The 272,036-nt window shown below is 43.0% G+C and overlaps 5 protein-coding genes across 11 annotated transcripts in view; 1 reads left to right on the forward strand and 4 right to left on the reverse strand.

Moving 5' to 3' along the window:
- The window catches only part of Nde1 (nudE neurodevelopment protein 1), a 28,663-nt gene extending 22,228 nt beyond the window's left edge, over window positions 1-6,435 (reverse strand). For 2 of the 5 annotated variants that reach the window (XM_036195168.1, XM_036195171.1), the window contains exons 1-3: window positions 5,809-6,339; window positions 2,071-2,194; window positions 1,078-1,231 (exon numbers count right to left, since the gene is read on the reverse strand). In XM_036195168.1, the coding sequence (XP_036051061.1) occupies window positions 1,078-1,231; window positions 2,071-2,153 (237 nt within the window). In that variant the 5' untranslated portion in view covers window positions 2,154-2,194; window positions 5,809-6,339. The other 3 variants (XM_036195169.1, XM_036195170.1, XM_036195172.1) reach the window with 3 other exon arrangements.
- Window positions 6,436-12,693: 6,258 nt separating this feature from the next.
- On the forward strand, window positions 12,694-60,295 carry Marf1 (meiosis regulator and mRNA stability factor 1). Of its 3 annotated transcripts, none has more exons than XM_036194754.1 (27): window positions 12,694-12,722; window positions 18,424-18,612; window positions 19,755-20,444; window positions 21,143-21,314; window positions 22,644-22,870; window positions 24,979-25,096; window positions 25,687-25,859; window positions 29,171-29,593; window positions 30,146-30,303; window positions 30,388-30,546; window positions 31,621-31,810; window positions 33,065-33,243; window positions 34,467-34,547; window positions 37,677-37,913; window positions 38,002-38,121; window positions 38,619-38,794; window positions 40,189-40,409; window positions 41,155-41,297; window positions 41,482-41,615; window positions 42,846-43,048; window positions 43,852-44,079; window positions 51,851-52,081; window positions 53,551-53,763; window positions 55,876-55,936; window positions 56,022-56,138; window positions 57,396-57,566; window positions 59,558-60,295. In XM_036194754.1, the coding sequence occupies exons 2-27, from the start codon at window positions 18,472-18,474 to the stop codon at window positions 59,803-59,805; spliced, it is 5,214 nt and encodes a 1,737-aa protein (XP_036050647.1). In that variant the 5' UTR covers window positions 12,694-12,722; window positions 18,424-18,471; the 3' UTR covers window positions 59,806-60,295. The 3 variants fall into 3 exon arrangements, with proteins under 3 accessions (XP_036050647.1, XP_036050646.1, XP_036050648.1); XM_036194753.1 differs by lacking the exon at window positions 12,694-12,722 and adding an exon at window positions 12,895-12,976; XM_036194755.1 differs by lacking the exon at window positions 12,694-12,722 and adding an exon at window positions 12,895-12,976 and having other exon boundaries at window positions 30,388-30,504.
- Window positions 60,296-76,717: 16,422 nt separating this feature from the next.
- On the reverse strand, window positions 76,718-204,051 carry Bmerb1 (bMERB domain containing 1). The gene is made up of 6 exons (XM_036196346.1): window positions 203,757-204,051; window positions 144,987-145,110; window positions 99,231-99,304; window positions 81,149-81,263; window positions 80,100-80,182; window positions 76,718-76,904 (listed from the first exon to the last, which is right to left on the reverse strand). The coding sequence occupies exons 1-6, from the start codon at window positions 203,896-203,898 to the stop codon at window positions 76,792-76,794; spliced, it is 651 nt and encodes a 216-aa protein (XP_036052239.1). The 5' UTR covers window positions 203,899-204,051; the 3' UTR covers window positions 76,718-76,791.
- LOC118589233 (60S ribosomal protein L23a-like) lies at window positions 161,855-162,331 on the reverse strand. The gene has a single exon (XM_036196347.1). The coding sequence runs from the start codon at window positions 162,329-162,331 to the stop codon at window positions 161,855-161,857; it is 477 nt and encodes a 158-aa protein (XP_036052240.1).
- A 36,701-nt stretch (window positions 204,052-240,752) lies between the features above and the next one.
- On the reverse strand, window positions 240,753-249,993 carry Mpv17l (MPV17 mitochondrial inner membrane protein like). The gene is made up of 4 exons (XM_036198420.1): window positions 249,593-249,993; window positions 245,707-245,777; window positions 241,644-241,673; window positions 240,753-241,476 (listed from the first exon to the last, which is right to left on the reverse strand). The coding sequence occupies exons 1-4, from the start codon at window positions 249,900-249,902 to the stop codon at window positions 241,303-241,305; spliced, it is 585 nt and encodes a 194-aa protein (XP_036054313.1). The 5' UTR covers window positions 249,903-249,993; the 3' UTR covers window positions 240,753-241,302.
- Window positions 249,994-272,036: the final 22,043 nt, after the last annotated feature.

Here is a 272,036-nt window from a genome sequence, read left to right on the forward strand (position 1 = left end):
GTAAGAAATTAACAATAGCCAGGTAGCAAGTAAGTAAGTAAATAAGTAAATAAGTAAATAAATAAAACAAAGTAAGAAATTAACAATAGCCAGGTAGTAAGTAAGTACACAAGTAAATAAATAAATAAATAAATAAATAAATAAATAAATAAAACAAAGTAAGAAATTAACAATAGCCAGGTAGTGGTGATGCACCCCTTTAATCTCAGCACTTGGGAGGCAGAGGCAGGTGGATCTCTGAGTTCAAGGCCAGCCTGGTCTACTGAGCAATTTCCAGGACAGCCAGGGCTACACAGAGAAACCCTGTCTATAAAAAAAAAAAAAAAAAAAAAAAGTTAACAATTATAAAACAGAATGATTATTTATATTACATCATAATAAAAGTTATTTAAAATGTATTAATTTGTCTGGGATTTCCCATTTAATATTTTTGGATTTTGTCTGATCACTGGTAACTAAAACCATAAAAAAATAAAACCACAGACAAGGGGTCCAAGTAGAACTACTGCAGTGCCCAGTTAATAAACCTGCTTGTGACTGGCATGGCCCAACAGAATGTTCTAGAAGATATTCTGTGATCTGTGTCCAGAAGTGAAACCCATGAGTCACTGTGACTAGTATTGAATCATTTTTTTCCTCATTAGCTTTCATTTCAAAGCCAGGCATGATGGTGCTTACCTTTAATCCTAGCACTTAGGAGGTGAATACAAGGGGATCAGGAGTTCAAATCCACCCTCAGCTACATAGTAAGTTCAGGGCTAGTCACAGTAAGCCTGGGCTACTGACTCAGTCTCAAGAATCTGCAAATCTAATGACACTGTGAACTCTGATGAGCTCTCCTTACCACATCTCTTGAGAAATCAGTACAGACCACCACCAAGAAGGGCTGTAGGCCATGTGTGTGACTTGTTTCCACCACTGGGGCAGAAAGGGCAATGACACAGACACCTGAAGGGATTGCAGGAGGGAGTGGCCCGGGTGTGGTCACTTCACCCTACATGACTGCTGCTGCAGCCATATAACACCTGCCTGCCACAAAGCCATCCCTACCTGTAGACATGTTCCCGTGCCCCTCACCTTCATGGTCTCTAACTCCATTCGAAGGCGGTTATTCTCTGACAGGAGGTCCCGGTTCCTGGTTTCAATCTGCTGCAGCTGAGTCTCCAATTCAGCTTCGTATTCCCGGCTTCCTTCCTGAAATTCTCGGAGTTCCTCCTGTGTACTCTCTGCCCTGTACATTTATCACAGAATTAATGATGCTGGATATTTGTGTTGCAGTGATGTGTGTGGATCATGACTTTATTCAGCCACCATTATTCCCACTTTATGGACAAGAAGACAGTTTGTTAGAGCTAGCATTGAAGCACTCAACTGTAATCTTAGCATTCAGGAAGCTGAGGCCAGAGGCTCAAGAATTCAAGGCTAGCCTGATCAGTGCTGAACCCAAAACACACACACACACACACACACACACACACACACACACACACACACTAGATATGTACATTGAAACACCAGTTTCAAAATTTAAAGTAAGCCTACCTTTTTTTCAATTTTATTTTTATGTGTATGAGTGTTTTGCCTGCATGCCTGGTGCCCAAGGAGGTCAGAAGAAGGTATCATATCCCCAGGAACTGGAGTTAAGGACAGTTGTAAGGCACCAGTGGGTACTGGGACTTAACCCTGGATCTTCTGCAAAAGCAACAAGTGCTCTTAACCTCGAGCCATCTTTCCGGCAACAGTCTATTTTGATAGACACAGGCAAATCTTCTCCTACAAAAGACTGGATATCTAGGAATAGATAAAGATGCATCCAGAATATACAATGAGATGTCAGGATGGTTAGGTGCCTCAGGTGTTTGCAGTTCAAATCCCAACTCTACCTCTCACAACTGTTGCCTTAGGCAGACTGTCTGCCTTCCCTAAGGTTTAGGGGCCTCAGTAGAGCAAGGTGATCCTAAGTTTCTTCCTGGGTCAGCACTGTTGGCTTCAGAGCATCACATGAGGCCTGCAGAAGTGGCAGCCACCCTCCTCCCAGGAGGAAGCAGTGGAGGACACTGCAGGACTGACCTCTGCTTGTAGGTCATGGCCAGGTCTCTCCAATAGTTTGTTTCTTCCTCCTCTGATCCAAAAGTCTTTCCCAAGTCTTCCATGGTAAAATGGGCAGGAGCTTACTCTTCCTGTGACATGATGTCTAGGAGAAAGGTTTAAAAATCATTAGTGACTTCTGGGTAAACAGATGGTCTTTAATAAAAATAAATAAATGTAAAAGCCCTGAACTTCATGCTAGATCAAATGGGAAAAAAAATGCTTTCTCAAAAACTAAAACTAAATAAAAAGTAGCCTACCCCCTGTTATAGCCCAGGGCTTGTATATATGCCCCACATTCAGTACCTAGCATAGGACCCTCAGATCCAAATATGGCATCTTCTAGATTCCTGCTCCTCTCAAGGGGACTTGTGGGGGAAGGAGATGCAAGTTACATATAAATTACTACAAAGCCCTGGGTGAGCACAGGGACAGAACTCTGTACAGGATGCTGACCCACAACAAATGGCCTAGCTGTGGAGTGCATACTTTGGTGAATTTAAACATGAATGTGTCTTTGAGAAGCCACTAGCCCACTGATATGCATTCCTGCAGTATCTGAGAACACAGGGAGTCCAAAATTCAACCCGGAAGTTAAGGTTGGCTTCCTAGGAAAGGTGACCCATGAGTAGCATGTGGAATGGGAAAGTGTTGGGCATTGCACTCCTGGCATCCTAACACTCAGGAAGCTGAGGCAAGAGGTCACAAGTTCAAGGCCAGTCTGGGACCCCATCTCAAAGAAAACCAGAATAGGAAAGCAGATTGAGGAGGAAAAGGAAGACACTAAACATGTAGACAGTAGAAGAGTAGCCAGGCTGTGGAAGAGCTGAGGAAGTCCAGAAGGCTGACAGCAGAGGATGAGAAAGAACAGCACAGATTAAAACCCAGTGGCTAAGTCACTGCCAACTTTTCAAACATATTTGTGTATAGTGGTAGACACCTGTAATCCCAACACTTGAGAAGCTGAGGCAGGAGAATGGAGAGATCCTAAACTAACCTGGGCCACAGAGAAAGATGGAAGGAAAAAAGTACAAAAAGAAGAGAAAGGGAGGAATGCTTGGCTGCCACAAGGAGCCACTGGAGCATTCTGAGGAGAGTGACAGATGGACTCTTCAAATCCTGGTGGTATGGCTGGCTGAAGAAGGCCAATGTGTAAAATGGTGATCTTCTGCAGTGATCCAGGGAAAAAAAAGGTGGATAGAAAAAAGTCAGAATAAAGGTGAAGGGAGAAGAACAGAGTTCAGGGATCCTTAGAAAACACCAGGCTCTTGGTGCAGTGGTGCCATTTGGGAGACCAAGAAAGGAGAGCTGCAGGAGCTGGAGAGATGGCTCAGCGGTTAAGAGCACTGACTGCTCTTCCAGAAGTCCTGAGTTCAATTCCCAGCAACCACATGGTGGTTCACAAGCATCCATAATGAGATCTGCAGGCCCTCTTCTGGCCTGCAGGGACACATGCAGGCAGAATATTGTATACATAATAAATAAATAAATAAATCTGAAAAAAATATATTGAAAGAAAAGAAAGAGCTGCAGCCCAAGTCAGGGATTTGAAACCAACCTGGCAACACAGTAAGACCTGGCAAAGCGGGGGGAGGGGGCAGGGAGTGGGCTGAAGAAATGGCTCAGTGGGTATAGTGTCTGCCACACACCTTGAGGACCTGTGTTTCAACCCCCAACACTCACCTTAAAAAGCTAGGCTATACCCCCAGTGCTGGAGGTTTGTGTGGTAGAAACAAGAGGATCCTCAGAGCATGCTGGCCAGCCAGTCTAGCCAAATCAATGAGCTCCAGATTCACTGAGATCAGGTCTCAAAAAAGAAGGTGGAGACTCTATTGGCCCTAGTTAAACATCAAAGTGGAATGGGAATTTGGGAGGTGGGGATCGAAGGGAGAGTATAGGGCCACAATGTATTATACACTTGTATAAAATTGTCAAAAAAGCAAGTGGAGAATGACTATACCTTTAATTCCAGCACTTGGGAGGCAGAGGCAGGCAGATCTCTGTGAGCTCAAGGCCATCCTGGGCTACAGAGCAAGTTCTAGAACAGCCAAGGCTACACAGGAAAACCCTGTTTCAAAACAAACAAACACAAAAGCTGAAAGGGAGAGGCAGGGAAAAGAAAGGAGGCAAATATTCACACATAACCTTGCATTTACAGAAGGATGTCACTGTTGTGAAACACATCAAGAGGCAGTAAGCCTAGCTTCTGTCCTCAAGCTTAAGTATAGAGACATGCAAAGACATGTCCTTACCATTCTCTAACATGAAGAGCTACCAGCAGAGGACAACTGGAAAACTATAATGCTGTTAAATAGGAACTGTATGCACTACAGTAGAAAAGCATCATAGTAACTGCTTTCTCCCTCTCTGCAGCAGGGATAGAAAGGGACTGGAGTTAAGTGCCAGAGTGGGGCTACAACAGGCACTGAACTTAAGTACTTCTACCTGACACACTTCTTTACAATGGGCTTTTTGGTAAAAGAAACTAAAAAAATATAATTTACAGCAAACATATTGTGATCTGAAGTTTTAGGAAGAAAGGAAGGAAGGAAGGAAGGAAGGGAGGGAGGGAGGGAGGAAGGAAGGGAGGAAGGAGACAGGCTGGCTGCACCTATGTTAAAGATTCTACAAACCAAATAACTGAACTTCAAGATAATGCAGAGTTAAAATGTTGCAGATCAGAGCTAAATTATCTTGTGCTATTTTTAGTACCTTTGAAAGCTATTCATTGCCCATTCCAGTATCTGACCTAACATCCTTGTAAGTATCAAACCTAAAATATGTTCAGAGCACACTTCTAGCTTCCACTAATTTAAACTCTACTAGGGTTTTCCCTGCTGTGACCTATATCTGAAACCCCTAACACTGTATTTGGTAAACACCTTAACTTATTACTTTTTGTTCTGTAACCAGTAAGATCTCATGCAACCAACAGTGAAACATGGTGTTATCTGTGCTCTTGGGCCAGCCACTGTCATTCATACTGGGTTCATTCTGTTAAGGTGAGAACTGTGTTTTTGAGTTGAAAATATGGTTGCATTTGAAATTTTAAAGGTTTACACTTGGTGGGCTAAGGATCTAGCTCAGGAATAGAGCCCTGCCTAGAATGCACAAGGCCTGGGTTCATTCTTCATTACTGGGGGGTTGGGGGGGAGCTGGCTTATATTTGAATAAGAATAAAAACAGAGTAACTATTGTTCCCGAGGCCATTTCATTCTACCGATCAAGGTGTCAAGCAATCTTCCCACTGTGGTCTGGAACCCCTCCAGGTCTTTTCAATCATTTCTTTAACACCCATCGACAACACTGGTGCAACCCCAGTGCAGGCTGCAGAGGCTCACACTAGGAAATTCCCTCTGAAGAAAAGGGGGTTTAATCTCATCAAGCTCACAAGTTCTAAGGTAGAACACATTTTGGAAGAAAAAACAATATCCACACAGGATAAATCAAGTTAGCAAACTATTAACCACGTCGAGGTAAAATATAAAAGTCGCCCCTGCGACTTCAAGGGGGTTGGTTGGCCACAGGTATTTAACTCCATATGGAACCTTGTAAAAGGAATTACTTAAATATCAAAACTGGTTGAATACCAGTGTATTGGGGAGGAGCGTTAGTTTGGAGAGTAGTTTGTGTCAGACTGTGTACTTCAAAAGCACCCGTCCCGATCCTAAGATCCTAGCACACAATACACAGAAACAGGTGGCAAGGAAAATTACAAACCTCCACCCCGCCGCAAAAGGCTTCTTCTTTATCAGGGAAGTCGAGGAACGTTAAAAAGCAGGAGGATGCACAGCCTTGCACAAAACCAAGATGACTTGGGAAAGACAAAGTCGCTCCAGAGCCAAGGTGACTCTGGGTTGCCCACGACCTCAAAGGGGTAGGTGAGAAGGGCCAACATTCAAGGTGTGGGGTAAGCACTCTCACCCTCCATCGGATAAAGTTTATCTGATCCTAAGTGATGTCTAGAGAAATTTGAAACGTCCGGCAGCCGAGACCCAAGAGGCGCTGCGGGGGAGGTTGGACACAGGCCCGTACCCGTGCAGCAGCAGTTGGGGACCCGACGACTGTGGGATGAAGAGGCAGGAAAAGCGCCGGGCTTGAGGAAGGGAAGCGGCCAGCAGAAGAGGAACAGAGTTGGCCAGGGCGAGAGGTGGAGCTCACAGATGGAAAGCTGAAAGCTGGGGTCAGGCCTAGGAGAACTCGTCCGGGCGTGCTGCGGGCTTAGGGGCCCTCGGCCCGCAACCTGGCTCCACTTACCCCGCCCAGGCGGCGACGATCGCGGCAAGGCGCGGGCCAACAGGGCTTGACGACGATCCCAACCCCGCGCACCTCGCGGTCCGCGTCTCTCATTGGCTGCCGCGCCCGGGACGCGTTGGGCTCGGCCAATCAGCGCCGAGAAGCGAGGTTTGGAAACTTTTCCCTCTAGGCCCGAACGCGTCGACACTATGGTGGTGCTGGGCGGGAGGGGGCGCGGGCTGCTGGCCCGGAAGGCCGGTGTGGAGAGGGCCTTCAGGCGGCTCCGTGCACGCGGTAGCACGCACCCAGGAACACCCGCACGAGTCCAGAAAGGCTATACTACCTTAGAATGCACAGAGACAAAACTGGCATAGAAAACAACAAACTTTCGCCCAGGCTACAGGGCACTTTTTCGTCCCACAACTTTACACCCCAAATAGAATCTTAAACAATAGCTTCTTCTGAGACAGCATAATTTAGTGTAGAAGAGTTGTCTTTGAACCTCTTCCCCCCTTTATTAGCTGAGTGATACTGGAACAAGGTATTTAATTGCTCGTGGATAAAATGGGGTTTTGCTCATGGCTAAGTAAGTTGTAAAACACTTTGTGCAGTGCTTTGTAAATAGTAACTACAATATATGCATTAGTTAAATGGCCATGTGTCTCAGGCACTAAGTCCAGACTGGCCTCTAACTTGCTGTGTGGCTGACCTTGAAGTTTCAGTAGTCTTGCCTCACCTCCCAAATCCGAATTATGGGTGTGGGCGTGTGCCACCTAGGTGCTGGGGATGGAGGCAAGATTCCAGGTATATTAGGTAAGTGCTCCTCCAACTGAATCACATCTCAGCCCTCTGTTTTTGTTTTTTGTTTTCCTTTGTAGCCTGGGTTGGCCTCCAATTCCTGAGCATCTTGCCTCAGCCTTATTTTTTTTATTTTTATTTTTTGCTGGGATCTTAGGCCCTGCTAATTCTTGACATTAAGCAACTCCAATTGTTCACTAATGTATCTACTGAGTACTGTTAGGCACAAGGTAATCTTACAACCGGTGAATAAACCAAAAAGTCTAATCTCAAAGGCCTACCACAGTAAAGAGATACACAATTTCAAATGCCAAATTTTATTCTTTGAGAGACTGATAAGCCACAGAAAGGCATCATTATCTTACAGTTTGGGGCAATTCTGGGCTTGAACCTAGGGCTTTGGGCACGTTAGACAAGCACTGTACCACCGAGCTATGTCCCCAGCCTCCGGTAGTTGTTTAAAAGATGAGAAAATAAAGCTGCAGGAAATCTAGTAAGTTACCCAAGGTATTTTGATTTGTAGCTAACAAAAGGAGCTTCAGACCCATGATTTGTTGTTGTTGTTGTTTTGTTTTGTTTTTTTACTCTTACAATGTTCTGCTTATGAGCTACACAAGTAATTCCTCCCACCTCCTGCCTCGTGTTAGGGTGGCCTATCTCTAATTCTATGGTGACTACTCGATAATTACTTAAAATTACTCAAAGGCCCACACAGGAACCCCACTGCCTATACCAAACTGAGTAAAGTACCACAGTGTGTTCATGTTTATTTCTCTTTACTTTGTATGGGTGTGTTGTCTGTGTGTATATATACCACATGCATACCTGACAAGTGCAGAAGCCAGAGGACATTGGATTCTGCAGAAATAAGTTGCACAGATGGTTATGAGCCTCCATGTACATGCTGGGAACTGAACCTGGGTTCTCTGGAAGAGTAGACAGTGCTCTTAACTGCTGAGCCGTCTCTCCAGTGCCCCTGCCCCTCCCTCAGTATTTTTCAGGAAATTTTCAAATACCAACCATGAAAACCTTTTCCTGCTACCTTCAGAATTTTATTTGATTTATACCACTCTGTGAGGATGCTGGGTGGGAATCAGCACCCAGTTTATAAGCAAAAGTGTAAGGTAGAAATGTGTCTATATGGATCCTTCCCAAATGATATCAATACCTATTTTAACTACATGGTTGACGATTTTCAAATTTCTCCTTAAAGCCCTGAAATAATAAGGTCATATTAAGAACAGAAGTTTGGGCCTTCCCAAAGAAGAACAGCAGAAGTTGGTGGCACACACCTGTAATCCCAGCACTCGGGAGGCAGAGGCAGGCAGATCTCTGTGAGTTCAAGGCCAGCCTGGTCTACAAAATGAGCTCCAGGACAGCCAGGGCTATACAGAGAATCTCTCTCTCTCTCTCTCTCTCTCTCTCTCTCTCTCACTCACACACACACACACACACACACACACACACACACACACAGGGAGAGAGAGAGAGAGAGAGAGAGAGAGAATAAATAAAATTAACAGGGTATTTAGGAAATTATATCTTTTCGTAATACATTTCTTCTTTCTTTCCTTCTGGCTTTGTTGTTGCAGATAGGCTCTTCCTATGTAGCTTAAGCTCTCTCAAACACATGATCCTCCTAGCCCTCCTGAGTGCATAAGAGAAATTTGAAAATTTGAAAGCTGGAGGAGGGGGATAGGGGGTTTAGAGGACAATCTCAGATGTTGGTCCTTGCCTTTCATTTTGTGTGAGATAAGGTCTCAACACTTCTGATAACACCAGGTTAGCTAGTCCAATGCCTTCAGCCTTTCATCACCTGTAGGCATACTGACTGTGCTATTTCTGGCTTTTCCCATGGGTTTTGGGAATCTGAACTCAGGTTGTCAGGCTTGCCCAGCCGCTGGTTTACCACTGAACCATCTCTCCAGCTTTCAAAGTATTAAAGTCTAGAAACCAAAATCCCTCTTTGATTCTCCTAATTAACACACCCAATCCTAGCCCATTCTAACACAAACTGTCCCCCCTTTTTCTCCTCTTAAAAATCACACCTGCTGCTGTTTTTCTGCCTGAGTAAGAAAGCAGCCACTTTAACTTTCCTTCCCCTTAAGTAAAGGATCTCTCTATGAAAACAGGTGCTTGGGTGTGGTTTGTGCCTAATTCTGGGTCCTGGAAAGAACCTCTGCAGTGTGAAAGGGGGTGGTCTCCTTCACGTACTATGTATGCAATGCCCAGGGAGGCCAAAAAAGGTGTCAGATCCCCCTGGACTAGACTCAACAGACTACTCTAAGCCATTTGGACACTCAGAATAGAACACCCCACTGCCACCACCACCACTCCAGCCTCTGGAAGAACCACTGGCCATCTTTCCAGCCTTTGGCCTAGTTTGTAGAGAAAATAAAATGGAGTCTTTTTTGGTTGTGAGTGTAGCCTTTAATAGCTGAGCCATCTCTTCAGCCCAAAATTGAGTGTTTTTAAAAGCACTCATGATTCTCATTTTTTAAAGCTTTTCATTTAGTCTAACTGCTGGCTTTATAATATCTGTTGACCCTAGCCTACCTCTTGACTAGAAAAAAACATGCCAAGCAAAGTCAAAGGAAAGTGTCTTCTCTCTTTTATGTTTGGTGGCTAAAATTTGTTCAAATAGCAATTGAACATCACATTACTTTTTTCCATTTTTATATTTTTAGTTAATATTGTCAGTATTCAAAAATAGCTAGAAGAAAATGGAGGTAAAAGAAACACCTACAAAGAGTGCCATACTTGTTTGAGACTTCGAAAACAAAACAAAACAAAACAAAACAGCAACTAGTATCTTTTTCATCGATATCAATTCTCCCTTGGGAAATTCTACATATACACAGACACAATAGTGTCCTTAGCAATAACAAACACTTCGGGTGTCCCTTCTGGAGAATTTAATAGAAACACAAAGGATTCTTCAACTATGTGTTTGAACTCGTCCTCCTTAAGTAGAACTGCAGATCTGGAGACTAGGAAGAAAAATGTTCTTGGTAATGCTGCTTCCTAATTAGTTATCAAAGTTCATTTGTTTCCTGGCAGACTTTTGTGTTGTTAGGTCTAAGGGTGCACAAAAAAATGAGGTGCAGACCACCAAAGTCTAAAACCAGAAACAAACTTTGTTTTTAAAAATTACTGTGGGGAAAAGAGAGAATACCACTTAACTGGGACAACAGCCAGAATCTCGGTTTCTGAGCTGTGGCGCTGGGGGTGAGTCATGAGCTCCTTTTTGTAGTAGGAGGTAAGCATTAGGCATGGACAAAGGAATTTTTGTAATTTTGAAGTTAAACTGTTAGAGATATATTACATTTTAGTATTTACAATTTCCTGCTGACAAGGTTTTAGAGGGTTCCAGCTAACTGATGTTTGTATAATCCTGTAGTCCCTTTTGACATAATTAACAGTATTTACCAAGACTTATAGCTTTCTTGACATAGCTGGTTTCTCATAGCAGGGAGAATGCAAAACAATGCAAAGCAGGTTGTCAGATAGAACTAACTCACTTAAGGATAACTTTGGTCTACTGTACAGCCATTAGAAAAAGCTAACATTTGGGTTGCTAACAGAGTTGCCTATCGTAAAACAAAGACAGGCCTAGTTAAAGCTGTCAGCTTCCATCTCTTAAGCTTATTTTTTTTTTTTAGATTCATTTATTATTATGTATACAGCATGTATGCCTGCAGGCCAGAAGAGGGCACCAGATCTCATTACAGATCGTTGCTGGGAATTGAACTCAGGACCTCTGAAAGAGCAATCAGTACTTTTAACCTCTGAGCCATCTCTCCAGCCCAAGCTTATTTTTTTATTCTTATCTTATTTCTGTATTTCTATCTTATTATATTCCTGTCTTCCTATTCCTGAACCCTTCAGTGTGTGTGTGTGTGTGTGTGTGTGTGTGTGTGTGTGTGTGTAAGCACACTCGTTTTTCAAGACAAGGTTTCTCGCCAGCCTTTCCAGTCCTGGAACTCACTATGTAGACCAGGCTGGCATCAAACTCAGATATCTGCCTGCCTCTGCCTCCTGAACGCTGGATTAAAGGCATGTGCCACTACACCTGGCTTCCTGGCAGACTTTTAAGCAGAAACTATTTAAAAGCACTACTCAGCTAGCACATTTTAAACTGTACCTACATTTAGATGTGCTTTTAAAAAAAACAAACAAAAAACATAATTTGCAACAGGAAATAGTAAACAGCTGACGATTTCAGAAATTTACCCCACTGAGTCCTGAAAACGTGTATAATCTCAGCACTCAGAAGGCAGAGGTAGGCAGATCCCTGATCTACCTGGTGAGTTCCAGGACAGCCAGTGCTACACAGAGAAACCCTGTCTCTAAAAACAAACAATAACAGAAAGCCCTAATTTATATTTAGGTCAAATAAAAGTGAAGACTGCAAGGCTCAATTGGGGAGGGGGGAGAAAATACAGAGCATCGTTTATCCATTTAAAACATGAAGTATTTGGGCTGGAGAGATGGCTCAGAGTGCTCTTCCAGAGAGACCCTGTTTCAATTCCCAGAACTCACATGTCAGCTCACAGTTTGGTTTCGTTAAGTTTTTGTAACTTTAACATCTTCTTTTTCGTTCCCAACCTGTCACCTTAAAAGTACTCATTTGAAACAAAGCACCAGGTTTATTCAAATGGAAAGTTTGCCAGGTGAGACAAACGCCTTTAATCCTAGCACCTCAGTGCTTTCTCAACGGCAAGGGAATCTGAGATCCAGGCCAACTTGGTCTACACGGCAAGTTCCAGGCCAACCAAGGTTATACAAAGGCTATAAAAAAAAATGGATAGTTCATCCTGTATTCTTTATTATTGGTGACAATATTCAGCAGTTTTTGCATGTACTTTATCGGCGCCAGGTGGGCCGAAACTCGGCAGGCAGGACAGACCTTGCCAAAACTCTTTTGGTAGGTTTTATTGTTCTTTCTACACTCGCCACTAGGTTGTGCAGATGTGCTGTGCAACATACACAATTTAATTTGTAAAAATAAAACAGGACTATCACGTGAGGAGTCAGACGTTAAAAAGCCACCACAACGCTTTATTTCACAGACATCTGGTCACCTTCGTCTTCCCTCCCAAGATCTTAAGAGCAGGACCCTAGCAAATCTCTTTTGGCAGGCTTTTTCTAGCCTTCATCACACAAGTTCTCCAGTTCTCCGCCTGGAGGCTCCATTTGACCTGGCATCATCAAGCCAGGGGAGAGGACTCCTAAACTGGGTGTTCGTGAAAAAAAAAAAAACCGAGGCAGCCCCCGGGTAAAGACCCTATTTAGAGGTTTATCGGGAGGGGACTGAGCCTGACGAGGCTGCAGGGCCGCGAGGCCCCGCCCCCCCCTCCAGTTCCCACCGTGCTCCGCGCGGAGAAGACGCGAAGGTGAGGGCGGGGCGGAAGAAAAGACTGGGCGAGACGAGGGAAGGGGTGGAGCTAGACAGAGGATGGGAAGAGCGGGAGGGGAAGGTGGGCGGGACTAGAGGAGGAATAACCAGGGCTAGGCGGAGACGCATTTGGGGATGGGCGGGGGGAAGGGCGTGGTTATAGGGGAGGTGCAGAGAAGGGTGTGGTAACATGAAGGAAGAGGTGAGTGTGTGAGTGTGTGTATGTGTGTGTGTGTGTGTGTGTGTGTGTGAAATTGAGAAAGGGGCGGGGCAAATAGTAGATAAGAGAGAGGGTTTTACGACAGGGGCGGTGCGGAAGCGGAAGCGGAAGCGAAGGGTGCGCTTGGCGGCGGCGGCGGCGGGAGGTGCGGAGTCGGGAATCAAAACAAAGGGCCTGGGGGGGGGGGGGGAGACGGTGGGGTCGGAATGTGAGCGAAGAAGGACCTGGAGGCTGAGGTGAGTCCTCTGTCAGTGCCGGGACTCCACTCAGGTGCTCGGGTTGTTCGGCCAGCAGCTTTTTCCCAAACTGATGCTCTGGGGTCCGGGACCCGCCAAAGGGGCCGCGCGGTGTCTTCCGGGCGTTTGGCTCCCTGCCGGCGCCTGCCTCCCTGCTCGTTCCCGGGCCCTCCAGGTGTCAGCAACAACCTTCACAGGGTGTGCAAAGTTAGGAAGTTGAGAAAAGGGACAGTGGTGGAGTTGCTCCCTTGGTTTGTTTGTTTTTGCAGCCCTCCCGAGCGGTCTTGGAGCAGCCTCTTTGGATGCAACTTCAGTTTCAGCCACTCCCCCATTAATTATAGCACGAGTTTGCCAAGCACCTTTTTGGTGCTTTCCAGGATCTTTCTGTTTTGCATACAAGGAAACGGTCAGCTAAATGGTCTTCCTTCACATTTAGTGAGCTCTCCATTTGTCCAGCAGTCATTTATTGACATTTGTGAGGCACAGTGGAGTGGTAGGTTCAGGGGATACAGTAGTGAATAAGAAAATACAGTCAATACTGACGTAGAACTTATATTCTAATGGGGGAGAAAATAATAAAGCACCAAATAAATAAGAAAACAAACAAATACACAGAATCGATAAAGTAGATTAGCACAGTATGGGAGTTTGTGGTAGGGGGAGGAGGCCATTTGAGAAATAATTCATCCTCAGGTACTCGTCATCAAACCACAAATAACTCTGGAAGTAAGGGGATTGTGATGATTGTTAGACTCGCAGGAGATGGGCCATAGGTTCAAAAAAATGAGTTGCCCACAACTACACAGATAGGAAGACCAACATGCATGTAATGCAATGTCACTGGCTGCATTCTCAGCCAGTATCTAAGTTGCTCAAAGACAAAGAGTGGCAGAAGGGAAGACTCTCACTAGCCAGAGCTTCCTCTGGCTAGCTCAGATGCCTAATGGAATACCAAGGAGTATTTGGGGAAAATTTAGGGTGCAGGTCACTAATGTTTTTCCTTATATGTATTTGTACTGAGTAATCTATATATGTCCCTATATGTTGTGGAATATTGGTTGAAGATGTGTTACATTTATGCTGTGGAACATTTGTTTAATGATGTAAAGATGTGTTGCATTCTTTTATGTTGCATTTGTTTAACTCTGTGAAGCTGTGTTACTTTGCCTGTGTAAAACACCTGATTGATCTAATAAAAAGCTGAACTGTCAATAGCTAGGCAGGAAAAAGGATAGATGGGCCTGGTAGGCAGAGAGAATAAATAGGAAGAGAAATCTGGGAGGAGAGGCTCAAGGAACAAGAGAAGGAGAGGAGGACTCCAGGGACCAGCCATCCAGGTACACAGAGTAAGAAGTAAAGAAAAGATATACAGAAATAGAAGGTAAAAGCCCAGAGGCAAAAAGTAGATAGGATAATTTAAGAAAAGCTGGCTAGAAATAAGCCAAGCCAAAGCTGAGCATTCATAAGAAAGAAAGAGTAAGATTCTGTGTGTTTATTTGGGAGCTGGGTGGCGGCCCCCCAAAGAGCAAAGATTAAGAGTAAACAAAAATATATCAACAACACATGTATTAATTTTATTTTATTTTATTTTTGAGACAAATTGTGTAACCATGGCTGCCTGGAACTTGATATGTAGTCCAGGCTGCTCTTCAATTTGGCAGATATTCTCCTGTCTCTGCCTCCTGATTGTTGGGATAGCAGACATGTGCCACTATTCCTAGTTCTTTGACTGAACAATGTTGATGGCACCTTGGTGTAGTAGAAAGAGATAGGTGAGCCTTTTGACCTCAAGCTAGCTATGAAACTTAAGTTCCTTGTTTCTCAGTGAAGTGTTGAAAGTGGTAATTCACTTTTAGGATTTGGTTTTGGAAGATCTGAGCATGCTGAAATAATGAACACTGTGAACATCACAAGTTCTTATGAATAAGAGAGGAGCTTGTTAGGTAATACACAGCTTGGGTTTTGTTTGTTTTTGGTTTTTCCAGACGGAGTTTCTCTGTGTAGCCTTGGCTGTCCTACTTGCTCTGTAGACCAGGCTGGCCTCGAACTCATAGAGTACAGAGGTGTGCATCACCACCACCTGGCACAACCTGGATTTAATAATTAAAAAGTGTAATTCAAACAATGATAGCAGTTAACTTTGTCTCCAGATTATTTTCAATTGTGTACTAGGTTAATTCTGTTAATTCCTTCATTCAGCCAATAATTTGTGATTACCATGGACTAGGCCTTGGGCTGACTACAAGATACAATGGTGAGAATGGACAGTGCATGCATTTTTAAATTCATTTTTTTAATAGTGCTGTGGCAGATTGAGACAATGTACAGACAAGGAAACAAACATCTTTTTCTTTCTTCCTACTTTCTCTCCTTTTTTCCCCCTTTTCTCCCTTCCTTCCCCTCTTTCTGTCTGTCTGGGATTGAACTCAGAACCTTCCATATGCCACTAAGCTCCATACCCACCCATCCCCGCCTACAAATAGAAACTTAAGCTTTATAGTTTCAGCACAGTGGCTAAATAGTAAATATATTGGGCTTTATAACCAGATTATGTGGCAAAGACTCAAGTCTCAATTACAGTTCAACTCAGCCATAGATAATATTTAAATGAAGGAGTATAGCTGTGTCCTGGTGAAACTTTATGGATATTAAAGTTTGAATTTCATATTTAAGAATGCTTTCTCAGAAATTTAAAATATGCAAAATAATATTCTTAGTTCACAGGCCATTTAAATACAGGTGTGCCGGGGCTCACACCTGTAATCTCAGTATTTGGGAGACTGAGGTAGGCAGATTGTTAAAAGTTTGAGGCTAGCCTTCAGGATTACAGAATTGGATCCTGTCTAGGTAGACATATACAAATATACACATGCATTCAGGCAGCAGGCTGGTTTTGGCTAGCAGACTATGTGATCAGTCCACCTATACTTGACTTACATTTTGAACCATTCTCTCCTCACCCTGTCATAGAGATGTAAAATCTCTTATAAGTGTCATATCAGAGATACAGCTGAAAGAACCTATTTTCTACATGCACAGATGAAATTTCTAATCATCACTGAAAATGACCACTGTTGTGCTGTTGTGGTGAGGACTTACAAATAAGGTTTGGTGGTTCTCACCATTACTAGCTTCCTCCCTGCCCAAAGAGTGTGCGTTAGATTTGCCTTTGGTCTGCTAATACTTTAAGAGTGTAGTCATGCTGGTGTAAAATACATGTGTGAGTTGTGACTTTAGTTAGTTAGTTAGTTAGTTAGTTAGTTAGTTATTTTCGAGACAGGGTTTCTCTGTGTTGTTTTGGTGTGCCTGTCCTGGATCTCACTCTGTGAGTTGTGACTTTCTTAATTGCTGGATGTTTGGTGATCCAGTGTGTTACATTGCACTTTCATTATAAACAAACCAAGAGATCGATTGGATGGCTTCTCTGGTAGAATAGAATTCAAAGTTCTCAGAGGTCATTTAACTTGTCCCTTTGCTCATATCAGGAGCAGAAAGGTTGATACTGTGTTTCTTCTTTTACATTAGATGCTCCCTACTATTAACTTCTCTGCTCTCCTAAGCAGAACGTATAGGAAGAATATCTGAAAATTAAGAAGAGCTATAGGCCATCACACCTGTTTAGAACCTGGAGGCTTATTTCAGCCAAGTAAAGAGGAGAGCTCTCACAGAGATGTGCAATGTCCATGATTTGGCTCTGCCCTTCAAGCATGGCTGTGTCTTAAAAATAAATAGGACTCATCTATAGTTCATTGTCATTTATAAAGTCCTAGTGGCTAGGGAGGTGGCTCAGAGGGTAAAGTGCTTGTTGCACAAGCATGAGGACCTGAGTTCAATCTCCAGCACCTGTGTAAAAGATGGATGAGGTGATGACATGTGCTTGTAATCCCAGTGATGGAGAGAGAGACCAGAGGATCTCAAGTGTTCACTGGACAGCCAGTCTAGCCAAATTGGTGTGCTCCAGGTTCAGTGAGAACCCCTGTCCTTAAAAATGAGGAGGAAGAAAAAAGGTGGTAGATTGGGAAGAACACCCAAGGCTGACCTCTGGCCTGTACACACATGTAAGAGATTCCTTTGCCCATTCATTTGCACACATAGAAAAAAACTGGGATATGAGGAATGGTAGTTTATAAATGATTTGTGTGGTATATGTTCATGTGGGTGTGTATGCAGGTGCACATATGTACACCTATATGTAGACGTTGATGTTGGGTATATTCCTCATAGTTCTCTATTAATTAAAAAAAAATGTATTTTATGTATATGAGTGCCCTATTTTCATATATACCTGCATGCCAGAAGAGAGCATCAAATCCCATTGTAGATGGTTGTCAGCCACCTTGTCGTTGCTGGGATTTGAACTCAGGACCCCTGGAAGAGCAGCCAGTGCTCTTAACCACTGAATCATCTCTCTAGCCCCCCTTTATTTTTTTAAAAATTACATTTATTTTATTTTATTTTGTGTGTGTATGTATGCTTCCCATAGCTTAAATGTGGAGGGTTGAAGATAACTTGTGGGAGTCTGTTCTCTCTATGTTGGAATGGCACTAAAGCTGTCAGGCTTGGAGGCAATCACCTTTAGTGAACCCTGACACTGGCCCCTCTACCTTATTTTTTGAGTTAGTCTCACTGAATCTGGAGTTGACTGATTTTTGCTAGGAAGGGTGGCCATTGAACTCAGGGATCTGCCTATTTCCACCTCTCCAGTGCTGGAGTTAACTTACAGTCACATGCTTGTCTTTTATAAGAGTGGGGATCTGAATTCAGGTCCTCATCCTTGTGTAGCAAAAACTTTTCTCAACCATCTCCCAGCTTCAGATCATAGATTTTTTTTTTCTAAATCAAATTTAAATAGTTAGAACCAACCAAATATACCAGTAGCCTGTACTGAGCTGTGATATCCATGCTGCCCTTGTTCTTTAAGGTCTGAATGTGAAAGCCATTGTGCCACGAATACAGCTGTGGTCTCATTTTAACATTATAAAATGGGTACTTGAGTAAAGAAGTAACAGACGTTGACCCATGTATTGCCTGCCTTTGTGTGTCAACTTGACACAAGCCAATGTCATGAGAGGAAGGAGCCTTAGCTGAGGAAATGACACCATGGGGTCCAGTTATAAGGCATTTTTTCATTTAGTTTTCAATGGTAGAGGGCCCAGCCCATGGTGGATGGTGCCATCTCTGGGCTGCTGGTACTGGATTCTATAAGAAGGTGGACTGAGCAAGCCATGGGAAGCAAGCCAGTAAGCAGCTCTCTTCCATGGCCTTTGCATCAGCTCCTACCTCTGGGATCCTGCCCTGTTTTAAGTTCCTGTCTGGACTTCCTTCAATGATGAACAGCAATGCTGAAGTGTAAGCCAAATAAACCCTTTCCTCCCCAAGTTGCCTTTTGGTCATGGGGTTTTGTCACAGCAATAGAATCCCTAACTAAGACAACTCATTTTTAACAGGGTGGAAGAAAGATGAAAGAATGTTGAACCACATTGTCTGGCTATGTGATGGAAGGGAACGGAACTGAGAACCCTTGCAGTAGAACACTTAGATGGCTTCACCAAGATAATGATGCTAAGCCGTGGCTTTGGAAGTTCTCTGGTTGCTTTTCTCATTCTGAGCAGACATTGCCTCTTAGTCCCCAAACGGTAACTATATGCAAGACCTTAGCATGCTGTGAATAGATAATTGGTACAGGTGATCTGGGACAGTCTTTCTTGCTCATATAACACCCTGCACATTTTTATGATCTCATTCATCAAGAAACACACTTGCTCAACTCTGTATTCCACTCTGAGTAACAGGTTTTAAGGTTTAAGACTGGGGGGAATTTGATTTCTTGTTAAAGCCCCAAATTCCAAAGCTTGCATCGTGAAATCAGTGAAAAGCATAAAATAAATTGTATTCAGCTATAACTTTCTTAAGTGGATTTGGCCTGTGGCTTTGGAGATAAGTTTTTTTTTTTAGATAGTCGAGGCTGGCTTTGGATTTGTGATCCTTCTGCCTTGGTCTCCCAAGTGCAGGATTACAGACAGATGTGATCACTGTCCCTGGCTTACCCTTTTAGTTTTAAGTCTTGTAAGTTAGAAAATATTGACAATACCTTTCTGTTCAGGATTTCTTGAGAACATTAAGTATATTCTTTCTTTTCCTTTTTGGTGGTGCTGGGTTTTGAACTGAGAATGGGTGGTTCTAATTAATCACTGTATTTTTGCACTGGCCATAGTATAAAAGCTGTATTAAGGCTTCAGTGTTTCCTCAGTGCTATCAGCAGCACAGCTGGACCACTTTGGGTAGATGGCTGGTCTCATTGATAGTGTTTGGAATGTCACTCTCCTCTAAGGAGAACCCAACTAAAACTCTTTACTCATCAAACACAGGAATAAATAAAAGGAAGCTACTTGCTTATAAGCCACCTTCCTTTAGTGCTGTGAAATCATTGTTTGTATGCCTCAGTTTTCTTTAGACAGTGCTTTGAAGCAAGGAGAAGTTAGATATAGTCTCTGAGGTTGGGTGGTTAACCTGGCTTGTCGAAACTAAACAGAGCCACCTGCCTAACTGTCTTAAGATTCTGACATAGCATTAATTTTAGTTGTATGTTTCTGTGTTGCCTTCCTGCAGACCTCTCTGAAGATTGTCCCTGGTCTTAGCTGGATGCTATATTTGTTCAGTTATGATTGAGTGGTATAAAGAGAGTTGAACGTTGTTTTTCATTTTTAACACAGTAGTTTATGAGAGAACAAAATACAGTGGTCTCCAAAAATTGACTTGTGTTCTGATCTCTCCTCAGGAAGAGTACATGGAGAATAAGAAAGCTGCTGTGGAGTTAAAGGATATACCATCACCTCTTCATGTTGACTCTGAACTTTTCCCAGCAGTCCCACTTCCTGATAGTCATTCTCTTCAGCAACCAAAAGTACAGCTCTCAGCTGTTCCCAGAGTAAGCTGCTGTGTTCATTGTCCTAATGAACCCTCCACTTCGCCCATGCGTTTTGGTAGTGGTGGTGGCGGCAGTAGTGGAGGTTCTGGGAGCTTGATTCACACGGGCTCACTCTTAGACTCACCAAGCACCAGGACAGTCACGTGTCAAGTAGGGTCGGGGTTTGCTTTCCAGTCTGTATCTTCACCGCAGAATGTCTCTGCTAGGAGCAGCTTGGTGGGCCTTGCGAGTGGCTTTCCAAGCATGTGTGTAGAGAGTGACGTACCTTCCTGCAAGCACCTACCGTGTTGTGGGAAGCTCCATTTCCAGTCATGTCATAGTAACATGCACAAGCTGCATCAGTTCCCCACTCTCCAGGGCTGCACCTCTGCTGGCTATTTCCCCTGTTCTGATTTCCCAAGTGGGGCTTGTGGGCGTTTGGAAGATCATCTTTCCCAGTCAGAGCTTACACCTCACTTGTGCACCAACTCTCTTCACCTAAATGTGACACCACCGGTTTGTTTAAAGGGCTCACTTTACTGTGAAGACTGTCTAAACAAGGTATGTATGTATCTTTTATTCTTTAACCTGGGGGCAGATAATGAAGTTTGAGGTTCTATTTAGAAATGTCGTTATCTTGCCAAATCTTTACTGTGCTTTGAAGATTCTTCATGGTGTAGCTCGCACTCCCTTAGCATAGCTTCGTCTGATACTGAAAGATGTAAAGGTTAAAAGAGACCATCTAGAAAAGTAGTGTTATGTGTGTAGCTTGTGCTTTTAGAGCTCCTGGTCACAAGAAAGCATGTCCTACTGGACATCTTAGTTTGCCAAGTCTATGATCTCTTTCATCTTTCTCTAGGACAGAGTTGGTTGAGTTCTTATAAGTTAAACTCAGCTTATACACTGGCCCTTTCATGTCTTTTTGTAATATGAGGAACGTGAAGCTTGGCCCCATTAGCATTAGTATTCAAAGGAAGGTTTTCTGCTATTATAGAGGTGCATGTAAGATCTCTTTCATAACAGATGCATGCCCCAGGTTGGAAATGACTGAGTATTTGAACAGGTCCCTGATCATTTTTTAAGTTGCTTCTTGAGATAAGACTGTGAATTGGTAGCTGATAGTTTTGAAAATACAATTTATCAGAGGTCATCAGGTAGGAAGGTGAAAAGCTTAGAATGGTGTTTTCACTTGTATATGAATTTAAGTTCTTTATTGATGTGTCTAAAACTTCTTTCTTTAAAAAAACATGTTAAAACAGCCAGCAAGAAATAGTATAATTGATGATGCTAAAATCTGGCCAAATGTACTACCTCCAAGTACTCAGCCTGCACCTCGAGCTATCCCTCTGTGTAATGGCTGTGGAACAAAAGGGATGGAGAAGGAGACTTCGTTGTTGGCAACCAGTCTAGGCCATGCTGCTTCGAAATTTGGTAAATAATGATGTAGCATTAAAGAGTGCATTTGTCTTTTTTTTTTTTTTTAGCATTTATTTATTTTTTTATGTGTTTGAGTGTTTTACATGCATGTATGTAAGTGTACTTATATGTGCCTGGTGCTTGTGGAGGCCAGAAGAGGGCACTGGATCCCCTGGAACTGCAGTTACTAAAGATTGCCAGCCACCATGTGTATGCTGGGAGCTGAACCCTTGTCCTCTGCAAGAGCAACAAGTATTCTTGACTGTTGAGATACCTATACAGCTAAACTCCATTTGAGTTTTCAATATCTGACACAAATGTTGTATTTAATTGCCTATAAATATTTCCTTGTGCATTTACATTTCAAAGTGTATATGAGTCTTTTTTCCCCTCATTTGGCAAATAGCTTTACTATTATTAGGACTTCATGTTGAGCTGTGGCTGTTTGAGACCAGAATAGGAATATGGAGAGTGTATTGGGAAGATTAAGTGCTGTAGGAAACTTGAGCTCACTTAGGTTGTATGTTTACTTTAATGTTTGTGAGACGGTCTTTCTATATAGCCCTGGCTGTTCTGGAACCCTCTGTATAGACCATCCTTGCCTCGAACTCACAGAGGTTCACCTGCTTCTGCCTTCTGAGTGGTGGGATTAAAGGCGTGGGCCACCATGCTTGAACTCAGCTTAGGTTCTTAATACTCCCTAGACATATTTAGTATTTAGAAAAATTTAGTAGTGGCTGATTTTTAGTAGTGTTTGAAACCTTAGAGTTTGAAATCAAAATTATTTCCCTAAAAAGTAGTTACTGTGATATTTTATCATCTGAAAACATCTCTGAAAGGTTAAAACAGATGTTAATGACATTGGAGTAGTTTAAAGTGAGAATCAGTGCCAGTTTCACTTTGATGGTCTCTTCATGTTCTTTCATACCCAGCAGACAGCCATCATGGGTCAGCATAGAGTTGTTTTGGCACCACTGATTTGTAGGTTTATTGTTATTGAAAGTAGGAGTGGTCAGGTGGTGGTGCATCCCTTTAATTCAGCACTTGGTAGACAGAGGCAGGCTGATCTCTGAGTTTGAGGCCAGCCTGGTCTACCAAGCGAGTTCCAAGACATCCAAGGCTACACAAAGAAACCCTGTCTCGGGGGAAAAAAAGTAGGAGTGCTCCCAGTATGTCACTGGGATATCGTGGTTACTTCTTGGGCTGGCCAGTAAAGTGGTTATCCTTAAACTTAATGGCAAGCAATGACTTGATATTTCTGCTATTTAGAATGATTGCATTTTAGCTCACTGTTTTCTTTTTCACTATGTGTAACTGGAACTGGAAGTATTAATATTTTTAAAGGGTCACCAGAAGTTGCAGTCACCGGACAGGTACTGGAGGCTCTTCCCCCAATTGGTGTTTTCTGGGATATTGAAAATTGCTCAGTCCCCTCTGGCCGGTCAGCAACGACTGTTGTACAGAGAATCCGTGAGAGGTTTTTTAGAGGACACAGAGAAGCAGAGTTTATCTGTGTGTGCGACATCAGTAAAGAAAACAAGGAAGTTATTCAAGAACTAAATAATTGCCAGGTAAATTTATTCATTCATTCATTCATTTATTTATCTATTTGTTTATTTATTTGTTTTTGTTAAGAATTGTAATCTTCTGAGTGATGGCTCATTGATTAAGAGCACTGACTAGTCTTCCAGAGATCTTGAGTCCAATTCCCAGCTCACAACCATCTATAGTGAGTTCTGATACCCTTTTCTGGCATGCAGGTTTACATGCAGACAGAACATTCATATACATAAATCTTTAAAAAAAAAATTGTAAAAATCAAACATGCAAAAATAGTATTATTGTATAATGAAAACTATTCAGCAAAGCTTAGTAATTACCAATTCATGGCTAACTAGGGTTCATCAGTATTCCTACCTCATATCTCTTCCAACAATTTTGAAATAAATCTCAAACTTTGAACCATTAAAAAAAAATTGTAATGTAAAAAAAAAAAAAAAAGAATGAATTGTAATCTGCTGAGGGCTGGAGCAGTGGCTACTCTTCCAGAGGACTGGAGTTCAGTTCCCAGAACCTATAAGATGGCTAACAACCATCTGTAACTCCAGTTCCAGGCATCCAACAACTCTCTTCTGGTCTCTGCAGGTGCTAGGCACATATGTGATATCCACACATAATTAAAAAATTTTTTTTCCATTCTTCAAGACACAGGGTTTTTCTGTATAGCCCTGGCTGGCCTGGAACTTTCTCTGTAGACCAGGCTGGCCTTGAACTCACAGAGATTTTCCTGCCTCTGCCTCCCAAGTGCTGAGATTAAGGTATGTGCCACTATAGCTGGCCTGATTACTTGGGGTGTTTTGTTTAAAATTCCAATTCCAGCTTGGTTTAGTGATATTTTTATGCCATTTTCAAATGAGAGAAAGCCACACACAAGTTTTTGGTTTTTTTGTTTTTGTTTTTGAATGCTGAAATTGAAACATTTGATTTTTCAGTAAGTTGCTTGTTCCTTGGCGACGTGCACTGTAGTGGCTGCATGTTTTGTCTGCCTCAGCTTCCTCTCTGCTCTCAGTGCCAGGCATACAGCATGGATGCAGTGTTTATAGTTTACAGATTAAATTGAGGCTCTAAAAAGGGGAACCACTTTCTTATAGTTATATTGCCAATAAATTAAAGAACTGGAATAATTATTTGTTTAGAGAGAGAGTTTCACCAATTAGCCCTGACTGGCCTAGAACTTGCTATGTAGATGAGGCTAGCTTTGAGTTCACAGAGATCTGTCTATCTCTGTCTACTGAGTGCTGAGATTAAAGGTGTGCATGATGCACAGCATTATGAACTAAATTTAAATCAAAGCTGTCTGACCTTAAAGTCTGCTATTAAAGCTAAAGATAGAATCCAAATGTTTTGACTCTTGGATAAATAATACCATTGACATTCCATGTTTCTGCTTAGAATTATATATTCATATGTAACATACAAATATATATTATGTATTTTTATACACACACATACACAGTCAAATCCAAATGAAAATTAATGTGGTTGAGGCACTTTGCTTTGGAGACAGCTTTGTGTAAGTCTATAGGATTTTAATAGATGTCAGTGTTTTTGGCTTCCTTAGGAATGTTATTTCCTCTTCCATCTGTCATGCAGCCCCAGGTCCAGTAGACTCCAGACAGTGAATGACATAGACGGGCAATAAAATGAACCCCACACTGTACCTTAACCATACCACATGCAGATTGTGGACAAAATATTTCATGGAAAGCTTGATGACTTAGAATTTGACTTCCTTTTCCCTTTTCTTTTTTAAAAGGGGGATAAAAGAAGTTCAAAAGCAATTAGAAATGAGACTTGGGATAATTTCTCCACTTTTTATGTGGAGAACCAGTTCTGAAGTTATTGAGATTTAGTTGTAACCTCCATATTCCCAACAGTAATTGAAGAGCTTTTTTTTTCTGTGTGTTATCTACTAGGTGCCAGGTGTTGTGGTGCATTTCTTTAATCCCAGCACTCTGGAGGCTGAGGCAGAAGGATCAAGAATTTAAGGCTAGCCTGGGCTACACAGTGAGACCTTGTTTTTTTTTTTTTGTTTTTTTTTTTTTTAATGTGGATCAAGTGTGTGACAATTTTCTAACCACAGCTTTTGTTCAATGACCCTTTTTATAAATGATCACAGGTAACTGTTGCTCATATAAACGCTACTGCAAAGAATGCTGCTGATGATAAACTCCGTCAGAGCCTTCGAAGGTTTGCAAATACGCACACTGCTCCAGCTACTGTGGTTCTTGTGTCAAGTAAGTGTCAAAGTATCTGCTGGTTTCAGCCACAATCATTGCATGGGAATTACCAGAAATGTGCAAGCCAAAGAACCACAGAGAGGTGAACACAGGGTATACAGTGATGATTGCTGACAGCTGTCTCTACAGCCTGGTGTGGTGGCTCACCCATCTGATCCCAGCATCTAAGAGGCTAGGGCAGGAGGATGAGTGTAGGGCCAGCCTGGGCTACATAGTGAGCACTTGTCTGAAATTTTTAAGAAAGAAAAAAAGAGTCTGATTCTTTATGTTCTCTGTGAGATATTGCAGGCCAGTTTATTCAAGAAAATGGTTTTTTTGGGGGGAGTATTATAACTTGAAAAACTGCAAGATGAATAATTTTCAGATTTGCAACCTGCTCCCTGTTAATATTAGAAGAAAGTTATGTCTTGGGTGTGTGGTGTGATTGCCCTGTCACGTTAATTCTTCACCAAAAAATGTGCTCCTGTTCAAAAGGAGGAGGAGAATGATTGAGCCTGAGCCAGGCCTGTCTGTTTCCTTGGTCATGTCACTAGCTGTTCAGTGCTGTTTCTGTTGAATGTTTCTAATAACTTGTCATTTCTTTTCAGCTGATGTCAATTTTGCATTGGAACTCAGTGACCTGAGGCACAGGCATGGTTTTCACATCATTTTGGTGCACAAAAACCAAGCCTCTGAAGCCTTGCTGCACCATGCTAACGAGCTGATCAGATTTGAAGAGTTCATTTCTGATTTACCCCCCAGGTTACCACTGAAGATCCCTGTGAGTGGGTTTCTGTTGCCTCTGCTGGTTTCTAGTGGTAGATTTTAGAGGCTGAGAGACAGCCCTCAGCAAGGGGTCACCAGGTCGAGGTGCTGTTTTTTGCAAGAGGTTGATCAGAGTTTGAAATAAGCTTGGAAACCTCAAATTCTTGTCTTGAATAAATATGGATGAGTTTTCTTTTAGTGCTTTTCAAACTTGCCTGGATAACCAACTTGTGGTTTTATCTCAGAGATAGGCACTTGCTATTGTCCCCAAGGCTAAAGGTACTTTATATCAAATGGATGAAACAGTGGAAGAGTTATAAGTTGTTTTGCTTTCAGGTATTACGGGTGGAGAACATAGTGAGATCTCATATGCACTTGAGTGTCTGGCTACAGATAAGCAAAGCAATTGTGCATCTTCTGGTGATTTCTTTCCAGACTGTAGCAGGCTGCAGAGGCTGTGCTCTTTTACAGTGTTTCTTGTCATGCAGGGTGCCATTGGATGTTGTAGTCCGTACATACTAAGAGAGTGTAAACACATTCCTAGGAGCAGCATTTCTGTTAGACTTGATTTGGGATAAGGATTGTCACAGTGCTGAACCATGTGTACGCTGTTTGGGGAATGCATGTGTAACTCTGAAAAAAAATTCTAACAATGATGGAAAGGACCTCTAGTGTGGGTATTTCAGGAGAATGACATTCCCATACATTAAATGCATTTAAATATACAATTCAATAACTTTACAGTTGCAAGTGTATTTTATAAATGGCCCTGTCCAGCCTAATACTTGTGACATATGCCTGTAATCTCAGCATTTAGTAGTTAGCATCAGGTATATTACAAGTTCCAGGCCAACTGGGCTGCATAGCTTCTGTCCAGCCAGGGCTCATTAGTAAGATCCTATCAAAAACAAGGAGAAAGGATGGCATCTAGCATCCTCACTGGAGGAGGTGGAAGTTAGTACTTAGGAAAGAAGCAGGTTGGCAACCACAGCAAAGTAGAGGCTGGGCTCAGGTCTTCCAGCCCATCTCCTAGTCCTAGTTGCTGGCAAGCCCAGGGTCTCTCCTAGTCAAAACCATATGAGGGACAGTTCACAGTTGCAGTTTGCAGACTTTGGTTCAAGGCATAGCATCACAGCCTTTTGAGCCTCTTTCTTATCTCACCATATTTGTTTTGGGGACCTGTGACTGGAGCTGCATTACCTCCCTTCTGTAACTAATTGTGCTTTCTAACTAGAAATGCCATTGATATTTTGGCAGAGCTTGCCCCATGTAAGAGGCCTTATGGTTAAAAAAGATCAGTTAGGGCTGGGGATTTAGCTCAGTGGTAGAGTGCTTGCTTAGCAAGCACAAGGCCCTGGGTTCAGTCCTCAGCTCAAAAAATAAACAAACAAACAAATAAAGATCAATTGTCCAAGCATGGAGTTGTACGGGAAGCTTTCTCGTTTACTAGAGTGGTGGTGACAGTTTTTCTCTTCCGTTCTCCAGCCCAGCCCTTAAGTAAGCTGCATTTGCCTGGTGTTGAGTTTTAGGTGTCACAGGAAGAGTGTGATTTTGTTGGTGACTGACATAACTCATGTAAAAAGGGCGTTACCAATTACAAAAGTAATGTCAGTGTGAAAACAATAGTGTGCTTAGAGTACAAAACCTCAGTCCTACCCTGAGTGGGAGGGACCACTGGTTACAGTTTAGCATTGTTTTCTAAATGTTAAAAATATATAAAAATTTTAAAGTCACATGTCTTTTTTTAAAACTTAGTATCACAACTTGGATGTATTTCCATGTCCACATAGACTACTGGTACAAATTGCTGTGGTGGTGCACACCTTTAATCCCAGGAGGCAGAGGCAGGCAGATCTCTGAGTTTGAGGACAGCCTGGTCCACACAGTGAATTCCAGGACAGCCAGGGCTACACAAGGAAACCCTGTCTTAAAATAGAATGAATAAACAAAAAAGAATGCTGACTGACAGCATGTCTGCGACTGGCCCTTGATTTGTTGAAGCAGTCTGCCTATTATTGGACAAGTTTTCTACTCAGTTTTTACTATGTCCAGCAGCTCATGCAGGCTGTCATTCTCACCTGTGGTAGCTCTGGGTCAGAAGTCACTGGCAAGGTCTTACTTGTCCTCCAAAAAGGTGACATTGATTCTTACTCTTATCAATGAGAAGTGTCCCTTCCTATGTTTATCAATGAGAATGCTGTTTAAAATGTTTACCAGTGTGACAGATAAAAAGTGGTATCTGCCTATAATTGGCCTTACTAAACCTTTTTTAGCAAATCTTTTTCTTTTGTTGTTACCCTTGAATATCTTCATTCTCCTAGCATTTTCACAGTTCTATTCCTTTCTTTCAGAACTGAGGACCAAACCCCAGGGCCTTGTGCTTTCTAGGCATGCACTCTACCCCTGAGCTAAATCCCCAACCCCTGTTTTTCTTTCTTTCTTTCTTTCTTTCTTTCTTTCTTTCTTTCTTTCTTTCTTTCTCTCTCTCTCTCTCTCTCTCTCTCTCTCTCTCTCTCTCTCTCTCTTTCTCTTTCTCTCTTTCTTTCTTTCTTGCTGGGATTAAAGGCATGCACCACCACTACCTGGCCCTATTTCTTGATACATCATTCCAGGATATCTGGAAGGGTTCTGACCACAGAAGTAACCAGCTATTGACTGATATGTACAGCTCATTAGGGTTTTTTTTTGTTTTGTTTTTGTTTGTTTTGTTTTTCGAGAGAGTTTCTCTGTGTAGCTTTGGAGCCTGTCCTGCAACTTGCTCTGTAGGCTCATTAGTTTTTAATATTTACTAAGTTGCACTTGCAGTTTGAAATGGTTTCCATGTGATGTCTTCCAGTTGGTGTTGACCCCCTTTTTACCCCAGGCAGCTAGTCACTGGTCTTTTCTGGACAATGTATAGAAACAGAATCCCTCAGTATATCTATGCCTAACTGATGTTTGGAAACATCATTTAGTTACACTGAATAGGTTTACCCTTTCCTGTCAGAGTTGCTGTCCCTACCTCTTCTGTGAATTAGTTGGAAGTGGAGACAGTACTTGTTTTTTTTGTTTTGTTTTTTTGTTTTGTTTTTTTTTTTTTTTTTTTTTTTTTTTTTTTTTTTTGGGTTTTCTAGACATGGTTTCTCTGTGTAGCTTTGCGCCTTTCCTGGAACTCGCTTTGGAGATTAGGCTGGCCTCGAACTCACAAAGATTCGCCTGCCTCTGCCTCCCGAGTGCTGGGATTAAAGGCGTGCGCCACCACCGCCCGGCTAAGTACTTGTTCTTGTTTTGAAATTGAATGTGTGCTTTTGACCGAACCTGAAGTAACACTCTCCCCTGTGCTTGCAGTGCCACACTCTACTCTACGTTTATAACCTACCAGCAAATAAAGATGGCAAGAGCATCAGCAACAGGCTTAGGCGCCTGTCTGATAACTGTGGTGGCAAAGTGCTGAGTATCACAGGCTGCAGTGCAATTCTCCGCTTCATAAACCAAGACAGTGCAGAGCGGGCCCAGAAGCGAATGGAAAATGAAGATGTCTTTGGTAACAGGATCATTGTGTCGTTAACTCCAAAGCATAGAGAATTGCTTGAAGCCAAGAATTCAAATGCAATTGCCGATAAAGTGAAGTCACCGAAAAAAGTTAACACAAAGTTGTGCCTCATCAAAGACACAAGTGAACAGTCACCCAGTGCCAAAGCCATGCCTGGAAAAGGGTTGCAGGCAAATTCTGGATCTGCTACAAAAAACATAAACATTAAAAGTTTACAGGTAATTTTGATATCGTTTGCTTTTTAAGTTTATGATAGGTTTGGTTTCTTTCTGTGTGTCCTGTGCCTGCCAGTTCCTGTTGTGTCCTCTTGTTTTTGCTGAGACTCAGTCGCTTTATTCTCTGTATAGGATCTAACCCATCTGAAGTACTTAGGTGTTTGTTTGTTTGTTTGTTTGTTTGTCTCGAGACAAGGTTTCTCTGTGTAGTTTTGGTGCCTATCCTGGATCTCGCTCTGTAGACCAGGCTGGCCTCGAACTCACAGAGATTTGCCTGGCTCTGCCTCCTGAGTGCTGGGATTAAAGGCATACGCTACCACCACCCAGCTGGTACTTAGGTTTTAAGGCCACTGCACTTTTGTCTTTTTTTTGTTGTTGTTGTTGTTTTTGGTTATTCAAGACAGGGTTTCTCTATATAGCTTTGCACCTTTCCTGGAACTCACTCTATAGACCAGGTTGGCCTCAAATTCACAGAGATCCGCCTGCCTCTGCCTTCTGAGTGCTGGGATTAAAGGCGTGCACCACCACCGCCTGGCTGCACTTGTGTCTTTAAAGGAATTGTGCCGAATGGAGTCAAAGACTGGCAGCAGAAACAGTGAGCACCAGCAAGGCCATGGGAGGCTGGCAGCACTACCTAACGGTAGCCTAAGTACTTCAGTGCCCACGCTGAAGAACACAGGCTTGATGGAGCCACTTTACAGAAGCAGTCAGAAGTATGTCCAGTTTTTCTTTCTTGGTCGCTGCTTCTATGAAATCATGGGAGACCTGTGACATTTACAAATTCTCCCTCCTGTTAGAAAAGAGAACCTCAGTTCCTGGAGTGTTGCCAGCTCTCCTGTAGAGAAGAAGGAGAGAGAGGAGACTGTCTTCCAAGTGAGCTATCCATCTGCATTCAGCAAGCTGATCGCCTCAAGGCAAGTAAGCCCTCTGCTCACCTCACAGTCTTGGTCTCCGAGGTAAGTCCAGCTTTCTCACTCACAGGGTAAATATGCGCAGGAAGGTTACAGGTCACTATATTAGACACTGAGACAGGTCTGCCATCTCCTCTGCCAGACCCTCCCTGAAGGTTACCATAGCTGGCATTCAGAGGCAATGCTTTCCTCCATTGTTCCCTCCTCCATTTGGATATCAAGGTGATTCCATGTCAACAGGGAAGTACGTTAAGTTGTCCTTATAGTCAGGTACAGTGGTACATACTTATATTCCCAGAATTTGGGAAGCTGAGACAGGAGGATCATGAGCCTGGGTTACATAAGTGAGTTCAAGTCCAGCCTGTGTTAACTTGGTAAGACCTTGAATTAAAACAACCAACATTTTAACACTCTGTGTTGAGGGAAGCCAAAATGAGATGTGCATTGGCTGCTCTTAATATGGTGCTTTGTGGGAGGCTGCTGTGAGACTTGGCAGACAGAGCTGCCACAAAAGCCTGTTTTTACACTGCATTTGCTATGTAGAGCTGGTTAAGAATCACTGGAAAAGCCAGGCACATGGCTCACACCTTTCATCCCAGCACTTGGGAGGCAGTGATCTTAGATCTATGAGATTGAGTTCAGCTGGTCTACATACTGAATCTCAGCACAGCAAGAGCTAATTAGTGAGATCTTATCTTAGGAAAAAAATTAAATCACTGCAGAAAGGGAATGTACAATTTCATGTAACAGTTGTCACCAAAGCGTGTGTTATGTGTAATAATAGTAGGCTTTGTAAATCAGAGGAGGTTAGACCTTACGTAAGCATTAGAGACTAAGTTTGTAAGACTGAAATGCCCAGAGTGGAATTTTAATTTAGGAAGGCTTCCTGTATTTTCTCTGTTTTGCTTTAAATATTTCTGTGAAATAACATTTGATATTGAATAATTTTTATTGAGGTCAACTCATAGTACTTTACTCAGTAAGCCTAAATCAGCATAGGTTTAAGGTAAGATCCACTCCAAAATCAAATAGGAAGGTCTTTTATTGGTAGTTTTAGACAAAGCCGAAATGGCAGAACGCATTGCATAGAACTGTTCGAATCTTGTGTGTTTTCTGCAGGAGTATGTCTCCAAACCTTTTAAACAGAGCCTTGCCACTTGCTTTCAACGTTGCCAATCCCAGTAGCAGTGATAACTGCCCAGACCCATTTGCAAATGGTGTTGACATCCAAGTCAGCAACGTGGACTACAGGCTGTCCCGGAAGGAGCTGCAGCAGCTTCTCCAGGAGGCCTTTTCCAGGCATGGCCAGGTACCTTCACTCTCGTTATTAGGGTAATTAGTTTGAAGTTTTGGGAGTGGGTAGCATTTTTAAGACAGGATCTCAACTCTGTCACTCAGACTAGTCTTAGGTATGTGAGATCCTTTTGCCTTAGCCTCCCAGTTTATTTGATTAAAGGCATAAACCACAATAACCCAGTTTCACTCTTAATTTTTTTTAAGATATAAATTAGTTATGTGGATGTGTGTATGTATCTGTGTGCAGATGTATGTGGTTGCCAGAGTGTCAGGTGTTTTGGAGCTAAAGTTATAGGAGATTTTAAGCCCCCCAACATGGATGCTTTGATTGAACTCTGGTCCTCTGGAAGAGTAGTTTATATAAGCTCTTAACTGCTGAGTGGTTCCTCAAGCTTCTGCTCCTCAACCACCCTTTCACTCCTGTCCTTGCTGGTTTTACCCCTGGTGGAGTTTAGTACCAACCAGAGGGTCTAATGGACACACAGAACCACAGCCAGGATATGGGTATGACTGGGCAAGTTTGAACTTCTTTTCCCTTCTGTGTGTTGGAAGAAGTATAGAACACACAGTTTAGGACATCACCCGAGAGAAAATGAAGCTAGTCATGAGAAGTGCCTGTCTAATAGATAGAGGGACTAAGAGCTGCATACATCCAGAAGTACAGAAAGTCTAAAGCAGTGGTTTTCAACCTTCCTAATGCTGTGACCCTTTAATACAGTTCCTTGTGCTGTAGTGACCACCAACCATAAAATTTCTTTCATTGCTACTTCTTAACTATAGTTTAACAGTAGTTAGGGATTGTAATGTAAATATCTGATATGCAGGATATCTGATATATGACCTTTGTGAAAGGTTCATTCAACCCCCGAAGGGGTTGTGACCCACAGGTTGAGAACTATTGGTCTAAAGGAATGTTGGCTATTTCTCATTATACTTTAATGTACCCAGCCCAGTGTTTAGATGCAGTTTGCTTTAAAAAAAAAAAAAAAAAAAAAAAATGCACCTTTTATAAACCTGGGATTTTGCAGAGTCACAGAAACACTGGTCTCTGAGTGACATACGCCAGAGCACACAGGCAGACTGGCCAGGCTAGCTTCTCTGAAGATCTCTTGCACTCTGGTCACCTGAGGTACCTCATTCAGACAAGTTTCCTCATGCAGGCCCTGACATATACTAGCATATTCCTCAGTAGTTCATTCTCATTTTTTAAGATGACAGGCTCTGGGTAGATACTGGTAGTGCTCTGTTGTATTTTGTCCTGTTGTAGGTCAAGAGTGTTGAGCTCAGTCCCCATACCGATTACCAGCTCAAGGCCATTGTGCAGATGGGAAACCTGCAAGAAGCAATCTGTGCAGTGACCAGCCTCCAGAGGCACAAGATTGGCAGCAAGAAGATTCTGGTCTCACTCTCCACAGGAGCTGCCAGCAAGTCACTATCTTTACTAAGGTAAAAAAAAAAAAAAAAAAAAAAAAAATCCAAGACATTCACTTCAGGACAACTGACTCACAAACGGTGTGAAAAATAATAAATATTTTTATCACATTTCCAGTCTTCTTGTATGCAGTAAAGGTTATTGTGAATTAATAGGGTTTGAAATCCACCCTCTGGCTCTTGTTCAAGCTTGAACTTGGCAGGCCTTTGGGAGTGAAGTAGTATACTGTATACCCAGAACAGGTTCTAAGACTAGCACACCCCTACAGTAACGCCCAGAAGCCTGAAAAAGGTAAAGTCCTAGCTGGAGTCCTCGTGTAGAGTCTCCCTAATGACTGGGTCAGTGTGTGCTGCTTTGGCTCTCCCGCTGTTGTCGGGGCTGGTGAACTAGGATTCACACTGAGTGTTGGGAAATTAAGGGCCTTCTCTCTGATTTGTACTTGGACAGTATTTGAAGTTTTTGGTGTTTTTTGTTTTTTCCTTAGAATAAAAATAATACTCAGGTTTTGCAGTATTTGGGGAAGTAAGAGAACTGGAGAAAAGCCCTCTAATCCTGTGGCTCCAGGCTTAATCACCCTTCCAGGTTGGGCTTTTTTGTTTGTTTGTTTTTCTTTAAGTACTTTTGGTATGTTTTTTTGTGAAGAGTGATGAAGGTACAGTATGCAGTTACATGTCCAACCACAGGCAGGAATTCCAGTCCCATACATCTCACATATAAGACACACATGGCAAGAGATAACTCAAGCTATTCTGCCTTCACTCTGAGTTAAAACCCAATGTGTGCCCCTGCCCCTGTCCTCAGGAGACCCCATGTCTTTCTGCTGCACTGATGTGGTCCTATTACTGACTCCCACAGAATCCCAGGGAATGACTAGATAATCTTTCATTGACTTGTCCCTAAAATCCTTTTTTCTTTTTAACTTTTCTGAAAAGTAAACTCTGACATATCAGAAACTAGGAAGTTTACTCTGCATGTACATTATGTTAGTTTTGTGAATGTTTAAAACATACTTTGGCTGGGTGGTAGTGGCGCACACCTTTAATCCCAGCATTTGGGAGACAGGGCAGGAGGATCTCTATGAGTTCAAGGCCAGCCTGGCCTACAGAGGGAGTTCCAGGACAGCCAGGGCTGCACAGAGAAACCCTGTGTCTTGAAAAAAAAAGAATAAGAAAATATACATATACTTTGTAATATACGTGAGTAGTACCTTCTCTAACTCATGGTTTTTGTCCTATAGTGCAGAAACAATCTCTATTCTTCAGGATGCTCCTGCCTGTTGTTTGCCTCTCTTTAAATTTATAGACATCTATGAAAAGAGGTAAGTTCTGCTTATTGTTCCATTGATACAATCAGTAGTGATTGGTGACTTTATGTGGAAAACTATCATGCTCACCCTTAGGGAACTTCTCACAGAGACAGTGCTGACCAGATTGGAAATTTGAATCTAGCACTTCTTTTTAAACTTTCATTTTTAGCAAATTTAGACTCAAGTTTCTGTTTTATTGCTGTGAAGAGACACTATGACCATGGCAACTCTTTTTTTTTTCCCCAGAGCTGAGGATTGAACCCAGGGCCTTGTGCTTGCTAGGCAAGTGCTCTACCACTGAGCTAAATCCCCAACACCCCCATGGCAACTCTTATAAAGGAAAACATTTAATTGAGTCTGGATTACTGTTTCAGAGGTTTAGTCCATTATCCTCTTGGAGGGGAGCATGATGACATACAGGCAGGCAGGCATGGTGCTGGAGAAGGAGTTTGTGAGTTCTATATCCAAATCCATAGGCAGCAAGAAGAGAAAGAGAGAGAGACCAGGCCTGGCTTGAACTTCTGAAACCTCAAAGCCCTAACCCATTGACATACTTCCTCTGACAAGGCCGTGTCTCCTAATAGTTCCACTCCCTATGAGTTCATGGAGGTCATTTTTATTCAAACCCACAGTTCTCAAAGCTAAGCTTTTTTATTTTGTTTTACCAACTAGTTTTATTATGCTTTGAATGGCACTTGTGAACTTGCTCTATACTTTAGACAGGGACTAGAATCTTCAGTGTACAGTGTACAACAGGTGTTATGAAAAGCTGAGGCACTGCAGAAAATGCAGATTTGCAAAGGGCATGGTTCTGTGTCCAAAGAATTTGTTAGAAGCAAAGAGAAAATCTCAAATTCTTCTGTGAATCAAAAAGAAATGTCAGTGAAAAGGAGGTTCAGGGAAGAGAGAATGCTTCAGAGATCCAAAGGAAGGCAGCACAGGAGTGTGGTAGTTACTCCATGAGTAATGAATGAGCCGTTGTATGGATGGAGGAATGGGGATGAGCAGAGAGGTATGGTGGACAGAGCCATCTTCAAGGAGAGGGAAAAAGAGGAAGAGTTCTGTATTGGGCCAGTACTATGCTGATGCAGTTAGACTACAAGGAACTATGTGCCACAGACATTTTAAGTCCCTTTGAGACCTAGTGGCACGTATTGGTAATTCCAACATTTGGGAGTGGTGGAGGTCAGGACATCAGGAGTTCACGACATACTCAGCTGTGCAAAGGATAGACTAAGACACTGTCTCAAAAACTAAATAAATGGATAGAGGGATAGGTGGGTGGACTAGAGCAGAGGTTCTCAATTCATGGGTAGCAATCCCTTTGGAGGTCAATCAACCCTTCACAGGGGTCAGATATTAGATATCCTGCATATCAGATATTTACATTATGATTCATAGCAGTAGCAAAATTACAGTTATGAAGTAGCAACAAAAATAACTTATGCTGACTTGGGACACCACATCTTGAGGAACTGTATTAAAGTGTCACAGAATTAAGAAGGTTGAGAACTACTGGGCTAGAGAGATGGCTCAGTAGTTAGGAGGTTCTTGCAGTTGACCCAGATTCAATTTCCAGCACCCACATGGCAGCTCACACCCACCTATAACTCTATCTCCAATGGATATGATGATGTGGTGCACAGTGTACGTGTAGGCAAAACATGTATACACATGAAATAATAGTTTTTTTTTTTTTTTTTTTTAAGAAAGAGGAAATTCAAGTGCCTGTAGATCAGGAATAGATGACTGGTTTTGGGTAGGAAGCCAAATGGCAAGGTAAAAGATAGAAAACATTTGATCTGGGAACATGGCAGGATAGTTAAACAGGAACCAGGGGCATGAAGCTTGAGTTGGGGCACAGTAAGTGTTAGGTCTTGGGCATAGAAGTTTGGGGCACGTTGGAGTCTTGATCTAGAGAGTTGGAGTGCTATTTAGGATGCTTTGTGAGATGTTGGCTCTGAAAGTACTGGCTGCTATTTGCTGAAGAGGCTTTGTGATGGGCAGGGAAGCAGAGAGGGCCAGAAGAGGTTCGAGGGAGGTAGAACTGGATGGAAGGCCAGGGAAGTAAGTGAGGTTCCAGTGGTGAGGGTGGTGGGATAAGGAAAGTATGTGGAAAGAGAACATGCCAGACATGGTGAATCTCAGGGGGCTGAGGAAGCAGGGTGAAGTTTGGGGACTACTGGTGACATAGAGCCAGGAGGGAAGGGGTTTAGAGCCTGAGCAAATGTCAATCCTGAGAGATCAGTTATTTTCACTCTTAAGGAACGGAGAGTTTAGGACCAACAGTGAGAGAACAGTGAGATAATGCTTATCTCCTCCATGGGGAGACCTCAAAGAAGCCTGATGGACATGGGGAACTGACAATGGAACCTGGAGAGGTAGGAAGGAATTGCTAGTACCCAGGCCAAGCCCCACCCATGCCTAATCATACACTATCCTCATTCAGCACTGTGAGGTACATGTTATCACAGTGTTTTAAAGAGAGCAAAATTGAGGCTCAAACTGGTTGTTTATCTTGACTAAGTTTACAAAGGCTGCAGTAGAGTCAGCATGTGAACTCAAATCTGTCTGCTTCCAGAGCCTGGGCCATTATGTTCCAGCTGTAGCAAATCCAAGTCAGAGTTGAGGAGTCCAGGTATAGAGGGCAGTGGGTGTATAGTTCACAGTTCAGGTCAGCGTGGGTGAGAACATCTCTCAAAAAGAGTATACTTCAGAGGGCAGTGGTTGGAGTGACACATGTTGAGAGAACTCACATCTTAGACACTTACAGTGAGGATACTGGAGGGGGAAGGAGCTACCAAATGAGAGTACTGTTGTAGCTGGCAGGGAACCACATGGCTGCAGGATTGAATGAGCTCAGTAGTTTCATGTCATTCTTGGAGAGATGGGGAAGCCATTCTATGTTACTTTAAACAGGTCAGGTGTTTCTACATAAGAAAACGTTTTAGGGCTGGAGAGATGGTTCAGAGGTTAAGAGCACTGACTGCTCTTCCACAGATCTTGAGTTCAGTTCCCAGCAACCACATGGTGGCTCACAACATCTGTAATGAGATCTGGTGCCCTCTTCTGGTGTGCAGGCAGAACGCTGTATATATAATAAATAAGTATTCTAAGATAACATCTCTTTCCTGTTCTTAGGTATGGACACAAGTTAAATGTGTCTGATTTATATAAATTAACAGACACGATTGCAATCCGTGAACAGGGAATCGGGCCGCTGGTGCGTCTCTTACCCAGCAGCCAAGCCCGCCAGAGCCCCCTAGGCTCTTCCCAGTCACATGATGGCTCCTCCACGAACTGCAGCCCAGTTCTGTTTGAAGAGTTGGAGTATCATGAACCTGTCTGCAGGCAGCACTGCTCTAATAAGAACTTCAGGTACATCAGCACCCTCCAGAGAGTGTGAGCAAGGGATGCTTTCCACTCCTGAGAAGCGTCAGCTCACTGCTTGCTGTCTTTCCTGCAGTGAACATGAATTTGATCCAGACTCTTACAAGATTCCCTTTGTGGTCCTCTCTTTGAAAGTGTTTGCACCTCAAGTTCATAGTCTTCTCCAGACCCATGAGGGCACTGTGCCTTTGCTCAGGTGAGCCATGTTATGTTAGCTATTGGGGTAGAGTGTTGTAGGGTCATTCCTGCAGTCTGCCTACTGACTGAACCAAGGGTTAGAAAGAGGGCTCTGTCCTGGGGTTGAAGTTTGAGAAATGGATCCATGCACTCAATATTTCAACAAGAAACTGGATTTATGTTGAATTTCATAAAAAATGAGGACAGTTTCTTCTCTGCAGCAAAGAGGTGCATCCAAATTGAAAGCTGCACAAGTGCCAATAAAGTGCATCATTTCATCTATGTTCAGGTTCCAAGGCTGAGAGAAAATCATACTTCAGAGTACACCAGGCCACAGCCAAAGGCCAATTCCATACTTAACTCCCTACTGAACACTGCCTAGGATTTCTAGAGCTGTTAGAATGTGTCCCAGAGGCCAGTACTACAGTAGTTATTTCTCAGCAGGCACAGATTAAAGCCTGCTGTTCAGCCTGCACTGCCCTTTTTATTATTTTCATTTAACCTTTCCCCCTTCAGCTTTCCAGATTGCTATGCTGCGGAGTTTGGTGACCTAGAAATAATGCAAGACAGCCCCAGGGGTGTCCCTTTAGAGCACTTCATCACCTGCATTCCAGGAGTGAACATTGCCACTGCCCAGAATGGTGTCAAAGTAGTGAAGTGGATTCACAACAAGCCCCCACCTCCCAACACTGGTAGGTGGTCAGGTATCAGGGATTAAGGCCTAAGCTCCAACCTGTCTTACAGGGAGGCCAGGAGGAAGTTGTGGTTTTGATTTCAAACAGCAGCACCATTTTCACCAAAGTGTCTCCTCTGGTCTTAAAACTCCCCAGATGCTAAGGGGTTGTTAGAATCTGACTTTTGAAAATACCAGTGTTGGGCCAGCAAGATGGCTGAGAGAGTAGAAGCAGCTGCCATGAAGCCTGACAGTGTGAATTTGAGCACCAGGATCCACGTGGTAGAGGCAGAGAACCAGCTTTCACAAGCTGTGCCATGCCATGAGTACACGCACACACATACACATATTCTCTCTCTCTCTCTTTCTCTCCCCGCTTCTCCTTGGCTCTAATGTGTTTTCCTTTTTAGGCTTACACCTATTTCCTGTACAGGAAAGGTGAGAAGGTAACTGGGAGCTTGAGTCAGCAGCTCTTGGGGGAGCTCTGCAGGAGCTCCTTCCTGAATCCATCCACTCCTCCCTCAGTCTTGAGCTGCATAGTACCCATGGGAGGCCCACTTTGTGTCTTGTGATATGAGTCCACAAATCCCTTCCACTTCTATAAAGGTTTTTGTCTGAATTTTTTTTTAGGTTTTATTTTTAGGTTTTGTATTACTATTATTACTACTACTGTTACTACTACTACTAATAATAATAATTATTGGAGATAGTGTCTTACTTATATAACCCAGGCTTGTCTTAAACTCATGGATCCTCTTGCTTCACCCTCCCCTGCCCTAATGTTGAGATTAAGGGCATTGGCCACTATTCCAGCTCAACTTAGGTTGTTTTTGTTTTTATGATGTGTGATGGTGCAGACCTGTTTATCATAGCATTTAGGAGACGGGAGGCTTGCTTTTCATAGTGTGGTCCATTTCTGCTAGGGCTCCATAGTGAGACTGTCTCAGGAAGGAAGTAGGTAGCTAGATCTGTTTCTCAGTCTGTTTTCCGTCCTGCTCTAGTTACTGCCTCCCATAGCTTTCTGGTTAATATTTCGGCTCCATTATTGGTTAATTCCATTCTCATGGGTCACCTGCCTGGGGCCCATCTATACTATGTCTATGGGAAAAATATTACCGATATGTCCAAATTATAAATGGATCTTTGAAATATAGCCAGTGTAGTTTGGGAAATCCTTGTTCATCTTCACTTCTGCCGTAACCCTAGAGTACTCTGTGCTTTCCTTTGACACCTTTTGAGAATTAGGGGGAATGGTTTGCCTGCCCATAGTAAGATGGCCTGTTTGTTTGGTTATGTGGTGCCTGTGTGTGCAAGCTGAAACTTGAAACAGCAACTTGCTGCATAGTGAACACACTATATTCACTGTGTCAGTGAAATTATGCCTGAGGTCTTTTGTGTTTTTTCCTTCTCTAGACCCTTGGCTTCTGCGTTCTAAAAGTCCTGTGGGTAATCCCCAGCTGATCCAGTTCAGCAGAGAAGTCATTGATTTACTGAAGAACCAACCATCTTGTTTACTACCAATTAGCAATTTCATCCCTTCATACCATCACCATTTTGCAAAGCAGTGCCGGGTTTCAGATTATGGATATTCCAAGCTGATTGAGCTACTAGAAGCAGTGCCTCATGTGTTACAGGTAAAGGGTAGGAGGGGTTATTTGTTCAAAGAAAGGAGTGTTCTTCTATGACTTCAGCTGCCACAGACAAATAGTAACCTTATTTCTCACAAAGCTGTACTGTGCTAAACATCCTGTAAGAGCTTGCTTCAAAACACAGGCGCCCTCCCAAGTTTTGAGGAAACTATAAATTTCCAACATGGAAGAATTCCCTAGAGGCCTGTGGGCATTTTCCTTCCAGCGTCTATGGGCTGGTACCTTCCCAGCAGTGTTTTCTGGGATGCTCATTACAAGGGGCTGCTGTAAGCACCATTTGCTTGGTACCTACCAGCGAGTTAAGGGTTCTACCCTTCATAAGTTGGACATTACTCACTGGACTAGAGTTTAGCATTGAATCCTATCTAGGCTGCCTGTAACTTCCCCTGATGACAGTGTTTTCATAATTGCCCACTTGTTAAAAAGGCCTGAAAAACTTTAGCAATCTTTTAGAGTTGAAATTAGTCATCTAGACTGAGCATGTGTTCTTTCTCTTTGTGCTCACGTGATCATTTGAGACAGTAGCACTTTGAAAACAAATGAACCTAGCCCCAGACAGCTGGGCCACTGCTCTTTTTAACTATACATGTTGAATTGTGTCCATTTCAAATTGCAAACATTGTACATAGAGGGAAATAGATAGTCTGAGAGTAACAAGAGCAAGGAAGACAGACACTACATATCTTTTGAGTTCTTCATAGTATAAGTAATCAGAACATTTCATTTTCAGATTCTTGGAATGGGTTCCAAGCGTCTGCTGACCCTTACTCATAGGGCCCAAGTGAAACGTTTTACTCAGAATTTACTAAAACTTCTCAAGTCCCAGGCCAGCAAGCAGGTCGTTGTGAAAGAATTCTCACAGGCTTATCATTGGTGAGTTGATGGGAAGCTTAAAAAAAAAAAAAAAAAAAAAAAAAAGCAAACATTTTTTAATGCTGTTTCTTCCCACAAGCTTTAAACAGTCCTCTCACGTCTCTGTTAAGCAGAGTTTTGTAAAGCTTGTTACTATGACAACAGTTTTACCCATTCTTTACCCGTTTCCCACATTAAAACATAGGTGTTTCTCAAAGGACTGGGATGTCACAGAATATGGTGTCTGTGAGTTGATGGATATCATATCAGAGATCCCAGACACAGCCATCTGCTTGTCCCAACAAGATGACGATGTGGTCATTTGTATCCGCAAAAGAGGTATGTGGGGAATGTTGTCTATCTCAGTAATGCCTTTGTTTTTATTGTGCTTTGGAGACCCGACTTCACTGTGTAGCCCAGGCTGGTTTGGATTTAGATTAGTACTCTGACCTCAGCCTCCCAAAGTGTTGGGATTGCAGACATGATCCTAGTCATTGACTACTTTTAAATGAAATAGTTTTTTGTTTTTTGGTTTTTTTAGGGGAGGTTGTCCTTTTCTCTCCCTTTCCATGGTTCTTAATGGTTCCCTGGGAAGTGTTTGTAAAACTGCCTGGTATACAGAACCTGTGTTCTTTGGAGGAAAGGAAGCCATGTGTCCTATAAGAAAACACACTGGTTTTTAAGAATCTACTCCAAGGGGAGAAGAAGCTATAACCAGCACTTTGTTAAATGTTTCCCAGCATTGTGCCCCAGTTTCTAGTGTCCATGTCACCTGATGGAGACTTTGAGCTCTGAGAACTATTTCACCATGCATACTTCAGAAGAAAACAAATCATTGAAATGTGGCATTTGTTTTTCCAGTTGTAGTAGTTCAGTACAGTCAAGTCTGGGAGACAGACCTGTTAATTATATCATACTCCCCTGCCTTACCAGTTAGAGTGTCTTTGTGTCCCTGAGGTCACAGGTGTCCAGAGTTGAATAAAACTTACAGTGTCTGTCTTTTCCTAGTTCTCTTCCAGTCAATTTAAAATTAATAGAAATGAAGGTCATTGTTTAATTTTCTTTAATTTTGTTAAAGTTTTGATGCCTGATAGTCTTTTCTGCTGGCAACTTTGAACTGAAGATCAAATGAATAAACAAAAAATGTGTGAATGTTCAGAAGTGTGATTTCATAGAAGTAACATCGTATTGCTTGAAGACCTAGACCTCTGTCTGTCTTGTTCACATAGGTGTAGTGAACAGGTTTTATAAATTGTTCCTGTCGGGCTGGAGAGATGGCTCAGCCATTAAAGGCTAGGCTCACAACCAAAATAAATTGTTCCTGTCTTGTCGGTGATGACACATGTGTTTCTCACCTCCCACAGTAGCAACCTCACTTTTCATGATTATACATGCCTTGAGCCTGTATAAGAACCACTGGCAAAGAACCTAGTACCAAGTGTCTAGTTATTGTAGGGTGTGTGGCTGGGGAAGGCAAAGCTGACCTCTGTGACTCCAGTAACACCCTGCAGGCCGGTACTAAACACAGTGAGTGGAAGCCTGGTGTCTAAGGTGCTTTGTTTTTTAAAGAACGAACTCAGGATGAGATAGAAAGGACAAAGCAGTTCTCCAAGGATGTTGTGGACTTGCTGCGCCACCAGCCCCACTTCCGGATGCCGTTTAACAAGTTCATTCCCTGTTACCACCACCACTTTGGCCGGCAGTGCAAACTCGCATACTACGGATTTACCAAGCTGGTGGAACTTTTGGAAGCCATACCTGAGATTTTACAAGTAAGTGAAGAGATTCTAATTCTTTGTTTTTCTGAGCATTATATAGGGAGGTATTATTATTTTTAGTTACGAGTCTGAAATAGTCTCATCATCAAAACTATTAGTAATTTTAGATAAATGGGGGATTTGTTCTGTAATCCCAGAATTTATGAGGTGAATGCTGGAGAATTCTATGAAGCCAGCCTGGGTTAAACAGCAAGATTCCACCTCAAAAATAATCTTCGCCGGGCGGTGGTGGTGCACACCACTTGGGAGGCAGAGCCAAGTGGATCTCTGTGAGTTCGAGGCCAGCCTTTGAGTGAGTGAGTGAGTTCCAGGAAAGGTGCAAAGCTACACAGAGAAACCCTGTCTCGAAAAAACAAAAACAAACCAACAAAAATCTTCAACTTTTGTTAGAGTAAATCACTGAAAATAGGATGAGATTGTTTAAATATTAAAATGGGTATTATTTGAGCAGCACCATGCTTTCCAAATCCTGTTGGCAGGAGGTGGGGGGAATTCATGATGGACTTTTACAAGGGGGGTTGGATTTCTGTTACTAATTTTATCAACATCTTTGACTCCAAAAGTTTTATTAAAACTTTTTATTGTTGTAAGATAACATATACCAGAATTTACTGCCAGGAAAAGGAATGTCTTACATGTGTATTTGAGTGCCCAGGGAAGAGCTCTTTGATCTTGCAGAACTGCATCTTCATAACCACACTCCCATCTTAAGTGACCAATGTGTACGTTTCCATGCCATTTAACTCTACATATAATCATGTATTCAAACCCCTCCTTTCTCCCTATGTGTTTTTAAGGTGTTGGAATGTGGAGAAGAGAAAATCCTGACTTTGACTGAAGTGGAGCGATTCAAAGCTCTAGCTGCCCAGTTTGTTAAGCTTCTGCGGTCCCAAAAAGATAACTGCCTTATGATGACAGATCTGCTTACAGAATATGCTAAAACTTTTGGTTATACATTTCGTCTCCAAGACTACAATGTCAGCTCAGTCTCTGCTTTGACACAAAAACTCTGCCATGTTGTAAAGGTAAGCCGATGTCCTTCTACTGAGTAAGCTGTGTCATGGTCCACATGGGGTGTTGTGTATACTGCAGCATTTCTGTACTCTGTGTGTCACAGCTGTGTGCCATTGAAACCTTACTAGGTAATACAAGGTAGCTTGATTTGATACTTTAGATTCATGGTCTTCCTTTTATATCTTTATGACCATTCTGAACTTGACAAGGTCACTTTTTACCCTAGGGGGTGTATGCTCAGGTAGAGTTGAATCCTTCCAGAGAGTTCTTTGTTTCCAAGATTCCTGGGAAACTGTATTATGTATCTTCCATGGCTCCTAACTCATTTAGGAGTCATCTTAAGAATAAGCACAAGCTTAGAATTGCCCTTGTCTTGTATAATATTAAAAGGACCCGCCTTAATATTATAATTCCCAGGGGCTCAGGAGATAAACTACAAATGGCGAGAATTATTTTTGGAAAATGAATCTAAGAACACCAAGCTCTTTTTTTTCCCCCCGTCTGTCTGCTTTATTCCTCTGAGATAAAATCCTATCTACACAGCTTCAGTTCTGCTCTCATGCCTAGCTCCTTTCTTCCTGATTTCTCTCATCTTAATTCTGCCTCATCTTGGTCCTTCTCATCTCGTTCTTATCGAGCTAGTACTTCCCAGTCTGGCTCTTCCTCATCTTCCATCTGCGTCCACACATACTTGAGTCAAAAATCCTCCTTTTCCCTCTCCATTCTCCGTCCTCAAGTCCTCCAGTCCTCTCCTCCTCTTCCTCTCCTTATGGCTCTGAGTCCTCTCAAGTCCCTGAGGTGCTCAGTTACATCGATCCTCTGCCAGAGCAAGGCCAGCAGGCTTGAATTCTCATGGGGTCATAAAGGCAGGTAAGAATATTCCTCAGGCAGTGACGGCAGGCTTTCTTTTATAAGCCCAAATGGGAGTGGTAAAAGAGGTCAATGAAGTGCTAATGACCGGTTAGTATATCAAGAAGGGGATCTATGTGCTCAGTCCACATTCCTAGAAGTGGTTAGGTAAGAAGTTAGGAATCTATTAGTAAGGCTGTATAAGAAAAGGGGTCTCACTCTAAATAACACAAGAGAAAAAGCTATCGCCTAAGAGACAGGTGTTGATTTGTTTGACCTTGCATGCTTGATAGGTTTTTTAGATAAATATTCTGTTAGGAGTTATAGGAAGCACGCATAGCATTACAAGAAAATCACTGGTTCTTACCAGCTAATATACATACAAAAGCTAAAATATCACCAAGGCTTCTTAAGCCATGGCTTGACCTTTGGAGAAATCCTTGACTTTTCCAAGAAGTAGCTTTTGTGATAGTAGCTGAATTCCATTACGTTTTCCTGCAGCTCACAGCACCCTTGTGGCTGCAAAACCCTTTTAGAGGGCACCTTCTTCCTCTTCCCTGCCCTCCTATGCTGAGCTGACTTTCCCACTTATAGGTAGAACAGCTGGACAGTCTCCAGAACATTTATAGTATAGGACTAGGGAATAATTGCCAGGAGGAAGAAATGGAAAGGGAAGCAGGAAGTGGCGGCACCATCAGTCACAGGCACAGAGAGAATCTGGTTTTATTCTGATTGCCGATAGGTTAGAGGAAACAGAAGGGAAGTGGCCAGTTTCATTCCATGAGACTTAGGTGGGGGTGACTGGCGTGCTGCTGAGAACAGCACTTAGAGTCAGCAATGAGGTGTCAAGGGAAAATGGCAGCAGGATTTGCCACAGCTTTTGGCTAGCTTGCTTGTAAGAGGAAAAACATGATGGCTGCAGCTAGATACAAGGGATAAAGGGAATTAATGAGCGGCTGGGCTAATATTCAGGTGCTGCAATTGAGTGTGTTTGGGAGTATCAAAGAAGGTTGACTTGAGAAATGAGCAGACACAGGCAAGAAGGGCTTCTGGGAAATGAGCAGACACAGGTGAGAAAGGGCTTCTGGGTAGTGTGATGAGGAGGTAGAGGTGGACCAGAAGGAAGGACTGCCTTAATCTTTCACAAGAATGAGGGTTGTTGGGTCAGCCCTAGTAAAACTAATTCTGGCATTTGTCACCAGGAAAAGAGCGCTATGTTACCATTAAATGGAAGGTTACAGTAGCTGTTTAAAGAGCAGTCAAGGCTTAAGGTAGAAGAGCTCAGAGAAGGTCTGATGTGTGGAGTCAAGGATGAGGAACATTATGCACATGGGGAGCTGATGCTCATAGATGGATGGTAGAGACTGCCACCATTGGCCTATCACACAGGTGCGGATTCAGAAGCTGATGGCTGGGCTCATGGTGAGAACTGGTTAGATGACCACAACAAAAAGGACTTAGGGGCAAAAGAACTTAAATTGTTGACAGGAATGCCAATGAACTAGTGGCCCCTTGGTGCTAAGATGGTCAGTAACATGTGAAACAGAAGCCTGGCTTGTAATCCTAGGACCGCAGGAGGCTAAAGCAGAAGACTTAAAATTCAAGACCAGCCTGGGCAACTTTACAAGACTCTGTCTCTGATTTCGAAAAAAGTAAAAAGACTGGAGTTACAGCTCAGTAGTAGAGAGCTTGCTCAGCTTGCAAAGCCTTGGGTTCAGTCCTCCGTACTGCATACAAGGAGAAACAGAACCAAGTAAAAAAGAACTGAGACTTGAGAGAAAACAGGGGAGATTGAAGAAAGTAGTACTGTCTAGAGGTTCGGGAGCAGGTCCATCTTTTCCTTTGTTACATCATTAAAAGGCAGGCAATTAGTATTGCCAGAAACCCTGAGGAGTCCAGCAGAGCCAGCACTGATACCCAAGAAATCGAACATCTGAGTTTCTTCTTGGGGTTTTTAGTCTTGAAGAAAAAAATCTGAAAACAGACTCAAAATAGAAGCTTGAGGTCAATTAGAGTTTTAAAAAAGAAAAACCATGTAGGCAGGCTGTAAATCTTGCTGTACCTAGAAAAGAAGAGCGGAAAAGAAAGGAGACAAAGCCATACTATTTGAAAAGCTGGCACAGAGGTCAGCCACATGGTGAGGCTGGTAGTTTTACAGAAAGTGTAAGGAAGCTCAGAGTACCAGGGAACATGTTCCTAGGCTCTGGCTGCATCTGAAAGAGAAAAAGGAATATAGGGCTTTCCAAGTTAGGAGTGAAAGGTGGGTAGACGAAGCCATGCCTCATGGTGGCTTGTGGGTGGGGGTTGGAAATTCTGGGAAGGAAAAGTACTTTGTCTTATGATGAACCCACACATCATTTAGCTAGGTCTTTTTCTTGAACAACTGAATTAACAGTTTTTAAAGAACATTTGTTATTTTTTATGTATATGGGTGTTTTGCTTGCATGTATGTGTGTGCACCACATATGTACAGTGCCCACGGAGGCCAGAAGAGGGCTTTGGATCCTCTGGGACTGGAGTTGCAAATGGTTGTCATCTGTCATGCTGGGAATCGAAACCTGGTTTTCTGGAACAGCAGACAGTGTGCTCTTAACCAGTGAACCATCTCTCCAGCCCTTTTCTTAACTGAGGGAAGAGTTAAGGGTGTGTCTCCACCTTGAGGTGGATTCTATTCCTTAAGGGGTTGAGAAGTGCTTATTCTTGGCTACCTGCAGAGGCCAGTCTGGGCTGCATGAGACCCTGTTTCAAAACCACAAAAACCTGGTCAAGACTCTGAGCCAGAGCCAAAGATTAATTAATGGGGGTTTTGGTTCAAGTAGCAAAGGCAGGAAAAGGTGAGAGACCCAGTGTAATCCTGGCTGCCCACTGGAGCCTAATGGAGAGCTTGAGGGAAATGCAGGTACAGCTTCCCAAGCTGTCTACAAGATCCTTGAGTGTGCTCCAAGCATTGGTACTTCTGAACCATGTCCTAGATGATTGAGATCAAGAGATGGGTTTCAGCAGAATTGAAGAAACAGAGTTTTGTTTGGTTTTCTTAAAAAGCAGCAGTATTGGTAATTGCTCTGGGATCCTAAGACAGTGATTTGAATCCTCTGGACTTGTGTCTGCTGACTAATTGAATCACTATGTTCCTATCTCAGTCCAGAGTGCATCTGAAAAATAAAGATGTGCTGATGCTGGGCTGAGTCCAGAGTCCTAAAGAGGACAAGCATGTGATCCCTTGGGTCTTAATGTAGGTGATGAGCCCTTCGGTTCTTGCAGAGAAAGCAAAGCCAGTGAGGAAGAAGCCTAAGGGAGAAGACTGGATCCACTGGACGGTGGTACAAGTACACAGAGCTCTGTTACCTGCAGTTAAGGTTTATGGCAGGTCCTGCACCTGAAGAAGGCCAGTGACCTCTCTCAATCACCAAGCACTTGTCTTTGCCTTGGTATTTGGTGCCCAGACAATGCCATATTAAGTTCTTTGTCTCCTTGAGAATCTGTAATGATCAACTAGATCAAATGATCAGATGAAAATGCCAGCTTTAAAATTAGTTGTAAGGCCTCAGAAAAGTGCAGTTCTCCTTGTGGTCACCAAGCCTAGTCACTAGCTTGGCCAAGGCATGTCAGTTCTGAAATGAATGATAAGCGGTGCTGGTGGTGGAGGTGGTTACCATGTGGAAAGGTCGTGGCCACGACTACCTAGTTAGAGCTTTATTAGGAGGAAGGGAAGGAGGGATAAAAAGACCAGGCCTGGAAAGGAGAGAGAGAGAAAAAAAGATGGTGGGATGGGGGTGGGAGTGAGCAGAACAGAGAGAGAGAAAGAGAGGGTGGGGTTTGTGTCTGTTTTTTTTTTTAAGGTACAGATTACGTGACCATGCCATGTGCACATAGTTGCCAGTGTACACTGATGACCATAAGACGCAAGACCCTGAACTGCGGCGCATGTGTAGCTGGAGTAAGGGCAGAATTCTAACATTCCAGACATTTTGCTTATTATAAAAAAAGCGAGGGGCTTTGAATAGGAATAGGAATGACGTTTCTCCCAGAAAAACTGCTTCCAGCTGACATGGTGGGCACCGGTTGGCCCCTAGGGGCTAGGCATCCTGGAATGGTGGCCTGTCCTGCTGCCTCGGAGCTGTCCATCCCTCTTGGCTTGGCACTCTGGCTGCTTTTGTGTCTGACAGAATGCTGGTAAGACAGAGAAAGTTTAGGAAAAAAAAGAATCATTTTTATTTCCTTTGGAGTATTCCCAGACCAGGGGAGTTTGTGTTTGGCACTTATCTGAAGTAGATTCGACCTGTCCAGATGGACTTAAGCTGGTTTCTGGAGCTTGGGAAAGATTTTGAACATAATAAGAAGCAGCTATGAGAAAATTAGTGACCATTGTAGTGTTTAGTACTCTGCTTATATTGGTTAGTGTTAACAAGAGAGAGAGATTGGAACATGTTCTTAATTTTTTTTAACCTGAGATAAGCTTCATCAGAGACAGATTATTTTAAGACATCTGTTTCCTTTACTAGTTTAGCATCCAGGAGACACAGGTGATCAATTGTTGAGAGCATTTAACAGATATAGATGGTTATATTAAAGTCTGTTTTTGTAGAGCCCAGACACTTTTTGGTCTGGGGGTGTAAATACCTTTTAACTGTTAACAGTTTCTTACTTGATGATCCCTAGACTCCAGTTCTGTGGTGGTCCTGTAACCATTAGCTGAGCAGTTAATTAGAAGAGGGAACCAGGAAGAGAAAAGCTTGTGTGCATGAGAACTTATTTCTTTGGAATTAGGGCAAAGCAGAGATCAGGGCCCTGTCTGTGTGCATGAGGAGGAGAAGCACTGCTGACAGGTCTGGAGTGAGGCACATGGAGGGAGCAATGAAATGGAAGCTCCTACCTTAGCTGGAAAACAAGCTAAGTAACCCTGAAAGTACAATTAAATCTAAGGCTGTCCTCCCTACCCTGACAATAGGGAAACAAGGAGAGGTGAGACCCCAGAACTCCCAGGCTAGTGGCTCCGGTGTCCAGAAGGAACAAAATGGATTGCTTCCATGCTGCATTGTGGGTTCCCTGTAAGCGAGCCTGTGGCCATGCCTAGGTCTGCTGGAGATCTTAGCTTGATGCTCCCATGTCCCTTGGTGCCTGCACTTAAAACAGGGACCCAGCGGCTTTTTTTCTCCCCTGCACTTAAAACAGGGACCCAGCGGCTTTTGGGAGCCAGTTGGATGACAGCGTGTGCCAGCACTTGGCATTTCTGTTCTCGGGTTTTTTCATCTCTCCCCTGGTATACCTTAAATGCCACAGCTGAAACTTCCACCTGTGGGGTCAAGACCCTTGCTCTTCAGATGCTTATGTTTTAGCCCTTATGTCAGGGAGGTCTGGAAGACGAGAGACAAATTTTATTCTGTGTCTTGAATTTTTTTTTTTTTTCCTTGATGTCTGCTGACTTGAGGAGGCAGGGTATAAACTGATCTCTGGCTAAAGAGCCATCCTTATTACTGTGATCCCCATGTGGGTCCTGATCATAAACTTATTTGCATGCATCCTAGCCTGCTTTCAGACCTGTCTGTGCCTCTCAGGGCAGCTTGAGAACAAGTGGGAGGAGTTAAGGTGAGTTAAGGTTAGAACCAGGGTTGGGCAGAAGATGCCGGCCCAATACTGTCTTCTTCAGATAGACAGAAGTGGTTGCACATAGCAGAGAAAGAATCAGAAATGGAGAAGGAGAAGGGTTCAGTAGAAAGCTTGGGGATAAGGTAACTCTCTTCATTTGCCCGTTCGCTGGCAAAAGTTAGATAATTCCCATGAAATATCAGAGTTCAAGCAGCCAAATTTAATGGTATCTGGGGATATTTAAGGCATTAGTCAGAGGAGGAATGGAACCATGAGAAGGAAGCCCCCACCGAGAGAGAAAAATAAAAAATTAAAGAAACAGGATCAGACTCCAGTCCTAGGCAACCCTGGGGTTGGAGAAGGATCTATGAGTCAGCACAGGTTACTCCTGCTTTGTCAAGAGAGGAGTAAGGGCTGGTAGCATACACAGCACGAGGACCCCCAGGGGTCCAACAGCATTGACCTCTTCAAGAGAGAGAATGAGTTGGTATCAGTGCAGCCTGAGAACCACCCCCCCGGGGGCGGGGGGTCCAGCACGAGGAATATAGCTCAGGCTGCAGTCTTGGGAAATGGCAGGGGAACTCACCAATCTTGGTGGCGTGTGTGGTGTGTGCAGAGCAGTCCGGTGGCTGGGCAAATGAAAAAAGTGGAGCAGGCAGTCATAGGTCTTCAGTATAGGTTTCTGACAATGCTCAGCCCTGGACACAGAGTGGGTAGAATGTCCTATCTGAGTCTACAGCACCAATGAAATGAATAATAAGTGGCGCTGTGGAAAGGTCACAAGCCATGGCCACGACTACCTAGTTAGAGAGAGCTTTATTAGGAGGAAGGGGAGGAGGGATAAAAGGACCAGGCCTGGGGAGGAAAGAGAGAGAGAAAGATAGTGGCAGGAGTGGGGGGAACGGGGGTGGGGCAGAAGGAGAGGGTGGGGTCTGCGTCTGGCTTTTTTAAGGCGCAGATTGTGTGACCACACCACGCGCATAGTCGCCAGCGCACACTGATGACATAAGACACAAGACTCTGAACTGCGCATGTGTAACTGGAGTAAAGGCAGAATTCTAACAAGTTCACCTGTCTGTCTTAGGGGAAAACAGCAAGAAAGAAAGAACACAGAAGCAGAGAACCACAACAATGTCTTCCAAATACTGCATGAAAGATGAATGGGTAGAGTTTGGGCTTATGGGATGAACTGTAGGAGGGTGAAAGCAGTCTCTGCTCTAGTTTCGTTCCAAGTGTTGGTTGCTGTCACAAAGAAACCCACTCACTCTTGTGTGTGTAAGAGTCTCTGTTGGTCTTGTTAGTCAGAATGAGATGATCTGAACTGAGTTTGCATTCTCCTTTCTTTAGGTTGCTGATCTGAAGTCTGGCAAACAGATCCAGCTGATCAACAAGAAGTCTCTGCGGTCTCTCACCGCCCAGTTGCTGGTGTTGTTGATGTCTTGGGAAGAAGATACCTATCTTTCTGTTGATGAGCTCAGGAGACATTATGAAACCACCCACAGTACTCCTCTTAACCCCTGTGAATATGGATTCATTACCTTGACTGAGCTACTGAAGAGTCTGCCTTACTTAGTGGAGGTACATCTGTGAATGGGTCTTTAGATCCATCATATTGGAAGCTTCTCAACCCAGCTCTTTTGGAGTCCTGTCAGGTCTGCATTAGTATGTGTAGAGCTGGAGGAACACTGGAGGTTCTGAAATTGGCTGGCCATGTTCCTTTCTTTTAGTAAATTTTTTTTTCCCCCAAGTCAGGGTTTCTCTATATAGCCTTGGCTGTCCTAGAACTCACTCTGTAGACCAGGCTGGCCTTGAGCTCACAGAGATCTGCCTGCCTCTGCCTCCCAAGTGCTGGCATTAAAAGCGTGCACCACCATTGCCCACCTCTTTTAGTAATTTTTTTATCTTTTGAAATTAAAATATAATCACATCATTTCCCCCTTCCATTTCCTCTCCCATCCCCTCTCATACACTCCTTTCTTGCTCTCTCTCAAATTCATGGCCTCTTTTCTTTTTTAAAAATTTGCATTTATTTATTTATTGTTAGATAGATTTATTTTATGTGTATGAATGCTTTGCTTGCATTTTTGTATGTGCACCAAATGCATGCCTGGTGCCCACAGAAGTCAGAAAAAGGCTTTGGAGCTCATGGAACTGGAGAATAACTGGTATGCATACGGTTTTACCATTTACAAAAGAAGAACAGAGTTTTGATATTGAGATGGATGTACTTGTTTGTTTTCATGTAAAAGAATCTTGGCTGAATCTTGAAACTGTAGGACCTGGAGAATCTTTGATGTTTTTCAGAGTTAAATAATAGCAGGTTGGAGTGAGCAGTAAAAAAAACGCTACATTAATAGCATACTGTAGATGCAAATCTGACTGAGGTCATTCAGGCAGCATTTGTTGGTGTTGCATGGCAGGACAGCACGTGTAACGCTAGTGAGTGATACAGTGTGGAGAAGTGCTGTGGAAACACCTTGGGTTCATTAGGAGTTTGGCTTTCCAACTAATTTTTGATTGTTGGGATTCAGAAACATTTTTATACTGCTAGTTTTTTTGTTTGTTTGTTTGTTTTTTGTTTGTTTGTTTGTTTGTTTTGCAGTCTCCACATGTAGTTTTAAAAGCTGGGTACCAGAAGACACAGGAGTTTTGTGTGTGTTTGCAAGGATAGCCACCATTGTTCTGCCTGACATCATTTCTGGGAGATGAGAGCTGGTGGCCACACCATGTGGGTGTCTGCTGAGATTGTCTCATCTTTCCTGTCTGCTTGCTTTGGGATTGCATCTCCCCTGCTTTCCCTCCCTGCTCACACAGTTTCTTCAAACTTGACAGGATTACACTGAGAAATCAAAGTTGCCCTGGGTTGTTTAGCCTGTCTGGAAGCCCATGAACCCCTCCTAGGACCCTGGGAGACCCTTCTGTGAGCCCCTCCTAGAAACCAAGTTGATTTGGGGCCTTCAGAGTGTTCTTGGCAGAAGGCCTTCAACCAGAGAGGACAGAGGTGGTCACTCAGGAAGTTTCTAATCCTTCTCTCTCTTCTGGGCCAGGTGTTTACAAATGATAAGGCAGAAGAGTGTGTGAAGCTCACAAGCCTATACTTGTTTGCAAAGAATGTACGGTCTTTGCTTCACACCTATCACTACCAGCAGATTTTCCTTCATGAATTTTCCGTGGCCTATACCAAGTATGTTGGAGAAACACTGCAGCCCAAAACATATGGCTACAGTAGTGTGGAGGAGCTATTGGGAGCCATCCCACAGGTAGGTGTTTTCCTCAGCTTCCGAGAAAGTGTCTTCCTGAAGAGCCATCACTGCTGACTCCTGATCAGAGATATAAGGTGTCATCAGAGTGCTGCCAGATAAGATGAATGACTTTAATGTTTCTCAGTGATTTTCTAAACCTTCATTCCTGTGTGCTAGGTAAGTAAGTTGCAGGCCGTCCTCCCTAGAAGTGTGCTCAGTGGTCACGTAACCAGATAGGACACTTAAGCAGATGTCCTAAGTAGCGTGTGGCTAGAACAGCATAGCTATGCCCCCCTCACTGCTCAGGGAGGGTGGACAATGGCCCAGGCAGGGCCCACTTCCTAAGCATAGGGATCCTGGAAGGGCAGCATCACAGATGTCTGAGTTACCATGTGAAAAGGAGTATGCACAGGCTGTTGTAGGTAAGGTGGCATGCACAGAGGAACAGTCAGTAGCTGTGAGAGGAAGGGAATCTACTATGAGAGTGCTTGCCTAGCTGCATGGCAATTGTAAGCATTATAGCTTAGATGGAAAGGTATCCTGGCAGCTAGAAGCCAAGGAATGCCACAGAGTCATACCACACAACAAACCTCACACAAGATATTTATTGAGAGGGAAAAAGCCAGGAGGGTGGCTGCCTCTGCTTGAGCAAGAAACAGCAGCAACCTGAACAGGATAGAGAGCTTCATGGGAAGGGAGTGGAACTTTTCGGAGTGGAGATCGGTGGGATTTCATGTCCAGAGATTGGGCTTTTTGCTCTGCAGGGTGGGGGGCAGCGTCCAGCAGTTTGGGCAGTTAGACTATTCTGTGGGTGGAACCAGGCAGAGGTCCTGGAGTGGTGGGGAAGTGACTTGGCCACTCCTGCAGTGTGGGGGCAGTCCAGCAGTTAGGGAAGTTAGAGTATTCTGTGGGTAGAACCTGGCAATTAGAGGTCCTTGTGGGAGGGTCCTGGCCACTCCAGTGGCTCAAGGGGCTTACAGCAAGGCTTTGAGTTGATCCTCAGTACTGCAAAAAATAGAAATGAAGAAATGCAAGAATGCTAGAGCCTCTGCTAGAGTAGGAGCTGTTCTGAGGGCCTTGCTCCTCCAAGTAAGAGCTTCCCTTTGCTGTGGGGAAGGCAGGAAAGCTTAGCTTTACCTTTGGAAAAGCATCACTGCTGTCCACAAAAGAACTAAGAAACTGGAGTGGAGGAGAAAGCTTATGCAGGGTCCTGATTGATGCTCAGGCCCTAGAAGGTATCCGTGAAGGAGGTGAGCTGGGTTGAAACACATGGGAGCACCTGTAGTCAAATTCTAAAACCCAAAATATTCCAAAAATTCTGGAAGCAACATGACACCACAGTGGACAGTCTACCCTGACCACCTGTGATGAATTGCCGTCAGAACACTTTTTTTTAACTATAAAAATAAGGGAAAATACATCTAAAGTGCCTTCAGGCTGTGTGTATACATACAGTGCTTATGAGATAATAGATGAATTTCTAGTTTAAATGCACCCAGACTACAAATTATCTCATTAGGTATATGCAAATGCTCCCAAATCCAAAACCCCTCTGATTCCAAGCATTTGAGACATAGGGTGTTCAGCCTCTGATGAAACAATAGAAGAATGCCTGGAAGCTAAAGACAGGGATTTGGTGAAAGATTTGAGGTGGAGACCCCTGGGAACCAAAGCTTACTCCCACCCTGACCTGGCTGAAGGTGGAGAGCAGTACCACCAGGTCAGGGCTGCTGTTTTGCTGTCAGGATCAGCAGTTAGTTGTAGAGTCTGGGAGATGCTGTCCTTTGAGGTTGAATTCAGTTTCTATTAGAAATGGTAAGTACTCTGATGTGGGAAGTTTGGGATTTAAGTCCCAAAGCTACAGTAGACATTATTGAAAAGTCATAAGTACTTTTTATACTGTGTCTTGTGAGTTCTGGTTGCTCAGCTTTTTCTGGGGGCAGAACGGGGCGGGAGTTGTTTCTATCCTCTGCTATCTGTGAAGCTAAAGAAAGGACAGAGAAAAGTTGTTGGCATTCAGCAAGTTCTGATTGTGGTGTGTGAGGAGCAGGCACAGAAGCCCCACTCACCTGAATGTTAGTGTACTTACCCTCCTTTCTACTGCTTAACCAGATGTATGTCTTTACACAGGTCGTCTGGATAAAGGGACATGGTTATAAGAGAATTGTAGTGTTAAAAAATGACATGAAAAGTAAGTAAGCCTCCATTCCCCTCTCTTAACTCAATTGTGATTCTCTCGCTGACCTTTCTCTCTGATGGGTGATCTTTTCTTCTAGACCAGCTGAGCTCCCTTGGCCTGTTCCCTGCCAGTCATGAAGACCAGCCTGCAGTTAGCAGACAGATCCTGGAGGTCTCGGAATCTCGAATAGCATCAGAACTCCAGCTCAGAACAGGTATGAGGTACCAGAGGAAAAGCAACAAAGTAGGTAAAGCCTTAAAGTTCCAGGAGGAGGCTTGGGGTGAGACACTTGGAGGAAAGAGGACAGTGGGCAATTTCATTAAGGTTAAGCATTCATTAAAAAATTAGATGTATTTCATTTTTATGTGTTTGAGTGTTTTGCCTGCATGTATCTATGCACCATGTGTACGCCTGCCTGGTGGCTGAGGAAGTCAGAAGAGGGCATTGGAACAGGAATTATGGATGGTTGTGAGCCATGTGGGTTCTGGGAACAAAATCCAGGTTCTTTGCAAGAGCAACATGTGCTTTTAACTGATGAGCCATCTCTCCAGACCTAAGCATTAATTTTTTTTCCTAGTGCAATTTGGTGTGTAGTTTAACAGGTCTATATGTGGAAGTATTGAGTGATTGGCTAAGTAAGATCCTTAAAGAATATCCCAATTCAGGTGTTTTTTGATGTTTACTAAATAACTGTTTAAAACTGTAGTTATAGAAGGAAAGAAAGCCTAGCCTTAAAGACCTGGGGACAGAGTGCGAGGAAGGCTAAACAGAGGTGAATGGAAGGGTAGGTGAATTTGTTGTGCTGATAGTCTAATAGAGTTCTGCTAAAGCCTGCTCAGGGTGAATGGGTACCAAGGTTGGTGGGCTATGCTGAGCTGGGTCATTGCTAGACTAGATGTGGAAAGGACACAGCACACATGCCTCATGAGGAAAAGGGCTCAGGGACCTGACCATGGGACGGGACATACAGTGGTCCAAAAGTGCTCCTCCAGGTAACTGAGTCACAGGCTTTATGTAGAGCCAGCTCTGTATCACCGAAGCCACTCCAGCATTCTATAGACTTAAACTCTATCATTAAATGTAAAAGGGGTCTTCCCACAATATCACAAGTAGATAGAAGGATTACTGTGCCTTGTGCTTAGAGAAAAGCTATTTCCAACATCTGACATTGCTGAAGCTTCTTGGCCCGGGCTCCTTCTACTGCCCTGATCCTCGGCAGTTTGGTTTCTCTTCCAAAGGCTCTTTTCCTTTTTGGGCCTCTTCAGAGACCAGTGTTCTTAAGAACACAAGTCTTCAGCAGATATTGTTTTCCAGGAGTATTCTGATAATGGCTTTGTTTTTGTTTATTATATATTATATACACACATAATGAGTGCTTGAGTACTTCATGCTGATTTCTGGGGCTGAGGAAAGCTGCAGGAGCAGACCTTTGTGCCTGTGCTGAATACAGCCACCTGCCTTCTCTGTGCAGGGCCCAGCCAGATGGAGCAGGAACTCCTGCACCTGACCAACAGCTCCCCTGTTGACCTCCTCTGTGCTCCTGTCCCTTCATGCCTGCCATCCCCTCAGCTAAGACCAGATCCTGTCATTCTGCAATCCACGGATCTCATTCAGTTTGAGGAATACCCTCAAGAGCCTCTGGGTAGGTCACACCGTGTATGCTGGTCACTTGTCTGTGGGTTTAGCAAATGACCCATGATGCCAGTGTAGAAGGTATCTGATGGAAAAAGGGGAAAATGATACTGTTTCAGGTATAAAAGTACTTGTGCTGATTATTCAGACTCTTCCTTTCCTTGTTGGGGTTTTGACTAATAGGATTTATAATGTCACCTTGGCTGTGGAAGAGCCTTTGAGTAGTGAGTCCTATCTCAGGTCGTCTGGGACTTATGGCCTTTCCACCATGTCTGAGGTTCAGCTGCTCCTTAAGCAACATCTGTCACTTGCTATACAAACCTTTGCTTTGGGTCCAGTGGATAGTAGGGCTTTAGGAAGCTGGTCTAAGCAAGGTACCTATGGTTTGAGGCCCTAGAGTATATCCTGTGACCTGAAAGCTGACTGGCCTTTTTGTTGTTGTTGTTGTTGTTGTTGGTTTGGTTTGGTTTGGTTTGGGGTTCTTTTCAAGACAGGGTCTCACTGTAATTCTGGCTGTCCTGGAACTCACTCTGTATACCAGGGTGGCTTTGAACTCAGAGATCCACCTGCCTCTGCCTCCTGAGTGCGAGGATTAAAGGTGTGTGCCATCATGCCTGGCTGAAAGCTGACCTCTTAACATCCTAACTTAGTGCTAGCCTGGTGTCAGGTGTTGTGGCTAATGGACACTGGAACTCTGAGTATGCAAGCAATGGGGCCTCCACCTCTACAGGTTAAGTGACTAAGGCCTCTTGTTGGTCTGTTTTCTGGGACTTCTTTGAGGAGTCCCAGCTGCTCTTCAAGACCCTTCACTTTCCTCTCTTTGTCACTGTATTCTGACTATTACTTTTTCTGTCCATACTTTCTTCTCTACTCTAGGCTTCCACTGTCCATAGTCTTTTTAAGGCAGGGTTTGACACTTGTGATTCTAGACAGGGCCTGGAGAGTATTTGCTTCTGACATGGAAAGACAGCAAGAGCACAGGCTCGCTGTGCTTCTTTGAAATGAAGGGTTGGGGGTGGTAGAGCTGGAGAGTTGCTTCTTCATGGGGCTCTGGCACATGTACACAGGAACTCTTCAAAATGCTTGTGGCAGAGGAGAGCAAGAACCTAAGGAACACAGTTCTCTGCCCATCTCCTGAGGAGAAGCTGGGCTCTGTCACCATCACTTGGCCTGTGTCATTGGCATCAGGGGTCCCTTACTACACACAGAAGGCATCTAAGGCACATTGGCCTGTCTTTCTCAAACATATGTGGGTTACATGTGCTCTAAGACAGCTGACTTTCTAAAGTAGCTGTGGTTCCATGTGGCTTTCCCATTGTCCCTGGTGTCAATACCATGGTGAGCATGTGGCCTCTGTAAGAAGAATGGGCAGGTGCTCACTCACACAAAGGTCTCTCTGCTGCCTCAGGACGTTCACACGAGGCTTTGGTCACCAGCCAAAGGAATGAAGCAGCAAAGAGTGAGGAAGGAAACTCATCTTTGATAGGCAGTCAGATATGACCTGTCTAAAACTTGTGATCCAAAGAGAGGTGATCTGTCATTTATAAACATCTAAATTGTGACATAAATGTGACATGTCAGTTGTTGGTTTGTTTTGTTAGTTTGGTTTTGGGGTTTTTTTTGTTTTTTGTTTTTCTTTTGAGACAAGGTCTCTCTGTGTAGCCCTGGCTGTCCTGGAACTCACTCTATAGACCAGGCTGTAGACTCAGAGATGTACCTGCCTCTGCCTCCAGAGTGCTGGGATCAAAGGTGTGTGCCACCATGACTAGCTTGTTTTCTTGTGTTTTTAGACACTATCTTGACATGTAGCCAAGGCTGACCTGGTACTGTGATAATCCTGCCTCAGCTTCCTGAGGGCTGGAATAACAAGCCACCTATCACATCTGGTTCTGTGGTAGGGTTTTATAAGCTTGTTTTTGTTTTTTAAATACAGATGGACTGAAAACCAATGCTTCTTATGAGACCTTAGAACTAAATCTATTTACTTTTCTGTCTTTCTAGGAATTGTAGTTTTAAACCAAGAAGAAAAAATTGAAATTCCAGAACCAGTGAAGGAGGGGGGGACACTGCCCTGTGACTCCTGCTCACCTTGCAGCCCAGCATCTGCTCCTGCTCCTCCCAGTCCCTCCTTGGAAGCCCCCTCAACACTGTTCAGCAAGGACACAGTGGAAAGCCCAGCCAAAAAGCAGCCCAAAAAAAGAGTCAGATTGGCAGCCAACTTTTCTTTCGCACCTATAACTAAGCTTTAACTCCCATTTAAACACAGAATTAAGTCAGGATGAGGGAAGAAAAACTGACTCTATACACAAAAATGGGCTTAAAAACCTCATTTTCTGTCTTGGCCCCAGAAGCCATTTTTATAGATGGTCCATAGGGCAATGTTCCTTTTGAACTTTCAGATGAACTTTTTTTTCCCCTTTATTTCTCTCAGTAATTCAAAAGAACTCTGGCCTTCATTAAGGAATCCATAATATATTTACCAAATGTTTCTAAACTATTATGAAATGTGGGTGGGAGGGAGTAAGCAGCAATTGATCACTCAGCAGGAAGTGGCTTAACTACCATTGAGCAATCTGTCTTTTGCTTAAGCAAATGTTGTTGTAGTTGTTGGAAAAGCCAAGCATGTCTGTGAGCCTGTGGGTCACACACTGGGGAATGAGTGAGCGGTAGGAGGGCCATTTTCAGACTGACATAGGAAGGTTCCTGGTTTCCAGGTGACTTGGTGTGCCTTTTTTTTTTTTTTTTTTTTTTAACTATGTCTGTGGTTGACCAAGTGGCTTCATCTCAATTTTTAAATGTTTCCACTTAGGGATTCCATTTAGGAGCTTTCTGTAAAGTTGTTTCACACTTCCCTTCTGTCTGTCCCAGTTTGCTAAGTATCAAGTTAAGGAAAGGAGATGGTCTCGGTGTCACGAATTTAAAGTCAGTGTTTGAATGATGGCACACATTACTAATGTGTTGAGAGGTGGTGTTGGAAAGAGTCTGATTAACTATGCATCAAACGCATAGATTGTAAATCAGCTGAGTGGCAAGGTGCTTCAAAAAGAGTGGGTTTGATAATATTTCCACTGTAGGAAGAGACTGGAGTTCTATCTGTAATGTGAAGGCCAAGATTAATCAACCTAACCTTTTGTTTTTGTGACTTTAAAGTTGGCTGGAAACTGGGAAGTTCTTCATGTGACAATGTGTGTCCATGTTAGTTCATCTTGTCATCTTTTAATAATGTCTGGCTTTTTTGTTACTTCTCACTATTGGAAGCACATTTGGGATCGTTTTTTGTTTTTGTTTTTTGTGGTGTCTGATGTTGGCATTTAGGAAAAGCCAGCCTTTGTGGACACCGCCCCGTGGAATGACCTCTCCGAGTGCCTGAGGTGTCTGCTCATGAGTGGGCCTCTCACTCCTGCTGGAGAGACCTGACATTTACAATGGATTGTATTTGTTGGGCAATAAAAGGCAGATCCATTCATAGAGCAGAAAGAACCTGTTGGCACACAATCTTCCACTAGTTAGATAGTTTCTTTGGTGGGAAATGTTTATATTTGTTTTTTTCTAGAAAGCCAGAAAATGGATTTTTATTCCATAGCCAGCGTTTTGAAAAAAATGTCGCAAAATTAAAGGCACTAGAGGGTTTTTTTTTACCAGTTGAATTTTTGTTGCCAGAATCTTTTAAATGAAGCCAGTGATTCCCAGTTCTCAGCACATGACCTGCCCAAAATGGAGCTGCACTGGAAGTGCTCTGCAGGCTTGCCACACTATGCAAAGCCTGAAGGCACTTCCTCTTCAAGGCCTCATGGCACTTCCTCTACAGATTAGTACATAGGAAGTAAGATGGCACATGTGCAATTTCTTTAAGGCTTTTAAGCAATGTAATAGTGTTGAGAACATGAGTTGCCTTATTCACAGACATCCTAAGGATAAGCTTGCTTGCTTAGACATAAGGTTTGCAAGTGTAGAAGGGATTATGGACTTTGAAAACACCAGGTGTCACTAAAGTTGCTTGGAGCCATCTCAAAGGTCAGTTTGTTCTGTGGGCAACAAAGAATAGTTGTGTACAGTGAATGGATGTTTCTTTGCCATTTGCTGGAGTTGCCCATGCTTCTGGGATAAGTGTAACTAGCCATTGCTGTTTAAAGACGTGAAAATGCAGTGAAAGCGCATTGAGTCTGTTGATGTGCCCACAGTGACCAGTCCAATCACTCTTTCTTTATCCAGAGGCTTAAATAATGATGCTATGATGATGCTTACATGATGATGCACATGGAGATGATGAGACACTCTTTCTGGCTAGAAAGATGTACCAGATTAGATTTATCTGTTTAAAAAAAAAAAAAAAAAAAAAAAAAGTTCTCACCAAAATTTCCTTTCCCATCCTGCACTGTTTCTTTTGATCAGGCTTGGGGGACAAGATGTTTTTCTTAACTATTTTGTTTGAACACCCCCCCACACACACTGTGGTTCAAGTGCTGTTTGTGTGTTGGGACCAAACAGTTGTCAATAAACTTTATGAGCAAGCATCTGTTATGAGTGCTTTTGTTTGTGGGGCTGGATTAAAAACCAGTCCAATTGTAAGCATTACAACTTGGATGAAAATGTATTCTGGCAGTCAGAGTCAGGGAATACCACAAAGTCACATAGCACAACAAACATCATACGAGATTTATTGGGGAGGGAAAAAACCAGGAGGGTGGCTGTTGTTTGTTTGTTTTTTTTTTCTCTTTGTTTCTTTAGGGACCCTCCACCCAGCTCCCAAATAAATCACTCACGGAAGTTTATTCTTACTTTTAAATGCCTGGCTTTAGCTTGGCTTGTTTCTTGCCAGCTTTCCTTAAATTATCCCATTTACCTTTTTCCTCTGGGTTTTTCCCCATTCTCTTACTTCTGTAAATCTTACTCTTACTCTGTGGCTTGCTGTGTAGCTGGGTGGCTGGCCCCTTGCATCCTCCTCCTTCTCTAGATCCTTTTCTCTCCCAGATTTCTCCTATATAGGTCTCTCTGCCTGCCAGCACCACCTATCCTTTCTCCTGCTCTGCTGTTGGCCATTTATTAGACCATTGGGTGTTTTACACAGGCACAGTAACACAGCTTCAGAGTTAAACAAATGCAACATAAACAAAAGTAACACACTTTGAAATAATATTCCACAACAGGTGGCTGCCTCTCCTCAAGTGAGAAACAGCAGCAAACTAAACAGGATACAAGGCTTATATAGAGTTTCTTGGGGAGTGGGGGATGTGGAACTTTTTAGGGTGGAGCTTTCCAGGCTGGAGATTAGTGGGATTTCGCGTCTAGAGAGTTGTCTTTTTACTCTGTAGGATGGGGCCTGGGTCCAGCAGTTAGAGTGTTCTGTGGGTAGAACCTGGCTGTATAGGTCCTTTGGGGATGGGCCTGGCCACTCATGTGACTTGAGGGGCTTAAATTCTCCCCTCCCCCACTTACTGATAAACAGGTCACAGGAAAGAGAGGTGATGTTCTTAAACTACTTCTTGCTGAGTAGGGGCATTGAAGTCCTTTGGGGGAATTTGATTTTCACCATAGGTATAATCTGGAGTTACTGACCTCTGGCTCTGTAGCTGGGGGCTAGTAATCCTGTAATAGCAACTGATAAAAGTCTGGTTAGAAATCTTTTGAATCTGTTACTGAAAAAATCTAGACAAGTTTATAAAGCAGGGTTTGACTCATAGGATTAAGAAAAGGAGAAGGGAATTGAGAAAGGGTAGTGTCCAATTCCATATTGGACTGTCAGTGAGCCATTGGCCTCAGGCTGTCTTTACATTTTTGTAGATCCATCTAGAGTTGTCAGATCTTGTCTTTTACTGTACCTGACTGGTTGACAGAGAAGCATTCCTCCCTGAGGAAGAGACAAGGCCTCCTCCACTCTCTTCTGTTTGTAGTAACAGTGAGATTTAATAAAATCTGAGTTAGCAGAGGAAGAGAGGAAGGGTCACAAAATGAACTCTGCTGGAGGGAGTTTCTATAAGCTCCAAGTGGGAGCTGAGAGGCACGAGAGAAGCCCAGGAGGGCATAAGGGAGCTGTGAGAGTTCCAGGATGGAACTGAGGCAAGAGGGACAAGTTCACAGAGGCCCAGAAGGGCTTAAGCTGTGGGACTTAGCAGGCAGCTCCTTTTGGAAGGCAAGGAAAGTTGAAACATAGACCCGGGAGAGGCACTAGGAGAGAGAGCGGGTAGCTCCAAGGGAAAGGGGGCAAGGAAAGGTTGAAGAACCTTAAGAGGTCAGAGATAAGAGGCTTAAGTCCCCTGAGGCTGTAGAGGGAGTGTGGCTATTGAGCCTGGATGATATATTTGGTGGGGTTTGGTGAGGCTGGTAAAGTCATCACCCTACCCTGACAATAGGGGAACAAGAAGATGTAGGTCTCTAAAACTGTCAGGACTTAATAGGTGGCCCCAGTGTCTAGAAGGAGAGAGATTGCCCAGATACTGTGATGTCTACCTGAGGCTCCCAGTGAGAGATGGCAGTGGTCAGGCCAAGGGGGCCTGGGCTGCCTCAGTCGTCCATAGCCAGACCTAGGAGGTCGCCTGAAGGGCCATCTAGGCTTGATATCCCCACACCACGAGGATCATGGAGGCAGTCAACACTCTATTGCCCTTGATGGCACCTTGGACATAGTCTGGATGATTTATAAGGGATCAGACAGGCCCAGGCCCAGTGAACCTCCTGACTGCTTTTGAAATAGGAACTCAAAGATTCTCAGGCTTTGGGACGCTAGGGAGCCTGGGCAGTTGCTGTGGCCAGTTGAAATGCCTTCACTAGCACCAGGTATTTTTGTTTTCAGAGTTTTTTATCTTTCCCATGGAACACCTTAAAGGCCATTGCCTGTGGAGTCAGGGGTCCTTTCTCTAGACATTTAAGATTGGCCCTAATATCAGGGAAACTGAGAAGTAGTAAGTCATTGGGAGTTGCTTTCCATCTGGCGTCTCAGAATCCAGATTGCTATATTGTAAGATGGCCTTTTTGAGGTGGTCTAGTAATTGAGATGGGTTATCATGTTTGTCCTGGATGACCTCTTGGATTTTTTCACAAGGGTAGCCTTGTGAAGACCAGCCAGATCAGCTGAAGGGAAGGCTTTCCCAACAGAAGTGCTACAGCTCTATTCCAGGAGCGGGGCTGGGGAGTTCCCTCACTTCTGCTCTGGCAAAAGCTGTTGATTGCTCTGTTCTGTGCTGTGTTCTGTGCTCTGTGCTCTGTTCTGTCTGTGTTCTATGTTTTGCTCTGTGCTCTGAGCTCTGTTCTGTGCTCTGAGCTCTGTTTTGTGCCCTGTGCTCTGTGCTCTGTTCTGTGCTCTGAACTCTGTTCTGTGCTCTGTGCTTTGAGCTCTGTTCTGTGCTCTGAGCTCTGTTCTGTGTCCTGTGCTCTGTGCTCTGTTCTGTGCCCTGTGCTCTGAGCTCTGTTCTGTGCCCTGTGCTCTGTGCTCTGTTCTGTGCTCTTTGCTCTGTCCTGTGTTCTGTCCTATGCTCTGTGCTCTTGTTCTGTGTTCTGAGCTCTGTTCTGTGTTCTGAGCTCTGTTCTGTGTTCTGTGCTGTGTTCTCTGTTCTATGCTCTGTTTTGTGCTCTGTGCTCTCTGTTCTGTTCTCTGATCTCTGTTCTGTGCTCTGAGCTCTGTTCTGTGTTCTGTGCCCTGTGCTCTGTTCTGTGCTCTGTGCTTTGTTCTGTGTTCTGTGCTCTCAGCTCTGTTCTGTGCTCTGTGCTCTTTGCTCTGAGCTCTGTTCTGTGTCCTGTGCTCTGTTCTGTGCTCTGAGCTCTGCTCTGCCATTTCTGCTTTGTGGGGAAGATGGGAGAAAAGAGCAGGAAGAGCCTGGTTTAACCTAAGGAAACTCTAGGATTGCAGCTCCAAGTGTGAGGGGATGGGGTCAGGTGATGAAGGCTAGCCATAGCCTTAAAGACCATGGCTGGGGATGCCTCCACCTCCAAGAAAGAGTTCCAGAGGGGTGCCTGTTACTTCCTTGGACTCAGGTAATGGGGTGCTGAGCAATCAGTGAGCAGGAATATGAGTCTGTTGCTGGTGAACTGGAGATGAGGGATAGGGTCATGGTGCAGCTTAGACCATGAGGGGAAATGCAGGCACTAGTAGTAATATAACCATTACAACTCAGATGAAGAGGTATCCTGGCATTCAGGAGTCAAGGAATATCTCAAAGTCACACTGCACAACAAACATGTGAGATTTACTAGGAGGGAAAGAAACAGGAGAGTGGCTGCCTCTGCTCAGGTGAGAAACAACAGCAAACTCAACAGGCTACAGGGCTTATGTAGAGTACCTTGGAAAGGCAGTGGAGCTTTCCAAGGTAGACATTGGTGGGGTCATCCGGAGCTTAGGCTTTTTACCCTGTGTGGGGTAGAGGGGCTGTGTCCAGAGTTAGGGCAGTTAAGAATGTTCTGTGGGTGGAACCTGGCAGTTGGAGGTCCTCAAGGTAAGGGCCTGACCACTCGTGGCTTGAGGGCCTTATACCAGTCATCCTTCATTTTGGGGGGCCTCAGCTTTTCACTCCTCCTGTTGGTAGAATGCTTGCTTAGCATTCATGAAGCCCTGGGTTCGATTCCTAACACCATATAAACCATTTGTCAAGAGGATAGGAAAGTTGTGTCAGCTGTATAGCAAACTGAGTCTGGAATGCATCAGGTGAGATGGTGTGGCATTTAAGGGTTGCGGGGGCTTGGGCATGTGGCTGGGCTGTTGATTCCATGTGATTACAACCTGCATTTTCCAGCCCTGCTTCCTGTTCCTCGTGTGGAAGAGATCCTTTCAGTTAGAGCCAGGATGGATTCTATGTTCTTCCTTGGAGACATGTGTACTTCCTATATGTCTGGTTTGTGCTTCCTGGCAAGCTTACTTTTCCAATAAACAAGTCTGGGAAGGAAGGACTTCCTTCACAGGTTCAGCTATGGAGTCCCCACCCCATCCCCATCTCTACCCCCATAGGAAGAAAGAGACAAGTTGCTTCTCAGTAGGTGTAGTGTATGGGAAATTCAGTGTTACAAGCTCCAAACAACCACTGGGAAGTGCCTTCAAAACACCTTTCACCATAGCAAAGTTTGCAGAAAAAGTTGAGGGAGTTGGAGAGATGACTCAGTGGATCTGGTGTTGACTGCACAAGCATGAGAACCTGACTTCAATCCCCAGCACACACCTACAATGCTAGGCTTGGCAGCCAAGCCTATGATCTTAGTGCTAATGGGCTGAGACAGGCAGAGCCCTCTAGCTCACTGGCCAGCCAGTCTAGCCATAGGTAAGGTCCAAGTTCTTTAAGAAACTCTGTCTCAAAAACTAAAGTAGAGTGTAATTAGACACCTAATTTTGACCTCTAGCCTGTGTGTGTGTGTGTGTGTGTGTGTGTGTGTGTACAAAGTACCTACCCTCAGCTTCTCATTCCCATCATTCCTTCCTCAGAAAATCTGAACTCTAGAATGTAAGGTCTCCTTCCACATTCCTACAGCCTCTGCACCTTCTAGTTCCACGGCAGGACTAGGGAAAACAATCCATGATACCCCAAGTGTTACACAGCTGTATGGCTCATAAGGAGGAAGGAAGAGAAATCAAGAAGGAGCCTTGAGTTGTCAGAGTGTGAAAGGACCTAGAGCAGTGTTTCTCAACCCCTTTGAGGGTTACATATCAGATATTTGCATTATGATTCATAACATTATCAGAATTACAGTTATGAAGTAACTGAAATCATTTTATGCTGGGGGGGGGGGGTCACCACAACATGAGGAACTATATTAAAGGGTCACAGCAATAGGAAGGTTGAGAACCACTGCTCTCGAGTGTTCTAATTACACAGGAAGGAAATTGGTGGAGTGGGTGAGGACATGGAAGGTGACAGAACTATTGGAGAAAGGAAATCTAATTCATGGTCAGTCTCTTCCCAGGTAGGTGGCCATGGTAGAAATCCTTCTACTTTCATAGACATTCTGAAGATTGGCTTTGTGTCCTGGGGCCTTATGCAACTTTGGATCCTGGAAAGAGGATGGAAAAGTATGTATGGAAAAGAGGGACCTGAGTCCTGTGTCAGGTCACTCAAGAGATGTGGCAAATCTCATGCCAGAAGATGCTGAGGTTCAGAGGTTATCATGGGACCTGCCCTGGGGAGATGCAAGAATCTTGGGAAAGTGCATGACATGGGGCCTTGGCTGGTATCAGAACTGAATCATTTGTGGTCCCTTTGCAACATCCCTCCTTCTTACCTCTTGAGAACCACAGCAAAGCTTAGCAGCCTTCCCATTTCTAGCTTCCTGTCTTCAGGCTTGCTGCTGGCAGGTTCTTTTATCACGTGCCTGACTCTAAGCTCCCCTGGTCCTCTTATGTGTTCTGGTATCTTAAAAGCTGGATACAGGAAGTGAAGAGACGTGAAGACAGTGTCCTGGGTTCACTCACGGGGAGCTCCACTGGGGTTTAATTCTAAGCAATATAGCTCCATGGTGAAGCTTCAGTCCCTTTGGCTAACCCCACTATTCAAGAAGATTCCATTCTGATTCCAAGTTCCCCGTTGACCTCTGTCTTTCTCACTGGGTATAATGTGCACACAACCCATTTCCCAGCACCTGCCAAGGACTGCACTGACCAATGGATTACCTCACCCATCCACAAATTGAAACATGCCTGATGACTGACTGTTCCTTAAGCCACCTGGCCTCAGCACTCAGAGTGGCAGGTGTCTACGTCCTGGCTGGTGGTGTCCCCTGTGCTCAGTGGAACTACAGCTTCCTACATGGTGCATGAGCTGAATCATGCCTTGAGGGTCAGGGACATGGAACTTGAATGTTCCTTTGAGACTTGACTACTGACATGACCATGAGTTAATTCCCTTTGGTCCCTCACAGCCAGGGTATTGATGCTGCTGCTGGAATCACATATATAAAGTGAACACCAGATCTGACAGACTCTCACATAGACAGCTCAAGACTTCTGGTCCCTGAACCCAACTCCATCACTTATATACATGCTATGTCACTTAGAGTTCATCACTTCCCCACTCTGAGCCTCAGTTTACCCATCTACCAACTGGGGATGATGGCCCTACTGCCCTGCAGCATTGCAATAAGAGGGAGTTTTCTCTGATGCATTGGCTTCTACCCCAGTTCTTTCCTGGGTGCTGTACAGTACCTCCTCCTCCTACTGGGCACTCCTCTTTGCGCAGTCTTCCTTCTTCGCTGGCAATTCCTGTTCAGTTTGTCTTCTGTGGTGGTATTGTGTTCCCTGAAATATTGTGTGTCCCCGAAATAAACTTATCTGGGGTCAGAGAACAGGACAGCCACAATATTAAACATGAAGATAGGCAGTGGTAGCACACACCTTTAATCCTAGCATCCCAGAGACAGAAATACCTCTGGATCTCTGAGTTCAAGGCCACATTAGAAACAGCCAGGCTTGGTGACACATGCCTTTAATCCCAGGGAGTGACGGCAGAAAGTAGAAAGGTATATAAGGCGTGAAGACCAGAAGCTAGTTAAGCATTTAGGCTTTGGAGCAGCAGTTCAGCTGAGAGCCATTGGGATAAGGACAAAGAAGCTAGCAGTCTGAGGAAGCAAGACCAGCTGAGGAACTAGTGAGGTGAGGAAACTGTGGCTTGTTCTGCTTCTGATCTTCCAGCACTCACCCCAATAACTAGACTCAGGTTTGTTTTTATTAATATGACTCTTTAAGATTCATGCTACAGTCTCCATTCCCTTAAGTCACTATGAACCAAGACACAAATTGAGAGGGACTGGGAAAGGGTGGACAGAAGGATTAGATTGTGTGGACCTGAGAAAGCTGGCCTAGGACCTTGGACTCTCCCACTAAGGCCCGTGGGAAAGTACAGGAGGGCCTCAAGCAGCAGCCCTGGTTACAGCTATGCTTTGCAAAGATCACTTCAGCTGTAGAGCACAGCATGATCTGTCTGGAGGCAGAACGGCAGGAAGAAGTGCTGGTGAGGAACCCCAGGTATCTTTGGCAGGGAAAATAACATGTGAAAATCTAGGAGACAAAGCAACAGAGAAGGTGGCAAGAGGAGCTAAGGAAGCTCTGCTCTGTGGTCTCAGCATCAGGCTCGGGTACAGGAATCTGCATGGAAGAGCACCAGTTTTCTTCTTTCACCCTAAAAATGGCTTAGGAAAAATCAGTAGGCTGCGATGTGAAGGTATTTAAGGAATGAGTGTTAATGAAGGGTTAATGAGTGGTTGTAGTTGACAAAAATTGACAAAGTAATGACAGTGGCTACTGTAGGAGAGGCCACATTCTAGAGATATGTATGAAGTAGATGCTGAAGATGTAGCAGTTGAGTAGAAATGTGTAATAAAGAAGCCAAAGACAAGAGGGCAAGTCCTGGGATAACCCTGGGCAGTGTGGGACCCCACAGAGGTTTCCTAATGAGATCTGAGCTTTCTTTACCAGCAGGGCTGCATAAGGGGATGACTTGTCCAGGGGCATAGTTACCAGGTGTTTGGAAGGCTCTGCACTTGGCTGTGTGTTATGTTTTGATCTACCAAGGGGGAGGTCTTCTGCCCCACCCCTTGGCATTGTTATAAAAAGCCCTTTTGAAGAGAGAGAAGGAGCCAGTAAGTAGATTTTGATCCCGGTCCTTCCAAAGCTATCCTGTGTTTCTCTCTTGTTTCATCTCCACTAACTTTCTATCTACAAATCCCTTATGCCTCTTTCCTCCTCATAGGAACCCTGTAAAAGTGGGATCTGGTCTCCCACAGGGCAACTGGGAACATGGGGTACCCTTCTCCAACATGGAAATACTTAGAAGAAACTTAGTACTAAGTTAGACTGGGTCAACTGATTTTTCCAAAGATTTATTATTAGTGTGTAGGGCATGAATGGGGGTTGGGAGACTCATGCCACAATATGAGTATGGAGGTCAAAGGAGAATTTTCAGGAATCAGTTCTCTCCTTCCACACAGGACCCACTTCAAGTCATCAGGCTTCTGTGGCACCCACTTTACCTGCTCAGCTATCTCATCAGCCTGAAGTTGACCAATTTTGCCTTAAGCCTGAAGTTGACCAATTTTGCCTTAAGACTCAGATAGTAAATTGTGGACCATGTGTTGTTCTTTAATAGGCAACTCTCCCACTTAGCACAGAAGCACCCAAAGGTGATCTGAGAATGAGTGAGAGGGACTTTTTTACAATAAACTTTATTTCCAGGGGCTGGAGAGGTGGCTCAATGGTTAAGAGCACTGGCTGCTCTTCCAGAGAACCTGGGCTCACTTGATTCCCTGCACTCACATGGCAGTGACAACTCCAGTTCCAGGAAATCTAATACTCTCTTCTCCATAGGCACTGCATGCAGGCCAAACACACACACACACACACACACACACACACACACACACACACACACACACACACACACACACACACACACACACACATAAACATCAAGGTGAAGGTTTTGAAAGCTTTATTTACAAAGACAGAAGGCAGTGGGCCTTAGACAGCAGCTTGCCAGCCCTTGGCTTAGGATGTGTTACTTTAATACACATGTTGTATTCATGTGCAGATTCAGGATGGATCTGAGTTTAGGGAGATCTTGGTTGAAGAACACATCTAGGAAGCTGTCTGAGTGTAGTTGGCTAGCCAAGATGTTTGAGGAGTACAAGAGAGAAAAGAGCAGAAGTGCTGAGGGTCCCTGAGAACCAGGAAGCTTTAGAGGAGACTAGGAAGTTGGGCTATAACCCTGGCATTTGAGAGGCAAGAACAGGATGCTGCAAGTCTGAAACAGCCTGTGGCCAAGCCAGTCTAGGTACTGACCTACATGGCAGGAGGCTATGAAGAGGCCAGAAAGATGGCTCAGCATTTAAGAGTGTTGGTCATTTTGGAGAGGAGTATTAGTTCAGTTTCCAGCTCACAACCTCGTGTAACTCCAGCTCCATAGCCTCTGACACCCTCTTCTAGCCTGCACGACAGGTACCTGCACACATGTGGCATACATACACACATGTGGCACACACTCATGCACACACACACACATCTGTAAACAAAAAGTTCAAAAACAAGTGAAAAAGGGGGCTAGAGAGAGGTGCTCCTGGGAGGTAGGAAGCATGTGTCTTTGACAGGCACTAGAGACTAGGCTGCCTCATGTACTCGAGCTAGATGTAACCTCATAGCTGTATTCCTGGTAAATGTGAAAAAACAGGTTAAAAGAGACTTAAGAGAATTGGCAGCAGCTCCATGGCAGAGCACTAACATATACAAGTCCCAGAAGAACAAACAAGTAGACTCAGGAGGCTAGGAGGGTGAAGGTAGCAAGGCTATGGCCACCTCCAAAAATGTAAGGCTGTGAAGATACTGAGGAAGACAGCAGCAAGAGGGGAGAGGTATTTGCTTAAGTGGGAGATGTGTTTAAATGCAGTAAGGAGAAAAAGAACTGCCAGGGATATAGGAGCATGAGCAATGAAAGATGATTCCCCTACTAACTGCCATGGGACTTGGGCCATGGAGTCCTGCCATTTCCTCAACTGCACAGTGGAGTAAACAGGATCTGCTTTGTTGGTCAATAGGAGATGCAAGCAAGCCAATGTGTGTATGTTAGTCAGTACAATGAATGGGTATTGGAATTTCTTTAGGGGCCTGCCCTGAGGAGATTTCTCTGAGAATTCTGATGCTTTCCACAGGGGTAGAGTCTGGGTGTGGAGGGTCCTATGGTCTTCAAGGTTCCTCAGCTTTGTGGTAGCCCTGGTGATCTGAGAGCATCATCTCTCAATTTTATCCTACCCTGTCCTGCTAAACCAGAAATAAATGTTTAATAAATGTTTGTTTTATAACTTTTATAATTGTGTGTGTGAAATATGCCATGAGAGTGTATGCACTTGTGCACAGGTGTCCATTGGAGGTCAGAGGACAACTTTCAAGGGCAGTTCTCTCCTTTGAGGCAGGATTTCTTGTTGTTTCTCCCATGCTGTGTATTTCCAGCTTACTGAGCCAAGAGCTTCTGGGTGAGTGAGTGTCTCGTTCCTGCCTCTCATCTCATGCCAGTGGGCTGGGGTTGCAGAGGCTTGCCACTGCATCTGGCTTTTTTTTTTTTTAATTATTAAGATGTACCCCATAAGTCTTGTGCATTTGAATACTTGGTTCCATTTGGTGGCTGTTTGGTGGGGAGGGGTTGGAAGGTGTGCCCTTCCTAGAGGAAGTATGTCACTGGATGTGGGCTTTGATTCTCTGCTTGTGGATCAGGATGTTCCTTCTCAACTGTTCCTGCCACCATGCCTTCACTGCACCATCACGGACTCTAACCCTCTAGAACCATAAGCTCAACTAAATGCTTTTTAAAAAATAAGTTGCCTTGACTATGGTGTTTTATCACAGCAATAGAAAAGCAACTAACAATGGATTCTGGGGATGATCAAGTTTGTGTGACAAGTATGTTTTTACTCACCAAGCCATCTTACTGGCCCTAGATATTTATTTTTAAAACCAGTAATGGAATAGCAGGAAATAATACTGGTCTGCTAGGAGCTTAGTGGAGTACTGGATGCTGGGAACTTAGTGGGGTACTGGATGCTGGGAGCTTAGTGGTACTGGATGTCGGGAGCTTAGTGAGTTGAGTACTGGAGGCAGTATATTTGTAAGGGATTGGCTCTTCTTTGCTCTTTGGCTTGCTGTGTTTTCTATGGGGGAAGGGTCAGCAGAGAGTCCTTTGTGTTGTCTTAGTGTTTTGTGTTAGAGTGTAAAAAGAGTTGAATCACATCTGCCCCAATTTCATGTCTACCTCTGATGGTTCATCTTGTTGGTTTGATTGGATTAAGAGGTACCTGGGGTTCATACTTCATTGTTTCCATTAGTTTGACTAATTGTCCCTGTGCTTTTTCCAAACTTGGTCTCAACAATTCTCAATCATACAATCCCTCCTCTTTCTTGCCAATTGGACTCCTGGAGCTCCACCTGGGGCCTGGCCATGGATCTTTGCATCTGCTTCCCTCAGTCATTGGATGAGATTTCTAACATGACAGTTAGGATCACCAGAATAGGTTAGTTCGGGCTTTCTCTTGACCATTGCCAGTAGTCTACAGTGGAGGTATCTTTATGGATTTCTGGGGACCTTTCTAGCACTTTGCTTATTCCTATGAACCAATAGCTGAGGAGCCCCCAGTTGGATCAAGCCCTCTGGATAAGTGAGACAGTTGATTAACTTGAACTGTTTGGGAGGCATCCAGGCAGTGGGACCCGGACCTGTCCTTAGTGCATGAGCTGGCTGTTTGGAACCTGGGGCTTATGCAGGGACACTTCGCTCAGCCTGGGAGGAGGGGACTGGACCTGCCTGGACTGAATCTACCAGGTTGAGCTAAATCCCCAGGGGAGTCTTTGCCCTGGAGGAGATGGGTATGGGGGGTAGGCTTGGGGGAAGGCGGGGAGGGATGAGGACAGGGGAATCCATGGCTGATATGTAAAATTAAATTAAATTATAAAATTTAAAAAAATAAACCCACACATAAAAGAAAAAAGCAAGGGAAAAAAAAAGAGGTACCTGGGGGATCAACAAGGCACACCTCTAAGTATATCTATGAAGACGTTTCCAAAAAGAGAACGACCTACCCTGTATGAGGCAGAATCCCATCTTACAGGCTGGGAGCCCTAGTGGAATAGAAGTGGGAAACCAGATAAGATGGGCATTGTTGCCCACTGTGAGGTGCAGGACTCCAACATGCTACATTGCATTCTGTCCTGCTCAAGTGCATGGAGCTAAACAGCCATGGGTAGATCCCTTGGAAACCGTGAACTCACAATTCTCCTTCTTTAAGCTGTTTCATTAGGCATTCCATCACAGCAACCAAGTCCGAGACACACAGCCAGACCTTTAGAATCCAGCCTTAACTGAAGTTGGGTCTTTGCAGAAGATCATGAAGTCAGATTGAATTGGGGCCCTAAACTCTATCACTCATGTCTTACACGATGAACAAGGAGAATGCCTGGAGACAGGCAGGGATGGGAGCATTGAAAGATTTCTAGGAACTGAATGAAGCCAAGAGGGACTCTGCCCCTACATAGCCCTGGCAGGGAAAGCCCTAGGGACCTCTTGACTTCATGCTGGGTTTCTGTACTGAGCCCCCAGTTTGTGCTCACATATTGTGGTTGTTCTAGGACACACATACGACCTGGCTTCACATGTTAGTCTAGGGTACTGAAGGAGGACATAGTGTCCCCTGAGGCCAGTATTCTGACAAATGCTCTACTGAGCATCTTCACTGTTAGGACGTCAGGATGTGGCCTGTGGGCTGAAGCAGAAACTCATCTGGGACAGTGCATGATCTGGTCTGACACACACTGTCCACCCTAACAAGACACCAGGTCCCACAGCTGGAACTGAAGTCAATTCCAAAGCCATTGTAATGGCACTACAGATCCACTCCAAATTTATTTATTTTATTTTTTTGAGATGGAGGTCTTATTTAGCTTTAAATATAAATGTAGCCAAGGGTGGCCTTGAACTTCTTAACCTTCCATATCCACTTCCCCTCTTCCTCCCAGTGCTATGAGTCAGACATGCCCTATCACACCCAGGTTACACACAAGTTGAGATAGAACCCAGGGACTTTGTTCATGTGAGGCAAGCAGTTTACCTAAGCTATACCCCAAGCCAAGTTTACAAGTATTTTGAAAATGCCTCTTATTAATGGTCTAACAATGTTTCTTCTAGTTTATCTTAGAAAAAAAAGACAGAAATTCAGATGAGGAGAAAATCTCATCTGAGATTCAGAAATATCTCCTCAGGATATTGATCATGACCTTATTGTAATGTGGGAAAAGGTAGGGGCAGTCTAGATGTCCAGTAATGAGGCAATGATAAGATAGCATGTCCACAAGATGGAGTACTAAACAGCCATTATAAATATTTATGAAGACTGTTTAACATTAACAAAGAACTTTTAATGATATAGGAGGAACCTATGTGGTATAATAATAACTGAAAAGAAAGCTGGGTATAAAATGTTTCAATATGGATACCAATCATGACAAAAGAAATGTATGAGAAGGCTTCAAAGAAACATGTCAAAATATCAGAGGTCATGGGAAAGTTGTGAGTAATTAAATTTTTTTATATACTTTCTATACTTTGATTTCCTATGTACATGAGTTATGTCCATAATCAAGAAAGAGGTAAGAACTTATAAAATGCTGTGTCTGTGTTTTTCATTTTTATTTTTTCTGATGGATTGTTTGCACATCAGCAAATCTTGACTGGTGCTAACTACTTAGGCCAATCACAACACACATATATGCACAGAGAGGTCACACAGGCTGTGCTGGGCTGGCCATGGCAAATGTACATCAAGTTACACAGGAGGAATTGTGGGGCTGGTTCAAACACACCATCAGACTGATGGGACACAGTTGGGTCAGGTTTCTTCTCCTGCCTGTCAGTTGTTCTTTACAGAGATGTGTTTGGGCCAGCAGAGTGACCCCTCACTGGTACTTCCTGCAGCATCCCTCAGTGGGTGAAGAGGATGTGGGTTGGCATCTGTTCTGGATCCCTTTCTCGACCACTCGACCTTGACATTGGCACCTGCAACTCTCTATAACCTGGTCCAAGCATTGCATCTGTTCTCGGCCACTCCTCCCCACCCTGCTCCACTATGGGCTGGATATGGCAAACTTAGAAAGAACCTGGAGCCTGGCAGGTACACACCTGATGCGAACTATGACCAGATACGGGATGGGAGGGAGCTGGAGGCGTAAACCCAACACAAGCTCAGCTTTCACAGACAGGTCAGTGCCTCTAGGAAAGTGATTATAATGGAACCTAACAAGAGTGTGGGCTGTGTGGAACTCTCCAGGATATAGTCCCTGGGAGAGGACAAACAGGGAATGGGACTTGTATCTGACAGCAAAGCTAGGAGGGTGGATGGGGAATGGGTCCAACATGGTGCTAGATTATTGGAATTCACAGCCATACACACCTAGGGGGTGTGCCCCTTTCCCAGTTTGTTCACATGGTGGGTTAGTGAGGGTATACTGTTTTAAGGGAGGGGCTTTCTTGGTGTTTAGATAAACAATGAGACAGACTCCTGGGTTGGGCATGCTCTGGGGAGGGCCATGCGACAGTGAGGGGCTTTCTATTGCTACACTCTGCACAGCAGTGGCTGGGCCCACCGGCGATACCCATGGCCCATGATAGCAGTCATGGGCTTGCCTTCAACCCCTTCTGCCTTGGAAATCTCTTAAACCCCTGTAAAATGGGGGCTATGAGGACAAGAGGGTGGGAGAGATGGTCCCCATGGCTCTGGGGTACCCCACATAGGGGCTACATGATGTTGCACTGGGTGGCCCCACAGCAATCCTTGATGAGTGCCAGGCCTGTCTTGGCCACAGTTGGCTTGCTAGGTGGGGGATCTGCCTTCTTCTCTGCCCGGGAGCCTGCAGCAATGGAAAAGCAGAGGGAAAGAGAGAAAGGTAAGGAGAAGAAAGCCCTGACCATTGGCAGTCCAACCCAAACCCAACTCATGACCAGGCCTTGGGGATAATGGCTTTGCATTTTATGTTTATCATTCATGGACCTTCATGTCATTCGTCCCTCAAGTTTCAAGTGAAGCTTTAGGCTATCTCCTAGTCAGTTCCTCTTATCATGTTAGCTTCCAGGCCTAGTGCAGGATAAATGGGAAATTTTGTTCAAGGCTATTTCAATCTAGGAAAATGCTCATGTTATCTTTTCAGAATGCTCTACTGGTCATCCTCCATTTTATCCCCTTCAGAATACCTATTAAATATAAGTTAGACCTTGTCACTCTGTCTTCTCTCTTTGTAGAAGCTGTTGTATTTTCCACTGCTTCCCATTTGTTCTGTATCCTGAGTGATTTCCTCAGAACTTCCTTCCATTTTATGAAGCATGCTTTCAACTGTGTCTCCTTTTAATTTTTTGGTCCTTTTAATTTTTTTCTTCCACAGAAGTTTTATTAATGAGGCTAATGTTTTTGCGAGTCTGTTTATTCTTTTTCATAACATTGTTCTATTTCATCTTGAGTTTTGTTTCTTGTCTCTTTAATAATTTCAATATGCCCAGTGCACTCTTTCTTCAAGACAGCTTTTTAAAATATTTTTTAAAACCTCTATTTATAATTTATATGTATACACACAGATGATGTAGTGGGGCACATATGTGTGGAGGGCAAAGGACTACTGTGTGAAGTTCTCTCCTTTCACATTTACATGGGTGCTGAAGGTCAAACTCAGGGTGTCAGGCTTGTGTAGCAATTGTCTTTATCCACTGAGCCATCCTGATGGCTTCTTCTATCAGGTTCTTGGAAAGTCATTTTCTTTGTTGTATCCACTGACTCCTATCATGGTGATTCAATATTCCATGAGTTTTAAAATTTTACTGTGAGATAATCTTCCTGGAAGTTGTCACCTATGGAAGGCTGTGTATATGAGATGCATGCACCATTTTGAGAAGTTCTACAAGTCCAGTTTTTGGGGTTTTTTTTTGTGCCACCCATTAATGGCCTGTGAAAACATGGTTGTCAAGTGTGAGGAATACAGAAGGGCTCTCTTGTATTGGTCACTAAAACCACAAGGCACACAGCCCTGCCTAAAATCAGTTTCCTCACAGGCCTGACTCTTCTATAAAATATCAAATAGAGAGACTCCACCTAATAACATGGTGAGAGAGCAGAGACATATACCTTCTATGTAGGAACACACACACACACACACACACACACACACACACACACACAGAGAGAGAGAGAGAGAGAGAGAGAGAGAGAGAGAGAGAGAGAGAGATTCATTTTATACGTTCTGTTCCTTTAGAGAACCCTGACTAAAGTACAAGAAAGAAAGAAAGAGTCTGGTGCTGGGGCGGTGGTAGCACACGCCTTTAATCCCAGCACTCAGGAGGCAGAGCCAGGCAGATCTCTGTGAGTTCCAGGCCAGCCTGGTCTACAGAGCAAGATCCAGGACAGGCACCAGAACTACACAGAGAAACCCTGTCTTGAAAAACCAAAAAAAAGAAAGAAAGAAAGAAAGAAAGAAATTAAAAAAGGAGTCTGGCATTACCTTGGTGTGGCCAAGCTGTGCTTCTGGGTTCTGGCCCATGGAGACATGTTTATCAGATTATGATGGTTCATATGAATTTTCAAATTGATTGGATTGAGAATTACCTACTTAGTAAAGCATACCTCTGGATGTGTCTATGGTTGTATTCCAGAGAAGGTTAGAATATGAGGCTCTGGCCTAATCAATAGAGTCATCCCTTGAAGGATTCTTAATATGAAAGCATCACTAGAGGTGGAAGAAGGTAGAGCAAGGCCCACTTGGAAGAATTGAGTTACTGGAGCATGCCTTTGGGAGATACATTTTGTTCTGGCCCCTTCCTGTGATCTTTTTTTTCTCTTATTCCTAGACATCATGTCAACTATTCTTCTCCATCATGCTCCCTCCATCATGGTGGACTGACACCTCTGAAGCCAGGAGCTCAAATAAACCTTTACTCCTTCAAGTTGTTCTGGCAGGTCCAGTATACAGGATCAGCAGAGCTTGTGTAAAAGGACATGAGTTGTGGGGAGAAAAAAAGGCAGGCCTAACAGTGCTGTGTCCCAGAGGTTGAGTTCTTGTTCTTTCTCAAACAATTCTTCCCCATTTTCTTAGTCTAAATTTAATAAGGTATATACTTTTTTTTTCTGAGGTAGGGTCTTACTATGTAGCCCCAGTTGGCCTGGAACTAGTTCTATGTTTGTAGACAGGATGGCCTCAAACTCAAACAGACCCACTTGTTTCTGCCTCCCAAGTACTGGGATTAAAGATGTGCACCACCAATATCCAAGGATATTTACTTTTTTGTTTGTTTGTTTGTTTCTGTTTTTGCTTTTTGGTTTTTCGAGACAGGTATAACATCTTGAGCTGTCTTGGAACTAGTCCTGTAGACCAGACTGGCCTCAAACTCACAGAGATCCACCACCTCTGCCTCCTGAGTGCTGGGATTAAAGGCGTGTGCAACCACCACCTGGCAGGATATCCACTTCTTAAAACTGAAAGGGACCTCACTAATGTAGCAGTTAGAGATATCTACCAAACATTATATCAAAAAAGAGAAGACATTGGCAACAGAAGCCCTGATCACTGTAACATCTGGTAGACATGAGGTATTCCCATATTTGTCTCATGCAAAACTCTTTCTGCTCTGGGTGTTTCTTAAAGCTAATAATTATTTTGAGAATTGTGTTTCTGGCTCTTTCAGATTCCAGCCCTAATAGCAGCTGGAGCTCCTGAAAGCCAGAGTAGCCATCATGTTCCTTTAATGAAACACATCAAATAGGACTGTGGAAGGACAGCTCTGCAGAACCAGCTGCTTATACTGTGGGAAATGACAGCACAAGGCTCTTGAAACCAAAATTACTACAAGTTTCAAGACAATTGTAGCAAAACATTAAACCAAGCATGGAGCACATCAGGGCATGGGCCTAGGAAACTGTACAAGCTGCAGGTTCATGAGCCTGGCACTGCCTGCTGCCATCCCACGTTCAAGCTATATTTATAAAGCATGTTTTATGCCCCCTGCCCTCACTTGTTTGAAATCTTCTCTGTCATAGGGGAGGGGAGAACCATGCAGGCACTCACTGGCTGAAGATTTGGTTACTTTGTCTAGAGGTTTTAACTTGATCCTCAGGAAATCAGCCATTTCCTTGTCTTCTTCCTGTTCCCTGGGAAGATGGACATGGGAAAGAGAAGAGGGAAATAAAGTCAGCAAAGAAAATGCCAGTGATACCCAGAAAAGGGCTAAGTGAGAGCAGACATGTTGAGCTTTGTGGATGGTGTGGATATGTTATTGTATAATGTGCACATATGGTGTGTGAGTCTGCTAAGTGAAGACACACACCACTGTATAAATGCTGGCCCAGAGCTAGAATGAGACCCCCAAGGCAGAAATAAGGACATTCTAGGACCCAGGTACTTTGCTGTGGTTCAGTGAACTGGGAAGCATCCTTGTGCCTTCAAACTAGCACAGACGCCTTGACACAGGTTCAGGGCCCATCTCAGAGAGAAAGTCACCTTTGCCTTCAAGGCTGCTAAGAATAAAATGGGTTTTGTGCAGCCCAGCTGACTCTGGCAAAGTTCTCAGAGGACACAGGCGATGAAGAGAAAGTTGCCCCCTACATGGAGAGAGACTCCAAAGGCTTTGTCCTGGGACAAAATATCCAAGATGCACAGCTGCACCCAGACTTGGCATTCTTAGTTAGTTGTATAACTCCGGAGTGGGGAAGTGGGGAAGGTGTCTCCAGGCTAAGATTGCCAGGTACAAATAGATAGGAAACAGCAAGAGGGGGAGAAAAGGAGAGGAAAGCACAGAGCTGGGAACTGGGAGACACTGTCATGGAGGGCAGTGTTTCTAGGTATTGACAGTAGTTTCGATGCATCCAGACAATGTGTAGGGCCCTTTGTCCTTTATGGCAATCAGCTGAGATACAGAGGGCTTTGCAAGACTTTGAGGGATGAAATGGCGTTTTTCTTGAATAAAATAGGTTCTGCTGTCAGAAGGGTTCAGAGTCTGGGGAGCAATGGCAGAGGCCACGCCTGTTAGGCAAGGCCCCAAGTCCCAGGAGCAGACAATGGGTCTGTGGGGTGGTGCAGGGAGAAGAGGCTTGGGATCTGATGGCCTAGGCCCCCACCTTAACCGTTCCACCTCAGCATCATCCACCAGGAAATCTCTCTTCTGCACCAGTCTGTGGATCTTCTGGATTAACTCATCCTCTCTCTGCTTCTGAAGCTTGTTTTTGTCTTTTTCTGGGAGGAAGGAAGCAGAGGGCAGCTATGATGGTGCTTGTCTGCAACTCCAACACTAAGGAGGTTGAAGCAGAAGAGTGGTGAGTTTGAAGCTAGCCTGGGACAATATGTGAGACCCTGTCTCAAGAAAGAACAAAACAGTCAGTGAGTGTAAGTAGTAAACACTGAGTCTGAGGGGACAGGATTGGACATGTGGCTCTGGACTTCGTTCATTGGGTGAACTTGAAGAGGCAGTGTGACCTCTTGTGTGTTTGTTTATGTGTATGAATGGGCACACATATGTCTCTGTGTGCTCACTTGTGTGCATGCAGGTGGAGGATAATGTTCAACATTGGGTATTGTGCTAGATAGTTTTATGTCAACTTGACAAAAACTAAAGTCACCTAAGAGAACCTCAGTTAAGAAAATGCCTCTATAAGATAGGGCTGTAGGAAAGTCTGGAGGGCATTTTCTTAATTAGTTATTAATGGGGGAAGTCCTAGCCCATTGTGGGTGGTGCCATCCCTGGGCTGGTGGTCCTGAGTTCTACAAGAAAGCAGGCTGAGCAAGCCAGGGGGAGCAAGCCAGTAAGCAACACCCATCAAGGGCCTCTGCCTCAGCTCTTGCCTCCAGGATCCTTCCCTGTTTGAGTTCCTGTCCTGAATTCCTTTGATTATGAACAATGATATGGAAGTGTAAGCTGAATAAATTATCACTCTCCAAGCGTCTTTGCTCATAGGATTTCATCATAGTAATAGGAGTCCTAACTAGGACAGATGTTGTTCCTCGGGTTCTGTCTAACATTTTTTATTTGTTTGCTTGTGGCGGGGGGAAGGGAGGTTGTTTTTAGAGACAAGGTTTCTCTATGTGGTCCTGGTTGTCCTGGATCTGGCTCTGTAGCCCAGGCTAGCCTCAAACTCACAGAGGTCTGCCTGCCTCTGCTTTCCAAGTGCTGGGATTACAGGCCTGCGCCACCATGCCCAGCTTTGTTTGTTTGTGTTTGTTTGTTTTGTTTTGCTGTGTATGTGTGTATGCCTGAGAATATGAGTATGCACCATGTGGCTGCAGGTACTTGTGGAGGCCAGAAGAAGGCTTCTGATGCTCTGGAGCTGGAGTTATAAGCAGTTTTGAGCTACTCTATGTGGGTTTAGGAAACTCAATCCAGTTCCCCTAGAAAATAGTAAGTGATCTTAACCACTGAGCCATCTCTCAAGCCTCCACTTTCATTTCAGACACATTCTTGTGTCTGCCACTTTAGCACTGATATCACAAGTACAGGTACAATGCCTGACTCTGTGTGTGTGTGTGTGTGTGTGTGTGTGTGTGTGTGTGTGTGTGTGTGTTCTGGAGATTAAATGCAGGTCTTCATGCTTAAAAGGTAAGCACTTTACCAACTGGGCCATCTCGCCAGCCCGTATGCTGTCTTATGGAAGGACTTCTATAAGACGGACTGCTAGGTGTGGTGGTGCACACAGCTGTAACACCAGCACTTGGAAAGTTGAGGCAGGAGGATCATGAGCTTGAGGTCAGCCTGTTTAAAAACAAAAACAAACAAACATACAAAATACAGCTTCAGGGGTTTTTTCCCTTCATATCTTCATAGCCTTTTTCAATCAGCCCTCCATGGGCACCAAGGGACAATATGTTGTGGTCTCACCTCTAGTCTTGTTTCCAGATCTCAAAGAACTCGTCAGTGCCTATCCCTGGACAGGCAGATGGGCACGCTGCCCTCGTTCTAATCCTTAGAGATCTGGACTGAGAGAGCCCACAGTGGCTGTAAGTTTCATAGTTCCCCTAGTCTCATCTTCAGCCCTCGTTCTATTTTTTGGGCCACTCGTATCTGCAACAAGGCTGTCATTAGCAGATGAATGCTTTAACCCTCAACATGGAGCAGCTTCCCACTGTCTCCTCCAACCTGAGTCCTTAGCCATGTCCTACCTGAGAACCCCCCTGCTTGATCATCACTGTTTTCTGAGTTCCATCCAAGGCCAAGCTCCAAGGATTGCCACAGAGACATAGGGTGTGCAGTAGGTATTCAACAAATGCTATGTCCCTCCCACTTCCTGTGCCAAGAGAAGCTGGAGTCATGTTTTGTGGGCCTTGAGGCTAAGCTGTAATCTAGGTTGACCTGTGGACATGTATTCAGTTCTGTTTGTGTTTTGTTTTGTTTTGTTTTTGCTAATATGACTGCACTATGAGCCTTCTTGTGTGTATTTTACGGGACACAGAGCTTTGGAAAGGTCATGATATGGGGCCTAGGAGATGGCTCAGTTTACATAAGATGCTTGCCTTTCAAGTTTAAGGACCTGAGTTCAATCCCCAGGACCCACAGAAAACCAAGCATAGTGGCATCCATTTATGATCTTAGTGCTGGGAAAGTGGAGAGAAGCATATCCTTGGGTTTTGATGGCCATCCAGTCTAGTATAATTAATGGGCAACTGAGAGACTCTGTCTAAGGGAGGTAGGTGGACAATGTTTCTGGAGATCTGACACATACACACACAGTATTTGTATACAACCCCAAATACTTGTATATATTAAATCACTTCCAGGTTGTCTGCAACATGGAACACAACACAACCATTTAGTAAACCGTTGTTATGTGTATCCTCCATGGATCCTGACAAGAAAAGATCTGGACAACTTTCAGTGGGGATATTATTTTTCCAGGGGTACTTTCAGTCCATTCATGGCTAGATCTGTGGATGTTTAACACACAAGACACACTGAACTGCCTGGAAAGGGAAGGCAAGGTAAAGATTTCTTGTTGACCCCAAAGCCACCACTATGCAGCAAGCATGGATGGTCACCAACTATCACCCATTGGAGGAAAGTGCATGGCTCCTGTTCATTGAGGCCTAGGTATGAGTCCCTAGCCCATACATTGCACTACAGAGCCCTCCCTGCCTTATCCTCCAGTGCCAGCACCCAGGGGCTCTCACAAGGAGTCTGGGGGACAGCTTCTTCCCCATCCACAGCACTCTGACATTTCCAGACCTCACCTAGAGCCACCTGATGACTTCTGGGTGTGCTAGGCTTCTGACAGACACCTATCAACATTTTCTAGTTCTCCTTTAGCTGAGCACTCCCCAGCCTCTTCTGGATTCTCAGAGATAGCACTTCCAGCCATACAATGAAGGAGCCATTGCCTCACACTTACTCAGTGTAGCCTCACCAACCAGCACTGACCCAAGTCTCCAAGCTGTGGCCAATGCTCTTCATCCATTCATCACATCCTTCTTATCAAAATTTCCCACCCACCTCCTGGCACCCTCCCTCTGGTGGAGTTCCATTTTGCAGCTCTTTTTCCTTTTCTTCTCGGACTCTGGAATTTTATTAAAGTCTCACTGTCTTGCTGGAAATGGCTTGGCCTCAGTATAGCTCAATCAATGGCCAAAGATGACACACTCAATTTAAAAAATTCTCTCATATGGTAGCAACTTCTGCTACTGAAAAAAAAAAAAAAATGAACCCCAAATCTCTTGTTTCTAAACTTTCTCTATTCTACACTTCCAAAAGTCTCTTATCTCTAAGATTTTTCTACTTTCCACTCCTAAAAATTTTATCTCTACAATTTCTCCTCTCTCTCTCTCTCTCTCTCTCTCTCTCTCTCTCTCTCTCTCTCTCTCTCCTCTCTTTCTCCTCTCTCCCCCCAGGCTGGCCTCAAACTCACAGAGATCTGCCTGCCTCTGCCTCCTGAGTGCTGGGATTAAAGGCATGCACCACCACTGCCCAAAAATCTCTTAAGACCATGCTGTAAACTATCTCAAGATTTGTAAATTCATTGGGTATGGTTAAAAATTTGTAAAAATCAGCCAGGCGGTTGTGGCACATGCCTTTAATCCCAGCACTCGGGAGGCAGAGCCAGGTGGATCTCTGTGAGTTCAAAGCCAGCCTGGGCTACCAAGTGAGTTCCAGGGAAGGCGCAAAGCTACACAGAGAAACCCTGGCTCGAAAAACAAACAAACAAAAAATCTGTAAAATCTGTAACAAAAAGTTAGCTTAAAACTTATAACAAAAGATTGACAGTTAAATTTTGTTTGTTTGTTTGTTTGTGTTTTTCAAGACAGGGTTTCTCTGTGTAGTTTTGAGCCTTCCCTGGAACGCACTTTGTAGACTAGGCTGGCCTGGAACTCACAGAGATCCACCTGCTTCTGCCTCCCGAGTGCTAGGATTAAAGGCATGCACCACCACCACCCAGCAATACCAGCTAAAATTCTAAGCATTGGTAATCTTAATTTGCTACATGTGATTCAACTCTTCGTGGTGCACACCTTTAATCCCAGCACTTGGGAGGCAGAGGCAGGCAGATCTCATTGAGTTTGAAGCCAGCCTGTTCTACAAAGTGAGTTCCAGGACAGCCATGGCTACACAGAGAAACCCTATCTTGAAAAACAAACAAAATTAGATCTACAACTCTGTGTGTGTGTGTGTGTGTGTGTGTGTGTGTGTGTGTGTGTGTGTGTGTAAAAACTTGGATTCGACTCTTGTTTAGAAAATAGATATTTTTAAATAGCAACTACATGGCTCTCCTTCATCTTGGCTGATGACCTCATCAAGACAGAAGCAACCATGTGGCTGACAGCCGTCTTTACTAAGGTTAAAAGAGAGTACATGCACTGTAACTTCACCACCACTTTAAGGTTACCACATAGTATAAAATAACTATTGCAACAATGATAAAACTTCTTAGTCCTATTGAGCCCTCTGCTTATCATTGTATCTCCTTTTTAGACTAGGGAGGTAACAATAGGTCTCCCAAATATCTTGGATTAGGATAGATTTTTGTATCATGATAAACTATAAAGTTTATAAAAAGGATATAAGTATATAAATGTCTACACAGGTTTACAGAAACTGAGTTAGAGATGTATGTCTAACCACATATGTCCTTACTAACTGTTCAACACCAGGCTTCTACAAATTTTAGATAAGTGTGGTAGTTTGAATGTAATTGGCCTCCATAAGCTCATAGGGAGTGGCACTATTGGGAAGTGTGACCTTGTTGAAGTAAGTATGGCCTTGTTGGAGGAAGTGTGTCACTGTGGGGGTGGGCTTTGAGGTTTCCTATGCTCAAGTTACACCTAGTTTCCTATGCTTAAGTTATACCTAATTCATATTAAATCTTGGTGCCTGTGGATCAAGATGTAGAACTCTCAGCTCCTTCTCCAGCACCAAGTCTGCCTGCATGCCACCATGTTGCACCATGATGATAATGAACTAAACCTCTGAAAATGTAAACCAGCCCCAATTAAATGTTTTCCTTTATAACAATTGCCATGGTTGTGGTGTATCTTTACACCAATAGAAACTCAAACAAAGACAATAAATAACAATATATGTTTGATAAATAAGGTTTATAAACTCACAAGGTTTACTCAGGTTTACAGTAACTGATTTGAAGATGTGTGCCTAGTCTCTCTTTCTCTGCTAAGCTTGCAAAGCTTGAGCTACTTGGATGAACTGAGTCATACAAGAAACTGATATTCTGTAATGGTACACTATAAAAAGGATCAAAAAAGTTCCCAGCCTTTCTGTGGACTGTATGTATGGTTTAAAATTAATGTATTTATGGTTAAAGTTTTGAATCTAAGGATCTTCTTTTAAAATTTTAACTCAAAATTTTAAAAATCAAACTTAACAGAGATAAAATTATAAATTCCTTTTCTTTCCTTCCTTCCTCCCTTCGTTAATTTTTTTAGAGGCAGAATTTCTCTATGTAACAGCCTTGGCTGTTTTGGAACTCACTTTGTAAACTGTGCTGGCCTCAAAGTTACAGAGATCCACCTGTCTCTACCTCCTGAGTGCTGGGATTAAAGGCATAAAAGCTACTAATTTGTAAACTGTTACATAACTAAGACCTGCAAGTTAATTCTCAGTCATCTTATAAATGGTCAAATTCTTTAGTGTGCTCAGAACTATGCTTATAGTCATGCTAATTACAAATGAAATTCATTTACAGTGACAAGCTTTATTTAGCTTCCTGCTATATAAACTTTCAAGGTTAAGCCTAATGCAAGTAACTAAAAGCAAGTAAAGTTTGTTTAACTTAGATATATTTAATAGATAATGGTCCTCAAACTTTTCAGAGATCTGCTGAATTTGGCATTTAATGTTTAATAGAAAAAGTTTCCCATGATAGAAATGCCAGCTCCTAGCAGCAACCCTAAGGTCCAAAGAAGATGGGGCACAGATGACTCTGCCTGGATTGTGGTAATGCTAACCATTAGGCAAAGAACAGCCACATGCCTCACCCAATATCAGGGCCCTGAACAAACTAAGGACACTGTTGGGTTGACTGCTTTACTCTGCCTCAACAAAGTAGGTCAGTTTCCAAGTTCCCCCTCCACAGGAAAAATCTGTCAGACCTTTTGGGTCTGGCAGCTGAAGGCTGATGCTATCCTGTGCAGTACCTGAAGATGTAATGCTGTCCTGTGTGACAGCCAAAGACCTACAATCTCTGTCCCCTATTGAAGCCATCAAGACCACTGGAGTCTAGGTAGTGGGTAAGTCTCTGTCATTTTAATTACTATATAGACCATTTGGTACTTCCTGCTATAATTTATCCTCAGATCTCTGATGGTATTGATGGCTAATTGTAGCTTTGTCAGTTTGGCAATGGCAAGCACCCAACTTCTCCCCTCAAGGGTGCAGCTGCTTGGTCAGTTCATTTCCTATGTAAAATCTGGCCTCACTTTTGTAGAGATTTCCTGCTGAAAAAGGCCGACACATACACAGTTTCCCTTGCTGACTGACTTCACTTTGAAGGAGATAAACTCACAAAGCAGGTTTTAATGTAATTTTTACTATTCTTTTATTTAAAGGAACTTTCTTTGCAATGACTACTCTCAATTATCAACCACTTGTGTCTCCTGATAAATGATTAAATGGAAAAAGAAAAGTTTTGATGTTTATTTAAGTTGTGGGGGTCTAAGAAAGTAATTTTGTTTGTTTCTCTGTGTAGTTCTGGCTATCCTGGAACTTGCTTTGTAGACCAGGTTGGCCTTGAACTCACATAGATCCATCTGCCTCTGCCTCCTGAATTCTGGGACTAAAGGTGTGCACCACCACTGTCTGGCTCGAAGAAAGTAACTTTAAGGTATGTAAATGCAAGTTGTAAAGAAATGATGTAAGATATATGAAAATTGAGAAATGTTTCAGATTTCTTTTCTTCATTATGCTATTGTCATAGTAAGACTTCAAAAGTTTTAACATTAATCAGTGAAGTTCTGATAAGCTATTAATACAGCCCTGGTAAAGCACTGACTAAAATACTTCTCATTGTGCTGAAAACATCTCTTTCCAATCTATGTATCCAACCATGCTTTTAACCCAGACTTATGTTTTGGATCCCCAAGCTTTTACTATGACTCAAAAGTGTGAGTCAACTGCTTTTTCTATAATGTGGATTTCAGTACAGATTACTAACAGTGGTAATGCTAACATAGCTAAAACTTTATCTCTTTTTGTAAACTTAAAAAACTCTTGTAAGCTTCAGGCTTTAGGAAGTCATGAGTCTTGGATCCACCTGTCACAGGTCAAAGAGACACCAGTCTCCTGTCAAATCAACAGCCTAAGTTTCCCCACCTGCCTATTCCTGAGGGTGGGATGTGTGTGTGTGAGTGTGAGTGTGAGTGTGTGTGTGTGTGTGTGTGTGTGTGTGCATGTATGTCTCTCTGTCTGACTCTGTGTCCTTTCTCTTTGTGTCTCTTTCTCTGTGTGTCTCTGTCTCTGTCTCTCTCTTTGTCTGGGGACTCCCCCAGCTCCAATTACCAGGACTATAGGACTGGAAGTTTCAAATGTACACCTAAGAGAAAAAGTTCCCTTAAACTCCTTAACTTTACCTTCAGTCTCTAGTCTACATCTGTCCCAACAGATTCCTAATCAACTGTAGACTTCTCCAAAGCTGCCTGCAGTGTGCCTTGGAACCTACATCCCAGATAGCTCCAAAGCAGCCTGCACTTCACTAGCCACAGGTGGTCTTACAGAACCTGGGCAACAAGCAAAACAGATGTCACTCCTCTCTCCTTTCCATCCTTTGACTATCATTCCAGCCTTCCTGGGGCAACAACAACAATGCCTTAATTTTAGCAGGAAGTAGTTACAAAAGAGATTATGTCACCTCTTATCATCAACAAAATGCTGGAATAGTAGGTCTCCAAAACACTCAAGACAAATGACTAGCTGAGGTGTCTATTATATCAAAGTAGACACTGGCTGCCAGGTTCTCCCAGCATCACAAGTACCTGTACAGAGTCCTGGCTCCTCCCAGTACTTCTCAGCCCCACCTCCTACCCTAAAACTTTTCCAACCCATGAGCTGGGCTTTGCTTCCCCTTCCCCAGCTTATTTTTCTCTATGTAACTCAGCCATTTGGGCCATGCCTGCTCTCTTGGTTCTCTTGGCCCCTCTCTCCTCTTTCTTCCTTCCTCTCTTGCTCCTCCTTCATCTCCCTCCTCTAGTGGCCTAGTCTATTCTACTAGCCATGTTCAGTCTGGACTCTTCCAGATGCCTCTGACATAAACTTGTGTTCACCTTTTTTGTTTGAGATACAGTTGAAATCAGTAGCCCAGGCTGGTTTCAAATGTGTGGGCCATCTTCTTGTGTTTAGATTATAGGTGTGTGCCACCATACCCTGCATGAACTTGTGTTTAATTCATGGAGTCCTCATTAAGAAAAGAAACAACCCCACTCCTCCCTATAGAGATATTTTATTTGTACTGAAATGTGATTTTATTTGTATATTAATCAAGTTGCCTTGGGGTCAGAGCAAGCCATAGCAGAAGCTGGGTGGTGGTGGTGCACACCTTTAATCCCAGCACTTGGGAGGCAGAGCTAGTCAGGATCTCTGTGTGTTCAAGGATACAGCCAGCATGGCAACAAACACCTTTAATCTCAATACCAACCATAGAAGACCTGGAGGTCTGTACAGACAGGCAGTGACGAGGAGGTCGTGTGGCTGGGTTTACAACCAATGAGAAGGCAGAACAGAAAGTCTATATAAAAGACAGGACACAGGAAGTAGCTCTCGGGCAGAGAGGAAAGACAGAGCAGCAGTGAAGGGTAAGGTTTTCAGCTATTGTCTGACTACTTGGCTTTTAACTCTGCAATTGGATCTGTGTTTCTTATTTAACAAGATGGTTACATCTACACCTCCCAATCCCATGGGTGTTGGGCCCCATTAGGCCCGGGTGTTAGGCCCAGTGTAACTTCCTGAGCCTAGCTCAAGTTTGGCAACCTGACTTCCACATATGAGTGACTCAGCTCAACCCAACCTAGAATTGCTTCTGCTTAGTAACTGCTGAGATGGCATCATCTCATTGGCCCTCTATTCTCACCCTATCCCTCCTCACCCCGACCTATATAAGTCCACTCCTGATGCACTAAGGAGTTCCTGCTTTGACAAGGCTCCCAGCTCAGTGTGCTTCTCTCTGGTGGACAGGGGAGGTCTGGGCTGTTGACACTCACCATTCTACTCAGCCCCAGGGAGAGACCAGCTAGACCGGTCATGCCTCAGCCCTACCAGTTAGTCAGCCCAACAGACTGGTGCCCCATGTGAGAACAATTTCTTCAGTGGAAGAATGCTGTCGGGCCAATGTCTGTGGGTAGGGAACTCCCATAAGATATGGGGCAGTTTTCTTCTAAGCTAAATCCTGCCTTGGAGTCCCTGCAAGTACTACTAAAGAGCAGGGGCCTCAACCTCTCTAACAGTCAGGCACTCTAGACATGGATTTACCTCATTAAGATTGCCCCATAGTTGCCTGATGGCGTTCTTTTCAACTGGGACACCTGGGATGGAATAGAAACCCTGATTCACAGGGCCCAGGTTGACAGAGGAGAGATTCTTCCACTGGGAGTTATCTCCATTGGTACTGCCTTAAAAGGCTGCTTTGCACCAAGGCCCATTAAGGAGAAATGGCCCGTGGATACCTTTGGAAGACTCTTAAGAGGGGAGATATAAGTCTGGAGCCCTACAAGGAGAAGGGGCCTGTAGGGAGACCTGAAGGAGAGGAAATAGAGCCCAGATGCTACAGGCCACAGGAAAATATTATAAGAACTCAGCTGGTTATGGCAAAGCCACTACCTGAAGGGATCAAGGAATTCTTTCAGAGGAAGCCAAATTCCAAGGAGCTTTTGATGTTATTCGGCTTGTTATATATCAGCTGTCTTCTGTTATGAAAATCATGTGTGCCTTCATAGTTTTTCCATTTGATTTTTCCCTAAGAAGTGATAACAGTGTGGACTGATCACTCTCTGGACATATACATTCAAGGTATTTGGAGAACAGTCTCAGGAAAGGCTTCCTTCCCCTCAGCCCATCTGTTTCTCCCCTTTCAGCACTGGAATAAGATACCTCCCTTAGTCACTTTCAAGGACCAACAGAAATAATAGTCCAAACCACCACATAATAAATCTCCTGATTTAAGGTAAGTTCCACAAGGAGACATCGCCTAGGTCTGGTGTCCGGACCTTAAGTAATTTTAGTTCAGACCCTCCTTTCTTACAGCTTTACTAACTATATGGACCCCTAACTTCTTACCTAACCACTTCTTAGAATGTAGACTGAGCACATGGATCCCCTTTTTCATATACTAACCATCATTAGCACTCAGTTGACCTCCTCTTTTTACCACTCCCATTTTGGATTGTAAAAGAAAGCCTGGTGGTCACTGCCTGAGGAAAATTCTTACCTGCCTTTATGACCCCAAAGAATTCAAGCCTGGTAACCTTACTCAGCCAGAGGATCGATATTGCTTGGGTTTATAACTGAATTTCTGAGAGACTTAGGGAGTACTGAGAGAATAAGAGAAAAGAGAATGGAAGAACTAGATAGGTAAGAATTGGAGAGAAACAAACTGAGACAGGGAAGAACTAGATTGAAGGGCAAGAAAAGAGTACTAGAGGAACAAGATGGAAGATGAGAAAGAGCCAGATGGGGAAGAACAAGATGAGAGAGAAGGAGATGGGAGAGGAGCCAGTATGGGAAAGAACTGGATGGATGAGAACCTAGAAGGGACAGAACTAGATGAAGGAATTAAGATAGAACCTAGAGGGGACTGCAGATACATGTAGAGAGAAATCAGTCAAGAAAGGAGCTAAAAATGAGAGCAGAATAGAAGCTTGTAGAGAGAGAACTGACAGAATAATAAAGTGTATGGACTAAGGAGTTTCTTGTATTCATTTCTTTTCATCAAAGATTAATTATCAGCTGGTTGTATATTCTTCCTGGACCCTGGGAGGGGACTATTGAGGGGCTGGACCCCCATAGTCCCCGATACTCAGAGAAAAAAGAGACATAAAAACTCAGGCCACACCCAAACCAGAACCCCTGAGTCAGCCTGGCTTGTTGTATCCATCTCTTGATCCTTTGATGCCGCTCCCTGGCCTTCAAAGGGCCCCTCAACATCTGCTCTCCCTATCAATCCATTCCTCACCCCCTCCATCCCACACTCCAAATTCGTCTGCACCTCTGCCCTACTCTTGGTTGGGGCAGCCCAAGGGGATGTGATTGGCCTCTTTCCTGTTAATATTAACCCACTGGCAATCTCCCCCTTGCCTGGGATCCCTGGGAGGCTCAGGACCTTAAGGACCTTAAAAAGGCCGATTCAGAGGATGGGCCAAATTCCCCTTGGGCTGAGACTGTCCTGGATCTGGCTCATCAAGCATTGACCACTCCGGATTGGAAGACCCTCACCAAAGCAGCCCTCTCTGGACCCCTCTACTTGAAATGGGATGCCTTCTATCTAGAGGAGTGCAGGGTCCAGGCAGAGAGAAATCAAGCGGTCAACCCTCAAATCCCTATAACCTTTGAGATGCTGTCTGGTACCTCCAACCAGTACTCCACTGGCCTCCAGCAGGCCGTCATCCCCGCCCCCCTATCAAGATTAAGTTAGGATAGCTGCTTGGAAAAAATTGAAGACCCCACAGAGGCTCCTATATCTGGGGTCCATCAGATATCAGGCAAGGACTTAGTGATGTTTGTTGAAGGGGTCAGTAAGAGCCTCCAGAGAAAGTTTTCTCCCAGAGAGCTGAGGGATACATTTTGTAAAATATTGGTGTGGGACGGCATGAACACTGATCATAAGCTTGCCTATGCTGGACTGAGAGGTCAGGAAATTAGCAAATGGACTGTGGCCTCCGAAATGTTGGCTCTACTTCTCACCAGGCCCAAACCATGGTGGTAGCCACGTAGGCAGCTAATAGGGAACAGATGGCAACCTTAGTCAATGCCCTCCAGCAAGTCTCCATGGGGGGGGGGGGGGGTCCTGCTTTGGTTGTGCGGTGGAAGGCCATTTTAAAAGGGTGCCTCCATGGTTCCTCCCCAATCAGGCCTGCCCCACACCCCATGTCCCAGGTGTAAAAAGGGGTTCCACTGGGCAAAAGATTGTAAATTATCTTCATCCTCCAAGGGATGCCTTTAAACTCCCCCAGGGGCGATCCCCAGCCCTGTTAAATAAGGGGAAAGAGGTGGCCAAAGCCCACTGGACCGTACCCTTGGTGCCCAGATTGAGGCCCAAGATGACCCTAACCATTGCAGGAAAAACCTTTAATTTTATCATAGACACTGGGGCTGACTGTACGGTCATCGGAAAAGAGGGAATCCTCTCCTCTTGGCAGTTGGTTCCCGGACCCCAGGTGCTTGGCGTGTGTGTTGGGGGGCGGGGGCGGGGGCATTCTATGTCATGGGAGACAGCTAATTGGTTGTCATGGACCGACCCCGATGGTAATTATGGGAAGGTGCGCCCCCTTGTGGTTCCTAGTGTAACTGACAACCTTCTTGGCCTGGATATCCTCGGGGAAGCTGAGGCCTTTAGCCTTTTATCAGGACATGCTTGACACTGAAGAGTACCAACAGCAGTTTGAGGAGGGGCAGGAAACACACCCCAATTACAGGGATGATCCCTATTTTGAGAAGCTCAGATGAGACTTTTTCCAGGTTTACCCCCAATCCTAAGGGCCACTGCTTGCCCCTGGTGCCAAAGATTCAGTGGACACCTGGGTAACCTGTATGGGTTGAGCAATGGCTTCTACTGTCCTTTAAATTACAACATCTTGATGCTCTGGTTAAACAACAATTGTCCTTGGGGCATGTTTGGCTGTCTACCAGCCCCTGGAACTCTCCTGTTTTTATTATAAAAAAGGCTAATGGTTCCTGGAGATTCCTACATGACTTAAGAAAAATCAATGAAAGAATGATCCCATTTGGGATCCCCCAAAGGGGACTTCCCTGGATATCTGCCATCCCTAATACCTATTATCTGACCAATATATTTTTTTATATTAAGGATTGTTTTTTCTCCATTCCATTCCATCCAGATGATATGGAGAAGTTTGCATTGTCCTTGCCCTCTACCAATTTCCAGGGCCTGGACTTAAGGTTCAAGTGGACCGTTTTGCCCCAGGGGATGACTAACAGCCCCCCTATAAGTCAGTATTTTATGTCACATATTTTTCCTCCCTGATGGGATGCCCTAACATTTTATTTTATATTTACATGGATGGTATTGTTCTAGGAAGCCCCACTTTGACGGGCCTTCAGGACCACTAATTGCCTTACCATCTTGAAAGATCGTAATTTTAGGGTGGCTCCAGATATAGTGCAGTCCATTCCCCCCTCCCCCTTTAAAATTCTGGGCACTCTCCTGTCCCTTAACACAGTTTCTCCAGCTAAACCTCAGTTGCTTATTCAAGGGACCTATACCTTAACTCAGCTTCAAAAGATGCTGGGAAAAATAAATTGGCTGAGGTCATGGATCTCTGTGCCCATACAGCAGTTAACCCCTTTAAATTAACTCCTTAAGGGCTTTGACCTTTCATCCCAGATTACCTTATCACCCCATCATTTGCATATTTTGCAACAGGTTCAACAAGCCATTGACACAGCAGCCCTAAGGAGATTCGATCCCGACCTGCCTGTCTCCCTGTGTATTTTTCCTGGGGAAACCTTATGCACTATGCTGTTAGCACAAGAGGGGGAGCCTATTCACTGGGTTCACCTCTTGGTGGGTGGAGCCCCCGGGTTTACTCCCTGACCAACCAGGTAGCTGATTGCATTATTAAGGGCAGGGATATTTCTGTCAGGATGTTCGGCACAGAACCTCATTCTGTTATTGTTCCATTTAAAATTACTGACTACCTGGCCCCAAAGAAATAACAGCAGAATTGCCATAGCCCTTGAGGGGTTTCCAGAGAAGGCTGGTTGCTATTATGGCCCTTATAAATGGATGAGTTCCTTCTCCTGTCTGGAGTAGAGGCCCCCTAGAATTTTTTTACATCACCCAAACTCCAATTTTCTTATGGTGTTTATGGATGAGGGACATTTGGGGGCCTCCCTAGTTCTCACCCTTTGGACGAGGAGAGGAACCTATACCTATAAAAACAATCTTCCTCAAGATGGAAGGGTCTGCACAGTTTAAGGAACTGTTTGCTGTTGTTATGACACTAGGTTCCATATCAGAGTCATTTAATCTATTCTCTGATAGCCTTTATGTTGTAAATCTTTTGCCTAACCTGGTTGAAGCCCATATTAAATTAGATTTCAATCCCATTTCTCCTCTTATGATTCAGGTTCACTCCTTACTTAAACAGAGACTCAATCCCATTTATTTACAACACCTTAGAGGTCACCAAAATTTTCCGAGATTTCTTTACAAAGGAAATCAGTTGGCCAACTCGGTAATGTAATACTGTTATCGAGGCCACAGATTTCCACCTACTTACCCATGTTAACTGGAGAGGCCTGAAACATAAGTTTCCCCAGGTACTGATTAAAGATCTCAAAAAAAAACCAAAAAAAACAAAAACCTGTCTGGACCTGTAAGTATAGTATTATCAGCCCTTCCTTCAGATCCCTCCCCTCCAAAAGATGGGAAGCCTTAAAGGGATTTAGCTCAGTGGTAGAGCACTTGCCTAGCAAGCACAAGGCCCTGGGTTTGATCCTTAGCTAAAAAAAAAAAAAAAAAAAAAAAAAAAAGATGGGAAGCAATCCCCGAGGACTTCACCCCAATCATCTCTGGCAGATTGATGTCACATACTATTCCCCAATTGGAAAACTTAAATATGTTTTTTCTTTCTGTAGATACTTTCTCCTATGCCTGTTGGGCATCAGCTCATGCTGGGGAAAAATCCAAGCATGCTTCAAATCAAATCAAAACAGATAATGGCCCATGCTTTAGGGCAAAGACTTTATAAATTTCCTACACACCTGGAAAATTTCTCATTCTACTGGCATCCCCTATAATCCTAGGGATCAGGCCATTGTGAAAAGATTCAACCAAAAAAAAGATTCAACCAAACACTTAAGTCCAAATTACAAAACAAAAGGGGGAGTCTCTACCCCCACATGATCAACTAAGCATTATTAACCTTAAATATTTAAAAAAAATTTTTTTTAAGCTGAGGATTGAACCCGGGCCTTGTACTTGCTAGGCAAGTGCTCTACCACTGAGCTAAATCCCCAACCCTAAATTTTTCTAAGGAAGATAAATTTTTATCTACTTTTCAAAAACATTGGTCCTCCTTGGTTACTTATAGTAACATTTGGGTCAAGTGGAGGGACCCCTTAATTGGGTCCTGAAGAGGACCAGACCCACTCCTCACTACAGGAAGAGGGTTTGGATGTGTCTTTCTTCAAAATGAAAAGAGACCCATCTGGGTACTGGTCAGAGAACTCAAATATTTACCCCAACAAGGGGACAATGATGATGGCTCCAGGGAGTGTTCTACCCCTGAGGACAGTCTTTTTGCTTCTTCCTCAGAAATGACCAAAGATACGGATGCTGTTGCTCATCCTGATGATGATGTTGACTGCCCAGCCCGGTGAAGAAGGGTTTGGGGGTTATTATGATGCACAAGAAACCCTGAACTTGATATATGGAAAACCCTGTGATTGTGGTGGTGGGGCGTTCAAGGCCTCTCTATACTCTGGACAGCTGATTAGCATGACAGATTGTGGTGGTAAAATTGCCTACCTCAGCATTTGTACCAGCACCACCATTATTGGATCTGCCTCACACAAATGGGTTTGTGTAGAAAAGTCTAAAATCATACCTACGGTGAATGGCAAACCTGAGCCCTACCCCTGCACCTCCTTTTACCAATCCATGCATGCCACCTGCTACACTGCAGTGCATGAATGCATTAGAAAGACTGATAATAAGACCTACTGGATCACCACCAGAAATGGCATTGGCCATTCGGGTACTTTGGTTCTATTTGGAAGGCATCCAGTGGGGAATTGAACTCTGGCCACTCCAGTGACCATGTTTACTGGGAACTGGAGGCCCCCATCAGTTACTCCTACAGCGGGGGAGTGCAGGACCAGTTGTGGGAATTACAGATCCAAAAGAGAGTGGAACAATTGCTTACAGCTGAGTTCTCCAAGCTCTTCTATCACCCCTTAGCCCTCCCTGATCAGAAAGGGGATCTTAACCTCAATGCTGATATCCAGGCCATCCTGGAGACATCTTTCTCCATGCTCAATCAGACCAATGCCTCCCTTGTTGAGAATTGTTGGCTTTGCCTTTGCCTGGGGCCACCGTGACCACTGACTGGCACTGCCTGTTTATGTTTCCCATTCCAACCTTACCTTTTTTGAAATTGATGTTTCCTCTACCATCCCCCTACTGGGCTGTTCCCGTACCCTGCCTATTAAAGTGCTGCCCCTCCATGTTTTGCCCACTAATTCCTGTCTCTGGGCTCTGCCACAAAATAGTACAGATGCCATTGATGTGGGCCAGGTCTCCTCTTTCTTTTGTGCTGGCAACCACACTAGCCACACCCCCCACAGGTATGTCCCCCATGGGAATGGTTTTTGTGGGCTAGGAGGAATGGCTTTTAGCTTTCTCCTTGGGTCATAGACAGGCCTTTGCGCCCCTGCCATGCTGATACCAGATGTGGATATCATCCCTGGTGATGAGGCTCTTCCAGCACCTCTTTTGACTACACAGGAGGAAGGTCCAAGAGGGCCATACAAGTGATACCTCTCCTTGTTGGCCTGGGAGTAACTGCAGGCATGGCCACAGGAGCGGCGGGGATAGGCCTGTCCACACATCTTTTTAGGAAATTATCCATTCAGTTAATTGATGATGTAAAGGCCTCTCCAGCACCATTCTTGACCTGCAGAGTCAGTTAGACTCTCTGGCTGAGGTAGTCCTCCAGAATAGGAGGGGGTTATATCTGCTAACTTCAGAAAAGGGGGAGTCTTTGTTGTTACAGGAAAAGTGCTGCTTCTATGCTAACAAGTCGGGGATTGTCCAGGATGAGATAAAGAGGCTCCAGGAAGACCTGGGAGGAGAAAGCGGGAGTTCAAGACAGTCCTCTGTGGACAGGCCTTCATGGATCCTTACCCTACCTACTTCCCCTCCTTGGACCCTTCCTTCTCCTTATTCCCCTTCTCACCATTGGGCCTTGTGTGTTCAATAAGGTCACACAATTTATCCACTAGACTGGAGGCGATCAAGATAAATCAGGTTGAGGTACGCTACCGAAGATTAGCCACTCAGGAGTCTGGTCCCTCCCATGGCTGGGTATCCTCTTATGAGAGCCCTTCTTCTGCTCTCCACTCGACCAATGACGCATAAGCTCTCAGGTGGAGACCACGTAAGACAGGTCATGGAATGACCACCCCCCCATTTATGATACATGGTACTCAATGACAGTTAAGATCTCCAAGTGGGGGACGACCTAAGACAGGGGCCATGTCTTACAAAAAACAAAAGGGGGAGTTGTTGGGCCCCATAAGGCCCGGGTGTTAGGCCCAGTGTAACTTCCTGAGCCTAGCTCAAGTTTGGCAACCTGACTTCCACATATGAGTGGACAGGGGAGGTCTGGGCTGTCAACACTCACCATTCCGCTCAGTCCCAGAGAGAGACTGGCTGGACAGGTCCTGCCTCAGCCCTACCTGTTGGTCAGCCCAACACATGGATACAGAGGGCAGATGAAGAGCCCTAGGCAGTGGCTAAGAGAGGGTGCAATCACTCACATTACCTGGAATGGCAACCAAATTCTGCAGCTCCTGCTTCAGGTCCATGATGTCTTTGCAGAGCTGAATGTCATCCATCCTGTGGGGGAGGGTACACACAATAAATTACTTCAGTAGAACATACACCAGCATTAGCCTGGTTCAAACACAGGCAGCTGGTGAGAGTGGGTGCCCCTTCCAAGGGCTATGCTGACTACTTAACTTGATTGAAGGAGGCCTGGGTGATCAATGACCAGCCTGTTTCTGAATAAGTCTGGGTCATCATCACTTTTCTCCTTGCTGTGACAGAATACCTAACTTATAAGTAACTGAGGGGGAGGGGTTGTTGTTTAGGCTCACAGTCCTAAGGACTACAATCCACCAGGCAGCTCTGTAGCCATGTGAGCCTGGAAGCTGCTTTTACACAGTCCAGACCAGGAAACAGAGCTTGGGTAGAAACTTGGCATGTAGAACCCTCTAGGCCTGCCCCCACAGCTAGCTAGACCCCATATCTCCAAAATCACATAACCTTCCACAACAGTACCACCAGCTGGGGTCAAACATATAAGCCTGACATTAGGGATAGTTTGCATTTGAACCACAGCTGTCTGTGATGATGTCCCCAGAGGTTGGCTTATGAGTTACTGAACTGTTTAAGGAAGTCCTGCCCTCGTGTAGGCAACATCCAGTCAGCTGGAGGTGATAGGGGAAGAGGATGAAAAGGAAGAAGTAGGGGGTTGTGCACTCTCTCTGTCACTATTTGTCTCTGTCTTTTCTTGATCTGTCTCTCTCTGTTTCTTTGTCTCCCTCCCACTGCCCTTAGATATAACTTCAAAATTTTCACCTCTTGGATTCTGGGTTTTGTACCATTGGTACCCAGGGGCTTGCTTGTGGACTGATCATCCACTTCCAAGTTCTGAAGCTTCCAGACACAAACTGAGTCAGAGTACTACTCATGCCTCTAGTTTAGTATTGATTTTTACAGGTTTAAAAATATGCTGGTTATAAATATCACATGACATTGTTACTATACAGACTATTTCAGCAATTTGCTCTTTTTTCTTAATATATATCTTTTTACTTCAAATTATATGTAATTCTACTTAATAATACATCTTGGGCATGGTTCCCTGTCATTCATGCAAGTCAACTGATTGTGTGTGTGTGTGTGTGTGTGTATGCACAGTATCCCACTATGTTGCTATACAGTGATTGGTCCACTGCTCACATCTAGGTTTTTCTGTGATAAATTCCTAGACAAGCAAGCCACTGGTCAACCAATATGAACATTTATATTTCTATAGGAATTTACAAATTCCTTCCAGGGGCTATGTTTAAACTGGGCTTCCCTACAATTCTGCTGTGTGTCATAGTATGGTGTGTGTTATAAAAAATAAAAAAAAAAAATTAACTCTTGCCCAAGACTGTAGCTCAGTGGGTAGAGTGCTCTCCCAGCATGCTCAAAGCCCTGGGTTTGATTCTGGTGCTCTGAAGAACAAGGCAGCAGATGAAGGGAGGATGGGTCTTTTTGGAAACAGCACTCTGTGTTGGCCTTGACAACCATCCTGGGAAGAGGTAGAGAGAAGCTACCAATGTAAACTTAGGTTAAGGGACTCAACTGGACCACATGTTAGTCAGGATCAGGATGAGAGCCTGGCTCTCTGGAGTCTGACTCTGACCACCTGCCTACTCATCACCACACCTTTACCAAAAGCCTCACTCTGTGGTTCCTTCCCGAAGTATGACTACAGACCAGTGTGGGCCCACCTGTGGCTGACCTCAGATGCCCACAGTTTTCACCCCACTCCTAACATCTGAGATCCCAGGACCAGGACAGGGATTCAGGGCTTCAGTCTGCATCTCTTCATGCCAGAAGTATGCCAGGCCTTTCCAAAACTCTGCCTAGAACATCCTATCAAGCTACCTTGAATGATCCAGGGCTTGCCAGAAGGGCACAGACTGCCTGTTGCACAACTGCCTCCATGATGGAAATACCATTCAGGCCATAAAACTCATTATGTAGACAGCACCACCTGCTAAAATGAAAACAAAGACCTAATCCATCAAAGTCCATAGTTCTGAGATAGTCTCTAAATGTACAACCTTGCCTTTTGGCTTCTGTAGTTCCATTTCTGGATAACTGTTCTTGTTAACAGAAGTATGTCAACCCAGAATACTGTGGGATGTTCTGTATGATAAATGTGTTGCTCTGATTGGTTAATAAATAAAACACTGATTAGCCAGTAGCCAGGCAGGAAATATAGGCGGGACAAGAAGAGAGAATTCTGAGAAATGGAAGGCTGAGGCAGAGAGAGACACTGCCAGCAGCCGCCATGACAATCGAGATAAAAGGTACTGGTAAGCCACAAGCCATGTTAATTAATAGAAATGGGTTAATTTAAGATAGAAGAACTAGATAGCAAGAAGCCTGCCATGGCCACACAATTTGTAAATAATATAAGCATCTAAGTGATTATTTTATAAGTGGGCTGTGGGACTGTGGGGGCTTGGCGGGAACTGGAGAGAAAAACTCCAGCTACACCAGAACATGGGTTTTGTGTGTGTGTGTGTGCTTAAAAGCTCATCTTGAAAAAGGTTCAATGCTACACTGTGATCCCAAACATTCCTTGTAGTTGCCAGCAGACTAATTAAGACTTTATATTGGCTTAAACCCACGTCTGAGCAGTCTTCTATGTGAATATCCCACAAGAGGTTTCTCCCAGCAAGTATTCAGCTGGAGGTCTCTGGAATCCCCAACTAATAGAAATCTAGCTAAATTATGATCCTTAATGGGGTGATATGATCTCTAAGGACAATTGATATGGCTGGAGACATACTTGCTATTACAACTCCTTTGGGTAGACAGTGTTGTTACTAAATGAGGCCCCAGGGTTCTGCTAAACACCTGCCAGTGTATAGAAAAGTGCTCCACAACAGAGAAGGATCTAGTCTGAACTGTCAGTCAAGTTGAAGGTCAGCAATACACAGTTAAAACTCAAAACTCAGATATTTTATTGAAAATGAGATGGAGACAGAAATAGAAACAGAGAGAGACAGAGAGAGAGAGAAGCTAGAGCTGGGGCACCAAAAGCCATGCACCAGGGACTTCACTTCCCCAAGTCTCACTACCTTCATCTTTTTTTTTTCATTTATTTATTATCTACCTTTATATGTATGTATGCATGTATGTATGCATATGGGGGGTATATGTGTATGAGTGTCACAGCACAACTGTGGAAGTCAGACAATAACTTGTCCTTCAGCATGATGCTGGGAAATGGCTGGGCCAGGGCTCCCTGGTGACTTGCCAGCACATCAGCGCTCCAGGGATAACACTGATCCTTGAATGTCTTGTGTGCTGGCTAGTTTTGATGTCAGCTTGACACAAGGTAGAGTTATTTAAAGAAGGAACCTCAGCTGAGGCAATGTCTCCACAGGATTGGCCTGCTGGCAAGTGTGGGGGACGTTTTCCTGATTGATGATTGATGTAGGAGAGCCCAGCCCACTGTAGGCAGTGCACCTGGACAGGTGGTCCTGGATGGTATAAGAAATCAGGCTGAGTAAGTCATGGGAAGTAAGCTGGTAAGCAGCATTCCTCCATGGCCCCTGCCTCAGTTCCTACCTGACTTCCCTGGACTACAACTGTGGGGTGAGCCAAGCCCTTCCTCCCCAAGCTGCTTTTGGTCACAGTGTTTATCACAGTGATAGAACCCTAACCAGCACCTGGCCAAGGCTAAACCAGTGCCCACATTCACACGTCAGAGCTATTTGTCTTGAGGTAATTGAGTAGCCTAAGAAGGTGCGACACACCCCAGACGAGAGAATGTCATTTAGAAGCTGTGATGGTTAATACTGTCAACTTGGCTGGCTCTAGAATCATTTAGGAGACAAACTTCTGAGCATGCCTTCAGCCAAACCTGACAACCTGGGTTCAATACCCAGCACACTAGACATGCAAGTATCCGTGTTATCCCTGGAGTGCTGATGTGCTGACAAGTCTCCTGGGAGCCCTGGCCCAGCCATTTCCCAGCGTCATGCTAGGGGACATGGTACAGAGAGGAAAGAGATGACCCTGGGACATCCTTGAAGGCCCAGCTCTTAGTTTCCTCCCTGGGGCTTTTTAAATGATCTATATCTTAATCTCCATTGTCTCCTGGGTTGTGACCAGATCTTTCCTGGATGAGACACTCATTCCCCAAAAGAACACCATATCCCCTTGAGAACAGCTTACTCTTTCTTAAAAGAATATTCTAGACTGAGTTTTGATTCTTTTGTGTGTATGTGGTGTATATGAACTTTAAGCTTTTAAATTTAGTTTACCTTTTATTTTACATGTATGCATGTCTTGCCTGCTTGAATGTCTGTTTACCACGCGTGTACCTGGTATCCATGGAGGCCAGAAGAGGGCATTGGATTCCTTGGTATTGGAGTTACAAATAGTGAGCTGCCATGTGGGTGTCATTGGGTCCTCTAGAAGAGCAGCCAGTGCTTGTAACCATTAAGCTACCTTGCCAGCCCCATCTAAGACTCTTTTGTGCTTCAAATGTTCCCTCCACAACTTGTGTTAAGATTTAGCAGTCATTGAAATGTATTTGTCTTATGAGAGGGGCGATTCAGTCAGGAGGGTATGGCCCTTTTGAACGCTTCCCAGCTATTAGCCTGGACTTGGTTCCCAACTAAACCTTATTTCCAGTGATTTTTACCTGTCAACCTTAGCCATGCTCACTTGCCTCTCCAGAGATTTTCCAGCAGCCAGAACTTCAAGAATATAAATATCTTTTTAAAAAATGCAAACTAATCAATGTTTCATATGATATGGGAGACTGTGACTTGGGTGTGAAGCCAATTTCTTCTTCTTTTTTTTTTTTAATGAATAGGGGACCTCACTCTGTAGCCAGCTTGGCCTTGGAGCTTCCTCCCTCAACCACCTGAGTTATGAGATTATAGGGTATATGCTACTGTGTCTGCTAATTGTTTTCTTTATGAACTCTCTAATCTCTGTCTTGTTATGGCAGAACAACACAGATGAAGATGGGGGCTTAGTCAGACTTTATAAGCTGTGGTTAGCCTCTGAGGCTGTTCTGATAATGGTGGGATATCCCAGCGTCCTTATCTTCTCACTCCTGATGAAGAGTGCCATGTGGAAGGATTTCCAGTTGTATGAGAGTTGGGAAGACATCAGTGAAAAGGCAGATGGGCTAGTATAATGGCTCAGTGGGTAAAGGGCTTTGCCACCAACATGATGACTTGTGTTTGATACCTGGGACCCACACAGTTGAAGGAAAAGAATGAGTCTGGCAAGTTGTTTCCTTACCTACATGCATGCATAGTCATGAGCATACACAGGAGCTGCGGAGCTGTCCAGTGAACAAACACTGGTAATCCATGCCAACACTTTGAAGACAGTTAAATCCTTTAGTCTTTCTACTCTGTTTATGTATTTTTATCTCAGGGAGCTTATAGGCATGTGAAAATGTAGTTGTGACTGCTACAGCCTGTTTATAATAGAAAAAAGAGGAAGCAAGTGGATTCCAACAGCAGAGGATAGCTGAAGCAAGTTATGGTGCAGAGGCATGAAGTAAAATTCTCTGAAGACATTAGCAGTATGGGAGAGTAAACCACATGAAAGCAGCTCATGGGAAAGATCACTGTCCTATTCTGTAAGGTGCATCTGCACAAAAAGAGACAGGGAGGCTCCATTCACAGTGTTACATTATTGTGAAAGAATACTTATTTCCTTCATTAGCTTCTTAGTTTCTCTGAGGGTGTGTGTGTGTGTGTGTGTGTGTGTGTGTGTGTGTGTGTGTGTGTGTTGAATATGTCTTTTGGGGAACTGTATTCGTGTGTATGTTGGATATGTCTTTAGGGACTGCATTCATGTATGTGTGTATGTGTATGTTGGATATATCTTTTGGGACTGTATTTGTGTGTGCGTGTGTGTACATGTGTGTATGTGTGTGTGCGTGTGCATGTGCGTGTGTGTGTCTGTGTGTCTGTGCAAGAATGTGGATGTGCCAGAGGTCAAAGTTGGATTTCTTCCTTGACTACTCTTCACCTTATTTTTTTGAGGCAGGGTCTCTCACTGAACCTGTTACTCCTCAGTCTAGCTAGGCAGGCTGGTCAATGAGCTTCACAGATCCTCCTGTCACTGCCTCCTCTGGCTCTGGGGTTACAGATGTGTGCCACCACACCTAGCTTTTTACTTAGATAGGGATCCAAATCCAGGTCCTCATGCTTGCTTGACAGGTGTTTTTATTGACCTAGCCACCACCCCAGAAGCCTACCAACTTTTTATTTTATCTTCCATTTGTTCTTTGGAAATTTCATGCATGTATACATTGATCATATCCACCTCAACTCTAACATATCCACCTCCTGTCTTCATGCCCCCCCAAAAAACTTACTAAGTCTATTTAGTGCTACTTTCTGGAATACTGGCTGATCTTGTTGGCTTGCTCTTGTGAAGGTAAGAACTTATCAGAGCTGTAGTGAGTTTATGGGTGCAACAGCCAGGTCATTTCCAGAAGACAGCATCTCACAGCACTCTCCCCATCCTCCACCCCTTATGTTCTATCCACCCACTCTTCTGGGAGAGGAGGGACTAACTTAGTTTATGAGAAAAGGTCTCTCGCTGAACCAGGAGCTCACTGATTGGGTTAGATTGGCTGGTCAGTAAGCCCTAAATCCCGTCTGCACCTTCCCTGCACTGGGATTAGAGGACTGCAATGCTGTACCTTTTTTTTTTTTTTTTCACATGGTTGCTGGTGACTGAACTCAGGTCTTCATGGTTACATGGCAAGCAATCTGCTGACCAAACTATTCCCCAATCCCTTCTCTATAGTTTTTTTATTTTCATTTTTACAGTAAGTTTGTGTCATTTAATTTTAAAATTTGTATTATCACTATTAACAACAATAATAATAATAATAATAAATGTGTGTGTGTGTGTGTGTGTGTGTGTGTGTGTGTGAGTGAGAGAGAGAGAGAGAGAGAGAGAGAGAGAGAGAGAGAGAGAGAGAGAGAGAGAGATGGAATCCAGGGCCATGCTCAAGCTAGATAAATGCTTGAGCATGGCCATTGAACTACCCGACCCAACCAGCTCCTGTCTGGAAAACTTTGAAAGGTTTTATGTTTTTAATTTCATGAGCAACTCCTTTCTTTGGAGACCAATATAACCACAGTCATCTCAGCTCCTCTATTCCCTGGCCTCTTCTGCCTCAGATTGCTTGAGTTATGGCCCAGTAGCTGTTCTACAAGCCTATGAGTTATGGCCCCACATCTTCCCAGTCTTTGACCAAACATTTCCTAAGTCATAGCACCTTTGCTGCTCAAACTAATTCCCATGCAGCCTTCAAAACAGCCCAGTACCTTCTTCTGGAACCTTCTCTACATTCCCAGGCTGGTTTAGTTCCTCTCTTTCATGATAGCTCAGCTTTTGTGTTTTCCCAAACAGACTGCCCTCCTTAAAGGACTTGAGTTCTGTTTCCTGTGTAGCACATCTCAATCAATATGTGATTTTTTTAAGAAAGCAGACAAGCTCTCAGGTGGGCACAGAAAAGGACACATAGTCCTGGATTCCATTAAACAAAGCTTAGAGCTTCCAATGCAAGTAAAATTTTCAGTTCTTATGAGAGAGACACCAGGAGGATAATAACATCTATCAAAGGCAGTGAGTCACTCTGGATGAAACCCAGTTAAACACTGGTAGTTGGAGTAATGTAACTTTGTATTCTGTCAATGAGCTCTTGAAATCGCTGCCTCCCCCATGTCTTCCATGGTCAATCACCTGCCAAGACTACCTGCCAATGCCTTGTTTTCTCCCCTACATACTACACCCCCACTCCCAAAATCCACCCATCTTTCACATTGATACCAACAAAAGCTAACACATAGTTGACAGTGTCCTAACAGCCTGTATCTGGACCCAGCACTGTCTAGGGCAATGCTCACTGCCTATAAGGCACACATTTCCATTCTTTCTAGCAGTCTTACAGAAGTTGTCAGCCAACCAAGATCATACAGCTGGCGAGATTCTAGAGAACATAATCTGGGACAATTGCCACTGTAACATTATATGCATATGTCACCCAGATCTCTTCCCCTTTGTCTTTGTTGTAGTCATGAGCCTTTTAGAAGGCCCAGGATCAGGCCAGGTATGGTAATACACCCAGGCAGATATCTGGGAGTTTGAGGCTAGCCTAGTCTACATAGTGAGTTCCAGCACAGCAAGGACTATGTATAAAGACTCTATCTCCAAAAAATTTAAATAAATAAATAAATAAGTAAGTGAGTAAATAATGCCCTAGGGGTAAGTCTAAGAGGTGGATTTTCTTGGCAAGGTTTGAAGATAATTTAGTCCCATCCCATATTTTCTATTATCACTCAAAACCTCTTCAGTGTTTGAAAAATGTTTTTGACATAAGCAATAAAATATTTTCCCCAATTTTATGTAAGAATTTTTTTAATGGGGGAAGGGTGGGATTCATGTAGCCCAGGCTGGCCTCCAGCTCCTGCCTCTCTCTCAAGTGCTGAGACTGCTGAGGGTAGCCAGACACAGCTCTGCCTTGTATAGCACATAAGTGAGACATTTGGTTGAGAGTCATGCTATTTTAAAAACTGATCTGGATCACACAAATCCCAAGTTAAATAACTTGATGGGCTTGGGCTGGGCATAGTCAAGGGATGAAAAAAAGTAGTCTCAGCTCACAGTCCTTCTGCCCCCTCCCACCTACTCTTGCAAAACTGATGAATCACGCCACTCTACCCACAGGGTCAGGAGCCTGCCCATGCCAAAGCACACAGGGTCCCTCTCTGAAGCCCTAGGCTGTCTCTGGCCAGCTCCTGCAAGTCTCATTAGAGCTGCTGAACCAGCAGTTGCAGGGCACTTCTAATGATCATTAATGGTAAATAGCCTCAGGTTTACTCAGCACCATCCGTGAGAGGGATCTTGGGGCTTGCTGAACCAGGAAGGCGCAGTGAGTACTTGCTGGGGTCCCAAAGCTGGGGTGTTAACTGGCTTGGGGTGGGGAGTACAGTCTGGTCCTGGGCTTGAGTCATTTGTCAGTTTCTGTGGTGTCATTATTGCAGCTCCTAAGTTGTCCCCTGTTTAACTGCAGGTAAACAAGTTTCCTGAAAATTGAGCTGGGGTCTGGTGGCAGACACTTGTCATCTTAGCCTCTTATAAGAAGATTGTCCATTTGAGACCAGCCTTGGCTATGCAGTAAGTCACCTCAAAATTTCAAACCAAAGAAAGCAAACAAACAAAAAATCTCCAACACGTATAAATGAAATACTATTCATCAAAAAGAAAAAGAATATGTATTGAAATAATCCAGACTCTAAAGAATGGCATTAAGTGAGGGAAGCTAGTTCCTGAAGACCATGTGATGTATTATTTCATTAACGAGGGCGTCTAGAGAAGGCAGCAGATTAGGAGTTGCAAGAGGTACAAGAGAAATAGTCGTTGATAGAAATGTTCTTTATCACAAGCCAACTGTGATGTTGCACACCAATAATCCCAGCACTCTACATTGAGGCAAAGGAACAGGAGTTTGAACTGGGCTGGGCTACATAAAACTTCTCAGAAAGCCAAAGGGAGTGGAAAATTCTTAGAAATATAACATCACTGGCTAGAATCAATAATAAGCAATGTAGGGGGGGGTAATCTCTTCAACATACTTTACATCTCTCTCCAGCATTTGATCACTCGGCAAGAACCAGCGGGCCTCGGGACCACGCAGAATATTGCCAGGACCGCAGTGTTTTGCGCCCTCTCTTCTCTCACAGTATTGGTGACTCTCTTGGTGGTTGTCAATGTCACTCTGTCAGTCATGCATGGGACAGATGTCATCATTCCTGGAAACCCCATTTCTTCACTCAAATATTTTCCCTAAAATTCTTTGGGAACCGATGCTTCTCAGATTTCTTATCTAGAAATATCAGCTGTTACTCCAGACCCTGGGAACTTTTCTGATTCAGTGCTGACAGGATTGAGGAAAATAAAAGTTAATGGACACATATAAGGAAGCAACACAGGGGGCATTACTATGTCTCCCAGTTCTGGAAAAAAAAAAAAAAAACCATTAAGAACAGTGTGACATGATAGAAAAAGAGTGTGTTATCAAAATTCCCCCTTTACAGAGACACTTAGGCATGCAGGACTCTTTTGTAGGACAAGGGAACGGTGGGAGAAACACAAGCTAACTGTATGCAAGCAACTTATGGCAAATCACCCCTTGTTCTGTAAATATGCTTTGTTAAGTTTTGAACAATATTGTTGTTCTTGAGAATGTGTGCATATGTCTATCATCTTTAACTTTGTGAGGACAGGATATTCCTGGCTCAATATTTAGCCAATCTAACAAAATACTGAGCATTGTTTTTTGTTTAAAAGTTGTTCCAATTTAAAAGTTGAGCACCGGGCAGTGGAGGCACACACCTGTAATCCCAGCACTCGGGAGGCAGAGCCAGGTGGATCTCTAAGAGTTCAAGGCCAGCCTGGTCTGCAGAGTGAGGTCCAGGATAGGCACCAAAACTACACAGAAAAATCGTGTATCCAAAAAACAAAAACAAACAAACAAAAAGTTGAGAAACACATGATTGTTTTTACCTGAAGTTAATGCTTGGGTGGGGTGGGGTGGGGTGGGGTGGAAAATGTTTGTTTTTGAAATATAGATAAAGATGGCTCAAGCTACTTGGGGCCACCACTTGTATGAAACTCATCTGGTCAGAGTCTTCTTTGCACCAAGGCCCCTTCCCCATCTCAGGACCTGAACATGAACCCTGACAGTGGCACAGAATCACACAGCTGCTTAAATGATGGAGCCAGGATGCTGACAGCCTGACTCAGGTACCATGTGGAGCTCACTGCTATTCCAAGCTATTCAGCTGACACAAGTTCAGCCTGACCCATTTTAAAACTCACCGTTGTTAGGATCCTGCCCTCACTCCCACACATGCACAGCTTGGGGTCTTGCATCTTCCATCATTAGCGGACGCTGGCAATTACATACCCACCTTAAAAAGCCAGACTCAGACCGCCACTGCTGCGGATGCTGTAAATGTGTTGCTCTGATTGATTGATAAATAAAACGCTAATTGGCCAGTAGCCAGGCAGGAAGTATAGGATAGACAGGACAAGCAAAGAAGAGAATTCTGGGAAGTGGAAGGCTAAATCAGGAGATACCAGCCTGCCGTCCAGGCAGCAGCATGTAAAAGCAGGTAAAGCCACAGAACATGTGGCAACATATAGATTAACAGAAATGGGCTGAGTTTAAGTGTGAGAGCTAGACAGTAGTAGGCCTGAGCTAATGGCCGAGCAGTTTAATTAATATGAGCTTCTGAGTGATTATTTTATAAGCAGTTGTGGGATCCGTGGGGCTGGGCAGGACTGGAGGAAACTCCAGCTCCATCCCACCCTCTCTGTCTGCTCTTTCTCTGTTCACTCTCTGCTCCCTGCTCTCTGCTCTGCTCCCGCCATCTTTCTTTCCTTCTCTCTAGGCCTGGCTCTCCTCCCTCCTATCCCCACCCTCTTTCTAATAAAGCTCTTTGTAACTCTGGTAGTTGTGGCCATGGCCCATGACTTTTTTGCTGGTAACCAGCACTGCCACCAGTGCCGTTTATCATAACCATCATTTGGTGCCATGACTCAGATAGGAAATTCTGCGCACTCAGCATCCGGGGCTGAAAGTTGTTGGAAACCTAACCAAGGACCTGCGACTGCCCGCTACACATTTGCCTGCCACCACAGTACCATGACACATTCTATCTTGACGAAGTATAGGATGATGTTTGCCCCCCCCAGGGGGGGCCTCGGGTGCATACACCCCAGCCTTTACCCTTATCATAACAATGGTTGGGGTAACCTGTGCTGTTAATGCCTGTTCCCAGACTGCCTGGGTTCCCGTTTGTTATTTTAATTTTTTATTTTTCTCTCTCAGTGGTGCAGCCATGGGACATAGGGGTGGATACTAGTAAATTGGCCACATAATGGCTTCATGGGAATTATCTAACTTCTGCCAGCGAATGGGCAAAGGGAAGGAGTTGCGTCATCCCCAAGCTTTCTACTGAAGCTCTGAACCCTTCTCCTGCTCCATCTCTGATTCTTTCCCTGCACGTGCAGCCACTTCCGTCTGTCTGACTTCGCTTTCCGCTCTCCGGCACTGGGCGGGCTTTTAACTCACCTTAACTCCTCCCACTTGTTCTCAAGCTGCCCTGAGAGGCACAAACAGGTCTGAAAGAGGGCTAGGATACATGCAAGTAAGTTTATGATCAGTTTATAGCCTGCCTCCTGGCAGGTCTTCCAAAAGCTGTCCTCAAGCCAGCAGACATAAAAAAAAAAAAAAAAAAAAAAATTCAAGACACAGAGTAAAATCTGTCTCTTGTCTCCCAGAGCTTAAGTCCATCTGGACAGGTGGATCTACTTCAGGCTTTTTCTGTCTCACCAGCATCTTGTCAGACACAAAAGTGGCCAGGGTGCCAAGCCAAGAGGGACGGACGCCTCCAGGGCAACAGGACAGCCCCTTCCCAGGACACCTGTCTACCTCAGAAGGCCCTCTTCCCTACTCTCTAAGAGCCAACCGATGCCCAAGTCAGTTGGAAGCAGTTTTTCCAGGAGAAATGACACCTCTATTTCTATTCACTCGCTTTTTAAATAATAAGCAAAAAGTCTGGAATGTTAGGATCCTGCCCTCACTCCTGCACATGCGCAGCTCAGGGTCTTGTGTCTTCCATCATCAGCGGGCACTGGTGACTATGTACCCGCCTTTAAAAGCTGGACTCAGACCCCCATCCTCCCTCTCTCTCTGCTCGCTCTCTGCTCCCTGCTCTCTACTCTGCTCCAACTATCTGAGTCATGGCACCAAATGATGGTTATGATAAATGGCTCTGGTGGCGGCGCTGGTTACTGGTGGAAAAGTCACAGGCCACGGCCATGACTACCAGAGTTACAAAGAGCTTTATTAGAAAGAAGGAGGGGATAGGAGGGAGGAGATCCAGGCCCAGAGAGAAAGAAAGATGGTGGGAGCAGAGCAGAGAGCAGGGAGCAGCGAGGAAACAGAGAGAGATCAGAGAGGGTGGGGGTCTGCATCCGGCTTTTTAAGGCAGGTGCATAGTTGCCAGCACCTGCTGATGATGGCAGATGCAAGACCCTGAGCTGTGCATGTACAGGAGTGAGGGCAGGATCCTAACACCCATGTCCTGCAGATGGTAGGCCTTGCTTGACTTAGAAAGCAGTTTGGAGACCACCTATTGGTATTCGCTCAGTCTTTGCAAGGGCTGGGGAATTCATGTTCTTGTGGGCAGAAGACTAAATTTTCCACTGCTCCACATGAAAGAATTAAGATGAGTCAATTGTTCTTAGGGAAGTTTAGCAAGGGAGCAGGCCCTGCCCTAGCACAGTCAGCCAGAGGAGGCTCATGGGTAAGACCTGGACCACTTGACCATGGTGAATATATTGTGGGGTCCACCAATGTGGCAGTGTTGTCCTGGCCAGATTGACCCTGTGGTCATTTTCCAAGCCTGTCCTTTCAAAGTCCTTTTGTTTCATATGTGTGTGTGTGTGTGTGTGTGTGTGTGTGTGTGTGTGTGTGTGTGTAAGTCAGAGGACTACTTTGGGAGTTGATTCTCTTTTCACCATTTGTATCCCATGGATCAAACCCAGGTTGCCAGGCTTGGCAGCAAGTGTCCTTCCCTGCTGAGCCTTCTTGCTGACTTTCAGAGTGTTTCTGATACCACCTTGAGCCCTCTCTCTTTGGAAAATCCCAATGAATGCATTTTTCTCCATCTTCCCTCACCTTGGTGACTCTTGTAGCACTTTCCATGAATACATATCTAACTAGCTTCTGCTTTCTTTTGTTTCTGGACAGATTTCTATAAGACAGATGTTAGAACAGACTTATAAAATTTACACTTGTGTTAGATACTCTGGGGGACAGTTTACAGCAACTGGTCATGTGTCTTGGGTTGGAAGTTGTCAGGAAGTGGGGTAATCTCGGAGAAGTGACTTAATAATCCTCTCCTGTAAAACCAAAAAAGAAAGCTTTAAGGCTTCTGTGGGGCTCTTCCTCAGATGGATTGAAACACTCCCTCTTGGAGGGAGGCTCAGAGACTCCAGAAGGAAACTCAGGAAGATTCACAGCTTCCCCCCCCCCAAGATTATATAGGAAGTAAACAATTGGTGGGGAAGTAGACTTTTCATGTATCTGCCTCAAGTTACACAGTGAGCTCCAGCTTTCCTGAGCCATCACCCATACTAAGGTGAGCTTTGGGGTGATGTCTTTGAGTCACCCACGTTCCTGTAAATTACCTGAACACACTCATTGATTCACCAAGTTGGACTTGCACACAGTTGTGTCTTTGATCTGTCTTGGTGCACTGTCTAGAGTAAAGAGACCTTCGTTCACCGGGTGGCAGTGGAAGCATTTGGAGGCAGAGCCAGGTAGATCTCTGTGAGTTTGAGGTCAGCCTGGTCTACAGAGCAAGATCCAAGACAGGCACCAAAAGTACACAGAGAAACCCTGTCTTGAAAAACAAACCAAAACAAACAAAACAAACAAAAAGGACATTTATTCATATTGCCCTAGGAAAGTTGGAGTTCACTGTGTAACTTGAGGCAGGCTACATGAAAAGACTCCTCCCCCCACCAACTGGTACTTTGTGCAACCCTCTTTGTGCACCAGCCAACTTCATCAGAGAAGTCCATATTTACAGCAAGTGGAGACAATCAACAGATTGTGGGGAGCCCAGCCCCAACAGGTACATCTACATCACAGCTCCTGTATCTATGGCTCAGGGAACATCATGGAAGAGAGGGTGGAAAAATCCTAAGACCCAGAATACCAGGAAGCCTGATATAAAACACTCTCCTAGAAATGACGGCATAAAAAACAGGAAAATGGTAATATTAATGTACATGTTAAAGTGGAAGCGGATACAGGTGACTGACTAGTGGTAGCTGGAAGAAGGAGAATTTGCCATGGATAAGCCCATTCATTACTGGTTGTCTAATACAAAGTGGTCAGCCCTGAAACCATATACACACAAACAACAGAAACAGATTCAGCAAGCTGTATATACATGTGATAATAATTAAAGAAAAAGAAGACGCTTTCAATTTGAGGGTGGGGGTGTGTGAGGCAAGGTCCTTGTGCTCACAGATAAGAACTGGTGGAACCAGGAATGTTAAACAAACAGGGTTGTCTCTTCAAAGGGAAAGAAAGCTGGGAGTGGAGCTTATTTACAGCCTGGTCACCTTTGCACTATCTGTGTGGCTAAGATCACATCAGATCCTTCCTCAGGCCCTTATCATAAACTTGGTTTTCTAGGTCAATCTATGGAACTTATTTAATACAGGAGCTGTGATGTAGATGCACCTGTTGGGGCTGGGCTTGGTTTTCTAGGTCAATCTATGGAACTTATTTAATGGAAGATGTCATGTGCACTTTAAAAAAAGTTTTGATGGTCATGTCTTAAGCTTTACTGTGCACATGGGACTGAGTTAATTATCACCTGGAAATTTCACTACATAGTGCTATACTATTTAAGCCTAAATATAAATGACTTGGGGTCAGACTCTTGACATTTGAACCAACGCCTTCTACTGAGTCAGTGGAATTGGACTGGCTTCTTATCTCTCACTGATTGTTACCTTCTGGTGTTTGTGGTCACAGAGACCTCACACTGGGGAAACATGGAAAGGAGAAGCTGGATGGAGGAAACAGTGGGGAAAGTAATATAATTCTATTCAATTAAAAATGTATTAAGGGGGCTGGAGAGATGGCTTAGTGGTTAAGAGCAGGGACTACTCTTCCAGAGAACCCAGGTTCTGTTCCCAGCACCCACATGGCAGCTTATTACTATCTGTACTCCAGTTCTAGGGGGCCCAATCCAGTATCACACATGCACATTATATATAGACATATGGGGCAAAACACCAAAACTATAAATAAATAAATAAATAGATAGATAGATAGATAGATAGATAGATAAATAAATAAATATTTAGGGGGCTGGAGAGATGTCTCAGCTGTTAAGAGCACATGATGCTCTTGCAAAGGATCTGGGTCCAATTCCCAGCACCCACTTGCTGGCTCACAACCATGTATCACTTCAGTTCCAGGGGATCCAATACCCTCTTCTGACTTCCACAGGCACTGAACACACATGTGGTGCAAATATATATATATATATATATATATATATATATATATATATATATATATATATGCAGGCAAAACATTCACACATTAAATAAATAAACCCAATTAAATTTAAAATTAAAAAGGTACAGTAGAAACAAATTGAGAAGCACAAGCCTGAGAGAGAGAGAGAGAGAGAAAACAGTAGCCAATCAGAGTCAGGATATGGACATTATAACGGTTTGAATATGGCTTATTTCCCAAAAGTTCATGCTCTAGAAACTTGATCCCCTGATCTAAAGGAATTAAAAGGGAGTGATACTCTGAAGAGGCAAAACCCAAATGCAGCTGATAGGGTAAATGACCTGGTGGGACAGGGTTGGTGTAGTGGATACATGTTCTACCTAGTACCTTGAAGTACCAGCCCCTAGGGTGTGGCCTCAGGGCTACTGTTAAGACTTGAGGACATGTACACCTTGTTCTGTTCTCTCTCATGGACTTGGACTGTGGGGACTGACTCAGGCAGCAGAAGCAGCATAGGATAGACCATCAGCCATCCAGGACCCTATGACAGATTTGCCTATCCTGTTTTGTGCATTGTTCTCCCCCAAAATAATTTCTAAATAAATAATTCCTTTATCAATATCTGTGGACCATTCAGCAATATCTGGAGCCTAACATGGGGCACGAATTTACGACCCTGGGATTAAGAGTACCATGCTCTACTGACTGAGCTAGCTGAATCATCTGGGCAACTTGTTTTTATTGATGTCTGGTCCCCTCATTCTGAAAATATATAAACTTTTAAAGGTAACATACATATCTGCATTAACACAAGTATAGACTGTGCATTGTGTACAAGTCAGCCAAAGAATTGTTGTTGTTGTTGTTTTGTTTTGTTTTTCAAGACAGGGTTTCTCTGTGAAGCTTTGTGCCTTTCCTGGAACTCACTTTGGAGACCAGGCTGGCCTTGAACTCACAGAGATCCGCCTGTCTCTGCCTCCCAAGTGCTGGGATTAAAGGCGTGCACCACTACCACCCGGCAAGATAATTTCTTGTTAAGTGTTTGAGCAGGTAAATTATACATCACATGTCCTGCAGTTCTTTTAGGTCTAAGTTTTTATGTCTGTAGTCAGGATTTCAGAGTGTCTTCCTCAATAAAATCTGATCATCTTTAATTTTGAATGAATCCGTAGTCTCTCATTTCCTGTGGAAACAAAAACATAACATCTCCCCCAAAGTGGCATACCTTTTGACTTAAATTTTGGAGTCAAGATATTTTTAAAATATGTAGATTGGTTTAAGTCAACAGCTTTATAATCAAATGTCTCGGGGTTGGGGATTTAGCTCAGTGGTAGAGCACTTGCCTAGCAAGTGCAAGGCCCTGAGTTCAATCCTCAGCTCAAAAAAAAGAAAAAATCAAATGTCTCATGCAGTCAAAAAATTTAAAGACAACACAATAATATACATAATCCATACTTTCTGTGCATTTTCCATCATCACATGGCTCACTTTTTTATATTACTTTACTCCCCTTTCTAAGGACTTTATTTTACTATTTTAAAACAGAGATCCTCGGTCAAGCCCCAGGTGGAGCTCCAGGAGTCCAATTGTCGAGAAAGAGGAGGGACTGTAAGAGTGTGAATTGTTGAGACCAAGATTGGAAAAGCACAGGGACAAATAGCCAAACTAATGGAAACACATGAATTATGAACCAAAAGCTGTGGAGCCCCCAGCTGGATCAGGCCCTCTGGATAAGTGAGACAATTGAATAGCTTGAACTGTTTGGGAGGCACCCAGGCAGTGGGACCCAGACCTATCCTTAGTGCATGAGCTGGCTGTTTGGAACCTTGGGCTTACACAGGGACACTTTGCTCAGCCTGGAAGGAGGGGACTGGACCTGCCTGGACTGAATCTACCAGGTTTAAATGAATCCCCAGGGGAGTCTTGGCCCTGGAGGAGATGGGAATGGAGGGGAGGGGCTGGGGGGAAGGTGGGGTTGGGCGGGAAGGGGAGGACAGGAGAACCCATGGCTGATGTATAAAATTAAAACACAAATATAATAAATTTTAAAAAAGGAGGAAAAAACTATATATATATCGTGTCTGTACAGTTAGGTACTGGGACAATGGCTTCTTGTTTATTGTGCTAGGGCCTTGAGTGGTCTGGAGAAGCATTCCACTGCTGAGGGATAGTTCCAGTCACATTTGTTCTTTTTATTTTAAAGTCTCATTAAATTGCCATGCTGGCCTTGAACCCAGACAGCTCTTGAACTCATAATCTTCCTGTCTCAGCCTCTTGAGTCACTGGGATTACAAATTTGTGCCAGGAGGTGTAGAAGGCACAGGTGCTCTTGCTCACAGACAAGCACTAGAGAAACCAGGAAAGTCAAGCACACAGGCTTGTCTCTTCAACAGAAGGGATGTGTACCTCTTTTCCACCCAGAAGACTAGGAGTAGATATTGGTATTAGCCTGGTGATCTCTGCTATCTGTAGGGCCAGGCCTACAGTCTGATCCCCCAGACTATTGTGTTTATCTCTAATTCTTCCTCCCTAAACCTTTATCTTGAGAATTGTTTCTCAGTCAATAGAACCCATCCTTAGGGGAGATGTTACACATACTTTATATATAGCCTGGTGATCTCTACATTATCTCCATCAGAGACCATATCAGATCCTAGTCCCTTAAACTATAGAACTTCATGGTAGAGGTCACATGTACTTTGCAAAAGAGTTTCGATATAGTCATACCTTAAGCTTTATTGTACACATGAGATTGAGACAATTGTTATCAAGGATTTTTTTTTCCAAAGTTGTACTGTACTTAAATATGTCTGAAATAAACTACCTTGTGTCAGACTCTAGAGGTTTGAACCAGCCAGGCTAAATCATGCTGACCTGATTTCCTGCTGTGTCTCATGACTGTTTCCTTGTTAGCCATGATGCTTACCTCCACAACTAGGCCCTATTGTAATAACTTTTTTAGTGCGTGTGTATAGGTGTGCACATGCCATAGTGTGTTTGTGGAAGTCAGAAGACAATCTCTTGCCTTACATCTTTTGAGAGGCAGGTCTCTTGGCTATGTCAGGCTAGCAGACCTGTGCAATCCTGAGAATTCTACCTCAGCCTCCCATCTCATCACAGAAGCTTTGGGGTTACAGGCCTTCACTACCAAATCTGGCTTTACATAGATTCTAGGGATTTGAACTCAGATCCTTAATAGTTTTCCATGTTCTTTACCCACTAAGCCATCTTCCCAACTTTGTAATAACTTTTTTGTGGTGGGTATTGTGTTCCCCACAATATTGTGCACCCTAATAAATTTATCTGGGGTCAGAGAACAGACAGCCACTAGAACAAAGCCAAAAATGGTGGCTAGAAAATGGGTAGAGCAAGCCATAGCAGAAGTTGGGCGGTGGTGGTACACGCCTTTAATCCCAGCACTTGGGAGGCAGAGCTAGCCAGATCTCTGAGTTCAAGGCCACTTTAGAAACAGCTAGGAATGGTGACACAGCCTTTAATCCCAGAAATCCAGCTTTAATCCCAGGGAGTGATAGCAGAAAGAGAAAGATATATAAGGCATGAAAACCAGGCACCAGGGTTTTTTAAGCATTTGGCTGGTTTAGCATTCAGGCTTTGGAGCAACAGTTTAGCTGAGATCCATTCTGGATGAGGACTCAGAAGCTTGCAGTCTGAGGAAACAAGACCAGCTGAGGAACTGGCGAGGTGAGGAAACTGTGGCTTGTTCTGTGTCTCTGATCTTCCAGCATTCACCCCAATAACTGGCCTCAGGTTTGATTTTATTAATAAGAACTTTTAAGATTCCTGCTACACTTTTTAATGTGTCTTATCTCATCTATCATACACACACACACACACACACACACACACACACACACACACACACACACAGAGGTGTGTCACCTATGAAGAGGTGACCTGGAACCGAGGAAGGGTAAGTGTGCTGCTCACTGGTTTCCCCACCTTCCTTTTACCAGGAGACAATCAGACACAGTGGAGAATCAAGTCAAGCAAGAACTCATTTATTATTAGGCAATAAGCCTCTTTTATAGCATAAAACCTCAGAACCCTAGGAGGGGGTAGAAGGAACCAACCAATCATTTTAAAGGTCATATTCATTTTTTTGTTTACCAGCTGTTTATGCACTGATATCACCTCCTGATCTTTGTATCTAATTCAGCGTAAACAACTTGGGCTCTATTTGTCTAACTTCCTCTCAGCACCATCTTTGTAGCCCATGTATCTCCACCATGCCCCAATTCGTTCTAAGGAAGTCAAGTGTGGTTTGATAGAAGACCCAACCTCTGTCCCAGGTTGTCACAAAGTTTCCAACCCCTGAGATTTTCTAAGCAACAAGCAACCACCAATTCTCACAGCATTTTCCTTTTAACTACACTCACGTTTATACCGAAGTTACTTGGGTTGACCCTATATAGCTGCAGGGAGATTGGTCACTGGTTACAGGCGGGGCATTTTTATTGCTACCCATGACCTATGGGGAGAGGAATGGTTGTGGGGAGCTTCAGGCAGTGTGAGGTCATGGACACACTGAGGTTAGACAAAGCACACAGGGAGGCCATGGAAGGTCCACTCAGCTCCTATGCCCGTACTTGCCTCATGTGTCTATTCTACATGGTTGTTCCTGAGTGATATTTTTTAATAACAAACTAGGAAATACAGGCATTTTCTTGAGTTTGGAGTCATTTTAGCAAAATGTTAAACCTATAGGGTGTTGTGATGATCTCTGATGCACTAGTCAGAAGGGCAGAGGGTAGAGACCCTTGCAGGCAGCATTTGCAGCAGGTTGATGGACAGAGCCAGCTGATGCTTACTCCAGAGATAGTGTCAGAACCGAATGCTGAGGTTTGCAGAAAAAATGGACGGAACAGAAATTGTATGCTCTCATATGCAGACCCTCCTTTACCATGTTCATGTGTTTGTATCTAAGTGAGTGAGTGGATGGGACAGGCTATGAAACCAGAAAGGGATCATTAAAAAGGAGGTGCCAAGAAAGAGTAGGGTCAGGAGTGGTGGCACACACTTTTACTCCCAGCACTGTGAGGCACAGTGTATCTCTGTGAGCTCGAGGCCAGCCTGGTCCACAGAGAAAGTTCCAGGACAGCTAGGGCTACATAGAGAAACCCTGTCTCAAAAAACAAACAAACAAACAAAAAATGAAAGAAAGGAAGGGAGGGAGGGAGGAAGGAAGGAAGGAAGGCAAGCAAGCAGGAGGATCAGAAGTTCAAGGTTATCCTCAGCTAATATAACAAGTTTGAGGCCAGCCTGGGCTACATGATACCCTGTCTCAAAAAGCAAAGCAAAATAGAAGTCAAATATAACAACAACAACAACAACAACAACAACAACAAAATCCAACCCAACTTTAAAAATAACCAGCCTTCCAGTAAAGGGCATCATGTCACCCACCACTCTACCTGTCTTTGAAAAATGCCTGTTTCTCAGGTTTTAGAAAGTTGAGAATTGAGCACCAATAAAGCAGTGACCTTCCTATCCACTCAGCAAGCTGTGCCCATCTCTGCCTCTGTCACCCTGAGAGTCAACCTCTTGGCTTAGTCCTTAAATGAACTGCTATGGCCACTTATTGTAAAAGACTGAATAACGGTCCCAACGATAACTTTGCTAGTGACCTGTGAGCCTGCTACTATATGTAGCTAAAGGAATGCTACAGTCATGACTAAAATGAAGATCCAGATAACACTGAATCATCCAGGTGGGCCATAGATGGACACACAGGTATCCTTTAAGAAGGTGATTTGACACAGAAGAGAGGTTCAGGACAACCTCAGTTGAAGAGAGAGTTAAAGAGGGTAAATCAAGGACATCAGGAAGGGGCTGCAAGCCAAGAAAAGCAAGCATTGTGAGATGCTATTCTCTGAGTAGAATGGCCATGGCCATTGTGTGCGTGTGTGCGTGTGTGTGTGTGTGTGTGTGTGTGTGTGTGTGTGTGTGTGTGTGAGAGAGAGAGAGAGAGAGAGAGAGAGAGAGAGAGAGAGAGAGAGATATGCAGATGAGCTCCATGTTTATGTATATGTGGAGCCTGAAGAGGTTGGGGATTTTTCTCCGTTGCTCTCCATCTCCATTGTTGAGACAGTTCTGATTGAAACTAGAGCTGGCAGCCAGAGAGGCTAGGAAATCTGTCTGTTTCTGTTCCCTAGTGTTGGGGTTATAGGTGCTAGCCTCCATGAAGAACTTTTACGTGGGTGCTGATATTTGAACTCTGGTTGCCACAGCAGCATTTTATCCACTGAGTCATCTCCCTGGCCCACTGTGGTGACCATTTTAATCAGAGCAACTGTGTTGACCTGTAAATAAATGCCCCTCAGGATGGGGCCCTTTGGGATTGCCCCATAATTGGGTGTGAGGAGGGTCTACCTGAGATCCCACCATCTCCAGCAGCTCCTCCCAACTGTACCTAATTCTGCCCCAGATGCAGGTGGTCTCAGGTGGTGCTGGAATGTATGATGTTCATGGAAGGTTACCTGAAGAGATTCATCTATGCAACCCTGAGTGTGTGGTCATCCATGCTAGCTTGAAACTTTTTAGGGGTGTGGCTACTTGGGGTCATACACATTCCTGTAAGTAACTCCTCAGCCTTGCTCCTGAAAGATAGGCCCAATAAGTTTGTTGATTCACCAAGCTAGTTTAGCAAAATCTTTACTTTGATCATTGGGTCCTGTCTGCTGTGAGTAAATGTTTGCTCGTGTCTCCCCACGAAAAAATTCACACAACAGCAAGAAACAGAGCTGCAGAAGCCAGGGAAGCCTCTCACCCAGGAGCCTCAGCTAAGAGAGGCATGTCTCAGACGCCTTGACTGAGGACTGGGGAGGTGATTGCCAAGACTTCTGGCTTCCAAGACTGTAAAGAGAACAAATGGACACTGCATAAAAACTGGGTCTCTATACCTTATCCCCACAGCCACAGGGAGGCAAATCTGCTTTCTGAAGTGTCTACACTGAGAGCTATCGCAGCACTGTCCATTCCTGAAGCCTGGGCATGCCCTCCTCTGGCCATTAGATCCATATATCCCACACCCACTGACCACAGGGCAGCTTGAAATGGGACAGTCTGACAATGGGAGAAGCAGGAAAGTGAGACCTCACCCTCATTAAATCTTCACTGAGGGCCAGTGATGGGTTTGGTCTTATGTCTGGGGCCACCAACATTGCCACTAATGTTGTAAACAATGAGTGTAAATGGCTCAATGTTGGTGGCCCTTGTTGAGATCAGTATCCAATAAGAGACACATGGAAGATATATCAGATTTACAAACACAGACAAAGGCTTCTGAGAAGAGGATCAAGTGCCAGTGAGATGGCTTAATTGATAAAATGCTTGTCCCACAAGCATGAGGACCTGAGTTTGATCCCCAGTACACAAGTAAAGATGTCAGGCTTGGTAGTGGTGCCTGTAACCTCAGACTATGGAGGTGGAGGCAGGAGAATCTCTGGGGCTTGATGACTAGCCATTCTAGTGAAATTGGTGAGCTCCAGGCAAATGAGAGAACCTGCCTTAAAGTTCCTAAGCCTGCCTCATTGTTCCTAAAGTGGATGTTCTCTGACCTCCACATGCATCAACTCATATATACCCAGGAGTAGAGTGACAGTGTTAGGGCTGGGCACAGATTGGGAAGGGTACAGGTGGCTTCCTTGGTGTGACCCTAGATCTGAGCTCTGCAGCAAGAGGAAGCATTGTTCAGGGGCCTTAGTTCACTGGGGCCACTGTGATAAAGCACTGGGCAGCTTATAAACAACAAGGCTGAAAGCCCAGCCTACATTCATAATGGAGCTTCCTACCTCAGTTACCCAATCTAAAAACTCCCTTATGGACATGCCAAGAGCTGTGTCTCCCAGGTGACTCTAGATCCTGCCAAGTTGACAGAGAAGTTTAACCACCACAGACACCAAATCCTATTTACTCATTAAAAGCCTGAGCCTTAATGCTCTCCCTGTGGGGATCCCCAGAAACTCCCAGTTCAGACCATTGTACTAGGGAAAAGAAGTAGGGCAGAAACTGGGGATCTAAGCTGAGCGTGGGTAAAACACAGACGAGGCATTGGCATGAAGGTCCCCATGGCAGAAGGGGGCCTGGCATATGTGTGGAGTTACATATGCCTTTCATCAAAGGGAAGATCAGGGTTAAAGGAATGGCTAACAGAGAAGTGGGAGTTTGTATTGAACAGAACTCAAACCTCAGCAACAGCATTAAATGGTGAGACATTCATGAGGTGATAGGTCAGAGCTCTCTGCTCTCATGGATGGGGTCAGTGTCCTTATAAGAGCCTACAGGATGGGGCCAGCGAGATAGCTCAGCTGGTAAAAGCACTTGATGCATAAGCCTGCCAACTTGATACCTAGAATCCATAGTGGGAAACTCACTCCCCAACATTGTCCTGTGACTTCCTTACCTGCCTTAGTACTTGCAAGCTTGCCACACACACAAATAACTTTTTAAAAAGAGCTTGAGGGAGTCCATTGTGCTCTCTGTCCCTTTGGACCCCTCAGGAGGACATGGCAACAAAGGGCCATCTTGGAAGCAGAGAAGAGCAATATGAGTTTGCCTGTGCCTTGATCTTGGACTGTCCACTATTCAGAACTGGAAGAATTACTTTCCACCAATTATGAACTACCTAGTCTAATGTGTTTTTATTACAGCAGCAGGCCTGGTTAACTCTGATGTGCAGATTGGAAGATCACCTTGGTGGCAGTGCCCAAGCCTAGATGAAGCACCAGGGTGCAGGAACATGGGCTTCCTGGTGGTCATGGAGATGGAAAACAGTGAACAACTGAAAGCAGGCTTAGGAAGTGACAGGGATGCAATGTTGTCATGGACTTAACATGTAAGGTAAGTGGTCACAAGGGGACAAAGATGATGCCCAATTTCAGAATTTTATGGTTCTAGGTGCTGAGCCATTTTCTAAGGAAAGGTTGGCAGGGCCTGGGGGTTGAAGGGGGTCTCTGGATATAGTGGTGTCTTAGTCACTGTTCTTTGCTGTGAAGAGGCACCATGACCACAGTGACTCGTATAAAAGAAAGCATTTAACTGGGGCTTGCTTATAGTTTCAGGAGTTTAGTCCATTATCATCATTGCAGGGAATACAGCAGCATGCTGGCAGACATGGTGCTGGAGAAATAGCTGAGAGTTCTACATCTAGATCTTCAGGCAGCAGGGAGAGACATTGGGCCTGGCTTAAGGTTTCAAACGTTCACCCTCAATGATACACTTCCTCCAACAAGGCCATACTTACTCTAATAAGGCCACACCACCTAATCCTTCTCAAGTAGTGCCGTTCCATGATGACTAAGCACTTAAATGTATGAGCCTGTGAGGGCCATTCCTATTCAAACCACCAAAGTATGTTTAATGTCTCAAAGAAGACAGCAGATACTAATGTCCCCCTTGCTCTCAATGATCTTAGAAATTCACTGTTGAGACAAGGTGGGGTGTCACACAGCATAAATGTACCCAACACTGTTGTGGGATATTTGTACATTTTGTGAAGATACATTGCTGTAATTTGTTTAATAAAGAGCTGAATGGCCAATAGCTAGGCAGAAGTCAGGACTTCTGGACATAAAGGGAAAGATGATAATCAAGGCAAGCATGACACCAGGAGACACAGAAAAGTTAAAGGAGGTGCAAGATGGAAGAGAGGTAATGCCATGTGATAGAATGTAGATTAAAATAAATGGGTTAATTTAAGTTATAAGGGCTTGCTAGAAACAAGCCTAAGCTATAGGCCAAGGTTTCATAATGGTTAAGAGGTCTCCATGTCATTATTTGGGAGCTGGCTGGCAGGACAGAAAAAGACTTGTTATACAATACCATTGACCCAACACTCTTGTGAAAATCTATCCATTTATTTGGAGAAAGACATCCCCCCTGGGCCATGAATTTCATTATACATTCTTTTTTTTAAATGTTCATTGGGGTTTTACTTACATGTATGTCTGTGTGAGGGTGTCAGAAGCCCAGGAACTGGAGTTACAGACAGATGTGAGTGGCCATGTCAGTTCTGGGAATTGAACCCTGGTCCTCTGGAAGAGCTCTTAACCACTGAACCATATCTCTAGTCCTGAACTATACATTCTTAAATGTCTAAGAGATAAAATTCTATGTTGATTTTACCAAAATGTTAAAAGTTGGGGGAAACTGTGTATTTGTAAACTATACACAAAAGCAGTCATAAAGCATATAGTCAGTAGAGTCACAGAGCTACAACATGCTTGACATCCTGCCCCACCTCCTCATAGCTCCCCTGTTCACTTAGAGCTAAGCTGTATAGCAAGCTAGCAAATTGTTTATGTTAATATTTTATTTCATACATGTGCTACCCATATTGAATGCCTGTATTGTTATAGACTTTTGATTTTTAGATATTTCCATCTTTACACAAGTCTTTTACCTATCATGCTTTTTGTTTTTGTGAATTTGAATGTGTGTATATATGTGGAGGCCAGGAGGGTCATGGATGTCCTTCTTCAGATATTTTACAAAAAAAAAAAAAAAAAGGCTCTTGAATTGGCCTGGAGCTCACTGATTAAGCTAGGCTGGCTGGCTGATAAGTCTCCTCTTGTCTCAACCTCCAAGGGCTAGAACTACAGACATACACCACCAACACCAACACCACCATGTACCCCTTTTTTACATCATGAGGTCCTCCTGTTTCTGAACCAAGCATATTACTGTGTACTATGTGCATGCCTTATGCTGATGCATGTGTATGTCTACATATTATTTCACTATATAACCAAGCTATAATCAATTTGTGTTTTTCACTGCTAATAAGATTTGAGTTGCTTCTGGTTTTGTTTTGAGTTTTCTGCTGCAAAGGCTCCTACGAAGACTGTGGAGTCTTCTGTCTGCTGCTCATGTTTAAGAATTTCTGTAGGGCAATTCTCTCCCCATGTACTTTTCTTCCTTTATTTCTTGATGTGATATAGCAAGACCTGTTTCAAAGCAACAACAAAATCAAAGTATTGGGTTTGGGATGTAGCTCAGTGGTAGAGCACTTACCTAGCATGTTCAAGATCCTAGTTCAAAAACTGGAGAGATGGTTTAGTAGGTTTATGGATGGAAAGGAGGGTCTAACTAAGTAGACCTAGCTGGCTTCCAACTCACCATCCTCTTGCCTCTGCCTTCCAAGTGCTGGAATAACAGGTGTACACTAACCCACCCAGCTCCTAGACAATTTTTTGTGGTCCAGGGATTGACCCTTCAGCCTTGTGCAGGCCTTAGGCAAGCATACTACCCTGGATCACAGCCCCAGGCATGAAACAGGTTTATGGTAACATGGAGTTACTGGAGAAACATGGCCTCCTGACCCTTACTCTGACCATAAAGCTGGAACACCAAGGGCTTATTAAGTAAGGGGCATTTCTCTATTCATCCCACCCAAACCCACCCTATAACCCCCTGTTGTAGAATATTTGTTTACACTGTGTGAAGATGTGTCACTATGACTGGTTTAATAAAGAGCTGAATGGCCAATAGCTAGGCAGGAGAGAATAGGTGGGAACTTCTGGACAGAGATAGAAACTGGGGATGAATCTAGGCATGGGAGATACACCAGCAAGACACTGAAGAAGTCAGACATATGGTACAGAGGAAAGGTAAGTGAGCCACATGGCAGAACGTAGAGACAGGTTAATTTAAGTTTTAAGAGCTAGTTAGGGAAAAGCCTAAGCTAAAGCCAAGCTTTCATAATTGATAATAAGTCTCTGTGTCATTATTTGGAGCTGGTTCCCCAAAAATAGTCCAACTACAACCCCCAAAACATTCAGAAAAATCCCTAGGGGAGTAAGGCATGGGGGCAGCAGTGTGCTCCTGTGATCCCTGCACTCAGAAAGTTGGAGCAGGAAGATCTTGAGTTTGAGGCCAGCCTGGGCTACATAGCAAGACCCCATCTCAAAACAAACAAATAAACAAACAACAAAATGAAAAAGAAATCTAGCTATTTTGTGGCCTGCTTGTCTTCTCTCTCTTGCTTCTATGTCCCATTCCCATTCTCTCCAGACCTCCTTCCCTCAGTTCCCTTATTACTCCTCCAATTCTTGCATATTTTGTTCAAGAGAGATGCTTTTTAGATCTTCTGCAATTAAGAGTATCTTGTCCCACCTGTTTGTGGTAACAGTGACCCATTCTGAGAGATGCTATTTAAAATTAGAGTGCAACAGAGTGTTGCTGAGACATGTCAAGTTACATAAATTCACTGTGTTTTGTTTTGCTCTTAGCTTGAAGCTCTACCTAACAAGTTAAATGGAAGAGAAAAAAAATGCAGATTGTTAATTAAAAGAATAATAAAGTTCAGGTTCAGTGATAAAGTTGGACTTGTTGAGTTTTGAAATAGAGTCTCATGTAGCCCAGGTTGACCTTGGACTTATTACCTAGCCAGGGATGACCTTGAACTTTTGATCCTTGAGTGATAGGATTACTGGCCTGTGGTGTTGGGGGATGAACTCAGGGCTTTCTTTACAACTAGGCAAGCATGCTACCATCTTTACTACATCCCGAACCCCACAGATTTGTTTGTGAGAACCACATCCAGAGCCAGCCCATCATCAGAGCTCTTGGGGAAGCCCCTCAGCCCCAGCTTCTTCCAGGGGAGGAACTTTTTTTTTCTGGTTTTTCGAGGCAGGGTTTCTCTGTGTAGCTTTGCGCCTTTCCTGGAACTCACTTGGTAGCCCAGGCTGGCCTCGAACTCACAGGGATCTGCCTGCCTCTGCCTCTGCCTCCCGAGTGCTGGGATTAAAGGCATGTGCCACCAACACCCGGCCCAGGGGAGGAACTTTAAGAGGAGATTCTGAAGAAGAGGAAGCCCTCATGGTGCTCCACTCTCCCCCAGAGTACAGTGCCAGGGATTAAAGGAGAACCACCTGTAGATGAATTTCTAAACTGTCTTATTAAATAAAACAAAGAGACAGATATAGGGGTTAAAGCCTCAGAGATATCAGAGGAATAGGAACAGCCACAAGCTAACCTCACCTCACTGATACCTCAGCTTCCAAATGCAAGATACTTCCTATCTACCCACACCTAATGTCTTGCTGTTCTACCATCTGATTTGCTCTCTCTGTCCAGCTATATCACTTCCTTTTCCTGTCCAGCTCTGCCACTTCCTGTCTATCTATACAGACCTCCAGACCTCTATGGTTAGCTAGTGTTGGAATTTAAGGCATGTGCCACCACACCTATCTGTTTCTAGTATGGCCTTGAACTCATAGAGATCCAGACAGATCCCTGCCTGCCAAGTGATAGGATTAAAGGTGTGTGCTAACATTACATGACTCTTATGTTTCCTTATAATGGCTTGGTTTTTCCTCTGATCTCCAGGCAAGCATTATTTATTAAAGCACAAATAAAATATCACCACAGCTGCCCATTTTCATATGTGTCATGTCTGTTTTCCCCTTTCTACAGAACTGCCAGGGAGACATCATTGTCCCCATTGTACTGTGGAGACTCACAGAGGTTTCCTAGTGAGAACTTACTCAGGATCTGAGAAACTGAGCTTGCTCTACCCAGCAGGGCAGCATAAGGAGATGATTGGACCACAGCATGATTACCAGGTGTTTAGAAGGGTCTACACTTGGCTGTGCAGTGTGCTTTGATCTTACTAGGGGGAGGTCACCCCTTGGCATTCTTATAAAAAGCCCTTTTGACCCCCAGTGACAATTGGACTAAGAGGTAAGTCTTTGTCCTCATAGCCAAACACCCCAGCCTCTAGGCTTTGGGCCCAGGGGCTCAACCCTGAGCCCCCACACCACCACCCATTGCAGTCCCAGTTTCAGGCCAGTAGGCAGGTCTTCTGCAGACAGGTTGGACTACCACCAGCCCCCACCAGCCCCTGTAACCATCAAGCCCCATCTCACCCAAACCCTACCCTGCCTTGGAGAATGCAACTACTCCCTGAGATAGAGCCCCCCACCCAGTGCTGATTGGACTAAGAGCTGCTCCCTGAGTCACAAAGTTCATCAGCACCGATTGGACCAAGAGCCCTAATTAGACCAAGAGCTTCCATTGGACCAAGAGTTATGATTGGACCAAGAGAGGCTCCCTCAGACACAGACGCTGTTTGCAGTGAGTGGAGGAAGAGATGCATAGGTGCCAGTGCAAAAATACAGTCAACAACATAAAGATGAATATGGCTATATCAGAAGCTAGTAGTTCTACATCAGCAAGACCTGAATATCCCAACACAGAAGAAACAGAAGAAATCAACCTTAAAAAGACTTTAAGAAGATGATAGAGGCCTTTAAAGAGGAAATGAAAAATTCCCTTAAAGAAATCCAAGAAAATACAAACAAAATATTGAAAGAAATTAAGGAAAAGACAAACAAAAAATTGGAAGAAAGCCAAGAAAATGCAATTGAACAGGTGAAGAAAACAGTCCAAGATTTGAAAACTGAAATTGAGGCAATAAAGAAGACACAAACTAAGAGAATGCTGGAAATGGAAAATCTGAGTAAATGAACAGGAATTACAGATGCAAGCATAACCAACAGAATGCAAGAGATGGAAGAGAGAATCTTTGACGTTAAAGATGCAATAGAGGAAATAGATTCATCAGTCAAAGAAAATACTGAAACCAAAAAAGTCATAGCACAAAACATCCAGGAAATTTGGAACACCATGAAAAGACTAACCCTAAGAATAATAGAAATAGAAGAAGAAGAATACCAACTCAAAGGCACAGAAAATATATTCAACAAAATCATAGAAGAAAACTTTCCCAACCTAAAGAAGGAAATGCCTATGAAGATACAAGAAGCTTACAGAACACCAAATAGACTGGATAAAAAAAAAAAAAAAAAAAAAAAAGTCCCCTTGCCACATGATAAACAAACCACTAAACATACAGAATAAAGAAAAAATATTAAGAGCTGCAAAGGAAAAAGGCCAAGTAACATAGAAAGGCAGACCCATCAAAATAACACCTGACTTCTCAATGGAGACTCTGAAAGCCAGAAGGTCCTGGGCAAACATTATGCAGATATTAAAAGGTGATGGATGCCAACCCAGACTATTATATCCAACAAAACTCTCAATTGCCATAGACAGAGTAAGCAAAATATTCCATGATAAAACCAGATTTAAACAATACATATCCACAAATCCAGCCCTACAGAAAGCATTAGAAGGAAAAAAAATCCAACCTAAGGAAATTAGATACAGCCATGAAAACACAGGCAATAGATAATCCCACACCAACAAATACCAAAGAAGAGAAACACACAACATTACCACCAAAAAATAACAGGAATAAACAATCACTGGTCATTAATATCCCTTAATATCAAGGTCTCAATTCGCCTATAAAATGACACAGGCTAACAGATGAATACGAAAACAGGATCCCTTCTGCTGCATACAAGAAACACTCCTCAACTTCAAAGACAGACACTACCTCAGAGTAAAAGGCTGGGAAAAGACCTTCCAATCAAATGGTCTTAAGAAGCAAGCTTGTGTAGCTATCCTATTATCTAGTAAAAACAGACTTCAAACTAAAATCAATCAAAAGAAATGAGGAAGGACATTACGTATTTATCACTGGGAAAATCCACCAAGATGAAGTCTCAATTCTGAACATTTATGCTCCAAATGCAAGGGCACCCACATTTGTAAAAGAAACATTACCAAAGCTTAAATCACACATCAAATTCCCACACTAGTAGTGGGAGATTTCAACACCCCACTTTCACCACTGGATAGATCTGCCAGACAGAAATGTTACAGAGAAATAAGGGACCTAACAGAAGTTATGACTCAAATGGACTTAATAGATATTTACAGAACATTCCACCCTAACACAAAAGAATATACCTTCTTCTCAGTACTCCATGGGACCTTCTCTAAAATTGGGCACATGCTCAGTCACAAAGCAAATCTTAACAGATACAAAAACATTGGAATAACCTCCTGTATCTTATCAGACCACCATGACTTAAAGTTAGACTTCAACAACAACAAAAATTACAGAAAGCCTATAATCTCATGGAAACTGAATAATGCCCAAATGAATCACCAATGGGTCAAGGAAGAAATGAAAAAAGAAAATAAATATTTCCAAAAATTCAATGAAAATCAAAGTACAACATACCCAAACTTATAGGACACCATGAAAGCAGTGCTAAGAGGAAAATTCATAGCACTAAATGCACACATAAAGAAGTTGGAGAAATCTCATTTTAGTGACTTAACAGCACAACTGAAAGCTCTAGAACAAAAAGAAGCAAACTCACCCAGGAGAAATAGACAACAAGAAATAATCAAATTGAGGGCTGAAATCGATGAAATAGAAACAAAAAGAACAATATAAAGAATCAGTGAAACAAAGAGTTGATTCTTGGAAAAAAATAAAAAAGATAGACAAGCCCTTATCCAAATTAACCAAAAGGCAGAGAGAGAGCATCCAAGTTAACAAAATCAGCAATGAAAAGGGAGACTTAACAACAGAAAATGAGGAAATCCAGAGAATAATCAGATCATACTTCAAAAACCTATACTCCACAAAATTGGAAAATCAGAAAGAAATGGACAATTTTCTGGATAGGTACCACATACCAAAGTTAAATCAAAACCAGATAAACTATTTAAATAGACCAATAATCCTTAAGGAAATAAGAAACAGTCATTAAAAGTTTCCCAACCAGACAGGCAGTGGTGGTGCACGCCTTTAATTCCAGCACTCGGGAGGCAGAGCCAGGCAGATCTCTGTGAGTTCAAGGCCAGCCTGGGCTACCAAGTGAGTTCCAGGAAAGGCACAAAGCTACACAGAGAAACCCTGTCTCGAAAAACCAAAAAAAAAAAAAAAGTCTCCCAACCAAAAAAAAAAAAAAAAAAAGCCCAGGACCAGATGGTTTCAGTGCAGAATTCTACCAGGTTTTGAAAGAGGAGCTAATTCCAATACTCTTCAAATTGTTCCACACAATAGAAACGAAAGGAAGATTACCAAACTCTTTTTACAAGACTACAGTTACCGTGATACCCAAACCACACAAAGATGCAACAAAGAAAGAGAATTACAGCCCAATCTCCCTCATGAACATAGATGCAAAAATACTTAATAAAATACTGGCAAACCGAATCCAAGAACACATCAAAAGTATCATACACCATGATCAAGTAGGCTTCATCCCAGGAATGCAGGGATGGTTCAACATATGAAAATCCATCAATGTAATACATCATATAAACAAACTGAAAGAAAAAAAACCACATGATTATCACATTAGATGTTGAAAAAGCCTTTGATAAAATCCAGCACCCCTTCATGATAAAGGTTTTGGAAAGTTCAGGAATACAAGGAACATAGCTAAACATAATAAAGGCAATTACAGCAAGCCAACAGCCAACATCAAATTAAATGGAGAGAAACTTAAAGCGATTCCACTAAAATCAGCTGTATACTCACCCATATTTATTCAATATAGTACTTGAAGTTCTAGGTAGAGCAATAAGACAACAAAAGGAGATCAAAGGGATAGAAATTGGAAAGGAAGAAGTCAAACTTTCACTATTTGCAGATGATACATAAGTGACCTCAAAAATTCCACCAGGGAACTCCTACAGCTGATAAACTCCTTCTGTAATGTGGCAGGATAATAGATTATCAAAAAAAAATCAGTAGCCCTCCTATATACATGATAAAGGGGCTGTGAAAGAACTCAGAGAAACATCATCTTTTACAATAGTGACAAATAATATAAAATACCCTGGGGTAACTCTAACTAAGCAAGTGAAGGATCTATATGATAAGAACTTGAAGTCGCTGAAGAAAGAAATTGAAGAAGATATCAGAAAATAGAAAGGTCTTCTATGCTCATGGATAGGTAGGATTAATATAGTAAAAATGACAATCTTACCAAAAGCAATCTACAGATTCAATGCAATCCCCATTAAAATCCCAACATAATTCTTCACAGACTTGGAAAGAACAATACTCAACAAAAAACCCAAGATAGCTAAAAGAATCCTGTACAATAAATCAACCTCTGGAAGCATCACTATCCTTGACTTCAAGCTCTACTATAGAGCTATAGTAATAAAAACAGCTTGGTACTGGCATAAAAACCAACATGTAGACTAATGGAATCAAATTGAAGATCCTGACATTAATTTGCACATGATTTTTGACAAAGCCAAAACTGTACAATAAAAAAAAAAAAAAGAAAGAAAGAAAGCATCTTCAACAAATGATGCTGGCATAACTGGATGTCAATATGTAGAATATTACAAATAGATCCATATCTGTTACCATGCACAAAACTCAAGTCTAAGTAGATCAAAGACCTCAACATAAATCCAGTTACACTGAACTTGAAAATAAATAAAATGCTGATTGGCCAGTAGCCAGGCAGGAAGTATAGGCGGGACAAGCAGAGAAGAGAATTCTGGAAACAGGAAGACTGAGTCAGGAGATGATGCCAGCCACTGCCATGAGTACCAACATGTAAGATACTGGTAAGCCACAAACCATGTGGCAAGGTATAGATTTATAGAAATGGGTTAATTTAAGATGTAAGAACTAGATAGCTAGAAGCCTGAGCCACTAGGCCAAACAGTTTAAATAATATAAGAGTCTGTATGTTTATTTTATAAGTTGGTTGTGGGACTGCTGGGGCATGGAGGGAGCTGGACAGAAACCCTCCAGCTACAGGAAGTAGGAAGTAGTCTTTAACGCATTGGCACAGGAGACCACTTCCTAAATATAACAACAGCAGCACAGACACTAAGATCAACACTTAATAAATGGGACCTCTTGAAACTGAGAAGCTTTTGTAGGGCAAAGGACAATGGTCAATGAGACAAAATGACAGCCTACAGAATAGGAAAAAAATCTTTACCAACCCCACATCTGACAGAGGGCTGATCTCCAAAATATATAAAGAACTTAAGATACTAGACATCAAAATACCTAACAATCCAATTAGAAAATAGGCTACAGAGCTAAATAGAGAATTCTTAACAGGAGAATCTCAGATGGCTGAGAGACATTTGAGGAATTGTTCAATGTCCTTAGTCATCAGGGAAATGCAAATCAAAACGACTCTGAGATACCACCTTACACCTCTCAGAATGGCTAAGATCAAAACCACCGAGGACAGCTTATGTTGGAGAGGATGTGGAGCAAGAGGAACATTCCTCCACTGTTGGTGGGAACTTGTACAACCACTGTGGAAATCAGTATGGTGGTTTCTCAGAAAATTGGGAATCAATCTACCTCAAGACCCAGCTATACCACTCTTGGGCATATACCCAAGGAATGCTCAATCATACCACAAGGACACATGCTCAACTATGTTCATAGCAGCATTATTCATAATAGCCAGAATGTGGAAACAACCTAGATGCCCCTCAACTGAAGAATGGATTAAGAAAATGTGGTCCATATACACGATGGAGTACTACTCAGCAGAGAAAAACAATGACATCATGAAATTTGCAGGTAAATGGATGGAACTAGAAAATATCCTGAATGAGGTAACCCAGACTTAGAAGGACAAACACGGTGTGTACTCACTCATAAGTGGATACTAGATGTAAAGCAAAGGATAACCAGACTGCAACCCACACCTCCAGGGAGGCTAGCCAGCAGGGAGAACCCTAGAAAGGACACATGGATCACCCAGCAAAGAATAAATAGATGAGGTCTACATGAGCAAACTGGGGGTGAGAGGGGTAATGGAGGATGGGGGATGAGAAAATAAAGGAACAGGAGGTTCGAGCTGGAACAGGGACTGAGTGGGAAAGCAAGGAAAGAGACATCATGATAAATGAAGACATCATGGGAATAGGGAAAAACAGAGTGCTAGGGAAGTTCCCAGGAATCCACAAGGAGGACCCCACCTTAGACTACTGGCAGCAGTCAAGAGGGTGACTGAACTGGCCTACTTCAGTGGTCAGATGGATGAATACCCCAAATGTCAGCATAAAGCCTTCATCCAAAGACTGATGAAAGCAGATGCAGAGATTCATGGCTGGGTGCCAGGCTGAGCTCCAGGAGTCCAATCAATGAGAGAGAGGAGGGATTCTATGAGCAAGGGACATCGAGATCATGATGGGAAAATGTACAGAGATGGCCAGCCAAACTGGTGGAAATGCATGAACTGTAGACCAATAGCTGAGGAGCCCCCATGGTACTGGACTAGGCCCTCTGGATAGGTGAGACAGTCATTTAGCTTGAACTGTTTAGGGGGCTCCCAGGCAGTGGGATTGGGACCCATCCCTGGTGCTTGAGCCAGCTTTTTGGGGCCTATGGTGGGACACATTGCACAGCCTTGGCATAGGGCAGAGGGGTTTGGACCTCAGCTGAGTGTGCTAGGTTCTGCTGACTCCTCATGGGAGACCTTATCTTGGAGGAGGCAGGAATGGATGGGGTTGGGAGGGAAGGCTGGGAGGAGGGAGGTGAGGGGAATCTGTGGTTAGTATATAAAATGAATAGAAAATCTCTTAATAATAATAATGATAATAATAATAATAAAAAAAACAAAAACAAATAAAATAAGCCCTTTTGAATAAATGGAAGAGGCTATTGGGTATTGATCCAGGCCCCCCCAAAGCTATCCTGTGTCTTTCTTCTTGTCAGCTAGGTCTCTCTTTCTATCTAATATTTTCTTATCCCTTTCTCGTAAGAACACTTCAAAAGGTGAGAGCAGGCCTCCCACATTGTACTTATGGAGAAACTGAGGCTCCAACAGGACAAATATTTGTTCTAGGCCACATAGTTGGCAATAGAAACTAGACCTAAAATCATTGAGAAGCTCAAGGGTTGAGGCCATTGATCTGTCCTTAACCTCACTCCACAGAGAGCTCAGGTCATACCACCATCCTCTATTTATCAGAACCCATGCAAGCTTGGACAACTAACTCCATCTCTCTGTGCCCCAGTTTCTCATCTAGAAAATGAGTATGTGATATCATCCACCTCCAGAGCTGTCTTAGTCAAGGTTTCTATTGCTGTGAAGAGACACCATGACCATGGCAACGCTTAAATAAAACATTTAATTGGGGTGGCTTGCTTACAGTTTCAAAGGTTCAGTCCATTATTATCATGATAGGGAGCATGGAGGCATGCAGGCAGATGGGGTGCTGGAGCTGAGAGTGCTACTTCATCTTGACTAGAAGGCAGCAGGAATTCGACTGACTGTCACACTGAGTGAAGCTGAGGGAAAAGAGACCTCAAAGCCCACCCCTACAGTGACACACTTCCTCCAACAAGACCACACCTCCTAATAGTGCCACTCCCTTTTGGAACTATTTTCTTTCAAATTACCACAAGAACAATGATGAAGATCAATACATCAATACACAGAAAATCTTCCCCAAGAATGAATGGGGTCTGCTGCCGCTCTTGGGATCTCTGCCAGGTTTCTAGGATTGGGCAACCTTATATTTCTAAATGAAATGGTTCTGGGAAAATACTAGAATTCAGGACCTCACTCCTGAGATATGCCCTTCACGCCATCATTTTCCCTTGCCTGAGGCCATTAAAAGCTGCCACTGCCTGGAGCAAGCTGAAAGGAGGGCCACACATCCCTTTTATGAAAATCCAACCAGGAGGTGGAGAGTGGAGATAATCAGCCCAGCCCACTGGAAGGCCGAGGGTACTTAATTTTCTAGAGCCCAGATAAACCACAGGAATAGGGAGGGATATGAGACAGAGAGCTGAGCCAGGTAGCCAAGGGCTACAGGAGTTATTAGAAGCTAATGACGCAATCCCTGGCTGGGATGAAGGAAAAGAGAATGTGCCTGAGGTTGTAGCAGCAGACAGGATTGGCGAGACAAGAGTTCCCTGGAGAAGGACAGTCCCAAGCGTTAGCCCCCAGCTACCTGCTGGCTGTTGCAGGGAATGTGGTTCTCTGAGATCCAGGAGCTCCCTAACTTTTTTGAGGGGAAGTTCAACAAACCTCAGCAAAGAGATCTCAAAATGGCATTTTGTAGGTTTGAAGCCAGAGGGCAAGCTAAAAGGAAGACACAGAGAAGACACACTGGGATTCAGATGGGGAAACACACCAGTAGGGCTCCTTTATGATGAAGCTTTGTGTCTGACCATGGCCTCTGAGCTTGACTGTGGTGTGTAACTTGACTGCATGGGCCTGAGTGTCTTGATATATCCTGTTAGGAAGCACTAGTGTGTGCCACGGCCCAGGAGAACTAAAAAAGTACCAATATTGTGAGTGTATCGTTTCTTTTCCTGTGAGGACAAAATAGCTGGCAAAAAGCAGTAGAAGAGTGGAGGGGCTTACTTAGTCTCACTGTCTGTGGGAGGGGCTTACTTAGTCTCACTGTCTGTGGGTGGGGCTTACTTAGTCTCACTGTCTGTGGGTGGGGCTTACTTAGTCTCACTGTCTGTGGGTGGGGCTTACTTAGTCTCACTGTCTGTGGGTGGGGCTTACTTAGTCTCACTGTCTGTGGGTGGGGCTTACTTTAGTCTCACTGTCTGTGGGAGGGTCTTACTTAGTCTCACTGTTTGTGGGAGGGTCTTACTTAGTCTCACTGTCTGTGGGAGGGGCTTACTTAGTCTCACTGTCTGTGGGTGGGGCTTATGTAGTCTCACTGTCTGTGGGTGCAGCAGGAGCATGAAACAGCTGGTCACATCACACCCACCATCAGGCAGCAGAGAGATGAGTTGCCTGCTGCCCAGGTGGCTTTCTCCTGTCTACTTTTTCATCCAGTTGGTGTTCCCTGCCCAACGGATGAAGCTGCCCATATTGAACATGAGTCTCCCTCTTCAGTTAAAGCCCTGTAGAAACTCCCTTAGACACTCCTAGAGCTGTGTCCCCTAGGAGATTCTAAATCCAGTCAAGTTGACAATCAAAACCATTAAGAGGTCCCCAAGAACCCTTGCAGAAAGGGGGATCCACAGCAAGGTCATAGTGGCTGTTTTTACTAACTTGGGGCTTAGGATCTGCAAGTCCCAAACTGTCATTCTGTATCCTAGATCTAGAATATCCTCGACAGGCCCATGTGTTAAAGGCATAGTCCCAGGATGGTGCTTTTAGAAGGCAGTGGAGACTTTAAGAGGTAGAGCCTAGTGAGAGAAGGTTAGGCCATGGGGGATTCTTTTGCAGGAGAATTTTGGGACTCCATCTCTTCTTCCTTCCTTTCCAGGGTATTCTGCTTCCTCTAGGCTCACAGCAATGAGGCCAACTGATCACAGTTGAAACTTGAAACCCTGAGCCCAGAGAATCCTCTCTGTTTATGAATCTGTTACCCTAGGCATTTGTTATCATAACAGAAAGCTGCCTAGCATGGTTTCTGTCCAAAGCAAAGACACTGTCCAATATGACTTGTATCTGCTCTCAACTCAACACATAGAGGGAGAAGGAGAAAGTTTTTATTGTATATATGAGGGAGAGTTTAGCAGAAGTATCCAGAAGGGTCCAAACTGAACCAGGCCATGGGAGATAGGGGGGCAGAGAAGAGAGAAGGCAAGAGAGGGGACCAGGAGCCAAGAGCAGAGGATCCAGGGGCACATGGCCAAAATGGCTGAGTTATATAGAAAAGGAGAAGCTGGAGGAAAGGAAGCAAAGCCCAGTCCATGGGCTGGAGAGGTTTTAGGGTAGGAGGTCTAGGTGAGAAGTGCTGGAAGGAGCCAGGACTCTCTAACATGCACTTGTGATACTGGGAGAACCTGGTAGCAGCATCTGCTTATGCTAATAGACATCTCAATTAGTAATTTGTCCTGAATTTCTTTGGGGCACAGCAGAGAGCAGGCACATGGTGCCAGGAGGTGGGTGGGAAATGTTGATAAGAAGGATGTGATGAATGGATGAAGAGCATTGGCCATAGCTTGGAGACTTGGGTCAGTGCTGGTTGGTGAGGCTACACTGAGTAAGTGTGAGGCAATGGCTCCTTCATTGTATGGCTGGAAGTGCTGTCTCTGAGAATCCAGAAGAGGCTGGGGAGTGCTCAGCTAAAGGAGAACTAGAAAATGTTGATAGGTGTCTGTCAGAAGCCTAGCACACCCAGAAGTCATCAGGTGGCTCTAGGTGAGGTCTGGAAATGTCAGAGTGCTGTGGATGGGGAAGAAGCTGTCCCCCAGACTCCTTGTGAGAGCCCCTGGGTGCTGGCACTGGAGGATAAGGCAGGGAGGGCTCTGTAGTGCAATGCATGGGCTAGGGATTGAGTGAGGGTTTCTTGGGGACCTAACGAAGATGGTGAAGCAAGACAAAACCCAATGTGGGCATGTGGGCACCCCAGCAGGAGCTTGCTCTGTTCTGGAAGGGCTGGACAATTACAGGACAGGGGATCCTTGCATTGGGAGTAGCTTCAGGTTAAGGCTCTGCCTCTAAGACAGACATCATGGGTTCAAATTTGTGCTTCTGTTGTTCACTAGCTACTGACCTGGAGTCAACCATGTCTCTCTTGCCTCGGTTTCTATATCCATGTAGGGGAAAAGTTGAAACAACATTTTGTTGGTTTCTGTGAATGAATTATGCCGTGTGTTGGGCACACAGTGTGAAATTTCAGAGCCCCCAGGAAACAGTAGCTCTTAGCTGCCTTGCCTTGGGCCCAAGTAGTAGAAGAAGCTCCTGAGTTCCAACAGGGCTCAGAGAATGGGTACCTCTCTATCTCATACTACTCAACATTCTGGCAGAAGAAAGATGAGGAGAGGCTGTGCATCCCAGAGGACAGAGCAGTAACAAACCAAGGAAGAAACAGAGGGAGTGATGGCAGCTGCCACCACACCTGGTCTGACAAGGATCTGCACATGGCCACCTGGACTGTGGAATACAGGTTAATTCACAGGTCCCACAGCAGAGTGGGCTTAAAGATTGCCTCAGAGAGGGTGTAACAGAACTGGTCTCCTTGTGGCCATGACTGCCACTGGTTCTGCCAAAGGCTGCTAGGTTCAGGTCAGGCAGAGCTTCTGCCATGAGCCTGAAAATGCTTAACACTGTCTCCTTCTTACTCTAGACCATGGGTCTTATGCACATGAATGAGAGAGACAGAGAGAAAGAGAGAGAGAGAGAGAGAGAGAGAGAGAGAGAGAGAGAGAGAGAGAAATAACAAGGCTCTGAGGGATAAGGATGGGTAAGGTTGGGAAAGGTAATTTATTGCACATTTGAGAACTATTAATTGGCCTAAGTACTCAGCACTGCTCAGAATGCTAGAGATGTTACATTGCATTAAGAGAGATGGTTAAGGTCCCCGCCCTGTCCCCCTCCACTCCCCACAGGCAACTATTCAGCTTATTCAGTTGTAGTTTCTGCTGCACTCTTTCCCTCCCCTCTCCTCTCCTCCCCTCTCTTTTCTTCTCTCCCCTCCTCTCCCTCCCATCTTCCTCCTTTCCTTCTCTCCTTCCCTCCCTTCCTTCCTTTCTCACAGACTGGTAGCCATTGCCCGTGCAACAGCAGTCACATTCTCCAGCCATCTCAAGTCACTCCAGGCTGAAGGGGTCCTCAGTCCTCTAAAGCAGCCTGTGTTCTTTGTCCTACTTTTATTTTTGGTTGTGAGCCTAGCCTTTAATGGCTGAGCCATCTCTCCAGCCTGTCCTACTTTTAATGCTTGCGTGGGGTGGGGTGGGGGAGGGGAGGGTGGAGGGTTGTTTCTGAATCCTTATGTTTTAGTTTGCTTATTTCCAGACAAAGGGAACATTGGGTTGGTTTTTTTTTGTTTTGTTTTTTATTATTATTATTTTTTAATCTATAAACTGGGAATGTTCTGAAGCCTTCCTTCCTCCAAAGGATCCCATCAGCAGAGTTATACCCATGAAGCATCAATCCATCTGTTTAAGCCACACTCTGGCACATGCAGAATAGAGTGAATGGCTGCAGTTACTATTGCTCTCCATTTTACAGAGTAGGAGACAATACCAGAGTGTTATACTGAGAGCATAGGTTTGAAGCAGGGGAACTGGGCATGGATTCTAACTCCCTCTTTACCAGATGGGAGGCCTGGGGCAGCTCCTTTAACCCCTGAGACTTGGTCTCTTCCTCTGCTAAACTGGATAATCACACACCCTGCTGAACAGGTGGGGCTGAAAGAAAATCACCAAAGGAAGATGCCGAGACCTGTTCGGAGGGTGATGCTCCCCAATTCCACTTCTGGTAGAGGATGGAACTGAGCTGACAGACAGCTAAGATGTTCGTCCAGCCCAGCTACCTTTGTTTTGTTGTTTTCTATTTTAGAAGGACACAGATCCAGTTGCACTTACTGTCTTTTTAGAGTTCCCATGCATTCCATGTCCAGTAGCCTGGGCAGAATGCTTGCTTAGGAATCTGACCAGGACTAGCCTGCTGTATACATGGGCTAAGGGACTTTGCCATGCACAAGCACAGCTCTTGCTTGATGGATCTAAGTTCACTTGGGCATAAGCATCTTCAAGTTTAGGAGCCTCTGTGTGTTCCCCTTGGTTATAGAGACCCCTCACAGAGCCAGGAAAGATGGCTGCACTTCCTCCTTGCAGACCCTGGTGTTTGGAAGTGCTGTTTCAGTTCTCCTAGGTTCCAAGGTGTAAGAAGGAGTCCCTGTCATCTAATTCTTTGATGTGCTTCAGTTCTAAATGCTCACCGTATGCCTGTTAGAATCCAGTTCTTAAAAACATATTCTCGTGCCGACCTGTGGTGGTGCACGCCTTTAATCCCAGCACTGGGAGGCAGAGGTAGGTGGATCTCTGTGAGTTCGAGGCTAGCCTGGTTTACAAAGTGAGTTCCAGGAAAGGTGCACAGCTACACAGAGAAACCTTGTCTCGGGGGGGGGGGGGGGGGGACAACCACAGGGGGAAAACATATATTCTCTTTGGGTGACCCCTGCTCATCCTCAGGAATCCCGAGTTCTGGAGACCCAGATCACCAGGCAGCCCTAGAAAACGGTGCTATTTCTTGTATAATACTAGAGGGACCACCTCTATTATACATCCCAGGGGCTCAGAAGAGAAAACTATGAACAGCAAGGACTATTTTCAGAAAATAGAATCTCAGCGCACCAAGCTCTTAGTCCAGACATTTATTCTCCCAAATCTTCTCCATTCTCCTGTGCCCTGGGAGTCCCAGTATATATACACTTACAAGCAGTAATCCCTTGGTAGTGCAAAGCCAGGATTCCAGGGTCAAACGGAGGGGTGATAAGAATCACAAAGAGGAGCAGTAATTATCATTTATGTTAATTATCATTTGCAACCCAAAAGGGAAGTGACTAATGGGGAAATGAATTAACTAAAGGCTAAATTCGGGTAATATCTAAGAAGAGAGATCTTATGTGCTCAACTATATATAAAATCTTAAACGTGATTGGTAGAAAATGTTAAGAATCTATAAGGTGCTAGGTCAATGGGAGAAAATAAAACTGCGTTTTTTTTTTCCTGTGGCTCCTATCTGTCCAAGCTATCTGCCGTTTTTCTGCGGGGTGGGGGAAGGTGTGTTCAGTTGCTAGGCAACCCGTGTACAGCTAGATGTCTCTGGTGATAGTTAAAGGGAGATCTGGACCTAGAGGTAAGATTTGGGAAAGGAGGAAGTTAAGCTTAATTGGCACATCTGCCAGGCTTTCTCAAATGACGATTAAGTCTGTTCTTAGAGAGTACAGTGGTATCTCTGATAAGGTATTTTCTTCCCTCTGGGGATGGACCTGGTCGGATGCTGCCAATGATGATAATTACAGGGAGGCTTGAACTGGGCTTCTGGACTGTTATTTCTGTTAGCTCTTCAATGTGACTAAGGGAGGTATCTGATTCCAGTGCTGAAAGGGGAGAAACAGATGGGCTGGAGGGAAGGAAGCCTTTCCAGAGGCTGTTCTCCAAATTCCTGGAATGTGTATGTCCAGAGAGTGATCAGTCCACACTGTTAGCAATTCTTAGGGAAAAATCAATTGGGAAAACTATGAAGGCACACATGATTTTCATAAAAGAAGACAGTTGATATATAACAAACCAAATAACACCAAATGCTCCTTGGAATTTGGTTTCCTCTGAAAGAATTCCTTGCCATAACCAGCTGAGTTCTTAGAACTTATTCCTGCAGCCCACAGCAGCTATTTTCTCCCCTTCTGCACTTGAGGGCGCCAAAGCCCAGGGAGTCGCCTCCCTGGATGGTCCAATTTGCCTCTTCAGCTCACACAACAGCTGATCCCTAATGAGTGACAGGGAAAGAGTCATAGCTTTGGAAGCAGGCTAGCCTGAACTCAACCCAGAGGTGTTGACATGGTAGTAACAGCTGAACATGGTGGAGCACTTAGGCACTCATTCAGCATTTGAGAAGCCAGCCTGGGATAGATAGGGAGACACTGTCACACACAAACAAAATAAGAAATAGTAGATGATAATATCTGCTTCTCTAGGTTACAGTGAGAATCTAAAATTCTTTTTTTGCATATAAAATTAATATTTGTGCAAAGCATATATTGTATACATGTTTTACATAATTTAAAAATTACCTCTAAATGTCATACCACATCTCCTTAAAACAAGCCAGAGGCTGTACATTCACAGACTATTCACCTTGATAGTGCCACTTCCCTGGAATGCTGTTGCTGGTTCCCCCAGCAACCAGCTTTCTATTTCTCCTGGCTCAAATAAGAACCAGCCTTTCCCCACACACATACACACACACACACACTAGCATGTATACATTGTTAACATTCTAATGTTCACTTGTGAGTTGGTAGGCCAGCCCAGCAAAGCTCCAAGGACATGGGAAGTTAAAAGCATTTCTCAATACACCTATCATATGACAGGCCAGAGAGCAGAGCTTTTGAGCAAGTAACCAGTTTCTGGAATTTCCCACTTAAAATAGCAAAGTTAAAACATAAAAATGCATTTCTTTCTATTTCCTTCCTTCCTTCCTTCCATCCATCCTTCCTTCCTTCCTTCCTTCCTTCCTTCCTTCCTTCCTTCCTTCTTCCTTTGTCCCTCCAAACAAAGTTTCTCTGTGTAGCCCTGACTATGTTCTGGAACTTGCTCTGTAGATCAGGCTGGCTTCAAACTCAGAGATCTGCCTGCCTCTGCCTCCTGAGTGCTGGGATTAAAGATGTATGCCACCGCTGCCCAGCCCTAAAGACAAATTTCTTAAGGCTTCCAGGAACTCTGGTATTTCCAGAGAGAGAAGACTGTAGATGCCACCTGTATACTGACATCTTCTATGGTGATCCCAATTCTCTCTCCCCTCAACAATGAAACCAAGATTTTTTTTATATATATAATTTGTTGGTATTCTATTTTCTTTCCTTAAATTTTTTTAAATTAAGAAAATGGAGTTTAAGCCATGCATGGTGGCAACACCTTTGATTCCAGCACCTGGGAGTTAGAGGCAGAAGGATCTCTAAGTTTGATGTTAGCTTGGTCTACAGAGCAAGTTCCAGGAGAGCCAGGACTACACAGAGAAACCATCCTAAAATAACCAAAATCAAGAAAGGAAAAGAAAGAAAGAAAGAAAGAAAGAAAGAAAGAAAGAAAGGAAGGAAGGAAGGAAGGAAGGAAGGAAGGAAGGAAGGAAGGAAGGAGGAGGGAGGGAGGGAGGGAACTGAGTTTAGTTCCTTGAATATGTGGCATCCATGAGAGGTTTTCTTGGTACCTTAAGGGCTCGATGTTAGTACATGATACTCAGCCACCTATGTTTTCCAGGCTGCCACTATTCTCCACACCTCCACCTTGCTTCCCCACTCACTCACATGAACCTGAGTTCTGACTCTCGACGGACCAGGACTTCACGGAGACGCTGGATTTTCGCCATTTCCAACTCAATCTCTTCTGGCATCATGCTGGTCTCAGCCATGGAGATGATGTCCAGCTGGCCTGTGTGAACAGGAAACTGGTTTCAGGACTCTAATTGACATGAGGGCTTTCAAAAATTCCCACCAGGCATATCATTCCAGCTACTAGGGAGGCAGAGGCAGGAGGGTTGAGAGTTTGAGTTCCATCTGGGACACAGTGAGAGCCTATCTCTCACAAAAATCAGAATTCTTACAGGGAAACTATGCTATTACTCTGGGGAGCAACCATGCCCTCACAGCCATAACACACCACAGGGGCAGAAATATGAACTGGGCTGAGAGTGTGTGTACGAGAAGGAACCTTCCAAATCCAGGAAACCCATGGTGCTATGGTTTTAATATGACTTGTGTTGAGGCTTGGACCCAAGCATAATGGAGTGGAGAGAAAGCAGGGCCTGTGATTTATGATTAGAGATAATCAAGGTATGCTCCTTCTCTCACAGGCATAGATTAGTTACCGAGGAGGCAGCTTGTAATAAAACATGTTCCATTTTCCTAGCTCACTCACCTCTCCTGCATGCACCTGCTGCCCTGATGCAGCATGAGGCATCACCCACACATGAACTTTCTGTCCTTCACCAGAATCAAACTCCTTTCTTTACAAATCACCCATTCCTGGGTATTCTGTCCTAATTACAGAAAATGAACTAAGATATGTGTGGAGCCTGGTGGGATGTCTGCAGAGGCTCAGTAGGCTCATGGGAACTTTCCCAAGGCATTGTCTGTCTCTGCCTGCTCCCAGCCCCTTAGCTTGCTCTTTGACCATGGCCATTTTGCATCCCCAAGCCTCAAAGACTAAGGATGATTCTAGATGAAAGAAAACTCTGTTTTAATTATTTTAAGGGGCTAATAAGTAATGTAAGTAGTAATAATACAAAGTAACAGAGCTTTGTTGTGGGAAATTCACAGAATGCTGGTAGGAAAAAAAATACACAGGAAAAAAAATCTAGGGCCAGTGAGGGGTAACGGCTCTTGCTGGCAAGACTGATGACCTGGACTGAAGCTTCAGAGCACACAAGATGGAAGGAGAGAACCAACCCCTCCCCCACAAGGTGTCCTGTGACCTCCATACATACACTGTGGCACACATGTGCCCTAGCCCCACAATAGATAGATAGATAGATAGATAGATAGATAGATAGATAAATGTCCATATGACACTGCCCAGAGAGAGCCACTAATTACCTTTATTAGACATCCCTCCAGGCTTTTATTTTTCTTTTTCATTCTCTTTTTAAAAAACTTTCAGTGCTAAGAATTAAATATAGGACTTTTTGTAGATGAACACTGGGCCACTGAGCTATACTCTAGTCCTCTTCCAGTCCACTATGGTCAGTTATACACATTACCATATATAAGAACTGTGTGTAAGAGACTATACTAGGGATGGAAAGATGGCTCAGCAGTTAAAAGCACTGCCTGCTCTTCCAGAGGACCTGGGTTTGATTCCCAGCACCCACAGTTCTCTATAACTCCAGCCCTAGGGAATCTGATGCCCTCTTTTAGCTTCCACAGGCACAGGCTGATACATGGTGCACAAACACACACAGGTGAAACACCCGCACACAGAAATTAATATAACATATGACCGTGAACTCCCATCCTTCTGTATCCACCTTCTACATGCTGGGGTGACAGGCCTGTGCCTCCATATTCATCATTCCCTATGATAGTCCATGAGATGTCATGTTAGGGTGACAGAGGCTGAGAATCTCTAATTCAAAACCAAACATCTGGAATCCAAAGTCCAAACTTTCTGAGCAACACCATGACACTAAAGGGGACAATTCCACACCTGACCTCTGTATAAAATTACCTACATGTGGCCAGAGGTGTCAAATTCCCCTGTAGCTGGAGTCACAGGTTGTGAATCATCTGATGTGAATGCTGGGAACTGAACTCTGGTCCTCTGAGCCAACCTTCCAGCCTCAAACATACTTAAAAGGACTAATAAAGAGCATATATAAACCATTAAACGCATACACATGCATCCACTGCTCTGTGGATTTGGTGAATCTCAATAGCTCATCCTTTCTCTTTTCACTCAGCACATGTCACATGTATTTCCTGTCCTTAGCTGCTCCTCTGCAGTGGTGTGAAAGCCTGAGTCCCTTTTATTTGTGACTATATTATAAGTTGTTTCCCAGTTTCAAAAAAAACTCAGGTGCCCGCCCCCCACATCCCTATATACGGCTTTGTAGTGACCATCCCCAAAGCCAACACTCAATGAAGGGGTTCTTCTGGCTACAATTCCAGAGGGAATAGGGGTTGATAAAAGATATATTCTAAGGCCTTTATGGTGATACAGGCAGCCTGTTTGAAGATATATGTGCTGATTTCTTCCACACTACTGCCTGATGCTAGGGAAGAGTGATAATGTGTATAAGGATCTGTAGGAAAATTTCCAGCATTATGGGCTGGACAAAGGTCTAATCAGGGCCATCTGGTTGTGCTTCAGTCCCCCACCCACCACCCCACAATCATATTCTGGGTCCCATTGCTCCAGGGATCACACCAAAATGCTCCTGGACGGGAGCAATAAGGCTCTACTGAAGAGAGGAGAAAGGATGGGCTGGGGGGCATGGCTCTATTGATAAAGTGCCTGCCATGCACCCATGTGGGAGTGTCAAGTGCTGAGAGCCAGCTGTGCCCTGCCTGCTCTAACTTACTCCACGTGGGCCATGCCTTGCCCCAGGATACTCCATTTGACAGACAGCTTCTGCCTCCATTTTGAGGGGGGATGACTGCCTCTGGGTGGACCTAGAACCAACAGCATCTGCCAGGACCATCTACCCAGCACAGAGTGAAAAATGACTTATCCCTGTAACTTCATAGGGATGACTTGAGAATGTAGGAGCACATGGGTATATTAAAACCCTATCAGGAAATAGGGCTCAAGAACTTAGGAGACACATTAGACCAAGGAAAGGGGGGAAGCTCTCTTGCATGGATCACATAGAGTAACACACACTTAACACTGCAGTGGTATGGTGCCACAGCAACCTCTCATCTGATACTTGGCATGTGGGTCAAGGGCAAGAACTCTTCAACTGTGCCTAAAGCTTGGGTTCAGCTTCCTCCACCTCCGCTGTTGATGCAGATTCATCAATTGCCTGCCAGCTCACCTTTTTGCCCATCTGGGCCTGGACCTGTTTCCTGCTCCAAATCTGGTTTGGCCTTTTATGTCACAGCTGAATTCCACAGCTTTACTCTCTAACATGACCAACTCCGGCAGCAGCCCCCTCCAGTTCATTGTCTTACTGAGATAGATTCTTTCTCAGCCCATTTCTGAACCCCCTTAAACTCTGCTGCAGCTTCTTTAACTTGTACTCATTCTGTAGCCCATATGCATACAGATATATAAATATATTTACTGTGCTCTGTGTGATCTGAAAATTAATATTCATAATTAATATTGGAATAGAAGAACCTGCATTTACCTCAGCCAGACTACCAAGTCAGGTGGATTATATGATAAATTGCTGTTGTTGAGCTCTATAAACTGTGAATTTATTGTTATTTGACAAATTCTGACATTGTGGAAAGGCACAAACATGTTCTGGCATAATGACTTATGACACCAGACATCTGTAACACCAGCAATGGAGAAGAGAGGCATGTGAAAACAGGCAGATCCCTGGAGCTTGCTGGCCAACCAGCCTAACTGAATCAATAAGCTCCAGGTTCAGTGAGAGACCCTGTCTCGAAAGACTAAAGTGGAGAGCAATAGAGGAAAGCACCTAACGTCAACCTCTGGCTTCCACATGTGTGCACACACTTACACATGCAACACACACACATACACAATAATTACAACATTTATATTGGCTGAACATCACTGTATGCAACTTTGCTGATTCTAGGTACCCAGCTTTGAAGGGTGACATGGGATGGTGGATAAATGGGACTCTCTGGAATCTAATGGCATGCGCTGGAGCTCCAGACCCCACTCACTGTAGGACTTTGGGCAGTCAATCACTCTGGCTCAGCAGCTCTGTGACCAGAAAGTCAGGGAGTCCCCCACACTGGCAGTCCTGAGGAATGAATTTGCCCAGATATGCTGTGCTCCATATGTGGTCACAATGATCCTTTGAAGGACCACTGCTCTTGCTTAACCTGCTACCTTTTGCCCTCACCCCATGCTAGCAGTGTCAAAAAGCCACTCTCAGAAACCATCAGAAGCCAGGCTGGAAGCAGCAGGTGTCTCACAAAGCAGCCAAGAGGTGTGAGGGACCATGGGAAGGGAAATGGAGTCTTCCAAGAGCCAGCAAGGGACTCAAGTTAGTAAATGTGCTCTAAAATCATCAGCTACACAATGTCAAATGTCCTTTCCCTGCTAAATAATTTTTTTCTTCTGCAAAACAGGGATGTTGTGCTGCAGATTCTGTTTTATCTCACCTAATCACTAACAATGACTCTGGGATTAGAAAAGACAAGTGATGGGCTGAGGATGTGGCTCAGTTAGTAGAGTGCTTATTTAGCATACACAAAGCCCTGAGTTCCAGCCCCAGCACAGCATACATTGTGTGTGCCTCTTATCCCAGAACTGAGCAGGTGGAAACAGGAGAGTCAGAAGTTCAAACACATCTGTAGCTACACAGTGAAGTAAAAGTGGCTTTTCCAGGTGTATTCCAGCACCAATACATTGGAGAGATGAAATACAAACAGACCCAGCTTACTGGAGCCCTTTCTCCCCCATTCTCCCCCAAACCACGAGTCACATCTTACCCACACTAGGCCATTTCCTGATGCAGGTTACATATATCTGTACTTGTGAGCATGTCCTTTGAACCAGAGCACAATAGAACCCTCCTTGTGTTTTGTGGCACTATTCAGTTAGTCAACCTGCTTTTGAGGATACAAATGCTGAAAATTGCAACACACCAGGGCAGTTCTTAAACTTTAAACCAAGAACATTACAGCGACCCCCACCAGAAACTTGAGTTCTGGCAAGATTGCTCAGTGGGTAAAGGTGCTTGCCACCAAGACTGATGATATGAATTCAAGAGAGTACTGACTCCTGCAAGTTGTCCTCTGACATGGAGATGTATGTGCTGCGGTATGTGTACACCGCCCCCTCACAATAAATAAATAAATATAATTGTTTTAAAAACCAGGTTTATTCCACATATTAGCTACTTTCTTGTTGTGGTGATGAAATATCTAACAAAAACAACTTAAGGGGAAAGGTTTGGGCTCGAGGTTTAAGAAGGGATACAGTTCATCATGAGAAAAGCATGGAGATGGGGGATAAAGACACTGGTCCTACTGTTTTGCAGTCAGAAAGCAGAAATCGGTGAATGTTGATGCTTAGCTATACAGTTTGGGATCGCAACTCATGAATTGTGCTGCCAGAATTCAGGGTGGCTTGTCCCTCCTCAGTTAAACCTCTCTAGAAACTCACTCACAGACACACCCACAAGTCATGTCCTTTACATGAGGAAGACTTCAAATCAGCAAGGCAGATACAGGAAGTAGATAAGTGAGAGTCTCACATGATAGTTTCTACACTCCCTTCTGATATGTCAGGAGACATCCACCAGCTGTCAACAGCTGGACACTTGAGGAGAGCAAATTATGAGAGGAGCAGGAATTGTCCGGCCTGGCTAGGAAGATGGCTGTTTCCCAGCTGAGTTTACTTGCTGGCCATGAGCACAAAGCATTAAGGCACAGAAATCCCGAGGGCTCCAACTGCCATTGCTGTCACAGAACTTCCAGGAGTTGAGTCATTGCTGGGGAAAGAAGCAGCTAAATACATCTTTTTTATCCCCAAATGCCACCCCAGGGACACACGTGCCTCACAAGCAGCAGCAAACAAGAGCTGAGTGCCAGGCATGGCTGGGATGGGCCAACAGGTTCAGCCATTGATCTTGAGAGTGTATCTGCACAAGGAACCCATGCCCAGCAGTGGGGTGACAGTGGATGAGAACTAGCAATCTAGACACTGCTGTTTGTGCAGGCTGGCCTCAAACTCTTAGTCCTCCAGCCTCAGCCTCAGCCTCCCTGGGAGAGAGGTAACAGACATCTATCACTCCCAGTTTGAAGTATCCATGAACACCGGCTCAGAGAATAAAATAGCTAATGACAAAAGAAATATCCCTTAGCGTATGCTGCGGGCACAGGTGGCCAGGACCTTGCTGCCGCTTCACATTGCATACCTGGTGTGCAGGATGAAGGTTCCCGCTCTCCTCAGCACTCCTCTTCATACCATCTCTTTCTAGTTTCATCTAAAAGAATTGTAGAGGTCGTAAGTGACTTGTCAAGGTCAACCAATGAGTGGCAGGGCTGGGACTCCAATTCAGACTTAATTAGAAAGCCCTTGTGCTAAATCAAAGAACTACCAAAACTACAGACCCTGCATAGAATTCACACGTTCCTACCAGGACATGTCACCTCAACACAGGCCCTCAAAACAGGCCTAAACCAACAGGGCCCGCTGGTTAAGGTGAAACCTCCACACACTTACCTAGGTTTATTATTATTATTTTTATTTTATTTTTAAAATTGACTCTGTGGGGTTTTAGTTGTTGTTGTTGTTGTTGTTGTTGTTTTGGAAGTGTTTATAGTTATTATTGGTTTTGGTGCTAGGGAGTGGGAAGTCCAGGGCCTCATATGTGCTAGACAAATGTTTTACAACATTTAAATAAAATGTTTTTAAAAACATTTAAAAAATTTAAAAATGGCTGGGCGGTGGTGGCGCACTCCTTTAATCCCAGCACTCAGGAGGCACAGCCAGGTGGATCTCTGAGTTCGAGGCCAGCCTGATCTACAGAGACAGTCACCAAAACTACACAGAGAAACCCTGTCTCGAAAACAAACAAACAAACAAAAATAATAATTTAAAAATGTATGTGTGTGAATATGCATACACATATGTGGATGCCCATGAAGGCCAGAAGAGGGCACTGAATTTCCTGTTGCTGGAGTTATAGGCAATTATGAACCACTCAACATAGGTACTGGGAACTGAACTCCAGTCCTCTGCAAGAGCAGCAAGCACTCTGATCCACCTCTCCAGCCCAGTCCATCATCTTCTTTAGGAAAAATGTAGCAACCCAATTAAACTCTAGTCCCTAAACTCACATTTCCAAAGGAACATCTTCCTGACCTTGACCCAAGAGAGAGTCTTATGTACCAGGAAATAGATACATATCCAAGCCCAAGTACAAAAGCTCTGGTGGCAGTTCCCCGGTAGTTGTCATCAGCTGTCCATGTGAACCCATTTCAGTCCTCAGGCACTCTGTCTCAGGGTGGGCTGAGAGGCTCTTCTCTCTCTGATGTTAATAGAATGAGAAGCAAGCAGCCAGATGCTTTTTAATGAATCATTCTTTCCCAGGGAGGTGAAGTAACTGCTTTAAATTTTGAAGCTCCTGGCTGCTTTATCCCTGAGGCCTGTCTTGAGAAGGAGGATGAAGCTGGGGCCCAAGAAAAAGCATACTGCTCTACACTGAAGCATCCACAATGTGTTCTTTGACTCAGTTACCTGTGAGGAGAGCACAGCAGCTATGGAGCCAGAATGCCTTCGTACCCTTCCAGAAGTGTTATTCTCCATCTCAGCCTCAAGCACATTTTTCAACTCTGAGTTTCTAGTTTCTCAGCCTCATCTGACCTCTCCAAGAACATCAAGGTAATCTGAGGTGCTATGGTTCGCATAGTGTCCCTTGAAGCCTCATGTGTTAAAGACTTGGCTCCCAGAAGGGCGCTATCAGGAGATGGTGGGACCTGAAAAGGTGGGGCTCAGGCCTGGAGCTGTGAATGGGCATCCAGTCCTTCCTCTTCTCTTCTCTACTTCCTACCAGAGAGCTGAAGGCCACAAGCCCAAGGCAGTGACCACACACTGAATCTCCAAAACGGAGCTAAAATAAATCTTTTAGTGTGTGTTTGTGAGTATATGTGTACATGTGTGTGTTTGTGTGTGTATGTGTATGTATATGAACACATATATACATGGAAGCCAGAGAACAATCTCAGGTGTTGTTCCTCGGGAGTAAGTTAGGCTGACTAGCCAGAGAGTCCCAGTGACTGTTCTGTCTCCACCTGCCTAATGCTGGAATTATAATCCTACAATATATTCTTACATGCCTTTTTATGTTTGTGCTTTGGGATCCAAACCTAGGTCCTCATGTTTGCACAACAAACACTTTACTGAGCCATTTCCTCAGGCCCCATTTTTTTCTCTTTATAAGTTGCTTTGTCTCATACATTCATTACATTAACAGAACACTGACTGGCATAGTCAGCAGTGTTACTCAGACACTGGGGCTTCAGGAGACTGACTTGGACCCCAGTCCTAGCTCTGATTCTTTCTAACTGCTGACCTTGAACAGACAATATGACCTGCTTGCTAAGACTCAGTGTCCTTACTGAACTCAGTCTGGTATCTATCTGCTTTTTTTTTTTTTTTTTTTTTTTTTGGTTGCATGACACCTTGGGGCTATTTATCACACAAGCTCCAACTTGTTCTGAACATTCTTCCCAGAACAAAGATTTATCACCATGTAAAATGTTCCTGAGACTTTCTGGCAGACAGAAACTGCAGCTCCCAAGTAGGATTTTCAAAAGGTTTTCTGTGAATGACGTATGTGTACCAGAGGGCTGGCACTCCAAATGAGGTGATGGTCGAGTCCTGGCAGACTACTGGATCACACGTAAAGCCATTTTGCATTACTCAATGTCCTCTCCTCAACACTTCCAGATGACTTTCGGTGAGTCACTGGGCTGTTGTGACACAGTTCTCCTAGGCCTAAGCCTAAGTAGAAGGGCTCAGATTAGTTCCTGAGACCTGTTAGGACCAATGAAGTGAATATCTAAGAGAGCTGTTCCGAGACTGAGGATGTGGCTTAGTTGGTAGAGTGCTCATCTACCATGCACAAAGTCCTGGGTTTGATTCTCAGCATAAACCAGACATGATAACACGTGCCATGACCTAAGGCTTGAGGAAGTGAAGGGAGAAGGATCAGATGTTCAAGGTCATCTTTGACTACATAACAAGTTTGAGGCCAGCCTGGACTACCTGAGATTCCATCTCAAAATACAAAACAAATAAAATAAAAACAGAGAGCATGTTATTCTGGCTGTTGAGTTAAAACTGTGGAACAAATAACCCTATAATAACAGGATAATTGGCTGAATAGGATGACATAAACAACTAATGCTTTACAGCATGATGGTTTATTCTATTATTCATGGGTTTTTTCAATTTCCTTTATGAAACCAGACAATTATAAATACATCCTGAGCTGTGAACCACAAATTGTCACCATGACTCCCCAACTTCCAATTTGAAAATCAAGTCAAGAATTAGCAGAGGGCTCTGGCCATGCAAGGATGGTTAGAAAACCAACTGGTACCTCAGAAAAAGATGCTCAGTGGGGCTACAGTGAGAATCTGGGGAGAAAGTGATTAGGACTGTCAAAAGTCAGACTTCAGGTTTTAAAAACTGCTCAGCCTGGAAGGCATGTTGCTGGTTGAATTCTCACAGCCTGGAAACCTGCCATGAAGGTAAACCATGTGGATGACAGGGTTTTCGTTCAAAAGGTTCCAGACCATGGGAATAGTGTGGGAATTGGGAAGAGGCTCTGAAAAAGGGTTAGCCATTTCTTTTGGGGGGGGGGGGGCATGGACGACTTCATTGCTCCTGCTTCCTGTGCTTCTGTGCAGAGAGTGAGGTGTTGCCATGGGTACTGTTCTCACACACAGTGTCATTAGACAGATAAATGAATGCAGGCTGATCCCCAGGGAGCCAGAGCATCTCTAGACACAAACTCTAGCATCATTGTGACTATAAAAACTGGGTCTGGAGCCCTGGTCTATGTCCCAGTGAAGACGATGTTGAGTGTCTTGCTTGGTAATTCATGAAGTGGCCACCTGCCACTGTGTGTGGGGGGGGTGGTCACTGTCTCAATCTAACAGAGCATAGAGAGAAAGATATTGAATCTAAATGATAAGGTCATTTCCAGTGAAAATAGGGTCAGGAGGGCAAGGAGATGGCTTAGTCAGTAAAATGTTTGCCACACAAGTGTGAGGACACAACTTGGAGCCCCAGAAACTCCTTAAGAAATGCTGGGTGTGGTAGCACACACTTGTTTGTGTTCACAGGTGGAGGCAGCCAGCCAAGCTAGCCAGGTCATGAGTCCTGGACCCTGTTCTCAAAATAAAAAATGAGGAAGGACACCTGAATTTGACCTCTGACATTCATGTGCACCTGTGCATGCACACGTGAATGTGCACACACATACCAAAACAAAGGACTACCACCCCCTTAAAAACAAATAGGGCTGGAATGACAGGTACCTGGGTCAAACTAAGGTGGTTAGTTACATTTGGGGAAAGATAGAAAAGTCTAGACTCTGGGAGTGAGTGAAATATGCTGCCCACAATACCCCAATGCTAGGAAACTCCAGCATGAGTCATGGAGAGCCCACGTCAGAAACAGCTATTTTGAGTCCAGCTGGAAAGTTCTGCTCCCACCAATGTATAAAGCAGGCATGGTGGTGCATGCCTGGAATCTCAGCACTCCCACTAATGTATAAACCACAGTGGTGCATGCCTGGAACCTCAGTGCTCTGAAAGAGGAGGAAGAGAACCAGAAGTTCAAGTTATCTTTGGCTACATAGCAAGTGTAGGACTACATGAGACTACGTCTCAGAAAAAGGAGAAGAGGAGGAGAAGGGAGGAGACAGTTTCTGCTAAAGCTGGGTCTGGAAGCTATGGCCTGGTGGCTAGTCCAACCCACCACCTGCCTCTCTTTGTTCAGCCTATGAGTCACAATGGTTTTTACATTCCCAAATGGTTGAGGGGGAAAAACAGATCACTATGTGAAAATGGCACAAAATTCTGACTTTGGTGCCCATAAAGAAAATATCATTGGAATGGGGCCATGCACAGTTGTCATGTACTGTCTCCATGGCTATTCTGTGCTACAACAGAGCAGAGTATCTAGGTGGGGACCATATGGCCCTCTGAGGCAAAAATATTTACTATCAACCCTTGAAGAAAAGGCTCCTCTCCTAAGTGAGCCAGTGACTGTGTTATGTGTTTGAAGACATTTAGCAAAAACTGAATAGGTGATAGGTCAGTCAATAAAATGACCTGACTTCAAACCCCAGAACACAACTGAAGAAGCCAGGGACGATAGTAAGTGCTCATCATGCAGCACTGGGAAGACAGACCCTGGGGTCCACTGGCTAGCCAGTCTAACTGAATTAGTGAGCTCCAGGCCAACGAAATCATAATATCAGAAAGGGTAGCAACAGAGGAAGACACCCGAGGTTGACCTCTGGCTTCCAAATGTACAGATACTCACAAACACACATGCACACAAACACACATGCACACAACATGCACAAACACACAAGCACACACATGTACACACACAGGCACACACATCTCTAACTTGTTTCTTATAAACCAAGGCATTCAGGATTTTAAAAATCCACTTATACTGTGCTGGGAAACTTAATGAAACATTTGATATTTCTTGCCAGGTGGGCAAGATTGCTAATATTTTATATAAGCCTGCTTATTGATGCTTTTAAAGTTATAAAGCAGAAGTGCCATCTAGAATTTAAATAGTAATCCCCAGGGCAACAACAATGGTATATTCAATTTCATAATGGTCACTTAGCCCCATTTTTACGATGTTACAAACTACATCACCTGTATTTTGTATAATCTTATATTGTAAGCCATAATTGAAATGAATCTGACAGAAATAAGTCACTACTTTTAATTAAATTTTTGGTGTGTGTGTGTGTGTGTGTGTGTGTGTGTGTGTGTGTGTGTGTAATATATGCCATAGGGATACATATCAATACATATCTATGAGAATAACTTTTGTAGAGCGATTTTCCCTCTCACTTTTATGTGGGTCTTGGGGATTGAACTTGGGTTGTTTGTGAGACAAATGCTTCCACCCTCTGACATCCCACCAGTCCTGTAGTCGCTGAGACTTTTCTAGCCTTTGCCACGCATCAGAAAGCATCATCAGCACTTTCTGTTTATCAGTACCTTTAACAACCTGACCTTTTTCTCAAGCAGTTCCTATTACTAGACCCATTTTGCAGAAGAAAAAACTAAAATAGATTCAGGTGAATTGCTTTTTGTAAGGTCTCAGAGCTGGTGAATGCTGGAACCAAGACTCACATTGTTGCATTATGACCTAGAAACTAGACTATACTATGGGGTAGATAATCTCAACTCTAGGGGTTTCTCTAGTCTAAATTGTAATTGGTAGCATGATCCAACACATCCTTTTGCAGTTTTCTGCTCATTTTGGTTTGAGCAGTACTCAGTATTGAACCCAGGCTCTGTGTATGCCTGGAGTGATGACTGTCAACTTGACAGGATCTAGACTCACCTAGGAGACAAACCTCTGGGTATGTCTGTAAGAGAGTCCCCCCCCCCCTCCCACTGAGCTATGAAAGTTCCTCCACCGCCCCCCCCCCAAGGTGCCTGGAATACTGATTAAGCCTTTCATACTTAAATCCTTAGGACACACACATTGCTCAGTGAAAAGCAAAACAACCCAGCCATTTTCATATTAACTGAATCATCCACATGGGCCTATCATATGATAGCTTTGCTGGGTTTATTTCCTTGGCTGGACATGAACTAGGCCAGCTCCCATGGCTTGCAGATGGATGGATTAGTTAAAATTCCTAGAATGGTGCTCAGGGCAAGCTGGGGCAACAAATGAGCTCTGGGTTCCACTTTGGTTTCTCTTATTCTTACTTGTTCACTTCCTTTATTTTCTTTCTGAAAAGAAAACAAATATCTCCTCTGTTTCCTTCCAATGACTCAGCTGCAAGTGTTGTCTTCCACTCAAAAGGGAGCTTGGAGAGATGGTGTCTCACAGCCAATTACAGAAATGACCAGAGTGGTTCCAAGCGCTGATGAAGAGTTTCCTAAGCACCATCTCTCAAAGTGGAGGTAGATCTAAGATATTTCTCTGATGGAATTAGAAAAGTGGATGGGAAACAAAGAGGCTTGGCTTCCTGGAGTGCATAGAGAGAGGGGAGGGATATGGATGGACTGAGATTTGAATGGGTGGTGGTATGCCCTTTTACAAAGGGGGAATGTGGGGGATTGAGTGGCTAGGTCATCAGAATACTCTAAGGGCAGCTCCGTAGCCCAGAAACCTATCTATCCTTTTAGCCCTCCATGCACACATTTCCTTTAGGAATAAGAGGTGACCCAGAATCTGACCAATAAGAACCAGCTGCTCCATGTTCTCTATCACAGTAACTGGTTCAGGCTGGAAAAATTAGCCAAGTGTAAGATAAGAGGCAAAGTCCAGACTTCTAATGAAATCAGCACCCCATCTCTCTCTCCCTCTGCTGTAGAGTATTATCCCCAAGTACAAAATCATCAGAGCAGCTGTAACTACTTGCAAAAGATCTTCAACGTTGGCCCTGTGGGTGTTCCCCTATGGAGGGAGGGGGAAGGGTCATTGGCCTCTTGCTTAAGATTCCAGTCACCCCTGCCAGCACCTCTCAGCCAGCTGTATGTAATTCTGCAATAAATACATGCACCCTCATTATCATTTTTGGAGGTGCTGGGGTGTATAGCCCCGCTGGAAGTTTAATTGAAGTGGGTTTGCTATATGTACATCTATGGGAATAAGACTAACAGCGCACCTGCTTTGGGGTCACCATGCTCCTAAGTGAGCACAATGAACTCTTTGGTTCCCTAAGATGGGCTTTGGTGATATCATCCACTGGTTTGTTAATGGTATATAGACATTTTGATAAACCAGCCTGTCTCCATATTAGGCTTGAAGGCCATCTTATAGAAAGACAAACTAGGCTCATTCCTGTTTATGATTAAATCTGCTTCTCCAGGATTGGGCTATGTTCCACCTGTGACTGTAAATACAAATGGCTCTGTATTGCCTGTTCCAGGAAATGGCAACTATGCCATTGTCTCAAAAAGTTGTTATAATCATCTTGCAACCCTACCTTTGTTTCAAAAGGTTGTTATGACTACCTTGTTATGACCACCTTGCATTCATGTCTTTGTTTCAGGAGGCCCTTATGACTAACTTGTTATGCTCATGTTCTGCTCTTATAACCCCACCTGTTTTACCCACCAAATGCCCCATTTGGAGACATCCTACCCCTGAGCTTTATAAAAACCTTGTCTTCCTCACATACAATGCTGACCTCTAGAACTCTGCCTTAGGGAGAGATAGCCTGCATACACAATTTTTTTAAAAATCTTGCTTTAATTAATTTGGCCATGATGGCTTGGGTTGGTGGTCTTTCTCCTCACATCTTTGGAATTAACATTTGGAGTTCCCCAGTGAGATCAAGACCCCAAACCAAATTCAGAAGATAAAACCTTCCCTTGGGAGAAATTCCAAAGCCCTGAAGCATACCTTCAGTTCTGAAGGAACAGCTGCATTAAGAAATGAAAGCATCAGAGGAGAGAGGTGGCTCAGCGGTTAAGAGCACTGACTGATGTTCTATTCCCAGGCCATCAGGTGTCTGATCATGCCAGGATGAAAAAGGGAAGAAAAAAAAATGAAAGCAGCAAGCACCAGTTTCCAGAGGCCACCTCTGATAAGTCATAGATACTTTCTGTGGCATTTGGTTCTGTTCTGATTCTGTAGGATCCTGATCTGGGGGCATGTGTGTGTGTGTTTGTCTATGAGATCCAACATTCCTCCATCAAGGGAAACAAGCAAGATGTCACATGCCCACCTGATTAACTTAAGAGTTAGGCCACAACTCTTTTTGTGACTTGCCTTGGAACTCTGGGGATGCCCTGGTGAGACTAGGAACCAATAAATTGGAGAGGCCTGGCACCTAAGCATCCATTAGCAGGGTTTCAATACCCAGGCTGCACAATAGAGCCCGGGAACCCTGAAGACATTCCGTGACACTGGGAGCCAAGAGATTGGATTGGCCCAACAAGGGATGCCAGGCATTACCAGGAGCTGAGTCAGAAACCAGAGAGGCCCAGCCTAACTGAACTGGGAAACCTTAGTGGGTTCCTAGTGCCTGGATTGTTCAGGGAGGCAATTGAGAAAATGTCGCTGTAGTCTAGGCACCAGTGTGTGGGTTCAAGCGGATCCATGGAAAGAAGATTCAGAGGCATCTTAAGAATGAATCTAGCCTTTCATGGCTGCAAGGGGGTCCATTCTCAAAGGACTGAAACACTTCCCCTTCACCTAGGGCATTTTTATTTACTCTCTAATTACAATTTAGCCAGTTAATTTCCATACCTTCAAAGCAACCTGAAAGGAGCTCCCAGCCATAAAATGCCAAGTGCAAATTCCTTGATTTCTCAGGTACCACAGTTTTCTAAGTTTACTGAACCAAGTTTTGCATGGGCCTTTGATCCTTGGGAGACTCTCTGATCCTTGACTCTCAGACAAGATTCACATAGGGCAGTGAGTGAAAAAAAAAAAAAAAGGTATAAGAAAAACAAAAGGTGTCAGTTAAACAAAGGATGGATTAGGGCTGGTGCTATGCTCTGGAGCCAGGCCAGGTATGGCTCAGCAGGAATGTGCCACAAGAAAAAGCTTCCTATTTGTTAAAAATCTTGTTTGATCAAACTGGTAAATCCCTGAATGACAGCAATTGCTGCTGACATTGTCCCTGTTACATGGGTTTCCTTTTCTTTTTTTTTTGGGGGGGGGGTTCCTTTTTTTTGTCGTCCCCATTCCTCCTAAGTGTTTCTGTGCCCCAGTTAATCCCCTCCAGTTACAGGCTGACCTGGGAGCCAGACCGAGCTCCTGCTGTGGCTGCTTTGATAACCAAATCTCAAAATTTCTTTCTGGTCACTGAATTCAGTTTAACAGGGATTCAAATGTCTTTGGGGCATGGGTAATGTTGAAATACTGTTTTATGCTTTTCTGCTGTATTGAAAAGCTGGCCCTGGACTTGGGAAGTTTCTGTCCTATGTCAGGTGAATCACCTGACTTTGCAGTAGGGGGAAAAAAGAGCAAGGCAAAGCAGCTAAAAAAAAAAAAAAAGAATATTGGTTTCATTTAACTGTCTAAAACAGTTAAGATGTAAATCTTATCTAAGATTTATAAAACCATTGTATGAATTTTCTATGCCTTGGAATTCATAAATTTACGGAATACAGTTAAAAATTTGTAAAATTTGACTTAAAACTTATAACACAGGGTTAATAATTAAAAAGCTACATAGGTAATCTTAAAACAAAGACCTAATCCTTCAATGTCTATAGTCTTCAAACTTATTAGCCTTGCTTTTTTAACTCCAGCAGTTCCACTTCTGGCTAACTGTTCTTGAAGGCTCAAGGCTACCCTGGAATCTCAAACACCCTGCACAGTGGCCAGCCAACTAACGTTAGAGCCACAATTATAAACTCCAAACACTAAACACAAGAAATGAGAATATTCTTGTCTTAGGATGCAGCCAAACGATGACCTATGCAGTCTGACAAAGCCTATAGGACATCTCCTTACCTGAGGACTGTTCAGCTAACCAAGAATGCACAGCTAACCTCCGTGACTTTGCTAACTTTGTTAAGCTTTAGCTATTTTGATAAACTGAGTCATACGAGAAACTGTGATATTGTGCAATGGTGTACTATAAAAGGACCAGAAAAGTAAAGCTGCCAGTCTCCCTATGGACTATATTTATGATTTGTACTAAAAGAATTTCATTTCAATATTTGCAATTTCTTAGGGCTAAACTTAACAGAGATAAAACTGTAGAATACTATTCTTTTTTTTTTTTTTTTTTTTTTATGGTGAAAAGTATATTTAGAATTATCCAGCTGGACTCAGTTTAGATGATCCCAATTTTGTTGGCAACATCCAGAGCATCATAGTCAGGAGCCAAGTGAACATGCGCCTTCTTCTCTCCATCGGACCTTATGAGGGTGTTGACTTTGGCCACATCAATGTCATAGAGTTTCTTCACAGCCTGTTTGATCTGGTGCTTGTTGGCCTTGACATCCACAGTGAACACAAGTGTGTTGTTGTCTTCTGTCTTCTTCATGGCTGACTCAGTGGTCAGGGGGAATTTGATGATGGCATAGTGGTCAAGCTTGTTTCTTCTGGGCTTGCTCTTTCGAGGATATTTGGGCTGCCTCCTGAGCCACAGGGTCTTGGGCTGCCAGAATGTGGGTGACGTTCGGATGTTCTTCTTTTTGTGGCTGTGGACGCCTTTCCGCACTGCCTTCTTGGCTTTCAAGGCCTTTGCTTTGGCTTTGGCTTTGGCTTTGGGAAGGGCAGGAGCTTCCTTCTTCGCTTTCAGCACCATCTTGGCGAAAAGCTAGAATTCTAACTAGCCTGTAACTAGCCAGGTAGTAGTGGCATATGCCTTTAATCCCAGCACTTGGGAGGCAGGTGAATCTCTGAGTTCAAGGCCAGCCTGGTCTACAGAGGGAGTTCCAGAACAGCCAGGATTGTTTTACAGAGAAACCCTGTCTCAAAACAAAACAAAACAAAACAACAAAATAAGGAGACATCAGGGACTTCCCGAGACTCAGAGTCCCCCAGCTCCTATCCGACCAGCATTCTCATCTGGACCAGTGTTCCCATCTGGCCCAGAGCTTCCATCTGGACCAGAGAGAGGATCCCTAAATCTGTCAACTCTCTCTGGACCAAGTACACTGATAAGACCAAGAACGAACACAAGAGGTGAAGGGCAGACGTCACAGCAGAAGTACATACAACAAAATAAAGAGCAATACAGCATCACCAGAACCTAGCCCGTCTCCAACAGCTAGACCTGAACATCACGGAATGGAAGAAGAAGAAGAAAACAACCTTATAAATAACATCATGAAGAGGCTAGAGCCTTATATAGAAGAAATTAAAAATAAAGTAGAGGAACAGACAAACAAAAAATGGGAAGAACACTATAAAAAACTAGAGGAAAGGACAATTAAAGCAGAAGAAAACAATAAATCCTTGATTGAAAATCATGAAAAAGCAAGGGAGACAATCCAAGACCTGAAGAGGGAAATAGAAAAAATGAAGAAGACACTAGCAGAAGGAATGTTGGAAATAGAAAATCTGAGTAAACAAACAGGAACTTCAGAGACAAGTATAACCAACAGAATGCAAGAGATGGAAGAGAGGATCTCTGGTGTTGAAGATACGGTAGAAGAAATAGATTCATCAGTCAAAGAAAACACTAAAACCAACAAAGTCATGACCCAAAATGTCCAAGAAATTTGGGACACCATGAAAAGACCAAACCTACAAATAATAGGGATAGAGGAAGGAGAAGAATACCAACTCAAAGGCACAGAAAATATATTTAACAAGATCATAGAAGAAAACTTTCCCAACTTAAAGATACAAGAAGCCTATAGAACACCAAACAGACTAGACCCCCAAAAAAAGTCCCATCGGCACATAATAATTAAACAACTAAACATACAGAATAAAGAAAGAATATTAAGGGCAGCAAAGGAAAAAGGCCAAGTGACTTATAAAGGCAAACCCATCAGAATAACACCCGATTTCTCGATGGAGACTTTGAAAGCCAGAAGGACCTAGACAGATATAATGCAGACAGTAAGAGACCATGGATGCCAGCCTAGACTAATATATCCAGCAAAACTTTCAATCATCATAGATGGAGTGAACAAGACCTTCCAAGACAAAACCAGATTTAAACAATACTTATCCACAAACCCAGCCCTACAGAAAGCACTAGAAGGAAAATTCCAACCTAAGGAAGGCAGATACACCCATGAAAACACAGGCAATAGATAACACCACAGCAGTAAACCCCAAAGAAGAGAAGTACACACACACTACCACCAAAAAATAAAAATAGCAACAGGAATGAACAATCACTGGTCATTAATATCCCTTAATATCAATGGACTTAATTCACCTATAAAAAGACACAGACTAACAGAATGGATACGAAAACAGGACCCATCTTTCTGCTGCATACAAGAAACACACCTCAAATTCAAAGACAGACACCTCTTAAGAATAAAAGGCTGGGAAAAGACTTTCCAATCAAATGGTCTTAAGAAGCAAGCTGGTGTAGCCATCCTAATATCCAGCAAAATAGACTTCAAACTAAAATCAATCAAAAGAGATGATGAAGGACATTACATACTCATCACAGGAAAGATCCACCAAGATGAAGTTTCAATTCAGAACATTTATGCCCCAAACACAAGGGCACTCACATATGTAAAAGAAACATTACTAAAGCTTAAATCACATATAAAACCCCACACATTAATAGTGGGAGACTTCAACACCTCACTTTCACCTCTGGACAGATTGACCAAATTGAAACTTAACAGAGACATAATGGACTTAACTGATGTTATGGCACAAATGGACTTAATTGATATCTACAGAACATTCCACCCAAACAAAAAAGAATATACCTTCTTCTCAGTGCCCCATGGAACCTTCTCTAAAATCAACCACATACTTGGCCACAAAGCAAATCTCAACAGATACAAAACAATTGAAATAACCCACTGTGTTCTATCAGACCACCATGGTTTAAAGTTAGATTTCAACAACAAAAAAAACTACAGAAATCCTACAATTTCATGGAAACTGAACAATGCTCAACTGAATCACCAATGGGTTAAGGAAGAAATAAAGAAAGAAATTAAAGACTTCCTAGAGATCAATGAAAATGAATACACCATACCCAAACTTATGGGATACTATGAAAGCAGTGCTAAGAGGGAAATTCATAGCACTGAATGCCCACATAAAGAAGCTGGAGAAATCTCACGCTAGTGACTTGACAGCACACCTAAAAGACCTTGAACAGGAAGAAGCAAAGTCTCCCAGGAGGAACAGACGCCAGGAAATTATCAAATTGAGAGCTGAAATCAATAAAATAGAAATAAAGAGAACAATACAAAGGATTAATGAAACAAAGAGTTGGTTCTTTGAGAAGAGCAACAAGATAGACAAGCCCTAAACTAACCAAAAGACAGAGGGAGAGCATCCAAATTAACAAAATCAGAAATGAAAAGGGGGACATAACAACAGACAATGAGGAAATCCAGAGAATCATCAGGTCTTACTTCAAAAACCTCTACTCCACAAAACTGGAAAATCTAAAGGAAATGGGTAATTTTCTGGATAGGTACCAAATACCTAAGTTAAATCAAGACCAGATAAACCATTTAAATAGTCCAATAACCCCTAAGGAAATAGAATCAGTCATTAAAAGTCTCCCAACCAAAAAAAGCCCTGGACCTGATGGTTTCACTGCAGAATTCTACCAGATCTTTAAAGAAGACTTAATACCAATACTCTTTAAATTGTTCCACACAATAGAAGAAGAAGGCATATTACCAAACTCCTTCTATGAGGCTACAATTACCCTGATTCCCAAACCAAACAAAGATGCAACAAAGAAAGAGAACTACAGACCAATCTCCCTCATGAACACTGATGCAAAAATACTCAATAAAATTCTGGCAAACTGACTCCAAAAACACATCAAAACAATTATCCACCATGATCAAGTAGGCTTCATCCCAGGGATGCAAGGGTGGTTCAACATACGAAAGTCTGTCAATGTAATACATCATATAAACAAACTCAAGGGGAAAAAAAAACACATGATCATCTCACTAGATGCAGAAAAGGCATTTGACAAAATCCAACACCCCTTCATAATAAAGGTCTTGGAGCGATCAGGAATACAGGGAACATACCTAAACATAATAAAGGCGATCTACAGCAAGCCAACAGCAAACATCAAATTAAATGGAGAGAAACTCAATGATTTTAGTGGTATTGCTTAAATCAGGAACAAGGCAAGGCTGTCCCCTCTCCCCATACTTATTCAATATAGTACTTGAAGTTCTAGCCAGAGCTATAAGACAACATAAAGAGATTAAGGGGATACAAATTGGAAAGGAAGAAGTCAAGCTCTCCTTATTTGTAGATGACATGTTAGTATACATGAGTGACCTCAAAAATTCAACCAAGGAACTGATACAGCTAATAAAAACCTTCAGCAACATTGCAGGATACAAGATCAACTCAAAAAAAATCAGAAGCCCTTCTATATACAGTAGACAAACAGGCTGAGAAGGAAATCAGAGATACATCACCCTTTACAATAGCCACAAATGTTATAAAATACCTTGGGGTTACTCTAACTAAGCATGTGAAGGACCTATATGACAAGAACTTTAAGACCCTGAAAAAAGAAATTGAAGAAGATGTCAGAAAATGGAAAGATCTCCCATGCTCATGGATAGGCAGGATTAGCATAGTAAAAATGGTGATCTTACCAAAAGCAATCTACAGATTCAACGCAATTCCCATCAAATTACCAACACAATTCTTCACAGATCTGGAAAGAATAATACTCAACTTCATATGGAAAAACAAAAAACCCAGGATAGCCAAAAGAATCCTGTACAATAAAACAACCTCTGGAGGCATCACAATTCCTGACCTCAAGCTCTACTATAGAGCTACTGTAATAAAAACAGCTTGGTACTGGCATAAAAACCGACATGAGGACCAATAGAATCAAATTGAAGACCCTGACATTAACCCGCACACCTATGAACATATAATTTTTGACAAAGAAGCCAAAAATGTACAATGGAAAAAAGAAAGCATCTTCAACAAATGGTGCTGGCATAACTGGGATGTCAATCTGTAGAAGGCTGCAAACAGATCCATATCTGTCACCGTGCACAAAACTTAAATCCAAGTGGATCAAAGACCTCAACATAAATCCAGCTACTCTGAACCTGATAGTAGAGAAAGTAGGAAGTACTCTTGAACGCATTGGCACCGGAGATCACTTTCTAAATATAACACCAGTAGCACAGACACTGAGAAAAACAATCAATCAATGGGACCTGTTGAAACTGAGAAGCTTTTGTAGAGCAAAGGACATGGTAAACAAGACAAAGCAACACCCTACAGAATGGAAAAAGGTCTTCACCAACCCCACATCTGACAGAGGGCTGATATCCAGAATATATAAAGAACTCAAGAAATTAGACATCAAAATGCCCAACAGTCCAATTAAGAAATGGGCTATAGAACTAAACAGAGAATTCTCCACAGAGGAAGTTCAAATGGCTGAAAGACATTTAAGGAATTGCTCAACATCCCTAATTATGCAGGAAATGCAAATCAAAATGACTCTGAGATACCACCTTACACCTGTCAGAACGGCTAAGATCAAAAGCACAGAAGACAGCTTATGCTGGAGAGGATGTGGAGCAAGGGGAACTCTCCTCAACTGCTGGTGGGAATGCAAGCTTGTACAGCCACTTTGGAAATCAATATGGCGCTTCTTTTGAAAATTGGGAATCCATCTCCCCCAAGACCCAGCTATAGCACTCTTAGGAATATACCCAAGGTATGCTCAATCATACCACAAGGGCATTTGCTCAGCTATGTTCGTGTCAGCTTTGTTTGTAATAGCCAGAACCTGGAAACAACCTAGATGCCCTTCAACTGAAGAATGGATAAAGAAAATATGGTACATAAACACAATGGAGTACTACTCAGCAGAGAAAAACAATGACATCATGAGGTTTGCAGGCAAATGGATGGATCTAGAAAAAATCATCCTGAGTGAGGTAACCCAGACTCAGAAGGACAAACACGGTATGAACTCACTCATAGGAGGATACTAGATGTAAAACAAAGATGACTAGACTGCTACACAACTCCAGGGAGGCTACCTAGAAAACGGGACCCTAGGAAAGACCCAAGGATCACCCAACGATAGAGAAATGGATGAGATCTACATGAACAACCTGGATGACAGTGGGAGTAATGAAGGGCAAGATTTGAGGGAAAGAAAGCTTAGGGGATCAGGAGATCCCAGCTGGATCAAGAACAGAAAGGGAGAATGAGGAATAACAGACCATGATAAATGAAGACCGCATGAGACCAGGAATAGGCAGAGTGCTGGAGAGGTCCCCAGAAATCCACAATGATATATCCTCTGTAGTCTGCTGGCAATGGTCGAGAGAAAGCCTGATCTGACCTAGTCTGGTGATCAGATGGCCAAACACCCTAACATTCGTCTTGGAACTCTCATTCAATAACTGATGGAAGTGGACGCAGAGATCCTTGGCCAGGCCCCAGGTGGAGCTCCAGGTGTCCAACTGTCGAGAAAGAGGAGGGTCTGCAAGAGCGTGAATTGTTGAATCCAAGATTGCAAAAAGCACAGGGACAAATAGCCAAACGAATGGAAGCACATGAATTATGAACCAAAGGCTGTGGAGCCCCATCTGGATCAGACCCTCTGGATAAGTGAGACCATTGAATAGCTTGATCTGTTTGGGAGGCATCCAGTCTGTGGGTCCAGGATCTGTCCTTAGTGCATGAGCTGGCTGTTTGGAACCTTGGGCTTACACAGGGACACTTTGCTCAGTCTGGAAGGAGGTGACAGGACCTGCCTGTACTGAATCTACCAGGTTTAAATGAATCCCCAGGGGTGCCTTGATCCTGGAGGACATGGGAATGGAGGGGAGGGGCTGGGTGGAAGGTGGGGGTGGGGAAGGGAGGGGGAGGACAGGGGAACCCATGGCTGATATATAAAATTTAAAACACATAATAATAAAGAAAAAATATTTATTAAAAAACAAAACAAAACAAAACAAAAAACAAAGCAATAACAAAACAAAACAAGAGGCTACTAACTTATTGTAAACTGTTAAAGATTAAGACATGTAGATTAATAGTCACCTTATAAATGATTAAATTCTTTACAAATATAATTCATTTACGGGGACAAGCTTTATTTAGCCTCCTGTATATGTTTTCAAGGTTAAACATAAAACAAATAACTAAAAACAAGAAAAGTTTATTTAAATTCAGGTATACTTATAGATGGCCCACAAAATTTTTCAGAGATCTGAAGAATAAGGCATTTAAAATGTTTAATGATAAAGGTTCCCGTGACAGAGAGAAATGCTAGCTCCTAGCAGCAACCCTAAGGTCTTCAAGGAGGTGAAGGGGCACAGACAACTCCACTTGAATTATGGTAACACTAACTGGGAAAACCTGCTAACACCACCAGGGCTCTTCCCACACTGTGGACACAGTTTGGTTGACTGCCTCGCTCTGCCTAATCACAGTGGGTCAGTTTTTCCAAGTGCCTCTTCCACAGGAGAATCTCTTGGACCTTCTGGGTCTGACAACCAAAAGCCTATGCTGCCCTGTGCAGTAGCTGAAGATGTCTTGCTGTACTGTGTGACAGTACAGCTAAAGACACACTGCCACTGCCCCCAAATAAGCCACCAATACCACAGGAGCCTAGGGTAACCACCCAGAGAGTGGTAAGTCTCTGTCATTTTAATTGATACATAGATTATTTGGATTATGTTTCCTGATATAATTTATCCTTCTCGGATCTCTGACAGCTAACTCTAGCTTCATCAATTTAGTAGCAGCTGCATGGTCAATGCATTTTATATATAAAAACCAGGTCTAGCTTTTCTAAAGCTATTAGATCACCTGATGAAAAAGGGAACTCACAGACAGGGTTGCTTTACAAACAGGCTTCATGTTAAAGGACAAACTGGTTTTAGAGGTAACTTTTACTGTTTAAAGGAACTTGCTTTGCAAAGGCTGCTCTCAGAAATCAACCACTTATGTATATCTAATGGTAAAAATGTATATATAATTGGATAAAGTTTAAGGTTTATATAAATTATAAACTTCTAAAAATATAAAAATCTAAATAAATTATGAAGATCTAAGAAAATTACTTAAAATACATAAATACAAGTTATTCTATGTTATTGTTATTACTAAGATTTCAAAAGTTCAGAGTTTTAACATTAATCAGTAGAGTTCTGATAACTTACTAATCTAGCCCTGGTAAAATACTGCTATTATTAGTCACAAGCTCAAGATTAAAGATTCCCTCTGGTTGTCTTCTAAATATAGACTTAAAGATGCTTCTTATCATGTTAAAAACATCTCTGTCCTATATATATATATATATATATTCCTCTGGACAGAGAAAAGAATGTTTGTGCTTTTTAACCCAAAGCCTTGCTATGACTCTTGCTATGACTCAAGTGTGTGAGTCTATTCCAGCTGTTCTGGACACCTGTTGGCTGCTTTTTCTATAATGTGGATTTTAGTACAGATTACAAACATCATAATGTAAGTTTCAGAGAATCAAGAAAGACATAACAATTGGATCCATCTCTCACAGGTCAGATGGACTCCAGATAAGTACTGCTGTCAATCAACAGCCCAAGCTCCCTTGCCTATTGCCTATTCCTGAGGGGGAAGCTCCAAATGTAAGTTACCCTTAAGTGCCTAAACTTTAACTTCTGTCCCTAGTCTTTACCTGTCTTGGCAGAGTTTTACTCAGCTAGTTGACACCATCCAGAAATCGATTTCAAACTACAAACTGCTCCAAAGGTGCTCTACACCACACCAGTCCCAGGCAGTCCCATAAAATCGGAAAGCCTGGGCTTTGCTGAAAGCTTATGTAAGCCAGTTTAACCCAAGTGACTGCTCTCTTCAAACCAGATGCTTCTGATGAATGCCCCATCACTCTAATCCTTCCTGGTCTTTGACTAACATCTCATCCTTCCCAAGACCTGTCAACGGTGTTCTAATTTCAGTAGGACACAGTTTAGAGGATCCACCACCCCTTATCCTCAACAGAAGACTGGAATGTTAGATTTAGCATTCAGTGCCTTTGGCACACCAAGATGATAATGGCCATAAAAATTTTGTCCTTTCTATGCTAACTAAACAGGTATAATTTATAAAAGGGGCATGCATTACAAATGTTGTCATATTCTACTCCCAGATAAAGAACCCTATCAAGGACACCTAAGACAAGGGGGTATGATGACCCAGCCTGCCTCCATTTTGGACTTAAAAGCCATCTTATAATAATCATATTCATTTCAAAAAATTGTAATGACCATCTTCTTTCAAAAACTTGTTGTGGCTACCTTCTTATGACTACATTGTTATGTTCTGCTCCTGTAACCATGCCTATATTGCCTGCCAAATCCCTGATTTGGAAATCTTCTACCCCTGAGCCTTATCTTCCATGTTCAATGCTGACTTCTTGAACTCCACCTTTAGGGGGAGACAGTACATGTACTGGAATAAAAAAAAAAGAAAAGCTTGCTTTAATTAATTGCTTTTTTAATTATTATTAATTTGACCATGATGATTTGGGTCAGTGGTCTTTCTCCTCCTATCTCTGGGATTAACACTTACCAGAACCTTCTTAATGGAATTCTCATGAAGACTAACAGGTAATGTATACAAATCTTGGCACACTAATACTCCACCACACAGGACCATGCAATAAATGGAACTGCTTGATTATTTCACCTGCACTAATTTTATAATTTGGAACATGAACAATAAATGCTATTTTAAGCCCCTCTCAACCCCTGCAAACATAGGAGCCCCTGGAAGTTGCCTCATTCTGTGCCCTATAGGTGACCCCCTCCTTCAGTTGTGGAACTGAGGTAGCAATGAGTCACTGCAGCTTCTAGATGCCCTTGAATTAGAACTCAGCTGCCTGTTGCTGAGCATGGAAAGCAACAACAGCTGCCTCTTCTTTTTTTAAACACACACACACACACACACACACACACACACACACACACACACACACCGTTTTGTTTTGAATTTTTTGAGACAGGGTCTCTCTACTAGCCCTGGCTGTCATTATGACTTGATTATTGTTTTCACTTGGAAATTAACCATGACATAAGGAGATATGATTGTGCCAACTTGACAAGAAGTGGTCTTGTGATGGCTAATCTTGGCTGTCAACTTGACTACATCTGGAAATAACTGAAACCTAATCAGCTGGGCATACTTGTGAGGGATTTTTCTTGGATGGATCATTGGAGGTGGGAGACCCACACTAAATCTAGATCATGTGAATAAGAAGACTCACCCTAAAACTGGGCCATACCTTCTGGTGGCAGGCCACATAAAAGAGTGTGGAAGAAGGAAGCTTTTGCTTTTTGCCTGCTTGCTCTTACTCTGTCTGGCAAGATCATCTACCTTACTCCCATGCCACTCCTTCATTGGTGTTAGAACATGCTTCCTCTGAATTCCAATTTAGACTGGAAGCTGGCAGCTCTTTAGGACTTATCTAGGACTCCAGCACCAGAGTGTGACTGCCGAGACATCCAGTCACATAGACTGAACAACTAGCAGATCCTGAGCCTGTTAGTCAGGAGACAGCTATTGTTGGACTATTCAGACCACAGCCTGTAAACCACTCTAACAAATTCATATAAATTATGTCGCCCTATTATTTCTGTTCCTTTAGAGAACCTAATGCAGATTGTGATAATACCAGTATTAGAGCAGGCTAGCTGGCCAGAAAGTCCCAGATACCCCTCTGTCCTCACCTCTCTGTGTGGAAGAATGACAAGCACATGCCATCATGCCTGACTTTTTACAGGGTACTAGGGATGTCTGAGTGGCAAACACTTTACCAACTGAACTATTTCCTCAGCCCTTCCTCTAGGCTGTATTTATGCCTGAAATAAATTAAATAATTAATAAGATAGCACACATACATAAAGAACCCCTATTTGGTCCATGGTACTGGCACCCACATTTGGAGGTTCCAGTACTAGGAAGCAGGGGGTAGGTTGGGCTTCACAGCTAAGAACTTGCATCACAGCAGCCAATACTAGTTCAGAGCCTAGACTGGATGGGTAGGTGGGAGAAGAGAGAGACATCCCATCTTTCTCTGTAGATGAGAGATGTCTACTTTCATGATTAAGAGTGTGATGAAAATAAATGACATGAAGCCATAAAAGCCAAAGTCAGGCTATTCAATGAGTCTCTATGACCTCAGCGGGCAAGTGATGGTGCAAAGGAAGAAGGCACTAGAGTAGAGGTGTCCTTTCCTGTGTGTGTGCACATATATGTGTGCATGTGTGTGTGGGAGCCAGAGGTCAAGCCTGAGTGTTGCTCCTCAGGTACCCTCCACCTTGCTTTTTGAGACAGGGCCTGTCATTGGCCTGGGACTCAACCAGTGAGTCCCAGGCTGCCTCCTCAATGCTGGGTTAACAAGTGAACCACCACACCCTGCTCTATGTAAGTTCCAGGGACTGAACTTAGGTCTTCATGTTTGTGTGGCATAAACATAGCCTAGAGGAAGGGCTAAGGAGATAGTTCAGTTGGTAATTAGCCAATTCCCAGCCCTAGGGAACATCTTTCCATAGATCCTTCTCCTGAATTGGCACTTCCTCCTACCAGGCTTCCTGGTAGGATGTCATGGCACAGGGGCTCAAAGAATGTCTCGAAAGGAATCTCTAAGCCCATGTGGTTATTTAACACTGAGACTTCTGTCAGTAGAGTCACAGCATCATGCTTCCTCCCCACCCTCAGTGTCAGCATGCTTTTCACCCTCTGAAACACTGACCTTTGGGGCCAGGTGAGTCTTCGTCAAGGACAAAGGGGCATTCTGTGTACTGGAGAAGGTTTAGATGCTTCTGTGGCCTCTACAGGGTGGTATGGGGTTCACCCCTGTTAAGAAGCACTACTGCAGGTGGTTGCTTAGATGCCCAGTGGCAGAGCTTGTGGTCCAGCACACCATGTACAGGATGCTCATGAGCTCTTTCTCCCTAGTGGTTTGCTGAAAGGCTTCTCTCAATAGTTTCTCTCTGGCATATCAATTACACCATTATTTTTATTTATGTATGTGTGCACATATATGTTTGAGTGCCCGTACAAGAAGAGCATGTTTAAGTTGGAGTTCAATGTTAGGTGTCTTGCTCTATCAATCTCCACCTTACTTTTTTTTTCTTTTTTCTTTCTTCCTTTGAGACAGTCTCTCACTGAGTCTGCCTCTCACTGGGGCTTGCCCATTATGTCTCCCCAAGACTAGTAGCCAGCAAGCCCAGGGACCCCCTTGCCTGTGCCTCTCTGAGGCATCTTTATGTAGCAAGCCCTTTACCACCCAGCTGTCTCACCGGCTTCTTCACTGCACTTTATGCTGAAACTGAAATGAGCTGGAGATGCAGCTCACTGCATAGTGCTCACCTGTGCTACTCCCCAGGCTGTCATCTCTAGCCACACAACAAAAAGCAAACTTCCTAGCCCCCCTGCCCCAGGCTTTGAAACTCTGTGTTACATGTTAATGGGCAAAATCATTTTGCCCACTGGGGAATGACTGCCTGGAGTGGCATGCTGGCCATGCTCTGGCCACCTAACCACAGATGGGCGGGGTGTGTTCCTGGCCTGGCTCCACAGATGCATTTCTTAGAATTAATAACCTCAGTCACTGCACCTGACATTTGTGTGGCATCCCTCCTGAAATGTGAAATACATTTATCCACTTCCTAATTGCTTCTTTCCTCATCTCTAGTATCCAGGGAGATAAACATCTGTGGAGCTCCAGGGAGGCTCCCAGACCCTGCCATCTTCTCCTCCTCCCTGCCCTTCCCCTATCCCAGTCCAGCATCTCACCATTTCTGTCACACCCTCCCCTCAGTGCGCTGGGGCCCTTTCATTACGTGGCTCATGACATCTTGAACTTGAGGCTGCCAAACTGAACACATGAAAATATAGCTCGTTCAGTTCTCTTTGATTTTAGATAAGCAAATTGTAACATTTATCTCAACTATTGCATGGAATATACCTAACTTTCCAAACTACTTGGTGTTTATCTGAAAAACAAAGGTAGTAGCGTGGTCTGCATTTTTCCTGGCAACCCTGCCTGGGCTTTCCTTTAGTGCACTTACCACAACTGAAAATTATCTTTCTATTTGTGTGACTCTTTCTAAAAAGGCCGTGGGTGAGTCAAGTTTCTCTCCCTATTTTGTTTCTGACTCTTCAGCCTAACACAGGCTTTCCCCTTTACTTTATAAAGGGCCATTTTCCTATAGGCCATGTCTGTCTTCTCTCCATCCAGAGCAGTCCTTTGTCCTCCCCACTGTCCCCTTCCCCTTCTCCTATTGTCTCTTAGTCTCTGCCCTCTGTCCCTCTGTGGCAGATTAACCTTCTTTGGACTGAGAACTTGGTCTGGGAGGCGCTGAGCTGATGCTTTTCTATCAGAGATCACTGAGGACAGACAGATGTTGACCTCTGGCCTCCATACACAGTACAACACCCACACATATGGGAATATGCATACACAGTACACCTACACACATGGAAACATGCTCCATACACAGTACACCCACACACATGGGAACATGCATACACAGTACACCCGCACACATGGGAACACGCATACACAGTACACCTGCACACATGGGAACATGCATACACAGTACACCCACACACATGGAAACATGCTCCATACACAGTACACCCACACACATGGGAACATGCATACACAGTACACCCGCACACATGGGAACACGCATACACAGTACACCCACACACATGGAACATGCTCCATACACAGTACACCCACACACATGGGAACATGCATACACAGTACACCCACACACATGGGAGCATGCATACACAGTACACCCACACACATGGAAACATGTATACACAGTACACCCATACACATGGGAACATGCTCCATACACAGTATACACACACACATGGGAGCGTGCATATACAGTACACCCACACACATGGGAACATGTATACACAGTACATCCACACACGGGAACATGCTCCATACACAGTACACCTATGCACATTGGGAACATGCATACACAGTATACCCACACACATGGGAGCGTGCATACACAGTACACCCACACACATGGGAACATGCTCCATACACAGTACACCCACACACATGGGATCACACTTCATACACAGTACACCCACACACATGGAAACATGCATACACAGTATACCCACACACATGGGAACATGCATACACAGTACACCCACACACATGGGAACATGCATACACAGTACACCTGCACACATGGGAACATGCATACACAGTACACCCGCATACATGGGAACATGCATACACAGTACACCTGCACACATGGGAACATGCTCCATATACAGTAATTCCGCATACATGGGATCATGTATATACACACATCTCTCACATAACACATGCAAAAAGATTTTTTGAAAGAGAGGGATGGGAAGAAACTAGGTCAGAGTGGACGGTACTCCTAGCACCAGAAGATTGGATCATAAAAATGAACTTTTACACATGACCCCTACACCCAAGACAGCAGCATGCCCTTACTACAGCGGATTTCCTTATCCCGTTAAGGTTGCCACTAGGGTGCACTTGAGCATGGTGATGCCTTGGACTAGAGAGGAGAATCAGCTCCTTAGGCAAAAAACAAAAGCTAGGGATGCTGTAAGGGATGTATCTGAACACACACAACTCATTCTAGAGTTCCTTTCTATTTTTGTGGTTAGTGCACGCATGATGTAATTGTCAACTTACAACATGTATTCAAGTACCCATGGAGGCCAGAAGAGGGCGTCAGGTGTCTTAGTCATGCTCTGCCTGGTTCCTTTAAGGCACAGTCTCTTCCTGAATTTGGAGTTGGGGGTGAGGGGGCTGTTTTGGTTTTGTTTGCAAAACAACAAACTGGTGGCCAACAAGCTAGTAACCCTCCTGTCTCCATGTCCCACAGCATCAGGATTGCATGCACATACTGGCTGGGATTGCATTTTCACTCAGCTCCTCACATCTGAACTGAGACAGCTCCTAACCACTGAGCCATCTCCTCAGCCCCTTGACTTCTACATCACTGTGAAGTATCCCTCCTTGCTGTAATAACATGTTTCGGTGTTTTGTGTGTTTGCCTGTTTGCTTTTTGCTTTGTTTTGGTTTTGGTGTTTTGTTTTTTTTTTTTTTTTAGAAAGTTTACAGTCTTTTCTTCTGACAGATGTGCAGCACCTCCATGGTCCTACATTTGCATCCCAACTATTTTTTTCTATCATCTTCTTTTTATTTCTGTCTTTAAATATAAAATTTACATGCTAAGCAAGTACTCTACTACATCCCAAGCCCACTTCTCTTTCCTCTTTCTTTCTTTTTTTCTTTTTTTTTTTTTCCAGGCAGGGTGTCACATAGCTCAAGCTGGCCTCATGCTGATTATGTAGCTGAGACTGGCCTTGAACTCTGCAGCCTCCACCTCCTAAGGGCTGGGATTACAGGAATGAACATCCACACCTAGCTTTGGCCCATTGACATTTAATATAATTAGTGACATGGTTGATTTACAGCTGCTGTCTTGCTGCTTTTCTGTATGTGTTGTGTCCTTTTTGTTTGTGTGTGTGTGTGTGTGTGTGTGTGTTTCTCTGTCACTGACTTATTTTATGTTAAATGTTGGGGACTGCTTGCCTGGTATACATAAAGCCTTGGGTTCTATCCCCAGTACCCGGTGAGGAGGCAGGAGGATCAATTATTCAAGGTCATCTCTAGTTTATAGTGAGTTTGAAGCTAGCCTAAACTACAGGAGACCCTGTCTCAAAAATAAGTAATGAGTAAATAAATCCAGACAAGACACTTAAACACAATGTAATTAATGTGATTAGAGCCCAAAAAATGTGATGCACTCAACTCAAGCCATAGGAATCAGGAAATGCTTCCAAAGAAGGCAAGATGCCTAAGTTATTTGTTGACAAATGAGTAGGACAAGGTTGGTGAGAAAAAACGGGAACAATCTGAACCTATACCTGCAGGTGCAGCAGCTGGGAAGTAGAGGCAGGCAGTGGGATCAAAGGCTTTGGCTGGGCTTGAGAACAAGACTGTGGCTGTGGTAAACCCATTTTAGCTTCTTTCTAAAGACAATGGTGAACTGCTGAGCTCAAAGAGGGCCATATTTGCATTTCAGATAACTTTGTCAGGGGTGCAGAGATGATTCAGTTGACAAAACACTTGCTGAGCAAGTGTGAGGACCTGAGTTCAGACCCCTAGAACCCATAGAACTGAATGTGATGATTGTGACTATAATCCTGGATCTCCTATGGCAAGATGGGAGGCAGGGACAGCAGAATCTAAAGAAGTTAGCCTGACTTGTGCAGGGGCAAAAGATAAGACACCAGCTTCAAACAAGCTGGAAAGCAAGGACCTACCACCCCAAGTCATCTTCTGACCTCCATGTGAACATACATGGACACACGAACACAGGTGAACACAAACTTTTTTAAAAAAATGACTTGGTCAATCATTCATAAAGCTCCATAAGACAAGAGCCAAATGCCCAGAAAAGTATTGGGGGTTTGGCCAGCTGGGAGGAGAATAGGGCTTCACTCAGGGCCACTGAGCCACTGGAGTTGTATTTCAGTTCTTGCTTAAGAAGTTTTAATTGGGTCCAAAAAGTGAGCCCTTCTAGAATGAAATCAGACAAAATCCCTCCACCATTCAGCCTGTTAAGTTTCAAACCTGGGACAAGGGTGGTGGATGGCCCACACCTTTAATCCCAGCACTCGGGAGGCAGAGGCAGGCAGATCTTTGTGAGTTCAAGGCCAGCCTGGTCTACAGACCAAGATCCAGGAAAGGTGCAAAGCTACACAGAGAAACCCTTTCTCAAAAACAAAAACAAAAACAAATCAAACCTGGGACAAAAAGTTGAGGTGCCTATTTAACATATCAAAGCGAACCTGGCCACCAGGTTCTCCCAACACTCCTTAGTCCCTACCTGTCCATACCCTCCAGCTGGTATACCCTGCCCTTCCCTCAGCTGCCCTTCCCTATATAATCCAACCATTTGCTTACCCAGTCCTTTTGTACCTTTGGCCTCCACAGGCTCCTGCACCTGGTTCCTTTCTCTATCTTCTTCATTCCCCACTTGCTTCCTGCATGGCCTGGCTCAGGTCATGTTCACTCTGGACTCCCAGATGTCCCTGTCTCTGCCTACACTCTCTCTTCTGTCTATAATAAACTTTCTTCTCCACCATACCTAGGAACATACCTAGGAAAAAAATTCATTTATTTTAACTGAGAATCTTTACTCAGAAAGTCCACTTGAAGGATCCATGTAGAGGAAGGGCCAACAAGATGGCTCAATGGATAAAGGTACATGCCAGCAAGTCTGAGGACCTGACTTAGATCTCTAGGATCCACATGGTGGAAGGAGAGAACCCATTCTTGCAAGTTGTCCTTGACCTCCACATGTACTTCATGGCAAATCTGCTCACACACATAACACATAAATAAATAGATAAATGTAATTTTAAAAATTAAAATATACAAATCAATAAATGTCTGGGCTGGGGATATAACTCAGTTTTAAAGAGCTTGTCTAGCATGCACAAAACCTTGGGGTTGAGCTTCAACACCCTACAAACTGAGTTTTGTGGTGCACATCAATAATCTCAACACTCAGAAGGTAAAGGCAGGAGGATCAGAAGTTCAGGGTCACCCTCAACTACATAGCCAGTGGAGGCAGGCCTGAACTACAAGGGACTCTGTCTCAAATAATAAACACATACATCCAATAAACACATACATCCAATAAGAACCTAGGAGTTTGTACACTAGGCTTGTATGGGGACAGAAACATGAAGCAGGGAATGATTTTTATTTCTTGTCTTTTGGGTATAGTTTAAGTTGTTATAATGAGGATTTGTTACTTCAAAATGATTTCATAAAAGCTTCCTGACAGTTCCTGTATAAGAATGCCAAGGAATTAATTCAGTAGATATGTTTCAGCCACTGGAAGAGAAAGGACGATTTCAACTTGATGAGCTAGAAACTCTTGTTAAGAACAGTCAGTCATTAACTATGGTCCTTTCAGAGAACACAGTGAAGGTCAGGCCAGAGTATGTGGGGTAAATTTCTTGACAGTGAAGACCTTTGGAATGGTGCATGAAACCTGGAGCTAAGGATGTGGCTCAGCTGGAATTGGGCTTCCCAGTATGCACAAAGTCTGAGTTTGTTTCTCAACACTTCACAAATCTTGACCTTTTTCCACAAAGCAGGTCAGTGCTGGAGTGCGTGTCACCAGAGCTTGTCACCTGAGCTGCTCTGGTGACACCTGGTGGGTTCTGGAAGACAGCACTTTCCTGTGCTGAAACCAGGAGAGTCTCGGGCAAGCCAGACATGGCTGCTGGCACACCACTGCCATCACTGGGTACTTTCTCAGATGTCCTTTATCCTGCCTTCCCCTGTGCATCTCTGCTCTTTTGCTGCAGAACCTGTCAGGGCTTCACAGCCTCACACGTGCCTCTCCTCACTCGTCCATTATAGCCCAATTCTAGCAATCAAGCCTGCTGTGCTCAAAGGTGGCTGTGCATGCAGTCTTCTGGTATCACTCTCCACTGTTCCTGTTCAGTCTGTCAGCCTGTTCATATGAGAGAGTATCCATCTTGATGCTTTTTTCCATGTGGAGTGTAGGTCTGTGGTAGGTGTTATACTTCCTAGCCACTCCCCTAGCTACATGACCGCACATGTGCTGTCCAGTAGCTAGGCAAGATCCTAGGTCCTTACATCCTACGTAATCCATGTGCTGTGTGATCACGTCTTCTGAGCGCAGCGTGGTCACATAATCTATGCACATGTGTTTCGTTGTGCCTCGTAGCTTCTCTCAAATGGTAAACAGCACCACTTAATAAATAATAGTAGGTGTATACATGTGTGCGCATGTGTGTGCCTGTGCATGTATGTTTATGTGTGCACGCACATGCTAGCACAGGTACAAGTGTCTAGTTGGTCACCTATGTATGGAAGCCACAGGACAACACCAGCTGCCATTTTCTTCAAGTACTATGTACCTTGTTTTTTCGAGACAAGGTATCTCACTGGAACCAAGAATTCATCAAGTAGGCTGTGAGGGCTGGCTAATGAGCTCCGAGGACCCTCCTGTCTCTTGTCTCCTCAGCTCTGGGATTACAAGAAAACACCACCATGCCTGGCCTGGCTTTCTTGAATTGAACTCAGGTCCTTGTGCCTGTAAGGCAAACTTTAACAGATGGGCTATCTTAACTTCTCAGCCTCTTGAAAAGTTATTTATGGTCATAAATGCTCACTCCCAGCCATTAGTAATGATCCCTCTAATTGGTCTTAGGTGCTCTCTAGGCACAGGTAGTTTGAGTATGTACCAGGGAAGAAAAATCTCTAACCCTGTGAAAGACAGGAAGGAAGGACATGAGGTGTGGCTGTTTCTCTTGCTTCTTTCCAATGGATGGCTCAAGAAGTTCTCACTAGAGTGTAAAGACTTCACAGCTCTGTATCTAAGCAGTTAGAATTTAATCACAGTCTATAGATCATCTTATAATGATTACAACCTAGAGAACAGAGAAGGAGAAATCAGTTAGGTATTAGCAGAATGAGTCAGGTACTGTGGTCTGCTTCCAATATAAATTGACTTTACAAAGTATATTCAAATATATTATTGACCACGTGCATTTGTCTGAACAGAAATTAAATTTTGAAAGGAGATTTTTTTTTCTTTTTCTTTTAAAGTGTGTGTGTGTGATCAAGCCCCTTGCACATTCGAGGAAAATATAGCCATTGAGCCATCCCCCACCCCCCATATTTCTCTTTTCAAATTGTGATAAGAGAAGTGGGGGCCTTGATACTTTTCTTGAAAAATACAAACTATGTTGTGGTCAAACTCAAGCAAAAAGAAATAGCAGAACTTGGCATACAAAGAGAAAAAAACTTTTCATATTTTTCCTCTCATTTTTTGTTGGGAGCACAAAGGTCCTTTTTGCCCACAGACCACCTGAGAAATCAGGAATGTTAAGCTCTCAGGGTTTTTGGTTTTTTGTTTTTGTTTTTTCAGTTAAAAAAAAAAAATGTATCACCTGTTTGCCCACCCAGAAGGCTAGGAATTGGAGGTGATTAATAGCTTGGTTATCTGAAGGGCCAGGCCATATCAAGCTCTGACAAGGCAGGATCTAGGTGCCAAGTGCTATATGACAGAGACCAGGCCAGCTCCTTCTCTAGGCCCTTGAGCTAGTACAGGTAGCCTATCTGCAGAACTCATCTTCTTGGAAAAAATGGCATGCACTTTCAGTTGAGTTTCTATGTATTTATGCCTCCATGTGCACTGGGAAACTACACTAGGAAATGTTTTTCCAAATTGCACTGTGCTTAAATATGCTTATAATAAGCTTCTCTGAGTTAGACTCCTGAAGTTTGAATCAACCCGGCTAAATCGTGCTGAACTGAGTTTCCCTCTTGATTCTCAAGTTTCATTTCTCTGCCAACAATAGAGCTTGCAAGGACCCCCCAGAATTTTAATGTGATAAGTCAGTTGCTATTCCTTCACTTCAAAAGAAAAAGAGGGCCAAGAAGAGGGCTCAGACACTAAAGCATGAGGACCTGTGTGTCCTTAGGACCCACATAAATAACCAAACACAATGTCGTGTATCTATAATCACAGAGCTAAGAAGGTGGAGGCAGGTGGATCCCTGGGGGTTGCTGAGCAAGCCCTAGGTTAGTGAGAGTCCCTGTGTCAAAATACAAGGTGGCTTACTCCTGAGAAGTGACTTTAAAGATTGACCTCACATGCACATACACATATGTGCATTTATAAATGTAAACACATAAACAAGAATGAGTCATAGATACTAGCATTCTGAAGGGAATTCTAAAGGAAGGTGGGAAAGAATGTTACACCAGAGGGCTGAGTTTTACTGAGATTTACCAAAGACCCATAGTGGTAGTAGAGAGAGCTCCTCCTCAGTCTTCCCTTTGCCACTAACATGAACACTGTATAGAAAATGGCACACATCTAAACATTGCTTTAATGCCTCACATTGGCTCAAAGTTACCAGTCTTCCCCCTCATGTCCCCTTCCCCTTCAAAGGCCCAACACAACATCCCATGATGTTCTCAGAGTCTCTGTCAGCAGCTACCTGTCTTGATCTGAACTACTAGCTTCCACTCTCTTTGCTCCTTAAGAGTGTATCATTTCATTAACATAGTCATTGCCTTTTCATGCATTTAATGGATATTAACTGAATATAGATAAATGCTAGGTGAATATACCAGGTGTGATTCCCACCAGGACAGAATGGAAAGGAAACTGATGGAACAACTTCTATGATGGGGCAGTGAATCCAAAGAAGACAGCGTGCTAAGGGAGAGGGGTGAGACTGTGTAGACATCAGGGTAGGGGTACTGATGTCTGAGACCTAACAGTCTGAAGGCACCAAGAACAAGCTAGAGATGGAATTTGGTGGTAGAGTGCTTGCCTAGTGTGCTCAGGTCCTAGGGCTCCATCTCCAGCATGCAGGACAAAGAAAATATAATATACAAACACAAAGGAGTATTCATTCATAAAGAAGAATAAAATGGATGGAACTGGCACCCATCATCATAAACTCAGACAAGTATTTGTGTTTTCCCTCATATTCAGAACCATATATATGATGTTAATATTATATAATATATATGCAAGTATGGCTATGTGGGAGGAGGGGCCTAGAGGGAGAGAGGAGCAAGAGAGGGTAACAGCACAGAATCTAAATTCACAGAATCCAAACTACCTCCCTCTTTTCCCCCATACACACACACACACACACACACACACACACACACACACACACACACACACCTGGAACACAGCATGAAAGGGGAAGGAAGAATTAAGGGTGGATGAAGGGAACTGGGGAAATCCGTTGCTGTTAAATAGCTATTTCCTCCAGATTGAAACTTTTCCACCTACAGGGGAAAGGAGAGACCCATGAAACTTAGAAGAAACTTAAATAACTCTGAGAAAATTTCAAGGCTCAGCAAACCCGTCCTCAAAGCCACATAAGCAGTAACCAATAACAGGGGTGGGGTAGGGACATCAGACTCTTCCTTGTTGGTGGTATGGTGGTACTGTGGAGCTCCGGAGATGCACTTTCATGAGTCATTACCAGGGCAGAGGTAAGGAGGAAAGCTTTCCAAAGATGCAGCTCCTTGAGTTTAAGCTCACTGATTCACCAAGCTGGTCTGGAATGGATTTTTTTCTATGGTTTGTCTTCAGTACCGTGATATGAATCTGGGGTGAACAGATGTTTGTTCATGTTCCCCCAAGAAGTCCTGCAATATTACTGCTTAACAGTTGATGGGAGGTTCTGAGACCCTGAGAGAGTGTGCAGGATTCAACAGGCTTTTAAAGGTGTTTATCTTCAGAGCTTTCACACATAGGAGGTGGGATTATTAGCCACAGAGAGTGACTGTAGTTAATACTATACTTTTCTCCCCTCTCCCTGATCTGAACAGTGAACACAGTGTGTCAGAGACATTTGCAGTGACACATAGGCAGCTTGATGATGAGGCTTTGACTTCTTCACCACAGCACAGCCTCTCTTCTGATTCCTGACTGTTTGATTTTTATTTTATTCTGGAAGGATTTCCACCTTCTTCCGTACATTTGCTTTTCTCCTTAGGCTCTTTGGCTTTGCAAATTTATTTAGGTAAATTTATTTATTGTGATCCACAGTAATAAATATGTAGTGTGGGCAGGTTGAGATGGCTCAGTGGGTAAAGGCACTTGCAGTTAAGTGACCAAAGGCTTCCAGTGACCAATGTAATAGAAAGGGAGAAATGACTCCACAGGTTGTACTCTCATCTCCACACCTATGTGGTGTCACACACATGCTCCCCCACACAATAAATAAATGTTAAGTATCTACATGCCATATAAACATAAGACAAATAAAAAAAATGCACCAAAAATGCCCTTTAGTACCCCAAATGCAACCTCAAATTTCCTATTCTTCTCTATTTCATTTTTCAAATGTTGGTCTTAGGGCTGGGGATATAGCTCAATTGGTAGATGTATACACAAAACCCTGGATTTTACCCTCAACAATGAAAACAAAAATGGACATGGATTTGATAATCCCAGCACTCAGGAGTAGAAGCAGGAAGATCAGAAGTTCCCTCAAAACACACACACACACACACACACACACACACACACACACACACACACACACACAAGCAAAGCAGGCCTGGGGCACACATCTGTAATTCCAAAATCAGAGGTGGAGGTAGGAGGATCAGAAGTTCAGGTCATGCTCAACTATGTAACTAATGCGAAGTCAACAGCAGATAGGGTGAGACCGAAGACAGGCAGCTGGGCCTCACTCCCACAGGTTCCAGGCACCCTCAAAGAGTTCCAATCTGCACCAACTGTAGCTGCAGCTCAGGAATGGAATACTTCCCTAACACGTGTGAGGCCCAACACAGCAGAACTGAGAGACTCCTACAGCCAGGAAACCCCACCCCCTGCATTTTCACACAGGCACTTGCAAATTTATTGACCACACTCCCACCTCTTTTTCTTAGAAAACCTATTAACAGCTGCGATTCCTCAGAATAGGATTTATAAAACACTGTCTTAGAGAAAGGCAAATTGCTTCAGGGAAATTCTGTTTAAACTGTGCTTCTGATGGGCTTCACTGTGGCACTTTTAGCATGGTGTGTGTCAGGCTAGCAAACAGAAAGGTTAGGCCCACAAACCAGCTCCAAGTTGCTCTCACTGTATTTTTAGATAACAGAAACAGCAGCTGAGTAAATGCTGGAAATCTGGATGCCTGGTTCCAACCCACAGAGGCCTAAGTTATCTGTCTTCCTAGGTCATTTTTAGAGATTTGTTAATGCCCAGTAACCCTACTTATTTAGGAACTGACACATGGATTTCTTCAGTTGCTTAGGAATCAGATATCTCCAGGCAATCATCAGGTATATGTCGAATTCCTACTATGTGACAGCCCCTCTTCTTCAAAAGAATGATCTGATCTGCCAGCCAAGCAGGCTGGTCATTATTACACACAGGTGACACGGCTGCGACCCTGAGCTGAAAATATGTATATGTAGTGGATATTTTTAGTTTGTGGGTCAGCTAAATTGGTAATAGCAAGACTGGGGTGAACTCTGGTTTGCATCAAGCTTCACATCTATTTGAGGTTTATACAAAGTGAGTAAAGCATGAAGCACTGGGCATCAAAGGAGAATATCTGGATATAATTGACCAAATTTTTCAGTTACAGCCCCTGCAGACTCTAGGCTGTTGAGCACTGATACTCATGGGACCAGGTTTCATATGAAATCATTTTGTTGGTCTGGAGATATGGATTACTGTGGGGGCCCACTCAAGGTCAGAAAGTCTGAGCTTCCTTTACCCAGCAGGGATGCATAATGGGATGATTTGGTCAAAGACATGGTTACCAGGTGTTTTGAATGATCTATACTTGGTTGTACATTTTGCTTTGATCTTGAAAGGGGGAAGACTTTTGTCTCCCCCCTTGTTAGTGTATAAAAGGCCCATCATGATTAAACTCAATCAGTTGGGTATTGACCCAGGGCCCTCCCAAAGCTATCTTGTGTCTTTCTCATCATCTCCATTTCTTTTCTTTTTTTTTTTTTATTATGTGTTTTAATTTTATACATCAGCCATGGGTTCCCCTGTCCTCCCCCCTCCCGCCCCCACCCCCACCTTCCTCCTAGCCCCTCCCCTCCATTCCCATGTCCTCCAGGACCAAGACACCCCTGGGGACCCATCTAAACCTGGTGGATTCAGTACAGGCAGGTCCCGTCCTATTTCTATCTATTACTTCCTCATTCCTCATTCTTCCCTCCAAGAACCCTTCAACAGGTCAGAGCTGGCCTCCAACATATAGTGCCCAACATGGGGCTTGGGTATGGAGGATAAAGTGAAGGAACACTGCAGGTTGCAGTGAGCATGCTTGGACAATAATGGGGTGCAGTGATTTTCTTTTTGGGGAGTAAAATTGTAAATATAGAACAGAGTAATAGAAGATAGCTGTTTAAAAATTAGCCAGAGGAACTAAAGTTAGGCAGCAGCAAGAATCTCTCTTTCTCTCTATCTGCTAAGTTAGGTCTAAAGCTGTAATATAAGTAAGTCATAAAAGTTTTGGTGAAGTTTGAGAAATATAGGCTTTAGGTATAAGGGATATTGTGAAGGCTTAATGGAAAGTAACTTAGAGTAGAATAGATTTTCCTGAGCGCGGGACATAGGACGCAGAAAGCAGTGTCTATGACTGAGCAGCCACTGCAGATTTAACAGTCCGAGAATGAGCAGTGTCTTCAGAAGCCCCCACCACAACCAGCAGCGGGAGCAGCAGCTGACCCAGCATCAGCTTCACTAAGACCCTTGGGGCGTTATCGAATAACAGGCAGCAGACACTGAGAAAACCATTATGAGCAGCAAGGGTCTGCGCATTTTCTGCTGTGAAGAAGCCTCAGTAAGAAGAACACAGTCAGCCAGGGTGCTTGCAAGAGCCAGACTGACATGGCTACATTCTCCCTGATGAGCTGAGCAGAGATGCAGGAGGAGAGGCAAAAGGCAAACAGCAACTGTGGCATGGAGAGAGTGCAGCAGAGGCTTCAGACCCCAGATCTGTCAGTGGGCAGCTGGAGCCCGAGCTCACAGGGCACAGTAGTGGCTGCACCATAGATAAAGCCTCAGGAGAAAGATGCCTACAGGGCACGCACCAGGCGAGCCAGGGAGCAGGTGCCTCTGAGTCTGTGTGCACCCAGTTGGTTGTGCATTCCAGGAACACCAGGGTCCCTGCAGAGATGAGACAGCATCTTCAAGGGCAGAACTGAGGCAGAGGCTATAGACCCAGGGGAAACTGCTGACCGACAGGATGCCTGGGCAAGACTTGGAGAGTGCAGTGGAAGTTTTATGCACAGGGTCTGAATGAGTCCCTAGCAGCAGCAGCTGGAACTGCTGAGGTGAGGCAGAGCCACACTCCAGGCTGAACAACAGAGACAAGCTGGAACCCAGGCTAGCCCGAGCTCCCAGCGGTAGGGTGAGGCAGAGCTGTGAGGCTACGCTGAGATTGGCATTTGGCCATGCAAGTAAGGCAGCATACAGAGGTCACAAAATCACTGGCAGAGCAGGTAACAGAGCCAGGGTGTAATGGCCCGGAGGTGAGTGTGGGGAGGTTGGGGGGGGGGTTGGGAGGTTGGGGGGAAGGGGGTGTTTTCTCCAAGACACAGAGTACTGAATGAGAGTTGCAGTTCACAGCAGTAGGGAAGCACCTTGAGCCTTTGTGACATAAGGTGATTGAGAGCCTCAGGCCCTAGGACACTGGGGTCCTGGAAAGGACAGGCCTGAGATAGGAGACACAGATGGACCAGGACTGTGAAAGCTAAATGGGACAGAGTCAGCAGCCAAAGCCTCACAGCTTCTGTTTGCTAGCTAAGAAAAAATGTGTGGCTCCTTTAAGAAATGGCTTCCTGGTTCATGCTCAGTGCATGGAGGTCTGTTTTGAGAGGTCTGCAAAGACTCAGCTACCATGACACCACTTTTACCTTGAGGCAGATTGCCTAGGGAAAAGGTACTAACTGAAAAATGCCTCTGTAGCTGAGAGCAAAGGTTTCAGAGACTCTTGTTTGAACTGGGTTGTTGCATTCAAGGGAACTGCAACAAAATTTTGGTTGTGGGTCTCTTTGTATTTGGAGCATTTTGCTCCAGATTCATTATGACTTGGACCTTCAGGGAAAGGACTTTTAGGGCAGTTGGTGAGCCTGGCCCTGATCTTGAGCTTTCAGTGGAACATTAAGACTGGTATCAGAAGTGGTTTTTGAACTTTTCAGACCTCAGAAATGGAACAATTTTGATTTCACCTACACATATATACTCTATCAACTATGGTGACTCACAAACTGTTTTGTGCAGGAATGGAACTGTTTTGTGTAAGAAAGAGAAGTTTATTTTTTCGACCCAGGCTCAAGATGCAGCTTTAAAAAATTATAAAGAAAAGGGGGAGTTATATCCTCAGTCACCTCATCATATTTCAAAAAAAAATGTACTGATGAGTAGGAGTTGGCATAAAGGTCTTGCTGTTGGACTGAAGCAGCTCAAATGCAAAAACATTTTCTTATTCTTTGAATGGATAACATTAGCCTGTATTAATATACACTATATTTTGTTAGCAAGAAAATGTCAATAGTTCTATTAAGAGATTGCTTTTGAATGTTTGCTATAAAGTATTGGATATGTAAATAGTTCTATTAGGAGTTTGCTTTTGGATATGTTTGTGAAAATTATAATTGGATATAGTAATATTCATACTAGAATTACGATGTTAACTTGTTAATGTTAATGAACCATAATGTGTTGATGCTAAGAAGTCCTTAGATTTGATGCAGCTGCATCAGGAGTTTACTGATTTATTTGATGTGGTTACACCAGGAGTTTATTGATTTAAAAAAGGTTGGAGGCAGTTAAAACTGCTGGAGACATCCTGGACACATTTTAAAAGGCCATTCCATCTTGATCATCCTTTTTACTTCTTTACTAGAAGGTATAGCAGCCATAAGGAACAGGTGTATTGCTACGATTATTCCAGCTATTTGCAAGCTCTTACTGGAAAAGCTGCTTCAGAGTTGCATGGAGTTAGGCTCTGTACCTTCCCTTGCCAGAAGCTGGTAGCTGAAGATGGATAAGTCCTCCGGCACACTTGTTGGAAAGTGTGTTTCAAAGATGGGTAAGACTGGATGGTGGAAGAAAGTGACCTAAGACAGGCACAGTCCATCTGAGGGGTCTGAGGAATCCTTTATATTATAAAGAAGGGGGAATCTGTGGGGGCCCACAGAGGCTCTCTAGTAAGGCCTTACTCAAGCTCAGAAAGTCTGAGCTTGCTTTGCCCAGCAGGGCTGCATAATGGGATGATTTGGCCAAATACATCTTTACCAGGTGTTTTGAAAGATCCACACTTGGTTGTACATTTTGCTTTGATTTTGAAAGGGGGAAATCTTTTGCCTTTCCCTCTTTGTTAGTATATAAAAGGCCCATCATGATTAAACTCAGTTGACTAGGTATTGATCCAGGCCCTCCCCAAACTATCCTGTGTCTTTGCTTTTCTCATCCTCTCTGCCTATATTTCTATCTAATACTTCCTTATTCCTCACTCTTTCCCCTCAAGAACCCTTTGACAGGTAGGAGCTTTTTTTCCTTTAAAGACTGAGTCTTACGTAGCCCACCTAGCCTCAAATTCATGTGTAGTGGATGATATCCTTGAATTCTGATCCTTCTGCCTCCGCCTCCAGGTGTTTGGTTTACACAGTGCTGAGGATTGAAGACAGGGCCTTGTGTATGCCAGGCAAACATTGTGAACTATATCCCCAACCTTGCTTTTTGTTTCTTTCTTAAAAAAAAAAGTGTGTGTATGTGACAAGTGGGTTCAGACTGACTTCCGTTGCTCCCCACACCTTGGGAATATCACCTTCCCTCTGAGTTAAAGGACTCCAATCCTCTACAAAAGGAAGGTGGAGGAACGGGTTGATTTATTAAATGTGACTTTAGGGACTCTAATGTGCAGCCAGAGATGGCTCCCACAGGGCTATCCCTCAGCATCTTCCATTTCGTTCTACACCTGGTAGCAGCAATAGGAGCAACTGAAAGTCAACATGGATAATGTGTACACACAGCCTCCCAAGGAGATCAAGCACATCTCAATGTTTAAGAGCATCTGATATGTCAAGATATTAGTGAGATTGGCCATTGGTGCCTTTTCCTCTGCCTCCTTCACCACCACCTCATCAAATAAATGCTAATTTCAGTTTGGAAAAAAAAATAAAAGAAATGAGCAGAAGGACGACCCAGGTTAGTACAGTATTTGCACTGAGACCTGAGTCTCACTCCAGCACTCACATAAATGTGCTGGGCACAGGCTATGAGTTGGCTAACCTGACAACCTGAGTTTAATGCCTGGAACCAACATGGTGGAAGGAAAGAAGCATCTCTGTAAATCTCTGACCTCCACAAATGAGCTATGGCATACTTACTCAGCACACACACACACACACACACACACACACACACACACACACACACAAGCTGAGATGTCATTTTCACCCAGGGTACTTTTCATTCATTTGCTGTTTCCTATGTACTTTGCGAGGTGGCAATGCAGAAAACATGGCTCATCCCTGGGAATTGATCCTGTTCCAGAGATAGCTTTGAGTCCATTGGCTGAGCAGACTCGGGGTAGCAGCCAGGGCTCATGTGTGCAGGGTATTTCTAGTCAGCCATCTGAAGGATTTTTGGCTGTAAATGGAAGTGACAATTTTTCCTTCACTTCAATTTGTCAAAAGCTGTAAATTTCCTAGGCAGGAAAATCAAAGCTATTTTGAATGGGAGTTTCTTCATGCTTCCAAAAGCTCCTAATTGTGTTCCCCTTGGCTTTACTCTGAGCACACGCAACAATTTTGCTTGTCAGTGCTGTGTGTGTGTGTGTGTGTGTGTGTGTGTGTGTGTGTGTGTGTGTGTGTGTAGTGTGTGTGTTTGCAGAACACTGAGACAGTAATTTCCTAGGGATAGAGACGAAAAGAGGGGATAAGGAACACTATTAGATTGGAGTATTTGCATCCTAACTCAGATATTTCTGGCTGTGGGGGTGGAGCCCAGCAATGGAGTAAGGACTGGTTCTTCTTAGCCATCTACACATGGGTGAGCAAACAGAAGCAAACTTCCTTCCTTCCCATAAGTGCAGCATTTAGCAGCAAAGTTTGAAGAGCTGATGCTTGCTAGAACACAGAGGAGCCTTAAAAAAAAAATGATGCTAGAGAAATGAGCCAGACACAAAAGGTCACATGTTGGATGCGTTCTATTTATATAAAAATACCCTGAGCCGAGAGAGAGCCCAGTGGGTGTTAAGGACCTGGAAAGGGGCCACAATGGAGTTCAGAACATGTTACTCCAAAATATGGACCTTGGCATTTGAGGAAATAGCAGGAATAGGATCTTTGAGTGGCAGGTGCCTTGTCCTATACCCAAAGGGAAGAAATATCACACAAGGAACTGGGAGAGACTGTCAGGAAAATGCTTGCTGGACAAGCATGAGGACCTTTTTGATCTGTAGGATCCATGAAAAAAAGCCAGCTGCATGTAATTCCAGTTTTGGATGGCCAAGGATCCCTGGGGCTGGGTACTTAACCAGCCAGTCTAGGTCAGTGAGGGACCCTGTCACACATACAAAAACAAGGTGGACAGTGTTTGAGGAATAACAGCTGGGGCTGACCTCGACCTCCAAACAGTACCACGAAACTTACACTAACCTCAAAAGTCTTATTCAAACTTACAGTAATCCTCCTGTTTCAGCCTTCAAAGTACTGGAATTACATGCCCAGCTTATAAAAAGGTGGTATTATGCATGTGAGGCCAGCATTCTACTGCTGAGAGCTATGTCCCCAGCCTGAAATCTTCTGAGAACCAATATCACAATTAGAGTTGAAAATTCCATACCCAATGTGGAATAATGAGTCATAGTCAAGACAGGAGTACACTAAAAATATTGTACAAAATAACATGGCTGTGTGTATATGCTATATATAGGAAATATAAATGAATTTAGTGTTTAGGCTTGGGCCCCATCACCAGGACATCTCATTATTCATATACAAACATATGCAAACATTCCAGAATTAGCAATCAAAAACACTTTTGGTCACAAATGTTTCAGGAAAGGGACATTAATCTGTATGGATAAATTCTTAACCTTTTTCTCTTGTAGATCATCATTTGTTATTGGAGTCTCAGTCATGAACCTAGCAATAGGGTAGAGAAGTCTTTTCCTGCCCTGTAGACTCAAGGGGAGGAACTGTGTAATCCCATCAGTTTCCTTTAGGGAAGAACAAATATATCAGAGTGAGACAGCTAATGTTTGCCCCTCTCTGCATCTGCATTAAATGGCAATACATTGTCAACTTTAAGCTCAGATGGAGTGCTTGCCTAGCTTGTGCAAAGCCCAGGTTCCATTTCCAGCACCATAAAAACCATGTGTGGTAAAGCACACTGCAGTCTCAGCACTTGAAAGCAAAGGCAGGATCAGATGTTCAAGATCATCTTCAGCTACCTAGAAAGTTCCAAATCAGCTTGAGACCTTGTCTCAAAAGAGAGGGAAAAAAAGCAAACTTTGAAAATCAGTTGTGCAGGTTAATATTGTCAACTTGACCTGGATTAGAGTCACCTAGGAGACAAGCTCCTGGGGATGCTTGTGAGGCATTACCTAGATTAGGTTAATAGAAGTGGGAAGATCTGTCTCAACTATGGGCAGGGCCATCCCATGAGCTGGGGGCCTGAGCTGAATAAAAAGAAGAAAGTGTGGAGCCACAGCATCCATCACTCTATGCTTTCCAACTGGATAGCGCTTGTCCAGCTTCCATCTCAAGTGGGTGCTGCCTTGATATCCTCACCAGATGAACTCAAACTGCCAGCCAAAATAAGTCCTTCCTTCCTTACGTTGCTTTCATCAGGTATTTTATCATAGCAATAGGAGAAGTAACCGGGACACAGGTCATGGTTAACCTTGTGAATCATGCCTCCTTTTATTAGAAGACCTATCTCAGCAGAGATGACTAAACTAGCCTAGTCTCTCCTCCCATGAGCCTCTGGGAAATAACTAAGGCAGAACTGATCCCTAGGGAACTGGGCTGCCCAGCTCCTGGTACCTAGCCCACCTGCTGGGGCCCAGCAGACAGTTCCACTGGATGTGTTTGCACTAGCTGTAACCACCAGGAAGAGCTCCACTGACACTTTCAGTGTCCATCCAAAGAGGATGGAGATGGGTGGGTCCTGCCTGGATGGGTGATGAGTCTCCAGAATGACACAGACCTGTAAACAGAGGAGTGACATCCCATCTCACCCCTGCTCTCTGGACATGGGAAGGACCAAATGGAAATAAGTTCAGCACCTTTGCTCCTTGTCAAAATGATGGCTCCTTTTTAAGAGCTAAAACTATTTCACCCTTGGAGTGAGACCTGGTCACATTTCCGACTTTCAGCTGTCTTCTTTTCCATCTCAACCAAGGAGCCCATTTACAGACTGTTCATGAAATTCAGATGTTGAAACCAAAACCCTAACATGATAGGATAAGTGTGGCTTTGTGGAAAATGACGAGGTCTTGAAAGTAGACCTTTATGAATAGAGTTAGTAAGTTCAAGACCAGTTTAGTCTACACCGAGAGTTTCAGGCTAGTCAGGGCTGCACAGTGAGATCTGAAAATTGATTTCCATTTATAATTAAAAACATAGACAATACTTATAAAGTTGGGGTGAGAAGGATTCTGTCAGATAAAACTAAATTTCCTCCAGTCTGAGACACATAGTAGCACACATCACACTCATACTCATACATGAACACACACATACACTTTTAACACACCCTCACTTCTTACATTTCTGAAGTGAGGATCCCTTCTCCCAGTCTACAAACACACAGTTTAGCATAAACATACAATTAAGATTGTATGTGTATTTTCCCAGTGAAACTCTTTTTTGTGTATAATTTCATTTGCTCTCCATTGTGTCTTCCTGTTTCTGCCTTTATATCACTCCCAGCTCCCTGGCATCCAACAGCAAGAATTGTGTACCCTTTCATGTTTCTATGAGTGGAAAATGATCACTGTCTCCCCACAGGCCCAGTGTGGCTAAGGGCTTGTTATCCAAGTTACAATACTGAAGAGTTCTGTGGTGCCTTCTGGAGGTGCGGGCTAGCAGGAAGTCTTTAAGTCATTGGGGGTACATCTTTAGGAGACTGTAGTACACTAGTCTGTCTCGTGTGTGTGTGTGTGTGTGTGTGTGTGTGTGTGTGTGTGTGTATGTATCTTACACACACATACCTGCTGACTCACCAGAGACCAAACTAATAGAGCCAACTAATTTTAGCTTTTCAGTCTCCGAAGTTGTGAACTAAACACACCTTTTCTCTTCACAAGCTCCTTGCCTCAGGTGTTCTGTTGTCATAATGAAAAACCGATTAATATATTTTATCCATATTAATAAAATCATATACACAAATGCATGCATATGTGTGATCTATATATGTATAGGTATATAGATACTTTATATGCAGAGGCAGAGTGAGAAAGGGAAACAGAAATAGGGAAAGAGCATTAATTCTGGCTCACAAGAAAGAAACTCCTGTCATAGACACTTCCTGGATCCCATCCATCCCTCAGAAATACCTCTGAGACAACTTGTTCTTACTAACAGCTGCATAGCACTTCATAGTGGATAAGCAATAATTTGTAAATGTCTTCATTTTGTGTCCAGCAAAGTGTCTTTGTGCACTAGTGTTCCTATTGCCAGTAGACAGACTCTCATCTCTCATGGTTTCTCTTCAGAATGTATCTAATAAGTAAGGTTTCTAGGTCAAAATATATGAGGGGTGTGTGTGTGTGTGTGTGTGTGTGTGTGTGTGTGTGTGTGTGTGTGTATCTACCCCAGCCTCTACCCATAGTCACATTGTCAATGTTAGTGGTTACCAACAACAGTGCCATTCCAGATACCATGTACATGATCTTAAAATATTGCTTCTTGCAGAAAGAATGTTTATCTAAGCACAGCCTCAAGGGAAAAAACTATGTCAAGCATATGGACAGCCAATGCAGACTAATCAAGACCCCGACTTACTTTCAATTTTATGATATTGAAGGTTTACAAAATACATTTGCACCTAGGCCTCATGGATTAACAGCCTCAATTCAATCAATTCAGTGACTATTGATTGAATAAGAAGGGTCTAGCTAGGTACTGGATATCATGCTAAACACTGAGCAATCAGCTCCACCCACCTAGCTGGCATGCTTTAATAAATGTATGTGTATGTGTATGTGCAAGCTTGTGGATGTGTGCATGTATGCCAGCAGCTCCCTAAGCACTGTCCACCTTGTCTTTTGAAGACAGGGTATCTCACTGGCCTGTGGCTTGCCAAATAGGTGAAGTGAGCTGGCCATGGAGTTTCTGAGATCTTCCTGTGTCCACTCTCCAGAGAATAAAAGTGCATGCCACCAAAGCCATTGTTCTTCTGTGTGGTCTGGGGATTGAACCCAGGCTCTCATGGTTGCACAACAAGCATTTCCTGGCTGAGCTGTCTCCTCAGCTTGGCATAAATATCCCTTTTTAACTAAAAAAGTGAATACCATGGTGCATGTGTAGAGGTCGAAGAACAACCTATGGGAGCCAGTTCTCTCCTTTCACTTGTGAGTTCTGGGACCAAATTCAAATCATCAGGCTCGATAGCAAGTGCCTTCATCCACTGAGTCTTCCTCCTACCTCTGATGTTTCTTAATAAACATCAGCTAAGCTGACTGAACCCTAATATTGGGACATATTGGTAACATCAGACATAGATATGTCAAACCCCATGCTTATTGACACTCCCCTGTTTAATCTTCAGGGGGCTATGGCCACTTTACAGATTAAGAAAATGAGGTTTAAGGATGTGAGGTACATTGCCTAAGATCCCAGTTGCTATGAAGCAGCAGAGTGAAAAAGGGAACACAGGCAGAGAATTCCTCTAGGGTGAAGGCTGGGCCTACTCTACTCTCTGTCTCTGAAGCTAGCACACAGTAGGCATTCAACCTGTCCAGCAAGTAAATGATGAAGGAAGGAGAGTCATACACTAGCCTCTTCAGGGGCACTCATAAGCAGTGTTCTGAAAGGCTACACCAGAAGAAACTCTCTGTGTTAGCTTCCAGACCACATGTGCACGGAGGAAACACATTATTGGCATAAGGGAGCCACATGGAATAGCAATAAGACAATGGAAGTATATTTCATTAAGCCAGGGAAAAGAAGCCAGGAAAAAAAAAAAAAGCAAACCCCAAAGCCAGTGCATGGACTCCAACCTTTGAAATCACCTCCTCCCTGCCTTGAGCAGGCAGCTTACCTGAGATGCCCTCTCTTCAAACTGGCATTTAACCTGAAATGCCCTCCTTACCTCTCTCCACTTCTAAAAACTGCTTAGTTCACAGCCCAATGCAAGCATTCTTATTTGCTGTCTGCTTGAAGTCCCTTTGTGAACACCAGTCTCCTCTTACTCCTGCTTGTGTTCCCATGGAGCAATGGTCTCATTCCACTGACACTGTTCTTTGTAATTGCATTCCCTCTCCCCACATCCGTATGCTTTTTGAGGTTCCAAGCTATGTCTTACTTTATTTCCAATCTCTGCTGCCTCTTCACTGAGCCAGGAATACCAGACCTCCCTGGAAAGAGACACTTGGAGTCAAAGAAGCCTAAAATCAGATTAGGCTCCACCAATTACTGACTTTAAGATCTCCAGCAGGCCAGCCATAGTGACACATGCCCTTGATCCCAGCACTCAGGAGCCTGGTCTACAGAGTGAGTTCCAGGACAGCCAAAGATGCACAGTCTTAAATAACTAAAACAAGAAAAAGAAAAAAGAAAAAAGAAGAAAGAAAGAAAGAAAGAAAGAAAGAAAGAAAGAAAGAAAGAAAGAAAGAGAGAGGGGGGGAGGGAGGGAGGGAGGGAGGAAGGAAGGAAGGAAGGAAGGAAGGAAGGAAGGAAGGAAGAAAGAGTCTTCAGCAACTTCCTTGATCTCCCTATACCTCAGTTTCCCCAAGTATAAAATGGGAATTACAACTCTGCCTATGTCACAGAACTGCCATGAGAAGTGAGTGAGCTTGAGTTCACAGCTGACTCTAAGACTGTGTATTATTAACAAGCATTTAATAATCATTCAGATATCAAGGGTCAGGCATGGTTGTGTACATCTTTAACCCAGTACCCTGGAGGCAGAGGCAGGTGGATCTCTGAGTTCAAGGCCAAAAAGTCTACAGAGTGAGCTCCAGGACAGCTATACAAAGAAACCCTGTCTCAGAAAAAAAAAAAAAAAAAAAAACAGATACCAAGAATAAACACCCTTGACATTTCCCCCTTCACTTAACACTCAGAAAGAAAGCATAAAAACATGAAATATCAGATACAAGGGTGATGGCCTGTGATTTTGATAGTGAGGAAGCTGAGGCAGGAGGATCACTAAGAGTTTGAGACTAGCCAAAAAAGCAGAACAAATTCTCTAATACCAGCATCTTCATAACTCCAATCTCTGCTTCTGTAGTTTCCAAAATTCGAGCTTGCTGCCTATCAGCTGAGGGTAACGAAACAACAACATCTACTCTTCACTAAGTGGTCAGCCTCCCTTGTCAACCTTCACATCAAGGCCATTCCCCATTTGCTCAAAATGGGTGTCATCAGGAAGGAAAAAGGAGCGTTCCTGTGCTGCTCAAGCACTGCTGTGTGGATCACAGCTTGCCCCTCTGTGGTCCTATTTTCCCTCAATAACCAGTGTGGCCCTTAAAAAAAAGCCACCCTGTGTTTCTCTCTTGCTTAAAATGGCCCTGCAGGGGCCAGCAAGATCATTCAGTGGGTAAATGAGCTTGCTGGCAAGACTGACCACCCCAGGACCCACATAGTGGAAGGAGGAATGGACCCCTGTCCCCTGACCTCCACATGCCCTCGCCCTACACAGAATAAATAAGTATATTAAAACATGAAAAAGCATGGCCCAGCAACGTGCCTCAGACTTCTCTTAAAAACATAATCACAGGACATATCTGGCCTGCCTCCTTCCTGACTAAGCACTACCTTGCCCTGACTCACTGGATCCCATCTGCCTGAGCCACCTTCTTCTTCCTTGAATACTTTGCATCCAGAGCTGGGATCCCTTGCTATTTGCAGTCAAAATGTTATATTCTTCAAGCAGTCATTTCCTGATGACCAGATGAACAGTATTCCCCTGAGAATTCCCAGGAAACATTTATCATGACTGGAATGGAATGCTGTTTAGATATTATCTGATACCCTCATTCCTAATCCTGATGTCTCCTAAATATGGGAGGGGTTTGCCTTGCTCACTGCTGGTGCCATTCTCCTTGAACACTGCCAGGAGTGGTGGTATGTGCCTGTCACTCCAGCACTTCCATGGTGGAGACAGGAGGATCAGGAGTTCAAGGATATCCTTGGCTTTATGGTGAATGGAAGTTAGCCTGGAATACATGAGATCCTGACTCTAAACAACACAAAAAGTGAAATTATTATTTTTTATAGTAAGGACAAAATAATGCCAAAAATAAAATGAGAAATAATACAATTATCCTCCCTAATTAGAAAGTCAAGGGAGATGAGCCAAACCAAGAAAAATGGTGCAAAAACATTCCCCCCAACAGTGTGTTCACAGATAGGCAGCAAGTCACATTACTTCAAGCTCTGTATTGTTTATTAACAGAGATACTGGTCAGTTAATGATCTGATTGCTAGTCACTTCACATCCTTGGACTTGTAAATAACAGTTATCTTCCAGGGGCTTCTGGGAAGATTGCTGCCTGGGCTGGCTGCTTTATTGAAGCCTCTCCTACCCTGATGCCCTCAGCACCCCCTGACAGACACACACACACACATACACACACACACACACACACACACACACACACAGCCATCTTTCCACCATCCCGCCCCTAGTCCTTGATCATCCTTTAAGGCACATTCATATCTGCCAAAACGTGGCCCTGACAACAGACCACTGAGCTTTTCAAGAGCCCCAAGTTTTCTCAAAGGCACCATGTCTTCATGTCTCCCTTAATTAATTACAGTCGGTTGAAAGCAATATTTTTATAGATCTTGCCACAGTGAAATGTCACTATGCATTTTCCAACTGAGTTATTTTAAAAAAAAAAAAACCCACCTCAATGCTTATGGAAAAATGCTGTCAAAAGTGGGTGGGAGGTGGAGTAGAGCCAGAAGTTCAGCTTTGAGGCTAGCCTGGGCTACCTGGTAAGGGCTGAGGGGGGAAAGGGTTAATAGAAGCCATTTCTTAGACTCTGTTTCAACTGAGGAAATACTAGGTGGTTTTCTAGCATTTATGATGCCCTAGTTCAGTTCCTAAAACTGAAAAAGAGTACAGGGCTGAGGTACTAAAAAGTCTTTTTGCACACACTTCTGTGAAGAAGACACCACAGACACAGTGATCATCCACACTTTATGGCTTTTCAGTAATCTCTACAGATACAAGAGGCTTCTACTTGGTTCCTATTATGACAACCATTTGGCACTGACCTGGGGCTGTGTGTTAAATGACCTCATTCTGTCCTCCAAGAGCCCCAAACACCCATTAATATTATTATTCTCATTTTAGAGCATTTATTTTATTTATTTGTGTGTTCACAAATGTGAGTGTCTGTATAGTTCAGAAGACAGTGTCAGATATCCTAGAGCTGGAGGTACAGAGGATTATGAGCTAGGAACTGAACTTAGATCAAGTGCCCTTAACTACTGAATCATCTCTTCAGTCCTATTTATTACCATTTTACAGATTAAGCAACCAGTAGTATAGCTTCAACTATATGCCCATGGTAACAGAGCTGGAAAGGGCAAGGGTGAATTTGAACTTACCTCACCTGGCTTCAAACTCCTATTCTTTCACTTTCAGTTATTTGTTTTTGAGACAGGGCTGGCCTCAAGCTCTTTGTATAGCCAAGCATGAGCCTGAACTCCAGTCCCTCCTGCCTCTCCACCCATGCTTAGATGGCAGCCATGTACCACCACACCCCACTTCTGTTCTTTTCTACTGTAACTATAGTACATCACATTTCTTCATCTAAAAACTGGACCTGAAGCTGCACCAGGTGGTACAGGCCTAAGAGGATTCCAAGTTCAAGTCCTACCTGGACTACAGTGTAGGTTCAAGACCTAGATGACTTTAAAATACCACTTAGTGATAGAGCGTTTGTCTAGCATTCACAAGGCATTGTGTTCAGAATTCAGTACCACAAGCAATAATGATAGTAAATTAAGTGCCATAGTTGAGGGCTGGGATGTAGGTCAGATGGCAGAGCACTTGCTTAGCATGCACAAAGCCCCAGATTTGAGTCCTATCAATGCAAACCCAGGCATGGTGGTTTATACCTATAAACTTAGGAGTAGAGGCAGGAGGATCAGTTCAAGGTCAAGAGCTAATTAAATGGTTTAGCCAGTAAGGACTCTTGGCATCAACCCTGATGACCTGAGTTTGATTGGTAGCTACATGATAGAAGAGAACTGACTTCTACAAATTGTCTTCTGACCTCTACATTACAAAGTCATCTTTGGCTATATAGCAGGCTCAAGGCGAGCCTGGACTATATGAGACCCTGTCTGTAAATAAGTCAGAGTACACAAATACTCTAAATATTCTCGCTAAAATGAAAGGAAGCAGTTAATACAATCTCAGCTAAAAACAACCACGTCTACCACCTTTCCCCTCTCTTAGTTCTTTAGAAAACTTAGAATGTATGCAGAAGTGAAGCAGAACCTTTTTAATGGGCTCTTTCTTCCTTCAACATGTCAAGTGTTACAGCTCTGGCTTGGCACTAGTTTGGCCATAGCACCAATATTACTAATTTCCACACTTAATTAATAAATAAATGGAGGCCCAGACCTGTGGGAAAGCTCTATAGACCTCTTGGGAGTTGAGAGGATGTTTATGCACAAACAAAAATTCCAAAATGCCTGATTGTAGACAGGAATCAAAATACTCAAACTTGCCAGATTCCAGTTTCCAAAGTGAGCCTCTGGATTCCTGCTTTGAGAAGATTTCAAGTGTGACTAGCTTAAAGAGCTAGGGGATATGTTTGGGGATCTGTGCCAAGGCACATAAGAAACTGATCTGCCATTGAACCACCAGGCAAGTCTCAGAGTCTTGGATGGTTTGAAACAGAAAGGGTCAGGGAGTTTACAGCCAGGACTCAGAAGTACAAAATTTTCAGGGACTCACGTGGCATAAATTGGATTCTTACCTCAATTTTCCCTACATGCTTGAATTTGGTTTTTCCCAATAAAAGGCAAGAAATGAAAATCTGTAAGGGAAATGCTAGGAAGGAGCTGAGTGAGCTGGTACACACCTGCATCCCAACACTTGTGAGGAGAGGCAGGAGAATTCAAGGTCATCCTCAGCTACAGAGTTTGAGGCCAGTCTGGATTACATGAGACCTTGGGGGATGGGTGTTGCTGTTAGAAAACTACTCAATATTTCAGTTTGCTTTTGGTTTTTGTTTTGAGACAGGGTCTTACTTTGTAGCCCTTGCTGGCCTGGAACTTGCTAAATAGACCTAGAACTCACAGAGATCTGCCCAATATTGCAGTCTTACTTTGTGCAGTTTCATGGAAAGGATAAGAGGAGTTCCCTCTACGGGTGGAGGAGGAGCTATTGAAACATAGCTGTGTCCAGAGAACTCATCTGAGCACCACCTTATTTAATATTCATGATAAAGCCATATGGTCCATGATATTATCTCCACTTTCAAACAAGAGGCAAAGTAATGACAGAAACATACCTTGTCACATGGTCAGCCAGAAAGTCTTAGTCAAGTCTGACATTCCTCAGTTGTGCTCTGCTTCTACTCTATGGGGACCCAACCTTCTTTCGAGCATTGTGGACTGCAGGGACCAATAGGGCCACTATCTGCTTATAAAATCACTGACCATCTTTGAAACAGACCTAGGAAATTTCCTGAAACTGTGAAAGCAGTAAACCTTCATGAAAAATGTGTGGAGTCCAACTAACCTGGGTCCGAATCCTGGGTCTATCAATTCCATTTGCATTACCTAGCAAGCCCCAGCCCTCTCATGCAAGGGGTGTCACAGGCCACAGAAGGTGGTAACAATAATTAATGATATGGTATATCTGATATAGCAATCTAACAATAAAAGGCATCCATTGGTATTATTTTGAGCTTGTAAAACTGACCTGCAGCCTTGAGGTTACCTCAAAATGCCAAAGCCAAAGAGTTAGAAAGGATGAAGCAGAAGAATGGACCCAGGGCTTAAAAGGAGAAAGAAAATGAAAGAAGGAAAGAGATTGGAAGGATTAGGACACCCATCCTAGCAGGAATGAAGACATTTGAACTTGAAATCCAAACACAGTATAGCTAAGCTGCTGAGTGCATAGTTACAAGTATGAAGTAAACAACCACATGTGCATGCTCATTTGTACACACACACACACACACACACACACACACACACACACACAGAGAGAGAGAGAGAGAGAGAGAGAGAGAGAGAGAGAGAGACAGAGAGAGAGAGAGAGAGAGAGAGAGAGAGAGAGAGAGAGAGAGAGAGACTTTCTCCCAAGTGAAGATGGGAAAGGAACGTAGTTACAATACTTTAAGTACATGTAACTCAGGGACTGGTGCTCAGGGACCCAGAGCAGAGCAGGTAGCTGCAGGGCCCCTCAAATGACAAGAGGGCTTTTTCCAGCCTGGTAGGCTATGTACACCAAGGCTGCTGAGCAAGCCATAGCAGAGCAGTAAGTGGGGTGGAGGGCACTGGGAAGCCCCTAGAGTTGCAGGGACATCAGTGACCCTAGACTTTCCAGCCTCCACACTTTGCAGTTTTAAGTATCGTATCCAACAAACAGAAAGCAAAAGTCTTGGATTTATTTAGCAATGTCTTTTGATACCAAAACACCATAGAGAGAATCGATGAGTGTAGAGGTGTGTTTTCAAAACCGCCTGCTAAGGCTGAACCCAAACCAAATCGGATCATCAAGTCAAGGACTAGAAGCGTGGGGGTGTGTGCACAGGGCTGACCTTGCCCTTGCTTGCTCCTTCGATTCTCCTCTGACCCAGGAGGAGGTGGGAAGATGCTGGGATTTCTGCTATGCCCCAAACCTCAAGGCAGGAAGAGCAAATAGACACTCCCCTATTTCCAGTACATGGGCACTTCCCAAGCTGACCCTTGTCTCCTGCGCCCTCAAGCATCTCAACGCCCTAGCATCCTCCTTCCTAGGCTGCAAGAAAGATTTTCCTTTGCAAGAGCAGCCTCTGGCTCCCAGATCTAGGACTCCCTAATCCATCCAGGCTCCTCCTGGCTTAGCTGCCTTGTGATTTCCCGAGGAGCCTCTTGGTGCAGTCCAGCCCTGGAGGGTCCCCTCTTTGTTTGTAGGGAGAACACCGCTGCTGTGCAACACTGGAAACCAGGCTGCGGGGGCGATTCCTCCGTCTCATCCACGTTCCTTGCGCACTAGGGGCCACCAGCTTCAGCACAGGATCTCCAACTGTCCCCTCCCGTTCCCTGCCCAAACACTTACTTCCCAGTCCCTCCGCTTTCCATGCTGTCTCCTCCACCGCCCCATAGCGCCTCAGAGGCTTCTCGGCTTCCAAATGGACAGACAGAGATTGCTTTAACTCCATTGCTGATCCCCGCGGGCAGGTCAAGGGGTCCCCTTTCATTCCATCCCTGCTGAAGGCTGCAGGGAGTAGGGCGGCTCTGGTCAGCAGCGTTTTAAGGGGCTGGGCGTTCCTGAGGAAGCTGTTCCATCTCTTCAACTGCCAGCACCCGAAAGCGCCCAACTGGTACCCAGGATGGGGGAGGGATGCATAACACATGCGCAATGGAGGCTGGAGGGGGGAGGTCTGGGGGCTGGGTAGGGAGAAAGAGGGACAGATGATAAACTCTCTGGAACAACAAAAACAAAAACAACTAAAATAAAATAATCTCTAAAGGAAACAAGAATAAGATAACTGCCCATATTGGAGCCAGTGAATAGGCTTTGTGTGAATGGATCTAGCATTGTGGGTGGCTGGGGATCTGCCAGAGGGCTGATAGGTTTCAAGTGTGTTTGGTGAGCCAGAGTGTATCTGTTGATGATGTGTGCTTTGTGAAGGAGTGTGGACCCCAGCTGGTGAGTTCTGTGTTGCTTGCATTTACGTTCATGACTTGAATAAAAAGGAGGCAGCAGACACTGTGTGTGTGTGTGTGTGTGTGTGTGTGTGTGTGTGTGTGTGTACACCTGTGTCAATCTTGTGTGTTTGTATGGGCAGGAACAAGAGAAATGAAAATATTTTGGGGCACATGGCCAACAAAGCTATTTGAAACATTGATTTTTACAAACCTGGAGAAAATCATAATGACCAAATATGGTAGCATTAAAATATAGGGTCAGGGCTGGCAATTGGTACAGCATTCACAGCCCAAGCCTGAGTACCCAAATCTGAGCTCCAGAACCCACATTAAAAGAGCAGGCGCAGCAGTGTACACTTCTAATCCCAGTGTTGGGAGTAAAGACAGGAGAATCCATAGAACTTGTTAACCTTAGGACACCTTCACCAACTTCTGACCTACACACACACTTTATATAAAGTGTGTGTGTGTGTGTGTGTGTGTGTGTGTGTGTGTATTTATGTATGCACACACACATAAGAAGTAAGGGATGAGAACACAGCTAAGTGGGTAGAATGCTTGCATAAGACCACAAAGCCTTGGGTCCTATCCCCAGCACTGCATAAACCTAGCGCATGAGTAGAAGCAGGTGGATCTGAAATTCAAAGTCATTCTTGGCTACACAGGGAGTTTGAGGCCAGCCTAGACCATGTCTCAAATGAATGAATGAATGAATGAATGAATGAATGAATAAATAAAGCATAATCAGCAGCTAGATTGATAAAAATTAATACTACTTATTGAATGACTGTGAAACATAAAACACTTACCAATGTCTCTCTGAAAGCTAGCACTCCATCTACCCCTTGTTTTACAGAAGACAGAATTGATGTTCCAGGAGATCACTTACCCAAATCCTGACACTTCCAGGTATCAGAATCAGTCCTTGAATCCAGGATATATGAATTCAGTTCCACCTCTTCTTGTCCTGACTTTCTTGACTGTTATATTTAATTCTTTTTTTTTAATTTTATGCATGTATGTCTGTATGGGGGTGTCAGATCCTCTGGAACTGGAGTTACAGACATTGTGAGTTGCCATGTGGGTGCTGGGAACTGAACCCAGGTCCTCTGGAAGAGCAGCCAGTGCTCTTAACTACTGAGCCATCTCTCCAGCCTCTGTGGTTATATTTAAATTATATGTATGTGCATGAGCTGGGATGTGTGTGGGAGGTGCATGTGAATGCATGTGCTCTCAGAGGTCAGAGGCATTAGAGCACCTGGAGCTGGAGTTGTAGGCAGTTGTGAACCACCAGACACAGGTGCTGGGAACCAAACTCAGGTCCTCTGCAAGAGTCATGCATGCTCTTAAATGTCAAGCCTTCTCTGCATCATCTCAAACCGCTGTTATGTTTTGTATGGAAGGAGAGGAACAGACCCATCTCTGGGTCAGGAGATGCTGGCTTGCTGTTTGTTAGTTATTTTATGATGTCATCTGGGAACATTGGTATCTATTTTTATGAATTGGAAGTGTAAAGCAGACCAGTTTTTCAAGAATTCTTTTACCACTTAAAAAAAGTTATCAACAGTGAACTAAAAAAGCTAGCTTCAAAATGTCCTAAAACCATAAACCTAGATTATAATGACAGGTTTTGCTCTGTTTTGTTTGGGAGTTTGAATTGAGATGGGGGTCTCACCATTTGGCCACATCTGAGAGGTCCTAATCTAATTAGATAAAAACATAAAATAATATCTTATTTCCTTTATTATCAAGGCATGAGAAATGAAACAAGGAGGTTGGAATCTCAGTTTTGTTATGAGTACTGACTGCTCTTGCAGAGACCAGGGTTCCATTCCTAGCACCACAAGACAGCTCACCATGGTCTGCAACTCCAGTTCCAAGGTAGCAATGCCCTCTTTTGGTTCCCAAGGGCACTGCATACATGTGCACAGACACACACAGTCCAAATATCCACACACATAAAATAAAAATAAATCTTTAAAAAAATCCAAAGAATTGAAATAAGATTGGGTGTGGTGGTGTAGGCCAGTAAGCCCTGAGCTCAGGACTGGCAAGATGGCTCAGTGGGTAAGCCTACCAAGTCTGATGGCCTGAGTTTCATCCCTGGAACCCATATGATAGAAGGAAAGAACCAACTCCTACAAATTGTCCTCTGACTTGTACATGGCCTACACTCCTGTATACACACACACACACACACACACACACTGAATAAATAAATGTAATAAATATTTAAGTATAATAAAATAATATTTATGTATATTAGAAATTAAATATATAATCAAAATATTTTTTACTTGAGAAAATTGTTATTTTATGCTACCTGGAAAGTTAATTAATTAACTGGTTTATGTCACATTATTAAGCAACATTTAAAAAAATCAACTGATGAGGCTGTAGCAATGGCTCAGCAATTGCATATTTGCTGCTCTTGCATAGGCCTGGAGCTCCCAGAACCCATATTAAGTGGGTTATAAATATTTGTAACTATAACTCCATGAGACTGGATGCCATCTTCTAGCCTCTTAAGAGACTTTCATTCATGTGTGCATACACTCACATGGCACATATGTGCAGACACACAGAGTTAGAGATATAAATAAAATTTTTTTTAAATAAAATGAACCAAGCCAATGGGCATGGTGTCACATGCCTTTAATCTCAGTACTTGAAGGCAGAGGCAGAAGGTGGATCTCTGAGTTCAAAGCCAGCCTGGTCTACAGAGCAAGTTCCAGGACAGCCAGAGCTACACGGAGAAACCCTATCTCAACAAAACAAAACAAAATAGAAAGAGCTCAGCATGGTAGCACCTGGTGGGTAGAAACAGGAGGGTCAGGAATCAAGACCAGCTGGGCTACATGTGACCTTGACTTAAAATCAAAACCAGAAAGAAATAACAGCAACAAAGAACTGAAAACTACAGGTGCTGAGAGCCTAGGAGGGTATTGGAGTATATGCTTCGTACTATACTCAAGGTCATGGATGCAACCTAAACAAAACAAGGACATATGAAGTTACATTTTTTTGGGGGGGGGGCAGTTCCCATGTGCACTTGGAGGCTGGAAGTCAGAATCAGCTGTCTTCTTCAATTGCCTTCTCCCACATTCTTTAAGACAGGGTTTCCTACTGAACCTAGAGCCAACAGTTCAGGGACATGAGGAACAGGTGTGTACCAAAACACCCAGCTTTTTATATGGGTGATGTGGATCTGAATTCAGGTCCTCATGCTTTGCATGACAAGTAGCTCATCCATTGAGCCAACTCCCTAGCCCTTCTGTTTGAGGGTAAAAGAAATCAATATTATAAAGATTAAAAAATTCTTTTCAGTGTAATTCCAGTTGAGATTTCAATAGGAAATCCATGATTAAAATTAACTTTGGTAAGCTGATTCTAAAATTCCATAGAAGAACAAAGGCACTGGGGCAAGACAAGATAGGCATGGAAAAAAACAAAAAAACCAAAACGAGCAAGGCAGGGAAAATGTAATGATGAGATATCAAACCTTATGATAAGTCCGGATATGGTGTCCCATGTCTGCAATCCTGGGAGAAAAGAAGTGGAAGAGGAGGATCGCAAGTTCCAGGACAGCCTTGTCTACAAACAGCCAGAGCACACACATACACACTAAAAAGCCTAAAATAGAAAAACCCACAAACAGCAAGACATGAATGAATGAATGAATGAATAAATAAATAAATAAATAAATAAATAAATAAATAAATAAATCCTGATGACAGAGGAAGCCCCCCAATAAGGCCACATATATTTAGAATCTTGCTATATGCTGTGAGATGTTTGTTTACACTGTGAAGATGTGTCACTGTAGTTGGTTTAATAAAAAGCTAAGTGGTCAATAGCTAGGCAGGAGGTCTAGGCAGGAATTCTAGACAGAGAGCTTTGGGAAGAAGAAAGGCAGAGGAAGCAGAATGTGGAGGAGGAGAGGTAAAAGCCACGAGCCACATGGCAGCACACAGATAAATAGAAATGGGTTAATTAAGTTATAAGAGCTAATTAGAAACAAGTCTAAGCTAAGGCCAAGCTTCCATATGTAATAAGTCTCTGTGTCTTATTATTTGGGAGCTGGCAGGACAGAGAAAGACTTGTTAACAGCAATGTTACACGTTATGCTTCTCTACAGCACAGTGAGACAGCTGCCTTGCCAGGCAGAATCTGAAAGCCTCCCATCTCTCTCTCTCTCTCTCTCTCTCTCTCTCTCTCTCTCTCTCTCTCTCACACACACACACACACACACACACACACACACACACACACACACACGAAGGCATACACAAATCCAGGTGTATGAAGAATCTAAGAAAATCACAATTGAAAAAGATGGAAAAAATGTTTTCAATACTTTTCAATGAAAGGATATTTTGATGGGGGTGCTGTAATGAGTCTTTCTCTGTCCTGTCAGCTCCCAAATAATGACACGAAGATTTATTAATTATGAAAACTCAGCCGGCTTGTTTATAACTAACTCTTATATCTTAAATTAATCCATATTTTTAAATCTATGTTATATCAGGTGCCTTTTTACTTTTCTTTCATTTTGTGCCTCTGATTTGTTCTGCCTCTCCTGGCATCTCCTCTGTGTGCCTATTTTCATCCCCAGTTTTTCTCTATGCCCAGAAGTCCTACCTATTCTCCCCACCTAGCCATTGGCTGTTTAGTTTTTTATTAAACCAATCACAGTGACACATCTTTACACAGTGTAATCAAAATCTTGCAACAGGGTGCACCTTCAGGCTGGCTGGTAGGGAGGCCCCATTGTTGAGTAATTTCTCTCTCTAATTCTAAAATACTTTTACCACCCTTTAAGAAGACTCCATAATTAAGAAAATGTGGTACATATACACAATGGAGTACTATTCAGCATAGAAAAACAATGACAGCATGAAATTTGCAGGCAAATGGATGGAACTAGAAAAAATCATCCTGAGTGAGGTAACCCAAACCCAGAAGGACAAACATGGTATGTACTCACTCATAAGTGGATTCTAGATAGAAAGCAAAGAACAATCAGACTGCAACCTACAGAACCATAAGACTATATATATATGACATGGAGGACCTTAGGATGACTGTTGCTTATAATAAGATTTGGTTTTACTCAATTACTGAGCAACCCTCAATGAAACATTACACTGTAAAGGTAAGAATTTATACTGTAACAAGCTGATAATAGAAAAAATAAATTAATTAATCTAAAAAAAGAAAAAAGAATAGAAAAATTTGAACTATTAAAAAATCAAACAAACATATTTTGCTAAAGCAAAAAGGGGAAACTAAGGGCTCATCATTCCTCTCCCTTGTATTATATATTTTAAATTTTTTATCAGTGGATTCTGCTGGAGTATCCACTACAGATAAGCACTGGAGGGCTCCTGTTGCTAATCGCCCTCTGGAGTGATGGAAGGATCTTTCTACTGACAGTTGGAGGGGAACCAATCTGGTGTTGGTGTGGGCCAGGAGTTCTGCTTATGTCTTTCCTCAGGACAATGAAATTCCTCATTGGGTTTCTGAGCACCGAGTGCGCCCTGTGACTGCAGCTGAAGCCCAACATGGCAGAGACCTATTGGGCCTTTGTGAAAAACTCTCCCCTTCTGATGCCAATGGGGATTGAGAGCCCAATAGGGCCAGCTTTGGCAAGCATTAACGTAAGCCTAGGAACTGCAGCCATGTGGTTGGATTCTCCAGAAGGGAATGTATGGTAACTGCTTTTTCAAGTTTATGTTTGAGAACATGTCACCCAGACACCTAGGAGATTAAGGATAACACTGAAGATCACTGACCTCCATTTAGTAACAGTAGCATGCCAGCTAAGCATTTTCATTCTCACAATCCTGTTCAAGCTGGAGCAGTACCTACTTCTCAGGAGTGGCTCTGTGCAACATTTTTTTTGCCTCCTAAAATTCATTTAGCCTCCTTTGAAGACACCTTAACATTTGTGAGTCTGAATGTAGCCATTATGAGACCATTAGTTCTGCTCCTTGTGAGCTGCCTGTTTTTCCTTTATGGTTCTTAGTTATTCTTTTGCAGAGCTGCCAGCTTAAGTCGTGCTGGGATAAAGAATAATGGGCCTCGGCGTTTCATGTTCCTAGAATTGTGTCCATGCCAGTGGATACCCACACACTCCAGAAGAGAATTTGACATCACTGCTGTTGTTGTTGCTGTTATAACAGTGACGACCACCACTACTACTGTTTCTGGGATTACCATTTCATAACTGGTTACTACAGCTAGCACAGTGGAGACCCTGGCAGCAAAAGTAGCTACCACAGTTAACTAATCTTTCATTCTATTAGGCATAACAAATTTGAATCAATAGTTATATACATTTTGATTGGCTTTGAAAGTTATAAATTTACAAACTCAAGTTCCATTTGCTCTTGGGATAACATCTTAAAAGGACTCCAATTTGCAGTAAGGCCCATTAAGGAAGGGAATGGCTCAGTTGCCTTTAGCCTACCAGCTATGGGTGGGTTAAGATTTCTGTTGGTCTTTTCTGTATCAAACACACAGATTGCAAGCCCAGCACCACTTAGAGATCTTTGGCAACACTTAACTTTGCAGCTCTCACATGATTGAGCCTGTATGATAATGCGTATTCAGAGATAGGTAATGTCTAGGGGGTGCTCACCAACCTAAGACAGAATGCCTATGTGGCCTGGACAGGTATCTCCATGATGGGTAAGGTGACCTGCTGATGTCCCATGAAACCTAAGTCAGAAGCTCATTTTTTAGTAAAAGTGGGGGACCCGTAGGGCCCTGGCCCCTGTTTTGGGTAACTGTGGCATTGCTTGCGGACCTTGATCTCGATATCTTCCCTATGCTAATTCCCTGAGAGATTCCACCCTCCTGAATGCTTAAGGGAAGCTCCTTGTCTGTGTATCCAGCATATTGGGCATTAACAGCTTAGATGCAAGATTGTACAACATCAGAAGTGGGGTTGGGGATTTAGCTCAGTGGTAGACCACTTGCTTAGCAAGCGCAAGGCCCAGGGTTCGATCCTCAGCTCCAAAAAAACAACAACAACAACAACAAAAATCCCTCCGGGGTTCTCCCATAGTGCTGTAAGCCTTTTTTAAATAAAAAGAAGAAGAAGAAGAAGAAGAGGAGGAGGAGGAGGAGGAGGAAGAGAAGAAGAAGAAGAGGGGGTCAAGATCATGATGGGGAAACCCACAGAGACAGCTGACCGGTTCTAGTTGGAGCTCACTGACTCTGGACTGACAGCTTGGGAACCTGCATGGGACTGAACTAGGCCTCCTGAATGTGGGTGACAGTTGTGTGGCTTGATCTGTTTGTGGGGTCCCTGGCAGCAGGACCAGGACTTATCCCAGGTGCATGAACTGACTTTTTGAAGCCCATTCACTGTGGTGGGATACCTTACTCAGCCTTGATTCAATGGGGAGGGGCTAGGCTCTCCTTCAACTTGGTTTGCCAGACTTTGTTGACTACCATGAGAGGCCTTACCCACTCTGAGGAGTGGATGGGGGTAGAGTGGGAGCGAGGTAAGGAGGTGGGAGAAGGGAGGGGGGGGAACTGGGGTTGGTATGTAAAATGAAAAAAAAATTAATAAATAACTATATTAAAAAATAAATCTTTTTAAAAAGCAAGTTAAAAGTAATGTTATAGACTCCTAATAAAATTACCTAAATAGAAAAAAAAAAAAAAAGAAGAAGACTCCGTACCCAGGAAGCTGTCATTTCACCTTCTGTCCTCTGGTTCCTAGCAACCACCCTGCTCTCTTCCCCTAAGAATTACCTGTTCTGAATATTTCATGGGAATGGCACCACCACATATGGACTTCTGTGTCTGTTTTCATTAACCACATTCTTTTTGAAGTGTGTGCTCACAGTGAAGCATGTGCTCATCTATTTTCATGACTGACTACTATTTCTTTGTATGGATATGCCACATTCATTTATCCATTCAGCCATTGATAAATAGATGAGTGTTCCTGCTTTTTAGCTACTGTGACTAGTTCCAGTATGAGCCTTGTGCATAAGCACTTATTTGAGTACCTGTTTCTTTGGGATATATACACAAGTAGAGTTGTCAGACCACCTAATATTCTGTGATTAGCTTTTTGAAAAACTATCAAAACATTCTACTTGTCAGCCAAGAATATACAAGTGTACAATTTCTCCGTATGCTCAGTAATGCTTAATCTTCATTTTTGTGACCCATCAACTAATATCTTACTGTATTTTTTCTATTCTTTCTCCTTCCTTCCTTTTCTTTTCCTTCCCTCTTTCTTTCTTGTCTTTGGCATTTTATTATGTAGCCCGTAGCCCGGGCTGGTTTTGGACTCACTGTGAATCCCAGAAAAAGCTAGAATTTTTGACATTCTTGCCTCAGCCTCCACAGCAGCTGGGATGTTAGGCTTTTTCTACCAGGCCTTCTTTGTTCTTGACCTTGTTTAATATTAAATGTACATCATGATCTCAAGTCTGTTCTTTCATGGACTAGTAATAGTAGAAATTAAATGAAAATTTATTTATTTATTTATTTATTTATTTATTTATTTATTTATTTATTTTCTTGAGACAGGGTCTATGCAGCCCTAGCAGTCCTCAGAGTTGCTAGGTGTCCAAGGATGAACTTGAACTTGAAGAGGTCCTCTGCCTCCTAGATGCTGAGATTATGGGATTATAGGTGTGTGTGTCACCTTGGCCAGCAATGACTTCCCAATTCATATTTTTACAAATTTGCTTACATCACCAGGGGGAAAAGTGACATGCAGCATATTAATAATGGTTACCTATAATATCATGATGGCAAGTGTTTTGTTTGTAGTATACAAATGTTCCTATGAGATAATATGTATTACTTTTATAATCATAAAACTGATTTTATTTGTTCTTTTTGTTAATGTAATTTGTTCTATGACATCTTATACATGTATAAAATGTATTCTGGATACTCTGACAACCTCTGCCAAATCCTGCCCATCCTGAATCCCTTCTCCACATTCACATCCTTTTGTTTTGTCTTATGACTCGCTGAGTTTAACTAGTAGCCATGAGTGTGGAACTGTCAATTGGAGCTTGGTGGGCTCCCAAGCACGACATAACCAAAGATAATGACTGGCCCTCTCTCAGGATCTTTCAGTAATTAATAGTTTAACATGGATTGAATAAGGATCCATGAACCCCTCCCCCATCCATGATTGTGGACAGGGCCATTCTTTTTTATTATTATTACATTAATGTATGTATGTGCACACATGCACACATGCATGCATGTACTTACGTGAACATCAGAGGACAACTTGCAGGAGTTGGTTCCTCCTTCTATCACATGGTTACCTGCAATTAAACTTAGGTTTCTAGTCTTGGTGGCAAACACCTTTACCCACTTGGCCATCTTGATGGTCCAGCAGAACCAGTCTTGTACAGGTAACCACAACTGCTATGAGATGATCCAAGTGGCCCTGTCATGTTCAAAATGTGGCATTTCTTGCCCATTTCCCTATTTTCCAGCTCTTACATTCTTCTCCCTCTTCCTTGATGTTCCTTGAGTTTGGAGGAGGTGATATAGCTGCTGAGAACACGTGGTCATTGAATGCTCAGTCCTAAACTTTGTTCTATAGGGTCTCCTACAGCCTAGGGACCTCAATGTCGCTATGTAGCTGAGAATGACTTTGAACTCCTGATTCTCCTGCTGGGCTTTCAGGCATGTACCACCACACTTGCCTTAAATAGTGCTTATAGTGCATGAAGTAAACCTAGAAAAATGTTACCAACAGTTGTTTCTAAAGTTGAGATAAGAGGAAAAGCTCCTTCTTTCAATTTTCTGCATTTCCCAAGCACCTATACTGAGAAGACGTTGCTCTATCATTTCAAAAGTGAGTGGACTCAGCATCTAACACTGTGTGAAGAACACAGAATCTATGATTCTGGAGGACCAGGCCACCACTGCTACAGTGTGGCTGAGCCAGTCTGTTCCCTTTAGAGTTGGGCAATAATGCTTCAAGTTCAATAGCTGCCTTTCATGGCCACCTGTGTAGAGTAAGGCCCTCTTCTGCCAGCTCCTGGTCCTGGACTCAACTCTGTTGGGAAGGCCAAGGACTCAGAGGGACAAGGGATGATTACTAGGAGCCAGGCCAACAGGGGCCAGCAATGAGACACTTTCAGAACTGTCATCTCAATTGATTGAAAAGGAGAATAATGCAGTATCATTCTGGTAATTTGAAACTTTATCAGCATGTTGACAGCTTCAAATGTGAATGATATGGAGCTTATCAGAGCAACATGGTTTTTGAAAATATAGTCTTTGAAATACAGAATATTGAGTTGGACGGAGCCTGGATCCTGCCACTTGCCATTTGTGGTTCCCTGTGTGATGCATCACTTAATTTCTCTAAGTTTTATTTTCTCCCCACTGCTTGTGTGTGTGTGTGTGTGTGTGTGTGTGTAGTATGAGGGTGTGTATGAGTGAGAGAGAGAGACAGAGAGTGTGTTTGTGAGAGAGAAGGGGGGTGGAGGGAGGGAGACAGAAAGAGGGAATCTCAAGGTGTATGGTAGGCTGGCTTCTAACTCTTGACCCTCCTGGCTCAGCCTCCTGGTGCTTGGACTGCAGACATGTGCAAAACAAGCAGTTTCTCTCTGATTTACTGGGTGGTTTGTGGTATATGTATGTATATGAATTTGTGGATACATCTGTGCATGTGTGTGTGCACATGCATGTTCAGGCCAGAGATTGATACTGGGTTTCTTCTTCAACTACTGAATCTAGCTTTATTTTAATTAATTATTTTGTGTGTGAATGTTTTGCTTACATGTTCCACATGGGTATTTGGTAAGGAAGGAAGTCAGAAGATGCCCCCAAACTGAAGTTGGATTGTTTTCAACTACTATGTGGGTGCTAGGAATTGAACCCAGGTCCTCTGCAAGAGCCACACATGCTCTTAACTGCTGAGCCTTCTGTCCAGCCCCATCCACCTTATTTTCTTTTAAAACAGGCTCTCACACTGAGCCTAGAACTCGCTAATTTACAAAGGCAGCAAACCTTGGAACTCTCTCCTCAGCACTGGGGCACAGGCACACCTCATGCTCAGCCTTTTACACGGATGCTGGGATCCAAATTCAGATTGTTCTGCTCACACAGTACAGGAGTAAGCTACCTCCCCAGCTCCTGTGTTTTATTTTTTTTTTATCTTTAAACTTTCTAATGCCTTGGACTGGGGATGTGGTTCAGTTGGTAGAGTGTTTGTCTAGCAGGCACAAAGCCCTGGGTTCAGCTCCAAGCCCTGCATGAACCAGATGATGATTCATGACTATAACCCCAGTGTCCAGGAGATGAAGCAGAGGTCAGCCTCAGCTACTTAGAGAGTCTGAGGCCAGGCAGACTAGAGAACCTGTAAAAACAAATAAATAAGCCAGGGCATGGTGGTGCACACCTCTAATTCTGGCAGCCGGGAGGCAGAAACAGTGAGTTTGAAGCCAGAAGAGTTCTAGGCTATCCAGGACTACATAGTTAGACTTTACCTCATATGTATCAGATATATATATATATATATATATATATATATATATATATATATATATATATATATATATATATAGTGTGTGTGTGTGTAAATTGAATGCACTATCATGATGACTAAATGAGATGGTACATGATCTCACAACCTTACATAACAACAGAGCAATAACATGTTCTATGTCATATTGAAAACATGATAGGTGACACATGTCAGTCATGAAGGACCACATATTGTAAATCACAGTTAATTGTTTTAATAATAACAAGACGACTGGGACATGACCTGTGAGCTGCCACTTAGTGTTGCATTGCATTGTCCCAATTCATAGAAAATGAACTAAGCAAACTCCTCTACCCGTCATCCTACCCCATCATCCTCCTGCCCCACCCCTGAATCTGTACTTTGTCCAGCAGGGCATGAGGCTTTGTAGAACTAGCCATTTCCTCTTAGGGATGTGCAAGCACAGGAACAGACCATATGAGAGCAGGACTGTGTCTGCTTCCACATCTGGCAGCCATAGAAAAAAATTCCTGTTGCACACGATGTATAATAGAACACCAGGAAGATGATGGACCTCCTATTCCCATGTTGTTTCCATCATTCCATTTTAAATCATAAAGAGTGTAGAAAAGCTATAAGTGTAATATCGGCATCCATATTGTTCTAGGTTTTTCACTCCTATAAAATGGGCTCAGTGGCAAGTGAGACAGCTCAGCTGTGAGGCTCTTGCCACCATGCCCAGCAACCTGAGTTCAACACTGGGACCCACATGGTAAGAAAGAAAAGACAGACTCTGGTATATTGTTCTCTGGCTTTCACACAAGCACTGTGGTATATGCACACACAAGCACACACAAGCACACACAAACACATACCCACACCACAAAATAAGTAACAATCCTTTATAGGCATTATACTGAACTGTACTCACCAGTGAGCATTAGTATTAATGACAAGTCACATGACACAGTGTACTGACATGGTGGAAGCATGATCCATTCCCTTCACACTGTCAGAGCAGGAACACTGATTGGCCTGTTGGAGGTAGGAAGATAAGTGAAATATTCCTACACTCACATGGCTGTCTCATAGAGAACTGAATCGATGCTTCCAGATGAGTCTACACATCTTTCTGTTGTGAAGACCTCTAGAATAAGTGTCCCAGAAGTGCCTTGAATTCAACCTGACCTCCACAACCTGCCTTTTAGTGGGCTGGGGGAATAGCTCAGTAGTATGTACTAGTCTGGCATGTGCAAGGCCCAAGATTTGATCCCCAGAACAACGTGTGTGTGTGTGTGTGTGTGTGTGTGTGTGTGTGTGTGTGTGTGTGTTATCTGAGCTAGATTTTGAGGAATGAACAAGAAATAATCTGATAATACATGAATCTAATGAATTTGGAAAATCCAAGGTATTCATATGACACATACATAAACATATAAACACACATGTGTGCATATGTAAGATAAAATTTTGTATTTTCTATCACAGCTTTGTTTTAGTGAGTTATTGAAACCAGAAAGTATGTATATTGGCTCACATCTTGTTGACTCTTCCAGACACATTCACTTTTACTGACCTATAATCTCCCCTGTCAACTCCCATTGAACCAAAATGAGCTCACATTCTTTCCCCCAAGACACTGTGATCTCTATATAACATTCACTCTTTCCACAAATATCATTCTGTACTAGATACTTCGCTAGCTGCCAGGGCTCCATTTGGTAGCTGACACATTGATTTCCCTTCACAGGCCCATTCACTGTACAAGGCTGTAATCATTCCTAGAAACCCTCCCTTTTTTTCCTCCAATATTTTCCCCTAAAAATTCTTTGGAAACTGATGCTTCTCAGGTTTCTTATCTGGAAATACCAGCTGTCACTCCAGACCCTGGAAACATTGCTGATTTGGTGGGGGCAGATTCAGAGGCAATAAAATTTAATGGGCACATATAAGGAAGCAACACAGGAGGTATTAATTACATCTCCTAATTCTGAGGAAATAAAAACAAACATTAAGATGGAAAAACAGTGCCTTATGAAAGTTCACCCTTTATAGAGGATTAGGCTGCAAGACTCTCTTGTAGGATAAGGGAACAGTTGGAGAAAAATAAGCTAACTGTATACAAGCAGTTTATGGGAAATCACCTCTAGTTCTGTAAATAAGCTTTGTTAAGTTTTGAATGATATTGTTCTTGAGAATGTGTGCCTATGTTTATTAACCTTTAACTTTGTAAGGACGAGATGTGCCTGGCTCGATGTTTAGCCAAGCTAGCAAAATGCTGAGCATTGTTTTTGGTTTAAAAGTTGTTTTGATGTAAAAGTTGGGAGGAAAAAAAATACTTGTTTTTTTTTTTTTTTTCCAGAGGTTAATCCTAGAGAGTGGGGAAACATGCTTGTTTTTGAAGTATAAATAAAGATGGCTTGAGCTATTGGGACCAACTGCTTGTCTGAAATTCATTTGATGGTTGGACAACTGTTTCCCATTCCCCATCTCAGGACCCAAACTCAGCTGCATTGGGACCTCAACACAGTAGCACTACTCACATGGAATCAATATTGTACTGGGTGTTATAAGTAAGCTGCTGGTGATGTGAGGTATCTGGGAGATATATTTGGTTATAGCCAAACACCATACAGTTTACAGCAGGCTTCCTGGTCTTCTATGGACACTAACAGTGACTGGTCCCACAGGTGCCTGGACAGGCTTTCATGTTTTGTTCCTTGGTGTGTGAAAGACAGATGGGGTACAGAGTGGTTTGGGGAAGAGGGGGAGGTAGGGAGGCAGCAGTGCCTGTGCCACAGCATTCATTGAAGACAAAGGACAACCTCAGTATAGGTCTGTACCCTCCACCTTGTTGGAGGCAGGGTCCCTTTTTTGCCATCAGGTCAGCCTGAGAGCCTCCTAGGATTCTGTTCCCCCCACATCTCCTGTAGGAGCCCTGGGATTACACATTACGTGAAAGTATGTCTGTTTTTTGTTTTTTTGTTTTGTTTTTTAAGATTTATTTACTTATTATGTATACAGAAGAGGGCGCCAGATCTCATTACAGATGGTTGTGAGCCACCATGTGGTTGCTGGGAATTGAACTCAGGACCTCTGGAAGAGCAGTTGGTGCTCTTAACCTCAGAGCCATCTCTCCAGCCCATATGTCTGTTTTTTGTTTTTTTTTTAATGTGGGTTCTATGGATTCAAACTCAGGCCCTTATGCTTATGAGACAAGTGCTTTACTCACTAAGAGATCTCTGCAGTCTGCAAGCTTTCACATTTAACCCTAACTTACCTTAAGGTTGAAAGTCTAGCTTCAAGCAATGTGCGATGCTGAAAGTTCATAATCCCAGCACTTAAGAGGTGGAAGCAGGAGGATCAAAGTTCAAGGCCAGCCTGGGCAATCCCAGCACTCAGAAGGCAGAGGCAGATCTCTGAGTTCAAGGCCAGCCTGGTCTACAGAGTGAGTTCTAGGACAGCCATGGCTACACAGAGAACCCTATCTCAGAAGACCAAAAAAAGGGGGGAAAAAAGAAAAGTTTAGCTCTTTGTCCAAGATCCTACCACTAGTTCATATAAGACATGGCACTAACGGCATTTGTCTAAGAATCACACTTCTCATTAGAAAAGATACTATGGCCTGTCTGCAGCCATAGTATCCTGACCATGACAATCTAGTCTGGCCTCAGAAACTAAGCAGGGTAGACCTGGCTAATACTTGAATGGAAGAAGAGATTTCCTTGTGTAAATCCCAAGGACTTTGCAAGGGAAATATTGGATTACCGTTACCTACTCAATATACTGCAGCACTGCTGCACATCTGGGAACAGGCTGTTGTGTGTCTCCCTCTGGCTCTAAAGAGCTGCACATCTATCACAGAACGATAAACTCAGCTGATGTATGACCTACATATGTAATCAGTGCTGGGGAAATTCTTCATTACTCAACATTTACAATGTCGAAAATATAAGGGCCAAATTTTGATGGCCTCTGCTTCTCAGTGATGCTGACTCAAAAGGAAAACGTTTATCACTAGAAGTGGAAGACAAGAGCTGAATCATGTTCTTCCATGGCAAATGTTGCTGCTATTAACACATTGAGTGATACAGTGAGCAAGATGGAATTCGACCACCTCAGACCAATGAACACCTAATGCCACCAGCAGACAGGTCCAAGGAACACTGTCATAGTACTGCATCACTTTTTGCATGGATGTGCAATGTACTGAGGCTTGAATCTACAGCCTTATGTAGAGTTAGTAAACACTTTACCATTGAGCTATGCCACCCACCCCTCTTCTATTAGGAAAGCACAAATCATCATTTCAAGTTATTATCAGATGAGCTTATTATTAATATGTGGTGATTTGGTCAAATGTCACAGTACAGTATTGCAAACTCCAATGCCTATAGATATATCATAAAGATAAATGTATTGTAAGACAAGAAAAAGTAAAATCTGTGGTGAACTATGGCTTAATCAAACACTATTGCAGTTGTGTAGACTTTGTCAGATCTAAAGGAAACTGCATTTCCTCAAATTCTAAAAGACAGTCTAAAATAAACATCAAGAAATGGGCTCAACCTGGACTGTAGGAGAATTTCTGGTAGTTAGATAAAAGCTAGCATCCCTCAGGAGCTTGTGGAAATGGTCCCCCTCTACCAAAGGGAGGTTTTTCCCTTATCACTGTCCAAAGAGGCATATGGCTTTCTGTGGTACCTATCAAAACACATGCTGCCCTTCGGGCTCCCTCAGTATCATAAGTACCTATTACACATGTCAGAGTCCATGCTGGCATCCTAACTCTTCTCACCTCCTCCCTACACTCCCTCTGCTCATGGGCTTCTCTTTCCACAGTACTCATTCTCCTGCTATTTTTGATATGTGTGCTTGTAGGTAGACTTTTCTATCCCACCAGCCAGCTCCCAAATAACCATATAGAGACTTATTATTAATAATTTATTATTATTATAAATGCTTGGCCTTAGCTTAGGCTTGGCACATATAACTAGCACTTATAACTTTAATTAATCCATTTCTATTAATTTACTTGGTGCCATGTGGCTCTGGCAACTCTGCCCTTCTTTATCCCAGCGAGCTCTCTCCTTGTCTGCAAGTCCCACCTAACCTCTTCCTGCCTACCTATTGGCCATTTAGCTTTTTTATTAAACCAATGAGATCAACATCTTCACAGTGTACAAAAAGATTATTTCACAATGGTTGCTCTCTATCTCTTTCTCTAAATTCCTCTCTTCTCTCTCTCTTTTCTGTTTTTGTTTTTTTTGTTTTGTTTTGGTTTGTTTTGGTTTGGTTTGGTTTGGTTTGGTTTTGGTTTTTCAAGACAGGGTTTCTCTGTGCAGCTTTGCGCCTTTCCTGGATCTTGCTCTGTAGACCAGGCTGGCCTCGAACTCACAAAGATCCTCCTGCCTCTGCCTCCTGAGTGCTGAGATTAAAGGTGTGTGACATCACCACCCGGCTCAATTTTTTTGGTTTTGGTTTGTTGCTGTTGTTGTTGTTGTTGTTGGTGGTGGTGGTGGTGGTGGTGGTGGTGGTAGTGGTGGTGGTGGTGGTCTTTCTCTTTTCTGATCCTGCATTTCTCATGGCCAGGTCCAGTCTTCTGGCCATGTTCAGTCTACTTTCTTTCTGTGCTCTGAACTCTTCCAGATGTTCTGGCTGTTCTCTCTCTCTGGTATCTACAATAAAAACATTCCCTTAACTATACCATGGAGCAGCTGTGCTATCAATTTATACAGCCTATATATCTGTTATGTTTTGGGACCAGGTCTCATGTAGCCCAAGCTGACCTTGAATTCATCATGTAGCTGAGGATGATCTTGAACTCCTGATTTTTCTGCCTCCACTTCCCAAATGCTGGGATTACAGGTGTGTGTCAGTGTACTTGGCTATTTTCCCATTTTATGAGATTCACAAATTCACATAGTTGGCAGAGTTGTGGCCAGAATAATCTCATACTTTGGGTCCCAACAGAACAGGGCCAACAATAGCTCAGTGGGGGTGAGGGCAGAGAAGGAATCTACTCCCTGTGGCCACAGCACCAAACAACAGGTCTGCCTATCTTTAAGGCACTGACAGAAATTGTAGAATTATATGGGTGAAAGACAAAAGTGGGGATCAATGTGCATGTACAAAGCTGATGAAATGGCTCAGTAGATAAAGGCACTTGCTGCCAAACCTGACAACCTGAGTTTAATCCCTGAAACCCACATGGTGAAAAAAAAGAACTGATTCTTATAAATTATCCTCTGACCTCCACATGCAGTGGCATGCATGTGGCTATGCACATCCACACATACATAAATATATGGGTTTTTTTTTTTAAGTTTTAATATAAAATTCTCTAAGTTTTCAAACCCTTTGGATATCATAAAAGCATCCTGTAGACTATTAGTTTGCAGCTACTAATCTAAAATATCACAGAAACTTCTTCATTTTAAACATAAAAAAGGATGTGGTTAAAAAAAAAAAAAATAGAAGCACTCACACCTAGGTCATTGTTGAATGTGCAATTGCTAGTTTGTTTGTTTTTATGTCTGGATCCTGGGAGCTTCCTTCACCAGCACCAAACGATATCCAGAATAGCACATGCTTATCCTCACACCTCTTCCAGTCTTACACCTTGCACAGACATGTAAGTGGCTCACACCTGCTCCCTCAGTCTATGTAAAAGAAGACTCACAACCTGACAGTATTCAGTCAGTCTAAGCAGAAACTGAGCCTGCTTGAAATGGAAACCTTGTTTTAAGAGCCTCATTCTCCAAAAGTAATGTTTTTGGGAAGGTTTGCTTTTCATCAGACCAAGAGAGACGCTCCTCCTGAGTTCTATGGCTCTGACTACACATTCATACTAGGGGTAAATATTTGCTCTGAAATGAAGACAGGTAGTCTGGTCATTGCTGTGTTGCAAATCTCAGAGGGGTCTGGAAGCCTCAGCCATCCATTTCCTCAACAAACTCCAAGGAGCTTGTTCTCATTTGTTCAATAAGTATTTTAGTCCAAACTGGTATTTCCTCTATTTTATTCCTAGACTGACTTTTAACTGTCACTGCTTCCACTCTTAACCAAATGCTCCATTATCTATGCTATTAGATACAAATAACAGAGGCCACTGATCTGGACTAAGCTTCTGCATAAATCTGGCTGAAAATCAAAATGGAACCACTTGTGCTAAAGAGCCACATCACCTGGCTGAAATGAAACTGTTTACCTGATCTTCCTGGAAATGAGGATTAGAGAACTCCATTAGCATGACAACCAAAGTTCCTGGTCCTAATCCTAACATAAAAGAAGGGAGTCTGAAATAACTAATCCTTTATTTTCCTATTAATTTGTCTCCCCACTTCACAAAGGAAAGTTGATTTAAAATGCCAGACTGGGGGTTGGGGAGATGGCTTAGCAGTTAAGAACACTGACAGAGGACTTGGGTCAATTTCCAGCACTCACCTGGCAGCTCACTCCAGTTCCAAGTGATCTGACACACTCATACAGACATACATGCAGGTAAAACACCAATGCACATAAAAATAAAATTACATTTTAAAAAATGCCAGATGGGGCTGAAGATGTAGCCCAGTAGTAGAATGTTTGCCTAGCATGATCCCCCTTTCTTTCCTTTAAACCCTTCCCTGTCTAAAAACAACCTCCTCTGCTTGGACCATCAGAACACTTACTTCATTTTATAATGAGAAATATTGTCCACCCAACTGTAGAATTGAAAAGAAAACTAATTTACATGGTTCGACTAAATAGTTATATTATTACTCTTTGATAATACCTGCCATAAAGTTTGTCAACTTGACCAATAAACATCTGTGTAGAACATCTAGAGTCTAGAAAAAATGATAAACGATAAACAAGGTCTGAAAGTCTAGCCTGACCATAATAAATTCTGTGAAACAAGAACAAACATCACAAACTCAACATCTACATGTTTACTTTACTCCTGGAACTCACTGTTAGAATTCCTGGCCACTAGCCCAGCTACATGACTGCATGTGTGCTGTCCAGTAGCCAGGCAAGAGGCTTAGTCATCCTAGGGCCTTACATCCTATGAAATCCCTGAGCTGCATGATCATGTAATTTGGGTGCAGTGTGGTTACACAATCTATGCACATGTGTAGTATAGCTAAGTAAGCCCATATGCGCATGTGTGGGGGGAACCTATAAAAGTGGGTTCCACCTATTTATTCCTCCCCCCCTTCTTCCTGCATGGTCACTCCATAGGCCTATGCACACCTCTTCTATTCTCTTCCCTTAATAAACTCTTACAGTGGATTTCATTGTGCTTTGTGGCTTCTCTTACATGGTAAACAGCACAGCTTAATAAACAACATTCATCACATTTGTGATCTACACAATGTCCATTGATCTATACAATCAATGGACAAGATAATGACTAAGTGTTCTCAATGTTTGCTGTGGTGTTTTAGTCCTTTTTTCCCCTCTTCTTTTAAAAGGTTTACTTTGTGTGTGTATCTGTGTCTGTGTGAGTGTTGTGTTTGTGTGTGTATGAGTGTAAGTGTCTGTGCCCAATATCCTCCTCTATTACTCTCCACATATTCTTTTGAAGCAGAATCTCTCCTTGAACCTTGGATTTTTGTTTTTTCAGCTAAATCAAAAACAGTCCAAAAATCCTGTTGTCTCTGTCCCCTTGGGACTAAATTTACAGGCATTTTCAGGGATGTAGGCTTGCTATGTGGGCACAGATGCAAACCCCACAATTAAAGAATTAACACTGTTAACCTATCACTTGGGATACAGAGACAAGAAGATTATTAATTTGGGGCTAGCTGGTGTTAATCCTGAGATTTGCAAGAGAAAAATTTGGAGACTGCTGGGGAATAATCCTTCTATACACTGTGAATATGTATTACTCTCATTGGTTAATAAAGAAGCTGACTGGCCTATAGCATGGCAGGATAAAGTTAGGGAGGGACAGCCAAACTGAGAGTACTGGGATGAGGAAGGTTTTAATTTTATATCAAAATTTATAAGATTAATATATATACATTAAACTTTTGTCATGATATTAATGGTCATATAGAGTACTAACTAATCCTAGGGAAAAAGGCTTCATCTAGCTGCATGTACATAATTTCAGATTTGAGTCTCTATCAGTTTTCTGCAGTAAAACATGATCACACCTAATAGCAACTTTGAAGTCTCCAAAGATATGATGGAGTCCTACAACAACGATTCCATCAGGACGATGATGATACCACTAAGATGACAAACACCACCCAAAGATTGGCTTTGGACTACAAACTGCTCAGGACAATTTTGAGATGGCTAGCTGAGATTATCCAGCCTCACAGACTACTCCAGCAAGGACTTGAGACAAGCCCTGCACTTTCCTGTTATGCAGAGACCGGACAACAAATGATACAGCTACCTCTCCCAGAACTTGACAGTACCCAAAAATTTTCTTTTCAGGATCCCCTAAAGATGCCTTCACCCCCAGGTAGCAGGAAGTAATTTTAAGAAAATGACACCCACATTCCCAAGAGGTGGGGTGGGTGGTTTTTGGTCATTCAGTGGGTTATGGATAATTGTCATTGTTTAGGATGGTTGGTTACAGGTTGTTATTGTTAATGGTCAGGAAAAAGGCTAAACAAAGGAGATTACATTTAGAGTTCTTGTTTGAAAAAAAAGAGAAAGAGAGGATATAGACAGAAGATAAAATATAGATTATCAAATCCACTCTGTAAAGAAAATAAGAGGATATATATGATAGGATAAAAGGTAGATTATTGAATCTACTCTGAAAAAAAGATATAGAAATGATGGATAAAGGGTAGATTATTGAATTTATTCTGAAAAAATATAAAGGATATATATATGATAAGGTAAATTATTGAATCTCTTTTCAAAAGCAGCTACTAGTTTTATATATTTTACATTGGATTGGATTTTTGTATCTTGTTTACAAATTATGTATATTGATACAAATTTGAGATTGATTTTGTTAGAAAATACTGTATATATATTTCTAATCTTGTTCAAGGCATTGTACCTATACAACTCATTTAACAATGTAATGTAATTTTCTAGTCCTTAAAAGTTATTATTACAAACTAATTAGGATATAATGAAATGTAAGTTAGTAGTTAGTCATTACAATTGAACTTGTCATATTAGGTATGTTTTTTAAGGTCAAACAGAAATATATTTAGATACGCAGGTCATCTTCAAACATTTCAGAGATGTACAGAATATGGCATTTAAGATGTTTTCATAACATAGATTCTTTTTTTTTTTCATGACTATGAGACATGTCTGCTCCTGGCAGCACCAATCTACTTCAGAGAAGATGATGAGCATTGAAGAAATGCCTTATGGAGTTTACTTTATTTGTGGCAAAAGTTAGCCACTGGGCAAGAAAATGCCCTTGCCTCGACTGCTGACAGTATGCTGTCCAAAATGGACAAGCAGGACACAAAAGAAAGGACTGCCAAACCTTGCCAACACAAGGCAGGAAGACAATTCAGAAAATCCTGTTTCACAGATGAGTCTGTCAGATATGCTAGACCTGTAGGCTGAAGACGGATGCCCCAATGTTGCAGAGAAACCTTAGGTGACTATCCAGGCAGTCAGCTGTTTCTGTCATTTCTCACATTTTTAAGAAGTTACTTGTTTGCACTTCCTGCTTACTGAGTTAATTATTATTTCCTGTTTAGGTTTCTGAGGGAGTTGAAGACTAGATAGTTAGAGTTTTCCTCATTAACCAATTCAGAAAAGAGACTCACTAAAGAGGTGTAAAATGTGTAAGTTTGGAAGACATCAAAAGATAGTTTTGGGTTGGTAACACAAGTTAGATAGAAAGTGAATTAAATACAACATTTTGGACTCACCAAAATATGATAAATAATGGAGTATTTTCTCTGAATCTGTCAAATGTTAATGGACTGAACATTGTTAATATATTGTATTTACTTATTATATATAGTTTTTCTTATATTAGTTATAACCTTCTTTTATTATTTTAGACAAAAAAGGGGAAATGTGGTGATATATTGAGAACCCTAATAAACTTGCCTGAGGATCAGATTAGACAAAGAGCCAGGCAGTGGTGGCACACACCTTTATCCCAGTACTGGGAAGCACACATGCCTTTAATCCCAGGAAGTGATATCTGGGCAGAGAAAGGTATGTAACACATGAGGAAACAGGAACTCACTCTCTTTTGACTGAGGATTTCATAGAGGGAAGAACTAGTGGCTGGCTGCTCTGCTTCTCTGATCTTTCAACTTTCACCCTGATATCTGGCTCTGGGTTTTTATTTAAAAACTATCTAAGAGTTGAGCAACAAAAAAAGTCCTTAAAGAGGGAGTAAAGTAACATAAAAGGAACAAGCCACACAAAGATGGGAAATACACAGAGGGTCTGGATCCTGTATGTTACTGTGTTATCTTTGAATTTTTTGGGCTGCTAAGAGACACTAGATTATAAAAACTGCTAGATTCAACCAACCTATATATTTTAAAGATAACTTGACTTCAAAATTTAAGTCAAAAGATGTGTTGCTTTATGGGGTGGGGGGTTATGTTTTTATTTCCACAGGAAATGAAACGCTGTGGATTCATCCCAGGTTAAAGAAAATTAGGTATGGTTGAGGAAGACCCCCTGAAATCCTGGCTACAGACATAAAAAATAAACCTGGAAGAACTACAAGACACATGATGTATATTTTTACCTGCTCAAACATAAAACAAAAAATCATCTTTGGCTGACTTGTGTACAATGCATTGTCTATACTTATATTAATGTAGAAATGTATGTTACCTTTAAAAGTTTATGTATTTTCAGAACAAGGGGACTAGACACCAATGAAAATGATGGCCCAGGTGTTCCAGCATTCAGAACAGCTTTCAGGCTATTGACTGAGATGATTCAGCCTCGCAAAATACTACAGCTAAGACTTAACAATTATCCTAAATTTTCTCAGGGTCCAAAGATTACTAGTGCCTCCAAATAACAAGAACTAAGCCCACATTCCCAAAAAAATGGATTACAGATGTTTGTTTAAGGAGTTTGGTTACAAATTATTATTGGTTATGGTAAAAAAAAAATTAACCAGAAGAGTTAGATTCAAAGATCTGTTTCTAAAGGAAAAAAGTGGGATAGGATATAGAAATGATAGGATAGAAGGGTAGATTATTGAATCTACTTCAATCCAAAACACAACTATTAATCTTAAATATTTTACATTGGTGTAGATTCTGCTTTATTGATTTAAACAAATTTTAAATTAAATTAAATTTTAAAAATTAAATAAACAAAATTTAAAATTAATTTTGTTATACTGTATGTATATTTCTACTCCTGTTTAAGATATATGTTTATGCAGCTCATTTAAAATGTAATGTATAAATGCAGATTAATTAATAAGAGGACTCTATAATAGTCAAATTTATAGTCATATTAGGTATGTTTTCAAGGTCATACACCAATATATTTAGATAGATAGATGGTCTTCAAACACTTCAAAGACCTACAAATATGGCATTTAATATGTTTAGTAACCTATGACTTTTCATGACAATGAGACATGTCTGCTTCTGACAGTACCAATCTACTTCAGAGAAGATGATAGGCATAAAAAAACCTCTCCATATAGAGCTATAAGAGCTAATTAATAATGAGCCTGAGCCATAAGCTATACAGTTTATAATAAATATAAGACTCTGTGTGTTTACTTAGGACCTGAATAGCTTCAGGACTTGGGAAGAAACAGGAAAACTTCCAGCTACACACAGATCTCATCAGGTCCTTCCTATATTCCCAGATCTGGGTACCCCAAAACCAGAATCCAGAAACCAGGTATAAAAATGTCATAGGAAGCTAAAATGGCTTCCATGACTTACCAACAATGCTTGCTATCTCATTTTAGAGTATCACTCTTCACCGTGGGAGGTCTGAGAGCCAGAGTGAAGAGCCTAGCTCCAGAATTTGGGGGTGAAATGGTCTTTTTTATCTTACTGGAGCCTCCAAATGCTAATCCTGAGAATAGCAAGAGAAAAACCAGTTCTACAATTTTGAGCCAAATTTGAAGCAAGCTTTAATAAAGTACTGACCAGCATGGACTCTGATCAGGGCAACACCTGTGTTCCCAGCAAGTGGCAATGAGTTGCATATTGTAGGGGCTTTTCAAGGACAAAACTATATGGTCACCATGTTTCCTATGTGGCTTTGATATCTCCCAAGAACTGCAACTCCCAGCATTCCAGGAAGTTACATGGTTCTTGGGCAGGTGGGCCTTACATATTACAATAACTGACAGTATTGGAAATGGCAGTACCAGGTGATAGTCACCAGAAGCACCAGCCACAGTGAAATGGAGCGGGCTGAGGTCTAAAAGACAGGCATTGTATATGCTGCCAAGGTGGAGCCAAAGAAATGATCCAAGTCTCTAAATAAAAGAATCAAAAAGATTATGAATGAATTTCAGATATTGAACTTTGGGACTGTTTGCACTTTGGAGCTTGGTTTTGCCTTATATATATTGTGGTTATGACATGTTTTCTTCCTTTTTATTTAAGTAAAAGAGGGTACTTTATTTTTGATATTGCAAGAAGACATATGAGAGATTTTAAACCTTTTTAAGAACAGTTTTTTAAATATTTAAATTTATAAGGCTATGGGACATTTTTGTAGATGTTAAATAAGTCTTGTTAAGTAAGAAACACAGAGCCAAATACAGAGTTTATAGCCAAGAGGTCAGAGCAATAGCTGAGAGCTGAAAACCTTACCCTTCACTGCTTCTGCTGTCTTTCCTCTCTGCAAGAGGCCTACTTCTGTGTGTCCTGTCTTTTATAGACTTTCTGTTCTGCTTTCTCATTGGTTGTAAACCCAGCCACATGACCTCCTTGTCACTGCCTGTCTGTACAGACCTCCAGGTCTTCTGTGGTTGGTATTGAGATTGTGTCGCCATGCTGGCTGTATCCTTGAACACACAGAGATCCGCCTAGCTCTGTCTCCCAAGTGCTGGGATTAAAGGCGTGCACCACAACCGCCCAGCTTCTGCTATGGCTAGCTCTGACCCCAAGGCAACTTTATTAATATACAAATAAAATCACATTTTACAAATATAGTATCACTACACATTTTAAGTTTGTAAAATATTCTGTATGGTAATATTTGGACTGAAAATAAAAGGCTAAAAATTAGAGTCAAAGCCATAAGCACCAAATACTAACCAGAAACTGGGGTGTTCATTTCTTGTGATACAGCAATGACCTAAGCAATTTCACAAAGGGCTTGGAACAGCTTCTGAGCCCAATAGTCTCAACCCTTTGAGGGTTGAAAAACCTTCTTGCAGGGGTAGCCTAGGACCACCTGCACATCAGATGTTTGCATTGAGATTCATAACAATAGCAAAACTGCAGTTGTGAAACAGCAAGGGGAAAAATCTTGTAATGGCAGGGTCACCACAACATGGGGAACTATGGGGGAACATCAAAGCTCTGGTGAGAACCAGTGGCTTAGAGAATGTTTCTCCTTATTCAAGATCTATTCAGGCTTAAGAGGCTTAATGTAAGTCTAGTCTTCTTGTCATTGCTAAATTTATTAAGCTTAAGCTATTTGGGTAAACTGAGTCATATAAATGTTTTTATATTGATTCTAAAAGGAGTCTAAATTCAGAGATTATTGTTTTTATTTATTTATTTATTTATTTATTTATTTATTTATTTATTTATTATGTATACAACATTCTGCCTCCATGTGTCCTTGCACGCCAGAAGAGGGCACCAGATCTCATAATAGATGGCTGTGAGCCACATGTAGTTGCTGGGAATTGACCTCTGGAAGAGCAGTCAGTGCTCTTAACCTCTGAGCCATCTCTCTAGCCCCTATTTTTTAAGGCCCATATTTAACAGAGACTACAAAGTCCTTTTCCCAAGGTCAGGCATTTAGATAAAGCACCCATTCCCTTGGGAGCTTGAAAAAAGTTCTTATTTGCTAAAAAGGGATTCACTCTCCTTATCTCTGGCAAAAGGAACTTGTGTCTATTAACATATGGCTGTGGTGCCTTAGAACTTGTCAAGAACAAAGAGCCTCAATTAAAAATCATTGTTGGTTTGGTTTTTGGTTTTTTTGAGACAGGATTTCTCTGTGTAGCTTTGGAGTCTGTCCCAGAACTCACTCTGTAGACCAGGCTGGCCTCCAACTCACAGAGATTTGCCTGTCTCTGCCTTCAGAGTGCTAGTTTTAAAGGCCTATGCCACCACTGCCCGACTAAAAATCATTGTTTTTAAGGCTAAACCTGACAGGAATAGAATGTGAAGTCCTAGTCTCATGGAAGCTGCCAATTTATTGTAGACCTTTAGAGAACACAAATACAATCAGTCATCTTATAAATAACCAAGTTCTTTAAAAGCAGTCATGCTAAGTACTGATGTAATTACTTACAGGGATAAACTTTACTTAGTCCCTTGCCAACCTGTTATACACGCAGAACAGAATATGAGCCACCACTTGAAAGAAACCATTAAGCAATGAAAAAAATGAAACCATTGTGTCTTAATTCAAAATAAGGCCTATGTCTTGTATTTTCAATAAGAACCATTAGGAAAGATTACAGAATGTAAATGTCATTATCCTTCCGTTTTTTTTTTTTCCCCAGAATAAGCATCACCAATAACACAACTTCATTCAGATTTGTGTATGTTTTCATACCTATTAAGTCATACAATGTCACATTTTTTTGTTTTTTGTTTTAATTTTCTTTATTTTTAGAAACAGGATTTCTCTGTATAACAGCTCTGGCTGTCCTAGACCAGGTTGGCCTGGAACTCACAGAGATCCATCTGCCTCTGCCTCCCAAGTTCTGGGATTAAAGTCATGCACCATTACCACCTGGCTATGATGTCAATATTTAAGATACACATTCTACAAGGAAAATTTAAATTAAAAAGTGAAGCAAGTAATGTTGCTTGCATTTCACTTTTCTTTTTTTGTTTTGTTTTTTGTTTTTTGAGACAGGGTTTTTCCATGTAGTTTTGGTGCCTGTCCTGGAGCTCGCTCTGTAGACCAGGCTGGCCTCAAACTCACAGAGATCCACCTGGCTCTGCCTCCCAAGTGCTAGGATTAAAGGCGTGCGCCACCACCACCTGGCTCCACTTCACTTTTCATACAAAATAGGAAGCAAGCTTCCTGGCCATGGCAGGAATAGGACACTGATGAATACAGGTGTTATAGAGTACACAGATATAAGTGTTCATCGTGGTGATGAAGTTGCAGTATTCAGATGCAGCAGAGACTTAACCAAGTGTTTGTCCATGGCAGAGAAAATCAGTCATACTCAGTCGCTTGCTAAAAACCATCCTCAAACATGATGATAATCTCAGCCCCAAAGGGGTTGTCATTTAACAGGGACTAAGGCTCAGTCCCCAGCACTTATAGAGCCCATAATATGCCCATTCCAACCATTCATAACTGAAAAGGAAAAGCAGCCAATTTTCTTGTTTGGGGAAAACCGCCTAGCTGCTTGGCTGAATGTCTTATCTTTAGGATATATAGGTTTTCTGGTCCTATGGAATAGACATGGGAAAAACAAGTGACATATGATGTCAGGGATTCCCAAAAGGACACTTTCTTTTTATTATTATTATTATTATTATTATTATTATTATTATTATTATTATTATTATTATTGGTGTGTTTGCTCCTGAGTGGAAATCGGAAGTCAACCTGTGAGAGTCAATTCTTTCCTTCTACCATGTGGATCTCAGAATGTAAACTCAGGACATCATTCAAACTTGGCAAGCACATTTATCCTCACAAGTATTTTTAAAAATTTAACTTGTTATTGTGTGAACGTGTGTGAGATAGAGTAGGGTGGAGGGAAAGGCTCAGGTGCCATAGTGTGTATGTGACAATCGAAGGACAGCTTTCAGTAGTTGTATCTTCCATCTTGAATTGAGCTCCAGTGACTGCCAGGTTTACACAGCCATTGCCTTTACCTTCTAAGCCACCTTGCCAGCCTCTAAAGAATTCTATGCAGCTGTAAGCTAGTGGGTATCACTGACACCTATTTTGCATACATTACAGACATATGTGAACAAGGGTTGTTCAATGATCCAGGATACTGAGATTCCACCCAACCCTTACAGACCAGCATGATGGTTAGAGTCAGAGAGAGGCCTGAGGGATGTGTGCAAATGTAGCCATAGAATGAAAGCCATGCCCAGGAAACAATAGAATTCCCTGGACCTGTAGCCAGGAGCTGCTGAAGGAGAGGGTTTGTAGAGCTGTCTGCAGACCAGGGTAGGAGACAAAAAGTGACTAGTCCTGGCTTAGAACCAACCAGAGTAAAAAGTAATAGAGACAGTAAGTCCACCATCCTCAGTAAACCAGTCAGCATACTGCAGTTGCCATCAAATGCTTACCCTGTGCTGAACACCTCAGGTCTAAATGTGAAAAGTACAGTCTTCCTCCAAAACTCTCAATCCTGTAGGCCAGGCAGATATGCAAATGGGAATGACCATGCATTGTGGGAAATCCACAACAGGTTACAATGGTCTGCCAGGCTTGGAGAGAGAGGCAGGTAAACAAAGATTCAGTGAAGGAAAAAGACAGGCAAAAGAGATGAGAACTAGACAGAACCAGCTTTTATTGGATCTGTACCACAAACGTTTCTCAGTGTGTGTGGGTGTGTGGGGGGGGTCTGAAAATATCATGGCCAACAGAGTGTCAATCTGCATGAGGCGAGAAGGAAGTCTGGCTCAACATGACTCAGTAGCCGGTGTGGGTTCAAACTTCAAGAGTTTGACAGTAGGAAGTTTATTTTAGGCATTTTTAAACAATTTCTTTTTATTTTATGTGAATTGGTGTTTTGCCTTCATGCCTGTCTGTGTGAGGGTGCTGGGAATTGAACCTAATTCTCTCAAAGAGCAGGCAGTGCTCGTAACCACTGAGCCATCTCTCCAGCCTCTATTTTAGGCATTTAATCATAGAATAATTTGGGGAAAAGTTTCCTGGTATAACACAATCCTGTATGCACAATAAAGCTTAAGGCATAATTATATTGAAACTCTTTCCAAAGTACATGTCACCTCTTCCATGAAGATGAGTTCTACAGAAGACTACATGTATCATCTTAAAGGTCTGTGGAGGATCAGGTGTGGTCTCAGTCATACAGATAGCACAGAGGTCACCTAGGCTATTATCCACCTCTTGTCCTATTTATAAGAGTATAGGGGAACTAGATTCAGTCTCAGTCATGTTGATACTACAAAGGTCACCAGGCTGTTAACCATATCCACCCAGAAGGGCAGAAAACAGATTATAAATTTCTTCCTTTAAAGAGACAACCCTATGTGTTTACCATTCCTAGTTCCTCTAGTGCTTATCTGTGAGCACAAGGAGCTCATATCCTCTACAAGTTACCTCTCTTCTATGCATTTGGCTAGCTGATGCTCACATTTCTTCATGTTTATCTTTAAACTTTAAGACTGTTATCTTTAAATTTAAGATTTCCCTTTTTGTTTTCAGGCTGCTGACTATATTGAAAGAAATTTTTTCTATAGTTTTGGTCACATTTGTGTTAATTTAATCCCTTCAGATTCTAAAATATGCCTAGTAAAATCTTGATACTTGGGAAACAGAAGTGGAGAATCTCTGCTACATAGTTGCAAGGCAGCCTGGACTACATTAGAGCCTGTCTCAAAAAAAACAATTCAGGAACAGAAACTCTTTGGAAGATGAACCGTTGTAGAATATTAGAGATGGGTGGTAGACCCCAAAGACCAAACAGTAAGGAGCCAAAAGAGTAAAAAAAACAACTACATTTTAGCCTACCAATGGGAGGCTCTCAAATATCCACCTAGGTAGGACCTGAGAAAGCTGACCAAAATATAATAATAAAATAAAATAAATAGCTGCTTTAAGAAACTGGTTATAGCAGAGCACTTACACAGCTTTTTTTTTTTTTTTTTTAAATACTAAATAGAAACAAAAAAACTAAGTAAAAACACCTGCCACAGTGCAGGGCACTAGCATTTCACAAGTTGGGGGTTGAATGCAGTTCCTAATCAAAAGCACCTCTGACCAGGCTTCAAGCTTTAGGCTCATCTCTCATGGACCTAAAAGTGGGAGGAGCCAGCCACCAAAGCCTCTCAGAGGCCCCAGCTGTAGCTTAGCAATTTAAAGTTTGCTATCATGGTCAAAAAAGACTAAAGGTACACAGTAAAAGAGGTCCATTTGGAAAAAACCTCTAAACAGTCTCCAGTGTGTTTTAACAACAGCTTAAGAAGGGAAAGAAAATGGGTATAGACAATCATAAAAAGAAAGAAATAGTTTAAAAATAATAGTATCTTAAAAGAAAGAGTAAAAGTAATATGGGAAATACACAGGGAGTCTGGATCCTGTATGTTATTGTGTTGATTTTGAATTTTTTTTAAATTGTTGATAAGCAATAAAAAAGACAACCATTAATCTCAGATATTTTGCATTGGCATGGGTTTTTGTACATTGATACAAATTTAAAGTTATTTTTGTTATATTGAATGTATGATTCTGCTCTTGTTTAGGGTATTGTGCTTATGTCTCTCATTTAAAAATGTAATGTGTAATTAATAAATGAGGTTAGTAGTTAACCTATAATAATTGAGCTTGTAATCACATTAGGTACATTTTCAAGGTTAAATAGGTATATTTTAGACAGATGATTTTCAAACACTTCAAAGATCTACAGAATACAGCATTTAAGATGTTTAATAACCTAAAGTTTTTCATGACAGTGAGAGACATCTGCTCCTGGCAGCACCAATTTACTTCATAAAAGGATGATAGGCACCAAAGAAACTCCATACAGAGTTTACGTTCACTATGACAAGGATAGCCACTAGGCAAAGAAACTGCTCTTGCCTTTGACTGCTGACAGCATACTGTAAGGCTGGACAAGCAAGGACATAGGAAAAAGACTGTTGAACTTTGCCAAGACAAAGCAGGACAGTCCTTCAAAATGACTGCTTCATTGAAGTGTCTGCCAGACATTCTGCAAGACACAAAAGAAAGCAACTGATGAACTTTGCCAATACAAGGTAGGACAGTCCTTCAAATTTACTGCTTCACTGAAAAGTCAGATATTTTAGGCCTGTAGGCTGAAGATGGATGCCCCAATATTGCAGAGGAACTTTGGATGACTGTCCAAACAGTCAGATGTCTCTGTCATTTTTAGAGGTTTGGAAGTTGCTTGCAATGCACTTCTTGTTTTCTCAGGTAATAGTACACCCTTCTTTGGTGGAGTTAAAGACTAAATAATTAGAGTATCAGTTTTCCTTAGTTATGTTAGAAAACAAATTAGGTATAAAACTTTGGAGTCACTAAGATGGGATGAATAGTGGAATGTTTTCTCTAAATTTGCTAAATACAATGGACTGAATATTGTAACTGTATTTCTTACTTGATAACTGTTTTTATTGTATAGAGTTTCACTATATTAAGTTAAAAACTTTCATTTTTATTTAGACAAAAAGCGGAAAAAGTTTTAGAATATTAAGGATGTGTTACATTTGTTTATGCTGTGGAACATTTGTTTAATGATGTAAAGATGTGTTGCATTCTTTTATGTTGCATTTGTTTAATTCTGTAAAGCTATGTTACTTTGCCTGTCTGAAACACCTGACTGGTCTAATAAAGAACTAAATGGCCAATAGCAAGGCTGGAGAAAGGAAAGGCAGGACTGGCAGGCAGAGAATAAATAGGAGAAAAAAGTAAGAGAGATGGAGAAGCAAGAGACGGAGTTGGATTCCAGGGGTCAGCCACCCAACTACACAGCAAGCCACAGAGTAAGAAATAAATAAAGGTATATAGGATAAAGATAAAAGCCCAGAGGCAAAGGGTAGACAAGATAATTTGAGTTAAGAAAAGCTGGCTAGAAATAAGCCAAGCTAAAGCCAGGCATTATAAGAAAGAATAAGCCTACATGTGATTTATTTGAGAGCTAGGTGGCAGGCCCCCAAAGACCAAAAGAGTAAAGAGCTAAAAGATTTAAAAAAATAAAAAATAAAATAAAAATTTAAAAAAAAATGAACCTACCTAATTGTAAATGAAAGCTGCCTCCTGGATATGTTAAATATGTTCTAGACATATTGTGTTTTGGCGAACACTGTAGAAATGTATATAAAATTCAAATGAGCTAAGTAAATGCCCTGTGTAGAAAAAATATAGTAATTTTTTTCCATAGCTCCAAATCAATCATGAAGGATGATGGTCTTTAAAAGGAAAACAGTAATCAAGGCAGTCAGAAGGGCATATGACTTAGAACCTTGGGTCATCTATGTCTATAGAAGAGATACATTTAATTTGGTCCAGTGCAGTTATATAGTTAATATGAAGGCCCTATTTAGATACACTCCAAAGGCAGAAGTTAATTTTCTTTAACTCTAGACTTTAATGTAAAGGAAATGGGGAAGAAAATTTCCCTCCTCAAATGGTTAAAAACAAAAGTAACAATTGTGGGTGAAGTATTAGAATGTTAAAGTGTTTTCTTCTTTACATTGTAACCATAACTTTTAGTAACTGTGTTTCTTAGTGTCGCTTTGCAGCTCTGATTGACCTAGAACTCACAATGTAGAGCAGGCTGGCCTTGAACTCAGAAATCTGACTGGCACACCTGACCTTTCTCAGAGATTTTATTTATTTATTTATTTATTTTTATTTTATCTGTATGAGTGTGTTGAGTGCATGTTTGATGCCTGAGGAGCCAAGGCTGTTGGATCTCCTGAAACTGGAGTTACAGGAGGTTGTGAGCTGCCACATGGGAGCTGGGAACCAACCCCACTGCAATCCTCTGCAAGAGCAGACAATGTTCTTAACCAATGAGCCACTTCTCTGGGCCCTCCTTTTCTTTTCTTCTCTTTTCTAAATTGGCTTTTGTTTTGTTTTTGCTTTGTCTTTCAGACAGGGGCTCATGTAGCCCAAGGTGGCCTTGAACTTGCTGAGGATGACTTTGAACTCCTGGTTATCTTGCCTGTGTCTCCCTGCTGTTATGACAGGAACAAGCCATCATACCAGCCAAGTATCTCTAATTTCTTTTAGTCATTATATTTCTTCTGCTACAGATCAGATAGTAATTAAATTTTCCCAAAGAACATACAAACCCCTAACTGACAAATTTCACTGACTCTACTGTAGGCAGATACTACTCTCTAAATCACCCACTGAACACATACTGAGAAAAACATGGAAATACTAAAACAAGCTCTCAAACTTGGTTCTTAACAAAAATTGTCACCAGCTCTCAAATGGTCTAATTCTCACCATACTATGATATGGATAAGACAGTAACTTCCAATAAGGTACTAATTATGCATGGCTTTTAATTACAAATTAAAAATTTGTACAGAAGCACTACATTTTTGCAAAGCTGAGAAATGGCCAGAGAATATTACTAGTCATTCCTTCCTTCCTCTCTCTCTGCCTCCCTCCATCCTGTCTTCTTCCCTCTTTCTTCTTCTTTGAATAACCCCTAGGCAAGCACCATGCCAATGAGCTACATCTCAAACCCCTAAGTACATTCTGTATCTGTATATTTACACATATTACAAATATTATACTTACATAGTTGTTTGCATGTATGTGTGTGTGTCAAAGCCAGGTCAGGCACATCATCATCTCTCTCTCTGTGTGTGTGTGTGTGTGTGTGTGTGTGTGTGTGTGTGTGTGTGAAGATAGTATGCACATATGTGTATGGATGTTCACAGGTATGTGTGTGCCCATGGAGGCTAGAGGTTGACACAGGGTACCTTCCTTTGATCTCTCTCCCCATTACTGATTGTCTTAGTCAGTGTTCTATTGCTGTGCAGAGACACCATGAACACAGCAACTCTTATAAAGGAAAACATTTAATTAGGGCTTGCTTACAGTTCCAGAGTTCTAGTCCTTTATTGTGTCACACCTAGCCCATTATGCACCATGAGGAAAGAGAGGCAACACTTATGGGTTCCAAAGATTTTATTAAATCACCACATAAATGGGGCACTGATTGATCAGGACTGCAGGACAAGGACTTGGGAGCCTTGTTTCTCCTGACAGCTCCAAGAAGGGGCAGAAGTGGGGTTTATAAGCACAAAAATCACAAACATTTGTTGCCAAATTACAGTTAAGATTTTCACCAATCAGGATTTAGAAATTAGGGGCTTCCTTGAGCATTCCTTCATTGTTAATCAATATACAATGCAAACCTTTCAGTCCAACCAATCAGATTCATTTGTTCCTTCTGTTGTTAGGAACAGTCATATTGTTTCTAGGGAACTAAAGATACATAGTGATTATTTCTATTGTTTAAGGAAGGGTAGGATCAGCTGTTGGAAAGTTCCCAGCTCTCCTAACACTTGGGAACCAGAACTTTATTTAATCCTGCAGGTAAAATGGAGTCTGAAGTCAAAATGGCAGTATTCAGGCCAAGGTGCTTTTGCCTGCTCTCTTCATCATGGTGAGCAGCATGGTGGCATGCAGGCAGACATGGTGCTGGAGAAGCAGCTGAGAGTTCTACAACTGGATCCACAAGCAACAGGAAGAGAGACACTGGACCTGGCTTGGGCTTAGAAACCCCAAATCCTACCCCCCAGTGACACACTTCTTCCATAAGGCCACACTTACTCCAACAAGGCCACACACAGTTCCTAATCCTTTCAAACAGCTCCAAAAACTCCCTGATGATTAAGCATTCAAACCTATGAGCCAATGGGGGCCATTCTCATCCAAACCACTACACTGATGCAATATCTCCCACTGAACCCTGAGCTCATTAATTCCATTCAGCTGCTCAAGTAAAGCTCTCTTGCCCCAGGGATCCCATTCCCACCTACTGAACACTGAGATTACAGGCAGGCCACTAGAGCCACCCAATTTTCAAAAGCATACAGTCACCAAGAAATGTTCTTACTACTGCCCTAACATAAAATGCATTCATATCTATTACATTCCAATAACTTAGTCACTTAGACAATATAAACATATTACAAACCATATAAATTACTTGCTTAGAAATTTAAGTATGAATTCTAAAAATGACCTTAAATATACATTCTCAAGATAAATTCAGAATTCAGTGTTTCACATCTTGAAATTTGTCAAGTATGCCAGTAGAAGCAACAGAGTCATGGGGGTCATTTTTTAGGTGAGATTGTTGAAATTTCTTGACATAGCCATAGTTTAAAATTTTTTATTTTTGTGGTTTTGAGACAGTGCAGTCTTAAACTCCTAGGCTGAAGTGATCCTCCTCCATTAGTCTCCCAAGTAGACAGGCACACACCTCCACACCTTGTTATTTATATGATTTTGAAACCTGATGGTGGCTGGCTGAGATTAGAAAAACTAAATAAATGTGAAAGACTAGCTGATGTTTCTTGAGTCTACTTTAAAGCACTGAATTATAAAGAATACTGTCAGCATCCTGGGATGTAGCTAGTGACAGAGCTTTTGCCTGGCATGTGCAAGACTCTATGTTCTATCCCTAGTACACACACACACACACACACACACACACACACACACACACACACACAAAGCCAGACATGGCTCATGTTGTAGTTCCAACATTTGGAAGGCAGAGGCAGGAGGATTACTGCAAACTGTGTACATTGGTAGAGTATAGATTAGAATTCTTCCTTAGAGAGGAAGGAAATGATTAGTTTTCTAGAATTTCCATTTAATATAATTCATTAAAAAGCCAAATATTTTATTTCATGTATGTAGGAATTAGAGTGCTTGTCAATTGTATCTTCTCAAAGCTAGAAGCTATCAATTAAAGAGTACTATACTTGAATGGTATAATATAAAAGCAGAAGAGTAAGACATGATGGCTCAAGCCTGTAATCTCAGCACTTGGAAGACTGAAGCCCAGCCTGGGGTACATAATGAGTTCCAGGGCAGCCTGAACTACACAAAGAGAGACCCTATCTTAGAAAGAAAACAAGTAGACAGCAACAATAAAATATTATATATAGAATATATCCAACATTATTCCTTTTTGAAGATAAAAACATCTGCTTACAGAATTTTATTGTTGGTGTAATAATAAATTATCATTGAGTATCTGAGGAGGCTGGTTATTCAATCTTCTTGACTGAATTCTATATAGATAGAAGCTTACTATATGGACAAAAGGCAATTTGATCCCAAAGAGTGTAGGAAATTGCCTGAGAGTTTAGGCTAGAAATATTTACAATCAAAACTAGAGGATTTTTTTAATGCAACTGGCCTTATATTAGAATAAAAATGTTAATAACTCTAAAATGTCACCTGTCACTGTTGTAATTTTAACCAAAGCATTAGAGATGTGAAAACATCAGGGAAATAAATAGGAAGGGTTTGGATAACAGTTAAAACAATCATTTTGAAACAATTGGGCCTATGGAGCCTATAGTGACTGCACAGTGAAGCAGGCCTGCTGCAGGTGATTGAGAGCGATAGAGAAACATAACTGAGACTGGAAGGGAGCCTGGACTCCTCACTTCTCTGCAGGCCTGTCACCCACCTCTTTCCTGCAAAAGAAGATGAACATGGACTTTACTGTGCCATCACCGCTCTGCTGAGAAAAGCAGAGGAAGGTGGCCCAGAGGAAACCACACAGTCCCGTATAAGCTGTTCTCCAGTGCACAGGGATAAGGCTGAAGTTGGTCAGCTGCAATTCAAAGAGAGTCTATTAGGAATGGACAGGTAACAGAGTTTGTTTTGGGTTTTGTTTTTATTCTATGCTAGGGACTCAACTCAGGGCCCAGCACATGCTAGGCAAATGCTCTACCACTGAGCCAAGACCCAGCCCCAGATTCTCTATAGATTTTCACTCACCTGCACAAAAGGCCAGTACATCAGACCACTCTGGAATAAAGAAAACCCTCATTAGAATGCTGTCTAGTTACAAAGCAAGCACAGTTAATTCTATAAGAGACTAAGAACTGTCAGGCACATAGGGTACCCAGTAGGACTGGATTGCACTCTGAGCTGATTAAATGAAGACATCTTGATATCCTAAGAACAGAGCAGGTGGAGACTTGAGGGCACAACTTGCAAGCCAGTATACCTTTTGTTAGTTATAAGTACAGAATGAAAAGTCAGTCAGAAATTCTGGAAGAAATAGGTACTTTAAAAATAATCACATGTATTTATATATTATAATTTCCAAGTGAGTAACAGCATATAATATACATATGTTTTTATCAGTGAATTTTTCAAAGTATATTCCAATCCCCCACCTCAAAGAAAAAAATTTTTTGAGATAGGGTATCACTGTGTCATTGGTTGGCCTGGAGTTTTGTCTGCTCTATAAACTAAGCTGGCTTAGAACTCACAGAGATTCACCTGTCTCTGCTTCTCCACTGCTAGGACTGAAGGCATGAACCACCACAGCTGGCTTATCCAAACAGTTCTTTTTGTTTGTTTGTTTGTTTAGTTGGTTGGTTGGTTGGTTGGTTGGTTGGTTGGTTTGGGTTTTTTGAGAAAGGGTTTCACTGCGTAGTTCTGGCTATCTGGAACTTGCTTTGTAGACCAGGCTGGCCTTGAACTTACAGAGATCCACCTGCCTCTGCCTCCTGAGTGCTGGGATCAGAGGTGTATACCACCACCACCTGGCTCCAAACAGTTCTTTATGGAACAATATGCAAACAATATATCTATGCTATCTCTTGGTACAGAACAAGATTAGCTGACATTATAAATTCCCACAATAAAGAAGTGGCTGGGTCAGAAGGGCAGGCCATTGCTCACAGTACAGTGCTGAGTGACACCTCGTAAACACCAGTGCTGGGAAGACTCACCACCCAACCCTAGCACAGAAGGGCAGCTCAGGCAGAATCAGAGATGTTGCCGAGGCTAAGATGGTGCATGCACACTGCCCTGAATTCCAGCCCCAGCACTGTAGGAAAAAGAGGGAAAGGAAGAGAACGGAATGGAGGGAGAAAGAAAATGGAGGGAAATGAGGCACAGGCTACTTAGGAGAATGCGTGATCCCAGCTACTTGGGAAACAAAAGCAGGAGGATTACAAGTTCCAAGTCTCAAAAAAGAGCTGGGTATAACTCAGTGGTAGAATGCATGTCTAGCATGCTTGAAGCCCAAGGTCATTCTCTAGCACTGCAAAAAATAAGTAAATAGGGCTGAGGATATGGCTCAGTTGGTAGAGTGCCTAGCATTCATAAATCTCTGGGTTCAAATCCCAGCACACAAGGTCATCCTCAGCTATATGAGCTCAAGGACAGCCTTTGCTACCTGAGACCTTGTTTCAATAATAATAATAAGAGGTAGGACAGGATAAGTAGGGAGTTACTTGCCTAACATACGTAAGGACTTGGGTCTGATCCCAGCCCCAAAAAGGGATAAAAACAGAAGATAAGCCAGGATTCCCAAGACTCTGCACCCAAGGCAACACTGGAGGAGAAGATTACCAATGACCTGTACTTCCAATCCTGCTTCCTGTTCTTTCTACAGCACAGTGTGGTGGCCTACAATGCCTATAATCTCAGCACTCAGGAGGCTGAGGCATGAGGATTACTATACATTTTGGGACCAGCCTTGACTACAGACTAGGTTTGGGCTACATAGTGAGACCATGTTTCAAAACAAAGAATAAAACCAATAAATATATAAATTAATAAAACATGTCATATGTGTGTATCTATCTTGATACTCCCCCTTCTAAAATAAAGGACAAGGAAGTCAGATTCCAAAGTCTACCCCAAGAGAAGTAGCAAGAGTTCCAGACCCAGCTGGGCGGCAGTAGTGCACACCTTTAATCCCAGCACTCAGGAGGCAGAGCCAGGTGGATCTCTGTGAGTTCAAGGTGAGCCTGGTCTACAGAGCAAGATCCAGGACAGGCACCAAAACTACACAGAGAAACCCTGTCTCAAAAAACCAAAAATAAAAAATAAAAGAGTTCTAAACCCCTTCCTTGCAGGAAATGTCCCTAACTATAGGGATCAGGGGGTTCTACAGCTTCAAATCTCCCCTGTGCCTTCAATCATCAAATGAGCAATGTTGCTTCTGGGACTCATAACCATCCATCAGAAGATTCTAGAAACAGTGCAGGTGATAGCTCAATGTGGTTTCATTTTGTTTGGGCTTTTGTGTTTTTTAAACTGAGAGCTCTCCTCTCCACTCCCACTAAACAAACACTTCTACCTCCAAGCTATAGCTCTACCCTTCAGCACTGCTCTGGATAGGGGATTAAGTACCTGTAAGATACTAGGAATATCCTGGAATCCTAAAAATCATCTATCTGAATGTTATTATTAATTGAATTGCTGTGTCAGAGCTGAGAAATGTCACTGACTTTGCCAAGCCTGAAGACAATACACCTTCACCGAATGATGGGTAGTGTTGGATCAACAGCAACATATACTTTTGAACTGAATAAAGAACACAACAGGGGATTTTCTTCACTAGGAATAATCTTGGGAAACACCTTTGTAACATCCAGAAGGCTCTTTTCACAAAGACTCAACAGAACTCACACCTGGATGCACTAGCAGTGGGAATGATTCCTTGCCGACCCACAGCCTACAATCCTGTTTTGTGAATAGGTTTGGAAACCTATTGAGTAAATTGTGATTGCTTATAAGAATAAATCTAATGAAGTAAGAAATCATCGTGAACACCTGTGTGAATGCAGTGATAGTGTTTATTTCCCATCTCTGAGAAGCAGATGCCCTGAGGCCTCCTCAAATGTATCCATCCCAACATATTCAAGCTAGAAACATTTAGCGCACTGACCTACAGTCTCAGCTACTTGGGAGGCTGAAGCAGGAAGACTGCTTGAGTCCAAAAGTTGTATGCCAATTTGGCAACATTACAAGATGTTCATTTTCAAAATAAAACAAACTGCAACAAAATTAAGACAGATCTTTTTCAAAATATTGAATTCCCAGATCAACCAAACTGTAAGCCTGATTTCATCGTAGTTGTTTTCAGCCGGTCCTGGTGGCATCAACTGTAATCCCAGCTCCTGGAAAGGCTGAGGATCCCAGGAATCAACAGTTCATGGCTGGCTGAGCTACAGTGAACTGAATGCCATCTGGTCAACTTAGAGTCCATGATTCAAGAAAGAAATGAAGGCAGGAGGGAGGGAGGGAGGGAGGGAGGGAGGGAGGGAGGGAGGGAGGGACAGAAGAAGGGGGAAGAAAAGAAAGAAGGGAGGAAAAGGGGAAGAAGAGACTAAAAGAAAAGTGAGGTGGGCTAGCAAGATGGTTCAGAGGGTAAAAGGAGCTTGCTGCTAAGTCTGATGACCTGAGTTCAATCCCTGGCTCCCACACATTGTCCTCTGACTTCCACACTCCTAAACTTCATCATTCCACTAAATTAATAATGTCATTAATTTTGAAAAACTAGGAAGCTCAGCATGATGGCACATGTCTGTAATCTCAGCTCTTGGGAGGTGGAGGCAGGAGGATCAAGAATTCAAGGCCAATTTGGGTTGTATGAGACCCCATCTCAAAGCAAGCAGTCAAGGAGGCAGGCATGGAACTCAGTGCCTATCATTAGGTATAAGTTCAATCTTCAGTGAGGAAAAAAGTTGTATTAAAATGTTTCTTTTTAAAAATCACATTCATTTAGAGTGTGTGTGTGTGTGAGACAGAGACAGAGACAGAGAGACAGAGATATCTGTCTGTCTGTGTGCCTGCCTGTGAGAACATTCATTCACATGTACAGGCAGGCCATACCAAGTATGCAGAGTTCAGGGACAACCATGAGAGTCAGTTCTCTCCTATTACCATGTAAATCCCAGGAATAAAACTCAGGTCCTCAGGCTCGGCAGCAAATTCCTTTACCCACTGAGTCTTCTCAACATCCCCTAAAGTAAGTGTTCTTGAATGTTTAAAATATTTAAAAAGATATGATTACATTTTCAAAAGCCAGTCTTACCTTATATGTATTCCAGAATTTCTGCTTCAGGTCCAAAACTATGTCATCCTTTCCCTGGAGAATGCTCATACCTATAGCATATATAGAAATATACCAGAAGGATTTTAGAAGCAGAATGGTTACTATCTAATAGTGTGTTCAAGTTTCTCATCCCAACAGCATCCAGGCACATCCAATTCCAACCATTCATTATGTTGCTGTTAACCCAACAGGAAAACAAGAATATCTCTATTTTAAAACCAAGATTTAAAGGAACACCAAGTAGGAAGTGAGAACAGCAAGTTATAAAAGATACAGCAGAATGATTATTTATCTAAACGAAGAATCTACAAAATGCAGCTAATTGGCATTGGATAATGAGCTTGCTTTATTTATTTATTGTGTGTGTTTGCACACACAAGTTCTGGGGTCAGTTCCAAGGTTGTCGGGCTTAGCAACAAGTGTCTTTACCAGCTGAGCCAACTTTCTGTACCCTTATTTGTTTTTGTTTTTAAAGTATTTTTTAAAAAATTAGATTTATTTTATGTATTTTAATGTTTTCCTCATATGTATGCACACCACAGTGCTGTGGATGCTTGTAAGCTGCAATGTGAGTGCTAGAAGTTGAAGCCTGGAATTTTGCAAGAACAAGTGTTTTTAACTGTTAAGTCATCTCTCTAGCCCTTCCTTTATCCCTCTCTATATACTCCTGGCTCTCCTGGAACTCTGTAGACCAGGCTGGCCTCCAACTCACAGAGATCTGCTTGTTTGACTCTCGAGTGTTGAGATTAAAGGTGTGAGCCACTCCGCCCAGTTTATTTGTTGTTTTGTGAGACAGAACTTCAAGTGTCACAGGTTGGTCTCAAATTCACTATTAGGTAGCCAAAGATGATTGGATCCTCCTGCCTTGGCCTCCTAAGTGCTGGAACTATGGATGGGAACCCCCATGCCCAGCTATGTGTTACTGGGGGCAGAGCCCAGGTGCTAAACAAGCACTCTGCCAACTGAGTTGCAGCCCCAGCCCCAACTTTGAAAACAAAACAAAACAAAAAAACACTTTAATCTTTTTCCCTTTTCATCTCCTTCCTTCCTTTTGTTCCTTTTCATTTGTGCTGGGATTAAACCTATGGTCTGAAGCATGGTAAGCCTACCCTCTACCACTGAGCTACACTGCCACATTCTCACCCTAAATCCATTCCTTTAAAAAATAAAAATAGCCGAGTGGTGGTAGTGCATACCTTTGATCCCAACACTCGGGAGGCAGAGCCAGGTGGATCTCTGTGAGTTTGAGGCCAGCCTGGTCTACAAAACAAGATCTAGGGTAACAAAACAACACAGAGAAACCCTGTCTCAAAAACAAGCAAACAAACAAATAAACAAACAAACAAATAAATAAATAAAAACTTCTGGGCCCTGGACATTCCAGTAACTACAAATTTCCCATCAGTATATTCCTATCAAAGTTTAACATTCAAGAAACAGAGCCGAAACCTTACTTTTAAAGGAGAGTGTAAAAAAAACAGCATTTAAAATTTTCTAACAGCCCTGACTGTGCACTTGGGGTGGGGGTTGGGGATATGAGAGTTATCAGCCAATGGCAGGAGATTCTTAGAATGAGACTCAAGGGGGCTGGAGAGATGGCGCAGTGGTTAAGAGCATTGTCTGCTCTTCCAGCGACCCTGAGTTCAATTCCCAGCAATCACATGGTGGCCTACAACCATCTCTAGTGGGATCTATAGCCCTTTTTAAAGACATACAGATAGAAAACTCATATGCATAAAATAAATAAATAATAAATCTTAAAAAAAAAAAAGAATGAGACTCAAAACAAAACCCAACAAATATTGTAGTGCTATGGTCTGCTTACCTAGTTAATGCTAAGTACTCACATCACCACATTATGTGACCCTCCTAATAATTAACTCAGATGAGAAGAGTTCAACAGAGGAAAAGACAGCTTAGTCATGGTGGCCCTGTAAAATCAGCAACAAGAGGCTGAGGCAGGAGGACTGCCATGAGCTCAAGGCCAGACTACACTACATAGCAAGGCTATGTCTAAAAATGAAGTGCTTTAGGGAGTGGAAGAGCAAGAACCTGTCCAGGTGCACTACCCGCCTACCAGTTTTCAACTCCCACACCCATGTCCCCCTCACAGTAACATGAAGCAGAGGAGACTGAACCAGCAAAAATTCAGACCACTGATATAACAGAAGGCCTCAGGCCTTCATCACAGGTGCCTCTCACACCCTGGGACAGCACCATTTCCCAGTCTCAGGGTGATCACACACACTATGACCGCCACAACACCAAGATGAAAAACATGGCTGAAAGCCTGAACTGTGCTGTCTTCTGGTGAACTTCCAAACCCCTCCATGCCTGTTTTTTTCATTATATAATGGGAAATTGTGAGTATATCTACCTAAGTGGTAGTTCAAAGATTCAATAGGAATCTAGCCTGTCAAGTGGCAATCCTGGCTCCTAACTCCTTTACCACTGCACCAAGCTGTAGTAACTACAGGAATCTATTTGCAAAGCTAGCTGAGAGACCACACCAAGGAACAAGGCACAACGCTTGAGCATATATCAGAAGGCTCCTGCTCTCTGGTTGTCTATTCTGACTTCACTGACCTCCTTAGCATGGCGTTAGCTGAGACTATAACAGGCCGCCAGGTCTTTGATGTCCCTGTGGGCTACAGAAGAAAAGCAGTGAACATAGCCTCCCTTAAGTACCTGCCCCCAGAGGGGCGTTTCTTCTAGATGGTTTGCTAACCCTTGGTCAGTTTAAGAAGACATTGACAGGCTGGGACAGGTGGGGCAGGCTTGTCATTCCAGCAACTTGGAAGCCTGAAGTTGGAGAATCACAAATTCAAGTCCAGCCTGAGCAACTTAGTGAATCCCTGTCTCAAAATTAAAAACAGACTAAAGACTGGGGATATAGTCTAGTTGACACAGCTTGAGGCCTGAGGCTTTAGGCTCAATTGTTGGTGATCTAACATCCCCAAGGTTCTGGAGAAGACTCTCCAAATACTGAATGACCCTACCCAGCTGCCACTGCCTTTGAGGGTACAGAAATCGCTGAGGAGAGAAACCATGAGACCTTTTGTTGTTTTCAGTAAATCAGGCAGAAAGGTTTCCCAAGGCTAGGCCATCCAGGCCAGAGTGAAGAGAGTTCCTTTTCAAGTACACAACCCCCTCCCATTCTCTGTGTGACCCCATCCAGGGAAATCTTGTTGCCCAAGATTTAGAAAAGAGATGACTTTTCTATAATCACAGGTTCCACCCACTCTGCCCCCAGAGTCACCGTTCCCCTCATTTTTGGGTTGATGTATTGGCTGCAGAGCCTCAGGTGTGGCTTTTTGCAGAGCAGGTGGAGCCCAGGGATGCAGCTGCTACGGGGCTATAAGCAAGCGTGTCTTGGATGTGTCCCTTTCTGGAGGAAAATACAGACACACACACACACACACACACACACACACACACACACACACACACTCCTGAACATCGCCAGCCTGAATCCCTGGCACACTAGAGGAAAATACACACACACACACACACACACACACACACACACACACACACACACACACACTCATGAACATCGCCAGCCTGAATCCCTGGCACGATGGATCTCCAGTTCCTCCTGTCCAGCAGCCCTCAAAATTCTTCCTCACGAAAACCTCACGTCCCCCAATGTTCAGACCTCCTGTCGCTGCTTCGAGGCTTCCTTTTAGCCCTGGTTCTCTGGCAGCAGAGTTGTCGCCTCCTGCCTCAGCCCCATAGGCTTCAGATCTCCGGTCTCCGCGGTCCCTAGTCCCCATTCTCCACCACCACCACCCTCCACCCCGAGCCTCCTGCCCGGCCTCCAGTGCCCCAATCCCAGACTCAGAGCCCCACCTAAGCCCCTCACCGACATAGAAGGCAGAGAGGGCAATCGGCCCACCGACAGTCTGATCGCACAGCACCTTGGCCAGGACCGTGCGCGGCGCGCGGCCTGGCAGCGCGCGCTCCAGAAGGCGCAGCCACACGTAGTTGAAGTTGCCGTGGAAGGTTATGGCCAGAGTGGCCACGCGCCGCGTCTGGCGCCAGTCTGCCGGGCCTCCCCGCAGCCGCTGCTGCAGCGCATCACCCGCTGAAAAGAGACCGGCGTATAGCAGCACGTTGGTGGGCCACGGATAGCGCCGTGCTGCGCGTGGAAACGCACGCCACCAGCTCGCCATAATCTCCCGGGGTGCTTTCCGCGCTTGCACACCTGACTGAGCCGCAGGCGCCGGAGTGATTGGACACCACTATGCACACCCAACCCGCGTGCCCAATCCTGTGACGACTGGCCACCGAGAGGGCGGAGCCTCTTCGATGTGCAGAGTCCACAAGGTTTGGACAATTTCCAAGAAATCTCCAGAAGGAGGAGAGGCACTCAGACAGAAAGCAGATCTGTCATTCCAAAGGCCGGGCGTTGTAAGAACTGTGGCTGCCATCGAGGCATTGGAGATGACCTCACGACTTTGTGAGTATGTCCAAAACTAGTGGCTCCTACACTTTAAAATTGGGATTTGTTTGTGCCTCAGGGTCCAATTTAAAGTGGTGAATTTTGTGGCTTATGAATCCTATTTCAAAAGATGCGGGGCTGATATGAAGCTCTGTAGTAGTGATTACCTAGCATGCAGAAGGCCCTGGCTTCAATTTCCCCAACTATTGCAATAAAAATTAAGCAAGCAAGCTAGCTCGGTTCCCAAAGTGTGGATGTACTTGAGATGCTTCCGGACAGGGAATTCATTCTTTTAGTACACAATATGCTGCCTTTCTATGTCACTGTGGGCCAAATGTCAGAGGTTAGGCTGAGGCCTTTCATGAATGAAATAATCCTGGATGGTGTGCCAATTACTCTCCCCACTTTAGCTTGTGTCTCAGTGACCCCTGCCACCCCAAAACAGGCTTGAAGACCCATGGTACTAGTTCCAAAAGCAAGGGTAATGTGGGCATTTGGGCAGCAGATAGAAGCTCTGATCTTCTGCAATTCATTTTCCCCACGCCTTTTCCTGCCTTTCCCTCTTTCCAAGATATTCAACCTCTCTCACCCAGTATCTCTCCTCTGTCTTCTGTTTGTTCACTATATTCTTTCTTTCAAAAAATCTAGTACCTTTTAAAGGATATCTTCTTTTATTTTTTAATTTTTATTTTTATGTGTATGGGTGTTTTGTCTGCACATAACTATCATGCCAGGTGCCCACAGAGTTACACACCATCATTAGCTGCCATGTGGGTGCTGGGAATTAAACCTGGATACTTGAGTAGTGAAGGTCAGTTCTCTCATTCCACTTTGGAAGTCCTGGGGATTGATCTCAGGTAATCAGGCTTGGAGACAAGTGCTTAATCCTCTCACTAACTCAGGGTTTTAATTTAGAAATAATTCCAGACTTAGGGAATATGCAGCAAAATTATACAAAGGATGCTGGATGTCAGGCAGACCTTGTCATGCCTGAACTTGGGGTGGGGGCTGCTGAGCCAGACTGCCCAGAGTTTAAGACTACTGTGGCTATATAACAAGACCCTATCTGAAAAGACAAAAGCAAGAAAATGAACAAAAATACAAAAAATCCCTATATACCCTGTTCATTTGTTTTGTTTGGTTTGAGTCTAAGGGTCATGTAGCCCAGCCTAGCCTCAACTCCCTAACCCTCCTGCTTCTGCCTCTTACAAGCTAAGGTTACAGGCTTCTGCCACAGTGCCCAGCCACCATATATTGTTTATTCAATCTTCCCCCAAGTGTTGACATCTTGTATAACCATAGCACAATGATCAAAACAAGGAAATAAGAACTGATGTAATAGAATTACCCATTCACATGTCAATCTTACTTAAACTGGTACCAGAAAGTCCCTTTCTCTCATTCAGCACCCAATCCTGCCCTGCTGTACTGTTGCTTTGCTTTGGTCTCCAATCTGAACCATAGACCAGTTCTTTCAAAGATTGTCCCTAACTAAAAGTTATATTTGCAAGCTGAATTGTCTCCTACCCTGATTTATACATTGAAGTCCTAAAGCTTGGTACTTCAAAATGTAACTGTATTTGATGACAAAGACCTTAAAGAAGTGACCCAGTTAAAATGAAGTTATGAGAGAGGCAATACAATCTGTATGATGTCTTCATAAGAGGAAATAGACTCAGCAAGAAACCATGGTTGATTCACACAGAAGAAAAACTATGGGTGAGGACGTGACAAAAAGGTGGCTAGCTATTTGGACTGGGTGTGGTGTCCTTGCTTGTATTTCTAGCACTTGAGAGGTGGAGACATAAGAGTTAAGAGATTAAGATTGGTACCAACTACACAGTGAGTGAGTGTGAGGCCAGCCTGGACCATATAGACTCTGACTTTAAAAAACAAAATGGGGGACAGCAAGATGGCTCACAGGGAAAGGCACTTTACTTCAATCTTCAGAACGCACGTGGTGGAAGAAGGAATTTGACTCCTACAAATTGCCTATGACTGTCCCACATGCCATGTGCACTTGTATATACATACACACAGATATGAAGAAGTGGCGAGTAAAAACTAAAAAAGAAAGAGGTGCTATGGTGTATTTTGTATGCTGTAAATGTGATGCTGATAGCTGAAGTTTTCCTGCGTCCACCTGGCTACTGCAGCCACTCAGACCCAAGTAAACACACAGAGATTTATATTACTTATACACTGAATGGCCTTGGCAGGCATCTTGCTATCTAGTTCTTATATCTTAAATTAACCCATTTCTATAAATCTATACCTTGCCACATGGCTCCTGGCTTACTGGTATCCTTACATCTTGCTTCTAATGGTGGCAGTGGCTGGCAGCATCTTCTCACTCAGCCTTCCACTCTCCAGAATTCTCCTCTCTGCTTATCCAGCCTACACTATACTTCCTGCCTGACTACTGGCCAATCAGTGTTTTATTTATCAATCAATCAAAGTAATACATTCACAGCATACAGAAAGACAACCCCAGCAGTTGCTCTGATTGGTTGATAAATAAAAAGCTGGCCTTTTCTCTTTCTGCTCTCTTCCCTCCATGCAGTCTCTCTGTCTCTCTGGTCCTTCATCTCTCTCTCTCTCTCTCTCTCTCTCTCTCTCTCTCTCTCTCTCTCTCTTCCTGTTTCTCCCTCTCTCCCAATAAATCTCTAGAAAGGTAAAAAAATTTTAAAAAAGCTGATTGGCCAGTAGCCAGGCAGGAAGTATAGGCAGGAAAAACAGACAAGGAGAATTCTGGGAAAAAGAAGACTGAATGAGGAGATGCCAGCCTGCCATCCAGGGAGCAGCATGTGATGGCACACAGGTAAAGCCACAGAACATGTGAAAATAGAAAAATTAACAGAAATGGACTGAGTTCAAGTGTAAGAGCTAGTCAGTGGTAGGCCTGAGCTAATGGAAGAGCAGTTTTAATTAATATAAGTCTCTGTGTGTTTACTTGGGTCTGAGTGGCTGCAAACCAGGTAGGACACAGGAAAACTCCATCTACAAAGAGGAGATGAGGAGAGGGAAACTGAAAGGAAAGGGAGAAGAAGATGGTAGTCTGTGTCTATAAGCCAAAGAAAGGGGTTAGAATAGAGCTAGACTTGACCTTGGCCTTTTCAGCTTCCTGAACTATAAGAAAAGACATTTCTATTGATCCCACCATGTACACAAACTAATTCATCCTTCTTCTTCAGTCTTTAGGACTCTGCCAGTATTTGTGTGCTTTGACTTTCCATACTAACCACATACCAGTTTCTAGGGCTCTCATTGATCTGCCACTGGTCCCAAATGAATCTGTCAGGTTTTCCCCAGTTAGGCAAGCTTCTAGCTCCGCAACATATCTGTTTATGACTTACAACCTGTCATAATTATGGTTTCTACTGTGCAATGAAACACCATGACCAAAAAGCAAGTTAGGGAATGTCTTAGGGTTGTATTGCTGTGAAGAGACATCATGACCACAGCAACTCTTAGAAAGGAAAACATTTAATTGTGGCTGACTTTGGGTTTTCAGAGGTTTAGTCCATTATCATCATGGTAGAAGCACGACAGCATGCAGGCAGACCTGGTGCTGGAGAGGTAGCTGAGAGTTCTACAACTTGATCTGCAGGCAGCAGAAGGAGACACTGTGCTGCACAGGGTGCAGCTTGAATATATATGAGACATCAAAGCCTACCCCTACAGTGACACACTTTCTCCAAGAAGGCCACATGTGGTGATATATTGTGTACCCTAATAAACTTGCCTGAGAATCAGAGGACCGAGCCAGCCACTAAATTAGACACAGAGGCCAGACAGTGGTAGCACACACTCTTAATCCTATCACTCAGGATGCAGAGATCGTCTGGGTCTCTGTGAGTTCAAGGCCACACTGGAAACAGAGCCAGGCAGTGATGGCACACACCTTTAATCCCAGTACTGGTAAACACACATGCCTTTAATCCCAGGAAGTGATGGCAGGGTGGATAAAGGCTTCAGGAAACAGGAACTAAAGCAGTTCAGCTAAGACTCAATTAAGGACTCGGAGACTTTCAGTCTGAGGATTCATGGAAACAGAATCAGCTGAGGAGTTGGTGAGGTGAAGTTGGCTGTGGCTTACTCTGCTTCTCTCATCTTTCAGTCTTCAGATATAACTTGCCAAAAAGGAACCTCCCCAAAGTTAGGGTTGGGGAAGGGTTTTGTTTTTGTCCTTCAGGAGAATAAAGGCTAAGGAATCTGAAGAGCACTGAACAAATGAAACATCTGAAGAAAAAAGACAGATCATCCAGAAAAAAAAAATGTCCCAAGAAAAAGAGTAAATTGGCCTATTGATATATCCCATTTCTAACAAGATAAAATTTCATAAGTCTTCCTAAATATTTGTTTCTGCTGTTCCCTACAGACACATAACATAAATGCTCTTTATGTGGTCCCAGTTCAATTAAAAATTAAAACTGGGGCTAGAGAGATGGCTCAGAGGTTAAGAGCACCAGCTGCTCTTCCAGAGGTCCTGAGTTCAATTCCCAGCAACCACATAGTGGCTCACAACCATTTGTAATGAGATCTGGCACCCTCCTTTGTATACTAAATAAATTAAAAAAAAAAAAAAAAAAAAACAAAAAAGGTGTGTGCAATCACACCCCATACCCAGTTTAAAAAAAAAAAAAATTAAAACTGGAGTTGCCTTGTTAAATCCTCACATTATCTGGCACTCACGTGGGGCAAACTCCAAATGACTGGAAGTCCTCCGCCCTCGGTCTCCTCTATGGCTGCTGTGGCATGCTTTCCACATTTCTCATGCTTCCCTGTCTCTTTTCTTCCTTCTTTTTTAAAATTCCTGCCCCTCCTAGGGACCAAGGGCTTACCCATTCAGTCCATAACCACTGGGTACTGCTCCTTCTCCTTTCTCCTCCCCAGCTGGAGCCCACAGCTTCCACCATCTCACTGTCTCTCTCTGAAGCTACTGAGAGGCTGCCAGTTAAAATAGATGCCACAGCTGCTGCCGCCTGGCCAGCTGTTTGAAGGTGCTGCCCTTGCTGCTGCTCATAGGCACTGAGAGGGGCTCTGGGCTGCAGCTGCCAGCCATCATCCTCACTGCCTCTGTGAGGGCTCTCTGTGTCCTGGATCAGGCCACTCAACCCCGTACACTGGCCTCTTGGCTGAGGGTAGGATGCTGAGGGACCAAGGAGGCCATGAAAGCCAGGATCTGCCACCATCTGCTGCTGCCACTCCTCTATATATGCACACCGAACACTATGCTCCTACCTGCAGCTGCCGCCAGCCAAAGTCTTCAACAAGACCTGCTTTAGCGCTACACTGGTGACACCTGCTGGCCAAAAAGCACTACTACACCCAAAAAACCCCTCATAAGGATGGTAATACAAGCAAGCCAGTGTTTAATTTCAGGTAAGAGTAATTGATAATTTTACACCTTGAATCTGATTAACAAATTTTGAATATTTCTCATAATATGATGGAAAATATTACTTCACAAGAATTTAAAAACTTTTTTTGCCTGTATGATGAATGTCATTTTCCTGGAAATATACAAACTTTCTAAAGTGTATCTGGCACGTACCATTTTGGCATATATCATAATAATTCACACAGCATTTAAATACTGGTTTAATAATAATAACAAAGATGAGTTATTATTGGGACTGATACAGGCTTTACAAGATAGCAATGAAGGCTTACATAAAAAGATTCTTTCTCTGGAAGCTGCTAGCCAGGATTTACAAAATAATAATAAAGATTTACAAAACAGGCTCCTTACTTTGGAATCTGCTAACTTATTACAAGAACTTCAGTCCATTAATAATAAATATATAGCCATATTTTATTTTATTGATCATAAATAAGAATACTTAATGGATAGAACAATAACTCTCCACGGTGAAGTTGTTGCTATTCAGACACATTATAAGAAAGAAAGATTATTATTAACTGATAAGATAAGGTCTATGGAATCATGTGTTTCAGAAGAACATAAAAGGTTGCATGATTCCCTGGAATCTCTTACAACAAAGGAGGTACATTTGCTAGAACAGACCCTGGGTGCTTGTTTGCAAGCCCTGGAAGAAACTATCAGTACAGATGACAAGGGACCTAATAAGCAGAAGGGCAAGATCATACAGGTCATAACATCTCCAGATGGCTCTCATACAATGGCTTATTATGTCATCATAATAAGCTAGGGACCTGGAACAGCAGGGTAAGATCACAGGTTTTGAGATCTCCCAAGATGAAATTCTTGGTGAGGGAGATTTCACTGATAGGAATTTATAAGCCGCTTATGATGAGCATACACTATCCTCTGCTATACAGCAGCTCTAAATGCTTGGGGGGAAATTCCAGAACCAGGAAAACCAACTGAGATATACACAAAGATATTCCAGGGACTGCAAGAACCTTTCACCAATTTTTTACAAAGGCTGATCACAGCTATAATGAAAGCTGTGTCAGATAAAGAATTAAGACAAATATTAACTGAGTCCTTGGTGTTTAACAATGCTAATACAGAATTCAAAAGAAAACTTATACTTATGCCATTAAAAGTCAGATCTGTTCCGTTGGAAGAATGGATTCAGTAAACTAACAGTGTAGAGTCTCTTAATTCCCAGAGGTGGAAGAAGGCCCTAGAGTACCAAATGCTTTAAAGGTGGTACACAAGGTCATATAAGTAAAAACTGTACATGGAGTGCTCCTACAAGTAATACTTCTTCAAGAAATAACCCAAATGGGAGACCCCAACCTTCTGTATTATGTAGAAGATGCGGCAAAGGCCAACATTGTACCAATGAGTATAGATCAGTAATAGATATATGAGGCAACTCTTTACCATTGGGAAATACATCAAGGGGCCTCTTGCAGGCCCCCAAATCAAACATGGTCCAAACATTTCCAGTCACTGTGGAGGAAATTCCTCTCCAGGACAATTAAATAACCCAATGTCTAATGTAAAGAGCAATACTGCACTGGATGATAGAACAGCTCTGATAGATAAATCAAAAGTTCCAAAGAACACAATAAAGTGAATATTTTGGCAGACTTCCGTAAATGAACAAAGACCAAAGTTTAGAATTTGAATTAATAATATTGTTCTGGGGGGTCTGGTAGACACAGGTGCAGATGTGACTATAATTACACCAAAATCATGGCATCTGAATTGGCCTCTGCAAGAGGTAGATGTCCAGTTTCTAGGGATTGGAACCCTATCTCAGATAAAAAAGAGTTCAAGATGGGTTGAATGCATAGGGCCAAAAGGACAGAGAGAAAGGCTGAAGCCATAGGTGGCAAATGTAGTGGTGAATCTTTAGGGCTGAGATCTGTTACAACAGCGGAATACCCAGATTAAAATTCCTACAGTCTCAGAAAGGGAATACAGACCAATGCTTGTTTCTAGGAATAATATCATAACATACTATAAAAAACAGTCACCGCTGGGTGGTGGTGGCACACACCTGTAATCCCAGCACTCAGGAGGCAGAGTCAGGTGGATCTCTGTGAGTTTGAGGCCAGCCTAGTCTACAGAGCTTGTCTAGGACAGGCTCCAAAGCTACAGAGAAACCCTGACTCGAAGAAAAAAAACAAAAAACAAAAAAAAACAGTCACCAACCATTCAGGCTGTACATAAACAGAGCACAACTGCTGTTAAACTCTCAGAAGTACCAACAGCCTTACCTTTAAAATGGCTAACTAATAAACCTGTCTGGGTTGGACAATGGCCTTTAACAAAAGAGAAACTACAAGCTTTATTATGGCCAGTTCAAGAGCAGTTAAATGCTCAACACATTGAAGAATCTATGAGCCCTTGGAATTCTCCTGTATTTGTTATTAAAAAAAAAGTCTTGTAATTGGAGAATGCTAACAGATCTGAGAGCTATTAATAAAGTAATTCAGCCTATGGGCTCCCTACAGACTGGGATGCTCTTGCCCTCTCTGCTACCCAAAGAATGGCCTATAATAGTTATTGACTTAAAAGACTGTTTCTTTACCATACCCTTACAAGAAAATAATAGAGGAAAAATTGCCTTCACAGCACCTAATTATAACAATTCCCAGGCAGTCAAGAGATATCAATGGAAGGTCCTTGCACAGGGAATGTTAAACAGCCCTACCCTGTGCCAATATTTTGTGCAAAAACCATTGGAGATAATTCGTGTAAAGTTTCCACAATCCATAATTTATTATTATATGGATGATATCTTAGTAGCTGATCCAAAGGTAGGTACATTAGAAACCATGTTTGAAGAAGTAAAAAAAAAGTTTTGCCTCACTGGGGACTACAAATTGCTCCTGAAAAAATACAAAGAGAAGATTCTATTAATAACTTAGGATATATGATAAAGCAACAAAAAATTATACCCCAAAAGGTACAATTAAGGATAGATCAATTGCAGACTTTAATGATTTTCAAAAATTGTTAGGAAGCATTTCCAACTTACTGGGTATCATGGGAATACCCAAAGATGGACTACAAAATTTGACTAATACTCTAAAAGGGGACAAAGAATTAAATAGTCCAAGAGAATTATCAGTCGAAGCTGAGAAGGAATTGGCTCTAGTAGAAATGACAATATGAGAAGTGCATGTGAATCTAGAACTTAAACGCATTCTGGTCATACTTCCCCTCCAGACATTCCCCCACATGTATTTTGATGCAGAGGGAAGATATTATATTGGAATGGATCCTGGGTGCTGGGTTGCAGACCAAGTCAGAGTTCTCCACAGAACCAAGCTAGACTACACCTCACCTCTTCTGGATTCTGTAACCAACTCCTTTACTGGCTCTAAGTTACCTGAAAATAAACCTCCTTTTAACTACCAAATAAATCATGTGAAGTTGCCTTGTTAAATCCTCACATTGTTGTCATAATATTAATGGTCATATAGAGTACTAACTAATCCTAGAAAAAAAAGTCTTCATCTAGCTGCCTGTATATGATTTTAGATTTGAGTCTCTATCAGTTTTCTGCAGTGAAACATGATCATGCCTAACAGTGGCTTTGAGGTCTCCAAAGAGATGATGGGGACCAACAACAATGGTCATCAGAACAATGATAATACCACTAAGATGACAAACACCACCCAAGGATTGGCTTTGGACTACAAACTGCTCAGGACAATTTTGAGATGGCTAGCTGAGATTATCCAGCCTCACAGACTACTCGAGCAAGGACTTGAGACAAACCTTGCACTTTCTTGTTATGCAGAGACTGTACAACAAATGATATAGCTACTGCTCCCAGGACTTGACAATTAACCCATAATTTTTCTTTTCAGGATCCCCTAAAGATGCCTTCACCCCCAGGTAGCAGGAAGTAATTTTAAGAAAATGACACCCACATGCCCAAGAGGTAGGGTGGGTGGTTTTTGGTTGTTGAATGGGTTATGGATAATTATCATTGTTTAGGATATTTTATTACAAATGAAATTAGATTCAGTGTTCTTGTTTGAAAAAAAAAAAAGAAAGAAAAGAGGATATAGATGAGAGGTAGATTATTGAATCTACTCTGAAAAGAAAAGGGGGAGGCTATACTATAAGATAAAAAGGTAGATTATTGGATCTACTTTTAAAAAGCAACTACTAGTTTTAAGTATTTTACATTGATTTCTGTATATTGTATACAAATTATGTATATTGATACAAATTTGAGATTGATTTTTTTTTAGAAAATACTGTACATATATTTCTAATCTTGTTCAAGGTATTGTACCTATACAACTCACTTAACAATGTAATGTAATTTTCTAGTCCTTGAAAGTTATTACCAATTAATTAGTATATAAAGAAATGCAAGTTAGTAGTTAGTTATTACAATTGAACCTGTAGTCACATTAGGTATGTTTTCAAGGTCAAACAGAAATATATTTTAGATAGACAGGTCATCTTCAAACACTTCAGAGATCTATAGAATATGGCATTTAAGATGTTTTCATAACATAGATTCTTTTTTTTATGACAATGAGACATGTCTGCTCCTGGCAGCATCAATCTACTTCAGAGAAGATGATGAGCATTGAAGAAATGCCTTATGGAGTTTACTTGTTTGTTTGTTTGTTTGGTTGGTTGGTTGGTTGGTTGGTTGGTTTTTGTTTGTTTGAGACAGGGTTTCTCTGTGTAGCTTTGCCCCTTACCTGGATCTCACTCTGTAGACCAGGCTGGCCTTGAACTCACAAAGATCTGCCTGCCTCTGCCTCCCGAGTGTTGGGATTAAAGGCGTGTGCCACCACTGCCTAGCTGGAGTTTACTTTATTTGTGGCAAAAGTTAGCCACTGGGCAAGAAAATGCCCTTGCCTCAACTGCTGACAGTATGCTGTCCAAAATGGACAAGCAGGACACAAAAGATAAGACTGCCAAGCCTTGCCAACACAAGGCAGAAAGACCCTTTAGAAAATCCTGCTTCACAGATGAGTCTGTCAGATATGCTAGACCTGTAGGCTGAAGATGGCCTACATGTTTCAGAGAAAGCTTGGGTGTCTATCCAGGTGGTCAGCTGTTTCTGTCATATAGTTAGAGTTTTCCTGCCTGGCCCAGTCAGGACAAATCTCTCTTACCCACCAGTCCCACAGTCACTCAGACCCAAACAAGAAAGCACACAGAAACTTACATTGTTTACAAACTATATGGCTGTGTCAGGCTTCTTGTTATCTACTTTTTCTATCTTAAATTAATCCATTTCTGCTTATCTATACTTTGCCACAGGGCTTGTGGCTTACCAGTGTCTTTACATGTTGCTTCTCATGGTGGCGGTTGGCAGTGTCTCCCCAGCCTTCTACTTCCCAGAATTCTCTTCTCTCTTGTCCCGCCTATACTTCCTGCCTGGCCACTGGCCAATCAGAACTTTATTTACACAGAGCGATATCCACAGCACTGTCATTTCTCACATTTTTTAGAAGTCACTTGTTTGCACTTCCTGCTAATATTATTAGCCTTTAATCTCAGGAAGTAATATGGCAAAGCAGAGAAAGGCATATAAGGCATGAGGACATAGGAACTCACTCTCTTTAGGCTAAGGATTTCATAGAGGTAAGAACTAGTGGCTGGCTGCTCTACTCTAGTCTTTCAGCTTTCACCCTGATATCTGGCTCTGGGTTTTCTATTAATAAGACCATTTAAGATTTGAATGACAGCCACACCTACTTCAACAAGGCCACACCTCCTAATAGTGCCACTCCCTGTGAGCAAACCATTCAAACATGAGTATATAGGGGCCATATTTATTCTAAACACCATATTCTACTCCCTGGCCCCCATAGGCTTGTAGCTGTACCATAATGCAAAACGTATTTAGTCCAACTTCTAAAGTCACCATAGTCTATCACAGTCTCAAAAATGTTTAAAAGTTCAAAGTTCAGTCTCTTCTGAGATTCATGCATCTCTTAACTGTAATCTCCTATAAAATCAAAATAAAAAAATCAGATCACATACTCCCAACATATGGCACAGGATATACATTACCATTCCAAAACAGAGAAAAGGGAGCATAGTGGGGAAATATTTGACCAAAGCAAGACCAAAAACCAGCTGGGCAGACTCCAAACTCTGAATCTCCATGTCTGATGTCAAAACGCTCTTCAGATCTCCAACTCCTTTCAGCTTTGTTGACTGCAACACACTTCTCCCTCTTAGACTGGTTCAACTCTCTGTTAGAGCTTACCTCAGCAAGTATCCAATGACTCTGGTATCTCCAACATCTTGGGATCTCCAAGGTAATCCAGGCTTCAACTTCACAGCTTTACATAATGGCCTCTCTGGGCCTCCATGCAGGGACACCCCTGACACATGCCTGACCTTGGTGGTTTTCTTTAGTCACAGAGGGAGATTCTATAACCTGTTTCTTCTATCCTTGACTCTAAAGCCAGAACCACATGCCTGAAGCTGCCAAGTTCGGCTGCTTGCTAGGGTTGGAACATGGCCTTGTTCAATTACATCTTCCATGGTTTCCTTCACTAAGCTTGGTTCTCCTGGTACTTGCTCTGTAGACCAGGCTGGCCTTGAACTCAGAGATCTTCATGCTTCTATCTCCTGTGTGCTGGGATTAAAGGCACATACCACCTGCCTGGACCTAAACTTTCCTTTAATTCCTTTTCACAAGTTGGAAGCTTAGCAGGGTAAGGTGTTGCCCTGAGGTCACTACTCCTTTTATTCCATTTAACATCCAGCTCTTCTTTAATCTGTATATCTCATTGAACACAGGATTTAGCTCCATCCTACTTCCTGGTATCTCTTTTCTTCTCAAATTGTACATTTGGCATCTTTCCTTGCTCAGCTTGCTCCTTTTCATTATAGATCTTCATAAGCATGAACACTAATAACCATACAACATAGTCCATACTAGGCTGGTTTAAGATTTCCTCTGCCAATACAACTAATTCAAACTTTTCACTTTAGCCTCAGGAATACTTTTTGGGCAAGAGCAAAAGGCAGCCTCATTCTTCACCAGAAGATCACATGACCAGTCTCTAGGCCACATACTAACATTCTTCTTCTCTGAAACCTCTTGAGACAGGCCCCCATAGTTCAAATCACCCTCAGTATCACTGTTTCCCATATTCCTACTAGTGTGGCCCCTTAAACTACACTTAAAGCATTCAACTGCTTTTCTAATCCAAAATCCCAAAGTCCACATTCCTCTAAACTAAAACATGATCAGGCCTATCACAGCAATATCCCAATCCCTGGTACCAACTTCTGTCTTAGTTTGACTTTCTATTGCTGTGAAGAGACACCATGACCACACAACTCTTATAAAAGAAAATATTTAATTGGGGCTGGCTTACAGTTTCAGAAATTTAGTCCATTATTGTCATAGCAAGGAGCATGGTGGTAGGCAGGCCAACATGGTGCTGGAGAAGGAGTTAAGAGTTCTACTTTTTTTTTTTTTTTTTTTTTTTTTTTGAGACAGGGTTTCTCTTTATAGCTCTGGTTGTCCTGGACCTGTCTCTGTATACCAGGCTGGCCTCAAACTCACAGAGATCCTCCTGCTTCTGCTCCTGAGTGCTAGGATTAAAGACATGCACCACCATACCCAGCAAGTACTACATCTTGATGTCAGGCAGCAGGAGACAGCTTGGGCATATATGAGACCTCAAAGACTGTCTGTCCCCACAGTGACACATTTTCTTCAACAAGGCCACACTTCCTAATAGTGCCACTCCCTATGGACAAAGTATCCAAACACATGAGTCTATGAGGGCCATTCCTAGTCAAACCACTACAGGGAAGAGAAGATTTATTGGGCTTACACTTCCACATTGTAGTCCATCACTGAAGGAAGCCAGCACAGAAACTAGAACAGGGCAGGAACCATGAGGCAGGAGCTGATGCTGATTCAGAGACAATGAAGGGGTGCTGCTTACTGGCTTACTCCCCATGGCTTGTTCAGTCTGTTTTCTTATAGAACCCAGAACCACCCAGAATTGACCGAGTTCTCCCCCCATCAATCACTAATTAAGAAAATGTCATACAGTCAGATCTTATGGAAGCATTTTCTTAATTGAGGTTCTCTGCTCTCATATGACTCTAGCTTATGTCAAGTTGACATAAAACTATCAGGACATACCCCTTTCTAATTACAATTTTCTGATCTTGGCTATAACAATTTACAAATAATAACTGAATGATGTAAAGCAAATCTGTTGCTTCTGAGTTCCATCCCTATGACCTGTAATCTCAGCACTTGGTAATTTCAGCATCTAGGAGTTTAAAGCAGGAGGATTTGAAATTCAAGGTTATTCTTGGTTGTATAAAAATCTCAAGGTCATCCTGAGCTCCAAGAGATACTGTCTCAAAAAACCCCACATTTTTGTGATGTGGTAACACACTCAGAAGGGATCTTTATTCAGTCCACTATACCCCTCTTTCTTGTATCTTTTCTTGCCTCAATAAAAATCTATCATGCTAACTGAAATTGCATTCCCCATTTCTCAATATGTGCATCACACACAGATTAGAACTGAGTCCAGGTGTTTTCCCTAATTTTATGGTGTTTTATCACAGCAATAGTAACCCAAACTTGGAACAGTTCATACCAGGACTGGAGTATCACTGTAACAGACCTGAGAACGTTCCTATGGGGAGGATTGTTAGAGGACTTTGGAGCACTGGGCTAGAAAAACCATTGAGTGTTGAGAGTTCAGTGAGCTTTTCTGTAGGAGATTTGAAGATAAGAGTGTTGGAAGTGATGCAGATGATGGAGGCCTAGTTTGTGATGTTTCAGAGGGAATCAAAGACTCTACCAGGCCATTTGTATGAGAAATCTGTGGTGTCTGGTCAACTGGAGCTGAAGAATCAGCTGTGATTAACAGCCAACCAGGAACACTGAAGTAAAACCTTTGTTTTGCTTTGGATAATGGATGCTGGTCAACTGGGGCTAAAGAATCAGCTGTGATTAAGAAAAGGCCAGCATCACTGAGCTGCTGGAGCCAGCACATGCAAGCTGTGTTCAGAGGTGGTACTTTGAGCTGACAGCCAAACTTGATCATGTGTAAGAGTTTCATAGGTGGTATTGGCTTTGAAGGGGTGAAGGGGTGATGGAGAGCCCTGAGGTTTGGCACTGTAAGAGCCCAGAGGAGGCCATTGGTGAAGGTGCAGCAGGAGTAGCAATGGAAGCCTCAGGATTGAAGAGTTCATGGGAAAAAGTTGAGGCTTTGTATCATGAAGAGAGCCCAGCAGAGACCATTTGGGAAAGTGCAGCACAGTTGCAGCAGAAGACCCCTGTAGTCGGAAGGTTTCTTAAGTCCTGCCAGGCCCGTGCAGTGCCATGGCCCGCTTATAAAATAATCACTCAGAAGCTCATATTAATTAAAACTGCTTGGACATTATCTACAGCTTATTACTGACTAGCTCTTACACATAAATTAACCCATAATTATAATTCATGTTTAGCCACATGGCTTGGTACCTTTTCTCAGTTGTGCCTTGTCATCTTGCTTCCTCTGTGTCTGGTGAGTGGCTCCTGACTCTGCCCTTCCTCTTCCCAGAATTCTCTTGGTCTGCTCACCCCACCTATACTTCCTGCCTGTCTATATTTTATTAAACTAGTGTACAAGAACATTATACTACAGCACTTCCCCTTTTCTGTCTAATCAAAAAGAAAGATTTTAACTTTAACATAGTAAAATTACACATAATAGAATAGTTATCAAGCAAGAATTACAGTTACAATATCTAGTCTATTTGTATTTGGCAAAATTAAAGAAAATATTCTGTCATCTATCCTATATTTCTGAGTCTAAAGTTTCATATCTAATTTATCTTTTATCACAACAAAGGAAAATTATAACTGTTTAGTCTTCAGCTACATCAGAGACCCCAGAAGGATACAATATTACCTAAGTAAACAGGAAATGCATTGTAACTTCCAAAAATCTAGAATGACAGAGACAGATGGCTGCCTGGACAGCTCCTCTGTAACATTGGGCATCCTTCTTCAGCCTATAGGTCTAGAGTCTCTCAGTTGCTTCTCCCTGTGTCCTGTAAAATGTCTGGCAGTTTCTTCTGGGAAGCAGGAACCTACAGGATCATCTCGCCTTGTAATAGTCGCCTTCCTATGGGTCCTGCATGTGAAGTTTATACAAAATTTTGTCAAGCAGTGCAGGCAAGAACAGTTTCTTGCCCAAATGGCCATTTTATGCCAAGAAGAAGATAAACTCCATATAGAGTGTCTTTGATGCCCATCTTCCTCTTTGAAGTAAATGGGTGCTGCCAGGAGCAGACGTGATGTGTCTCACTGTCCTGAAAAGTCTAAGTTTTTAAAACATTTTAAATACCATATTCTGTAGGTCTTTGAAGTGTCTGGAGATCACATACTTAATTGAAATATATCTATGTATACCTAGAAAGCTTAACATGACTACAAGTGTGATTATCATAGATGACTAATTATTAATCTGTATTTCTTAATTATATATTACAATTTCAAATGAGCTGTACAAACATAATACCTTAAACAAAATAGAGATATACATACAGTATAACAAAATTAACTTAAAATTGTATCAGTTAACTAAAATACATAGCAATGTAAAACACTTTAAACAAATTGTTACTCTTTATCCTATCATATCTATAATATCCCCTTTTTTCTTTAGAAAAAGATGGCATTTATAATCAACCCCCTTTAAATAAAAATAAACATTTATAAACAATATTTTGGGAATTTGGATGTAGCCTCTCCTACTACTTCCTGCTGACGGGGGCATTGGTAATCTTATGGGGATCCTGAGATAATTAAGAATTATGGTCCATTCCTGACTGGAATAGTCTGTGAGGCTGCATTGTCTGAGCCAGTTGCCTTGAAGCTGTTTTGGATGTTGGATCATCTGGACCATGGTGTCATTGGAGACCTTTTAGGAGATCTTGGATGATCAAATCATATGAGCCTGGAAGCAATCCACAGGTTCTCATCTTCTGTGGAAACAAAAGCAGAACCTCTTTTCCAAAGCAATGTATCCTTAGACATAAATTTTGAAGTTAAGATACCTTTAAAATATAACAATATATATATATATTGGTTTAACTCAGTAACCTTTACAATCAAATGTCTTTCTGCAGTTAAAAATACTAAAGACAATATAATCCAGAGTCTCTGTGTAATTTCCATCTTTATGTGGCTTATTTTTTTATATTATTCTTATTGTCTCTTTAAAGATTTTATTTTTTAAACTATTTCTTTATATAACTGCATATATTACTTTTTCTCTCTCTTCCAATCCTACTTGCATTTTTACACACATTGTAAACAGTTTAGAGATTTATTTCATCTGAATCTGTCTTATTGTGCATCTATAATCCTTCTCTGACCAGGAGAGATTTTTAAACTGTTAAACTGCATGGCTAGGATAAAAAGTGGCAGCCTTGGCTGCTGACTCCACCCACCTTAGCTTCCCAATGTAGTGGAGGTAATTCACTGCTAGCTCTGGGAGCCATGCTTTCTGCTAACTCTGGGAAGCAGTGGGTCCATGCCTCCACCCAGTAGCATGTAGCCCAGAAACCTCTTTATTTATTTATTTTTTTGTTTGTACTAGCAAAAGCTAAATCCACCACACAGTGCACTATGTGGCTTAGAGACACCACTATGTACTGCCATGGAGCCATGGAATCCACTATGGAATGCGCCATGCTGCTTAGCTTATGGCAGCTGGCATCCAGCTCCATCTCAGAGGCAACTGTCAGTAACTGCTGACAGACGCTGCTATTGACATAAGATTTCGAGACTAGGAAGCCTAGAGTTGCTCCGTTTCTGTGCGTTCAGAATCTTTAAGCTTTTTTTAGGTCTTTGTGGATCAATACCCAACAGTGAGCACCAAATGCTATGGGATGTCTTTCTGTATGCTGTGAATATGTGTTGCTCTGATTGGTTGATAAATAAAGCTGTTTTGGTCTATGGTAAGGCAGCTTAGAGGCAGGCAGGAAATTAAGGATAGAGGCAGGAAAGAAGAGGCACAGGCAAAAAAGAAATGCAAGCTGCTGAAGGAACAGCATGCCAGCAGACCAGTAAACCATGGGACATGTGGCAAAACATAGATTAGTAGAAATGGGTTAATTTAAGATCTAAGAGCTAGCTAGCAAGAAGCCTGCCATAGGCCATGCAATTGGTAATTAATATTAATGATCTGAATGATTAATTTATAAGCAGCTGAAGGACAGCAGGGGCCGGGTGGGGCTGGAAGAATGCAAGACTGTGTGGCTGAGCAAGACCAGAAAAAACTTAGGGCTTATAGACCCCAGCATTTTAGAGGTGCCAGTACCATGGGATGACCACCAAGAACAACAGCAGCTGTGGAGTGGAACCTGCCCTAGCTTAGCATGTAAGCTGTGTATACTACAGAGGGTAGAGCTGGAGAAGTGACTGAAGCCCATTGGAGAAGCCCAGAAAATCATGTATGAATCCCAGATACTAGACATTGAGTTATTTATACTGTTGGAGTGTGGCTTTGTTTTGTTCAGATTGTGACTGTGTCCTTGTTCTTCCCTCTTGAAATAACAGCCAGGTGGTGGTGATGCACACCTTTAATCCCAGCACTCAGGAGGCAGAGGCAGGTAGATAGCTGAGTTTGAGTCTAGCCTGGTCTACAGAGCAAGTTCCAGGACAGCCAGAGCTACCCAGAGAAACTTTGTCTCAAAAAAACAAACAAAAAAGTATTTAATGTATTTTTTATTTCATAGGATCCCACAGTTGAGAGACTTTGAATTTTTGTTTGTTTGTTTTCTTTTTTCAAGACAGGGTTTCTGTTGCGGACTATTCCCTTACACCATGTGAAGATGTGCCACTGTGATTGGTTTAATAAAGAGCTGAATAGTCAATAACTAGGCAGGAAGAGGTTAGGCCAGACTTCTGGGGACAGAAAGGACGAAGCGAAGAAAAAAGGCAAGGTTGCCAACCAGATGTGGAGAAAGCAGCATGGGCAGTACAGAGAGATGAGGTAACAAGCCATACAACAGAACATTGATTAAAATAAATGGGTTCATTTAAATTTTAAGAGCTAGTGGGACAAGCCTAAGCTAAGGCAAAACTTTCATAATTAATAATGAGTCTCTGTGTTGATTTTTGTGAACCCAAATTAAAATTCATCTACAGGTTTCTCTGTGTAACTCTGACTGTCTTGGAACTCATTTTGTGTAGCAGGCTAGCCTCAAACTCAGAGATCCTCCTGCCTCTGCCTCCCCCATGCTGGGGTTAAAGGTGTGCATCACCATTACCTGGTGAGATTTTGAATTTCTAAAAGAGACTTTGGATTTTATAGAGATTGAACTTTAAAAGTGTTTGAATTGGTAAAGACTGGTACTTTTGAGTTTGTAGTATGTTTTATATTTGTGATATTCATTGATCTGAGATCTTGATGAACCAAAAAAGGGAACAGTTATGTCTTAAAACGTGTTATGTGTCAACTGTGTGGTGGCAGCACATGCCTTTAATCCCATCGCCCAGGAGGCAGAGGCAGGAGGATCTCTGAGTTTGAGTCCAGCCTGGTCTATAGAGCAAATTCCAGGACAGCAAGGACTCCAAAGAAAAACTCTGTCTTGAAAAACAAAGAACAAAAACAAACAAAGTGTTGTGTGTCAAGTTGACAAGGGGTCAATTGTACTTGATATTTTTATGTCAACTGACACATCTGAGAGGAGAGAACTCCTATTGAGAAAATGCCTCCATAAGATCGGCTGTAGGCAATACTGTAGCCATTTTCTTAGTGATTGATAGAGAATTGTCCAACCCACTGTGAGTGGGGCCATGGCTGGGCTGGTTGTCCTTGGCTTTATAAGAAAGCAATCTGAGAAAGCCATCAGGAGCAAGCCAGTAAGCAACTGTAAGAGCCAAAGTTACATTTTAAGTTTTAATTACTATTCCTTAGAAATCCATGAAACAAAAATGCCTCTAATCTGCAAACCCTTTGCTGAAGGACAGATAGTAACTGAAATACTGGAGGCTGATTTTTATGGGAGATAACAAGCTACATGTTTTTCACTCCCCTAAACAAAACTGGATGTGCTTAATCACATGTGGGCATGAGATTCACAGGCAGGAAAAACATCAGGATATGTACTTGCCCCTGACTGGATGTAGGCTGGAGGTATGTCAAGATGTTTCTTGCCCCTGATTGGACCTGATGGGAAATGCAATGAATTATGGGTTTTCCTTCTTAATCTGCTGCAAACTGTGACTTGTGGCCATTTTCCCAGGAACCTGGGTATGGGCCTGGCCAGTATTTAATTAAAGCTTGCTTCAAATTTGTCTTTAAACTGTGGTAGTGGTCTTATTCTCAATCAGTGGGATTAACACAGCACCCTTTCATGGCCTCTGCATCACTCCCGCCTCCACGTTCGTACCCTGCTTGAGTTCCTGTCTTGAGAATGTCTTCAGTGATGGACTATGTATTTGGAAGCCTAAGACAAATAAACTATTCCTCCTCCACTTGCTTTTGGTTATGTGTTTCATCATAGCAATAGTAACCCTAACCAAGACACCAAGCATTTGGCCATTTGTCACTCATTCATTCACTTAACACATGCCCATTGTACACCATTATAGGTCAAGCAATGCTGCAGAAAAGAGCTGTGTTTGCAATGGCATCAAAAATTGAATTCTTGCATGAATTGGTGGAAACTGTTGTGATTTATGAAAAAAAGAAATTTCTTCTAATTATTCCCACATATTTCTCTTAACCCAAGTCACTAACAAATAAAATAGAAAGCAAAATTCAGATTTTTGGGATGTGTGTGTATGTGTTTGTATGAGTATGGGAATTTGTATGTCCATGATCACGTGAAAGTGAAGACAGTAGGCATCTTCCACCTTACTTTTGGAAACCGAATCCCTCTCTGAACTAGGGACTCTACTTGTCTAGGCTGCCTGGACAGTGAGTTCCAAGGGTCCTTCTGTCCCCTCCTCAGGCACTGAAACTACAGATGCACTTCACGTGCCCAGCTTTAATTGTGGGTGATGGAGAGCTGGACTTACATCCTCCCATTTGTGCTGCGGGCATTTTATTGAGAGCCATCTCTCCTGCCCCAAAACTCAGTTCTTAGAAAAGGGTAATGGGGACTGCAATGAGGAAGAGGGATTGGTTGTCAGATAAAACTGAGGCTGTCAAGTTAACTTTAAATATCCAATAATTTTTTGTCATAATAATACCCCAAGAGGCTGGAGAGATGGCTCATCCATTAAGAGCACTGACTACTCTTCCAGAGGACCTGGGTTCAATTCCCAGCATCCACATGGCAACTGTCTGTAATTCCAGGATCTGACACCATCACACAGACATACATGCAGGGAAAAACACCATCATACAAAGATAAATAAATTATTTGAAAAAAATAATACCCCAAGAAATATTTGTGGCATATTTACACTAAAATTTTCTTTTCTTTGTTTGTCCAAAATGTAACATTAACTGAATACACTCTATTTTTAATCTCTTTTGGTAAATCTGGCAAACCATAGAGGAATGGGATGAATGTTTGTTGGGAATCTAATTAATGTATGTGCCAGTTCCCTGCATTGATTCATCACTTGTCATAGACACCCAGCAAGGGCAGAAATTGGTAACTACCTGGAAAGACAGCCATCTGCCAACATCCAGGATGGTCTTTATTAAGCAGGTCAACCTGTTTGATTTGATAGGAGCTGAAAGAAAGAGAAATGAATATTCAGATGTCTTTGGTGGATGTGCATGTCTCTGTAAACTTGCCTCTACTTAAAAGCAATTAAAAAATTCAGAAGCTAAAGACATTTATCAATCAAATAAATGTTAGAAGACTCATGTGACTTTCAAACTGAAGATGTTTCAAGATCAATGATTTCATTACATGGTGTTCTATAATCTGTGCTTCAGAGCCCTCTAGCAGTAATAAGGGACACATTCATGTGCCATTAACTCCCTCTCGGGTAGAGGATGGTTGGGATCACAGAGACTTATGGAAATGTAAAAGGGGAGTTTATTAGGAAGTCTTTCAGCAAGGAGTAAGTACTGATGTGGGAAAAGAACTTCAATTTACAACCTTGGATAACATTAAAAAATACATTTAGATGATTACAATGATGCTTACTGTAGCTGTTATTATTTCATTTTGTTTAAATGAATTGGAATTTAATAAGAACCACATACTGGGCCACAGTATCTGAGACATAACTTCTTTTGCTAATCTTGAAGTCTGAAGTGACAACAGAAAGATGACTATGCCTAAAAAGGCATCTTCTCAAGAGAGGTGATGAAATCCAGGGAGAGCCCACCATACCTTTGCTTGGGCCTATTCAAGTGTGTCCTAAGGGTGACTCTTTGTGAAAAGAGACTAGGGAGGGAGAGAGACAAAAAGAATTTTGGTATATGTCAGAGAAAAATACTGAGAACCCCTGACCATCATGTAAGGGACAGACAATGC

The sequence above is a fragment of the Onychomys torridus genome, chromosome 8, assembly GCF_903995425.1.
Source record: "Onychomys torridus chromosome 8, mOncTor1.1, whole genome shotgun sequence".
NCBI classification, from domain to species: domain Eukaryota; kingdom Metazoa; phylum Chordata; class Mammalia; order Rodentia; family Cricetidae; genus Onychomys; species Onychomys torridus.

Excerpts from the sequence above, each read along its gene's own strand:
- Mpv17l (XM_036198420.1), bottom strand. The coding sequence starts at position 249,902 with ATGGCGAGCTGGTGGCGTGCGTTTCCACGCGCAGCACGGCGCTATCCG. Across the intron at positions 245,778-249,592 it reads CCTCTCTGCCTTCTATGTCG|GTATGAGCATTCTCCAGGGA; the intron begins GTGAGGGGCTTA and ends TATATGCTATAG. Across the intron at positions 241,674-245,706 it reads AATTCTGGAATACATATAAG|AGTGGTCTGATGTACTGGCC; the intron begins GTAAGACTGGCT and ends TCTTTATTCCAG.
- Bmerb1 (XM_036196346.1), bottom strand. The coding sequence starts at position 203,898 with ATGAAAGGGGACCCCTTGACCTGCCCGCGGGGATCAGCAATGGAGTTA. Across the intron at positions 145,111-203,756 it reads GAAAGCGGAGGGACTGGGAA|GCCAGCTGGACATCATCTCC; the intron begins GTAAGTGTTTGG and ends CTGTTCACACAG. Across the intron at positions 80,183-81,148 it reads GCTGAGGTGGAACGGTTAAG|GGAACAGGAAGAAGACAAGG; the intron begins GTGGGGGCCTAG and ends CCATCTTCCCAG.
- Marf1 (XM_036194754.1), top strand. The coding sequence starts at position 18,472 with ATGGAAGGGAACGGAACTGAGAACCCTTGCAGTAGAACACTTAGATGG. Across the intron at positions 40,410-41,154 it reads CAGTGCCTCATGTGTTACAG|ATTCTTGGAATGGGTTCCAA; the intron begins GTAAAGGGTAGG and ends TTTCATTTTCAG. Across the intron at positions 52,082-53,550 it reads GTCTGCCTTACTTAGTGGAG|GTGTTTACAAATGATAAGGC; the intron begins GTACATCTGTGA and ends CTTCTGGGCCAG.
- LOC118589233 (XM_036196347.1), bottom strand. The coding sequence starts at position 162,331 with ATGGTGCTGAAAGCGAAGAAGGAAGCTCCTGCCCTTCCCAAAGCCAAA.